General features: G+C 43.7%; 10 protein-coding genes and 1 pseudogene across 24 annotated transcripts; 5 read left to right on the forward strand and 6 right to left on the reverse strand.

The window, feature by feature from the left end:
* Window positions 1–1,699: 1,699 nt before the first annotated feature.
* LOC120031228 (E3 ubiquitin-protein ligase RNF144B-like) lies at window positions 1,700–13,608 on the reverse strand. 5 transcript variants are annotated; one of them, XM_038976886.1, is made up of 9 exons: window positions 13,076–13,223; window positions 12,046–12,126; window positions 9,441–9,744; window positions 8,354–8,458; window positions 7,666–7,726; window positions 4,259–4,472; window positions 3,311–3,455; window positions 2,954–3,043; window positions 1,700–2,754 (listed from the first exon to the last, which is right to left on the reverse strand). In XM_038976886.1, the coding sequence occupies exons 3-9, from the start codon at window positions 9,654–9,656 to the stop codon at window positions 2,572–2,574; spliced, it is 1,014 nt and encodes a 337-aa protein (XP_038832814.1). In that variant the 5' UTR covers window positions 9,657–9,744; window positions 12,046–12,126; window positions 13,076–13,223; the 3' UTR covers window positions 1,700–2,571. The 5 variants fall into 5 exon arrangements, with proteins under 5 accessions (XP_038832814.1, XP_038832817.1, XP_038832815.1 ...); XM_038976889.1 differs by lacking the exons at window positions 12,046–12,126; window positions 13,076–13,223 and adding an exon at window positions 13,508–13,608; XM_038976887.1 differs by lacking the exons at window positions 12,046–12,126; window positions 13,076–13,223 and adding an exon at window positions 13,241–13,329.
* A 13,360-nt stretch (window positions 13,609–26,968) lies between these two features.
* Window positions 26,969–90,325, reverse strand: LOC120031673 (protein spire homolog 1-like). The gene is made up of 16 exons (XM_038977467.1): window positions 90,233–90,325; window positions 65,224–65,460; window positions 55,393–55,518; window positions 50,776–50,850; window positions 50,359–50,523; window positions 49,661–49,751; window positions 47,289–47,414; window positions 46,580–46,621; window positions 43,372–43,535; window positions 41,299–41,398; window positions 40,460–40,602; window positions 31,039–31,176; window positions 30,726–30,824; window positions 30,523–30,601; window positions 30,123–30,198; window positions 26,969–29,926 (listed from the first exon to the last, which is right to left on the reverse strand). The coding sequence occupies exons 1-16, from the start codon at window positions 90,323–90,325 to the stop codon at window positions 29,665–29,667; spliced, it is 2,016 nt and encodes a 671-aa protein (XP_038833395.1). The 3' UTR covers window positions 26,969–29,664.
* A 746-nt stretch (window positions 90,326–91,071) lies between these two features.
* Window positions 91,072–101,924, reverse strand: LOC120030876 (V-type proton ATPase subunit C 1-A). Its single transcript, XM_038976373.1, has 13 exons — window positions 101,790–101,924; window positions 101,215–101,403; window positions 97,923–97,990; window positions 94,814–94,899; window positions 94,245–94,339; window positions 93,933–94,024; window positions 93,641–93,739; window positions 93,478–93,546; window positions 93,207–93,299; window positions 93,047–93,140; window positions 92,734–92,831; window positions 92,439–92,565; window positions 91,072–92,197 (listed from the first exon to the last, which is right to left on the reverse strand). The coding sequence occupies exons 2-13, from the start codon at window positions 101,344–101,346 to the stop codon at window positions 92,102–92,104; spliced, it is 1,149 nt and encodes a 382-aa protein (XP_038832301.1). The 5' UTR covers window positions 101,347–101,403; window positions 101,790–101,924; the 3' UTR covers window positions 91,072–92,101.
* A 4,083-nt stretch (window positions 101,925–106,007) lies between these two features.
* Window positions 106,008–114,873, forward strand: LOC120031037 (antizyme inhibitor 1-like). Of its 2 annotated transcripts, none has more exons than XM_038976575.1 (12): window positions 106,008–106,053; window positions 108,077–108,199; window positions 109,511–109,786; window positions 110,223–110,396; window positions 110,768–110,940; window positions 111,070–111,204; window positions 112,012–112,093; window positions 112,230–112,304; window positions 112,553–112,715; window positions 112,901–113,016; window positions 113,275–113,489; window positions 113,788–113,902. In XM_038976575.1, exons 3-12 carry the CDS (start codon window positions 109,685–109,687, stop codon window positions 113,900–113,902), a joined length of 1,350 nt encoding a protein of 449 aa, XP_038832503.1. In that variant the 5' UTR covers window positions 106,008–106,053; window positions 108,077–108,199; window positions 109,511–109,684. The 2 variants fall into 2 exon arrangements, with proteins under 2 accessions (XP_038832503.1, XP_038832504.1); XM_038976576.1 differs by lacking the exon at window positions 106,008–106,053 and adding an exon at window positions 107,127–107,340 and having other exon boundaries at window positions 113,788–114,873.
* Window positions 114,874–119,986: 5,113 nt separating this feature from the next.
* LOC120031091 (Krueppel-like factor 10) lies at window positions 119,987–124,336 on the reverse strand. The gene is made up of 4 exons (XM_038976667.1): window positions 124,157–124,336; window positions 121,735–121,974; window positions 120,729–121,569; window positions 119,987–120,404 (listed from the first exon to the last, which is right to left on the reverse strand). The coding sequence occupies exons 1-4, from the start codon at window positions 124,196–124,198 to the stop codon at window positions 120,100–120,102; spliced, it is 1,428 nt and encodes a 475-aa protein (XP_038832595.1). The 5' UTR covers window positions 124,199–124,336; the 3' UTR covers window positions 119,987–120,099.
* Window positions 124,337–134,948: 10,612 nt separating this feature from the next.
* LOC120031034 (E3 ubiquitin-protein ligase UBR5-like) lies at window positions 134,949–181,487 on the forward strand. 5 transcript variants are annotated; one of them, XM_038976563.1, is made up of 56 exons: window positions 134,949–135,164; window positions 139,803–139,847; window positions 140,012–140,093; window positions 140,338–140,414; window positions 142,694–142,816; window positions 143,460–143,730; window positions 143,940–144,099; window positions 144,430–144,579; window positions 145,202–145,413; window positions 145,696–145,812; window positions 146,063–146,328; window positions 146,597–146,714; window positions 146,904–147,088; window positions 147,314–147,423; window positions 147,825–147,937; window positions 148,236–148,397; window positions 148,619–148,730; window positions 148,868–149,022; window positions 149,157–149,354; window positions 151,093–151,303; window positions 151,616–151,742; window positions 152,038–152,285; window positions 152,590–152,710; window positions 152,991–153,088; window positions 153,344–153,501; window positions 153,662–153,753; window positions 153,890–154,036; window positions 154,192–154,310; window positions 154,469–154,595; window positions 154,881–155,010; window positions 155,351–155,511; window positions 155,737–155,976; window positions 156,181–156,304; window positions 156,511–156,631; window positions 156,767–156,898; window positions 158,211–158,468; window positions 158,714–158,985; window positions 159,245–159,456; window positions 159,596–159,829; window positions 160,059–160,132; window positions 171,721–171,893; window positions 173,393–173,527; window positions 173,895–174,109; window positions 174,403–174,523; window positions 175,002–175,374; window positions 175,547–175,634; window positions 177,432–177,576; window positions 177,775–177,905; window positions 178,171–178,231; window positions 178,640–178,821; window positions 179,005–179,089; window positions 179,194–179,349; window positions 179,674–179,787; window positions 180,135–180,318; window positions 180,593–180,678; window positions 180,785–181,487. In XM_038976563.1, the coding sequence occupies exons 1-56, from the start codon at window positions 135,103–135,105 to the stop codon at window positions 180,995–180,997; spliced, it is 8,586 nt and encodes a 2,861-aa protein (XP_038832491.1). In that variant the 5' UTR covers window positions 134,949–135,102; the 3' UTR covers window positions 180,998–181,487. The 5 variants fall into 5 exon arrangements, with proteins under 5 accessions (XP_038832491.1, XP_038832492.1, XP_038832494.1 ...); XM_038976564.1 differs by having other exon boundaries at window positions 158,717–158,985; XM_038976566.1 differs by having other exon boundaries at window positions 158,717–158,985; window positions 178,643–178,821; window positions 180,135–180,279.
* A 417-nt stretch (window positions 181,488–181,904) lies between these two features.
* Window positions 181,905–191,015, forward strand: LOC120031035 (protein LYRIC-like). 5 transcript variants are annotated; one of them, XM_038976570.1, is made up of 12 exons: window positions 181,905–182,490; window positions 182,675–182,794; window positions 183,672–183,753; window positions 184,648–184,848; window positions 185,313–185,381; window positions 185,590–185,739; window positions 186,450–186,518; window positions 186,758–186,891; window positions 187,614–187,724; window positions 188,231–188,323; window positions 188,529–188,646; window positions 189,580–191,015. In XM_038976570.1, exons 1-12 carry the CDS (start codon window positions 182,158–182,160, stop codon window positions 189,645–189,647), a joined length of 1,548 nt encoding a protein of 515 aa, XP_038832498.1. In that variant the 5' UTR covers window positions 181,905–182,157; the 3' UTR covers window positions 189,648–191,015. The 5 variants fall into 5 exon arrangements, with proteins under 5 accessions (XP_038832498.1, XP_038832496.1, XP_038832497.1 ...); XM_038976568.1 differs by having other exon boundaries at window positions 181,906–182,490; window positions 187,611–187,724; XM_038976569.1 differs by having other exon boundaries at window positions 181,907–182,490; window positions 186,453–186,518; window positions 187,611–187,724.
* Window positions 191,016–191,161: 146 nt separating this feature from the next.
* LOC120031696 (lysosomal-associated transmembrane protein 4B-like) lies at window positions 191,162–205,254 on the forward strand. Of its 2 annotated transcripts, XM_038977492.1 has the most exons (7): window positions 191,162–191,448; window positions 192,234–192,345; window positions 193,322–193,395; window positions 193,773–193,895; window positions 194,087–194,185; window positions 200,367–200,462; window positions 204,973–205,254. In XM_038977492.1, exons 1-7 carry the CDS (start codon window positions 191,356–191,358, stop codon window positions 205,057–205,059), a joined length of 684 nt encoding a protein of 227 aa, XP_038833420.1. In that variant the 5' UTR covers window positions 191,162–191,355; the 3' UTR covers window positions 205,060–205,254. The 2 variants fall into 2 exon arrangements, with proteins under 2 accessions (XP_038833420.1, XP_038833421.1); XM_038977493.1 differs by lacking the exon at window positions 194,087–194,185.
* Window positions 205,255–209,487: 4,233 nt separating this feature from the next.
* LOC120031674 lies at window positions 209,488–218,215 on the forward strand (annotated as a pseudogene).
* A 6,727-nt stretch (window positions 218,216–224,942) lies between these two features.
* Window positions 224,943–229,211, reverse strand: LOC120031151 (E3 ubiquitin-protein ligase rnf146). Its single transcript, XM_038976747.1, has 3 exons — window positions 229,104–229,211; window positions 227,265–227,327; window positions 224,943–227,094 (listed from the first exon to the last, which is right to left on the reverse strand). The coding sequence occupies exon 3, from the start codon at window positions 227,080–227,082 to the stop codon at window positions 226,033–226,035; it is 1,050 nt and encodes a 349-aa protein (XP_038832675.1). The 5' UTR covers window positions 227,083–227,094; window positions 227,265–227,327; window positions 229,104–229,211; the 3' UTR covers window positions 224,943–226,032.
* A 7,490-nt stretch (window positions 229,212–236,701) lies between these two features.
* On the reverse strand, window positions 236,702–254,011 carry LOC120031234 (R-spondin-3-like). The gene is made up of 6 exons (XM_038976897.1): window positions 253,234–254,011; window positions 246,166–246,357; window positions 245,634–245,777; window positions 245,204–245,350; window positions 244,710–244,895; window positions 236,702–238,296 (listed from the first exon to the last, which is right to left on the reverse strand). Exons 1-6 carry the CDS (start codon window positions 253,325–253,327, stop codon window positions 238,058–238,060), a joined length of 1,002 nt encoding a protein of 333 aa, XP_038832825.1. The 5' UTR covers window positions 253,328–254,011; the 3' UTR covers window positions 236,702–238,057.
* Window positions 254,012–288,358: the final 34,347 nt, after the last annotated feature.

Genomic DNA, 288,358 nt, shown 5'->3' on the forward strand with positions numbered 1-288,358 from the left:
TTGGTTATTTGTTTCAAGTGTATTAGTCTATAAATAAATCTCTTTGCCAAAATTCATCATCTCTCCCATGTCTTATTCGAATAGTAGTTGTTCTGAAATGTTTATTGCTTGCCTACATTTTACTCCCTCCACAGAAAGTATTTGACTCTAGCCACAAAATTAAGGAAATTAGAAGTGGGGAGGGGGTTCACCAAGGCTATTTTCTTTACCTACCGAAATTCTCCTTCCCCTTCTAATTTCCTTAATTTTGTGGCTAGAGTCAAATACTTTCTGTCACACACTACTGGTCAACATGAGCTACCAAAAATTATTATGAAGTGTGCCAAGCATTGCAGTCCCAGGATATAATGGGGGGAGAGAATTTCGACAGGCAAGAAAATAGCCTTGCCGAAACCCTTCCCCCCTTATAATTTCCTTAATTATGTGGCTAGTCAATTACTTTCTAGAGAACAAACTTCACGTCAGGATAGGCAATCTAAATGAACAATTAATGTGTTATATTAAACATAGGCAATAAATAAACAGCAATAAATAAACATTTCACAACTACTAGTCAAAAAATGGGAGAGATGACGAATTTTGGCAAAGAGATGTATTTATTGACTAATACACTTGAAACAAATAGCCAAACCGAAAACTGCAGACATTACAAGTGCCTCCCCCGCGATCAAACCGCCATAAAATATTTAAATGAAACGCAGCCTAACGTGATCATTGACAGCTTCCTTCAAGAACACAAATAAAAAATGCTTTCTGCTACTAAGATCAGTGAAATGTAGGCTAAACTGACTGAAGAGCAGAAATCTAAACTAGCAAGCAAGTCGCAGCAATGAAGAATTTAGTGTGTGCGCGTTCACGCGAAGGGGGGGAATTCTGGGAAGGGAGAGATTTTAGGCACAATACCGGCACCTGTTTCAGTCCAAATCAAGCAAAAATAAAACATTGCCTTGGAAAATCGGGTTTCCCTGTTAATATTGCAGAAACTTCACATTTATAAAGCATCTAACTGCAATGCACGACGAAAAACAATTTCAGTTATTGTTTTGTGAATGAATGAAACTTCCAATCTCAGCTCTTGTTTGCAGGGTTCTTAGCGGTCAATTGCCACTGACTTAAAGCCTATATAGAACCTATATTGAGGAAGAAGTGTGCTATAATTGAAGCAAAGAATGATTACCAGGAAAGAATTCTGTTTCCGTAGCCATGTCAAATACTTTTAAGAACTTCAGATCATCTGTGAGTTTTCCCCTTGAAGTTCCACTTCGCCTTGATCGAAAATAAGAAACGCAATCTTCACATCTACCACAAGGTGTCTCTGGTATCCAGCTAAACACTAACAGTTTTAGATTTTTATCAAAATAGTAATTTTTGGTCCCGTTTGACAGCATCAAACCGCCTTTCAAAGCCCACAAACTAGTCAGCTCTACCACCATCTTCTTTGGTCAACGCTAACTGTCATTACCAAATTCCGTGGTAGACTTTGGATCTGATAGGCTAATCTATACATTGCAACATTATTGCAGTCATTCACATTGTACGACCTCTTTAGGGCCCAATTTACTATAGTTCTAGTTCTTCAGTAGCAAGATGATGAAGACAACCAGGCCTATGACTGGGTGAATCTCGAAAGGTCATGTTATAAATTATTATAAACAAGATTATATAACAATGTGCAAACAAACATTTAAGTGGGCCATACTATTATGCAGCCAGGGCATGTCCAATATCTGATGTTTATTTCAATTACAATGGATCTTTTACAAAATATCTGATGCAGAAACATCAACGAAAAAAGTAGAAACAAGACAGGACACCATATACACAATTCCATAAATACATATTTACATACATTATAGTAGTAGTAGTAGTATATAGAATCCAACAGAAATTTGGTCTGGAATTCCAGGTGGAATCTGTCAGCAGCAGAAAATATTTCTATGTGCACCTTTGAAGCCCTATATCATTGGTTACTTCCAAAATGGCACCCTATTCCCATTATAGTTCACACCTTTGACCAGGGACAGGTCAAAAGTAGCATACTATGTAGGGAATAGGGTGCCATTTGGGATGGACACATTTTTCTCCCAGGACACATTTTTCTCCCAGTACCCAATACAGTGCACAATGCAGTTTCCACAGCACATTATGAAACAATGTTTTGCATTGGTTAAGGATTTTTCCCTATGTTACATACAGTCATTCTTTTCATAAACAACACACATTTTTGCATAATATAATGGAAGGAAAAACAAATACCACCAAATACCAGGCACTGTAGGATGGAGGCACTTGTGCACCTACTGTAAGAAGACTGGTTTGGCATGGTGACGTTTGGCACATGAGGGTGGTAGACAGTGGTCCTGTACTGTATGTGTGTGTGAGATGGTGGCAATCAGGGTACTAGTCAGTTTTCAATTCTGTCAATTCAATAACATTATTTAAAATTCAATGAGTTGGAAAATACCCCATTCTTTTCAATTAAGTGTTTTCATTCATGAATTAAAATCAGTTCCTGAATTGACTGAATGGATCCATTCCCAGACCGTGGTGAGAAGAAGGAGCAGTCTCTCTTTATGACTTGGTGGGACTGAGTTCTGGCTGTATGTCTGTCTGCGTGAGCTCTTTCTTCTTCCTCCTCTTCTTTTTGCCTCGGCAGGGCTTGCACAGGCAGCACAGGATGCAGGGTGAAGCCAGCAGGAGGAGAGGAGAGGCCACCAGCACGATGACACTGACGCCAACCAGGATGCCCACCACCTGCCAAGAGGACAGGGTTCACACACACGCATGCACAAACGCGCACACACAGGGTGTTTAGCAGGAGGCCAATAAATGGGAATGTCACATACTTAATGTCAGGCCAATTACTGTTATTTCAGGCATACAAGAAAACTTTATATAGCAAAACACAAATTTCCTGGTTTACTGGGGTGTAAAATGAGAAGAGTCACCTCACCTGTGTTCTGTTCCACATGACGGAGGCTCGGGAGTGGCCCAGCTTGTTCCTGCATGGCCCCTTATCATAGTGCCTCAGAAATATATCACCCTAAACATATAACAGTTATCATAGTGCCTCAGAAATATATCACCTTAACATATAACAACAGTTAGCATAGTGCCTCAGAAATATATCACCTTAACATATAACAACAGTTATCATAGTGCCTCAGGAATATATCACCTTAACATATAACAGTTATCATAGTGCCTCAAAAATATTTCACCTTTAACATAGAGGAATACAGTATCACCATTAACATACAACATGTAGGTTCAGACTTATTGAAGCATTTATCACTGTATGTGGACTTACATCCAGGTTCTGCAGACAGTACCAGCAGAAGGTGTGTTTGCAGCTCTTACACAGCATCTGGGCACAGCCTTGGTTCCTCTCGATGTACACACCACACATGGGGCACTGCTTGATGGGCAGATCAGAGTCACTACATGACCGGCCCCTGGGGACAGGTGGATGAGGGGTGGAGAGGTGGGGGAGATGGGGGGAGAGGTGGTGGGGGAGGTGAGGGAGAGTGCGTTCAGACAGATATGAATAAGAATGTTAATAATGTCTATACATTATAGTGTAAATATAATTATATGGTGTTAGCAGTGTTAAACCATGGGAGCTGAGGCACAGACTGGCATCTTTATTTAGCACTAATGTTAATTGGCGGCTTAACTATGAGGGAACCAGTTGACTGAATACCATGGTAAGAAGGGATTGAATTAACTGCATTGTATTACTAAATGGACCAATATTGTTAATCCCCCACAACAACATCAAACTGGCATTCTGTCTCTCATACTTTGGGGCTCAAATCTAAGATTTTAGAACACTTTCTGGTCTTGTCTGATGTTGTTATACTTTCGTACATTAAATCCATCGACTCAAGGACATTTCCTCCAGTACATGAGGCATTTCGCGTTGTCAAAGCAACAGAAATGGATTCACTGACTGACTCCCCTACTCCTCCCCTTTGACAGGGACACAATGGCATTCCATTATGCTTTACTCCACACCTTCCAATAACAAACACATACACACACACATTGAAGGGTGGAAGGGGTGGAATACTGTATGCAGCATAGAAAGAGAGACACCGACGGAATTTCTGAGGAACACACTGAGCACACTGTCTGTGGCACACCAGAAATGGCCAAAAGGCCAAGACAACTGCCAACTACTGCTTCAATCAGCATTCATCAGTTTTTTTGTGACAATATTTTTTCCACCAAGGTGCCCTGACTGTGACAGACTGACCTGCTCTCTGAGGCAGATGATGATGATGTCATAGGCTGGTGCTCGGTGCAGGCGTGCCCATACTGCCAGGGCCCTCTACAACCAGAGCAGAAGACGGTGTGGCAGGCTGGACAGGGCACGGACGTAGGCTGGCCCTCTGAGCTGGGCCCGATGCTGCAGACAGCCTGGCACTCCAACACCGGACACCATGCTCTACTAGGATCCAGCTGCACCCCTGAAACATAACATACCAATGATGTACATAAACACATATGTGTGTACATATACAGGTAACTGACTAAATAAAGGAAACACTAGTAAACGAGGGATATAAAGTATATTGAAAGCAGGTGCTTCTACACAGGTGTGGTTCCTGAGTTAATTAAGCTCTTAACAATCCATCATGCCTAGTTACCCATTATATTGGCTACCATGGCTCGAAGAGATCTCAGTGACTGAAAGATGGGTCTCAAAGGAGCATAGGGGGTTTGTGAGTATGTGTCTGTCTGTGTGTGTGTGTGCTTCAGTCACCAGATCTCAACCCAATTGAACACTTATGAGAGATTCTGGAGTAGCGCCTGAGACAGTGTTTTCCTCTACCATCAACAAAACACAAAATGATGGAATTTATGGTATGTGGAAGAATGGTGTCGCATCCCTCCAATAGTTCCAGACACTTGTAGAATCTATGCCATGTTCTGGCAGCTCGTGGTGGCCCAACATCCTATTTAGACGCTTTATTTGATTTCGACAGTTACCTGTATGTATGTCTATAGAATTGTTGGGTTCGACATTTTGAACATTGAGATATTAAATAAATGATAGAGAAGAAGCATAGAATCAAAACAGAAAGTTAAGGGTTCTCTGTAGAAAGCCAGAAGGCTTTGGAATGTGTTTGATGGAGAAGAGGAGAGTGACGTGTTGATACAGGAAAGACAGATGGACATCTGTATATTAGATGAAGGAGGGGTTGAGGTCAGGAGGTGAGGACAGATTCTCATCAGGGAGTAATAAATGTTTGGTATCCTGTTACCCTCTTTATTAGCTTCCTGTAGAGCCATAAAATGTAAGGATTGGAGAGAAGGAGGAGTGTCTTAAGTGGGATATAAATATCTGGATGGAACAAATGTTGGGTTGTCTGATTACAGCTGTACAGAACCTTTGGGAAGAATTAAACTTGGTTAAAGCTTTTCTAGTGTCCGTGGGTTATTTTCTCTGAAAAATAAGAACCTAACAGAATGATACCCAAAGCAAGGTATTAGATATAGAGGGTAGAGGATCCTAGATACGGGAGCCTTCAGAAAGTATTCACACCCCTTGACTTTTACTACCTTTTGTTGTGTTACTGCCTGCATTTAACATTTGTTAAATTGAGATTTTGTGTCACTGGCCTCCACACCCCAAAGTAGAATATAAAAAAAGACCAAAAAAATTACAAATTAAGAAAAAATGAAAAGCTGAAATGTCTTGAATCAATAGGTATTCAACCCATTTGTTATGGGAAGTGTAACGGATGTGAAATGGTTAGCTAGTTAGCAGTGGTGCGCGCTAATAGCGTTTCAATCGGTTACGTCACTCGCTTAGAGGCCTTGAATTAGTAGTGGTTCCCCTTGCTCTGCAAGAGCCGCGGCTTTTGACCGTACCCTCGCCCCGACACGGGCGCGAACCAGGGACCCTCTGCACACGTCAACAACAGTCACCCACGAAGCGTCGTTACCCATCGCTCCACAAAAGCCGCGGCCCTTGCAGAGCAAGGGGAAACACTACTTCTAGGTTTCAGAGCAAGTGACGTAACTGATTGAAACGCTATTAGCGCGTACCCGCTAACTAGCTAGCCATTTCACATCCGTTACACAAGCCTAAATGACTTCAGGAGTAAAAATGTGCTTAACAAGTCACATAATAAGTTGCATGGACTCCCTCAGTTGAGCAGTGAAACAGTTACAGTTTAATGGCTGTGATAGGAGAAAACTGAAGATGCATCAACAACATTGTAGCCTGTATAGAATACAAATATTCCAAAACATGCATCCTGTTCGCAATAAGGCACTAAATGTGGCAAAGAAATTAACTTTATGTCCTGAATACAAAGCAGTATGTTAAGGGAAAATCCAACACATCACTGAATACCACTCTTCATATTTTCAAGCATGGTGGTGGCTGCATCATGTTATGGGTATGCTTGTCATCGGCAAGGACTAGGGAGTTTTTTTAGGATAACAATAAACGGAATAGAGCTAAGCACAGGCAAAATCTTAGAGAAAAACCTGGTTCAGTCTGCTTTCCAACAGACACAGAGACAAATTCATCTTTCAGCAGGACAATAACCTAAAACACAAGGCCAAATATACAAATATACACAACATTGGATGTTCCTGAATGGCCTATTAACAGTTTTGACCTAAAACGTCTTGACAATCTATCGCAAGACTTGAAAATTGTTGTCTAGCAATGACCAACAACCAACTTGACAGATATTGAAGAATTTTAAAAAGAATAATGTGCAAATATTGTACAAATATTGTACAATCCAGGTGTGCAAAGCTCTTAGAGACCTACCCAGAAAGACAGCTGTAATCGCTGCCAAAGGTGATTCTAACATGTATTGACTCAGGGGGTTAAATACTTATGAAATCAGGATATATTAGTGTTTTTTATTTTATTTTTTACAAATGTTGGAATGTTTCTTCCGCTTTGACATTACAGAGTATTTTGTGTAGATCGTTGACAAAAATGACAATTAAATCAATTTTAATCCCACCTTGTAAAAAGTCAAGGGGTGTGAATACTTTCTGAAGGCACTGTAGGCCTGCTTATCCTAGATGTGCCAGGGCAGGGGTTTCAGTGGGGTTTATAACTGCTTTCGTAACAAAGGCACATTCCATGTTATCCTTTATCAGGGTAGCACCATGAGAACATATTTTGTGCACTTTGTTCGACTGTTCCTAGATCCAATTTTTATGGTATTTGATTTATGACTGAACGGTGACTAATATTGGTTTCAGTGTGTTGTTGCCTCAAGGCAAACCAACCAACCCCCGATTCCAATTTGTAAATGTCAAACCAGCCGGGACCATTTCTACACTGTTTTCTTCTCTTCAAGCTCTTAGAAATTACTTTTGTCTCTAAACTAAAGCCAACAACAACAAACCATATTTCTTCACCAACAAAAACTGAGGACAAACAGAGCAATAACAACTTCATAATATCCAGTAATTCTTAAACTGCTATTTATAAATCGCCTTATGGTATTCTGGTAGCTTGATGAACCTTCTAGTAGCTACTAAAATTACAAGACCCTTTCAGCTGGACTGGGACGGGAGGGAGTCAAGATAAGGACTAGAGGGAGACCTGAAATAGCCTGGTTGCCATGAGAGCCGTCACCAGTCACCTCCCCAGCATGCTAATGCTAATGAACAGTACCGTACCTCGTTCAAACTCCAGCCGCTGGTACAGCTCAACCTGATCCGCAGAGGCAAAACAGGCTATCTGCAAAACAACACAAAAAAAAACAGAATTGATCATGTCTGTGATTATGTCTTAAAATCAAAGGAGGACCAGCCTGGTCCCAGATCAGTTTGTGCTGTATTGCCAACTTCTATGGTCATTGTTACAAACAGATCTGAGACCAGGCTTCAATGTAATGCATTCCACAGAAATGAAAAGTATTGCATGCTATAGAAATGCAGAATTTAACGCAGGGATAATCATTTCAAGAGAAGAGGTGTTGATTACCAAATTCCCTGACCTGATCGCAACACTACATTGGCCTGTGCTGTAGAGTATTTACCATTTACACCTGACAATGACATTTGGAAGTTCAAGGTGACATGATGTAAGATGTAGAAAGGGTTGGAAAATTCATCTTACCCAACGGTACCCAACCCTACTAGTGGTAACAGGCAAATACATATGAGTGTAATAGCAATGTAGCAGTGTAATAGTCAAATGGTCTAAACATTGATGTGTACCAGTGGTTCTTTGAATGTGTCCAAAATGGCACCCTATTCCCTATATAATTCCCTATGGGGCCTGGTCAAAAGTAGTGCACTATAAAGGGAATAGGGTGTCATTTGAGTCACAGGCACAGTAGAACATCCAGTATAAGCCTAGTACCTCTGAGTGGAGTAGGACTCCTGTCCTCTGACAAGCCATGTCTGGACATGTGACCGGGCTGCCCCCACCCTCCCGGATGGCCAGCTGAACATACTGCTGCAGACACTGAGGGGACAGACAACCAATGACGTAAACACAGACGTGAATAATATGTATGTCTATGGACAAAACCAGCGAGCAGGGTGATGTTCAGCAGCGCACAACATTGTGAAATGTTCCCGAACAAACATGCCTCTCTGTAGCCATGTAGAGTAAGGAATCACGTCAGCTCTGATCATTACATTTTTATCTACAACGTTCCACAACGTTCACCAACTAAAAGTGGCCCTGGATTGATGCTGATGTTGACAGTATCTGAGATATACAGTAACTAGCACTTGAACTAGACTCGTCCCTAAGAAACGATTTGGTGCTAAAGACAAAGCAGCCAAAAAATGCAGTCCTGCGTGTCTGTTCATGCAAAAACCTGCTGTTTTGTTTGTCAGAAGAGTCACACCAAGCCTCACCCAGCTACTGTAGCAACAGCAGAATGCAGAAGGCATGGGGTTTATTGTCAATCAGTGCATAGTACTGGTAAGTGGTAACCAGTGTTGTGTTGACAGTATCTCTCTTTGGCTGTGTTCCAAATGGCATCGTATTCCCTATATAGTGCACTACTTTCCAGGCCCCATAGGGATATACCCTATGTTTGACCTTGGCCTAGCAACTCAGACTGCTGCTCTGAGCGATGCCAGAAGTCAGGCAGAGATTAGCACCAGCCAACCAACCCCACGCCAGGATATCTCACTATCCGTGTCAAGGCACATCATTTCCACCTCAGTGCAGATGGATACAGGCTGACTGAACACCAATCAATAGAAAGTCAGCTAGAGTACTGCCTGCCAGATATAAAAGTGAAAGAGAAACGAAATGCTTTCAGGAAAGCAGTGATTAAATATATATTTTTGATTCGGATAGATATGTCCTGTTATTTGAATGCTGAGTCTTGTTGAATGAAAACAGAGGGAGAATAGAAAATACAGGCATTTCCCTGCCCAGTATCAGATATGAGAAGAGAAGTTATGGCAGGTTCGTGTTGTCTACCTACCAGGGTGCAGAAGACACAGTCACAGGTGTGCAGCGTGCTGGTTGCTGCTGAGGGGTGCTCACTAAGGCACAGCTTGCAGTAGACCACCACATCAGCCTGGGTGGAGGAGGAGGCCACTACAGCCCCGGCCTGGCCCAGAGGCTGGGATGGACTGCTGTTGGCTATGGGGCCCTGACCCTGGCTCTGGCCCCGGGCTGGACTGCTGTTGTTGGCCATGGGGTGAGCAGAGCGGTCAGTCAGCGCTGCCTGGAAGCTTCTCTTAGCCCTTCTGCTGTAGGAAGTGTGGAGGGCTGTGCTCCATGATCTGGAGGATGGTGGAGAACAGAAGACAAGCAGTCAGCTGATAACCTCGCCAGTCCCCACATCATCTAATGGTGTTTAAAACAGCTGATAGCCTCGCCAGTCCCCACATCATCTAATGGTGTTAATAACAGCTGATAGCCTCGCCAGTCCCCACATCATCTAATGGTGTTTAGAACAGCTGATAGCCTGCCAGTCCCCACATCATCTAATGGTGTTTAGAACAGCTGATAGCCTGCCAGTCCCCACATCATCTAATAGTGTTTAGAACAGCTGATAGCCTGCCAGTCCCCACATCATCTAATGGTGTTTAGAACAGCTGATAGCCTCGCCACTCCCCACATCATCTAATGGTGTTTAAAACAGCTGATAGCCTGCCAGTCCCCACATCATCTAGTGGTGTTTAGAACAGCTGATAGCCTGCCAGTCCCCACATCATCTAATGGTGTTTAGAACAGCTGATAGCCTCGCCACATCATCTAATGGTGTTTAAAACAGCTGATAGCCTGCCAGTCCCCACATCATCTAGTGGTGTTTAGAACAGCTGATAGCCTGCCAGTCCCCACATCATCTAATGGTGTTTAAAACAGCTGATAGCCTCGCCAGTCCCCACATCATCTAATGGTGTTTAAAACAGCTGATAGCCTCGCCACATCATCTAATAGTGTTTAGAACAGCTGATAGCCTGCCAGTCCCCACATCATCTAATGGTGTTTAAAACAGCTGATAGCCTCGCCACATCATCTAATAGTGTTTAGAACAGCTGATAGCCTGCCAGTCCCCACATCATCTAATGGTGTTTAAAACAGCTGATAGCCTCGCCACATCATCTAATAGTGTTTAGAACAGCTGATAGCCTGCCAGTCCCCACATCATCTAATAGTGTTTAGAACAGCTGATAGCCTGCCAGTCCCCACATCATCTAATGGTGTTTAAAACAGCTGATAGCCTCGCCAGTCCCCACATCATCTAATGGTGTTTAGAACAGCTGATAGCCTCGCCACTCCCCACACCATCTAATGGTGTTTAGAACAGCTGATAGCCTCGCCAGTCCCCACATCATCTAGTGGTGTTTAGAACAGCTGATAGCCTCGCCAGTCCCCACATCATCTAGTGGTGTTTAGAACAGCTGATAGCCTCGCCAGTCCCCACATCATCTAATGGTGTTTAGAACAGCTGATAGCCTCGCCAGTCCCCACATCATCTAATAGTGTTTAGAACAGCTGATAGCCTCACCAGTCCCCACATCATCTAGTGGTGTTTAGAACAGCTGATAACCTAGCCAGTCCCCACATCATCTAGTGGAGTTTAAAACAGCTGAGAGGATTAGAGACTACTTCCAGGTTGCTTCCCAAATAGTGCACTACTTTAAACCAGAGACATATTTTGGATGCGGCCCCAGACATATAATTATCACTTCCTGTTAATGAACAGAGGAGCCATTACTCCCCCTCCTTCCAGCAGTATTAGTGTGTGTAGCCGTTGGTAACATGGCTGTTGATATCTACGGTACAACACTTCTACACGCAACACAAAATCATGGGTAATATCTTTGCAGTCTTTGCAATAGACGAACAAGAGAAGAGGTGTTATCCCTTTTACCAATAAAATGTGTCTTTCAGGTTTCGCCAGAAGGAAAATATTAATTTCAGAATTCATTGAAGAGCAGGAAACTCGTGGTGCTGCTGCCAATTGACCCGTTTCACATGTTCTGGGCTAATCCAGGCTAGAGAGAGGACAAAGTCTAACTAAGAGGTCTAACTGTAGCTCAGGTCATCTGGTGTTGGGCCCTGTGAAAGAGTACAAACCCAGAGCCAATTTCTCTGCCCTCAAATCCAATGAGGAAAAATAAAGAATTAAGTAGTCAAATAGATTTAGCATTACAGAATGAGTGGCTAAAAAGGTGATGATTATGCATTTGTCCATCTACAGTTTCTCATTCTCCACACAAAGTGCAGTTGCTGTTTAAATTGGCAGGCAAATTTATACCAGCCAAATCAATAGAGCCAACATCACTGTCCTAAATTTACTGTGCTCCTCTATCTAATATTGATTTATGGCACACGTGCAAAACACTGATACTTGCACTTGAATGTGCACATTTTATTTCTGCACTGTCATTCTTTCTCTCTGTCTCATAGGAGTGAAGCCCTTCTGTATTGTGCTGGAGACTGGAGAGCAGGGTGAAGACATCTGACAATGCTGGCTACTTCTGTCAGTCTGTCAGTCTGCCTGCCTGTCTGTCAGTCTGTTAGTCTGTCTGTCCTGCACAGCCATAACAGGAAGGTAGCAGTAACAAACAGACCTGTGGTGCTTTATCAGTTTCCTCTATCTCTCCGCCTGGAAAGTTCCTCACCCTTTTGTTATCTTGATGAAATATTGCAACCTGCAAAATGATACAAATGGAGGAAAGGATCACCAATGTCACTGGAGTGTTTGGATCCAGCCATTGACACAACAATCTGGGGGTCAGCTGGAGTGAACCGCTAGCTTGTAGCATACAACAACAACAAACATGTTTATACCGTCATCATGATGTAGACAAGCTTTGATTAACTAACCATATGGCCTTTGCTTTGACTAACAGCAGCTTTCACATTATAGTGAGTTCTGTTTCTAACCATACTGTAGGCATTCTCCATGGATCAAAATCTAGGTTGAATGCCTGCCAGGGATCAAAGCCTCATTGTCCAGTACACAAGCAGAAATGGAAAACCATCTCAGCTCGGTGAATAGTTGCCATACATACAGAGTGACTGGCTGTGTTCTGTAGGAAGGCGGCAGCTGGGCCTGGGCCTATGCTGCCGGACTTACAATCCTGTGTGTGTGTGTGTGTGTGTGTGTGTGTGTGTGTGTGTGTGTGTGTGTGAGTGAGAGATAGAAAGACATTCATCTTGCTGCAGTTAATGCGGGTCTAAATGTCAAAATGTTTCTACTCAAATTCCTAGTTTTTCCTTTTTTTATTACTGTGTTACTACCAAACACTGTATTTATGTTGTAGTACAAACTACAGTAAATGGGAGTGACAACCTCTTTATGAGGGTATCCCCCTAATAAAGTCTATTCTTCATCCAGAATTCATAGAGGAATAATCTGAAATATACTCATTGTTCGCATGTAGTAGACAGCAGAAGAATACAAGATGAGCCTGACTGACACAATTTCACCTTCCAAGGTTGTAGCTATACTGACATAGGTCCATATTGAAATTCTGCAACATACGCACATTATACCATTCCTTACACTGAAAATGACATTTAAATGTCACACAGATGTCACAATAAATACGGAAACACTAGAAAAAGAGACGGAGGGGGGAAGAGAGAGAGACCTACCTCCTCGGTCAGGTCGCCTACTATGTGTAGCCTACGAGCTGCTTCTGTCCAGATTAACAGCCGCAGTGCTTTTACTACGACACAGACACATCTGTTGATACACAGTCAACTACAAAACACCTCCGCTCGGTCGCCACGATATTCACACAAGCACCACCCATTTACCTCTTCCTTCCAACTGCACTAGACACACCTCCCTGCCTGGCCTACAGTCACCAACGCAATCAGTGTTGGCATGCACAGTCAGTCCAGTGTTTCCAGATAACGAGTGTGTGTGTAATATTGTTCAGCCAACGATGTCCTTGCTGCTTTGCTGCCCTGCCTGCTGCTTGCTTGACCAGGAAGTGGTAGGCTATTGGTGGAATGTCCTCTTGCCTGCCCCTGGCGGCTTGCATAGAATAAAAGCAAAAACCTACAAGCATCTTCCCTCACCTCAGGAGTTCGTCCTTTTTGACTACATAATAATGAATCTTATTGTTACAAATCCACAGAAGCTTCTCTTGTGATATCTCCTGGTCGGGTAGAATATCACAGTAAATTTATTTTTACTTTCGATAATCGGGGTTTGCTCGTCAATAGCTCTCCGACGGAAGGTGCTAGGATGATGAGAGTGACAAATATAGAATTGGATGACGGTAGAGAGCAAGGTACACACTATGTTTTTACCGATAGTCAAACTCTTCCCTTCACAGAGCCGAGAAGGATGCAATATACTGTTTCCTGGTGCTCGGATGGTTTGAGGACCATCATAAAAGTGCAATACCGGATGGTTTAGGGACCATCGTAAAAGTGCAATACCGGTGATTGCATGTGAGCAAAAAAATATATGTTTTTACATTCCAATTCAGGAGGGTTAGCCCTATATGAAGATTACACACACGGCATAGGGACTCCAGTCACTAAAGGGCCAAGCATTTTATTAGTTACCTCTAACTACTAAGGGTACTATGTTTGACCCATTTACAAGGATACTTTTTAAAAGCCTCCTATCTAGGTGAAATGGAGATGTAAAACCACATCATGTGAAGTAACTGACCCCACTCATCCATGCTACATCAATTAGTTCTGATTTTATAGGCATATTTCTTGTGATAGGTCTGACCTTCAATACCTTCCTATCCATACGAGCTACAGATCTACAGACAATGGTGATGAGTTCCTTCACCGCTCTTATCAAAGATATTTTATAAAAAATGTAATTCCTCCCCTTTGATTCTCTAGAAATATTTTTCTTATTACAGCTTTAAATGTTAATTCAATAGCTTCCTATCTACATAACATGTACATCTAAAACCACTTGAGGTTATGTCTCTGACCACATAGTAGTCTACACACATTCGAATTGCAATTTTTATTTACTGATATTACATAAATATCTCCTATGATAGGTCTAATTTTCAATAGTTCACTGTCCATATGAGTTACAGATCAACAGACTCGTGTGTTGGGTTCATTGACCTCTCTTATCAAAGGTACATCTTCATATTTTTTTCCAAAATGGCTCACCTTTGATTTTCTAAAAATATATCACCAAGTACAGCTGTGGTTATTAATTCATGTACAGATCTAATTTGAGGCAAGTCCAACATAACACATCACTGAGTATGTTACATTGGATTTGCCTCAAACAGAACGCTTTGTATTCAGGACATAACGTTAATTTCTTTGACACATTTTTGCAGTTTACTTTAGTGCCTTATTGCAAACATGATGCATGTTTTGGAATATTTGTATTCTGCACAGGCTTCCTTCTTTTCACTCTTTAATTTAGGTTACTATCAGGGAGTAACTATAATATTGTTTATCCATCCTCAGTTTTCTCCTATCACAGCCATTAAACTCTGTAACTGTTTTAAAGTCACCGTTGGCCTCATAGTGAAATCTCTGAGCAGTTTCCTTCCTCTCTGGCAAGTTAGGAAGGATGCCTGTTTATTTGTAGTGACTGGGTATATTGATACACCATCCAACGTGTAATTAATAACTTCACCTGCTCAAAGGGATATTCAATTTCTGATTTTTTTACCCATCTTCCAGTAGATGCCCTTCTTTGCGATGCTAGCTCACTGACCTCCCTACTCCCTAGTAAACACATTAGAATTGCTATTTTTCATTGCACTGATTTTACATGAATATTTCCTGTGATACGTCTACTTCCAATATCTTCCTATCTATATGAGCTACATGTAACGTTCGTCGTATGGAGGAAGGGAGGAGGACCAAGGCGCAGCGTGAAAAGTATCCATTTTAATAGAATACGTTAAACAAACAAAATAACGATAAACGAGAATAACACGAAACGAAACAGTTCTGTCTGGTGCAGACACACAAAGACTGAAAATAACCACCCACAAAACCCAACAGAAAACAGGCTACCTAAATATGGTTCCCAATCAGGGACAACGATAGACAGCTGCCTCTGATTGAGAACCATATCAGGCCAAACAGAAAACCAACACAGAAATAGAAAACATAGATTACCCACCCAACTCACGCCCTGACCACACTAAAACAAACAAAATACAAAAGAACTATGGTCAGAACGTGACACTACAGGTCTACAGACAAGTGTGGTGGGTTCCTTGACCTCTCTTATAAAAGGTACACTTTTATTTTTTTATTCCTCCCCTTTGATTTTCTACAAATATTTATCCTATTACAGCTCTGGTTATTAATTCACGTACAAACCTAATTTTCAATAGCTTCCAGTCCAAATGCCATATACAGTACCAGTCAAAAGTTTGGACACACCTACTCATTGAAGGGTTTTTCTTTATTTGACTATTTTCTACATTGTAGAATAATAGTGAAGACATCAAAACTATGAAATAACACATTTGGAATCATGTAGTTGTAACGGATGTGAAATGGCTAGCTAGTTAGCGGGTACGCGCTAGTAGCGTTTCAATCAGTTACGTCACTTGCTCTGAAACCTAGATGTAGTGTTGCCCCTTGCTCTGCAAGGGCCGCGGCTTTTGTGGAGCGATGGGTAACGACGCTTCGTGGGTGTCAGTTGTTGATGTGTGCAGAGGGTCCCTGGTTCGCGCCCGTGTCGGGGCGAGGGGACGACGTAAAGTTATACTGTTACATTGATGCTGTTGACCCGGATCACTGGTTGCTGCGGAAAAGGAGGAGGTTGAAAGGGGGGTGAGTGTAACGGATGTGAAATGGCTAGCTAGTTAGCGGGTACGCGCTAGTAGCGTTTCAATCAGTTACGTCACTTGCTCTGAAACCTAGATGTAGTGTTGCCCCTTGCTCTGCAAGGGCCGCGGCTTTTGTGGAGCGATGGGTAACGATGCTTCGTGGGTGACTGTTGTTGATGTGTGCAGAGGGTCCCTGGTTCGCGCCCGAGGTCGGGGCGAGGGGACGGTCTAAAGTTATACTGTTACATAGTAATCAAAAAAGTGTTAAACAAATCAAAATATATTTTATATTTGAGATTCTTCAGCCAATAAGTGCTCAGCATATGTGGGAACTCTTTCAAGACTGTTGGAAAAGCATTCCAGGTGAAGCTGGTTGAGAGAATGCCAAGAGTGTGCAAAGCTGTCATCAAGGCAAAGGGTGGCTACTTTGAAGAATCTCAAATATAAAATATATTTGGATTTGTTTAACACTTTTTTGGATACTACATGATTCCATATGTGTTATTTTATAGTTTTGATGTCCACTATTCTACAATATAAAAATAAAGAATAACACTGGAATGAGTAGGTGTGTCCAAACTTTTGACGGTACTATACATCTTAAACCCTCCTCCTTAGTACACCAATGATATGTATTTAAACATTTTTTTTTTCAAATGTTAGAATTTATCTTCCACTTTGACATTACATAGTATTTTGTGTATATCGTTGACAAAAAAATACAATTAAATCAATCTATTGAAAATTAGACTTATCACAGGAAATATTCCTATTAAAATTAATGCAATATAAAATGGCAATGTGTATGTAATTTGGACTGGAAGCTATTGAAAATTAGATCTGTACATTAATTAATAACCACAGCTGTAAAAAGTAATTCACTTTGATAATAGAGGTCAGGGAACACACTGTACTTGTCTGTAGATCTCTTTCACATGTGGAGCGGAAGCCATTAAAAAGGATAATTATGAAATATTAATTTATAAATCAGGGAACTTTAAAATGGGAATTCTAATGGGTGCATCATGGATTAGAGGCAATAGTGACTTTGCCACAAGTGATTTTAGCTCTCTAGGTCATGCAAGTAGACTACAGTAGGTTGCATATGAGTGAGAAAGATCATAGACCTATTTATGTTTTTTGAGCTCACATTTTGACACAAAATCCATTAAAAATAAACAAGATACAATTTTAAAATGTAATTATTGAGTAAACAGTTGGTTTAACAGTTGGTTTAAGATCTTTAGATGATTTAATATTATTTTTTACGTTTCTGTAAACACCAGGTACAGCTGATTGCACTTTTAAGATGGTCCCTCAGCAGCGATTGCAGAATATTCCCCTATTGAAACCAACATAAAGTAACTTTTTTTCCAAAGGAAATGAATGGGGGGGGGGGGGGGGGGAGACCTGTACATTGATCCTTATCCTCATCTGATTCTAGATATATCACCTGAATCATCCTAGGACCTTCTATCTAAGAGGTATTGACGAGAAAACTCTGAATATCAAACCAATATACAAACTGAAACCAAATGTACTGTGGTGATAAACCTTCAGTGCTGCTCAAATGGCTTTTGCAATTATTGGTTTAAGCATAGGATACTCCAGCTATCCTATAAGATTCGAATAATTCAAATGCATTTATAACGTTAACAATACTTTATATCATGGCCAGTTTGCTGCAATTCTTGTAATGTGTTATTATGTTCTTCTTGACAATACAAGCGCAGTTGGTGAATTTATTATGAGGGTGAAGCGAGTGGAAACTCCAAAAAACAGTCTGCGCATGCCCCCAGCATTAGGGACTTTGATTTATTTAAAGTTTTGCTACCGCAGCCTATAAAAATGACCGACAACCGATTGCAGCCCATTTCTCAGTCGAAATGATACACACAAAGTGATGGATGCACTGTTGTAATGTAGCCTATATCGTTCTGTCAAATTAACAATGATGTTACAATGTAACGAAAAACGCGAGATTTTACCTGGTAAGAAATCACTTTCTTCAAATTTTTCGTGGATTGACAGTTTACAATTTTAGATCTGCGTTAACCAAGATTACAATGGGTCTAATCTAAACAAAAAGTGATAGACCTATGATAAGTATGGAAGCAATTGATGAAAAACAAGACAACTCTGTATTAGGCCTACACTATAAACTATACAGTTTGGTGTTAATGTTAAGATCTAAAATGTAATGGAAATGCGTTTGTTAAGAATGTAGGGCAGGCAGGCACGAAATTATGTTATGTTTACAGTAAGAAAGTAGTTTAGATGGGGAACAACCAATGAGAATAACAGGGTCGATGTGAAAATGATATTTTAGCATTAGCCTACACTACACTTCTTTCATCTTTCCATCATATTTTCTTTAATTAAGTAAATGCCATATTATTATCATGTTATAACAACACTGAAATATTTCTGTTATTTTTGCATGGTCTCTCATCCAAGAAAGGAGCTTGCAACTTCATTTACACGCTCTTAGCAAATCTATGTCATGCAGTGTGGTGGAAAGGCTGTGCGTGTACTTGTTGAGCTCCCGGACCATCACAGAGTTGAGAGCCAGGTGATCTGGTCCCAGAGAACAGACATGGAGAAGGCTGCCAAACTGCTGCAGATGATCCTGAAGAAGGGTCGCGATGCGTGTCTGCTCTTTTTCGACTCACTAGAAAAGTGTTGCCAGTGCCCACCACAGTTCGAAAGAGTCACCGGCCTCCCAGGTAAGTCTCTTCAAAAGTATACATTTTTTCATTTGATTAATTGCAAGTAAATTACTTTGTCCTACATGTCTATAGTTTTCGTGTAGTTCTCATCAACATTTAAATATGGTTATGCATAGTCTAGGCATTACGGTGATTTTGTGATTCTAAATTAAATAAAGGTTAAATAATTTTTTTTTAAAAAGATAATGTTATGTGACATTTAGAGAGGTAGGCTAACTTGACCTATATTGCAGCACGTTTTCTTTGTAGTATGTTATATGGTAAGCCAAATTCTACCCCACTTTAACTTTTGAAAGCACTGGAAACCTAGCACCATTTGGTGTCCGATGCAGGTGAGGCCCAAGAATGTTCCATTCCTCATGTAAAATCTTTTTTTTTTAAGATAAAGTGTGGGCTCAAATCTAAATGGTTTCTCCACGTGTTCAAAACTAAAGCTCATAGAGGTTTTTACAGTATGTCATCATCATGACGCAACGGGAATCACCGATACTGTTGTCAACAACAGACTATTTCCCATTTTTCAACCTCTTCCCTTTTTTCTCACACCCCAAACAACAGAGAGGAGGAGGACCAACACTGCCCCAACTTACGTCATCAACATCAGCCATTCCAATTTGAGTAACTGCATCATTGGAGATGGTAACTTTCAAGGTGTGACAACGTGTATACAACAACCTCAGAGCATGGGTTCAGAGGATGCTAGGCATGGTAAGTTACAGTCAAATTCTCATCATTTCATATATTTAAAATTGTGTGTTACAAGATTCAAGCACATTCACAGATACAAGCAAGCGCATATGTATATATTTTTATTATAATTATTCACTTCTCTTTTTGACCTGCACCATTGGCGCTCGGACCTTAAGAATTTACATTTTCCCTTCCCTTTACCTTTCTTTACTGAGTTCAAAGAAGCCATTAGATTCATAACTTTCATGTACTATACTGCATTCCATTCATGTCCCTATTACAGAGACAATGGGAAGCAACACCACCAGTGACCACCAGAGAGCAGTACAGGCCTGTCCAGATCCAGAGCTCCAGAGGAGTGTCCAGGTCTATGGGTCCCAACTGCAATATGTCATCATCGGGGACAACAACAACCTGCAGGCTGAAGACACACCGGAAGAGGAAGAAGGGGAAGAAGAATAACTCATTAATAAAAGTAACTGATTGAATTTGTGTAGTGCTTTTCCAGATGCTCAAAGTGGTTTACATTGTATTGGGGAAACTCCCCTCATACACCACCAACTAGTTTCCATTTAAGTCATTTAGCAGACTCTTTTATCCAGAATGACTTACAGGAGCAATTAGTGTTAAGTGCCTTGATGAAGGGCACATCGGCAGATTTTTCACCTAGTCGTCTCAGAGATTCAAACCAGTGACCTTTCAGTTACTGGCCCAATGTTCTTAACTGCTAGGCTACCTGCCTCTGGAGCCAAACGTTACATGTTCGAATCAGGTGATAGAAAGTTGTTTTTTGTTTTAAGCCTATGCCAAACCTTAACACTTACCTTAACCATTCAGAGTTAATGCCTAACCTTAAGATTTCAGAGTTAAAGCCTACACTTAACTCTAACCTTAAAAGTTTGGAGGTAATGCCTAAACTTAACCCTAACCTTAAAAATGTGGAGTTAATGCCTAAACTTTAATGCCTAAACTAGTTGTGTGGCACTGCATCAGTATCCTACAGAGCCATACATATATGGCTCTTCTATCCTAGATGCCATCTCCTGCTGTTGTGCCCTTGAGCAAGCTACTGCACCACGGTCGACCGTGGCTCTCAATCCCCATAAGTGATATGGGGACAAAATGTATGGCCATTGGCTACATTGTGTTCCTTGCTGTGTCGATGAACTTGATTTCTGGGGAATGTATATGTATTGTAAATTGCAGTGTATTGTTTGGATATTATAACTTAACCCTACATAATCAAAGAATGAACCATATTTTTGGTCTGTAGACTTATGGAATAAGTATTGAATCATACGGTACCTACATTACGTTCTGTGAACCCAATGTATAATGACCGCACTGACCACTGCTACTGATAAAGTGCATTTTATTTATTTTAAGTATTTACTGCTGTAACAAATGAAAAGGTGCTGTTTTACTTTGAATGTATTCTTAATGTATTCATTTGAATGAATGTGTTAGTGTCACACCCTGGCCTTAGTTATCTTTGTTTTCATTATTATTTTAGTTAGGTCAGGGTGTGACATGGTGAATGTATGTGTTTTTGTAGTGTCTAGGGTGGTTGTAATGTTAGGGGGTTTATTAGAGTAGTTGGGTTTATGTTTAGTATAGAAGTCTAGCTGTGTCTATGGTTGCCTGAAGGGTTCTCAATCAGAGACAGATGTCATTAATTGTCTCTGATTGGGAGCCATATTTAAGGCAGCCATAGGCACTAGGGTTTTGTGGGTAATTGTCTGTGTCTATGTGTAGTGTTTGTGTCAGCACTATCTAGATTTATAGCTTCACGGTCGTCTGTTTGTTGTTTTGTTTCGTTTTCCTTCTGAAAATAAAGAGAAGATGTATTTTTCACGCGCTGCGCCTTGGTCCTCTCTCTCTCCTAAAGACGATCGTGACAGAATTACCCACCAAACCCGGATCAAGCAGCGTGACAAGCGGCAACAGGATCAAGGCATCAAGGATTCATGGACATGGGAGGAGATATTAGATGGAAAGGGACCTTGGGCACAACCGGGAGAATATCGCCTCCCTCGTGAAGAGCTGGAGGCAGCGAAAGCCGAGAGGAGGCGATATGAGGAGGCAGCACGGAGGCAAGGCTGGAAGCCCGTGAGTACTACCCAAACATTTCTTGGGGGGGGGCTAAGAGGTAGTGGGCCGAGGGCAGGTAGGAGACCTGCGCCCACTTCCCAGGCTAACCGTGGAGAGCGGGAGTACGGGCGGACACCGTGTTACGCAATAGAGCGCACGGTGTCTCCTGTACGTGTTCATAGCCCGGTGCGGGTTATTCCACCTCCCCGCACTGGTAGGGCTAGATTGGGCATTGAGCCAGGTGCCATGATGCCGGCTCAACGCGTCTGGTCTCCAGTGCGTCTCCTCGGGCCGGCATACATGGCACCAGCCTTACGCATGGTGTCCCCGGTTCGCCTACATAGCCCGGTGCGGGTTATTCCACCTCCCCGCACTGGTCGGGCGACGGGGAGCATTCAACCAGGTAAGGTTGGGCAGGCTCGGTGTTCAAGGGAACCAGTACGCCTGCACGGTCCGGTATTTCCGGCGCCACCTCCCCGCCCCAGTCCAGTACCACCAGTGCCTCCTCCACGCACTAGCCCTATGGTGCGTGTCTCCAGCCCTTTACCACCAGTGCCTAAACCACGCACCAAGCCTCCTGTGTGTCCCCAGAGTCCTGTGCGTCCTGTTGCTGCTCCCCGCACTAGCCCTGAGATGCGTGTCCCCAGTCCGGTACCACCAGTTCCGGCACCACGCACTAGGCCTAATGTGCGCTCCCAGGGTCCAGTATGCCCTGTTCCTTCTCCCCGCACTAGCCTGAAGGTGCGTGTCCTTAGCCCGGTGACTCCAGTTCCGGCACCACGCACCAGGCCTACAGTGCGCCTCATCCGGCCAGAGCCATCCGTCTGCCCAGTGCCATCTGAGCCATCCGTCTGCCCAGCGCCATCTGAGCCATCCGTCTCCCCAGCGCCATCTGAGCCATCCGTCTCCCCAGCGCCATCTGAGCCATCCGTCTCCCCAGCGCCATCTGAGCCATCCGTCTCCCCAGCGCCATCTGAGCCATCCGTCTGTCCCGAGCCATTAGAGCCGCCCGTCTGTCCCGAGCCATTAGAGCCGCCCGTCTGTCCCGAGCCGTCAGAGCCGTTAGTCAGTCAGGAGCCACTAGAGCCATTCGTCAGTCAGGATCTGCCAGAGCCGCCAACCAGACAGGATCTGCCAGAGCCGCCAACCAGACAGGATCTGCCAGAGCCGCCAACCAGACAGGATCTGCCAGAGCCGCCAACCAGACAGGATCTGCCAGAGCCGCCAACCAGACAGGATCTGCCAGAGCCGCCAACCAGACAGGATCCGCCAGATCCGTCAGCCAGCCATGAGCAGCCAGATCCGTCAGCCAGCCATGAGCAGCCAGATCCGTCAGCCAGCCATGAGCAGCCAGATCCGTCAGCCAGCCATGAGCAGCCAGATCCGTCAGCCAGCCATGAGCAGCCAGATCCGTCAGCCAGCCATGAGCAGCCAGATCCGTCAGCCAGCCATGAGCCGTCTAGCCAGGATCCGCCAGAGCCAGCCAGCCAGGATCCGCCAGCCAGCCAGGATCCGCCAGCCAGCCAGGATCCGCCAGCCAGCCAGGATCCGCCAGCCAGCCAGGATCCGCCAGAGCCAGCCAGCCAGGATCCGCCAGAGCCAGCCAGCCAGGATCCGCCCTTCATCCTGGTGCTGCCCCTTATCCTGGTGCTGCCCCTTATCCTGGTGCTGCCCCTTATCCTGGTGCTGCCCCTTATCCTGGTGCTGCCCCTTAGTCCGGTGCTGCCCCTTAGTCCGGTGCTGCCCCTTAGTCCGGTGCTGCCCCTTAATCCAGTGGGGTTAAGTTGGCGGGTGGTCAGTTGGAGGAGGCTACGAAAGCAGGTAGTGACTATGGTGGGGTGGGGACCACGACCAGTACCAGAGCCGCCACCGTGGACAGACGCCCACCCAGACCCTCCCCTAGACTTTATGCTGGTGCGCCCGGAGTTCGCACCTTAAGGGGGGGGTTATGTCACACCCTGGCCTTAGTTATCTTTGTTTTCATTATTATTTTAGTTAGGTCAGGGTGTGACATGGTGAATGTATGTGTTTTTGTAGTGTCTAGGGTGGTTGTAAGGTTAGGGGGTTTATTAGAGTAGTTGGGTTTATGTTTAGTATAGAAGTCTAGCTGTGTCTATGGTTGCCTGAAGGGTTCTCAATCAGAGACAGATGTCATTAATTGTCTCTGATTGGGAGCCATATTTAAGGCAGCCATAGGCACTAGGGTTTTGTGGGTAATTGTCTGTGTCTATGTGTAGTGTTTGTGTCAGCACTATCTAGATTTATAGCTTCACGGTCGTCTGTTTGTTGTTTTGTTTCGTTTTCCTTCTGAAAATAAAGAGAAGATGTATTTTTCACGCGCTGCGCCTTGGTCCTCTCTCTCTCCTAAAGACGATCGTGACAGAATTACCCACCAAACCCGGATCAAGCAGCGTGACAAGCGGCAACAGGATCAAGGCATCAAGGATTCATGGACATGGGAGGAGATATTAGATGGAAAGGGACCTTGGGCACAACCGGGAGAATATCGCCTCCCTCGTGAAGAGCTGGAGGCAGCGAAAGCCGAGAGGAGGCGATATGAGGAGGCAGCACGGAGGCAAGGCTGGAAGCCCGTGAGTACTACCCAAACATTTCTTGGGGGGGGGCTAAGAGGTAGTGGGCCGAGGGCAGGTAGGAGACCTGCGCCCACTTCCCAGGCTAACCGTGGAGAGCGGGAGTACGGGCGGACACCGTGTTACGCAATAGAGCGCACGGTGTCTCCTGTACGTGTTCATAGCCCGGTGCGGGTTATTCCACCTCCCCGCACTGGTAGGGCTAGATTGGGCATTGAGCCAGGTGCCATGATGCCGGCTCAACGCGTCTGGTCTCCAGTGCGTCTCCTCGGGCCGGCATACATGGCACCAGCCTTACGCATGGTGTCCCCGGTTCGCCTACATAGCCCGGTGCGGGTTATTCCACCTCCCCGCACTGGTCGGGCGACGGGGAGCATTCAACCAGGTAAGGTTGGGCAGGCTCGGTGTTCAAGGGAACCAGTACGCCTGCACGGTCCGGTATTTCCGGCGCCACCTCCCCGCCCCAGTCCAGTACCACCAGTGCCTCCTCCACGCACTAGCCCTATGGTGCGTGTCTCCAGCCCTTTACCACCAGTGCCTAAACCACGCACCAAGCCTCCTGTGTGTCCCCAGAGTCCTGTGCGTCCTGTTGCTGCTCCCCGCACTAGCCCTGAGATGCGTGTCCCCAGTCCGGTACCACCAGTTCCGGCACCACGCACTAGGCCTAATGTGCGCTCCCAGGGTCCAGTATGCCCTGTTCCTTCTCCCCGCACTAGCCTGAAGGTGCGTGTCCTTAGCCCGGTGACTCCAGTTCCGGCACCACGCACCAGGCCTACAGTGCGCCTCATCCGGCCAGAGCCATCCGTCTGCCCAGTGCCATCTGAGCCATCCGTCTGCCCAGCGCCATCTGAGCCATCCGTCTCCCCAGCGCCATCTGAGCCATCCGTCTCCCCAGCGCCATCTGAGCCATCCGTCTCCCCAGCGCCATCTGAGCCATCCGTCTCCCCAGCGCCATCTGAGCCATCCGTCTGTCCCGAGCCATTAGAGCCGCCCGTCTGTCCCGAGCCATTAGAGCCGCCCGTCTGTCCCGAGCCGTCAGAGCCGTTAGTCAGTCAGGAGCCACTAGAGCCATTCGTCAGTCAGGATCTGCCAGAGCCGCCAACCAGACAGGATCTGCCAGAGCCGCCAACCAGACAGGATCTGCCAGAGCCGCCAACCAGACAGGATCTGCCAGAGCCGCCAACCAGACAGGATCTGCCAGAGCCGCCAACCAGACAGGATCTGCCAGAGCCGCCAACCAGACAGGATCCGCCAGATCCGTCAGCCAGCCATGAGCAGCCAGATCCGTCAGCCAGCCATGAGCAGCCAGATCCGTCAGCCAGCCATGAGCAGCCAGATCCGTCAGCCAGCCATGAGCAGCCAGATCCGTCAGCCAGCCATGAGCAGCCAGATCCGTCAGCCAGCCATGAGCAGCCAGATCCGTCAGCCAGCCATGAGCCGTCTAGCCAGGATCCGCCAGAGCCAGCCAGCCAGGATCCGCCAGCCAGCCAGGATCCGCCAGCCAGCCAGGATCCGCCAGCCAGCCAGGATCCGCCAGCCAGCCAGGATCCGCCAGAGCCAGCCAGCCAGGATCCGCCAGAGCCAGCCAGCCAGGATCCGCCCTTCATCCTGGTGCTGCCCCTTATCCTGGTGCTGCCCCTTATCCTGGTGCTGCCCCTTATCCTGGTGCTGCCCCTTATCCTGGTGCTGCCCCTTAGTCCGGTGCTGCCCCTTAGTCCGGTGCTGCCCCTTAGTCCGGTGCTGCCCCTTAATCCAGTGGGGTTAAGTTGGCGGGTGGTCAGTTGGAGGAGGCTACGAAAGCAGGTAGTGACTATGGTGGGGTGGGGACCACGACCAGTACCAGAGCCGCCACCGTGGACAGACGCCCACCCAGACCCTCCCCTAGACTTTATGCTGGTGCGCCCGGAGTTCGCACCTTAAGGGGGGGGTTATGTCACACCCTGGCCTTAGTTATCTTTGTTTTCATTATTATTTTAGTTAGGTCAGGGTGTGACATGGTGAATGTATGTGTTTTTGTAGTGTCTAGGGTGGTTGTAAGGTTAGGGGGTTTATTAGAGTAGTTGGGTTTATGTTTAGTATAGAAGTCTAGCTGTGTCTATGGTTGCCTGAAGGGTTCTCAATCAGAGACAGATGTCATTAATTGTCTCTGATTGGGAGCCATATTTAAGGCAGCCATAGGCACTAGGGTTTTGTGGGTAATTGTCTGTGTCTATGTGTAGTGTTTGTGTCAGCACTATCTAGATTTATAGCTTCACGGTCGTCTGTTTGTTGTTTCGTTTTCCTTCTGAAAATAAAGAGAAGATGTATTTTTCACGCGCTGCGCCTTGGTCCTCTCTCTCTCCTAAAGACGATCGTGACAGTTAGGGCATACTGACTTATCTTTACTGAAAATTATACTGTACATATTCACTGTTCTACTAAGTTATCAACATTTGTTGAAATAGGTTATTTCTATAGAAAGAAAAAGTTTATTATAAGGTACAGAAATTGTTATTGTTTTATCTGTCAATGAACAATATTTTTTCTCAATAATTTTGTTTCTCAATATAATTTTTTGCTTGAAAAGCTGGCATGTCACCTCATGAAATATCCATACAACATTATAAAGGTATTGCATTACATTTTTATTATTCTTTGTCATCATTTCTTGAACTCTGGGAGGGAGTTACATCTGGAAGGTTTGAACAGATTAAAGATACAAGCTACACAGCAGTACATGCATGTTGCTGTCACATTTTGGGCTTTCTTTTATGTACCACACCTCTACTTATTATAGTCCATCTTTTGTCCTGCAATGACTTGTTTTGTGAGAAACAATCTCTAAGCTAGTTAATAGTAGCCTGGATCCTAACTGAATAGTTCTGTTTCACTTTACCAAACAGAGCAATTTAGTTTGGATCTAGACTAAGTTAATAGCCCCAAGTCTAAATGATTTTAGTCGTGAAGTAAGTTGTCAAGGAAACACAGACCTGCTCTATGGACGAACATTACTATAAATAATATTTACATACAGAATGCTGAGTCACTGTGGATTCAATATGTCACAACAATAATATGTTAATGATGAGAGAAGAAGGCAGTGTATTTAAGGCAGAAATATAAGGAACAAGACTGGATTTGTAATAGTCACTTTAATATACATACATCCTGATTCCTGGCTCCCGAAATATGCTTCTGCTTCTGGTTTAGAGACAAACTGTATGGTTAAGACACACCACAGTCACACACAACTGATATACAAATTCATGAATGCATTATTTTGAGGCTTTGAGTTGAACATGAGAGTAGCGTGTAATACCATACTTTGCTGCCTATACAATAAAACAGAGGGTGGTTTTAAGCATGTTAAATCATACCATAACTATTGTAAAGCAAAGAAAGACAATTTGAGATCATTTCATGTACTGTTATTGAATATGGGTGTTTATCTGCACAATATGAAATATTCCATTCAAAACCAAAGAAAAAGCCATGTCAAACTTACATCAATAACTAAAATCAACATAACAGGTATAGATTTCTTTCCCAAAATATGAATATATTTCTGGGGGCGCATGCTTGTTACTGTAACAGACTAGATGATTGTTGGGGGCACAGGCTATATAAAATATTGACAAAAAGTGATTCCTACTGTTTGTGTCTGCTTTTGTTATGATTATCTAGCACAATTACTGTACCTGCTCAATGATATCACGTGTGTTCAACTACCAGTGACAGATACTGTGTTAATATTGTTCCTTCATCATGTCATAGCATTAGTATCATAGAAATAGAATGAATAGAACAGGGTTGGAAGCTCTAACCCTGGAAATTTGACGGGTAAACTCATATGTACTCTAACAATGGCTCCATAGTATTGCAATGCAATAATTTCCATGGTTATTTGGAATGTTTTATCAACTGATGCTGGATTACCATGGTAATGAAGACTGTTCATTCAAATGATGTTAACTGATGTGGCTCATGCAATGCGACATATTTTTTGTAATGTCAGTTGAGTTGACTCAGCAAAACATCACAGCACAGAATGAAGGGTACACATCCTGCTTTTACTTCCTGGCATGGGTCTAAGTTGAAGATGACAAAGGTTAAAACAATGGGATTCTAATATCCCATAATAATATGCAACAATGGTAGTTGGCAACATACTAACCATTCTATTTCTATGGTTAGTATATTCAGTAGTCTGACGTCTTTTGGAGAAGCATGCTCTAATCGGGGGCTGCGATGGCTATCTAAAGCAAGGTCAATGAATATTTACATCAGAAAAAAATACTTATTTGGGTTTTATATTATGGTTTAGACAGAAGGGAATCCTTTTGGCACTAAAGCTGACACCTGACATTCCTGTAGACCCTACGCCTACGGAGAGACAGGTGAGAGGTTTGGGCTACCTTCATGGGTATGATCCAACTTTGAGCAAAGTGACACGCTGTTTGTTTACCTGTTATTCTTTATGGTAAAAATGATGCTTCATCAAGACCACTCAGAACCCAGAGAACATCAATGAGCATAACTCATTATTGTACCGTCAGCTAAAAATAACCTGAACATGTCAAGAAGAGTAAAAAGGGGGAGGCAACTTTTCATCACAAACCACCTGACTCTAAGCTGAACCATATGTACACATGTATACCATACCATAGAAAATTATAACTTGTAAAAAAAAAACATCTACAGTTCCATATATTTTTAAGTCATCATCCAATCGTTTGTTGCTTTTGTCTCATATTGTCTCCACTTCAAGTTGTTCACAGCTCTCAGTATGGGACTTGTGTTGTCAGCATCACACCTACTCTCTTATAGTAGAATACTACAGCCTGAGGAATTCAAATATGGAGCGTCATTTTGCCTTGTGCTAATTGATTTTTCTGTGGGCGAGTAGCTCCTACCACATTCCACCAATTGTGCCAGTATAGGGGGTGACTGAGGCCATACCACTTTGAATCTTTACACTACCTCATACTTTACATTTGATCATTCAGTGTCCTTAACCACCTCTCTATGGCAGAACATTATGGGAACATTTACATTACTGAACAAAATATTGTATAAAAATGGACTAGTATCCTTTTGTCTGAAAGTACTGGTACTGTATGCGACGATCAGAGAACATAGCAACAAGCACTGACTACACAGTCCACATTCCTCTAAGGAAAAGTAAAGGTCCACAGCCTGCTCTGACAGCATCGACAGACAGACTAAACTAGACACGTCTACTGGTATAGGCCGGATCGCAGCACGGTCATCCAGATCAAAACCCAGTCAGTCAGAGTTCTGTATTGTGCCATAAGTTCTGGAAGTAGCTAGAAGACAGTGGAGAAGGTAGACAAGGACGAGGGGAGAGTCTAGATCTCGTTGATTGTTCTTTCCGAGGGTCGGTAATCAGCTCCCTTGGGGGACGACATGTAGAAGGACTGGGTCTTGCGTTTTAAGCGCGCCCGCTTGGTGGCCAGGGAGAGGCTGTGCTTGCTGGAGGAGATGATGTCGTGGATGAACTTCTTGCAGTCCACGCACACTTCCATGGTGCTCCAGTCCTCCGTCAGCTCCGCTGGGAGCTCCACCTCGTCACGGGACTGGGACTTCTCCAGACTACCGTGCTTAGACAACCTGAGAGAGGGAGGGAGGAGAGGTTAACACTAAGTTGTGTAACAGAGGAGGTTCCATCCCTGTCCCTCACTGGGCTCAGTCGGCTACAGTTGCTCTTAAAATAGAACATAACTTCAATTGAGAATAAGTCTTGTAAATCTAAAACAGGGGCACAATTAAAAAAGCGTTCTGAGAGAAGAGGTAGAGGGATGCCTACTTGGACATGGTCTTCTGAAGGCTGAGGCGGTGGTGGCTGGTAGAGGGTTTCTCAGGCTTGGGGGCTGCTGCTGCTCTGCTTGGTCCTGCTGCTGCTGCTGAGGCTGCTGCTGCTCTGCTTGGTCCTGCTGCTGCTGCTGAGGCTGCTGCTGCTCTGCTTGGTCCTGCTGCTGCTGCTGAGGCTGCTGCTGCTCTGCTTGGTCCTGCTGCTGCTGCTGAGGCTGCTGCTGCTCTGCTTGGTCCTGCTGCTGCTGCTGAGGCTGCTGCTGCTCTGCTTGGTCCTGCTGCTGCTGCTGAGGCTGCTGCTTTAACTGTTGCTTTTCCTTTTCCTGCTGAAATTGCTGCTGCTGTTGGGGTGGCTGATGGACCAGCTATACTGGCAGCTTTCCCCAGGGCTGCTACCCGGTCCCTCGATAGAGTGGTGGTAGATCCCAGGGAATATATGGGCAGGTTGGCATAGGGCTTGGAGGGCAGCCTCATCTGACAGAGAGACAGACATAGAGCAGAGTATGAACACACTAATAAAGACACTGGAGGTACAGTATGGGACTGTCAATATTATGGGCTGACTTTCTATCAGTGTGAGAGAATAGATATGACATACTTTTTGACAGCACTGTGAACACACAGGCCTTTTGCAGAACTGGCAGGTGTAGGACCAGGTGAACAAGGAAAACCTTTTGGATCGGCAACAGAAGCAAAGCTGTAACAAATAATTAATTCAGATCAGGTTTAAGTTTAAAAGTTTAAGACAAAAGCAATCAAATCATTCAAAAAGCAGTGTGTGATCAAATCCAGTGACTACAAATATTTTGAAAGGAACGTGTAAGATGATTTTTCCCAACAATAGGTACTGTGATGTTTAGTCCGAGAGACTTGTACTTCAGCTGGGTGAAAATGAACAGCGGTAAACGGACCTTTCCCTTCTTCATAGCGTTGTACACATCCTTGTATTGTTGGAACTTCTCCAGGTCTGCTTTGACCAGCACCTGTCTGATGTGCATTACCTCTTCCACCGTCAGGGACAAGCACTCTACCGGGAAACAGAACTCCTCCTGAAAACACACACACACACACACACACACACACACACACACACACACACACACACACACACACACACACACACACACACACACACACACACACACACACACACACACACACACACACACACACACACACACACACACAGTACCGGCCGGGTTACTATGACAACCACACTAACTGCCCTTGTTACCATTCAGTCCACACACACCAGCACCTCTCGGTGCACTCTGTCCGGGTTCAGACTAGTTTGGGCAAAAAAAAGTCTCCATTGTTCACTTGGCAAGACGAGGGGACAAACAAAGCACAAAGGGCAAGGAATGAGTAAACAACTTGAGTGATGACAAATAATGTCAATATTCCAGAAAATTCCAGAAATCAAATCAAATTTTATTAATCACATGCGCTGAATACAACAGGTGTTTCACCTTACAGTGAAATGCTTACTTACGAGCACCTAACCAACAGTGCAATTTAAAAAAAATACGGATAGGAATAAGAGATAAAAGTAACAAGTAATTAAAGAGCAGCAGTAAAAAATGTAATATCATTATTTACAGGGGGTGCCAGTACAGAGTCAATGTGCGGGGGCACCGGTTAGTTAAGGTAGTATGTACATGTAGGTAGAGTTAATTAAAGTGACTATGAATAGATTACATCAGAGAGTGGCAGTGGTGTGGAGAGGGGGGGGGGGGGGGGGGGGGCAATGCGGATAGTCTGGGTAGCCATTTGACTAGATATTCAGGAGTCTTATGGCTTGGTGGTAGAAGCTGTTTAGAAGCCTCTTGGACCTAGACTTGGCGCTCCGGTGTTGCTTGCCGTGTGGTAGCAGAGAAAACAGTCTATGACTAGGGTGGCTGGAGTCTTTGACAATTCTTAAGGCCTTCCTCTGACACCACCTGGTATAGAGGTCCTGGATGGCAGGAAGCTTGGCCCCAGTGATGTACTGGGCCGTTCGCACTACCCTCTGGCATGGGTCCTCAGATCCTCAAATGGTTCTACAGCTGCACCATCGAGAGCATCCTGACTGGTTGCATCACTGCCTGATATGGCTGAGCAGTTGCCATACCAGGCAGTGATGCAACCAGTCAGGATGCTCTCGATGGTGCACCTGTAGAACCTTTTGAGGATCTGAGGACCCATGCCAAGTCTTTTCAGTCTCCTGAGGTGGAAAAGGTTTTGTTGTGCCCACTTCACATTTAGGCAGGTTACCTTAGTGTTTTTGGGCACAAGCACTATGGTGGTCTGCTTAAAACATGTTGGTATTACAGACTCGGACAGGGAGAGGTTGAAAATGTCAGTGAAGACACTTGCTAGTTGGTCAGTGCATGCTCACTGCACACGTCCTGGTAATCCGTCTGGACTTGTGAATGTTGAACCGTCTAAAGGTCTTACTCACATTGGCTGCAGAGAGCGTGATCACACAGTCTTCCGGTACAGCTGGTGCTCTCATGCATGTTTCAGTATTATTTGCCTCAAAGCGAGCATAGAAGAAGTTTAGCTCGTCCGGTAGGCTCGTGTCACCGGGCAGCTCTCGGCTGTGCTTCCCTTTGTAGTCTGTAATGGTTTGCAGGCCCTGCCACATCCGATGAGCATCAAAGCCGGTGTAGTACAACTTGATCTTAGTCCTGTATTGACGCGTTGCCTGTTTGATGGTTCGTCAGAGGGCATAGCGGGATTTCTTATACGCTTCCGGGTTAAAGTCCCGCTCCATGAAAGCGGCAGCTCTAGCCTTTAGCTCAGTGCGGATGCTGCCTATAATCCAGGGATTCTGGTTGGGGTATGTACGTACGGTCACTGTGGGGACGACCTCATCGATGCACTTGACAGATGTGGTGTACTCCTCAATGCCATTGGAGGAATCCTGGGAACCTATTCCAGTCTGTGCTAGCAAAACAGTCCTGTAGCTTAGCATCTGCTTCATCTGACCACTTTTTTATTGATCTAGTCACTGGTGCTTCCTGCTTTAATTTTTGCTTGTAAGCAGGAATCAGGAGGATGGAATTATGGTCAGATTGCCAAATGGAGGGCGAGGGAGAGCTTTGTATGTGTCTCTATGTGTGGAGTATAGGTGGTCCAGAGTTCTTTTCCCTCTGGTTGCACATTTAACATGCTGAAAGAAATTTGGTAAAACTGATTTAAGTCTCCCTGCATTAAAGTCCCCGGCTACTAGGAGCGCCGCCTCTGGGTGAGTGTTTATTTGTTTGCTTAAGGCGGAATACAGCTCATTCAATGCTATCATAGTTCCAGCCTCTGACTGTGGTGGTATGTAAACAGCTACAAAGAATATAGATGAAAACGCTCTCTGTAGGTAATGTGGTCTGCAGCTTATTATGAGAAACTCCGTTCAAATATTTTTTATTGAACACACACAAGAATGGTGTATAGGTATAAAAGACAAGTATATAATTCTTATCTAAACATAAAAGAGCAGACAGAAACAACAAGACCCAGAGTTCTGGGTACAAAACAAATATTACAGAACAAGGACAGGTAGAAAGAAAGAGGGTAGGTGTCACCCCCCACTTATTCCCCCCCTTTATCCCTCCCCCCCTTCTTCCCCCCCTTTATCCCTTCCCCTTATTCCCCTCCCGACTGCTCGGGTGGCGGTGCCAGCACATGCTGCCCAAAGGTGGATTAAAATATTACAATTGAGAGTGCGTTAAAAAGTACAAATTCACAGCACCGAATGGTCCAAGTAAGAGAGGAAAGGCTGCCAGATTTGATCAAATGTTGATCATTTATTGTTCAGAATATATCTAATTCTCTCTAAGTGTACAGTGTTTGCCAATTCGCTGAGCCATAATTTGGTAGTGGGCGCTTCCCTCCTTTTCCAAAACAACAAAATATTTTTTTTTGCCGAAATGAGACTGTAAGAGATGAGTTGTTTTGGGGGGTTGGTTAATCGGTTTACGGAATCAGACACTCCCAGGATTATCAGAAGCGGGTCTGGGTCTATTGAAGTCTCCAGAACTTCAGAGAGGATCCTAAAAATTCCACACCAATAACCATACAAGCTAGAGCATAGGGCAAAGCAGTGGAGTAGTGTACCCTGCGCAGCCTGACATGTATCACACATAGGGGATGTATCAGGAAATATCCTATGCAGTTTAGTTTTGGAATAGTGTAATCTGTGTAATACCTTGAATTGTATGAGACGATGTCTGGAGTTAATGGAGCAGGTGTGGATATACTCCAAGCTATCTTCCCAGTCTGCCACAGAAATGTCAGTCCCTAGTTCTTCCTCCCATTTTGCCTTAATGGCATCTGTAGAAGGTATGCTAACAGATTGAAAAGCGTCATATAGACGAGATATCAGTTTGTCTGAGGTGGGGGATGTTTTTATGCATCCGTCAAACATGGAAGGCTTAGCGTTCCCAAATGTCGGGAGGTGTTTTCTAACAGTCTCTGATTTGTAGGTATCTGAAAAAGTTACTTCTGGGAAGATTATAAGTTTCCCTCAGCAGCTCAAAGGAAGCAAAGGTCCCTTCTATATATAAATCCCCTATGGTACTTATCCCTAACTCTCCCCATCACTCAAATGTGTTATCAAGGTTAGAGAGGGCAAAGGAGGGATACCTGGCAACAGCGAGCATGAGTGATATTGGTCGAAGCTCAAAGTGGACTTTAGTTTGCTTCCAGATTCGGACTGTGCTATGTATAATAGGATTGTTACGATAAAGTGACATCTCCAGATTGACAGGCGACAAAATCACAGCGCCAATAGACAAGGGGTGACAATCCTCACGCTCCATACTAAGCCAGCTGGATGACGGAAGTGCGTCATCCAGCTAAAACGTAACAGCGCGGAGGTTAGCGGCCCAATAGTAAAATATAGAATTTGGGAGAGACAATCCTCCTTCCATCTTGGATTTGCAGAGGTGTTTTTGACCTATCCTGTGTGTTTTATAATCCCAGATGAATGGATTGATAATTGAGTCCAGTTGTTTATGAAAGGATTTAGGTATGAATACTGGGATGTTCTGGTATAGGTAGAGCAGTTGTGGGAGGAAGACCATTTTAATGGCATTAATTATTTTGAGCAGAGAAATTGGGAGAGTTCTCCAAAATTGTATGTTTGCCTTGAGTTTTTGCATCAGAGAGGGGAAATTCTCTTTAAATAGTGAGGAGTATTGTTTGGTAACTACAATTCCTAGGTAGGTACATTTTTCTGAAGATAACTGGAAGATGTTCTAGCCAAGAGGTGTTTCGCAACCGTATGGGCATTAATTCGCTCTTGTTCCAATTTATTCTGTATCCCGAGAAAGTACCAAACAAATTAATCACATCAAGAATAGCTGGAATACTAGCTTGGGGTTCTGTTACATAGAGGAGAATGTCATCTGCATATAGGGAAATCTTATTTAGAGTATCTTTAGTATTATAGCCGTGTATTGCTGCATGAGATCTGATCGCCTGAGCGAGAGGTTCAATAATTAGGACGAAGAGCATAGGCGACAGCGCAATACCCTGCCTTGTCCCTCTGTAAAGGTTAAATCGGGGCGACAATGATTGGTTAGTGAGTATTCTCGCACAGGGGTTCCTATATTAAAGCTGGATCCAATTTATGAACCCATCTCCAATATTACATTTCTGTAGGACCTTGAATAGATAGGACCACTCAACTTGGTCAAAGACCTTTTCGGCGTCAAGAGATATAACGGCAAGGTCCACGTTAGGTAACCTCTGAGAACACATAATGTTGAAGAGGCACCTGAGATTGAAGAATGAGTTTCTGTTAGGGATAAAGCCGGTCTGGTCCGAATGGACCAATTTGCCAATTAAAGTGCTAAGCCTGTTAGCCAGTGTTTTTGCTAACATCTTTTGGTCTGTATTAAGGAGGGATATTGGTCTGTATGACCCTACCTCTTCCGGACCTTTACCCTTCTTATGTATAACTGTAATGAACACCTCATCCAAAGTAGATGGGAGAGCTCCATCCTCATTGGCCTGAACCAACATTTTGTGCAGGTAGGTAGAGAGCATGTTGCTGAATGTTTTATAGAATTCACCAGGGTATCCATCTGGGCCCGGGGTCTTGCCACTCTTTAGAGATATAATTGCTTCTCACATTTCTTCAAGAGATATTTCCTTATTCAGGAAGTTAGAATCTTCCTGGGTCAGGGCAGGAAGATTACAGTCCTCCAAAAAGTTTTGCATAATTAAGAGGTTAGGATCCACTTTAGATGTGTATAGAGTCTCATAAAACTGACAGAATCTGTCATTGATGTCTTTGGGGGAAGAAAGTAATTCCCCAGATGCAAATTTAACTTTGTGAATCATTCGGTCACTCACATTCTTTCGGAGTTGTCTGGCGAGTAATTTATGTGGTTTGTCACCAAACTCAAAATATTTTTGCTTGGCATAGAGAAAAGATTTAGCAATTTTAGCTGAGAGAATCTGATTATATTCAAATTTTAAAGAGGTAATTTTTTTATGTTTCCCCATAGATGGATGGCTAGCATTCTCCCTATCCAGTAGGTGAATTTGTCCCTCCAGTTCTACCAATTTTCCTCTGTTTTGCCTACTCCTGGCAGCCTGGTTCTGTGAGGAGCTGAGGATTCAACCTCCAGACCCTCTCGTTTGGTACAATGTCACCCAATCTCAGGGAGAAGGTGAGTGGACTGTGGTCAGAGATGATAATATCATGATACCTCACATTACAGGTATAGGGGAGTAATTTCGCATCAACCAAAAAGTAGTCAATTCGAGTATAAACATTGTGAACATAAGAGTAAAAGGAGTATTCCCTACCCGTAGGGTTAGAGATCCTCCATATATCAAATAAGTTAGAATTTTTTACGTAAGTATTCAAGAATTCGCTTGAATAATTATGAGAAACTCTACCTCAGGCGTGCAATAGCTTGAGACTTCCTTAGATATCGTGCACCAGCTGTTGTTTACAAAAATACATAGACCGCCGCCCCTTGTCTTACCAGATGCTGCTGTTCTATCCTGCCGGTACATAGTATAACCAGCCAGCTGTATGTTGATATTGTTGTTGTTCAGCCACGACTCCGTGAAGCATAAGATGTTACAGTTTTTAATGTCCCGTTGGTAGTTTAATCTTCCCAATAACTCGTCCATTTTATTGTCCAGAGATTGCATGTTTGCTTGCAGAATTGAGGGGAGTGGGGGTTAATTCGATTGTCTCCGACTTTTCAGAAGGCAGCCCGCCCTCCGGTCTCTCTTTCTCCGCTTCCTCTTCACGTAGATCACTGGGGTTGGGGAAGGTATCCGAGGGAGCCGTATATCCTCCGCCTCGGGCTCGTCAGAGTTGTGAAAGAAGAAAAATAATTCTGCTAGTCCGTGGTGAGTAATCACAGTCCTGATGTCTAAAAGTTATTTTCGGTCATAAGAGATGGTATCGGCAACATTATGTACAAAAGAGTAAAAAATAAGTTACAAACAACGCAGATAAACAAACAAAAAAACAATCGGTTGGGGGCACGTAAAACGTCTGCCTTCTGCTCCGGCGCCATCTTAAATCCTCTACTTAGATCTGCTTCACTTAAAGGTCTAGACAACCTAAAAATAGACAAGGCCCCTTTGCTCTGTAGCTGGAGTTGCGGTTGGTTTTCTGCTTCTTTCTGCCTGTTTCTGACTTCAATAAATAAGCCTGCGGTGAGACTACGGAGATGCTACAGTTGAAGTCGGAAGTTTACATACACTTAGGTTGGAGTCATTAAAACTCATTTTTCAACCACTCCACAAATTTCTTGTTAACAAACTATAGTTTTGGCAAGTCGGTTAGGACATCTACTTTGCATGACACAAGTAATTTTTCCAACAATTGTTTACAGACAGATTATTTCACTGAAATTCACTGTATCACAATTCCAGTGGGTCAGAAGTTTACATACACTAAGTTGACTGTGCCTTTAAACAGCTTGGAAAATCCCAGAAAATGATGTCATGGCTTTAGAAGCTTCTGATAGGCTAATTGACATCATTTGAGTCAATTGGAGGTGTACCTGTAGATGTATTTCAAGGCCTAACTTCAAACAGTACCTCTTTGCTTGACATCATGGGAAAATCAAAAGAAATCAGCCAAGACCTCAGAAAAAAAATTGTAGACTTCCACAAGTCTGGTTCATCCTTGGGAACAACAGCAAAGGACCTTGTGAAGATGCTGGAGGAAACAGGTACAAAAGTATCTATATCCCCAGTAAAACGAATCCTATATCGACATGACCTGAAAGGCCACTCAGCAAGGAAGAAGCCACTGCTCAAAAACCTCAATAAAAAAGCCAGACTACGGTTTGCAACTGCACATGGGGACAAAGATCGTACTTTTTGGAGAAATGTCCTCTGGTATGATGAAACAAAAATAGAACTGTTTGGCCATAATGACCATCGTTATGTTTGGAGGAAAAAGGGGGAGGCTTGCAAGCCGAAGAACATCATCCCAACCGGGAAGCACGGGGGAGGCAGCATCATGTTGCGGGGGTGCTTTGCTGCAGGAGGGACTGGTGTACTTCACAAAATAGATGGCATCATGAGGTAGGAAAATTATGTGGATATATTGAAGCAACATCTCAAGACATCAGTCAGGAAGTTAAAGCTTGGTCGCAAATGGGTCTTCCAAATGGACAATGACCCCAAGCATACTTCCAAAGTTGTGGAAAATGGCTAAAGGACAACAAATTCAAGGTATTGGAGTGGCCATCACAAAGCCCTGACCTCAATCCCATAGAAAATGTGTGGGCAGAACTGAAAAAGCGTGTGCGAGCAAGGAGGCCTACAAACCTGACTCAGTTACACCAGCTCTGTCAGGAGGAATGGGTCAAAATTCACCCAACTTATTGTGGGAAGTTTGCGGAAGGCTACCCTAAATGTTTGACCCAATTTAACAATTTAAAGGCAATGCTACCAAATACTAATTGAGTGTATGCAAACTTCTGACCCACTGGGAATGTGATGAAAGAAATAAAAGCTGAAATAAATCATTCTCTCTACTATTATTCTGACATTTCCCATTCTTAGAATAAAGTGGTGATCCTAACTGACCTAAGACAGGGAATTTTTACTAGGATTAAATGTCAGGAATTGTGAAAAACTGAGTTTAAATGTATTTGGCTAAGGTGTATGTAAACTTCCGACTTCAACTGTATATTTAACAGTACACCAGGTCTATTGCTGCTGCTGCAATTACTGGTCATCCTGGTGTTGTTCCAATAATGTTTCTCAATAATGTGTCTCTATTCAAAGTAAAAAAAATGTACCCATCTAATGTTTCTCACTCCCAGAAGAACCATTAATATACTGTGATTCTAATGCTGCTGCGGCTCCTGCTGCTGATCTTATGACTCACAGAGATACAGTGGGCTGCATTGTCTCTGGCCCAGAGGCAGGTAGGGAGGGGGAGAGCCTAGGGAGTATCAACAATAACAAAAAACAGGGAGTTTATACTTGCTACTGAACAACAGTACGTTATATACAGTATACACAACATGAAGGAGTTAATTTATCTAGAGCATTGTTTTAATTGGCAGTGGCTCGCTAGGCTACATGATGCTTGCAAGCACAACAACTATAACTACGGTTAAATAGAGGAAAGCTGAGTATGATGAAATGATTGGTGCTCCAGCGAGGGATGCATCTGCTGTTGACTGTCAAAATGCATAATGACAATCACACCTAAACTGAAGGGCTTTCTATGAAAACAGCAACAGTCCTGGGCTGAGGGATGGGTCTCTAGGAAAGCAGGAAGCATTAGAAGAGATGATGATGAACTACGATGCGCCAGCAGGGACATAAGGGGCGACTGGCAAACCTTGACAGGCTTTCTTCCCCTGTACAGAGCAGACAGGGCAGACCACACCATGTTCAAGACAAACACCTCGACAGGGTAGGAGCTCCGTAAGGGGTGGAGGGTGGAAGGAGGGGAGTGGAGGAGGAGGGGGGTCCAGGGGAACAGATGGTGGGCTATCCTCCCGACCTGAGAAGGACAAGGGTTATAGAGGTGTATGGAGGAGGGGGAGGACAGGGGTTATAGAGGTGGATGGAAGAGGGGGAGGACAGGGGTTATAGAGGTGTATTGAAGAGGGGGAGGACAGGGGTTATAGAGGTGGATGGAAGAGTGGGAGGTCAGGGGTGTGTGGGGGAGAAGAGGTGGGGGGATTGGAGGTGGGGTGTTAGGAGGATCTTACATCACCTAACAGAAAGAAGATGAAGGCTGATGAACACAAGACAAACTGACACACTATTCGGGAACCAAAATCTCCAATGTGCTCATTTTCTCCAGATTGATAAACTCTTCTCTTTTCCTTGTTCTCTTCTGTTACTCACCAGAGACTTGGAGCTCTGTCTGGATGGGGGTATGAACTGCCGTACATTGGTGGGCGTTTCCTTCTCAATGGAGTGTCTCCTCTGGGGGGCATGCCGTCTCTCAGGCTGGGGGGTGGAGGAGATAGGCAGGAACATGGGTGGAGCTGGGGGTGGGGGGAGAGAGGATATGTGTGATATACTTTTATGTAGTACTGTAACCCTTATATTACCAGTTAAGTTGACTGAGAACACTCTCTTTGACAGCATTAGTCTCAGCATAGAAGAGCTGTCAGGTGAACAGCTGAGAGCTGTGAAAGCATAGAATTACATATAAAATTCTAGGATCTCCATGATAACCTTAACCATAGCTTCATCGCCTCCCGAGTGGTGCAGTGGTGTTAGCTGTGCCACTAGAGATCCTGGTTTGAGTCCAGGCTCTGTCGCAGCCGGCCGCGATGAGGAGACCCATGGGGCGGCACACAATTGGCCCATCGTCAACCGGGTTTGGCCGGCAGGGATGTTCTTGACCCATCGTGCACTAGCGACTCCTGTGGCGGGCCGGGCGCAATGCACGCTGTCACGGTCGCCAGGTGTACGGTGATCCTCCAACACATTGGTGCGGCTGGCTTCCAGGTTAAGCGGGCATTGTGTCAAGAAGCAGTGAGGCTTGGCTGGGTTGTGTTTCGGAGGACGCACGGCTCTCGACTTTCGCCTCTCCCGAGTCCGTACAAGAGTTGCAGAGATGAGACAAGACTGTCACTACCAATTGGATACCACAAAATAAATCAACCCTAGCTTCATGTCCACACCCTGGCTGAACCCTAACCCCAACCCTAACTCTGGCCTTCTGGTCAACTCACTCTTCCTGCCCAGTACAGACTCTGGAGATGTGTCATCTACCACCGATGTAGAGACACTGGAGCTACTGGCTGACCTTCGACCCCCAATGGTGATGTCATCCTGTAGGGGGAACAACAGAGAGCAGTGCTGTAGGATGTACAGTTGAAGTCGGAGGTTTACATACACGTTAGCCAAATACATTCAAACTCAGTTTTTCACAAATCCTGACATTTAATCCAAGTAAAAATTCCCTGTCTTAGGTCAGTTAGGATCACCACTTTATTTGAAGAATGTGAAATGTCAGAATAATAGTAGAGAGAATGATTTATTTCAGCTTTTATTTCTTTCATCACATTCCCAGTGGGTCAGAAGTTTGCATACACTCAATTAGTATTTGGTAGCATTGCCTTTAAATTGTTAAATTGGGTCAAACGTTTCGGGTAGCCTTCCACAAGCTTTCCACAATAAGTTGGGTGAATTTTGGCCAATTCCTCCTGACAGAGCTGGTGTAACTGGGTCAGGTTTGTGGGCCTCCTTGCTTACACACGCTTTGTCAGTTCTGCCCACAAATTTTATATGGGATTGAGATCAGGGCTTTGTGAGGCCACTCCAATACTTTGACTTTGTTGTCCTTAAGCCATTTTGCCACAACTTTGGAAGTATGCTTGGGGTCATTGTCCATCTGGAAGACCCATTTGTGACCAAGCTTTAACTTCCTGACTGATGTCTTGAGATTTTGCTTCAATATATCCACATAATTTTCCTACCTCATGATGCCATCTATTTTGTGAAGTGCACCAGTCCCTCCTGCAGCAAAGCACCCCCACAACATGATGCTGCCTCCCCCATGCTTCACGGTTGGGATGGTGTTCTTCGGCTTGCAAGCCTCCCACTTTTTCCTCCAAACATAACGATGGTCATTATGGCCAAACAGTTCTATGTTGGTTTCATCAGACCAGAGGACATTTCTCCAAAAAGTACGATCTTTGTCCCCATGTGCAGTTACAAACCGTAGTCTGGCTTTTTTATTGCTGAGCGGCCTTTCAGGTTAGGTCGATATAAGACTCGTTTTACTGTGGATATAGATACTTTTGTACCTGTTTCCTCCAGCATCTTCACAAGGTCCTTTGCTGTTGTTCTGGGATTGATTTGCACCTTTCGCACCAAAGTACGTTCATCTCTTGGAGACAGAACGCATCTCCTTCCTGAGCGGTATGACGACTGCGTGGTCCCATGGTGTTTATACTTGCCTACTATTGTTTGTACAGATGAACGTGGTACATTCAGGCGTTTGGAAATTGCTCCCAAGGATGAACCAGACTTGTGGGGGTCTACAATATTTTTCTGAGGTCTTGGCTGATTTCTTTTGATTTTTCCATGATGTCAAGCAAAGAGGCACTGAGTTTGAAGGCAGGCCTTGAAATACATTCACAGGTACACCTCCAATTGACTCAAATTATGTCAATTAGCCTAACAGAAGCTTATAAAGCCATGACATCATTTTCTGGAATTTTCCAAGCTGTTTAAAGGCACAGTTAACTTAAACTTCTGACCCACTGGAATTGTGATACAGTGAACTATAAGTGAAATAATTTGTCTGTAAACAGTTTTTGGAAAAATTACTTGTGTAACCAACTTGCCAAAACTATAGTTTGTCAACAAGAAATTTGTGGAATGGTTGAAAAACAAGTTTTAATGACTCCAACCTAAGTGTATGTAAACTTCCGACTTCAACTGTATACTGATGTCAACTACCAAAAGACAGACACACACACACACACACACACACACACACACACACACACACACACACACACACACACACACAGACAGACAGACAGACAGACAGACAGACAGACAGACAGACAGACAGACAGACAGACAGACAGACAGACAGACAGACAGACAGACAGACAGACAGACAGACAGACAGACAGACAGACAGACAGACAGACAGACAGACAGACAGACAGACAGACAGACAGACAGACAGACAGACAGACAGACAGACAGACAGACAGACAAATGCACATACGAGCACACACACACACACACACACACACACATACACACACTTACACAAACACACTTACGTCAGAGTCGGAGCTGTCCAGTTCTGACAGGGTAGGCGCTTTCAGCCTCTTCCTCTGACATAGGGCCTGGGCTCCACCCCCTGGTGTCCCTGGCCCCCCATTGGACAGACTGCTGAGGGTCATGGTGCTGGAAGTCTTCCTGCGGCCATCAGGGCTGGACACATCTGGACAGAGAGGTTGTCACAAGAAGACTGATCAGACAGAGGACAGCTCAAATACCCAGGGGTGATTTCAGCAGGATGCAACGTAGCTAACTATACTGAACCCTGCAGATAGAAATGTCATGAATAGAGCTGGGAACAGAATTCCCAGCTCCACATGACAGACAAACATATCTGTTCTATGTGATACATTTCTATTTTAGTGTTCGGTAACGTTGCACAGTCCTGAACAGACCCGCGGGGAACACACCAGCGGTAGGGAGGAGGGCGTGTGAGTTGAGGAGAGACGGAGAAGCAGCCTGGTGTTACACACACAACATGGATTCTACTTTCATTACCCTTTAAGACCTGGACTGAGCAGGATTCTAATGAGACCCTAACCCTAGCTGACTCCCTCCCTCCTAGCCTCATTGACAACTTCTCCCCCCAAGAAAAATATAAATAAATTAGGGGGGAGGGAGTGGAGGGGGTGACGGAGGAAGGGATGGAGAAGAGAGTGCTGGAAACAGCAGATAATCAGTAGCAGAGGCAGATCTGATCTGTGGATGCCAGGCTCTCTCTCTCTCTCGCTCGCTCTCCCTCTCTCTCTCTTTCTTTCTCTCTCTTTCTCTCGCTCTCTCACTTTCTCTCCCTCTCTGTGAAAAGGACCACGCAGTGAGAATGTGAATACCTCTTCTGGAAAAAGTCTAAAATACGACCTCATTACCTCAGTGGGAGGCCAAGGCCCTCCTGTACTGCTGTCCTGGAGCTTCTAAACCTGCCTTGCTGGGACAAGACTGACTGGTCCTAAGATCCAGGTTTAAACTAGAGCAGATTAAACATCCACCATTTCTGGCACTATGCTCAGTGTCAGTCAAAAGTAAAAACATTGTAAAGGACTGGTTTCTGTAAACTATATTTGTCGATATAGTATAATTCAGCTTATTTTAGTCGAGGCATAAGCAGTAGTGTTAGGATACAGCCAAATAGGCAGACAAACGAAACAGGGCTAACATTATGTGTTGCAGCACACAAGTTGCTTGTCACATAAACAGAGCCAAACCACTCCACATACTTTACCTTGACGTGTAAGGATCAACTGTGGAGTGCTGTAGTATATGCCTCCACCTAAAAGGGAACACTTCCTTAAATATGATAGGCCAGACTGTACTAATGGTTTATCCCTATCCCCAAACATAGCCTGTCATTTGACTACAGAACTCTATCTCTCTCGGTGAGTATTGGTATTGGAGAATCTGGCCACAAAGTAAGGGGATAAGTACCCAGCTGCAATGAAGTTCAGATAGCCAACCATCACATACACACTCACGTACGTACGCACGCACGCACAAACACATACACATAACACACACACACATTAAAGCTTCACAACAATAAATTGAACCAACTAGTTGAGCAAAGGGTAAAATTGCCTCCAATGTGATGAAAGACGCTGGGATCAGTGGGAGAAATGTCAAGCACAGCCAATCAGACTGTCAAGCACAGCCAATTCAGATACCCTGCCCACAACAGGAAGTGTTGACACATAAAAGAGTAAGAGTGTAGATTATTATAAATTATTTTCAGTGTCACCAATGTAAATTCATTAGCTATCTATCTTACTAAAGGATGTATTGGTGATGACATTTTTGGGTAACCACTGCAGTACAACCTTATAAAACAGAAGGTATCCTCTTCTTATCTGTTTTAAAAACAGCCAAATACTGTAAGTTATTCAGAAGTGCTAAATGACCAATGCAGGCGATGTTGGAGATACACTGATGTCTTTGTGAGAATGTGCTTTTTTGTGTTGAATAGAGCTGGGAGCCGACAGGTGTGTGTGTGTGTTCTGCGTGTGTGTGTGTGTGTGTGTGTGTGTGTGTGTGTGTGTGTGTGTGTGTGTGTGTGTGTGTGTGTGTGTGTGTGTGTGTGTGTGTGTGTGTGTGTGTGTGTGTGTGTGTGTGTGTGTGTGTGTGACGACAGCTCCTGTCTACCCTGCTCTCTGATCCCACCTCTGATTAAATTCTGCAGACTCACTTTCCAAGATTAACAACTGCTTTGTGTGAGGAGGACCGTCATTTTCTAGAAAACCGAGGAAGGTAGTTATGCTTATGCACGTCTTGGTTGTTTGTAATGTGAATTTCTGAGTAATGGAGTTCTTTAGCTAAGGCAACTCTTTCCCTGATTTATTTTAGTGTGGAAAAGAAAGATGGAAAAGAAGATTATTCAGTGGGAGTTTGAAAGGCAGGAGCTCTGTTGTCTCTACTGGCTATAGGCTACTGACTTTTATCAATATCAAATATGTTTTTAACATACTGTAGGTTCCATCCCAAGCGCAACAATAGATTAGAGAAAAATTTAGGAAGATCTAACAAGTTTTGACTAATCCCAGAATTAATTTTTTTTTGAAGTGAGCATTACTCAAGCATTTAGACAAGGAAAATACTGTTTTACAATTCCTCCTGAGGGACTGAGAACAATGAGCACCAGCTGTGTGGAGATGCAGAAAAACAGTTGCTTTTGACGTCAGCAAGTCTTCGAGAAATAGTTCATTATCAGAGATGTACTGTAGTGACAGGCAGCGAATAACCACGTTGGCCTGTTTGAGTCACATCTACCTTAGTCTTTTTCATAACTGTCTATGGTATGTAAGGCTACATCTAACTTAACATTATCCCTGGGCTTAGTCTGAGTAGATCATTAAGCCCTTTCACATTCCATGTGGAGATTCAAAAACAAGTGTCATAAGAATTGAACTAAGGTTCAGAATGATTGAAAGATACGCTGAGCTTGTCTATGAGGGAGTTGCTGATGTGAAGGTAGCCATCAACCTCCCTTCTGCGCTTGACAGTTCTTATCCTGACCAGTGTCTGACATCCTGACGTCACAACCAGAGAGCACACTGCTGCGGTGCAGAGCCAACCAAGCCAACCATCAACACCACCACGGAAGCATGAAGAAGCATGAGATGAGAGCATTAATATGCGTGCTGTAGCTTGGGCAGATGGACAACAACCACGATAGATAGAGACGTAAAGAAACAGCCAGGTAACCGGACAGATCTTTACCTGACAAGTCAAAACTTTGAGACATGCTAAGAGGCCGAATTACTGCAAGAGAAACAGTGATGGCGTTACAGAGTTATTAAGCTATCCATAGGAGGAATACGAGCAGAAGATATATATTAAGTAAGCAAGAAGAAAGACATCATCTGCCGACATGTCTGGCAGCTGTCCATAGTGCAGTACAGTATGTTAAGAAATGTACAATGATGAACTTAGTCAGTAGAAAGTGCATAGCCAACGGTGAGAAATCATTAACATAATAACTAAATAAAATACATTCTCTCTTCAGATTCTAAGGTTTGGTTTGGTTATAGTCAATACAGGCACTTAGCATAACACCAGACAAGATGTATGTTTAAGCTGTATTACAAGCAGAGCTGTAATGCCAAACAGCACAGGCATCCAAGAACAGTAACTTGGCCGGGTGGAAACATCGTTCAAACCAATGAAAGAAAGTATGATTCACCTTGTGTCTTTCATTCATGCCAATGCCCAGCACCCGTGAAAGTGCATAATCACAACATACTTCATACAATGAGTGTGAGTGTGTGTGTTTGTGTGTGTGTGTGTGTGTGAGAGAGAGGGAGTAAGAATGAGAGAAAGAGAGAGAGAGCGAGAGAGAGAGAGAGAGAGAGAGAGAGAAAGAGAGAGAGAGAGAGAGAGAGAGAGAGAAAGAAAGAAAGAAAGAAAGACATAGAGAGGTGTCACTCACCCAGCCTGCTCCTGCGGATCACATCAGGAGAGACAGGTCTCAGTTTCCTCTCAGATTTAATCTCATCCAGGATCATCTCGTGCAGGGTGGGAGGAACCTGGGGCTGGGGCTTCAGCTTCCTGGCTGCTGCCTACACACACAAACGCACACACGCACACACACGCAGATACATACATGCACTCACACTGAGTTATGGGCATCAGGCATTTTGCCGCTGCCTCCTAAACCTTAAGGACACTGTCACTTTACCGTTAATATCACTGTCACTTTACCGTTAATATCACTGTCACTGTACTGTTAATATCACTGTCACTGTACTGTTAATATCACTGTCACTGTAATGTTACTATCAATGTCACTGTACTGTTAATATCACTGTAGCGTTAATATCACTGTCACTGTACTGTTAATATCACTGTCACTGTACTGTTAATATCACTGTCACTGTACCGTTAATATCACTGTCACTGTACTGTTAATATTACTGTCACTGTACTGTTAATATCACTGCCACTATACCGTTAATATCACTGTCACTGTACTGTTAATATCACTGTATCGTTAATATCACTGTCACTGTACTGTTAATATCATTGTCACTGTACCGTTAATATCACTGTACTGTTAATATCACTGTACTGTTAATATCACTGTCACTGTACTGTTAATATCACTGTCACTGTACTGTTAATATCACTGTCACTGTCCTGTTAATATCACTGTCACTGTACCGTTAATATCACTGTCACTGTACTGTTAATATCACTGTCACTGTCCTGTTAGTATCACTGTACTGTTAATATCACTGTACCATTAATATCACTGTCACTGTACCGTTAATATCACTGTCACTGTACTGTTAATATCACTGTACTGTTAATATCACTGTCACTGTACTGTTAATATCACTGTCATTGTACTATTAATATCGCCCACTGTACTGTTAATATCACTGTCACTGTACTGTTAATATCACTGTCACTGTACTATTAATATCACTGTCACTGTACCGTTAATATCACTGTACTGTTAATATCACTGTCACTGTACCGTTAATATCACTGTCACTGTACTGTTAATATCACTGTCACTGTACTGTTAATATCACTGTCATTGTACTGTTAATATCACTGTCACTGTACTATTAATATCACTGTCACTGTACTATTAATATCACTGTCGCTGTACCGTTAATATCACTGTACCGTTAATATCACTGTCACTGTACTGTTAATATCACTGTCACTGTACTGTTAATATCACTGTCACTGTACTGTTAATATCACTGTCATTGTACTATTAATATCGCCCACTGTACTGTTAATATCACTGTCACTGTACTGTTAATATCACTGTCACTGTACTGTTAATATCACTGTCACTGTACTGTTAATATCACTGTACCGTTAATATCACTGTCACTGTACTATTAATATCGCCCACTGTACTGTTAATATCACTGTCACTGTACTGTTAATATCACTGTCACTGTACTGTTAATATCACTGTCACTGTACTGTTAATATCACTGTACTGTTAATATCACTTTCACTGTACTGTTAATTTCACTGTCACTTTGTAACAATAACTCTTGACTGTCAGTACCGCTCCTCTCATTACTGAGGCAGGCACTTCAGTGAGGCTGGGGCAGTGAGACTGGGGCAGTGAGACTGGGGAAGTGAGGCTGGGGCAGTGAGGCTGGGGCAGTGAGGCTGAGGCAGTGAGGCTGGGGCAGTGAGGCTGGGGCAGTGAGGCTGGGGCAGTGAGGCTGGGGAAGTGAGCATTGATGTACAGCTCCAGTAGATGATCTGATTATCTATCAATCACCCCTCATTCCAATCAGTATAATCATACCCTAGAACCCCAAAACCTGAACTACCTGTATTTCTTTTGGGATATTAAGAACTCTTTCTTTGACTAAAGATGGGTTCAGTGGCTTGAGGTTTAAATGGAAAGTGGAGACCCCTAGCACCAATTCCCAGGCTTCCTCCAGTGATGAACGAGACATGGAAGGATGGCATGGCAAGACTAGAAGACACCAGATTGAGAGGAAAGTGGGGCAGGTACCATAGAATGTACTATCGTATAGTATATAGTACATGTATTATACAGTATTGTACATTAACAGGATTAGGAGAGAAAATGCCCCATGTTCTCCTCTCTAAACCCTATGACTGTACAGCCCACATAGATAAGAGATATACTTTACATACATAGCTAATAGTTGTATTCTTATTTAATTCTATGGTACTCTGTTCAGTCCAAAGAGAAAGAACAGAGTTGTATCTCTATGGTTCACCCGCCACCATGCCAACACCAAAGAGGTTGCTAGTCGATGTAAAGTATATCTGTTGTTTCTATAGGCTGTGCACTCACAGGGTTGAGAGGAGGTCTGGACCGGATGAAGTCTAGGATGACCTCATGGGCGCTCTTCTTCAACCTTGGTGGGATGTCGTTGTTTACCTGGAGGTGCAAGGGGACAGACACACACACACACACACAGATTAAGAGAGACCATAACTACATATAAGCAACAAACCATGCTTTAAAAAAAATAATAATAATAATACTTTTTTACCCCCTTTTCTCCCCAATTTCGTGGTATCCAATTGTTAGTAGTTACTATCTTGTCTCATCGCTACAACTCCCGTACGGGCTCGGGAGAGACGAAGGTCGAAAGCCATGCGTCCTCCGAAACACAACCCAACTAAGCAGCACTGCTTCTTAACACAGCACGCATCCAACCCGGAAGCCAGCCGCACCAATGTGTCGGAGGAAACACCGTGCACCTGGCGACCTGGTTGGCGTGCACTGCTCCAGGCCCGCCACAGGAGTCGCTAGTGCGCGATGAGACAAGGATATCCCTACCGGCCAAACCCTCCCTAACCCAGACAACGCTAGGCCAATTGTACGTCGCCCCACGGACCTCCCAGTCGCGGCCGGCTGCGACAGAGCCTGGGAGCGAACCCAGAGTCTCTGGTGGCACAGCTAGCACTGCGATGCAGTGCCCTAGACCACTGCGCCACCCGGGAGGCCCAAACCATGCTTTTAAGACACCTGACAGTTTTACCATGACCTTGCGTAGTTTGTAGCGTTTGGAGCGGATGTCATCCATGAGCATCTCATAGGGCGTGAGCTGGAACTCGATGGCCAGAGGGTTGTACTGGCGCTCCTGGACCTTCTTCAGCTTCACCCCGTTCCGCAGGTCTCCCATCACCTGCATCCAGAACTTAGCCTGGGGGATGCAGGGGGACAGAAATCACATAGCAACACAGTACTCATCCAATGATTTAACACTTATAGGGCCAATTTCCAGACCCAGATGAAGCCTAGATACTCCTCTGGGCTACAAACATGCTAGTCCAAGAGTAGGTCTAATATGAGTCTGGGAAACCTGTCCTAAGGGTGTCACATAAGGGTGTCAGAGAAGGGTGTTGCCAGGTAAAAGGGGCTGTGTGAGGCTTGTGATAAGGAGCTGGTCACCTACCCAGTCTGCATTCTGGAGCTCATTTAGGTCTCTGCTGGGATCCTCAGACGGCTCGCCACCCATCTTCCGAAGATTCTATGAGAGAGAGAGAGAGAGAGAGAGAGAGAGAGAGAAGAGAAGAGGAGAGGAGAGGAGAGAGAGAGAGAGAGAGAGAGAGAGAGAGAGAGAGAGAGAGAGAGATGAGCACTCAGAGCTTAATGTGAGTTTAAAGGCCCAGTGCAGTCAAACATCGTGATTTTCCTGTGTTTTATATATATTTCCACACTATGAGGTTGGAATAATACTGTCTAATTGTGAAAATAATGATAATGCCCTTTAGTGTTTGAAATTTCAGTCTGTTTTTGTGTGATTGTGTGGTGACATCAAAAGATAGTTCCAAACCTCTCTGGCAATAACAGCTAGTTTTCAGTTTTCCATTCCCCACTCTGACAGTCCTAGAAAAAATATTGCTTGAGAAATTGTTTTTTGCTAAGAAACAATTTATGTTTCTTTTTGACCATTTTAATTGAAAACAATAACAGTAAGGTACTTAATTGTTACCCAGAAATGATTTGATATTGAGATAGAAATGGCTTAGGACGTTGACATAAGTAACTGACCTCAAAGCCACAGATTTCATCCTTTCATGTTGAAATGAGATGTTAATCAAGTTAATTGACTACCACAGCATTAGGACAGGCAGCTAGCCCTGCTATCAGTCACACCCACAAATCAATACCTATTCGATTATCAATGACAGTTAACAAGAGCCTTCGCAGCCTGACAACCTGCCAAGTCCCTATCAACTAGCATCATGATGGTACACTCACACATTCCCACCACACTCATGCCCAGTCCATTTTCATCCGTGATTGAAAATCATCATTGTTGCCATAGGGAATAAAGCATGGTTCTGCCAGTATATGCATAGCAGAGATTACAGCTTTTAGCCATGGTCAAGATGACTGTATGAAATATAGTGTGGGAACTCCCTTAGCTAGCCCATGCTAACACCAATCCACTGCTTTTAAATGTATGGGAAGGAATGAGCAAGTGTACTTTGAGAGAATTGGGATGCAACCAATGAAGCAGTGAGCAACCTGCATCCCTTCTCTTCCAGATTCAGGAGTTCATTAGAGGACAGGACACTGAGGGATCTGTTCTGCAGCAGACTGGAAAGCCTCCTCCTCCTCTCTCTCCTCCTCCTCCTCTCTCTCCTCCTCTCTCTCCCTGTTATTTGTGGTAAGAGAGTGGGCGTCACCCTGCATCCCACCGGTGTTTGATAGAGCAATCATGGGAGTCTCTCTGCTACAGCCCCTCACAGGAGATTTACTACAGGGCCTCTCCTCTCACTGGATATACAGAGCCATAACTCACACTGCACTGGAAGGGCATTTGCTAAGGTGTTTGCCTTCTCTACCATTAACAGTTGGTACTTATTCCCTTTTCATGTAATAACATAAAACAGAAATCTTTACCATGGTCCGTGAATAACAACATGATTGTTGACAAACATTTTTAAAAAGGACATCATTTCTGAGCAGAGGAGCCCAGGGTGAGATAATGTTGGATTTAATACCCGGTGCTCATTTGTACGACCAACACAATACCATCCCTTTCCTAACATATAGTATTTAACCCTGAGCAAATAGGAACAGAAGTGGCTTGGGTGATTCAGCTACAACTATGCTTTTAATAGTGTCCCTCTGTCCTGTTATAGAGCTCTTTGTTATGAAAGAAAGGGTCTCTCTCTGCCTGCTGTCCTGTAGATGCAGTTAGCTAGCTAGATCCCCTATGGGACAACACGTCTCTGCCTCACTGCCAGACAGAGGAGGACAAGCGGGGGAGGGGAATGATGCAGGGCCGAAAGCTCATCTTACTTCTCCTGGTATCACACACACACAGATGTACACACACACACACACACACACACACACATAAACGTAACCTTGTCCCACATTGAACAGCCAAGCATCTTGACCAGAGATTGCACTGTCCAGCAGATCCTTAGTCCTGTCCCTACTGCTATAGCCCTAGGTGTCTCTGCCTCCACATACAGTAGACTAGACTACATCCTGGCCTATTCACATCTGGTTGCATACACCAGATAGGCTAACTAAACTGGATGTACTGTCTGTCTGTAGCCCCCTGAACCACAGAGCTTGACACTTGTCTCCCCTTCTTCATAGCTAAGCTCTTACCCTCTCCTCATAATAAGACTCTCCACTCTCTTTTGTAACAGTGAATTATATAACTGTCCAATTCCTTCGCTCCTTTCAGATGTACTATTGTGGAGGGGGAGTGCTGCTTAGCTGTATGGGTCCCTAGGGAGTAGCACCCAGTCTGTGGTTCATCTTCAATAGGAAGAACTATTGCTCAGTACATCAGGCTTCCTGCCATCCAGGACCTAGGCGGTGTCAAAGACTCCAGTCACCACAGTCATAGACTATTCTCTCTGCTACCGCATGGCAAGCGGTACCTGAGCGTCAAGTCTAGGACCAAAAGGCTCCTTAACAGGTTCTACCCCCAACCCATAAGACTGCTGAACAATTAATCAAATGGCCACCCAGACTATTTGCATTGACCCCCCCGCCATTGTTTTTACACTGCTGCTACTTGCTGTTTATTATATATGCAGTCACTTTCCCTCCACCTACATGTACAAATGACCTTGACTAACCTGTACTCCCGCACATTGACTCGGTACCGGTAACCCCTGTATATAACCTCATTATTGTTATTTTTTACTTTAGTTTATTTTGTCAATATTTTCTTAACTCTATTTTATTAAAACTGCATTGTTGGTTAAGGGCTTGTAAGTAGGCATTTCACGGTAAGGTCTACTACACCTGTTGTATTCGGCACATGTGACAAATAACATTTGATTTGATTTAGCATGTGACCCTGTGGCAGACAGCAGTGCATTGTGTGACATTAAACTAAGCCTTTAGGTATGCAGACATGTTCACAGCAGCATTACGGGTTTACCTATGTACAGATGTAGGATCTTCATTTGAGCCAGTTTGCTACAGCAGGAAAATAATCTTGCTACAACAGGAAATGTGAATTATTATGTGGATTATAATGAATGGACATTTTTATAGGGTTTGATAAAAATTTGAAAAGTCAGACATTTCAAAGTGGAAAATACAAACTTAAGAAGTTCTCCTGCAACAAGGTGATCAAATTAAGATCCTACATCTGTACCACCACAGAACTAAGCCCTATAATACTGTACTACAGAACTGTACAGACAGAAGTGGACTCTGCTCCCCAACTAGGTGAAAGACTGAGCAGAATATTTGACAACAAAACCTACAGCTACTACAAGGCAGCTTCCCCTGAGGTAGACAGATCACTCCCATCAATGCTCCTTACTAGCCTACTTTAACATTTCATATGCTGGGAGGGGATAGCATGTCTACATGCATGCACGCGTACGCACACGCACACACACACACGCACGCACGCACGCACGCACACACACACACACACACACACACACACACACACACACACACACACACACACACACACACACACACACACACACACACACACACACACACACACACACACACATATATATACACACACACAGCATGTACTGTTGTTCCGCTCTCTCAGTCCCTGGTCCACAACATTGTCTATCCCTATTATATTCTAGCCCACAGTAAACATCACTGTGATGACCTGTGGCAGACATGGTTAGGGATGTCCTGAAATATGAGATGCTAAATATAATCCATGCGTGCAGCTCGGTGCGAGGCACAGTGGCAGATAACAACACTGCTGCCTGAGTCTCATCCTGACTCCCTGCTGTGGGTATGTTTTACAAACAACAGCTGTGGCTCTAGCATTACAGTACAACATCAATCCAAGTATCCATTCCAACACACTGGTTATGTTGTGTGTGTTACTTTTTTTAGCGAATTGCTTGATTTTAGCAGAGTAATAGACAGTTTCACTTGAACACACACACAGAGCAACCTGAATTCCTTCTCTGTAACACACACACACACACGACTCAAGGCTGATATACAGTAGGATCCATTACAGGACATGTACGTAGTGTGCCATGTTGATCAGTTCTCTGAAGCATGTGAAACACCTTAATGTCATGTTGCTTAATCTCCTGAATGAATGTCTCTCCAGTCACATGACCTCTGAACATATGTCCCTGGTCTACATGTCTGTCTGATTAACAGTACAAGGTTTAGTGGTCCTATGTGCACTGGAGCCTGAGAATGAGATGTCAATCAGGTCCCAGAAATAGACCGGAGCTGTTCCAATATCCACACTGGTTAGCATACCACATAGGATAAAGCAATGTATTGGGAATACATGCTAGTATGCTAAGTAATATGCTATAGACAATGGAACAGAACCACTATGTAAGCAAGCTGAGGGCCTATGCAGTCAGGTACTGTGTAGTGTGTTGTGAGCATTGGTAAATGGAGGTGGTTTGGTGAACCATGGTCACATGATGAGTAACCTTTCCTGAGACCTGAAGACTTTCTTTACCTGCCCAAGCTAATTCCTAGCCTTTAGCTCAGTGGACTAACATAGTCTTGTTGCACACAGGAGACAGGGGATTGTAACCCAGTTGGTCACGCATTGATGTGTAGGTAGCCTCACCTCTTTGGCACTCTTGATCTTCTCCAGGAAGGAGCGTAGCTCCCTGGTCTCAGCGTAGAGAGCACGGCACACAGCCTGGTAGTGGCTGGGGGCGTCGCCAGGGCTGGGGAGGTGAGACACACACATCTACAGACAGACAGACAGACAGACAGACAGACAGACAGACAGACAGACAGACAGACAGACAGACAGACAGACAGACAGACAGACAGACAGACAGACAGACAGACAGACAGACAGACAGACAGACAGACAGACAGACAGACAGACAGACAGACAGACAGACAGACAGACAGACAGACAGACAGAGAGAAGTAGTACTGTAAGTAAAACATTGTAGATACTGTAAACATGGTAATTCAGCAGATGACAGAACGTATCCTTGTGACAGCAGATTACAAAATACTGTATGTCCTTGTTTCTCTGAGATGAACAGAAGGTGCTCTTGGCATGATCTTGGCACCAGTAGTCCACTGCATTTCCCATCCCATATAGCGTCTCAAATTCTAACAGAAAATGGTTGGCCGTCTCATCTGCAATCTTGCCCACCAAGTAAATTCCCTGAATTGACAACATTTCCATGAGATAAATGGTGCTGCTGTGTAGAGGAGGAAGCCTGGAGCAGAAATTGAGAATTAGGTATTAGGGAGTCTTTCCCCAGTAGCATCATCATCTCAATATTCCCTGACCCAGTCATTTTTAATAGTCATGCTGATATAGGAGAAGATCCCTGAATGCAAATCACACAGGAACATACATCTGAAATGTTGTGAAACATCTAGAAGGCGAGAGAGAGAGAGAGAGAGAGAGAGAGAGAGAGAGAGAGAGAGAGAGAGAGAGAGAGAGAGAGAGAGAGAGCGAGCGAGAGAGAGAGAGAGAGGCAGGCAGTTCCTTTAGCGCAAGGCTCTGTATTTAACATCAGACAGAGAGAGAGAGACAAGGGGTGGACTGGAGGATAGAGAGGATGACAGCTATTAGAGGAGGCATCTAGCCATCAGGCACTAGGGCTGGCAAGACAACAGCGACACTGTCACCCAGGCAGCTCAGATGTCCACAGCCTCAGATAACCTTACAAGCGGTCGCTATGGAGACCTGGTTCCATCCCCTGGGCCCTGTCTCTAGAATCATTATTTCACCACTGTCATGTCTGTCCTCGTGTCAGGTCGGATGGAAGGCTGAAGACTATAGTTCAGTCGAGGCTCCTCAGAGAAGGAAGGGGAGGACCATCCTCCTCAGTGAATTTCATTTAAAAAATAATAAATAATTACATTTAAAAAGTTCTCCTTTTTAGATAAAACGATACTAAATATATTCATATGTCACCAAATAATTGATTAAAACACTATTTTGCAATGAAAGTCTACAGTAGCCTCAGCGGCACTCTGTAGGGTAGCACCATGTGTAGCCGGAGGACAGCTAGCTTCTGTCCTCCTCTGGTTACAGCGACTTCAATACAAAATCTAGGTGGCTCATGGTTCTCACCAGATAATGAATCTAGTACTGAAAGCATACGCTAAAAATGAAGGAGAAGCAAAAGAGAGAGTGATTTCTTCATTTTTTTTCACTGTCAGTTTCACTTACAGCTAGAAAATGCAGCTAGCTAGTTTAGCCTGCTCAAACACCCTGCTCAAACAGAGGGGTCCTATGTTAGCTAGCTGGCTATGACTATCCAACACAACACTGGAACTCTTCCAAGTGAAGGTAAGCTTTTGTTTTTACTAATTTATTGTCACCAGGGCCCGCCGGTGTAACTACTTACTGACTGACTGTACACTGTAACGTTACTGCATGACTGTAGCGGGTTTACTAATGCGTTAGTTCTATTAGCTATGTTGACTAGGATGTTACTTTAGCTAATATGGTGACACCAATGTAGGCTGTGTGTAGTGGTTATGATATGGTTTGGCTTGGAAAGTGTTTTTTATCTGGTCTCCTACAGCTGATGTGTTATGCATTGAAGTCCACAAGTGAAGGAAAAAGGTGAGAGGAGGAAAACGCATAGATGCGAGAAGGAACACAACGTGGCTGCTATGAAAGTGAACTGTGTTTACGTTTGATCAGTGGTGTATTCATTCCGAAAATGTTTCTTAAATGGAATGAAACGGGGATAAACATACATCACTCGTCCAACAGAAACTCTCTTTTAAAACTATTGGACTAATGATTACACCCTAGATCATCTAGATGCGGGCAAGAGAGTGCAAGGTGGTATTGAATGTCACTTTCTGTCACCTCAAATTTGTCTCTCGACCTATGTGCACCTACGTTGTAAACTTTCATTCATAGGCTAGGTTGTAGCAACCGCATGATGGGTATATGGAAAATTCAAGTATCATGTAGTAGCCTAAACCTATCGATGTTAAATTGAACTGGAAGAATGGAATATGAATGGCAGTCATCCAATATGCTCTAATAGAAATAAGGACATGCTCATGAAAAAAAATGGTCCTCCTGCCACTGCTATTGTTATGTAAACACCATTGGGGCATCTAAGGACTCACTGGTTGGATCTAGTATGATGTCTGTTCTCTCAACACTACTGGACATGCTGGGTGGATCTAGTATGATGTCTGTTCTCTCAACACTACCGGACATGCTGGGTTGATCTAGTATGATGTCTGTTCTCTCAATACTACTGGACATGCTGGGTGGATCTAGTATGATGTCTGTTCTCTCAACACTACTGGACATGCTGGGTGGATCTAGTATGATGTCTGTTCTCTCAACACTACTGGACATGCTGGGTGGATCTAGTATGATGTCTGTTCTCTCAACACTACTGAACATGCTGGGTGGATCTAGTATGATGTCTGTTCTCTCAACACTACTGGACATGGTGGGTGGATCTAGTACAGATAATACTCTCAACACTACTGGACATGGTGGGTGGATCTAGTACAGATAATAATCTCAACACTACTGGACATGATGGGTGGATCTAGTATAGATGATACTCTCAACACTACTGGACATGGTGGGTGGATCTAGTATAGATACTAATCTCAACACTACTGGACATGGTGGGTGGATCTAGTATAGATAATAATCTCAACACTACTGGACATGATGGGTGGATCTAGTATAGATGATACTCTCAACACTACTGGACATTGTCACAATTCCGATGGTGAAATGAAGGAGTCAGGTGCAGAGAGCAGGGTAATAATGAGCAAGTGGAATTTATTATTTCAACCAGAAATAATCTATGAGACGGCTACGCCACACAACAACGGGCGCGTCAAAAATACTGTCCAACATAAATTAGGACCGAATCCACTATACAAAAACACCACCACAACAAACAGAAATAACAAGCCCGCACAAAAGTCGGCGGGCCAACTGGGTTTAAATAACACCCTACCCTAAACACAAAACAGGTGAAACCAATTAGACAAACCTAAATGAAAACAGAAAAGGGGATCGGTGGCAGCTAGTAGACCGGAGACGACGACCGCCGAGCGCCGCCCGAACGGGAAGAGGCACCATCCTCGGCGGGATTCGTAACAGTACCCCCCTCCCGACGCGCGGCTCCTGCAGCGCGCCGACCCCGGCCTCGAGGACGACCCGGAGGGCGAGGAGCAGGGCGATCCGGATGGAGGCGGTGAAAGTCCCTCAAGAGGGACGGATCCAAAATGTCCCCCACCGGTACCCAGCATCTCTCCTCCGGACCGTACCCCTCCCAGTCCACGAGGTACTGCAGGCCCCTCACCCGGCGTCTCGAGTCCAGGATAGTTCGTACCACGTACGCCGGGGACCCCTCGATGTCAAGAGGGGGCGGAGGGACCTCCGGCACCTCATTTTCCTGAAGGGGACCAGCTACCACCGGCCTGAGGAGAGACACATGAAACGAGGGGTTAATACGATAGTAAGAGGGAAGTTGTAACCTATAACACACCTCGTTTATCCTCCTCAGGACTTTAAATGGCCCCACACACTGGGGCCCCAACTTCCGGCAGGGCAGGCGGAGGGGCAGGTTTCGGGCCGAGAGCCAGACCCTGTCCCCTGCGAACACAGGGGCCTCACTGCGGTGGCGGTCAGCGCTCCTCTTCTGCCGTTCACTGGCCTGCCTGAGAGAGTCCTGGACTGCCCGCCAGGTCTCTCTAGAGCGCTGTACCCACTCTTCCACCGCAGGAGCGTCGGTCTGGCTCTGATGCCACGGAGCCAGGACCGGCTGGTACCCCAGTACGCATTCGAAGGGCGACATGTTCGTTGATGAGTGGCGGAGTGAGTTCTGGGCCAACTCTGCCCACGGGACGTACCTTGCCCACTCTCCTGGCCGGTCCTGGCAATACGACCTCAGAAACCTACCCACTTCCTGGTTCACTCTTTCCACCTGCCCATTACTTTCGGGGTGATACCCAGAGGTGAGGCTGACCGAGACCCCCAGACGCTCCATAAACGCCCTCCACACCCGGGACGTGAACTGGGGACCTCGATCAGATACGATGTCCTCCGGCACCCCGTGATGCCGGAAGACGTGGGTAAATAGAGCCTCCGCAGTCTGTAGGGCCGTAGGGAGACCAGGCAATGGGAGGATACGACAGGACTTAGAGAACCGATCCACAACGACCAGAACGGTAGTGTTCCCCTGAGATGGAGGAAGATCAGTCAGAAAATCTACCGAGAGATGAGACCATGGCCGTTGTGGAACCGGGAGGGGTTGTAACTTCCCTCTCGGTAGGTGCCTAGGAGCCATACTCTGAGCGCATACCGAGCAGGAGGAGACATAGAGTCTCACGTCCTTAGCCAAGGTGGGCCACCAGTATTTCCCCCTAAGACCCCGCACTGTCCTCTCAATCCCCGGATGACCCGAAGAAGGTAGTGTGTGAGCCCACCGAATCAATCGATCACGGACACCAAGCGGTACGTACCTAAGGCCAGTCGGACACTGGGACGGCACAGGTTCTACCCTCAACGCCCGCTCGATGTCCGCGTCCACCTCCCATACCACCGGGGCCACCAGACAAGAGGCTGGAAGGATGGGAGTCGGATCGATGGGCCGGTCATCCGTGTCATAGAGACGAGACAGCGCGTCGGCCTTAGTGTTGAGGGAACCTGGTCGGTAAGAGATCGTGAATCTAAAGCGAGTAAAGAACATGGCCCACCTAGCCTGACGCGGATTCAGTCTCCTCGCCTCTCGGATATACTCCAGATTGCGGTGGTCAGTCCAGATGAGGAAAGGGTATTTAGCCCCCTCAAGCCAGTGTCTCCACACCTTCAGGGCTTTTACCATAGCTAGTAACTCCCGGTCCCCCACATCATAGTTCCGCTCCGCCGGACCCAGATTCTTAGAAAAGAAAGCACAGGGACGGAGTTTCGGTGGCGTGCCCGAGCGCTGTGATAGCACGGCTCCAACACCAGCCTCGGACGCATCCACCTCCACTATGAACGCTAATGAAGGGTCCGGATGCGCCAACACGGGAGCCTCAGTAAACCGTGCCTTCAACTGGTTGAAGGCTCCCTCTGCCTCGGCCGACCACCGTAGACGCACCGGCCCCCCCTTCAGCAGTGAGGTAATGGGCGCCGCCACTTGGCCAAAACCCCGGATAAACCTCCGGTAGTAATTGGCAAACCCTAAAAACCGCTGCACCTCCTTTACCGTGGTCGGAGTCGGCCAATTACGCACGGCGTTAACGCGGTCACTCTCCATCACCACCCCTGAGGTGGAAATGCGATAACCCAGGAAGGAAACGGCTCGTTTGGAGAACACACATTTCTCAGCCTTGACGTATAGGTCATGCTCCAGCAGCCGCCCAAGGACCCTGCGCACCAGGGAGACATGCGCGGCGCGTGTGGCAGGATAGATCAAGATGTCATCAATATATACTACCACACCCTGCCCGTGCAAGTCCCTGAGAATCTCATCTACAAAGGATTGGAAGACGGCTGGAGCATTCTTTAACCCATATGGCATGACGAGGTACTCATAGTGGCCTGATGTGGTACTAAACGCTGTTTTCCACTCGTCTCCTCCCCGAATACGCACCAGATTATACGCGCTCCTGAGGTCCAGTTTTGTGAAAAAACGTGCTCCGTGGAATGATTCCACCGCCGTAGCGATGAGAGGTAGCGGATAACTAAATCCCACTGTGATTGAATTTAGACCTCGATAATCAATGCACGGACGCAGTCCTCCCTCCTTTTTTCTCACAAAAAAGAAACTCGAGGAGGCGGGTGACATGGAGGGCCGAATGAACCCTTGTCTCAGAGCTTCCGTGACATATGTCTCCATAGCCAACGTCTCCTCCTGTGACAATGGGTACACGTGACTCCTGGGAAGTGCAGCGTTCTCCTGGAGGTTTATCACGCAATCCCACCGTCGATGAGGTGGTAATTTGGTCGCTTTTTTCTTACTAAAAGCGATAGCCAAATCGGCATATTCTGGGGGAATGCGCACAGTGGAAACCTGGTCTGGACTCTCCACCGACGTGGCACCGATGGAAACTCCCACACACCTACCTGAACACTCCTCTGACCACCCCTGAAGAGCTCCCTGTCTCCAGCAAATGAGGGGATTGTGAATGGCTAGCCAGGGAACCCCCAACACCACTGGAAACCCATGTGAATCAATAAGGTAGAAACTAATCTGCTCCCTATGATCCCCCTGCGTTACCATGTCCAGCGGAATCGTGGCCTCCCTGATCAGCCCTGACCCTAACGGTCGGCTATCTAAGGAGTGCACAGGGAAAGGTGGGTCTATCTGCACCAGCAAAATAAACAACTTACGGGCGAGTACGCGATCCATAAAACTCCCAGCTGCGCCTGAGTCTACTAGCACCTTATGCTGGAGAGAGGGGAAAAACGCAGGGAAAAAAATAACCAAAAACATGTGACCGACAGGAAGCTCTGGGTGAGTCTTGTGCCTACTCACCTGGGGTGGCCGAGAAGTATTCCGCCTGCCATCTCTACTCCCAGAGGCACTCCTCCAGCACCGCTCCGAAGTGTGTCCTCTTCGGCCACAATAGGTGCAAGAGAAGCCACCTCCTCCGGCCCCCCTAGATGCAGCCCCTCCCAACTCCATCGGAGTTGGAGCGGGAGGGCTGGGAGGTGGAACTGACAGGACCCCCTCTGAACGCCCGCGGGCAGCTAGCAGGTTGTCCAGTCGTATTGACATGTCAATAAGCTCATCGAGGGAGAGTGTAGTGTCCCGACAAGCTAGCTCCCGACGGACGTCCTCCCAAAGGCTACATCGGTAATGGTCCATCAGGGCCCTGTCATTCCACCCCGCACCAGCAGCCAAGGTCCGGAACTCCAACGCGAAGTCTTGCGCACTCCTCGTCTCCTGTCTGAGGTGGAACAGTCGCTCACCCACCGCTCGGCCCTCCTGAGGGTGGTCAAATACGGCCCGAAAGCGGCGGGTGAACTCTGGGTAGTGGTCTCGAACCGAGTCTGGGCCGTTCCAGACCGCGTTAGCCCATTCCAGGGCTCTACCCGTCAGACAGGAGATTAGGAGGCTAACACTCTCCTCTCCCGAGGGAGTCGGATGAACAGTAGCCAAGTAGAGCTCCAACTGGAGCAAAAACCCCTGGCACCCAGCCACCGCTCCGTCGTACTCCCTCGGGAGCGCGAGACGCAACGCGCCTGAACCAGACGCTGACGTGGAAGGAGTAGGTTGCGACGTCCGTGAAGGAGCTGGGGTAGATGTCGGGAAACCACTCCTCTCCCATCGCTCCATCCTCTCCATCATCATGTCCATCGCCGACCCAATCCGATGGAGAACGGCGGTGTGATGAAGGACACGCTCCTCCATCGATGGAAGAGGGGTGGTTGCTGCTTCTGCTGACTCCATGGGTTTAGGGTGCGGGCTTCTGTCACAATTCCGATGGTGAAATGAAGGAGTCAGGTGCAGAGAGCAGGGTAATAATGAGCAAGTGGAATTTATTATTTCAACCAGAAATAATCTATGAGACGGCTACGCCACACAACAACGGGCGCGTCAAAAATACTGTCCAACATAAATTAGGACCGAATCCACTATACAAAAACACCACCACAACAAACAGAAATAACAAGCCCGCACAAAAGTCGGCGGGCCAACTGGGTTTAAATAACACCCTACCCCAAACACAAAACAGGTGAAACCAATTAGACAAACCTAAATGAAAACAGAAAAGGGGATCGGTGGCAGCTAGTAGACCGGAGACGACGGCCGCCGAGCGCCGCCAGAACGGGAAGAGGCACCATCCTCGGCGGGATTCGTAACAGACATGGTGGGTGGATCTAGTATAGATAATAATCTCAACACTACTGGACATGGTGGGTGGATCTAGTATAGATAATACTCTCAACACTACTGGACATGGTGGGTGGATCTAGTATAGATAATACTCTCAACACTACTGGACATGGTGGGTGGATCTAGTATAGATAATACTCTCAACACTACTGGACATGGTGGGTGGATCTAGTATAGATAATAATCTCAACACTACTGGACATGGTGAGTGGATCTAGTATAGATGATACTCTCAACACTACTGGACATGATGGGTGGATCTAGTATAGATAATAATCTCAACACTACTGGACATGGTGGGTGGATCTAGTATAGATAATACTCTCAACACTACTGGACATGGTGAGTGGATCTAGTATAGATGATACTCTCAACACTACTGGACATGGTGGGTGGATCTAGTATAGATAATAATCTCAACACTACTGGACATGGTGAGTGGATCTAGTATAGATAATAATCTCAACACTACTGGACATGGTGAGTGGATCTAGTATAGATAATACTCTCAACACTACTGGACATGGTGGGTGGATCTAGTATAGATAATAATCTCAACACTACTGGACATGGTGAGTGGATCTAGTATAGATAATAATCTCAACACTACTGGACATGGTGAGTGGAACTAGTATAGATAATACTCTCAACACTACTGGACATGGTGGGTGGATCTAGTATAGATAATAATCTCAACACTACTGGACATGGTGAGTGGAACTAGTATAGATGATACTCTCAACACTACTGGACATGGTGGGTGGATCTAGTATAGATAATAATCTCAACACTACTGGACATGGTGAGTGGATCTAGTATAGATAATAATCTCAACACTACTGGACATGGTGAGTGGAACTAGTATAGATGATACTCTCAACACTACTGGACATGGTGGGTGGATCTAGTATAGATAATAATCTCAACACTACTGGACATGGTGAGTGGATCTAGTATAGATAATAATCTCAACACTACTGGACATGGTGAGTGGATCTAGTATAGATAATAATCTCAACACTACTGGACATGGTGAGTGGAACTAGTATAGATGATACTCTCAACACTACTGGACATGGTGGGTGGATCTAGTATAGATAATAATCTCAACACTACTGGACATGGTGAGTGGATCTAGTATAGATAATAATCTCAACACTACTGGACATGGTGGGTGGATCTAGTATAGATGATACTCTCAACACTACTGGACATGGTGGGTGGATCTAGTATAGATGATACTCTCAACACTACTAGACATGGTGGGTGGATCTAGTATAGATAATAATCTCAACACTACTGGACATGGTGAGTGGATCTAGTATAGATAATAATCTCAACACTACTGGACATGGTGGGTGGATCTAGTATAGATGATACTCTCAACACTACTGGAGGAAAGACACATATACAACAACTGCAGGCTCCAGTACCATGACCCTGACCTGATCACCACCATTTTGTAGTTGACTGCACTTGATGGCTTGACAGCAGAAAACCTACTATTTCCTTATTAACCTTGTCATTCACCCATGTAGTGACATTTTGGCTTTTAATCATCAACCACTATCCTCCCCCAATCAACAGCTGCCTACCTTCAGGATGTCCCTGTAGCCACGGACATTACAGATGTTGATGGGATCGTCTTCGGCCTCCTCCTCTTCCTCGGTGGCCTCGTAACCTTCGTCAGGGCAGGCGTCTCTCTCGGCCTCGCCCATGTTGGTCATGAGGTCTATGAGCTGCTCCAGGGGTGGGCTCAGCTCCCGCTCCTCGCTCTCCTTCAGTCCGTAGTCCAACGCCTTGTAGATCATGATGCCCAGAGACTCAATCACCTGAAGGACAGGACACAAGCAACAACACACACTGGGTATCATTATATTGCCATCCATATACAGTGCCTTCGGGAAGTATTCAGACCCCTTCACTTTTTCCACATTTTGTTATGTTACAGCCTTATTCTAAAATGTCTTGGCTGTGTGCTTAGGTTCGTTGTCCTGTTGGAAGGTGAACCTTCGCCGCCAGTCTGAGGTCCTGAGCGGTCTGGAGCAGGTTTTCATCAAGGATCTCTCTGTACTTTGCTCCGTTCCATCCTTCCCTCGATCCCAACTAGTCTCCCAACTAGCATTTTTTGGTAACCTTCCCCAGATCTGTGCTTCGACACAATCCTGTCTCGGAGCTCTACGGACAATTCCTTCAACCTTATGGCTTGGTTTTTTCTCTGACATGCACTGTCAACTGTGGGACCTTATATAGACAGGTGTGTGACTTTCCAAATCTGCCCAATCAATTGAATTTACCACAGGTAGACTCCAATCAAGTTGTAGAAACATCACAAGGATGATCAATGGAAATAGGATGCACCTGAGCTCAATTTTGAGTCTCATAGCAAAGGGTCTGAATACTTATGTAAATAAGGTATTTCTGTTTTTTATTTTAATACATTTGCAAAAATGTCAAAATTCCTGTATTCGCTTTGTCATTATGGGGTATTGTGTGTAGATTGATGAAGATTTTTATTTATTTAATCCATTTTAGAGTAAGGCTGTAACATAACAAAATGTGGAAAAAGTAAAGGGGTCTGAATACTTTCCAAATTCAAAGTAAAACAAGAGAGAGAGGCTTTTGGCACGAGCGCATAGGCCATCACCAGCAAGTGAGCTGCGCATCATTGGGTGGGTCAGTGAAACTGGGAAGCATGTTTAGGACTATCATTTCTTCCTCATATTATAGTATACAATATGTGTCTGCACTAGCCTAGGCTATTGATGGATTCAAGAGAGGGTTGTTTTTATTGATCTCAGATTCTCAGTTTGTCAGTTTCAAAGTAGCCTGTCATTTCGATCGTTTGTTCAGTATTAGGGTGCTTTCAAGACAAATGTGACTCGGGGGAAAAAAAGAGGTCGAATCATGACGTCAGTGATCTTCAGGTAGGAAACTAGGAAGTCTAGAAGGAGGCCAGTTCCCCACTTGGAATTCTGAGTAGGATGACCATTCAAAACACATTTTCCCAGTAGTGCTCGTCTTTTCCCCGATTTCCCAAATGTCTTGAACGCACTGAAGTCTGACCCAGTTCCGAGTTCCCAGATGTTTTGAACGTGGCATTAAAAAATATTATACCAAAGTCCCCAGTCATGTAAAATGACATAGAATTGCATGAAATGCGTTTATAAAAGGCCAACAATGTCAGGGACCATAGGCCACAAAAAAAATCCCATGTGTGCAACTTCTGTAAGTGCCTCGACTCTACTGCTCTATGTCACTACGCAAATGTGATGATATGCATCGCAATGCTTTATTATAAAGGTGATTTTTTTTCTCATGTGTTCCTCAGAGCTCCCCATGTCACCCCTCTCTCACGCTCACTTTTTGTTCCTGGACCTCCCGATGTACAAATTAAGCACTGCTTAAGTCCAAATCTAGTAGGTGTGTGAGAAAGATGTTAGCAGTCCCAGTGAATGCAGTGAAGCGGCTTCCCTTTGTTAATCAGGTGAATCTGGCCTCTGAATGGCAGATCATGGAGAATGAGGCCAGATCTGGCCTAGTGTGCCAAGCCCGAGACAAAAGACTGAGAAATCACACCGGATTACACTGCAAACCTGAATGCTGCTGATGAACAGTGAGAAAGGAGAGAGAGAAAAAGAGAAAGAGGGGGAGAGAGAGAGAGAGCGAGTGACGGATAGATAGAGAAAGTTAAGAGAAAGGGGATGGGAGGGGATGGCTCAGTGGGAACCTGGGGACCTCTGCACCCTGACGAGGATAAGCCCTCTTTGTCTAGCTACACCCCACCCTGCCCTGCTCTTCCCTACCTCCCCTCTGATGTTACACCCCACCTCCCTCTCCACTCTCTGCTGTTACATGCCCCACAAGAGACAAACAACAACACCATTTCTCCCCTATGCCATGAGACCAGTCACTCTCAAATCCAAAATACTAAAGTCCGCCTATAAACTCTTGTCTAAGCAGCTTTCATCCAGACTGCATTGTAGAACAAACCAAAGTGAACCTAGCTTTGATAGGCCCCACAGACACTAGGCAAGCCAAGGTAAGGCAAGAGGAACTTCAAGCCTTTATTGTTGAGGTGTGTTTGATATTGTTCCTTGCTAGTCGAAGGTCAAAGTATGAACTATGCATTGCATCCAGTCTGAAGAGCAAAGACAGAACAAAGGAATCAGAACACTGAGAAGAATCCCTCATAAGAAGGATGCACCTAATAAACATGTAGGGAATGTTCTAGAGCATGGACAATAATGACTCACAGTTAAATCCTTCCGGTTTTCAGAAAAAGACGTATGCATGGGAGGTAGCCTAAATTGTAGGTAGATGCCTAAACATTGACTGTGCAGATTTGATCGATTCCAGCTCTACATAGACAACCCCAGGATCTGAGCAGCTTGTTAATTGATAGCTATAGCATGGTTTAAGTAGGTAGGAGACAGGGTGGTTTTAACATCAATAAGTGCTATTTATTCCCTCAGTCAGGAGGAAAGCCAACACAAACATGACTGTTCTAATGATTCATCACACTCTCCTTTCTTCACAGACTTGGGACTAAACTAAGTGAAGGAATGGAAGGAGGAAGGAATGGGGAGGAGGGAGGAAGGAGTGGGTGTCAAGAGATTGGGGATTTTAACTGTGCAGTGAAGCGTAGCCATGAGCAGGTAAAACAACATCAAACAGACTGCCTGCGTTCCTCACATGACTGTCACAGAGATGACGAGAAAGAGAGCTAGAGCGAGAGCGAAAGAGAGAGAGAGTGAGCTGATCACGGGGCAGGGAATGGTTCTGTCACACGCATACATGTTTTCTTTACACACAATCCAGTCTTTCCCTGTAAATACCATACCAGTACCACACCCTCCTGAGGTCAACATGAATATCTTAACGTACCACACCCTACCAAGGTTAGAGGTTTTAAATAGACCAGATAGATAGAACCACTGTGTTAGGATGCCTCTGTGCAGCTTTCTGTCATTAAAGCCCCTATGCAGTCTTTGTCATTTATTTTCAAATCACTGTATGTCATTTATATCACTGTATGTGTTTATTTAATATATATATTTCTTTAATATATATATATTTTTAAATAATTTATTTCCCTGACCCTCTTTTGGCCCTTGAAATGCTCCTACACGAAAAGGCATTATAATAATTTTTCACAATTTCAGTGTTATTTCAACCTAGTGTGGAAATATAATTTAAAAAACAGAAAATCCCATTTTTAACTGCACTGCCCCTTTAACACCTTTTTTGACCATGGAGACTTCTCCCTCAAGCCTCTGCCTAGACCTCTGCAATGGGCTCAACCTGTTTCCTTTACACAACCTGAAGGTGAATGAATACCAATGATTGTGACTAGAATTGAATAGATAATTATTGTCAATTTTAAACAGAAACCTTCTCGGCCTATATGAAATATGTACCTTTTCAGTAGCAATGTGACTGTTTGAGGCTAGCAGTTATGTCAACATGGCCACTCTTGTGCATCAACAACCACAAATACTAATCTTCCATCTTCCATAGTCATAAGACTGCTGGCTCAGCATCATTCAGCCTCATACAAAGACACTAATATGGTTTACATTCAGGTCCAAATACTATTCCATCTCTTACTTTTGATTCTTGAGGAGGGCTACAATGATTTCTGTGGGACAATGGATTTTTATTTTACATAACCCAGTGCCATAACGCCTGGCTTCAGTTTACCTGTGTAAACTAGCATATTGTGTCAAGGTGTCTTCAGATTCAGAGTGTTTAATAGTCACAGGGTAGCAGGTGTGATTGCAGGGTACATTGAAAATCTTAGGCTTCGAGCTCCAACACGCAGGACTAAGTGAAATAAAATAATGAAAATGGTAATAAAAAAACAACAATATAAATCATTAAACCATGGAGTGGTTATGGTCAGTGGGACTTAATACATTCAAGATCACATTTCATAGTACAAGACCTCAGGTATAAACAATGAATAACTGAAGGCTTAACAAACCACTCCAATTGGGAGAGGAACATTTAACCTTGTCTTCCCATATCAAGCCCAGGGTTCTGACAGGAGACTGAGTGAGTAAAAACACTCTCCTCAGGATAGGTTGTTCTCAGCTTGTCTCTGCTCCACTGGCCTCTGAGAATTAACTTTGCATCCCAAATGGCACCCTATTTCCTATGTAGTACCCTAAATGTGATGTTATTTGGGACACGGATGACAGTTCCACTGCCCTCTCTCAGAAGGCTATGATAGGTCACTAAGTTTGCCTCACAACAAGGAAAGCTGGGAAGGAGTCCTTCATAGGTTGCAAAAGGAGGGTATGACAGGTTGGTGGCAACTTAATTGGGGAGGACAGGCTCGTGGTAATCACTGGAGCGGAATAGGTGGAATGGTATCAAATACATTCCATTTGCTCCGTTTCCGGCCATTATTATGAGCCGATCTCACCTCAGCAGCCTTCACTGGAGGTTATATTACTGGAAACTTTCCAAATTTACCAGTAAAATACCAGAATATTGGTAACTTTCAAGGATTTTATGTAATATATCACAAGACATCTAGTGGCCATTTTGGGTACTTCAGATTATCACAGGCATCTGTAATTATATCAAATCAAATTGGATTTGTCACATACGCCGAATACAACAGGTGTAGACCTTACAGTGAAATGCTTACTTACAAGCCATTAACCAACAATTCAGTTTTAAGAAAATACCTAAAAAAAAGTAACAAATAAAGGTAACAAATAATTAAAGAGCAGCAGTAAAATAACAATAGCGAGGCTATATACAGGGGGTAGCGGTACAGAGTCAATATGCGGTACATAGTCAAGGTAATATGTACATGAAGGTAGAGTTATTAAAGTGATAATAACAGAGAGTAGCAGCAGCGTAGAAGTGGGGGGGGGCAATGCAAATAGTCTGGGTATCCATTTGATTAGATGTTCAGGAGTCTTATGGCTTGGGGGTAGAAGCTGTTTAGAAGCCTCTTGGACCTAGACTTAGCGCTCCGGTAGCGCTTGCCATGCGGTAGCAGAGAGAACAGTCTATGACTAGGGTGGTTGGAGTCTTTGACTCTGTCAAAGGCCCTCTGTGTGGCCTTCTCAAATCAAATGACATTTTATTTGCCACATGTGCTGAATACAACATGTGAAATGCTTACTACAAACAAGCCCTTAACCAAAAATGCAGCATTTTTTAAAAAGGAAGTAAGAAAATATTTGCTAAAAAAATAAATAACAAATTAAATTACAATTTTTATTAAAAATAACAGAAGTATCACATGTAAAATATAAAATAATCAAATAAGATGATTTTAAGATAAAAAAAATAGAATGACAAAGCTGTAAAACATTATTCTAAATATAAGCTATCAACTTAGTGAATACCATTGGTGTTTAATATGAGAGTTTCAGCATGGAATAACCTTTTACATTTTTTTTAACACTTGTTTATTTTACAATGACAATATATTTTTGTTATAAATATTTGTGTCAAACTGGTAACTTTGGTACGAAGGATATACCAAAGACAAGATACCGAAGATTCCAGTAACTTTGGTAATTACCGGTAGTTTACTACTTTTGCAACCCTAGTCCTACACTACAGGGGTGTGTGACCAAGTGAAAATATGAAATGGCACCTTACTTCCAATCCCTACACTCTGGCACTACTTTTTGCCAGAGAGTGGTAGAGAGTAGTGCACTATAGGGTGCCATTTCAGATGCTGACCACGTGTAGTAGCCTTTGCTATTAGTTTGAATCAGCGCTAGGTTTTAGATAATTAAACGATTGGAGAAAATTACAATTTGGGGAATGAAGAGTTTGCAATTATACCTCCTCATTAGTCCTGTCACAGGAAATAAATCAGACTGCACAGCAGCCCCAGTAAACATGAAGTCCTTTGGCTGGCAGCAACCTAACAGGAAACCACTGTCAGACCATGCGTTTCTGGTCTGAGCGGTTTTTACATACCATCAACAGTAGTCTCTCCTAATAGAATGTTACAAAAAATCTAACATAGTACCTAGCCAGAGCACATAATATTGGGTTCTGGGTTCCAAGAGATACACTACATGGCCAAAAGTATGTGGACACCTGCTCGTCGAACATCTCATTCCAAAATCATGGGCATTAATATGGAGCTTAGCATTGCGCATGGTGATCTTAGGCTTGTGTGTAGCTGCTTGGCCATGGAAATCCATTTCATGAAGCTCCCCACAAACAGTTCTTGTGCTGAAGTTGCTTCCAGAGGCAGTTTGGAACTTGTTAGTGAGTGTTGCAACCGAGGACAGATAATTTTTACGTGCTACTCGCTTCAGCACTCGACGGTCCCGTTCTGTCAGTTTCCACTTCACAATAACAGCACTTACAGTTGAACGACGCATGTTGGAAAAGTGGCATCTTATGACGGTGCCACGGTGAAAGTCACTGAGCTCTTCAGTACGGCCCATTCTACTGCCAATGTCTGTATATGGAGATTGCATGGCTGTGTGCTCGATTTTATACACCTGTCAGCAACGGGTGTGGCTAAAATAACTGAATCCCCTCATTTGAAGGGGTGTCCATATACTTTTGGCCATGTAGTGTATCAACAGTAATACTAAAACTTTCCATCATCACATAATGTGACACATTGTAAAAATGCTTCAACACCTATATCTGATCCATGTGTGTTATTTTGTCCACCATTATTTGCTTAAATGTTACAGAGAGACAGTAGTATGTGTCCCAAATAGCACACTATTCCCTATGTAGTGCACTACTTTTGTAAAGACAGCAGAAACACTGCAGGTGACGTCAGACACAGAAAAACTTCCAGCCCCCTGCAGAGCTCTGAACTGAACTGCTACCTCGGCTGATTACGGTTGGGATTATGTCATCTAGTTAGCTCTCCTCTCCTCTGTTCTCCTCTGTTCTTCTCTTCTCTCCTCTCATCTCATCTCATCTACTCTCCACCCCTCCCCTCTCCTCTTAATTACAATAGTTTTAACCCAATAACTGAACGCTTACCTTACATAAAAAATGTATCTTCTTCCTTAGGGAGAGAAATTAGGGAGAGCCATCTTCCAGACTTTCTGAAATAAGATTTAATAAAAAGCACACAACCTCACATGGAGGGGGCTGCCTAAACAATGGAGCCTTTGAACAACATCAGAAGACCTGCCTCCATCTCTCACAATGTGATCGTTTTATACGGTTGTCATTGGATAGAGAACTGCAAGAACATTGAGCCAGTAACCGAAAGGTCGCTGGTTCGAATCCTCGAGCCGGCAAGGTGGAAAAATATTATATTCTGCCCTTGAACAAGGCAGTTAACCCTCAAACAACAACTACTCCCCAGGCGCCGATGACGTGGACGTTGATTAGGGAAGCCCCCCGCGCCTCTCTGATTCAGAGAGGGGAAGACACATTTCGGATGAATGCATTCAGTTGTGCAACTGATAAGTATCTCATTTGCAAGAAATCAATCTATTCAATACATAATTGATGAATGACTTCACCCCTAATGTCTGAACTTGGTTTGAGGCAGTCAACAACGGATTGAAGTTGCTTTTATTGTTATTGTTTATTTTTAAATATCTGATTTGCCTCCATTGTGTGTGGCTGGCCTGGCCCTGCTGAGAATCTGTGACCATACCTGTCTATATACCTTTGAGCTGTGTTTCTAGGTTCTGGGCCTGGGGCCATCAAGCCTCTCATTGGGAGTGGGTGTATAGGTGGTGGGTAGTGGGAATGTGCACCCCTTTGGGTCCCCGGGACCAGCAGTGAGAAGCACTGCCTTTGAACAATGTCAAAATGTCCATGACCTTGAATGTACCTGACCCTCTGACCTATCTAAATGTATGTACATGTAACTGTATGAAGCAATCTGAAATTGTAAATCCTGAAATGTGTAATAACTTGAAATATGAAATATGAAAACTGGGAAAAAACTTAATGACTAATTGTATCAACAACAAAAAAGAGAAGGGATTGATAGCAGAGGAGGGAAGGCAGGAAACCCTTTGATGTTCTTTAATATCACCAGATAAGCGTTTTAGAATAGTTTTCATGATCATTTCATAACAGAGTTTATAGGTCAAGTAGAGGGCCTTGCTTTAGAGTCAAAGCGGTGATTTGAGAGAAGGCAAGAGGAGAGACGTTGTGCTCAACCCCATGACCTCTGAATCATATGACTGACGTTCAGCTCCGCCTGAGGGTTCAGCCGACACACCCCCTGATCCCCGGCGTGCAACCACACACCCACTTTAACACACATTAAACTAAACCCATCAAACAATTTTCAGGATGGAACGAATGGGAATGTTCATATTTTTTGGGACAAAAATGCGATTATATTCAATTATACTATTCAATTATACTATTCAGAAGCTGATCAGAGAAGACAGCTTTTCCTTTGATCGTGTAGTTAATCAGTCCAGCCAGACTATTTCCAATAGAGTTCTTGTTTACATTAAACACCATGCTGTCTGACAAGTTATTACTATGTTAACTGTCATAATCGTCCTCCTCCAAACTTCAAAGGCTTACTCTTAAAAATCCCCCTCCCTGAACAGTTGAACTATAACAGAGGAGGACGAGCCTGCCTGGGACATAATGAAAGTATGAAACATAACCCAGCAGTAAGACGCAGTAAGAGTAGCAAGATCACAAGACCAGAAAGGTTTATCAACGCTGGAGGCGTCAACAGTAGTGTTCCCAAGAAGACTAGCATTCTTCAGGAGTCACACAGGGGTTGTTTCCCCATTATGTGACGTGTTCTACCCCTGTACTGAATACCAGGGAAGTGAACCCATGACTAACACTAATCTACACACAAAGCAGCGTGCTATCTGCTAGCTAGCCAAAAGCAACTTTATTTTAGTTCTCATGGAGGGTGACGTCACTGCACTGTGGGATACCTAGTTATCATCTGCTACATTTATGTGGTTCTACTGTACCTCCATTGCACTCTCAGTGTCTGGACCAAGGGAAAGTGGCTCAGCTGTCTCTGTCTGTCTTCATGGTTGTAAATTGTGCCACAACAACACAGGTTTCATATAGGTCAGTGTCATACAGCAGCATAGTCGAGATGGAATCACGTTAGTGACAGTGTTGGGGAAGTGGTGTGATCCAATCACGACCAATGTTTCTGAACTAAATTGTCCACACACACACACACACACACACACACACACACACACACACACACACACACACACACACACACACACACACACACACACACACACACACACACACACACACACACACACACACACACACACACACACACACACAGGAGCTGTAATGTAATATGACTGCTGGATCTGCAGTGATGTGGTGACAGTCAGAAGAGGGTGTTGGAATGAGGACAGACAGGCAGCCAGGCTCTCACACATCACATCAAACACTGACTGACTGCACTAGGAGAACCCATCTCTGCCGTAAAGCAGATTAGTAGGGATTTTGTTGACGCAGTTTCACTGCACATTCTCACTCACAGTCGCAGAGAGAGGGAGAGAGGGATAGGGAGAGAGGGAGAGAGGGAGAGGGAGAGAGGGAGAGGGAGAGGGGGAGAGGGGGAGAGGGAGAGAGAACGAGAGAGAGAGTCTCAGTGTGTGTGTGTTCTATTCTCGCTCCACCTGCTACCAGAGATCCATTACCAGGCAATCCCACACTACTCCAGGACACCCAAAGTTCCACCCCAAGACAGATTATTGGTGTTCAACAATACATTTAGCCTGACCTGAATACATGCAAGACACAGAGTAAACTGCAGTCATTTAGGACATTGATGGGAAATAGTTTCCTCATATCATATGCTCTAATACTACTAGCCTCGTGGTAATGATGATGACGTACTAACACACAAATATGCTAGCTAGCCACATCACCTGATAAACAGAGAACAATAGCTATTGCTCCTCTTGAGCAGTAACCTTCTCCCCAGGCTGTGTGCGAGACTACTTGAACAGCACTGCTGTTTGCCCCTGAGAGGATATATAAAATTGTATTGAATGGAATTGAACTATTCCCATCACCATATTAGCTGGAGGAAGAGGCTGAGAAGAGGTTGCTGGGAAGGTAAATTACAATATAGTGCTCTAATTCGCCCTTTAGATGTCACCCAGAGCCAACATCAAAGAGGAGAGCTCGCATGGTGACATTCATTTCGCCAGCCCAGTCAGTCAGACCAGCTGAGAGCCTAGAGAGTCTGTAGTGAAGGTCTATCTATCACTGAACTCCAAATAGACTCCATCACTCCTGTTAGGACTTTGTTCTAGGTGTTATGATATATATTTTTTCAGATGTTCTTGTTTTAGTTAATGACTGCTAGTGTATTTGAAATTGCCTCACTGTCAATGACAGTCCCATGTTACACATAGTGTGGGTGTGGTCATATCCATTCTCTCTAGTCTAACCTCTGAGCTAGATGCTGTGAATGAAGTGTGCACTGCACAGACAGTATGGTAAAGTACTAGTGAAACCACCACCACAATGCCCCTGGCAGCAGGTTGAGTGTCAGGCATGTCATCAAGCAGGATTAACACGCCCTATGTACAGATAGTATCCATCCACCACTGTGACTGTTGCCGGCCCGGTTACGCCAGATATAATTCCATTGGAACACTGTCCTCCTGCTCAACATATTTCTTTCGTATTATTACAGATATCTTCCCAGAAACAAGGAAGACAGAACATGCCACTCACCTCTGTTGATGTGGCTGGGATGGATTTACCTGTGGAGACAAAGATAAAAGTTGTGATTTTATGACTAATGTCTTTATGACTAAAGCAAAGCATCTTAAAAGACATTGGCTTGGTTATGAACTGGATGTGAAACTATTTGTGACTGAGAAGGGCTTATGCAAACATGATGAACTCTCAGAGCTACAATACGATGTTAACAACTGGCCCAACCAACACAGCCTTTCAGGTCAAAAGAGAGGCATGTATTGTTTATGCTAAACCTTTACTGTAACTAAAACTGAGGCCACAATTCAATCAATTGCAGGTCAATTCAATGTGAAAATCATGCCGCTGGTTCACTCAGAATGTTTCCGTACACTGTAACTGAAGGACAGATGTATTTATGTGTCGATAATCCAATATGACAATGTCTGCAGAGGAAACAGCATGTGAGGTGTCAGTTTTAACATGGTTAACAGGATAACACCTCAGATTCAGCCTGAACATTCTTATTGAACCTGCAGTGTGTTTTCCCCCTATATCTGTATTATTGATTTCAACTGGGCCTAATATGTTATGAGATACTGTACAGTCGTGGTCAAAAGTCTTCAAGAGAGCGAGAGTTGCACCCCTTCTGAAAAAACCTACACTCGATCCCTCCGATGTCAACAACTACAGACCAGTATCCCTTCTTTCTTTTCTCTCCAAAACTCTTGAACGTGCCGTCCTTGGCCAGCTCTCCTGCTATCTCTCTCAGAATGACCTTCTTGATCCAAATCAGTCAGGTTTCAAGACTAGTCATTCAACTGAGACTGCTCTTCTCTGTGTCACGGAGGCGCTCCGCACTGCTAAAGCTAACTCTCTCTCCTCTGCTCTCATCCTTCTAGACCTATCGGCTGCCTTTGATACTGTGAACCATCAGATCCTCCTCTCCACCCTCTCCGAGTTGGGCATCTCCGGCGCGGCCCACGCTTGGATTGCGTCCTACCTGACAGGTCGCTCCTACCAGGTGGCGTGGCGAGAATCTGTCTCCTCACCACGTGCTCTCACCACTGGTGTCCCCCAGGGCTCTGTTCTAGGCCCTCTCCTATTCTCGCTATACACCAAGTCACTTGGCTCTGTCATAACCTCACATGGTCTCTCCTATCATTGCTATGCAGACGACACACAATTAATCTTCTCCTTTCCCCCTTCTGATAACCAGGTGGCGAATCGCATCTCTGCATGTCTGGCAGACATATCAGTGTGGATGACGGATCACCACCTCAAGCTGAACCTCGGCAAGACGGAGCTGCTCTTCCTCCCGGGGAAGGACTGCCCGTTCCATGATCTCGCCATCACGGTTGACAACTCCATTGTGTCCTCCTCCCAGAGCGCTAAGAACCTTGGCGTGATCCTGGACAACACCCTGTCGTTCTCAACTAACATCAAGGCGGTGGCCCGTTCCTGTAGGTTCATGCTCTACAACATCCGCAGAGTACGACCCTGCCTCACACAGGAAGCGGCGCAGGTCCTAATCCAGGCACTTGTCATCTCCCGTCTGGATTACTGCAACTCGCTGTTGGCTGGGCTCCCTGCCTGTGCCATTAAACCCCTACAACTCATCCAGAACGCCGCAGCCCGTCTGGTGTTCAACCTTCCCAAGTTCTCTCACGTCACCCCGCTCCTCCGCTCTCTCCACTGGCTTCCAGTTGAAGCTCGCATCCGCTACAAGACCATGGTGCTTGCTTACGGAGCTGTGAGGGGAACGGCACCTCCGTACCTTCAGGCTCTGATCAGGCCCTACACCCAAACAAGGGCACTGCGTTCATCCACCTCTGGCCTGCTCGCCTCCCTACCTCTGAGGAAGTACAGTTCCCGCTCAGCCCAGTCAAAACTGTTCGCTGCTCTGGCACCCCAATGGTGGAACAAACTCCCTCACGACGCCAGGACAGCGGAGTCAATCACCACCTTCCGGAGACACCTGAAACCCCACCTCTTTAAGGAATACCTAGGATAGGATAAAGTAATCCTTCTAACCCCCCCCCCTTAAAAGATTTAGATGCACTATTGTAAAGTGGCTGTTCCACTGGATATCATAAGGTGAATGCACCAATTTGTAAGTCGCTCTGGATAAGAGCGTCTGCTAAATGACTTAAATGTAAATGTAAATGTAAAAGTTTTGAGAATGACACAAATGTACATTTTCACAAAGTCTGCTGCCTCAGTTTGTATGAGCCTTTTTATGTCTCTATTTGGTTTGGTCAGGGTGTGATTTGGGGTGGGCATTCTATGTTTTGTTTTCTATGATTTTGTGGTTCTATGTTTTGGCCGGGTATGGTTCTCAATCAGGGACAGCTGTCTATCGTTCTCTCTGATTGGGAACCATACTTAGGTATCCCTTTTTCCCTACTTTCGTTGTGGGTAGTTAACTTTGTTTGTGGAACTAATGCCCTGTAAGCTTCACGGTTGTTTTTCGTTTGTTGTTTTGTTGGCGACATTTTGAAATAGCAACAGCCGTGACATTGTCAATAAAAGCCTTTGACACATATGAAATGCTTGTAATTACACTTCACTATTCCATAGTAACATCTGACAAAAATATCTAAAGACACTGAAGCAGCAAACTTTGTGGAAATTAATATTTGTGTCATTCTCAAAACTTTTGGCCACGACTGTATGCATTTAGGTCTCGCACATGAACCACCCCTGGGCTGCTGACTGCAGTTGCCATGGCAACACTCTGGGAACTCAAACGCCGATCAGCTCGAGTCAGAAGGTCGACAAGCAACAAAGGCTCCGGTGACTCCATGATGGAGTCACTAAGTGGCCATCAGCCATGAAGATAATCTGCTCAGTCAAACAAGGTTATTATTATTAGACCGTAATAAAATGAAAGCTGTTTAATCAAGTGAGGCAGAACCACCATCTTGAGCAAAATAGGTAAAGTACAACACAAGTGCATTATAACATAGATTGACTACCATGAGGGTTAACCTTGCCTATATGCTGTAGCACAGTAGATAATAGGGCCAGAATTCTTTATAGGATCGTAAACCTGACCAGAAAAAACAGGGTCCATGGAAGAAGAAGAAGAAGAAGATATAGAAATGTGTCTTTAAGACAACATCATTAACTGGGTCACAGTCAATGAAAGCAGCAGTTCATTCTCACCACTTGGTTGTTGGCATGTGACTACTGATGACACCCTGTCTCTGTCTCTCTCACTGCCTCTGCCTCTGCCAGTCAGTCTCTCTCACTGCCTCTGCTTCTACCTCTGCCCGTCAGTCTCTGCCACTGCCTCTGCCTCTACCTCTGCCAGTCAGTCTCTCTCACTGCCTCTGCTTCTACCTCTGCCAGTCAGTCTCTGTCACTGCCTCTGCCTCTACCAGTCAGTCTCTCTCTCACTGCCTCTGCTTCTACCTCTGCTTCTACCTCTGCCAGTCAGTCTCTGTCACTGCCTCTGCCTCTACCTCTGCCAGTCAGTCTCTGTCACTGCCAGTCAGCCCCTGTCACTGCCTCTGCCAGTCAGACTCTGTCACTGCCTTTGCCTCTACCTCTGCCAGTCAGCCTCTACCTCTGCCAGTCAGTCCCTATCACTGCCTCGGCCTCTACCTTTGCCAGTCAGTGTCTGTCACTGCCTCTGCCAGTCAGTCACTGCCTCGGCCTCTACCTCTGCCAGTCAGTCACTGGCCCTGTCTCTGCCTTTGCCTGCATACACACAGCTAAAATGAATCAATACACTTCATTCAAGAAGCCTCTGGGTTAGGCCTAAATGTTCCTCCAAGCCAACATGTCATCGTCATGAAATGTTTATTAACTTCAATAACGTGACCAAGCAGATTATTTTTGATGACCCTCTCCACATACACAATGACAAGCTCTATTGTAACATCCTGCAAAAACAACATGTTCAAATCATTTGCTTGTGACTGCCCCATTCATTGATGAGAAAAAACACGATGGAGGTCTAATATTTCAGGACATCAACAGACCAACAGACCTACTCACAACCAATGTCCTTGAATCTGTGACTAAACCAATGGTCCTTATTTTCAAATCCAATTTATTTTATAAAGCCCGTTTTACATCAGCAGTTGCCACAAAGTGCTATACAGATACCCAGCCTAAAACCCCAAAGAGGAAGCAATGCAGATGCAGAAAGAAGCACAGTGGCTAGGAAAAACTCCCTAGAAAGGCAGGAACCTAGGAAGAAACCTAGAGGAACCAGGCTTATTTTGACACTCAAAGTAAGACAAAACAACTTGCTTTTGTTACTGCCATGCAGGAAACAGACAACGGACAAATCCTGATATTCTCACACAAACTGGCTTCATCAATGAGGGAAAGAAATCTGTAACAGAGACCTGGAAGATGATCAGTACAAGGCCTCAGACACACAGAGAGAGGAGGAAATCACTTTACCTTTCCACCGCGCGTGCACGCACTCTCTCTCTCTCTCTCTCTCTCTCTCTCTCTCTCTCTCTCTCTCTCTCTCTCTCTCTCTCTCTCTCTCTCTCTCTCTCTCTCTCTCTCTCTCTCTCTCTCTCTCTCTCTCTCTCTCTCTCTCTCTCTCTCTCTTCTCTCTCCTCTCTCTCTCTCCTCTCTCTCTCATCACAGAGCTACGGCGTGACAATCTAAACAACAGCGAGGACACAGTAAACATTATGATAAATGCTATCAATCTGGGTAAGATCAGGAAACTTGGGAAATTGAATAAGAGTAGCTACATTTTGAGAGTAGGGACAGGGTTGGTGGGTCAGTGACAAATTGGTTGGAAGAATGCTCTCTCAGTTTTTCTTTCTGTATGTCTGTCTCTCTGAACACAGCTGGGATGGCTGATATGCCTTGGGGGAGACCCCTTGAACTTTAGCCCAGTTAACCAGACATCAGAGTGGTCAGTCCTTCTGAGAATCCATCAAATATGGATATGATGTAACAAATCAGTGTAAAAAGATATTACAATGGATTTAAGGCACTACAAAAAGAAAGGTGCCGCAAGAATAAAGTTAGCCTATCTACATTAACTCAACAGATGATTAGCTTTAGTCATATTAATGTAATAATCACAGATGAATAAAGTGTAATAACACACGTAATGATACCACATTTAATAACAGCATTGCCTGTAGAGTAGCCATCCTCAGACTAGTAGCAAACCATGCAAAACCTCCCATCCCCAATTACTATTACTAAGTTAAGAATACATTGCCAGGCACGTCAAATAAAATGCAGTAGACCACAAATTCCACCCTTACTATGCACAGTCAGTTCATTAATGCCTAAAAGGTCCCGTGTGTCTCAGCTGGTAGAGGGTGGTGCTATCAACGCCAGGGTTGTGGGTTTTCATTCCCACCGGGGACCAGTAGGAAAAAGTATGAAAATGTATGCACACACTACTGTAAGACTCTGGATAAGAGTGTCTGCTAAATGACTCAAATGTAAATGTAAAAAAGCTGATTAAGCATGGAGTACATTGAGTCCAAAGCCAATAAGCCATCAAATTGACTCAGCACACATTGACTCAAGGTGTGTAACTGAGTAAGAGCTAAGGTACAGCTTCCCTGTGACACCATGGGTAAATAAAGACATATTCCGGGTGAAATAGAGTCTGTATCTGGGAATCTGATTACAGGATACTAGCGAGGAGGAAGACCGACAAGAACTCTCCACATGCAAGACAAGACACATTACTTGTAATTCCAAGTCACTTTCACAGGTAGCCTGATGACTTTTGCTCTGTTGTTCGCTACATACTTTAGTCTGAGACTGTCATCATTGAAATTGTTTGTGGTGACGAGGGGCGTTGTACAAAACAAAGTCATCAGCGATTGGATCATCTTTAACCAATTACATTTTACATTTTAGTCATTTAGCAGACGCTCTTATCCAGAGCGACTTACAGGAGCAATTAGGGTTACGTGCCTTGCTCAAGGGCATGTCAACATATTTTTCAGCTAGTCAGCTTGAAAGCCTTTCGATTACTGGCCCAACGGTCTTATCCGCTAGGCTACCCGCTGCCCTATCAGAGTATGAAAGCCAATGACAAATTTTCAAGCCACCATTTTACCCATGTTTGTTCTGGCTTTGGCCCATCCCATTGGTTCTGGACCAATCAGACGGCCCCGAATGTGTTCGCATTCGCATAACCTAACGTAGCAGGCATAAAATGAACACCTGAAACTAGATCCCTTACATACTGGACTTGACGAGAAGAAGAATAAAAAACTGGTCGGGGAGGTTATTTTCTGCACTGTTCAACCAATCCAGTACATGTGGAGGAGGAGTTAAGATGATGTTGCATTGTTGGGGAGTTAAGATGATGTTGCAACTTCCTGTTGTTGGGGTCTCGACAGAGGCTAGTTGACGGGTCGGGGACTCAGATCAAGACTCACTGCGGAGAAGAAACTTATGCCCGTGGGTGTGGCGTAGCGTTTGGCCGGAGCAAGGAGAATGGGTAGTCAAGCCGTTTCAAAGGCACACCCAGACTACACACATTTTTGCTGTGTCATATCAGGTGTAACACAAGACAATGTCAACAGTTTAGCTAGGCCCCAGCTGTTAAGGCATAAGTCCATTTATGACTACAGTGATGATGATGATGATGATGATGATGATGATGATGTGGCTTGGGGCCATCATGCAGTCATACCATTGGTTGAGGGTCTTTGTGGCAATGAAAGCACTCCATTAAAAAAAGTCTACAAAAATAAATAAAAAAGGTTGATAAGAGGCCACATCCACCACCTGTCACGGCTGTCTTCGTCCTCCTCATCTGAGGATTATTTCATTATTTAATGAAAGAAACTGAACACTACAAAAACAACAAAGTGACAACCGTGAAGCTAAATAACAATAGTGCTGACACAAACACTACACATAGACAATCACCCACAAACCCCAACAGAAAACAGGCTACCTAAATATGGTTCCCAATCAGAGACAATGAATGACAGCTGCCTCTGATTGAGAACCATATCAGGCTAAACGAGAAAACCCCACATAGAAACAGACAACATAGATAATACCCACCCAACTCACGTCCTGACCAACTAAATAGAGACTTAACAAAGGAAATAAGGTCAGAAACGTGACAGTACCCCCCCCCCCCCCCCCCAAGGTGCGGACTCCGGCCGCAAAACCTGAACCTATAGGGGAGGGTCTGGGTGGGCATCTGTCCGCGGTGGCGGCTCTGGCGCTGGACGTGGCCCCCACTCCACCATAGTCAATACCCGCTTCCGTGGCCTCCTAGGAACGGCGACCCTCCTAAATGGCCCCACTGGACTGAGGGGCGCCTCTGGACTGAGGGGCAGCTCCGGACTGAGGGGTAGCTCAGGACTGAGGGGTAGCTCAGGACTGAAAGGCAGCTCATGACTAAAGGGCAGCTCATGACTGAAGGGCAGCTCAGGACTGAAGGGCAGCTCATGACTGAAGGGCAGCTCCGGACTGAGGGGTAGCTCCGGACTGAGGGGCAGCTCAGGACTGAGGGGCAGCTCCGGACTGAGGGGTAGCTCCGGACTGACTGGCAGCTCATGACTGAAGGGCAGCCCATGACTGACTGGCAGCTCCGGACTGACTGGCAGCTCCGGACTGAGGGGTAACTCAGGACTGACGGGCGGCTCCTGACTGGCGGGCGGCCCTGGCGGCTCCTGACTGGCGGGCGGCCCTGGCGGCTCCTGACTGGCGGGCGGCCCTGGCGGCTCCTGACTGGCGGGCGGCTCTGGCGGCTCCTGACTGACGGGCGGCTCTGGCGGCTCCTGACTGACGGGCGGCTCTGGCGGCTCAGGACAGACGGGCGGCTCTGGCGGCTCAGGACAGACGAGCGGCTCTGGCGGCTCAGGACAGACGGGCGGCTCTGGCGGCTCAGGACAGACGGGCGGCTCTGACGGCTCAGGACAGACAGGCGGCTCAGGCGGCGCTGGACAGACGGGCAGCTCAGGCGGCGCTGGGCAGACGGGCAGCTCAGGCGGCGCTGGACAGACGGGCAGCTCAGGCGGCGCTGGACAGACGGGCAGCTCAGGCGGCGCTGGACAGACGGGCAGCTCAGACGTGCCGAGGCGCACTGTAGGCCTGGTGCGTGGTGCCGGTACTGGTGGTACCGGGCTGGGGGCACGCACCTCAGGGCTAGTGCGGGGAGCAGGAACAGGGCATACTGGACCCTGTAGGCGCACAGGAAGCCTGGTGCGTGGTGCCGGAACTGGTGGTACCGGGCTGGGAACACGCACCTCAGGGCTAGTGCGGGGAGAAGGAACAGGATGTACTGGGCTGTGGAGGCGTACTGGAGGTCTGGTGCGTGGTGTTGGCACTGGTGGTACTGGATAGACCGGACCGTGAAGACGCACTGGAGATCTCGAGCTAATGGCCTGCACAACTCGTCCTGGCTGGATGGTAACTCTAGCTCGGCACGTGCGGGGCGCAGGCACAGGACGCACTGGGCTGTGCAGACATACGGGAGACACAGTGCGCAACGCCGGCGCAGGATATCCTGGCCCGAGGAGACCCACTAGCTGTCTGGAGAGCAGAGCTGGCACCATCTTCCCTGGCTGGATCCTCACCCTAGCTCGGCAGATGCGGGGAGCTGGGATGTAGCGCACCGGGCTAAGCACGCGTACTGGAGACACCGTGCGTTCTACCGCATAACACGGTGCCTGACCAGTACAATGCTCTCTCTCTCTCCATAGTAAGCACGGGGAGTTGGCGCAGGTCTCCTACCTGGCTTCGCCACACTCCCTGTGTGCCTCCCCGTGTCCCTCCCCCCCAATACATTTTTGGGGCTGTCTCTCGGGCTTCCTACCGCGCCGCCGTGCTGCCTCCATTCGCCGGTATCCCTCCTCACATTGCTCCAGAGAATCCCAGGCGGGCTCCGGCACTCTCCCTGGGTCGACCGCCCACCTGTCTATCTCCTCCCAAGTATTAACACAGTCCAGATCACGCTCCCATGTCCAGAAATCCTGATATCGCTGCCGCTCCTGTTGCTGCTGCCTGTTACCACGCTGCTTGGTCCGGTTTTGGTGGGTGATTCTGTCACGGCTGTCTTCGTCCTCCTCATCTGACGAGGAGAGGCGAGAAGGATCGGAGGACCAATACGCAGTGAGGTAAGTGTTCGTCATTATTTAATGAAAGAAACTGAACACTACAAAAACAACAAAGTGACAACCGTGAAGCTAAATAACAATAGTGCTGACACAAACACTACACATAGACAATCACCCACAAACCCCAACAGAAAACAGGCTACCTAAATATGGTTCCCAATCAGAGACAATGAATGACAGCTGCCTCTGATTGAGAACCATATCAGGCCAAACGAGAAAACCCCACATAGAAACAGACAACATAGATAATACCCACCCAACTCACGTCCTGACCAACTAAATAAAGACTAAACAAAGGAAATAAGGTCAGAAACGTGACACCACTACCCACTGTACAGTACAGTGGATTCGGAAAGTATACAGACCCATTGACTTTTTCCACATTTTGTTACTTTACAGCCTTATTTTAAAATGGATTGAATTGTTTTCCCCCCCCTTATCACTCTACACACAGTACCCCATAATGACAAAGCAAAGTTTTTAGAAATTTTTGCAAATGTATACAAAAAAAACAACTGAGTCTTCTTGGGTATGTGTCAAGGTGTGTATGAAGGCGAAGTCAGGTGCAGGAGAGCAGAGTATGATAAATAAAGCGCACTTTATTATAGTTCCAAACCAGGAGCACAACAAAACAAACGCGCTCAAAAAAACGGAACAATAAAGTAAGGCGCTAAAGAACATCACTTGATATGAAAACAATTACACACAAAACATGATGGGAAACAGAGGGTTAAATACAAGTAGCTTGATTGGGAAATGAAAACCAGGTGTATATGAAAACAAGACAAGACAAATGGATATATGAAAAATGGAGCGGCGATGGCTAGAAAGCCGGTGACGTCGATCGCCGAACGCCGCCCGAACAAGGAGAGGAGCCGACTTTGGCGGAAGTCGTGACAGTATGACGTATCACATCCGGCTGTGATTGGGAGCTTGGCACACTTGTATTTGGGGAGTTTCTCCCATTCTTCTCTGCAGATCCTCTCAAGCTCTGTCAGGTTGGATGGAGAGCTGCTCCCGGGTGGCGCAGCGGACTAAGGCACTGCATCTCAGTGCAAGAGGTGTCACTACAGTCCCTGGTTCGAATCCAGGCTGTATCACATCCGGCTGTGATTGGAAGTCCCATAGGGCGGTGCACAATTGGCCCAGGTTTGGCCGGGGTAGGCCGTCATTGTAAATAAGAATTTGTTCTTAACTGACTTGCCTAGTTAAATAAAGGTTAAATAAAAAATGTATAAAAGAGTGTCACTGCACAGCTATTTTCAGGTCTCTCCAGAGATGTTTGATTGGGTTGAAGTCCGGATTCTGGCTGGGCCACTCAAGGACATTCAGAGACTTGTCCCGACGCCACACCTACGTTGTCTTGGCTGTGTACTTAGGGCCATTGTCGTGTTGGAAGGTGAACCTTTGCCCCAGTCTGAGGTCCTTTGCACTCTGGAGCAGGTTTTCATCAAGGATCTCTCTGTACTTTATTCCGTTCAACTTCAAATAAAATAAAATAAAATTGTATTTGTCACATACACATGGTTAGCAGATGGTAATGCGAGTGTAGCGAAATGCTTGTGCTTCTAGTTCCGACAATGTAGTAATAACCAACGAGTAATCTAACCTAACAATTCCACAACTACTACCTTATACACACAAGTGTAAAGGGATAAAGAATATGTACATAAAGATATATGAATGAGTGATGGTACAGAACGGCATAGGCAAGATGCAGTAGATGGTATAGTGTACAGTCTATACATATGAGATGAGTAATGTAGGGTATGTAAACATAAAGCGGCATAGTTTAAAGTGGCTAGTGATACATGTATTACATAAAGATGGCAAGATGCAGTAGATGATATAGAGTACAGTATATTCATATACATATGAGATGAGTAATGTAGGGTATGTAAACATTATATTAAGTGGCATTGTTTAAAGTGGCTAGTGATACATTTTTACATAAATTTCCATCAATTCCCATTATTAAAGTGGCTGGAGTTGAGTCAGTATGTTGGCAGCAGCCACTAAATGTTAGTTGTGGCTGTTTAACAGTCTGATGGCCTTGAGATAGAAGCTGTTTTTCAGTCTCTCGGTCCCTGCTTTGATGCAGCTGTACTGACCTCGCCTTCTGGATGATAGCGGGGTGAACTGGCAGTGGCTCGGGTGGTTGTTGTCCTTGATGATCTTTATGGCCTTCCTGTGACATCGGGTGGTGTAGGTGTCCTGGAGGGCAGGTAGTTTTCCCCCGGTGATGCGTTGTGCACACCTCACTACCCTCTGGAGAGCCTTACGGTTGTGGGCGGAGCAGTTGCCGTACCAGGCGGTGATACAGCCCGACAGGATGCTCTCGATTGTGCATCTGTAGAAGATTGTGAGTGCTTTTGGTGACAAGCCAAATTTTTTCAGCCTCCTGAGGTTGAAGAGGCGCTGCTGCGCCTTCTTCACCACGCTGTCTGTGTGGGTGGACCAATTCAGTTTGTCCGTGATGTGTACGCCGAGGAACTTGAAACTTACTACCCTCTTCACTACTGTCCCGTCGATGTGGATAGGGGGGTGCTCCCTCTGCTGTTTCCTGAAGTCCAGAATCATCTCCTTTGTTTTGTTGACGTTGAGTGTGAGGTTATTTTCCTGACACCACACTCCGAGGGCCCTCACCTCCTCCCTGTAGGCCGTCTCGTCGTGGTTGGTAATCAAGCCTACCACTGTAGTGTCGTCCGCAAACTTGATGATTGAGTTGGAGGCGTGCATGGCCACGCAGTCGTGGGTGAACAGGGAGTACAGGAGAGGGCTCAGAACGCACCCTTGTGGGGCCCCAGTGTTGAGGATCAGCGGGGTGGAGATGTTGTTACCTACCCTCACCACCTGGGGGCGGCCCGTCAGGAAGTCCAGTACCCAGTTGCACAGGGCGGGGTCGAGACCCAGGGTCTCGAGCTTGATGACGAGTTTGGAGGGTACTATGGTGTTAAATGCTGAGCTGTAGTCGATGAACAGCATTCTCACATAGGTATTCCTCTTGTCCAGATGGGTTAGGGCAGTGTGCAGTGTGGTTGCAATTGCGTCATCTGTGGACCTATTGGGTCGGTAAGCAAATTGGAGTGGGTCTAGGGTGTCAGGTAGGGTGGAGGTGATATGGTCCTTGACTAGTCTCTCAAAGCACTTCATGATGACGGAAGTGAGTGCTACGGGCGGTAGTCGTTTAGCTCAGTTACCTTAGCTTTCTTGGGAACAGGAACAATGGTTCCTGTTCCCAATCTTTCTCTCGATCCTGACTAGTCTCCCAGTCCCTGCCCCTGAAAACATCCCCACAGTATGATGCTGCCACCATCATGCTTCAATGTAAGGGAGGGTGCCAGGTTTCTTCCAGATGTGATGCTTGGCATTCAGGCCAAAGAGTTCAATCTTGGTTTCATCAGACCAGACAATCTTGTTTCTCATGGTCTGAGAGTCCTTTAGGTGCCTTTTGGCAAACTCCAAGTGGGCTGTCATGTGCCTTTGACTGAGGAGTGGCTTCAGTCTGGCCACTCTACCATAAAGGCCTGATTGAAGTGCTGCAGAGAGGGTTGTCCTTCTGGAAGGTTCTCCCATCTCCACAAAGGAACTCTGGAGCCCTGTCAGAGTGACCATCGGGTTCTTGGTCACCTCCCTGACCAAGGCCCTTCTCCCCCTGTTTCTCAGTTTGGCCAGGCGGCCAGCTCTAGAAAGAGTCTTGGTGGTTCCAAACTTTTTCCATTTAAGAATGATGGAGGCCACTGTGTTCTTGGGGGGCCTTCAATTCTACATAAATTGGTTTGATACCCTTCCCCAGATCTGTGCCTCGACACAATCCTGTCACGGAGCTCTAGGGTTAATTCCTTCGACCTCAGGCCTGTTTTTTGCTCTGACATCCACTGTCAACTGTGGGACCTTAAATAGTTAGGGGTGTGCCTTTCCAAATAATGTCCAATCAATTGAATTTACCACAGGTGGACTCCAATCAAGTTGTAGAAACATCTCAAGGATGATCCTGAGCTCAATTTCAAGTCTCATAGCAAATGGTCTGAATACTTATGTAAATAAGGTATTTCTGTTTTTCATTTATAATACATTTGCAAAAATGTCTAAAACCTGTGTAAAGTGAAACTTTGTCATTATTGGGTATTATGTGTAGATTGATGAGGACATGTATTTATTTAATCCATTTTAGAATAAGGCTGTAATGTAACTAAATGTGGAAAAAGTGAAGGGATCTGAATACTTTCCCGAATGCACTGTATGTCACTCTGGACAGCAACAAATTGTGCCATGGAAATATGCTCCTGTTTATTTTATCCCAGTAGGCTATTTCATGGAGTGTGGATGATGAACATGAACATGTGATGTGAGAAGGGGAAAAAACAACAACGGCTGAGCCAGCTGACTAAATGCAATAGCCAACAATTGGAAAGCATGACATATGAATCTATCAGTCGGTATCCAGCTGCCTTGTTGACCTAATTTATACATAAATTAAACATTATTACATATTTTCTCATTCTAGGAACAGGTAATATTACCAATGTGTTGGCGAAATGAAAAAAATAGACTTTAAAAATCATGAATGCATTGCAAACATCATCATTACATAATTATTGTACCTACCATCACAGCCTTCATATTGTAATTTGACAGCTCCGTCTTTCTGAATCCTCACATCCTGTGGTCCCTCAATCCTCTTCGCAGTATCCACCACTGATGCACCGGCAGCTGGGCCAGAATTCCTCCTATGTCCCTGAGCCAGGTTTATGCAGCATTGGTAACACACTGCCCAAGCCTGCTCTTCGTTTATCGGTTGGCTGTAGAGCATTAAAATCTCCTCTAAAGACAGTTCACTTCCCCCTCTTTCCTCCATTCCGTCCATTTTTGCCATCCCGGGATACGGCGTCGCATCTCGCTGGACCCCCGCAGCAGGGCCGATCAGCTCTCCGCTCTCCTTGTCCGCATCTCGCCGCTTGGCCATTCTTTCATTCTATCGACCGAGAAGGGCCGGTGATGACACGAATAAACCGGGAGCCGCAGATAAACAAACGATCCGGGCAGCCTGAAGACATCGGAAGAGATGCGGTTCCCTCTCCCTCGAAACAGCAGCACCACCACGGACAATGATTATTATTTCCCCCGCCTTGCAGTGTTTTCGTATGGGTACCAGTCATATGACGGATTGTTTGCATGGTCTGAACGCCTGTCAGGTTTCGGTCGACTTCAGAGGAATGCATACATAGGTGACAGGCGCAGCTAGAGGACTTTATTTCCCACTTTCCCTGTTATTTTGTGCCATCTGCTGTCCAATTTGATAGACTACAGCGTATGTGAATACATCTAGGCAATGTGTAGGCTACTCTGGCAATGATGTTATGCTCTCAAACAAATACTATTTCTCAATGATGGATTTGGGAGCACATTTCTATTCATATTTAATTCCTCATATTAATGTTTGAAGGCAGGGATTTCTTAAGGGTTATGTACATTCCTACTTCTCTATGGAGGAACTTCCTCTAACTACCCTGCCCTTAGTTCTGCAGAGGCCAAGCATGACTCACTCTCTTTCTCTCACACACATACAACTGTAAACGTGGAAGATTCCTGCCGGGCCATTCATTGTAATATGTTGTCAATATGTAATGTTTACAACCTTACCTACCAATATAGCCTACCAACACAGACAAACGCTAACCCCAATCACAGACAAAATACAGACCATTTTCTTCATATTGACTGTTTTATCTATTCATAGCATACATAATGCTTACACATACATATATATCTCTTTTAACATCAAATATACACAACATCAGATAACACACAAATATAGCATCTTTGTAACACTATTTGTTGCCAAGGTGAACCAATACCTCATGAACACGTACCAGATATGCTTGGATGTGCAGTTAAAAGAACAAATTGGTCACATATACAAGTATCTATGAATAGTACCACTCAAAGATGTAGCTATCAATATGCACAACACAGATGTGGAATGATTGAAAATGCATAAACTACCATAAATAGATATTTAGAGATCTTATCAGTTTCAGCACATAAAGGCCCAATGCAGCCGGTTTATTGCAACATCAAATTTCTGGGTAACTATTAAATACTGTGATTTTTTAAAATTAAAATGTTAAAAAAGTAACAGAAAATAGCGTTTTAGAAAGAGCAATTTCTCAAGCAAGAATATGACTAGGACTGTTTTGGATTGGAGATGGAAAAACTGAAAACTAGCTGTTATTGGCAGAGAGGTTTGGAACACTTTCATATTGGTTTATTGATTAATTTGTCACCAGTCAGGCCAAAACTCCATCCCACCAAAACAGGCTAAAATGGCCTTATTCCACAATATTGTTCCAACCTCAGTGTGGAAATATATATAAAACACAGGAAATCACAGTTTTGACTGCACTGGGCCTTTAAATACAGTGTACTTCGATTATGCTGTTTTCCAAAAAATCTGTAAACAAAACCAACAAAATAAACATCAAGCCATTGTTTGTCCTCAGTTTGTACAGATGGAGGGGGTCACTTTAAGTGCTTTAAACCACAAGGAATGAGCATGCACATCTGAGGAGAGCAAGGATAAACAGTATCACCCAGACATGAGGAGAGGAGGATTAGAGAGGAGAGGAGATAGCGGGGCAGAGAAAACAGCAAGACTGGGAGAAAGATTTACGGGAAAACAAGTTAGTCGGTACTCAGCATAAAGACAAGACAGAACAGAAGGGTCAGGTACAGTGAAAATCTATTTAAAGTCCAGCAGGTTGCAGTCTATCTTGTAGTAAACATAAGGGTAGTACTCCTGCTGGCTCAGGTTCAGACCAGGGATATCCATGGCAGACTACAAGGGAATAAAGAAACACAGACCATTAGCTTACGTGGAAAATAACATTAACACGACAGGGATAATGTGGTTGTCTAACAGGTCTGCTGAACCAGACGATATCAAATCTCATTTAGCTAATGTACCAGAATTTTTAATACACAACATGTGTTTGGCATCGCAATGCCCCATTACTACAAAGATAGAACAAGTATTCATCTGGACACAACGGGTATATATATCACGTCTAATTACTCACATCGATGACAGCTGCAGCGCTGCTGTCCAGGTGTTTGTATAGGTCATTGAGAACCTCCCTCAGTTTCTTCATGTTCTTCTTGTTGGGCTGGAGCAGCATGGCCTGGAAGTTCACAGGCAGCCCATATCTGTGGGAGCATGGGCAGAGCAGTTAAATCACTAACAGCAGGCACAGCACGCAGTCAGTTAGAATTTTTATTTGTATTCAGGTTGACTTCTTGTCACTACAAGCATCTTGTCGCTCACAACAAACATCTAACAATTGGATGACTGTTAGTACAGTGTGATTGTCATACCTTAAGACAGACTCCACAAAGACCCTCAGAGCCTTGATGTGAATCCATGCGATGAAGGCCTCACTGAAGTTCACTTTCAGCCATCGCACCAGTGGCCCCTGACAGAGGGAAAATAACACTTAGGGTTAGAGGCTCCATCCACCCCACTGTGTAGCTAGCACTGTCCAATAGTTTCACCCACCCAACCCATCCCAGAATGGTTGCAGGGATGTCCGAACACTAAGTGTACTTGTAATGAAACATTTCTTTATAGTGTAACATTTCGGTCACATATACCTTGGTCAGGCATCATATTCCCAGTCATATGACTTACAAACTGCTTCTTCTTGTCTGTGGAGAGACGTGTCATCTCCTCTTTGTCCGCATTCATCTCCTGCTCGTTGTACTGGAAGTCCCTGACTGTGTACCTGATAGAAACAGCAAGAGAATTACATACATAGAAGAGTGTGTGTGTGTGTATATTTGTGTCTTACTTGTTCTCTCTGGCCTTATGTCTGAAGTCATCAATGGCCTTCCTGAATAGGGTGACGCTGAACAGACCACTGTCATGGTCCTCAAACAGCAGGCTGTAATAATGGGACAAACAGAACACAGTCAAACAGGCATGATGGACTCACAATGAAATCACTTCCTGAGCAGAAAATACTAAAAGAGATATGAAAGATATGGATTGAAGAGACTATGTACTGAAGTAGTTATTTTAACATGCATTCACCATGGGCTCTGAATCTCCTATATACTTACTTAGTGGATCGGGGTACCACCATTTCAGACAACGTTTCATAGGTCTTCTGCCAGTCAGCATAACTCGTCCTAGAAGGATCCGGAATTGTTAGACAGCAAACAGGTGTTATAAAAAAAAGTTGAAATATGACACTGTTGTAAACTGGGAAAAAGTTGTACTTACTTTGGTACAACCACCAGCATAGTGATCAGATACTCAGAGTCAATCACAAAGTCCTCCTTCTTGACAATGTCAGCCAGACTCCTGGTCAGCAGGCTCCCCCTACAGACAACATGGTATTGTATGATATATTAATGATAATGTAAACAAATGTTGAAAGAAACAACTGAACAAAGCAAATATGCATTGGAAGACTTTTCCTCAACAACACTGGTTCAAAAATAATTCTCACTGAAGGCATAGATTAGAACAGGGGTAAATATAGTCAGGTCTTCCAGCAAAAAACTTGACTCACGCATTCTTCCTCTCCAGATTCTGCAGGTTCCCTTTCAGGTTGTTGTAGGCAGACGCTCTGGCCTTCAGGTCGTTGTCAATCTGGCTTACTTGCTGTAGAGAGGAAGAGGTCAAGTACTCAGAATACGACCCACGTAAAAACTGTGTACACAGTGTTTAACAACAGATTTACTCAAGAGGTAGTAAAAATACAGTTGATTGATACCATTGAAATATACTATCAAAATCATGACTACATGACAGTTATAAAAAGGGGTCTCCGTCTAGCTAATTATCAAGAGAATCAGATGAGGAGGGTAGGAGAAAGACTTGCCTTGGATATGATATCAGAGATGTTCTTCAGTGACTGCTTGATGGGGTACTTGGCCATGTCCCACTGAAACCGTGTGATGTAGGTCACCAGATCCACTAGAGGGAATCAAGGCATTGTTATTGAGGAAAGGACTGGTTAGAATGACGTTTTTACATTATGATGCATGGCTTTATGGGTAATTGCAAGATACTCTAATCAACCATTTCTAAATGTGCTGGTAATTCCTTAGTATTCAGTATTAACAACAGTTTATAAGGATAATTGCTTAGTCAATCAATGTGCACAGCAGAGGCAGAAGCACACTTCCTGGATTCATTGTTTTTCAGGAGTCCTTTGTATGTGATGATAACTAACTAGCTAATCTCCAATGTCCTCCATTGTTTTAATATGAGTAACTTGTATGAGATGATAATGATAGAAATAGAATGACTAACTTGAATGGGAATGGCTGTTCTAGTAATTATATTTCTGCGATAATAACTGCCTCCATTGTTTTCATACCAGTATCTTGTATGTGATAACTACCTGTATTGTTTTCATATGAGTAACTTGTATATGATGATAAGTACCTCCGTTGGCCAGCAGGTTCTCCTGGACTTTGTCTCGGCTGTCCTCCAAAACATCAGCCATGTACTGAGACACCTTCTTCACCACACTGTAAACAGCCAGGAGACATTCACACAATCAGGCTGCAGTCAGCAAGCCCTCACATCAAAATGGGATTATAAACCTGGTGGTTCGAGCCCTGAATGCTGATTGGATGACAGCCATGGTATATCAGACCGTATACCACGGGTATGACAAAACAGTTATTTTTACTGCTCTAATTACATTGATAAACAATTTATAATAGCAATAAGGCACCTCGGGGGTTTGTGATATATGGCCAATATACCATGGCTAAGGGCTATATCCAGGCACTCCGTGTTGCGTCGTGCATAAGAACAGCCCTTAGCCGTGGTATATTGGCTATATACCACACCTCCTCGGGCCTTATTGCTTAAATATACCATGCTTTCATATAGCACTCTGCTCAAAACATCAAAGTCTAAGCAGACTGTAATTGGTCAGGGTATGAGTGTTTATATACAGTGGGGGAAAAAAGTATTTAGTCAGCCACCAATTGTGCAAGTTCTCCCACTTAAAAAGATGAGAGGCCTGTAATTTTCATCATAGGTACACTTCAACTATGACAGACAAAATGAGAAAAGAAAATCCAGAAAATCACATTGTAGGATTTTTAATGAATTTATTTGCAAATTATGGTGGAAAATAAGTATTTGGTCACCTACAAACAAGCAAGATTTCTGGCTCTCACAGACCTGTAACTTCTTCTTTAAGAGGCTCCTCTGTCCTCCACTCGTTACCTGTATTAATGGCACCTGTTTGAACTTGTTATCAGTATAAAAGACACCTGTCCACAACCTCAAACAGTCACACTCCAAACTCCACTATGGCCAAGACCAAAGAGCTGTCAAAGGACACCAGAAACAAAATTGTAGACCTGCACCAGCCTGGGAAGACTGAATCTGCAATAGGTAAGCAGCTTGGTTTGAAGAAATCAGAGCAATTATTAGGAAATGGAAGACATACAAGACCACTGATAATCTCCCTCGATCTGGGGCTCCACGCAAGATCTCACCCCGTGGGGTCAAAATGATCACAAGAACGGTGAGCAAAAATCCCAGAACCACACGGGGGGACCTAGTGAATGACCTGCAGAGAGCTGGGACCAAAGTAACAAAGCCTACCATCAGTAACACACTACGCCGCCAGGGACTCAAATCCTGCAGTGCCAGACGTGTCCCCCTGCTTAAGCCAGTACATGTCCAGGCCCGTCTGAAGTTTGCTAGAGAGCATTTGGATGATCCAGAAGAAGATTGGGAGAATGTCATATGGTCAGATGAAACAAAAATATAACTTTTTGGTAAAAACTCAACTCGTCGTGTTTGGAGGACAAAGAATGCTGAGTTGCATCCAAAGAACACCATACCTACTGTGAAGCATGGGGGTGGAAACATCATGCTTTGGGGCTGTTTTTCTGCAAAGGGACCAGGACGACTGATCCGTGTAAAGGAAAGAATGAAAGGGGCCATGTATCGTGAGATTTTGAGTGAAAACCTCCTTCCATCAGCAAGGGCATTGAAGATGAAACGTGGCTGGGTCTTTCAGCATGACAATGATCCCAAACACACCGCCCGGGCAACGAAGGAGTGGCTTCGTAAGAAGCATTTCAAGGTCCTGGAGTGGCCTAGCCAGTCTCCAGATCTCAACCCCATAGAAAATCTTTGGAGGGAGTTGAAAGTCCGTGTTGCCCAGCAACAGCCCCAAAACATCACTGCTCTAGAGGAGATCTGCATGGAGGAATGGGCCAAAATACCAGCAACAGTGTGTGAAAACCTTGTGAAGACTTACAGAAAACGTTTGACCTCTGTCATTGACAACAAAGGGTATATAACAAAGTATTGAGATAAACTTTTGTTATTGACCAAATACTTATTTTCCACCATAATTTGAAAATAAATTCATTAAAAATCCTACAATGTGATTTTCTGGATTTTTTCTCCTCATTTTTTCTCATGTCATAGTTGAAGTGTACCTATGATGAAAATTACAGGCCTCTCTCATCTTTTTAAGTGGGAGAACTTGCACAATTGGTGGCTGACTAAATACTTTTTTGCCCCACTGTATCTATATATAATCTACAGCACCAGACTAACAACTGTGCACATTATACAGTATACTGATGAAAGACCTTTTAAATGGAAAATGGACCTGTAGGCCTACTAAGGATAATTGGTTATCAACCATTTCTTGATAACCAATTAATCAGTTGGTTAACTGATCATTAACAGTTAATTAACTGATCATTAATTAACTAACTATTTACAATCTGTTTCTCACACAACTATTTTTTTATATTTTTTTTAGCACTGTAGTTGCCTTCCCTGAACCAAAATTATGTGGATAATACTTGATATGATTACATTCCAATTGATGTGCGATCAGTGAATGATGGAGAAAAACTAAATTCCATGCAATGACAGTATGCTTGATGTCAATAAGACTCAGGCTTGTTTGTCTAGACAAATGACACCTAAAAACGCTTTCAGATTAAGAAAATCCAAAATCAGTCTGTAAAGGTGTTACTTTGGCTTTCTCATCTTCATATTTCCTACAGACGAGTTCCAAAACAAGGCTGATATTGCCCTATGAGAGGTAACTGGGTTGCTGATGTTGACATTTTTTGAGAGTCAATGTCTACAGAGGAAGCAGGGCTTGCTTAGTATGTGTGAATTTTTGGACTTCAAGGTTTTCCAAGGATTATAAATAACTTCAAACCAACAGTAGCACACAAGTCATGAGCGATAAATATGACTGAGTAAAGAGATGCTGGTGTGTCACCAAACTGTAAATTGCTAACTTTAGTCTGTGGGCCTGCTAGCCTCACGTTGGTGTGAAATTCCTTATTGTAGCAAGGTTAGGGCCACGGAGGGATTAGAGAATTGACTGGACTCCGAAGACATCACAGGTACTTTGACAAAAATAATATGTCTATCACAACACATTCACAATGGACAAGCTGTATACATAGTAATGAATTTGATATTTTGTACAGTAATCCTGAAGTGATACTTAATGTTGAAAGGGGAAATTGCAGTGTAGTAAAAAGCCTACCCTTCAATAAAGGAGTCCAGTTTGGCCAGGTCATCTGACAGCCCAACTAACACATCTAGCGTCCCCACCTGTTAATGCAAAAAGTACAAAAGGACAAACGTGTCAAAGCTTTGATTCGAACAGTATTTCCCCTACCATCATATACCCAGGGTGAGCCCATTTTATAGGTGGGGTGAGTGCATTGGTTTCATTGGCTTGATACCAGAGGCCTAAATGTTGCTTTGAGGGCCTTTGATCAAACGAGGGCCAACTCAAACTAGGTCAAAGACTGGATGAGAGTCCTGAGGTTAGCAGGTCTGGTTGTGCTGCCTGCCTGTGTTTTGTTTTCTCAGTGACATCTGAGAGTCAGTCACCCAGCAGTGACATTCAGGGGCCCGTGTGCTTTGGATGGCGGCGCTTTTGTCAGGACCCCTTCATGTGTTGCAAAATGTTCCGTCGCGTGCCATGTACCCCAAGTGGCAAAGGGGTCAGTAGGGTCACAGAGGATAACCATCAACCATCCTCTAGGAACTCTGGATACTTTCCCTGAAATGTGATGGCCATTGAATCATTTTGGATGGATGGCACTTCTGGAGTAATGAAAGGAGAAAGCTTTGACCCATAGCATTATTAACAGATCACTTCTTGGGAGAAGTGAGTGAACAATACTTATTTCTCTATCGTTGCTTTTGAAGTAATATGGGGAATATGATTTCATTTGCGAGTACACTATGGAAATGTTTCGTGGAAGCCTTGTTCCTTATAGGAATGTAGACGGGCTAGTAAGTATAATGAACAAAAATATTAACACAACATGCAACAATTTCAAAGATTTTATTGAGTTACAGTTCATATAAGAAAATCAGTCAATTGAAACAAATAAATTAGGCCCTAATCTATGTATTTCACATGACAGGGCAGGGGCACAGCCATGGGTGGGCCTGGGAGGGCGTCTCTATTGCACTCCACACTGCCCTTTCCCACCTGGACAAAAGGAACACCTATGTGAGAATGCTATTCATTGACTACAGCTCAGCGTTCAACACCATAGTACCCTCAAAGCTCATCACTAAGCTAAGAACCCTGGGACTAAACACCTCCCTCTGCAACTGGATCCTGGACTTCCTGGCGGGCTGCCCCCAGGTGGTAAGGGTAGGTAGCAACACATCCGCCACGCTGATCCTCAACACGGGGGCCCCTCAGGGGTGCGTTCTCAGTCCCCTCCTGTACTCCCTGTTCACTCATGACTGCACAGCCAGGCATGACTCCAACACCATCATTAAGTTTGCTGATGACACAACAGTGGTAGGCCTGATCACAGACAACGATGAGACAGCCTATAGGGAGGAGGTCAGAGACCTGACCATGTGGTGCAAGGACAACAACCACTCCGTCAACATGATCAAGACAAAGGAGATGATTGTGGACTACAGGAAAAGAAAGACCAAGCACGCCCCCATTCTCATCGACGGGGCTGTAGTGGAGCAGGTTGAGAGCTTCAAGTTCCTTGGCGTCCACATCACCAACAAACTAACATGGTCCAAGCACACCAAGACAGTCGTGAAGAGGGCACAACAAAACCTATTCCCCATCAGGAGACTGAAAAGATTGGGCATGGGTCCTCAGATCCTCAAAAGGTTCTACAGCTGCACCATCAAGAGCATCCTGACTGGTTCCATCACTGCCTGGTATGGCAACTGCTCGGCCTCTGACCGCAAGGCACTACAGAGGGTAGTGCGAACGGCCCAGTACATCACCGGGGCCAACTTTCCTGCCATCCAGGACCTCTATACCAGGCGGTGTCAGAGGAAAACCCTAAAAATTGTCAAAGACTCCAGCCACACTAGTTATAGACTGTTCTCTCTGCTACCGCACAACAAGCGGTACCGGTGCGCCAAGTCTAGGTCCAAGAGACTTTTAAACAGCTTCTACCCCCAAGCCATAAGACTCCTGAACAGCTAATCAAATGGCCACTCATACTATTTGCATTGCCCCCCCCCCCCTTCTATGCGGCTGCTACTCTCTGTTATTATTTATGTATAGTCACTTTAATAACTCTACCTACATATTACCTCGAAACTGGTGCCCCCGCACATTGACTCTGCACTGGTACCCCCTGTGTAACAGTTTAACTTTAGACCGTCCCCTCGCCCCGACACGGGCGCAAACCAGGGACCCTCTGCAAACATCAACAACAGTCACCCACGAAGCGTCGTTACCCATCGCTCCACAAAGGCCGCGTCATGGCACCAATGTAACAGTTTAACTTTAGACCGTCCCCTCGCCCCGACACGGGCGCGAACCAGGGACCCTCTGCATACATCAACAACAGTCACCCACGAAGCGTCGTTACCCATCGCTCCACAAAGGCCGCGGCCCTTGCAGAGCAAGGGGAACCACTACTTCAAGGTCTCAAAGCGAGTGACGTAACCGATTGAAACGCTATTAGCGCGCACCACAGCTAACTACCTAGCCATTTCACATCCGTTACACTTGTATATAGCCCCGCTATTGTTATTTACTGCTGCTCTTTAATGATTTGTTATTCTTATCTCTTACTTTTTTTAAAAGTATTTTCTTAAAACTGCATTGTTGGTTAAGGGCTTGTAAGTAAGCGTTTCACTGTTGTATTCGGCGCATGTGACAAATACGATTTGATATGCCACACCTGTCAGGTGGATGAATTATCTATGCCAGGGCGCAGTTGTAAATGAGAACTTGTTCTCAACTAGCCTACCTGGTTAAATAAAGGTGAAATAAAAAATAAAAAATCCTGGCAAAGGAGAAATTCTCAGTAACAGGAATGAGAGAAATAAGCTTTTTTGCATATGGAACATTTCTGGGAACTTTTATTTCAGCTCATGAAACATGGGACCAACACTTAACATGTTGCATTCATATTTTTGTTCAGTATAAGTTAATTGGGCGATATGGCCATTTTCATTCAATAATTTTCTAATTTTTGATGGTATGTCGGTTTTTGAGTAGTGCATGACTGTAGGATGGCAACAAGTGAATTCTAAGTGTTATTATTGGGCTTTCTCCATTGGGATTATTTTATACTCAACCAAACTCTGAGAAAACTAGTAACTTGTTATTTATTTAGCACTGTCAACATATTGTTATAGATGGTATTGTAAAAGTCTATACCGGTATGTGGCTCTGTACCGGTATTCACAATATATAAGTCGCTCTGGATAAGAGCGTCTGCTAAATGACTTAAATGTAAATGTAAATGTAATATATTGCCCAGCCCTACAAGTTAGTATGGTAATGTAGTAGCTACTATCTATGGCTACTACTGCAGGCTAACCTTGAGGTCTGGGATGTTGAACTTGTTGTTGGTGGACAGGTTGTTGTTGCGCGTGGTGGCCACCATCATCTGGTCCCATGTCTGCTGGCAGGTCTTCTCTCCAGGAGCTGAGATCAACCAGAACTCTGTCATGGTTACAGCTATACACTGATGACTACAGGCTCAAAACGAAATGCACAGAGATGGGTGCTGTAAGACAAGAAAAATTGTACTTGTTCAACAGGACTTAATTTGTAGCACAGTATTATCAATCCCAACGTTATTCTCTATTTCATGTTGATACATCAGTAGCTAAATGATAGCAAGACAACATTGACTGCTATTTAATCAATCTGTCTTCCCAAACCTGTCTTATCTACGTGCTGCTGATATATCTGGTTAGCTAGCATGCAAGATAAAGGATATTTGTCTTCTATTGCTTTACATCAAAAGTTGCTAACGTTAGCTAAACCTCACTAACGGTACTGCAAGTGACATTCTCAGTTGATTGAAACATGACCCATAGCTAGCTAGCTGGTATCACATGATATCGAGATTTACAGTAAAAAACAAAAGACAGTTTTCCCATTTCTTACCTGAGATCTAATGACAAAACTATTCGAACACTAATTAATTACTACCGTACAATTCCTATGGTTTAATATTCATAATTGCCAATCAAATCCTAATCCTAGAGGTCTTTCCAGCAGCATCACATTCAAGTCAGCTGATCAGATGAGGAACAGAAAGGCCTCTCGTGGGGGAGGGGAACTTTTTGGCGTCACGTCATTTGACAGGCGACCTCAGCTGGTTTGGAGGAGGTACTACAGCATGGACATTTCAAAACAGAGTAGGATGATTTTTTTTTACACAAATACTTTTACAATGAGTAATTTTAACCATTGAATTGGAATTGCATGATCCCCTCAAGAATGTACTGTACTTCTTGTGGGGCTACAGGTTGGAGAGGGAGAGGGAGGGAAGGGGAGAGAGGGAGAGAGGGAGAGGGAAGGGGGAGAGGGAGAGGGAGAGGGAAGGGGAGAGAGGACACAGACAATCTCAAATGTCCAGTCAGCTGTAATTTGGGGTGTAGACGTTCTCAATTTGGACAGGAGTCCAGCCGTTTCCTGACTCTGGGTGTCTCCCTGCTCAGAATTCAAGGAAAACCGTACAAAGGGACATGTTTATAGTTCAGTAGGTCTGGGGTGCATTGTTTGGGATACAATGCCTGGTCTGGCTGGAGCCATCCGACCAGCCAACCCCTCAGATCAAACAACAGGCCAGGGACCAGGGTGGGCTGCCCACTGTTGGCCGCAGGCCAGTCTACAGGAACATGTCTGGGCACGTGCACTGTAATCACTGTCTCATTTGGGCTACAGACACACAGACTGGGTCTGGGTCATTGAGTGGGGATGATGATGTGAGGAGAGGTATTAAGTGTGTCCTCAACAAAAACTGCCTCTAATACAAGTTAGTCATACAGTGTGAGATTTCTGAAAAACCTATGGATGAAGGTCATTGCTGTAACTTTGTGTATTTCAAAGATGGATGTCAACATTCTCTAACATTCCCATTTCAGTTACATGGTTTAATACATCCAAAGCATTACACAAAAATAGAGCACCAAGTTTGTTGTTGAGTCCTATCAACAAAAACATGTGTCACATGCTCCCTCTAGTTCGAATGCCTTGTATACTGTGCTTAACTTTACATATCACATGTTTGAACTTTTACACATTAGTTTGAGTGACCATGACACTGACAATACATCTTACTACAAAAACATGACATGATTAAACTGTAAATTACAAAATAATATACAACTACACATTCCTTCTACTGTGTACAAACTTTCAAGATCCATGTAGTGTCCTCAGTTTCGTTCACTGTATTCAGGTTAGTTCTATTTCCCCAGCTAGTTATTCTGAGCCTTCTGAGGGATATTACAGTAAATCTAATCTAGTATGTCTGAATTATTATGGACTGCCTAGGGCAGAAAGTGGGTGGAAGGTTTTAAAGAGGGAAATTGTGTGAGATAAGCATTATTTTGTATTATTGTTTCAGTGGCAGATTGGGTCTATTTGTCGACCTCTCTGATACTAGTGTTACAAGGCCAACATGTCCAAGGCTCGAGTCCAGAATCAGACTAATTGACTTCAGGAAAATATTAGAGACTTGAGAAGAGAGGGATACCGGTGTGCTTTTACAGTTTCCTTTTGAATGTGTTTATTCAGAGTTCAGAGTAACCTGTAAAACACTTTTTATATATAGAATGAAATAGAATAGAATATTGGTATTTTATAGTAAATTAGCGGAATGCAGTAACTTTTATTTAATGTGGTCAAATTCTCTGACTGGATTTACACAGTTTGTATTTGACCCTGCTCAAAATTCAGCTTGGAGAAAAGGTCTGTGTAGAGGTAGTTTTACTTATCAACATTCTTTGGCAAATGCGTAAGGCTGAAACACCATGGTGCAACTCACAGCATTAGAAACAAGTACTAGATCAAGACCCATTGTATAATTCAGAGACTGATGATTGACTATATTCATTTAGATTTAGCCATTTCAACCTCCCCATACCTCTTCTACACAACAAAGAATGGAGTGATTCACTTGACCTACCAAAGGACATGCGCTTAGACAACCACTGTGATGCCAGTTATTCAATGAAGAATTTAGTTTTCCACCACGTTCACTAGTCTTGTGACATTGTGCTTTGTTGCAGTGTAACATAACACTATCTAAGAACTGTGAGGAATACCTTAATTTGTCCTCAAATGTCACTATTGTATTTTTGTTGGAGGTGTAGTGATTTGTAAAGGCAAATAGGATGGATACTAATTACACAAATAGGTTTCCCTTTTGTAGGAACAATAACATACATTGCTTATTGATTATTTTAAGTTCCACTATGATTTATTATCACAATCCATAGAGTCCTCTGATAAAAGAACATGGAGCTTTCATTGTGTGTAAAATATGTGGGTGTTTGCTCATGCAACAGTAATTGTGTTCATATCGATTGGCTGTTGGTCATACTAAATAACTCTGTGTAAATAATCTGGGCTTCAGTGGGGTGATATTTTGATGTAATCTGGCCCCGGTTTGCAAATGAGAATTCCAGTTGCACAATGCACGCCACTGGAGTGTTTTCAATCACTGTGGGCGGTACACACTACGACAGCAAGTGTGCTCAGTGTCCCGGGCTATTATGATCACAACAATGAAATTAAACATTATGTTTTTCTGGAAGCCACTTTAGATGCTATTTGTGATTATGATTAGACTCAATGCATACCCTCATCTACAGTCTTGGAGAACAGACACAAAGCTCGGAACAGATTCTTTTGTGTTGTGGTCCATATGATAAACTTTCACTTTCAAGTCTTGACAATTGGCCAAGAAACTTGTGTTTGAGCAAAACAAACATAACCATTGTGTATTTTTCCCTTACCAATACCCATAGCTCATCTGACATTATGAGTTCACACTCCTCTAACCACCGTCTATCTAAGATAAACAGGCCACATGTGTGGGTTTGGACTTTGCACATAAGCTATGTACCGGTGGCTATTCATAGGAGCTAAGTGCATGTCCTAAGCTTACTCCATCATTATATAATAAGGAATTTAAATCATATTTGGTCCTTTGCAGGCTAAAAGTGATCAGGGCCAATTGAGGATCATATGGGACCAATAATATTAGTATCATAATTGTTCTTAGCTATAAAAAAAATATGTACATTATTACAGTTTGAATTGCAATTTAATGTTTGAATTGTAATGCATAAACAGGCACAGTTATCCATATATTTAATTTCAACGCTCATTGTCTCTCTCCCCCCCCCCCCCCCCCCCATGCCTCCAATGTTGACCAATGAAACATCTACTGTGGACATCTACTGTGGTTGCTGAAAATGGACATTGACCACAAAACAAGACAGCTGATATGGATTCTTGTAAGACAGTTGTATGAAAATAAGAAAGGGTACAATAACAGTAGCATGTTTTTATATATTCTAAATATAATATTTTAAAAACAGTTCCCAGAATATACAATTTCATTAAGTGCTATTTTCATTCTCACATGCATTTAGCCTATCAACTGATAAACACCACTTGTGAAACCCGTTATGTGTGGTATGCTGGTGGTGTGTCTAAGCCTTAGGAACCATGACTAACTTCTAAAGGTGATCATAGCCCATACCACAATGTAAACGCATACAATCTCTGTACGCAGAGAGCAGCATAGGTTTGTGGCTGCAGGAGACACAAGTTTTAGGATAGTCTGGCTGGCTGTTCAGACAGATCCCTGATGACTACACTAATTACTCTATTAATCCATTGTCTGTAAAAAAATAAAAATACATCACAACAAAATGTAATATTACCTACATAACCAAGTTGTCAATGATACAACAGTCAACGGGGGAATAAAAAAAAAACTGTCAAATGAATCAATTTGCAGGTACCCAGTCCCCCTGGCTGAAATTAAATTAATTTAGTTTTTCCAATTTGGAATAGACCTCCTTCTCCACCAATTGGCAAGAAGGGTGACGTGTAAATTCGTCTGTGGGAAATATACCCCTTTGCGTCTTCAGAGGGAAGCAAAACTTCACAAACTCTCCGCAGACAAGGCAACGTGAACGTCGAGGAAATCAAGAGGCAACGTGAACGTCGTGGAAATCAAGAGGCTGAGTTTGTTTAAAAAAAAAAACACACATGCAACCTGATTTCACGCTGTTGAACTTGAAGCATGTGTTTCCAGAATACAAGAGAGGAGTACCAGTGACAATTTGTGGACGACATTTTACAGTTATCGTGGTGCCATGGGAAAAAGCATGAAGACGTAACCAAGGTAACAATACTATCTGATTGAGACGTTACATTCTCAGAACCCTAGTAGTATATTCTGGCAATAGTTTAATATAATATTAAAGGGGCAATCTGCGTTTCAAACAATAATAATCCACCTATCCCGCCACTGTTTTGGTAAATAGCTGAGGAATGGGGCTGGAGAAATCAAATTCATAGACAGAGTTATGGATGAAATGGTCTGACCATTTGAGGCTATACAGTGTTTGTTTACAGTTACATTGTTTACAAAAAATGTGGTCGACAAGCTTATATTTGGGGTTATGATAGGATACGGCAGTTGAACTAAGCTCATGAGGCATTTATGAGTTATTTTCAATAATCGATGGGTAGAGATCGTTCATTTAATTTAAAAAAAAAAGTTTTTTATAAATAATATGAGTTTGATTAAACATAATTCTCAGCATATCAATAGCATAGGTATAATTGTAAATAATTTGATCACCACAACTAGATATCACACATGAGGAAAAGACAATAACGCTTAGAATTAAAATACAAGCCAGACAACCTATCAGTCGCATTTGCTTTGACAGCTCGAAAACCCCGCCTATCTGACGTCATCCCCCTTTTTTCCAAAGATTTTTATAAGCAAACCAAGATAGACCACGGCCTATCGTTTCCAACAGGAACAAATGAGTCATAGTAGGCAGAACAAGCAAGGAGGTGGGCAGAGCCAAGCACGAGCTAGCGAGATCCTATTTGCCTGTTCTAACATCTGCATATTTCCGTTAGGGAACGCCTACTGTGTGAAGTGCGTGAATGGAATAACTCAACTCGCATTTGCGCTCCTTATAAACAACGCGATTTAAAAAAAACTTTGACAAAGGGCAAAGTCTACAAAACTTAGTCTACAAAACAGATTTTAGTTTTGGGAACAGAAACATGTATTGGGATCAAATGTTAATCGATAAGAACTTTTGCAGAATTTCGACCAAGATCCATTTCTTTCCATCTTCTCCCACTGCTGGCCACTGGGCTTCCTCTCACTACCAAATTTGGTAGTGAGTGGAAACGCCAAGCGAACGCTTCACATTTATACCTCCAGTGAAATATCTGTCTCATTGTTCTATCTGTGTTCTTTCTCGCTCTCGACTTCGGCAGTTTTGTTCGCTGCGTAGCTACGAAAGGGTTCGATTTAGCTTCAAATTTCGATCTGCACCTCGGCTTTGATGGCATTTTTTCTTTCCTATAGTGCCCCCGCCACTCTTTGAAAATTCCACCTAAAAGGAAAAAACGATCCACCCCAAATATTGGGTCTTATTCTCGCGTAAGTACCTACTAGCTAGCTAGCTTGCTTGCTAGGTAAGTGGTTAACGTTAACTGTTTAAGGAGGGAAAGTAGCTGGAGTTAGCCGCAGCTAGCTACGTTAGCTAGTTAGGCAATGAACGAACTAGCTAACGACTGACTGTCATTATTGTCGTCATTCATCAAAGTTATTTAGCTAGCTATTTTAGTTTACTAGAAATTATCATAACTAGCTAGCTAGCCAACTGTGCTAGCTAGATAATTAACATTAGCTACGATTACTTTAACGTTATCAGTGTTTCTAGCACTCGGGAGTCTTATTTACAGCCATTTATCACACAGGGTTAGCTAATGTTCGCCTGCTGAGTTGGCATGTAATGTAAGTTAGCTGGCTAGCTAGCTATGGACGGTTTGTTTTGAAATTTCAGTGTTGTTATTTTGGAAACACAACAGTGGTACAATCAATAGCTATTTAGTTGAGGTTGGAATTTAGTTAACATTTAACATATTCGACAACATAAGGTACAACGTGGCACTTGCATTCATTCAAAATTGAGAAATAATGATTTTAGATGACAACCATAACAACCTGAAGAGAATTTCACACCTGTTATAGCTATGAAAACCACCAGTCCCTAACAATCAATTAACCTATGTCTTCCTTTTTCATTCAATATTTAATTTGATCTCATCGAATCCTCAGAGCCAGCTTTGCCTCTCTTTCCTCTTGACTCAACTGTATCTTGTCTTCTGTGCAGGTGTACAATTACTACCCAGAGGGCTTAGGGGCGGCTCTCCGCCGAGAGCCGTTCGACTTCAACGCCGAGCCACCTTGGGATCCTAGCTGATAGCGGGGGAGCTCCATCTCCTAACTCGTCCATGTGAGTAGACATCAGGTCGCGTAGGAGAAGTAATGATCTCGGTTCAGTTTAGCCTCTTAGATCATAATAAATATAAAATACTATGGACAGGTTGTCCATGTCCTTGTGGTGACTGTTGTAATAACAATAGCATAGTGTTGGGCTACTTTTATCTGATGCTCTCTGTCCCTGTTTTTACTGGTGACTGGTTAGATCCAGTAACAGAGAGGAGGGGCCACTCAGCTATGAGTCATAGTTGTAACACAATGTTTCCCGTCTTCACCTGTAACCTAAATATTATGATTTCTTTGTGTATGTCATGTTGTAAGCCTACTGTTAGATTTGTGATATGCTTTTATTTCCTCCCAGGTCTTTGCCCCAGTGAAGTTGGTGGTCTGTAGAGTTAAGCATTTTTCAAAGTTGCACAAACGTTTTTGTCCATCAACCAAAAAGAGACCATAATTTGTGACCTTTGATCTTTTGTGTTAATTGTAGTGGGTTGCTGTCAGTGTTTTCAGACTGCTGAGATGTTGTTTTATTCATGCCACAGCTGGCCTGTTTCTTAGAGCTGTTCCAGCTTGCTATCATGAAGCTGTCTCTGTGTTTTTGAACTGCCAATACGAGGCTCCCAGCCACAGAACAGAGACAGGGAGACACACAGCACCCTTATGATCACAATAGTCCAACCTGGCTGTGCGACACTGCACCCCTCTGATCACAGACAGTGTTCTGGTCCAGTCCAGCCGTCAGACATTGCAGTCTGAGGCCAACCAACCAGACATTGTGTCACCGCACACACACAGTGCACATCTGGGCCAGACCCAGGCCCACAATGCTCTACAGACTGACGTGTTATGTAACATTATTGAATGCAGAGATCTGACATCCCATGCCGCTGGTAGTGTACGCAGATAATGCCATCAAAAGAAACCTTTATGGGTCACTGCGAATGGGATTAATCCTAATTCTCGGGAGTAATTGATGGTAAGGTAAACAAACTCCATGCCCCAGAGATCTTGTTTTCACAGTGGCTGTCCAGACACCCAGGGCTTCCCATACACAGCCCCATAACATGATTTCCACCGAGACCTCTGATTGGCTGCCCTCACAAATATCTTGGTTCAACAGCCGGAAAACATCCTAAAGGCTTAACTGGTCAAACTAAGTGTAACATTTAGAGAAAAGTAGAACAACTGCTTTTGCCTTTTTCTGTCAAATAATTACCTATTTCTTTCCCCCCATTTTTGTAATGATTAGATGGATCTAATTTTCCCCATCCACTTCAATAGTTAGGGCTATATTTCACGCTGCCTCTCTTCCTGTGTTTTCCAGTTTGCTGCATACTATCTAAGGGCTCAGAGAGCGACCACTTCACCCAGGGGCTCAGAGAGCGACCACTTCACCCAGGGGCTCAGAGAGCGACCACTTCACCCAGGGGCTCAGAGAGAGACCACTTCACCCAGGCATAATTCTTTATGACTGGCAGATTAGCGGACAACAGTTGAGATGAAGGGACTAGCTGACGAACCAAACTACTCCGTCGCCCTGCTGGAGGGAGCCACGGCCCTCAGCGACGTGGTTGAGAATCATATTTATGAACAAACATTGGTAAGTACTGTATAGAGACATTCTCTGTACATTAAAATACCTGCTACTTTATAGCGTATCGAAGTTGTGCCCATGGAAATGAGATTAGTTGATTGCCTAATCCAGAAATAGATTGATAAATTCTAGCAATCAGCACATAAATAAATTGATTGAGGATGTGACAAATACAATGTTGCTTTGTAAAACTGTGTGCCAGTCTCTTCTCACTTGGTTGAAGTGACCGGTTAATGAGTCATTGCGCCCGGTGACCACGCTCTATATGCTTTCAATTCACACCAGTGGAAAAATGAGGTTGCGGATCGCTCTTATGTAATTGTATGGTGTTGGATGACAGTAAGAATAATCAGTCATTGTGTACTTGACAGATACAGGTGAATGACATCATAGCATGCCAAACAGCCAGTAAACCTGTCGTGTCATGTTTTTCCTCCCTCAGGCTGAGAAGAATGCGTTCTTCGTGGCAGACTTGGGGGTCCTTATGAGGCAACATGTTCGCTGGCGAACCCACATGCCCCAGATGCGTCCCTTCTACGCTGTCCAAGCCAACAGCAGCCTGGCTGTCATTGAGATCCTAGCTGCTCTCGGCACTGGCTTCATCTGCACCAGCAAGGTGCCTGCAGCGCTCTCTCCCACTACTACTGTTATAACACTGTAATAGCATAACAAACAACCTGTCCAGATCAAATTGCATTTTAGTGTAGATTAATTCACGGCTCCTTTTCCACAGTTTTAGGATGTGTTTTTCAGTTAAATACATTTTATAGATTCATGGCTTACATAAGTTGCAGCTTCTCACAGCTCTGTTTAGGATCGTTTTGTTGGGCCAATTACTGCTTTATAACTGCTTCATAATTCGACTGGCCTCTACTCACAGAAAATAGGAAGGAGTGCCATCTAGTGGAGAAATGTCTCGCCACAGATCATGGCTCCTTCACTACTTAGAGCTGTAATATCAACGTTGTTGGTTTTGTGTCTTTTCAGTATGAGTTGGAGCTTGTGCAGGGCTATGGCGTTCCCTCTGAAGACATTATCTACAGCGGTGTGTGTAAGCAGCTCTCCCAGATCAAGTACGCAGCTAAGAACGGCATCGACTTCCTGGTGTGTGACAACGAGGTCGAGCTACGCAAGATCGCTCGCTGCCATCCCCGTGCCAAGTAGGTGTCCATGTAACTGTTATTAAACCGTTATTTTAAAAGTCTATATTTCATACTCTCTACAATACAACTACAATGGCTATAGATATGAAATCCCTAAAAACGATAATCTCCCTCGTCTCTGCTCAGACTGCTGCTGGAGGTGGCCACAGAGGCTTCCAGCGAGGGTGAGGAGATGGGCATGACGTTTGGCTCCAAGCTGAAGGACTGTAGGCACCTGCTGGAGAGCGCCAAGGAACTGGGCCTGCAGGTGGTGGGGGTCAGGTGAGTCCTTCTGCAACGCCACCCTTCCTCTCCAGTCAGAGTTCATTATTATATTCTAGGTTTTTCTCTTTTGTCTTTTAATAATGTGCTAATAAATTAAACTGTATGTGTGCAGCAGAATTGTGTGCCTGTTTGTCCAATACTATTTTCACCCTGAGGAGAAAATAGTTTACTGTATCATTGGGGATTGACCATTGGGCAATTCAGCAGTATTTTTTTGTTTGCCTGAATAATATAGTCACTTGCCCGAAAATGTGAAAATAGTTGTTTACACTCAAATTGCCGTAACTTGTTGGTCACTTAACAATAGGGAGGAAGTAGAAAAATGTGTTTTACGGGCCTGCTACATTGGACGTATAACTTCCGCAGAGTGTGAGACACTCGTATTAATTTCAACAGAACCCTGGGTGTAAGCGTTCTGGCTCCCCAAGAGGTTTGAGCTGAACTACGTTCTGGTTCTATTTTCCAGATTTCAACGTGCAGCTCACAGCCGAGATCAATAGGACATAGTGGCTAGCGCTCTGCTCGCTGACCACACGTTAAGCTTCCAGTTAAGCAGGCTACTGAAATTCAGTTTAAAAAATAAATAATAGGCTGCCTAATGAAGCTGCCCGGCTGCCATAAATTGGCCGTCTTTCACTTAAACAATGGAGATGAACCAGACAGATAAGTTTTAAATTAAGTTATTAAATGTTTTATTACTTTGGGTGACCTCAGAGCAGGCTCAACTTGCCTCAGTTTATGTTCCTCAGTCAATCCCTGATTATCTGGTATTCTCATGACGTCATCATTATCCCCATGATGCAGGTTCCACATTCCCAGCTCCTGTGACGACCCTCAGGCCTACAGCCATGCAGTGTCTGACGCTCGCTGTGTCTTTGACATGGGGGTGAGTTAGCTAGTGCTTACGTTATGGGACTTTGAATGTTTATAATATGTGAAGGAGACAGCCCGAAATATGAACCACCCTCCTATTATATTTTGTTTTGAAGTTTACAAGTATTTTTCTTTAATGTTGTTTTCAGGAGGATATTGGCTTCAGTATGACAATCCTGGATATTGGAGGTGGATTCAACGGCTCAGAGACTCAGCTGAAACAGGTCATTATTGTAGAATAGTTAGCTCGTTACATAATACTGATTTAGATGGATTACTTCAGCTGAATTAATACGTGACTCAGTCAGTCAATGGTCACAAACCACTTCACCCTCTTTCTGACGTCAGGCCTGTACTAGTAATGTATTTTTAAGAAAAGCCTTCACACAGCTTTCCTTTTTGAATTTGAACAAACACACTATTGAATGCCTGTTAGGCAGGTGCTGACTTTTTTTTTTCCCTCTGGTAACAGATTAACAGTGCAGTCAGGCCGTTGTTGGACCTGTACTTCCCTGCGTTGTCTGGCGTCTCCATCATGGCAGAGCCTGGCAGTTACTACGTGTCGTCCTCCTTCACCCTGGCTGTCAACATCATCGCTAAGGAAGTAGGCGCCCGGGATCTTCATGGCAATCACGGTCAGTGGCAGTACCTTCTCAATACCTAGCATATGAAGTCAAATGCACTTCCATGGTGTGGTGGGCTGGTCAAAATCAGTGCTATAGTAAACGTGGTTCAGCAGACCTAGATGCTCCAGTAGACCAGCACATACCTTTTCTACTATTTTTGTCTCATGACTCTTGACTGCCATACCTCTTTACAGATGAACTGTCTCCCAACGATGAGCCAGAGTTCCTGTACTACATGAATGATGGGGTGTACGGCTCGTTCACTAGCAAGCTAGCAGACAATGTGATTCCAGCCCCGGCTCTGCCCAAGGTGAGTTTGGCTTCAGGGCTTAGTAAACTAAATCTAAATAAACAAAATGACTAATGAAATGCATGAAATGGCAATGATTCTGCATTTTCATGACTTTGCATCACTACAAAAAGTTCAGTTCAATTCAATTTCCTGTCTCAAGCACCCTGGAGTGAATATTAGGCTACATCCCAAATGGAAACCCTATTCCCTATTTACTCATAACCATGGCCCATAAGTCTCTCTAAATGACTCTCTCTGTGTCCCTGGATGTTCCAGAGCGGTGTGTCCGAGGAACCGGTGTTTGCCAGCAGTCTATGGGGTCCGTCGGGTGATGAGCTGGACCAGGTGGTTGATCAGTGTCTGCTGCCAGAGCTCAGTGTGGGAGACTGGCTGATCTTCAACAACGCTGGGGCCTATTGTCTGGGCCCTCCGTCTACTTTCACAGATTCACCCAGACCCCCCGTCTACTACACCATCTCTACTGGAGACTGGTAAGAGACAGACGAATGTCAGGGTCAGGCTGGCACTGTCACTGTTTGAAATGGGGAGCTGTTGAGGATTTGATTTGATTTATTGTTTGAGGTGAGTTTCCCCCATTTAATGTATGTAAAGTGCTTTCACCATCTGGAAAAGTGTTATTAAATTACATCAGTTCATTTATTTGGGACCTACTGATTTTTTTTTAACAGTTGTGTGCTGCCATTGACTTAGTTTTTTCTATATTGTTTTGGTAGTCTTTGAAGTGAAGATGAGTTATTTTCAATAAGTTTTGTTTTTTGTTGTTGACAGGTTTGAGATGCAGGACGCTGGTATCACCCAGGACATCAGCATGAAGAACTTTTCTCTGGTCCCCTACTTCCTCCACTCCGGCCAATCAGATGAAGCCCTGTCGGTCCCAGCTTAGGCTAGCTGAGCCAATCTCATGTCTCTGCTGTGCTGACCTCATCTGGTCAACATTCCAATGGGAGGAAAGACTGAATGGTGCTTGCTGGCTAAAAGCTTTTTATTATTCATTTCATAAGGAATTTAGCTTTTTTGGGGGGGGGGGGGGTCAAGCCCTATACAGTATGTTGTTGGTTCTCTCAAGGAATAGCATAGATGTTCCTTCCTTTTCCACATGCAATAAAATGGATGAGTCTGTAGGGATGGAACTCCCACCTGTGTGGGTATCCTATGTGGTTACAGTTTACATACAGTAAATGGAATTTAAAAGTTAATATTTGAAACATGTATTATATTGCCTATATGTCTCCCATTGCCAGTCTTGTAAATTCAATTGTCTACCTACTCAAAGTGGAGCAGTTGCTTATTTTAACAAAACCTGATGTTTTAAAGCCATTTTTGGATGCTTCGCTAAAACTTATTTATGTTTTTTTTTTTTTTTTTTTTGTGCTATGAATATCTGATCCCCTGGCACTTATGATCAGTCAGTATTTAAAAGGCGGCATACAGTAGCCAATGATGCATCCCAAATGGCACCCTATTCCCTATTTAGTGCACTACTTTTAAACAGGGCCCATAGTGCACTACTTTTAAACAGGGCCCATAGTGCACTACTTTTGACCAGATCCCTATCTAGGGAATAGTGTCATTTGGGATGCATATAACAGTACAGTTCCTCAGATGAAGGGGAACTCTATTTGATTCAAGCAATATGACTACAGAATATCATTCATCAAACATCTCATTGATAGGGAGCTTGTGCTCACACTCTAAATATAGACCGTCTTGAGACTATTATCATAATGCAACATTGATGTTTCATTTGTTTTTTAAATCCCTCTTACAAGTCTCTGTGGAAAGAATTGTCCAACGTCTGTGAATTGGTCTCCAGTTTTGCCTAAAGTAAATTAATATAAAAGCTCTGAATCATAATGTGTATATGTTGTTCTTGCTGGTAAAACATACATTTTCACCCACTGCTTATTAACAGCACTGTTATACTGGTAACATGAGCCACTATACCCAAACATACTCAGGGGAACAGTTTATTAGGTACACCCATCTAATACTGGGTCGGACCCCCCTTTGCTTCTAGAACAGCCCGAATTCTTTGGGGCATGGAAACATTGATCAATTGATATCAAAATAAAATGCTTTTGGTCACATACGCATAGCTCCAACAGTGTAGTAGTATCTCACAATACACACATCTAAAAGTAAAAGAATGGCATGAAGAAATATATAAATATTAGATTGAGCAATGTCGGAATGGCATTGACTAAAATACAGAATAGAATACAGTATATACATATGAGATGAGTAAAGCAGTATGTAAACATTCAAGTGACTAGTGTTCCATTATTGAAGTGGCCAGTGATTCCAAGTCTATGTGTATAGGGCAGCAGCCTCAAAGGTGCAGGGTTGCATAACCGGGTGGAAGTTGGTTAGTGATGGCTATTTAACAGTCTGATGGCCTTGAGATAGCTGTTCTTCAGGCTCTCGGTCCCAGCTTATATGCACCTGTACTGACTTCGCCTTCATGATGATAGCGGGGTGAACAGGCAGTGGCTCGGGTGGTTGTTGTCATTGATGATCTTTTTGGCCTTCCTGTGACATCGGGTGCTCTAGGTGTCCTGGAGGGCAGGTAGTTTGCCTCCGGTGATGTGTTGGGCAGACCGTTGCGGGCGTAGCAGTTGCCGTACCAGGCGGTGATACAGCCCGACATGATGCTCTCAATTGTGCATCTGTAAAAGTTTGTGAGGGTTTTAGGGGCCAAGACAAATTTCTTCAGCCTCCTGAGGTTGAAGAGACGCTGTTACGCCTTCTTCACCACACTGTTTGTGTGGGTGGACCATTTCAGGTCGTCAGTGATGAGTACACCAAGGAACTTGGAGCTTTCCACCTTCTCCACTGCGGTCCCATCGATGTGGATAGGGGCGTGCTCCCTCTGCTGTTTCATGAAGTCCATGATCAGCTCCTTGGTTTTGTTGATGTTGAGTGAGAGGTTATTTTCCTGGCACCACTCTCCCAGGGCCCTCACCTCCTCCCTGTAGGCTGTCATGTCATTGTTGGTAATCAGGCCTACTAATGTTGTGTCGTCTGCAAACTTGATTGAGTTGGAGGCGTACGTGGCCACGCAGTCATTGGTGAACAGGGAGTACAGGAGGGGGCTGAGCACGCACCCTTGTGGGGCCCCAGTGTTGAGGATCAGCAAAGTGGAGGTGTTGTTTCGAAGTCCAGGACCCAGTTGCACAGGGCGGGGTTCAGACCTAGGGCCCGAACTTAATGATGAGCTTGGAGGGTACTATGGTGTTGAATGCTGAGCTGTAGTCAATGAACAGCATTCTTACATAGGTATTCCTCTTGTCCAGATGGGATAGGGCAGTGCGATGGCGATTGCATCGTCTGTGGACCTATTGGGGCGGTAAGCAAATTGAAGTGGGTCTTAGTGTAAGGTAGAGGTGATATGATCCTTAACTAGCCTCTCAAAGCACTTAATGGAACAATGGTGGACATCTTGAAGCAAGTGGGGACAGCAGATAGGGATAGGGAGAGATTGAATATGCCTAAACACCAGTCAGCTGGTCTGCACATGCTCTGAGGACGCGGCTAGGGATGCCGTCTGGGCGGGCAGCCTTGCGAGGGTTAACACGCTTAAATGTCTTACTCACTTCGGCCACGGAGAAGGAGGGCCCACAGTCCTTGGTAGCGGACCGTGTCGGTGGCACTGTGTTATCCTCAAAGTGGGTGAAGAAGGTGTTTAGCTTGTCCGGAAGCAAGGTCAAGAGACCTAACGTGTGCCAGGAAAACATTCCCCACTCCATTCCGCCACCAGCCTGTACCATTTACACCAGGCAGGATAGAGCCATACTCGTGCTGCTTACTCGAAATCCTGACTCTGCCATAAGCATGACGCAACAGGAACCGGGATTTGTCAGACCAGGCAAAGTTTTTCCACTCCTCAATCGTCCAGTGTTGGTGATCGTATGCCCAGTGGAGCCGCTTCTTCTTGTTTTTAGCTGATAGGAGTGGAACCCGGTGTTGTCGTCTACTGCAATAGCCCAGTCATGACAAGGACCGACGAGTTGTGCGTTCCGAGATGCCGTCCTGCACACCACTGTTGTATGCCGTTATTTGCCTGTTTGCCTTTTAGCTTGCACGATTCTTGCCATTCTAGTTCGACCTCTTATCAACAAGCAAGTTTTCGCCCATATGACTGCCACTGACTGGATGTTTTTTGTTTGTCGCACCATTCTCGGTAAACCCTATACACTGTCGTGCGTGAAAAGCCTAGGAGGGCAGCTGTTTCTGAGATACTGGCACCGACGATCATAACACGTTCAAAGTCGCTTAGGTCACTCGTTTTGCCCATTCTAACATTCAATTGAACAGTAACTGGATGCCTGTCTGCCTGCTTTATATAGCAGGCCACACGAATCAGTCTCTGTAGGAGCAAACCATATTCGGGAAAATGTGCTGGTGTACCTAATAAATTGTATATTATATTGTATATTAGAACAGGGTGTGTTGTCTATTTTCGACTGAGGATAACAATGCTGAGTAACTGGTTTTATGTTCACGCTACACAGAAAGTGAATGCCTCTCAATGGAAGGAAACTCCGGTGACCTCTCACCTACTATTCAGTCACAACACCGCCTTGAACTGACACAGATAGGTGCCCAGAAAGAGAGGTATACTACAAAGCAGGATCAATGATCTTTGGACAGCTAACTTTAATAAACAACCAGAAATAACAGTTGATTTTCTGGTTCATTAAGAAAGCTAAACATAGATACACTATATATACAAAAGTATGTGGACACCCCTTGAAATTAGTGGATTCGGCTATTTCAGCCACACCCGTTTCTGACAGGTGTATAAAATCGAGCACACAGTTATGCAATCTCCATAGACAAACATTGGCAGTAGAATGCCCTTACTGAAGAGCTCAGTGACTTTCAATGTGGCACAGTCATAGGATGCCATCTTTCCAACAAGTCAGTTTGTGAAATTTCTGCCCTGCTAAAGCTACCCTGGTCAACTGTAAGTGCTGTTATTGTGAAGTGAAAATGTCTAGGAGCAACAACGGTTCAGTAGCGAAGTGGTAGGCCACGCAAGCTCACAGAACAGGACAGCCGAGTGCTGAAGCGAGTAGCGAGTAAAAAAATGATCTATCCTCGGTTGCAACACTCCCTATCGAGATCCAAAAAACATCAGCCAAGAACTGTTTGTCGGGAGCTTCATGAAATGGGTTTCCATGGCCAAGCAGCCTCACCCAAGCCTAAGATCACCATGCGCAATGCCAAGCGTCGGCTGGAGTGGTGTAAAGCTCGCTGCCATTGAACTCAAGCAGTAGAAACACGTTCTCTGTAGTGATGAATCACTCTTCACCATCTGGCAGTATAACGGACAAATCTAGGTTTGGCGGATGCAGGAGAACACTACCTGCCCCAATGCATATTGTCGACTGTAAAGTTTTGTGGAGGAGGAATAATGGTCTGGGGCTGTTTTTCATGGTTCGGGCTAAATCTTAGCGCTACAGCATACAATGACATTCTTGACAATTCTGTGCTTCCAACTTTGTGGCAACAGTTTGGGGAAGGCCCTTTCCTGTTTCAGAATGACAATGCCCCCGTGCACAAAGTGAGGTCCATACAGAAATGGTTTGTCGAGATCATTGTGGAAGTACTTGACTGGCCTGCACAGAGCCCTGACTTCAACCTCATTGAACACTTTTGGGATGAATTGGAACGCTGACTGCGAGCCAGGCCTAATCGCGCAACATCAATGCCCGACCTCACTAATGCTCGTGGCTGAATGAAATCAAGTCCCCGCAGCAATGTTCCAACATCTAGTGCATTGGTATTCAACTCTTACTCTATGAGGTCCACAGCCTGCTGGTTTTGTTTTACCTAATAATTAATTGCACACACCTGGTGTCTCAGATCTAAATAAGTTCCTGATTAGAGGGGAACAATGAAAAGAAACCAGTGGAGTGGCTGCGAGGTCGAGAGTTGAGTTTTAGGGATCTATTGGAAAGCCTTCCCAGAAGAGTGGAGGCTGTTTTAGCAGCAAAGGGGGGACCAACTCCATATTAATGCCCATGATTTTGGAATGAGATGCTCGACAAGCAGGTGCCCACATTCTTTTGGTCATGTAGTGTATGTGTTATTGGTTGTTGAGTCAATTAGACCATGCACATTTCAAGTTTATCTTTCTAGCTGGCTAACTCATTTATCTTGCTTTGTAGTATACCCTTCAGTTCAGCAACGCAACACATATCCGCTCACAGTGTGGTGCCAGGACAACAAGCTCTCTCTCTCAACGTGAGCAAGACAAAGGAGATGATCGTGGACTAAAGGAAAAGGAGGGCCGAACGCCCCCATTCACATTGACGGGGCTGTAGTATAGCGGGTCGAGAGTTTCAAGTTCCTTGGTGTCCACATCCCCAACAAACTAACATGGTCCAAACACACCAAGAAAGTCATGAAGAGGGCACAACAACTTCTTTTCCCCCTCAGGAGACTGAAAAGATTTGGCATGGGTCCCCAGATCCTCAAAAAGTTCTACAGCTGCACCATCGAGAGCATCCTGACCGGTTGCATCACCACCTGGTTTGGCAACTGTTCGGCATCTGACTGTAAGGCGCTACATTGTGTACAGCCCAGTACATCACTGGGGCCAAGCTTCCTGCCATCCAGGACCTATATACTAAGTCATAGACTGTTCTCTCTGCTACCGCATGGCAAGATGTACCCGGAGCGCCAAGTCTAGGTCCAAAAGACTCCTTCACAGCTTCTACCCCCAACCCATAAGACTGCTGAACAATTAATAAATGCCCGAGGTTGATCTCGTCTTGTCAGTAGTTCAAAGCACAGTTGTAAACAATAATATTTGTATAATCTTCAACAAGTAAGCTGATCAAACTTAATGTAAAGGAGTAAAACCCTGCTATCATTCATCACACATTAAACTGCCAATAACAACATAATATCTCAAGTGGACCTGAATGAAATATGAAATTAAAAGTCAAGAAACTTTAAACATGTCTAACAACTTTAGTTTTTTAAGAATTCAACATGTAATTAATTGCATTGAAGTCTTCAGTGAACAGTATCACAGTGAATGAGTTCCTTCCCATCTAATGAAGAAACAGCTTATTCTACAGTGTCTTTAAGGCAAGAGTTTATTCCGGGCAGAGGACGAAGGAACGGTGCTGAAAACACTGCATGTGTAACATCAACGCTGTGACAGACTCCCATCTGCCAACAGGGCTTCTTGTTGGTGTCCAGGTGTCGACGGGCGTGCTTGGCCAGGTGATCGCTACGCATGAAGCGGCTGTGGCACATGGGGCAGGCGAAGCGCTTCTCTCCCGTGTGGGTTCTACGGTGGCGTGATAGCTCATCGGATCGGGCGAAGCGTCTCTCACAGCCTTCCCACCTACATTTGAAAGGTTTCTCACCTGAACAGAACACATAGAGGAAAGACTAGTGTTACAGCAGGAGACACACACAGTCAGCCATACAGGCTAAGAGGGTGATTACCTGATCTTGTTGTTACGGCATGTAAGGAGGTCTTTGAACGTTGTGACTTTAGTGCAATTACAGCACCAATAAGGTAGCAAGAGGAAGCCAAAGAAAATAATACTAACTAATACTAACTAAAAATCTGAGATAAGCTCTGTTGTTATTCCTACAATATGTAATGCTTGTGTTACTTGTAAACAAAAAGGCCACTACCTGAATTTGTAACATTTAAACCTGACTCCCCACCAACCCTGTCTTACCTGTGTGAGTCCTCATGTGAGCCTTGAGGTGGGAGCTCTTAAAGTAGGTCTTGCCACAGTCCTCGTGGGGGCAGATATGGCTGCGGACTCTGGACACCTCAGCGGGCTGCGGGCTACTCCGCTGGACCACTGAGGTGAAGCCTGGCGCTGGGGCGATGGCTGGCAGCTTGGTGCCACCAGGTGTCAGCACTGACTGCTGGATCCCGACAACTGGCCAGGGAACCAAGAAGATGATAGGGCCCTTTGTCACCTGGTCGCCCATGAAGAAGACTGAAGGAGGACCAACTGCTGCTGACTGTTGTTGGTGACTGGTCTCTACCATTGGAATATGACTGTTCGCTGCAATGGGCACAGCAGGTAGTATCTGGCAGTAAACCGGAACAGGAGAAACCCCACAGTTGACAGGGGACACCGATGTAGGTTGGTGGAATTTACCAACAGAGGCTGGCAGAGTCACAGTAACCGGAGCCTGGGTGGCAGCCAGTTCAGCAGAGGAGTCAAGGGGTGTCATGTTCCCTTTGGAGTCCTTGCCAGATAGCCTATCTGCCAGGGGGTAGATGCCGTCTGGGCTTGGCTGGGGCTGGGGAGGCAGGGGTTGGGTTAGTCTGTGCTCCAGGGGAGCGGCTGGACAGATGCTCCAGCTGCAGTGCTGTGCGTCTGCAGTGTGACGGATCACACTGGTGGCCTGTGATCGGGGCTGGCTGACCATCTGTGGCTGTGTCAAGCCCTGCTGTGCTGGCTGTGGGCTATGTCTCTGGCACCAGGAGGTCTGTACTGTCTCTGGAGCAGGATGACTGTGAATGGCCTCAAAGTTTGGCGGGCTGTATGGCGGGGTCATACACTGAGACGGAGGGTAAAAAAAAACAAGGAAGTGGTTATGAAACGATATATTCTCTACATTGTGTGAGGTTATATTTATTAAATTTCACTTAGTATGGAGGATTATCACAGTGAATGTATGTGACAGAACTTGAGAGAACACACACAAGTAACACAGGAAATTTACCAGAGACTCATGAACCTCAGCCAGGTCAAGTGAGAGACGAGAGTCATCCTCTGAGAAGTCAGAGGAAGGGGTCAGAGGTCGGAACTGTCTATGCTTGAAGCTCTTGGAAGTCCTGGCTTTCCAGTGGGTGTTCATGAACATAAGAGCCTCCACGTCTCCCACGGCCATAGGGTGACACTGGGACTCTTCATGGTTCTGACTGCCAGGATAGTACAGCTCATCAACTTCCATTGTGCCACTCTGTTAAGAGATAAAGAAATATACACTGAGTGTACAAAACATTAAGAACACCTGCTCTTTCCATGATATTGACTGACCAAGTCCAAATGAAAGCTATGATTCCTTATTAATGTCACTTGTTAAATCCACTTTAATCAGTGTAGATGAAGGGGAGGAGACAGGTTAAATAAGGATTTTTAAGCCTTGAGACAATTGAGACATGGCTTGTTCATATGTGCCATTCAGAGGGTAAGACAAAATATTTCAGTGCCAGGCGCACCGGTTTGTTTCAAGAAATACAACACTGCTGGGTTTTTCACACTCAACAGTTTTCCGTGCGTATCAAGAATGGTCCACCACCCAATAGACATCCAGCCAACTTGACACAATTATGGGAAGCATTGGAGGCAACTTGGGCCAGCATCCCTGATACTGGACTATTAAGGCCCAGTGCACTACTTCTGTGGGAATATATATATATATATATATATATACACACACTACTGTATAAAGTTCTTGTTTTTTTAAAAGAAAAGCAAAAAAAAAAGTCCATTAAAATAACATAAAATTGATCAGAAATACAGTGGACATTGTTAATGTTGTAAATGACTATTGCAGCTGGAAACGGCTGATTTTTAATGGAATATCTACATAGGCGTACAGAGGCCCGTTATCAGCAACCATCACTCTTGTGTTCTAATGGCACGTTGTGTTAGCTAATCCGTTTATAATTTTAAAAGGCTAATTGATCATTAGAAAACCCTTTTGCAATTATGTTAGCACAGCTGAAAACTGTTGTCTGATTGAAGAAGCAATAAAACTGTCCTTCTTTAGACTAGTTGAGTATCTGGAGCATCAGCATTTGTGGGTTCAATTACAGGCTCAAAATGGCCAGAAACAAAGGACTTTCTTCTGAAACTTGTCAGTCTATTCTTGTTCTGAGAAATGATGGCTATTCCATGCGAGAAATTGCCAAGAAACTGAAGATCTCATACAATGCTGTGTACTACTCCCTTCACAGAACAGCGCAAACTGGCTCTAACCAGAATAGAAAGAGGAGTGGGAGGCCCCGGTGCACAACTGAGCAAGAGGACAAGTACATTAGAGTGTCTAGTTTGAGAAACAGACACCTCACAAGTCCTCAACTGGCAGCTTCATTAAATAGTACCCGCAAAACACCAGTCTCAACAGTGAAGAGGCGACTCCAGGATGCTGGCCTAGGCAGAGTTGCAAAGAAAAAAAACACATCTCAGACTGGCCAATTAAAATAAAAGATTAAGATGGGCAAAAGAACACAGACACTGGACAGAGGAACTCTGCCTAGAAAGCCAGCATCCCGGAGTCGGCGGTGTGTTTTTATTTAACTGGGCAAGTCAGTTAAGAACAAATTCTTATTTGACAATGACGGTGACGCTGGGCCAATTGTGCACCACCCTATCGGCCTCCCGATCATGGCCGGTTGTGATACAGCCCAGGATCAAACCAGGGTCTGTAGTGATGCCTCTAGCACTGAGATGCAGTGCCTTTGACCGCTGTGCCACACAGGAGCCCCTATGTGCAATGGCAAAATGTATAGAATTGGTAAATTAACTTTAAAACAAAAAAATGTATCTCTGCTGTCAAGTAAACAAGTCAAATGTTTTGCTCACTTAAGGCCCCGAAAAGGCTAGGGCCAGCCCTGGCTACTGGTATAATACATTTACTATAGTTAAGAGAGTTCATGTCATTTAACTGCACAAATGAATTGACTGCACAAATCAGTTGACTGCATGTGTGGGTATGGGGATGTGGGTACGCAGACCCGCCAGCCACTGCGGCCCCTTGTGAGGAGTTCAGAATTTGTGCCCCCTATCAAAGTTCAGAATTTTGTGAACTGTGAGTGATCGGCTAGTGTTTCCCAGCACTTTGGCCTTTAACACAGTTACCCAGCAGATGCACCGGGCGTGCTGCTTATACAAACAGTCCCACGCCCCCTCCCACAGGCTACGCAGAGAGATGGGACTCAAATCTACTGTCCTACAAATTCAACTAAATCTCAACATCCACTTATTATTACTGAAAATATCTCAAAAAGTTATGTTTACTTCAAAACCTATTCCAAAGAGATATGCACTTTTTTTTAAACAAAATGTAATCATCCAACATCACTAACGTTAGTGGTTTCCTAAATACTTCAGTGAGAATGAGGATTGTAGCTACTTACATTGTTGTGGCGCTCGACAAAAGACGACATACATTTTCTCATATTCGGAGACAATGTATCGAATGTAACTTCACTGTGTTAATGAAGTGGTGTGTGACAGTCGGATTTGTGGTAAATGTTACAATAGATGTTTCCCTTCTCCTTTTTCTAGTTCCATTCGGCCATAATTTCAAATGCAGTGGATACAGAGGGGCCGGTCTCTACTTTCAGCCAATCAGACACAAAGGTGTGTTAGACAGGAACCAATAAGAGAAGAATCAACGCGTGATCAGGGGCTGATGTGGTCCGTGGAAACAGCGTGGTACACAACAGCATCAGCGTGTGAAAATATAGCTGCGAATCCCCCTTTCCCGAAACCCCTAATATGACGAATTGTCGAATTTTGAAAGATATCAGTTATTTTCCAGTCTACTGAACTACATCTGATGATACTTTAATTGTTATATTATATTACATTCTTTTACACACCTGATATTATTAGTACAAATAAAAAATAAACATTCATTTTTTTAAAAGTCAATAAGACTTGACTTAAAATATAAAATCCAATATTATATAGCAGACTGGTCTCATAGACTATACAATATAGTAAACGTAAATCCGGGAAACCAAATTTGTATCATATATTACGTTAGGTATGGTTGCAGCAGCAGGTCTGGGGGGTGTAAGTAAAGTTAAGTGGTAAGTGTCAGCTGTCTAGACATTCCTCCATGGGGCAGAGACTGGGAACAATGGGAGGCTGCAGACAGAGACAATAGTGAAACATACACACAGATTGCCTCCCAAATGGACCCCTGTTCACTTAACAATGTACTACTTTTGACCAGGGCCCATAGGGTAGTGCACTATATAGAAAATAGGGAGCTATTTGGTACGCAACCACAGCCTGGCAGCACGGCAGCTCCAGGCCTCTGGGTGGTGTTACTGTCTATCTGACATTGAATGATAATATTTAACATCTTACCTCCATTAAAATAACTGACTATAAATCAAATAAGAAAATATTTAATTCAGTCCAGTCAGTTGTGACTCACTGGACTCTTTCCATCAAGTACAGTGTTCCTTAAAAGAGTTAACTCCATTACTAGTTCACTGTATCACAATATCATGTAGTGTCAATGCACAGTCTCTAGACGGCCACCGGTCTCTAGCTCTGGGTGCCAAGCTTATGTACTGTACATCTCGGCCAAATAGTGTGTCCTAGATTCAAGTTGTAATGCAAATAGATGGGGTCGTATCTGGAGTGTTGGGCTAACTTTGAGGCTTGAGGCAACTGTGCCAGTACAGTATCTTGTGATCAGAATCTTACAGGCTATCTGAGCTGCTGCCGTTCATCTGAGATTATTGCTGGAATGGAGGTGTGGCAAGAGGGCCTGGGCACAGTCCCTGAATCCATCCCTTTTTCTCAGAAGAGACCAGGAAAAGCCCAGCAGTGTCCATCCCTCCCCCTTTCTCACATAAATGCCAGCAGTCACATTATGCTGAACTCTGAAGCTGGGTGGTTTATGAGATTGTAGTGCATGGGGGTGGAGGAGTGAGAGGTGGTTGCATGCATCTAGGCCTAGACAGACCCATATTAGATTACTAACATTTTTTATTTTAACCTTTATTTAACTAGGCAAGTCAGTTAAGAACAAATTCGTATTTTCAATGACGGCCTAGGAACAGTGGGTTAACTGCCTTGTTCAGGGGCAGAACAACAGATTTTTACCTTGTCAATTCAGGGATTCGATCGCGCAACCTTTCGGTTACTAGTCCAACGCTCTAACCACTAGGCTACCTGCCGCCCCATTAACATTAATAATAGACGTAGACTTATTCCAGTTTATCCCACACTGATCAGTCCTAAACTCAATCTTTTAAAAAAAGTCCCAGCTAGCAGTACAGAGGAGTTATTTTGAAGCTTCACTCCTCAGTGAGCTATCTTGTTACTGAGCTGGAAATAACTCATATTTCTTGTGCTGGCCTGAGTGACAGCCTGAGTGACGAGAGCTGGTGTCGTCCCAGCTGATGTGGGCCTGTTTAGTGGTGGTGAAATAGCAGTGGGGAGAGGCTCAGCGTTTGGTCTTCAGAGTGTACATTGGAAGATTGTAAAATGTAAATCTTAAATCCTGGAGACATTGGCACTGTTTACTGATGCCTAAGAGACTTCTCCCTGTGTGAATGGGTGAGACCTCGTTTCAAGTATTCTTTCAAATACTTTTGAGAATTTCAATTAGTCCACCTGGAACGCCAGATGGGTGACGTTTGTACTTTTGGGACTATTCTATTGTACAAGGCAAGCTCAATCAAGTGCAGCTTAAGTTTTTGTTGTCTATCATAGTAAACAAATATTATTTGAAACCAGGTGTGGTGTGGATTACTTTAAGTAAAGGACACCAGGGTTTTACTCCAAACACTCCCCCACACAATATGGCTCTAACTACAGTACTCCTCCACTTATTTACTTATCTAATGGGGCAGTGTTTTTCCCCCCCAAGATGGCGTAGCAGTCGGACGTGTGTTTGTCTTGTCCCGTATAAATAGTCATTTTCCTCGTTTTTTTCATATATATTTCGTATATATTTTACTCACTTTCCATCTACGGACTGAATATACTTTCCTGCAACCCGCCTCACCCAATGTGGTACGGATCTGCTATTTTTATACTTTAGAACCGGAACCCCCATCAGAAGCTAGCCAGCTAACTAGCTACTAGCTAGTAGTCAGTTAGCCACTGCTAGCGGTCTTCACCGTTAACTCGGACACCAGCCAGCTTCAGCTCGGTCAATACCTGCTAGTCTGCACAGCGCGATATCAACCCAGAGCATATCGGACTGCTTTTTCTCTACCGCATCACCGGATTCCTGCCGCAAGCTCTGGACCATTACACCGGATCATCACAGCTAGTTAGCTGCAACCGAGTGGCTACTGCTGGCTAACGCCTCTGTCTCGAAGCAAGCACCAGTTAGCCTTGAGCTAGCCTCGAGCTAGGCCCATCTCCCGGCTAGCCGAAGAGGTCTACCAGCTAATTCATATTTTGCCAATTAGCCTGGACCCTTTATTGCCGACACGGAGCCCCGCCGATCCATCACGACTGGTCTGCCGACCTAATCGTCTGAGGTGGTTTCAACAGGCTTTTCTGTTGCAAGGTCGCCGAAGACCCATCTGCTATCCCCGGCCCGCTAGCTTTCTGAATCGCCGTGTCTCCAGCTCGCCTAGCGTTGTAGCGACTACCGAACGGCTCCCTGACTCACCTATTGCTGCTCATTGATCACTCAGCTACACATGCCTCTCCCTAATGTCAATATGCCTTGTCTACTGCTGTGTCAGTTAGTTATTATTGTTTTATTTCACTGTAGAGCCCCCAGCCCCGCCTAACATGCCTTAGATAGCTCTTTTGTCCCACCCCCCACACATGCAGAGACCTCAACTGGCTTAACTGGTGCCTCCAGAGACCCAACCGCTCTCATCGTCACTCAATGTCTAGGTTTACCTCCACTATACTCACATCCTACCATACCCTTGTCTGTACATTATGCCCTGAACCTATTCTACCACGCCCAGAAATCTGCTCCTTTTATTCTCTGTTCCCAACGCACTAGACGACCAGTTCTTATAGCCTTTAGCTGTGCCCTTATCCTACTCCTGATCTGTTCTGTTGGTTCCATTTTTCTGTGCTCCGTTTTTTTACTAAAACAAATAAGGAATACTCAAAATGTGTACTTTGTCACGAACCGGCTCAAAGCCCGTAACAAAAGGGAGACAACATGGAGATAAGGAATAACAAAATATATTTATTAACTAAGGTAACCTAAATGCAATTAACAATGGTGTGTGTAATCAGTAATCAGTAGTGTGAGTGTTTTGCATGCATGAATGTGATAATGTAGGGTGTTGAAAGATGCCAAAGCAAACAACCAAAAAGCCACCAAGATTCACAACAAAATCTATGAAGGTGTCTGCATGGAGAGAGTCTCCTCCATGAATGGGGAAGTGGTGTATTTATCCTATGACACAGCGGGCCCAGGTGTTTCCCATGTAGCTGACGACCCTCCCAACTCCGCCCACCGGCATCCTAATAAGGAAACAAGAACAAAGAGAGAATACGGCAGACAGAGTGGGAGGGTCGTCACAACTTATAAATCATAACAATTTTGTTTGAAATACAGCTGTAGACAGAAGTCAAATATCAAAGATCACACATACAACTGATGTCTCCCCTGAGTTCTGCAAAATAGGAAAAGGTCCAAGTTATTTTATTATGCTTGCAGTCAACCCCTAGTGATGTCACCTTCTACGTCATTACCTTCTACTCATGAGCCCAAGCCCATGCATACACAACTATACAAATAATAGTTTCAGTGTTATCAGCAGTAAATGTCCACTCCCCAAGTTGATTTATAGTGGTATGTCTGACTAGTCTCTTATCTCTTTCACTCCCCTGCAGGGTTCTGTGTCTATGAATCTATTTTATCTTTGAGGCATTTTCTCACAGACCTCCTGTTTTGACTGCAATAACTCACACATCTCTCAGACCGTTTCTTTACAAGAGGCAGCGACTAGAAAAGACTGTGGAACAATATTAAACCTTATAATGAATATATATATTGTTCATCTGTAGTCTAGGACCCTACACATGTGGAGGGGGAGGGGTCTTATAGCCCTTCCCCTTCTATTAATACAACATAAGCATAATCAATTATTATAATACATCAAACATTTGGTGCAGCCCCTATCATGACCCCAAGTTGACCCCATCAGTTCCTCTGGTGATGTAGAGGTTAACCCAGGCCCTGTAGCTCCCAGCACAACACCTATTCCCTAGGCGCTGTAACCGTGAAAAGCTTGGTTTCATGCATGTTAACATTAGAAGCCTCCTCCCTAAGTTTGTTTTATTCACTGCTTTAGCACACTCCGCCAACCCTGATGTTCTAGCCGTGTCTGAATCCTGGCTTAGGAAGACCACCAAAAATTCTCAAATGTCCATCCCCAACTACAACATTTTCCGACAAGTTAGAACTGCCAAAGGGGGCAGAGTTGCAATCTACTGCAGAGATAGCCTGCAGAGTTCTGTCATACTATCCAGGTCTGTGCCCAAACAATTCGAGCTTCTACTTTTAAAAATCCACCTTTCCAGAAATAAGTCTCTCACCGTTGCCGCTTGTTATAGACCCCCCTCAGCCCCCAGCTGTGCCCTGGACACCATATGTGAACTGATTGCCCCCCATCTATCTTCAGAGTTCGTACTGTTAGGTGACGTATACTGGGATATGTTTAACGCCCCGGCCGTCCTACAATCTAAGCTTGATGCCCTCATCCCGTCAGTAGAGGATGCCTGGTTGCTCTTTAAAAGTGCTTTCCTCACCATCTTAAATAAGCATGCCCCATTCAAAAAATGTAGAACTAAGAACAGATATAGCCCTTGGTTCACCCCAGACTTGACTGCCCTTGACCAGCACAAAACATCCTGTACCTTCTCCACTATGCAATCTGGTTTCCGAACTGGTCATGGGTGCACCTCAGCCATGCTTAGGTCCTAAACGATATCATAACCGTCATCGATAAAAGATAGTGCTGTGCAGCCGTCTTTATCGACCTGGCCAAGGCGTTCGACTCTGTCAATCACCGCATTCTTATCGTCAGACTCAATAGCCTTGGTTTCTCAAATGGCTGCCTCGCCTGGTTCACCAACTACTTCTCAGATAGAGTTCAGTGTGTCAAATCGGAGGGCCTGTTGTCCGGACCTCTGGCAGTCTCTATGGGGGTACCACAGGGTTCAATTCTTGGGCAGACTCTTTTCTCTGTATATATCAATGATGTCGCTCTTGCTGCGGGTGGTTCTCTGATCCACCTCTACGCAGACGACACAATTCTGTATACATCTGGCCCTTCTTTGGACACTGTGTTAACAAACCTCCAAACGAGCTTCAATGCCATACAACACTCCTTCCGTGGCCTCCAACTGCTTTTAAATGCTAGTAAATCTAAATGCATGCTCTTCAACCGATTGCTGCCCTCACCCGCCCGCCCGACTGGCATCACTACTCTGGACGGTTCTGACTTAGAATATGTAGACAACTACAAATACCTAGGTGTCTGGTTAGACTGTAAACTCTCCTTCCAGACTCACATTAAGTATCTCCAATCTAAAATTAAATCAAGAATCGGCAACCTATTTTGCAACAAAGCATCCTTCACTCATGCTGTCAAACATACCCTCGTAAAACTGACTATCCTACCGAACCTTGACTTTGGCGATGTCATTTACAAAATAGCCTCCAACACTCTACTCAGCAAATTGGATGTAGTCTATCACAGTGCCATCTGTTTTGTCACCAAAGCCCCATATACTACCCACCACTGCAACCTGTATGCTCTCATTGGCTGGCCCTCACTACATATTCTTCGCCAAACCCACTGGCTCCAGGTCATCTATAAGTCTTTGCTAGGCCTTATCTCAGCTCACTGGTCACCATAGCAACACCCACCCGTAGCATGCGCTCCAGCAGGTATATTTCACTGGTCATCCCCAAAGCCAACACCTCCTTTGGCCGCCTTCCCTTCCAGTTCTCTGCTGCCAATGATTGGAACGAATTGCAAAAATCACTGAAGCTGGAGACTTATATTACCCTCTCTAACTTTCAGAATCAGCTGTAAGAGCAGCTTACCGATCACTGTCTCTGTACACAGCCCATCTGTAAATAGCACACCCAACTACCTCCTCCCCATATTGTTATTTATGTATTTTTGCTCTTTTGCACCCCAGTATCTCTACTTGCACATCATCATCTGCACATCTATCACTCCAGTGTTAATGCTAAATTGTAATTATTTCGCCTCTAAGGCCTATTTATTGCCTTACCTCCCTAATCTTACTACATTTGCACACACTGTACATAGATTTTTCTATTGTGTTATTGACTGTACGTGTGTTTATCCCATATGTAACTCTGTTTTGTTGTTTTTGTAGGACAAATTGCTTTATCTTGGCCAGGTCGCAGTTGTAAATGAGAACCTGTTCTCAACTGGCCTATCTGGTTAAATAAAGGTGAAAATATAAAATAAATACAAAATTAAGCTTTTAAGTGGCTAGAAAATGGCAGAGGTTGTAATCTGATCTAAATTGTGTAACCAATGTGAATGTGAATATGTGAGGTGAAGGTTGAAGGATGTGCACTAGATTTCTGCATTGTATAATGCAGTGCACCCATTAGCAGTGACACAGCATGTTTCCTGCTGTTTGTTTTATTATCAGTATGTCCATATTGATCCCCATTTTAGGCCATTTGATAACACATTGACCCGTAATCTAAAAATAACAGTGATATTTCTATGTTCTTGTTTGACTTGGCTCTGATAAAGGGTTACATTTAGGCTTAGTGGCAACAGAGTGGTACTGGCATGGAGTTCAACCACCTCCGGATAGGAATACACAGAGGCACACAGTGGATTTCTGGAAATGCAATATGTTTTGGTGACAATTCCACCAGCTATACAATCTGTTTAACTCCTGGAAATGTTCTTGCAGGTGATATTTTTAGGGAAATGTCTTGTCAGACAGTTAGCAAGCATAATCTGCAAAATGTATTACATCATCTGAATAATCAGTGTTTGTTTTTCTCTGTCATCCAACTATTTTAACAACATCTTAACAATGCATTTCATCATGTAAACTAAGCACCCCCCCCCCCCTATATAACGTGGTTTGCCACTGACTATTCAGAATACAACAATGCAAAGTACCTGAAGTGTAAGTAAAAAACAAACTGTTAATATTTGTTATAAAACTGTTATAACCATAGACCACAGAGGTTATAACACAACATAAGAAACTAAAACATGGTCACCTCACATTTACTTATGTGTACGCCTAGTACCAGACCAATGGCCACATGAACCAGATTTGCCCTCATGTTTTTCTTTTTTTGTAGAAACATTTTGCAATACCGCTGAGAGAATTGTCAACCAGCTGTACCAAATCTAACTTTACTGAAGAAAGCAAGTGAGTGTGAAGCAGATCACAGCAGCTGGCTCTCTGGGAACTTTGCAGTTTATGTTGATTCTGAGGGAATGCGAGAGTCTCTCTGTCAGATGAAGGACTCTCTCCACTCATTCACCTCAGGGACAGGCAGAGAGAAGTGGAGCTCTCTATTCCCTTCTTTTCCACTCCTATACTCAAACGGGCTGTACAGTCATGAATTTCAGAGTATTAGTAATTTCTTCTACTGTATAGGCTGATGATGAAGAAGAAAGAGATGACGAACAGACAAACCTGTAGCATAATCTATGTGCCTCTCTTTGTCATTTAAATGAGCAGTTGTATACAGTTTAGATAATTTTATACCCTGAGAACACAGATGTATCCTTTTCCATTTGTGATGTTTTTTAACACAGAGCATATACTGTATCTTTTATTTTTGGAGAAATATAGAAATCTTTATTTTCTGTGTTAAATTCCTTCATAAATGAATTCTTCCTCTGATACTGTGATCATAAAATACAATATTTCTTGAAAAAGTATATATTTTTTAAATAAACAGTCAAATACTTGTGATTTGACAAAGAGTTATTGGGTATCATAAAGGGAGGATTAGGGCCCTGTCTCTGGGATACTCGATCAGCAGCCAACAACACACTTCTCAAAAAGTGAAAGACAAAGCCTGCCATCTGCTGGTATAAAAAACAAACTTAAAGTAACCCAGACAGACCATAGGTCTAAACTACTGAAGCTGTTTCTAGATGAGTAGGTACATGCAATCAATGCTTCTGCTACATAATAGAGTTATCTTAAAAACTGCACCAGGTCTATCAAAATGTTTTAATATTTTTTTTTCAAAAATATGTACTGTAACATATAATCCCACAACACTGGATGCGTAGCAAAAGCCAGCCAACATGTTTTTATTGCTGTGTGGAAATTTAAAAACAGGCTAAAATAATTATACCTTTGGTTCCTGCTGCCATGCTTCTTTTGGGGGTTCTGCCATAATTAGGCCAGCACAGCACTCATATCCAGAGCAATGTGAATCAAGCAGTGCAGGGGTGCCTTTTACTGTAGCTAGGCTGGCCTAAGTTTACTATGCTGTTCTATTGTCAATTTCCCTAATTTCCAATTATTTCAGGAAGAGGAATTGCATTTTTAATACTGTATTGCATTTTTAACCCACCATATCCAGTGTCCCTTTGGTTATTCTGGCTCTTTAATATATTACATTTTCATGTATAGATATTTAAATATTAGTAGAGCCGGATTACCGAACAGGCATGAAGGGCTCCGACCCCCAGGCCCCCCCCCCCACAACAAATTGGGTTGTGGATAATTTATGATAGCAAAATTTGTAGAATTGAAAACTTCAAAATGCTCTCTCAGCCTCATGGCAAAATGTGAGCAATAGCATGAGATGAGCTATAAAACAGCACATTTTTCTCTCTGACCCATAGAAAATGTGTAGACATTCAGGAAATTAGCTTTAAAACTGCAACATTTTCTCATAGCCTCCTGACAAAATGTCTAGAATAGCATTATAAAACAGCAAATTTTTTCAATGTGTTTAAATGGAGGAAGTAATAAATAAATGCATTAAAATAGAAAACACTTTTGAAAGAACGTAGGACACATGTATGATTTTGACAGTGCTTACTGAAGGTCTATAGACAAGTGCTATATCTGTGGACCTTTTTCATTACGCCACTATACCCACTGGGCAAAAACTGGTTGAATCAACATTGTTTCCACTTCATTTCAACAGACAATTTCTATTTGATTACGTTGAATCAATGTAGAAAACTGATTGGATTTGCAAAAAGTCATCAATATAAGAGAATTTCGTATTTTATTCACACAACTTTTAACTTAAATCCTATGATAGGGTATAATGTTGGTTGATTTCACGTTGAATTCATGTTAGTTGACAACTCAACCAAATGTAATTCAAAACTAGACATTTAATTGAAGTATGTAATTCCTCTCTTGAGCTGTGGGGATGTCAACCAGCAGAGGGAGCATGGGGATTATAAATGGAATGGGATACAATCATTGGTTAATATACACCTACACGAAAGTCATACTGGACAGTGATCCTCAATCTCCATGTTATAGTATCCACATACCAGTTTGCATAACGGAGAATGTTTATTTATCAGAAAAGTAATGACAGAGTGGAAAGGAAATGTCTGAATGTAAGACATGATTTTGTTTGCTCTATTGACCCAGTTTTGTCATTGTCATTGCCTGTTATCATTGTTTGCTAAATCCCCACAGAGCTCCAAATGTATTATGGATTATCTCAAACATCCTTGGATTTGTTGGCAGCATTCCTTTGTGCATCCTTATCGTGCACCTGGAGGCATTGTGTATAATCTTCCTTCTAGGAGAGGATACTGTCATAATTATCCTACCTCTTGTGTCAGGACCAATATAAAAAACAGTAGCAATTTCCTTTAAACTGTAGTCTACTAATCCTAGACATCATATATGAACACATTCTTGTCTATTGATGTTCTGTATTATGTTATTCTGTATTATGTTTCATGTTTGGTGTGGACCCCAGGAAGAGTAGCTGCTGCTTTCGCAACAGCTGATGGGGATCCTAATAAAATACCCAAATAAATAGATTTATCACAATCCAGTTAAATTGTTAAAATAGCACGAGTTAGACGTCTAGAATTGTTCATTTCCTTTCTCTTCATTGCCTTTCTTCTCTAAACCAATCCCGTTCCGTTTAACATATTCCCTGTTTCTGTTCAAGGTCCAACCAGCATCCAGTTTGCGTGTGTGCTAACGTTAATCAACATACAGAACGAAAAAGCTTGGTAGAGTTAAGATGGCGGCATGTGGGTGAGGAGGCTGTAGTTCTAAGCTCGGGATTTTTTGTCATAAAATATTTATATGAATCCTTACATATACAGATATCGAGAAAATAACATTTCCCAGACACATTTGTGTGTTCATTTGGATTGGATCCATGACATCCATACACTTCGTGGTTCACCCGTTGCCCGGGACTGAGGACCAGCTCAATGACAGGTATTTGTTGCGGGCGTGGAAAATAAGGGTTTAAATCAATTTATGTGTAGGGTGTGGCACCCGACGATTATGTATTTGTTTCGAAGCAATGTTCATATTGTCATGTGTATTTCAATCGAACAATTTTCGACCACATTACCGTTCTTGAAGTAAGGCCCGGAATCTTGAACAAGCCTCTTCAACGTAGCTAACGACGTTAGCTAGCCTGCTAGGCTAATAAGCTAGTTAGCCAGAGCTAGCAGCAGTTAACGGAGTTGTTTCGTTCGTTCTCTGACTCTGCCTGGAATGATTGGCCGATGGTCAGAGTTGAGATGGACAATGCGGCTTGGGGGATGGGGGGTACGTCGGTGATTATGGCATTGTAATGATCCGTCAATGTTTTTTTGCATTTGACATTGTGTATGTCATGTTAACTACCTTTTGGATATCTTATTGTCGACTATCCAGTTGGCCAGCTCAACGGAACCATTGAAGATGTAGCTAGCTAGTTAAGTGGCTAATAAGCTAGCTAATGTATTAGTCACTGCTAGATAACGTTAGCTAAGCTAGCCACACTTGTGGCAATATGTTTGCTTGCTAGTTAGGTACCGTTATCCAGCCAACCAATTGTAAGCTAACATTGGATTGCTTATTTGCTACTTGTTTATCTAGCCAACGACGTTAGTTAACTAACAAACGTTAGTCGACCAACTAATATTGTTCCTCGTGAACTTGCAACTTGTCTAGTTAAATTAAAAAAATTACATCAGCCCGTTTTCAACGTCATATTCATAATCTCCAGCATCAAACCAATACAGTATGTGAAAACAGCGCTTTTCTATGATATGTGGTTTAAAAAGATAAGGTACTAAAAAATGCTTCTCTGTGACATTGCAGGTAGGATTAAAAGTAAAACAATTATGACTTACAAAACCTGCAACGAGTTTCTAGGCCAAGGGTGTCTTTTCTTGGCCCCCATGTCACCGCGAATCTCACACTGTTTGAAAATCACTGTTGAAGATATAATTTGGTAGCAAGACCTTTATAACTTTGTATTCTTTTAAGTACAAAACAGAAATGCGCCGTTTTCACATATGCTGGACATAATAAAAATGAGGTTGAAAGTGGTGGAGTTGGCCTTTTTCAAATGACAATTTTTTAAAGGCATTAGCTTAAGAGAGACAAGGACCAGCTATGAACAGTTGACTGTCTGTCTTGTGACCTGCATTTTGCTCTGTAGGTGATTTATAGTAAACCTATTTATATCATCCATTGAGATTGAACTGATTAATGGGCCGTTCTACTTTAAGACAGAGATTGGGATGTTGGAAAAGCACACATTGAATGACCTTGAATTAAAAGCCAGGATATGACATATGAAGCTAGGATTTTGTACTTGTGTAGAATCCAGGTCTGTACCATTGGCCACCTGCTTGGGCCTAATTGACCAAGATGGTTCAGTTGACTTAACCTGGGCCTAATACAATCATGTTGGCTGATGTGGAATGACAATCATTCCCCAAGTAAGCCATATCTTTTACAAGCTGCTAGCACAGGCAATGGCATGCATTCACATTTACTATATGGTCACCATGTGCTAATATATCCCCCTACTGCTCAACTGTAGTTGTCTTACCAAAGAGGTGTTTATTACCATAGTTGTCAAGAGGCATACTTTTATCCCAAATAAATAGGATATTTGCTTATAGGTTGTGACTCACAAGCCAGTCTCATGGACTGCTCTTGCCTCGACTGTTCAGGATGTCTTTTCATGACCCAGATGAGTACACTAATTCTTCTCTGACTGGATCAAACAGTATTTTTGTACAGGTTAGGAGGAGAACATTAGGTTTAGAATACGCAAACACATTTCTTGCAGACTAAAAGAACCCTTCTGTCCTGTTGATGTTAGTTTTTAATGGCTCTGGGTGGTTTGCCTCATATATCAAGACAGTGTTGCTGGCTCATTGTTTATCTTCTGCTGACGGACTGGTTCCTGTCGCTGGACAACCGGCCGGGCCATGCCTTATAAGTCATTGCCATCCATTGGCTTGTCCACTGGGCTTGCTTGACAGGAAATGTCATTTGGCGTAGGCCTATTACTTAAACTTTCACCCCTTACAGCTTGCATTCTACTGTCTGATAGCCTTTCCCCGTTGCAACAATCTTTGACAAGATTTGTCCACTTTCTGCGGCTGACTTTTTGTATGATATCAGCCTTGGTGTATTGACTTGCTCCCTTGAGCATATGGATTAATTAAATGTTTGTTCTCTTCACCTGTTTCCTGTCAACATAACCATTGTTGTACTTAAACCATTAAATTGAGAATCAATGCTTTCAGTAGTGTAGCCTATAGCAGTTGAAGCTCTGTTTAAACAATTGTTGATCCTATTTGACCTGTCATTTCATAGCAAGCAAAAGGAGTAAGGAATGTGCCTGGTTCACTCGTTGAGAGAATAGATGCTAGAGCTGAAACAAAGTAAAGCTGTCAGCCTGCCATGTTTTACACGACATGGTTTTTAAACTTACTTAGAATCAAAGATTTTGCAGGTCTAAGATGGTGACAGTTAAGGTCTTGGAGTTGTACTAAATAATCACTCTGCTAAACTTGTACTAAAAAGAATGGTCACAATAGTACTGATGTACAGTTGAAGTCGGAAGTTTACGTACACGTAGGTTGGAGTCATTAAAACTAGTTTTACAACCACTCCACAAATTTCTTGTTTACAAACTATAGTTTTGGCAAGTCGGTTAGGACATCCACTTTGCATGACATTAGTAATTTTACAACAATTGTTTAGACAGATTTATTTAACTTATAATTCACTGTATCACAATTCCAGTGGGTCAGAAGTTTACGTTCACTAAGTTGACTGTGCCTTTAAACAGCTTGGAAAATTCTGAAAATGATGTCATGGCTTTAGAAGCTTCTGACAGGCTAATTGACATCATTTGAGTCAATTGGAGGTGTACCTGTGGATGTATTTCAAGGCCTACCTTCAAACTCAGTGCCTCTTTGCTTGACATCATAGGAAAATCAAAAGAAATCAGCCAAGACCTCAGAAAGAAAATTGTAGACTTCCACAAGTCTGGTTCATCCTTGGGAGCAATTTCCAAACACCTGAAGGTACCATGTTCATCTGTACAAACAATAATAGTACGCAAGTATAAACATCATGGGACCACGCAGCCATCATACCGCTCAGGAAGGAGACATGTTCTGTCTCCTAGAGATGAACGTACTTTGGTGAGAAAAGTGCTAATCAATCCCAGAACAACAGCAAAGAACCTTGTGAAGATGCTGGAGGAAATGGGTACAAAAGTATCTCTATCCACTGTAAAATGAGACCTATATCGACCTAACCTGAAAGGCCGCTTAGCAAGGAAGAAGCCACTGCTCCAAAACTGCCATAAAAAAGCCAGACTACGGTTTGCAACTGCACATGGGGACAAAGATCGTACTTTTTGGAGAAATGTCTTCTGGTCTGATGAAACAAAAATCGAACTGTTTGGCTATAATGACCATCGTTATGTTTGGAGGATAAAGGGGGAGGCTTGCAAGCCGAAGACCATCATCCCAACCGGGAAGCACAGGGGTGGCAGCATCATGTTGTGGGGGTGCTTTGCTGCTGGAGACACTGGTGCACTTCACAAAATAAATGGCATCACAAGGAAAGAGAATTGCGTGGATATATTGAAGCAATATTTCAAGACATCAGTCAGGAAGTTAAAGGTTGGTCGCAAATTGGTCTTCCAAATGGACTTTTGACCCCAAGCATACTTCCGAAGTTGTTGCAAGATGGCTAAAGGACAACAAATTCAAGGTATTGTAGTGGCCATCAAAGCCCTGACCTCAATCCTATAGAAAATGTGTGGGCAGAACAGAAAAAGTGTGTGCGAGCAAGGATGCCTATAAACCTGACTCAGTTACACCAGCTCTGTCAGGAGGAATGGGCCAAAATTCACCCAACTTATTGTGGGAAGCTTGTGGAAGGCTACTTGAAACGTTTGACCCAAGTTAAACAATTTAAAGGCAATGCTACCAAATACACTCAATTAGTATGTAAACTTCTGACCCACTGGGAATGTGATGAATGAAATAAAAGCTAAAATAAATCATTTTGACATTTCACATTCTTAAAATAAAGTGGTGATCCTAACTGACCTAAGACAGGGAATTTTTACTCTGATTAAATGTCAGGAATTGTGAAAAACTGAGTTTAAATGTATTTGGCTAAGGTGTATGTAAACTTCCGACTTCAACTGTAGCTCCGCACATTCCCTGTCTCTTGACTTTGGGAATGACCTGCCCGCTTGCATCCTGGGAGTGAAGGCAACAGTCCCAATGCAGTGCATATGGTTATACACACCATGCTAACTGTTTAGCTATACTGCTATTTAGATTTTTTTTTTAAATTTAAGCTGGTGAGCAATTTTGATACTATTGTCATCAGTATTTGAGATTCTCATCGGACTTCTTGTTAATGTCGTGCAAGCAGATGCCATGCTCCTTATAGTCTACACAGAGTACAGACTAGTAGAAATGTCCTCATTGGCCATGGATTTCCAGACTGTTAATTGCACAGATTCACACCGTGAACGGGAATGAACAATCTCACTAATGTCAATATTTTTTATTTAATTTTTATCCTTAACAGACTTCGTGAAGTGTCGGAGAAACTCAACAAATACAACTTTAACAGGTAAGACCTGAAAATGATGTATTTTATTTTAACTGTGGAATTATCAGCAAATGTATTATTCAGCCATGTCTTTCAGCAGGGACCACACTCCACAGATAAATATATAGCGGTTTCATAGCTTTTCTACATGTTAACATTCACTACATTGTCTGTCTCCAATGCAGTCATCCACACCTCAACCTGCTGGAGCAGGCCACCTTAAAACAGTGTGTAGTTGGACCAAACCATGCTGGCTTTCTGCTTGAGGTAACATTGAAGGATTTATGTATATTACAATCATTAACATTTGAGCTGTACTGCCTCTACATTTTGGATGGAGGTTGTGAATCCAAGTGGCACCATATTTCCTATACAGTGCACACTTGGACAGTGTCTGTTTTTGTAATAATAATAAGAGCACCATTTATTAATAAAACAAATATTTTAGTGTTTTGTGACATGCCATCACCTTTTCCTTTTTGATAATATGTAGTAATTTCTTTCTTTCCAGGATGGACGTGTGTGTCGGATCAGCTTTGCTGTCCAGCCTGATCGTCTGGAGCTTACCAAACCAGATGGCAACGATGGGTGAGACTGTTTACACTAGGAAAATAGTTTCATCCTAATGGAGTTTGGTAGAACTTTATATACCAGGGGTTGCATTAGCTTTCAGAAATTGGTGTTTTCAAAACATATACCATAAAAAAATCTGCGTTTTAAACCATTTCACCTGCGTTTTTATATTGAATTTTTGTTAGTTTTTTTGCTTCAGTTGAGTGATAAACTATATAGTTGCACGCCCCTTTTCTTCACTCAAAATACATTAGTGCAGCACATTCGGCAGAAAATAGTTTTCATCCGATGATAACAGAAGTGCAATGCTATTTGGCTAGTAAATTAGTTTGCAATGAAAAAGCAAGGTATTTTTTTGCAAAAACGATGGGTGGCCGTCATATTTGTAATGTTTGTCATCGAAAGAATGTAGCCAGCTACATTTCCTAATGTTTTGGCTGATGATAATCTTGCTTTGTAACTTGTTACTGTAAAAACTACACTGGAGGAAAGTACCAAACACATCATATCAGTCAGAGCGCTGTCTGGTGATCCTATGAGAGAACAGAGATTTCATCTGAGTGGAGAAGTGCAACTGAAGCATAAAAATGAGTCCTTTTACATTCTTGATTTAGAGCGAACCCTGACTGAAGCCGAGCAGAATTGACAATAAGAAGCGGTTTAGATCTGCATTTACAAAACGCAGCAAGATATTTTTTTTGCCTTGACTCCTGCATGCTGAAGCCTAGCAATGGTGAGTCCTGCGAGTTGAGTTCCAGAGTTCTTACTAAGTACTTAGGCCTACTAGTTGAATGGTTTCATTATGTTATTATTTAGTCACTTAAAACACTATGACAAATGAAAGACCAGAAAGTGACTGTGTTGAGGTGTTTTGCATCATGGACAATGTGTGTTTTATAGATAAGTAATTGGTATTTTATTCCATCTCTGCAATTTACTGTCCCAAACAAAAACTAGACAAAACAAAGCTCGCAATGGTATTTTAGCATTTAGGAAATCTAGGCTGCGTTCTGAAAGCCAATTGCATTTATGAATTTGCTTTTCTTAGTTTTATTTTGTATGAACAAGAATGCCTTTTTAGCTGTTGCTCGGGATTGTGTTGGTGGCCAGCATGCATTTGTGAGTTTCATTGATACCATATATGTCTTACCAGCAGAACAGCGTCAAACCGTGAACTAGGCCCTCTAGTTGCAAAGCATGCAAGTGAATCAGCCTGAGAAAGACTGGTGAATAATGCGACTGGTTTACTTTAAGTTTTTTGCAGAGCACATGTTTTGTTGCCTGGCACGGTGAAATAAGCTGAACTTTTCAAAAGAAAATGAGATGGTTTCAAATGGTAAAAGCTTTGCAGTCAGCTGCATTGTGGGTTACTGGAAAGCCTTACTGTGGAAAAAGCACTGCACATTTTCAATCAGTAACTTTGACAGCTGACTGAACAAAGCTTCCACTCAGAATAATATCCAGTCACACTCCTCACTATATTTGGCCAGGTCGCAATTGTAAATGAGAACGTGTTCTCAATTTGCCTACCTGGTTAAATAAAGGTGAAATAAAAAATAAAATAAATAAATTTCATTTTTTTAGTGTCATACTTGTGTAATAAATGATAAACAAATGTACATTTTTACAGGTTTGTTTTATTTCTGCAGAAGTCTGCACAATTCCTTTCATTGTTAGGCCTACTATACTCAGTTGCTAAATAAAACACTTCTATATTTTGTGTTTTGCTAAAATGCCTAATAGTAAAATGTATCTGCATTCTTTCATTGGGAAGCAATTCACAATATATTGAGATACTGTGTACAAAGGAGTCATGGGTTTGAATCTCAGAGGACAATGCTGTTATGGTCAGTCTCAGGCGTTGCTCATGATTTGGTGGCAAGTATGTAATGCAGTTGACTCAATTAAACGTAGACTGCAGCATATTCATACATCCATGTACAATAGACATCACATTTAACACAATACACTCCGATGATATCAAATTCTTATTTTAGGAGTTAGCAATCGCAGCCCTAAAAAATCCCAAGAACCTTTAAAAAGGAATAAGTCTTGAAGGCGGAACGAGTTGCAGCCAATTCTGATTCCTGAGGGTGTTGCCATGCTAGTCTCCATTTCCCCGGTAGTTTTTTTTAATTTTATTTTTTACCTTAAACATAAAAATGTAAAAGCCCTAAGACATGGGCCACAACCTGGGATTTCCACTCCCAGGTTGTCGTCTTAATCTTCGGTCCCATTATGTGGGACTACTAGGTATGTAGTAACTGATCTGATCTCCCGTCTTTTGTTTCCAGTTCAAAGTTGAGTGGCAGTGGTTCAGGGACAGGAAGGAGCTCCAGGCCAGGCAGGACTAGTGATCCTCCCTGGTTCCTGTCTGGCTCTGACACACTGGGCAGACTGGCAGGCAACACCCTTGGGTAAGTTCTGGCAGTAAGGGCCCTCAGGAAAAACCTCCCCTAGACGCACTCGGGTAAAGTCGTTATATGCTTCATGTGCATTAGCGCCACTTAGGCCTAGACAAAGACAGCTGCAGGAGGACTGCTGAAGGCATTATTACTATCCAGGATTCAGGTATTGTCCATGTAAAATGAGATGACGTGGTCAGAATCAGACCTTGTAGCACAGAGTTGTCCTGGAAATTGGGACCTTCAATCCAAAGCAGCAGCAGCTCTGAGGTTAAAGGCAATAACATAAAATACCTATTGAGCTTTGATAGAAATGTGCTGTGGGCTGATTGTGAATGACACTAGGTGAAAGCAATCTACCATCCTCCATAGTTTTTTCCACCTTGTTTTTTTTTCTTACTTTACTGGCCCCTTAATTATGAGATTTAATGTAGTCAAATTCATCTTTCAAAAATGACAAGACATTTGCTACCAAACAATTTCTTCCAAATTGCGGTATGCATAAATACCCTAGGACCTCTGCTCTCTCTGTGAAAGCCAGCTGTCCCACGGTTAATTGCTAATCCAGTGTGCAGGCAGACAGCCGTGTGTTGAGTTGAGAGTTTCTGCTGTGTGGCTGACTGCTGTGCCTGACCTTCGCCTTGTGCTATAACAGGAGTCGCTGGAGCTCCGGGGTGAATGGTGGATCAGGTGGAGGTGGCGGCGGCAGCAGCAGTGTAGGAGGTGCAGGGGGAGGAGGTGTAGGAGGAGCGGTCAGTGGAGGAGGTGGTGGAGGCTCCTCTGGGAGGTCGTCTACAGCTGCCAGGGACTCGAGACGTCAGACCAGGGTGATCCGCACAGGGAGGGACCGGGGCTCTGGTCTCCTGGGTAGCCAGCCCCAGCCTGTCATCCCTGCCTCGGTCATCCCAGAGGAACTCATCTCCCAGGTTAGACCCACTGTCTGTCCTCAACTACATTTATTTATATTCTGGAAGTGACCTCACCATATGACAATTTTATTGCTTGACCAGAGCCCCTCATTAATTTTATAAAGAGCCTCAACACATGGCCTTCACTTCTCTCTGGTGCTCAGTCACCACCGTCACATGGTTGATTTCTGGGTGGTGATCTTCATGTTGCCTCCCCTCTTCCCCAGGCTCAGGTGGTCCTCCAGGGGAAGTCTAGGAGTGTGATCATCCGGGAGCTCCAGAGGACCAATCTGGATGTCAACCTGGCCGTCAATAACCTACTGAGCAGAGACGATGAGGACGGTGACGATGGCGATGACACAGCCAGCGAGTCCTACCTCCCTGGAGGTACCACTTTATTTCACCTTGATGTGTATTCTACAGCTTTGTCTCATTAGGATGATAATCTATTGCAAGAAAGACTCAACATGGCAGCTTTGTATGAAGGAGCAGAGGGCTCTCAAACCGTTTGGTCTGGTATAAGGGGCTTATGTGAACGCTTTATGTAGATAGTTGGTATTTGCTACATTTGTGATTTGATACATTTGTGAAACCGAAGGAGTTTTCACAAAAATTCTAAATGCAAACGTCTTTATTAACCTATGGGTTTGACCCTTGCCTGATGGGACAGTAATAGTTATGTCATAAACATCCCTCTCTTTTGTGTTGACCTTACAGAGGACCTGATGTCCTTGCTGGACGCTGACATCCACTCAGCCCACCCCAGTGTCATCATCGATGCTGACGCCATGTTCTCTGAGGACATCAGCTACTTCGGCTACCCCTCCTTCAGACGCTCCTCCCTGTCCCGCCTGGGCTCCTCGCGAGGTAACTGACCACACGGCACTCAGAGCTGCTGCCTAGGGACCATCATCCTCCTCTGTAGTCGGGAGGTGGAGATTGAAATCATATTTATCTTCCTAAATAGTAGTAGTTGTAGTAACAAGTTACCTTATCCGTTACCTAAATGGATGTAAGATTACTTTTCACCATATATAGTATATGCTTTTAGTTCTCTGATAGTCGAGGTATATTGTTAAAGTCAATACTAGTCTTTCCTTTTCAACTTGTCGGCAAAGCCAATGTGGTGTTGTGAATGTGTGTTCAGTGTGCTGCATGGCCATAATGCCTGTTCTTCAGTGAGCCCTCTGAGAAAGGCCCGCTAGACCCTGTCATTACAGGCACCACTCTCTACTGCAGCCTTATGCTGTAGGATAAACCCTCTCCCTTGTAATGCATGTCTATCTCTACTCTATCCTGACCTGTCCTCCTACCTCACATTTCAACATGTGAGTGTGCAGACAGACACCACTATTAACTTTCCCCTTTTTACTGCCAAAACCCCCTTATTTGCATAATTCCAAAAACAAATCTCTTTAATTTGTTGATGGGTCTTCCCCAGAGAGTGGCTTACTTTTATCCCACTGGTGTGACCCCATTGCCATACCAGTTCTCCTTCTTCCCTTAGAGCGTGACTCAGAGCTGTTGCGTGAGCGTGAGTCTGTGTTGAGGTTGCGGGAGCGGAGGTGGCTGGATGGGGCCTCGTTTGACACAGAGAGGGGCTCCACCAGCCGCGAGGGGGAGCCCAGCCTGGACAAGAAGAACATCCCCGTCCAGAGCCCTGTCTCTCTGGGCGAGGAGCTGCAGTGGTGGCCTGACAAGGTGGGAGGATGAGGATATTGATCGATTGGTTGATGGAATAATTTGATTAAAGGGAAGGTCCACTCATTTTGGTGTTCATTGATGTGATGTCAATAAAGCTTGTTCAGGGAACATGACAGCATTAATTTATCACATTAATGGATTTCCCACTTGGTTTATTTCTATCAATATGTTTTAATAGTTTTCGCTAGGTCTATATCCTCAATATTGTTTTGGGTTAATATGCACAGATCAGATGAGCACATTTTTCTAAGTAATGTTTCTGTTGGCGTTTTGGTCCAGGATGGTGTGAAGTTTGTGAGCATCGGGTCCTTGTTCTCTGAGCTGGTGGCAGTGAGCTCTAAGGGGGAACTCTTCCAGTGGAAGTGGAGTGAACCAGAACCATACAGAAACACACAGGTAAACATCTATACTGTACAACAAGCCAACAGGACTGATTGCATGAACAGTGTCAAGGATTCAGCAGCAGCCTTTATCAAATACAATTCTAATGATTTATCAGAGACCAGTGCTGTACACTAACAACACCAACTCTCCTCCTGAGGACTACTTTGTAAATAGGTGTTTTCATTCAAATACACGTTTTATTAGCAAACCCACCCCATTAAAAAATATATATATCTAAAAAATGGACTCCTCCTCCAATCAGAACCCTTCTATCCGCCACCCCCGGGTGTCCTTCTTGGGCCTGACCAATGAGAAGATCACCCTGCTGTCTGCTAACAGCATCAGAGCCACCGTGGCCACGGAGACCAACAAGGTGGCGACCTGGATGGATGACACCCTGAGCAGCGTGGCATCCAAGCTGGAACACAGTGCCCAGGCCTACCCTGAGCTGCAGGGGGAGCGCATCGTGTCTCTGCACTGCTGTGCCCTCTACACCTGCGCCCAGCTGGAGAGCAACCTGTACTGGTGGTGAGTTACAGTAGTTAATCCTCACTGCCGAGAGGAGAGAGATTGGCGGGATTTGCACTGGGATTGTGCCAAGCAAGCTCAATCAAGTGCTGCTAAAGTATTTGAAAGATAACAATTACTAGTTGAACTCAGGCAGTGGCTGGCCAGAGGCCCTCGCTCTACTCAAATGTCCAGTGCAAATGTAGAACTCGGTCCTTGAGAGATCTATGCGTACAAGAAGGTTAAGCTGGATGTTAGTGGTTTATGTTTTGAAATGTTGTTTCCTCAGGGGTGTTGTGCCTTTTAGTCAACGGAAAAAGATGCTTGAAAAGGCTAGAGCCAAGAACAAGAAGCCAAAGTCCAGTGCCGGTATCTCCTCAATACCCAACATCACCGTGGGAACGCAGGTGACAAAACATAACATTAAAACATAACATAAAACCAAGACTGGGAGCATTAGAACCCTGTGTATAAATGTTCCTTTTTCCTGAAATGTTTTTGTTCTCTGCACCTGTGAATCCGGTTGGATGTCTGTTGCGTACACTCGTACACTGCTTTTGAACGAATGTGAACAGGTGTTTGTGTCCTCTCTCCAGGTGTGCCTGAGGAATAACCCCCTCTACCACGCCGGGGCCGTTGCCTTTTCTGTCAACGCTGGGATCCCCAAGGTGGGACTGCTCCTCGAGTCTGTCTGGAACATGAACGACAGCTGCAGGTTCCAGCTGCGATCACCAGAGAGCCTCAAGAACATGGACAAGACCACCAAGACACAGGAGATCAAGTGAGTTAACTTCCATTTCAGAGAGCAGCTGGTCTCAATTCGCTCCCTGCCCTTTTCCCTTGGCCCTAACCCTTCTATGTTTGCAAATATCAAAGGGTTAGGCCCACGGGAAGGAGTAGGGAGTGAATTGAGATCAGCTTGTTCCCTTCAAAGCCACTCCAAATCTAAATCAATGGCCCTCATCTCCAACACTCATGAACTCAGTCCTACCCATTCTCGCCTTAGAACGGAGAGCAAGCCGGAGTTGGTAAAGACTGAGATGGGGCCCCCTCCTTCCCCGGCCTCCACCTGCAGTGACACCTCCTCCATCGCTAGCAGTGCTTCGCTGCCCTACAGTACGTCACATTACTAGCTACTATACTAATCACCTCTCTCTCGCTCTAATATTGCCATGACTCATTTGCCTTAGAAACGGATGGTGTGGCAATTGCAGGTCTCAATTATAATTTTTTTGCTTGCAGTTTGAGTTTGTCTCTAGTTGTTGTATCTGATAATGAAATCTGCTGTAACTGCTTACGAGACCTGGGTTAAATACTTACGTCAAATGCTTGTGCTGCACTTGATTTAGCTTGCATGGTACAATGGAACCCAAATAGAATAGTCCTAAAAGTGCAAACCCCTGCCCACCTTGCACAGTGGACAAGCTAAATCAAGCACACCTTGAGTATTTTACATTTTTGTTAACCCTGGTCTGCTGTTGTATGAATATCCTAACATGTGTTCTCTGCCCTTACAGAACGAAGACGCTCGACCCCGGCTCCCAAAGAGGAGGAGAAGGTGAACGAGGAGCAGTGGCCTCTTCGGGAAGTGGTATTTGTGGAGGATGTTAAAAATGTCCCTGTGGGAAAGGTGGGTGTGGCTACAGGAAGGGACCAGACCCTAACACTCTCTGGCAGGCTGGGGGATAGACGCCATTGTTTTGTTTTTATTAACAACAAAATATTTAGATTTATCACATATTTGATAGTTATTTCTAAAACCTAGAGTAATTTTTTTATTTCCGTTTTCATTTACATGTAAAGAAATGCCTAAGAGCAGAACTCAAAGCCGTAGTAAAATGTTTTGTATCCTGTGTATTGTCTGTTCGTTGTTATTGTGGTGTCTTCATGACGGCCCTATTTGCAACAGCTCCGTCTTTTAACTTCAGGTGCTGAAAGTGGACGGTGCGTATGTAGCTGTGAAGTTTCCAGGGACATCAAGCAGCGTGAGCACACAGCCGAGTCAGACTAGTGCTCCAGCTCCCATCACTGACTCTGACCCCTCCTCACTGCTGCAGGACTGTAGGCTGCTCAGAATAGATGAGTTACAGGTACAACTATTGGACGCTCACTTACACTCACAAACTTATAAAACATTATAGTGTAATTATTACTCCCATACAAATGTGTGTTTTCAGTGATGGTTTAATGTTTGTGCAATTATTTAATCAATCTAAGCCCAATTTTACAATAAAACTATCTGTCATTGTAGTATTACATCTGTTGTATAAATGTTGTTTGTCTAAAAGCTGGTGCCTCTTTTTATCAACAGGTGGTGAAAACTGGTGGAACTCCTAAAGTTCCAGATTGCTTCCAGCGTACACCTAAAAAACTCTGCATCCCAGAGAAGGCTGAGATTCTGGCTGTGAATGTTGACTCCAAAGGTAAGACATCTGCATAACAATACAATGTAGTAATTAATGTTGGTGCCGAATGCCGATAATGTACTACTGAGTGTTTAAGTGTGGATATTAATAAATTCTATGTGTATTCTGACTTGCTCTGTTGGCTGCCCCTTCAGGAGTCCACGCAGTGCTGAAGACTGGTAACTGGGTGAGGTACTGTATCTTTGACCTGGCCACAGGCAAAGCAGAGCAGGAGAATAACTTCCCCACCAGTAACCTGGCCTTCCTGGGGCAGAGTGAACGCAATGTAGCAATCTTCACCGCAGGACAGGTCAGCACCTCTCCGCTACTCAATACCTTTTCAAATTTAGCCATGCTTCATGTATTGCGAGAAGGTTGTGTAGGCAATTGCATATCCAACAATTTCCTCATTTTCTAAGCACATTTTGACAATTTTATTTCCAGGACTCCCCAGTCATCCTTCGGGATGGAAATGGCACAATTTACCCAATGGCCAAAGACTGTATGGGCGGGATCCGAGACCCTGAGTGGCTGGACCTGCCGCCCATCGCCAGCCTGGGCATGGGGGTGCACTCCCTGGCCAACCTCCCCACCAACTCAACCATCAAGAAGAAAGCTGCTATTATCATATTGGCTGTGGAGGTTAGCAAAATGTGATATTATTTATAGCTCAAAGGGGATTATTTAGTTGATGGTCAAATTGTTACTGGGAGGATCATCATTTTTGCAGGTTTCCCTAGATTGAGCTTACTTCTGGACCAAAAAAACATGCTTAATATAAACTCAGCAAAAATAGAAACGTCCTCTCACTGTCAACAGTGTTTATTTTCAGCAAACTTAACATGTGTAAATATTTTTATAAACATAACAAGATTCAACAACTGAGACATAAACTGAACAAGTTCCGCAGACATGTGACTAACAGAAATTGAATAATGTGTCCCTGAACAAAGGGGGGGTCAAAATCAAAAGTAACAGTCGGTATCTGGTGTGGCCACCAGCTGCATTAAGTACTGCAGTGCATCTCCTCCTCATGGGCTGCACCAGATTTGCCAGTTCTTGCTGTGAGATGATACCCAACTCTTCCATCAAGGCACCTGCAAGTTTCCAGACATTTCTGGGGGGAATGGCCCTAGCCCTCACCCTCTGATCCAACAGGTCCCAGACGTGCTCAATGGGATTGAGATCCGGGCTCTTCGCTGGCCATGGCAGAATACTGACATTCCTGTCTTGCAGGAAATCACGCACAGAACGAGCAGTATGGCAGGTGGCATTGTCATGCTGGAGGGTCATGTCAGGATGAGCCTGCAGGAAGGGTACCACATGAGGGAGGAGGATGTCTTCCTTTGTAATGCACAGCGTTGAGATTGCCTGCAATGACAACAAGCTCAGTCCGATGATGCTGTGACACACCGCCCCAGACCATGACGGACCCTCCACCTCCAAATCAATCCCGCTCCAGAGTACAGGCCTCGGTGTAACGCTCATTCCTTCGTCGATAAACGCAAAACAGAGAAGAGCACTTTTTGCCAGTCCTGTGTGGTTCAGCGACGGTGGGTTTGTCCATAGGTGACGACGTTGCTGGTGATGTCTGGTGAGGACCTGCCTTACAACAGGCCTACAAGCCCGCAGTCCAGCCTCTCTCAGCCTATTGCGGACAGTCTGAGCACTGATGGAGGGATTGTGCGTTCCTTGTGTAACTCGGGCAGTTGTTGTTGCCATCCTGTGCAGGTGTTACACGTGATCTGCCACTGCGAGAATGATCAGCTGTCCGTCCTGTCTCCCTGTAGCGCTGTCTTAGGCATCTCACAGTACGGACATTGCAATTTATTGCCCTGGCCACATCTGCAGTCCTCATGTCTCCTTACAGCATGCCTAAAGCACGTTCACGCAGATGAGCAGGGACCCTGGCCATCTTTCTTTAGTGTTTTTCAGAGTCTGTAGAAAGGCCTCTTTTAAAGTCCTAAGTTTTCATAACCGTGACCTTAATTGCCTATCGTCTGTAAGCTGTTAGTGTCTTAGCGACCATTCCACAGGTGCATGTTCATTAATTGTTTATGGGATCATGAACAAACATGGGAAACAGTGTTTACAATGAACACTTTACAATGAAGATCTGAAGTTATTTGGATTTTTACGAATTATCTTTGAGAGACAGGGTCCTGAAAAAGGGACGTTTCTTTTTTTGCTGAGTTTAGACTCAGCAAAAATGGATGTGCTTTTTAGCCAAGGAAAAGTATGTTTTTAACCTAAAACCGTCCCTTATTGTATTCTGTTGATAAATGCTTTTGTATTTTGCATGTTTTTATTCCCGCTGTAAAGTATATTGAGATGCTGTGCTGATGCACTTTAAATAACTTTGTTCAACTTGTGTTTCCAGAAGCAGACGTTGATGCAGCACGTGCTGCGTTGTGACTTTGAGGCCTGTCGTCAGTACCTGGTCAACCTGGAGCAGGCTGTTCTCCTGGAGCAGAGTCCCCACGTTCTCCACTCCTTTCTGGGCCACCGCTGTGACGGCAACCGCAACATCCTCCACGCCTGTGTCTCAGTCTGCTTCCCCGTCAGCAACAAGGAGACCAAGGAGGAGGAAGGTAAACCACAGCTAGAGTGCTGGGTGGTGTATACAGCGAGATGAAACGTTGCAGATGGAAGTCAACTAATGGAGTTAACTGGATTCCCTGTTCTACCTGAAACACAAATCATATCTGTTCTACACAATATATTCCAATCTGAAATTTTTGTGAGGTTACACCAGCGTCAAGACTCCTGAAGTCTCCAAAGGCACAGTGTCAGTTTTGAGCCATCCTCTGTGTTATCTTTCCCATCTCCCGTTTGACTTACATTATTTCCTCATCTCCCTGTGTCTGTATATGTGTGGTAACTGTTGGGCTGGTGTTTTCCAGAAGCTGAACGGTCTGAGAGGAATACGTTTGCAGAGAGACTGTCAGCAGTGGAGGCCATCGCCAATGCTATCTCTGTGGTGTCTAGCAACAGCTCTGGGAACAGGACCGGCTCTTCTAGCAGCAGAGGGTAACTAACTTATACAAGTTTTTAGGTTGACTATTTTCTTTCAGGCTACATGTTCATGATGAAAAACACTGAAGAACTGGATTATACTAACTGATTGTTCCATAAAGCCCAATAAGTGAAATAAGTTTACTGAGCCTATTGGCTTTTTTTCCGTTCTTAGAAAACCTGTTAGGATGCCATTTAGGACACTTGAGACCAAGAACACTATCTTGGCGCCCATTTATGTCTACATGTCAGTCCCATTGTGTCTTTCCACCACTCATGTAACCTGTTAAGTGTGTTCTGTCTGGCGCAGGCTGCGTCTGAGGGAGATGATGAGGCGCTCTCTGAGAGCAGCTGGGCTTGGCCGTCACGAGTCCGGCCCCTCCTCCAGCGACCACCAGGACCCCGTGTCCCCACCCATCGCCCCTCCCAGCTGGGTGCCCGACCCCCCTCCCATGGACCCAGACGGTGACATAGACTTCATCCTGGCCCCTGCAGTGGGATCTCTCACCACAGCCTCAACAGGGACCAGCCAGGGCCCCAGCACATCCACTATACCAGGTCAGATACCTATCTAGAAAACGTATTCCTCAACATACAACCACACCTAGCTAGCTACTCAACCACTGTACCAGGTCAAATACCTAGCCTGTGTGGTACTAAATGTCACCGAATTCCCTGTTTAGAACACTACTTATGGCCAGAGCCTGTATATAAGGAATAGGGTTCCATTTGGAACCAACCAATGACTAGCTACTTCCTCACTATACCACCATACATGCTCAGATGTGGAGTTAGTTGGGGTTACCCTATTGTTCTCCAACTCTCCCCAATGTCTCTGACCTGTTCCATCCTCCTGCCACAGGCCCCTCTGAGCCTTCGGTGGTGGAGTCTAAAGACCGCAAGGCCAACGCCCACCTCATCCTCAAACTGATGTGTGACAGCATGGTTCTCAGGCCACACCTCTGCGAGCTGCTCTCTGCCAAGTAAAGACTCAGTTGTTTTTACATCTTTCTTTAAAAAACTGAAGGAGCGTTCCGATCTTTTGTATTTTTTTTATGATAGAGGCAGGTGTGATTGGGGGGGAGATTGAGAATTGAGATGGCCAATGGGTCTGGGCAAGCTTTTTAATTTTATAACACAGTAATGCCTTGTTTCATTAAAATACTGAACTGAACTATTGCTCTCATTATTATTGATGTTTGTCCCCCCCTCCTTTCTGTTGCTCTTCTAAAGTGTGTGTGTGTGTGTGTGTGTATTTGACAGGGATGCCCGTGGAATGACCCCGTTCATGCTGGCAGTAAGCGGGAGAGCTTACCCAGCTGCCATTACTGTTCTGGAGGCTGCGCAGAAAATGGCGAAGGGTACATCACTCACTACACTGTTTATTTGTCTTTGGTTGAGAAAGAGGAGACTTTGGCAGTGCTACTAATGGATATGAATGCTTACATGTTGATGTAAAGACATCATAAGTCATTAATTTATACATGAAGAAGTGATTATACATGTACTGTTTAATAAGGAGAGAACATAATTTTTTTAATGGGGATGACAACCTAAACTTAATAACCTAATAAAAATATATATTTTAATGTTCTGTTGCAAAACCTGTTGTGTAGTCGGAGACCCCGGCATGACTGAGAAGGTGGATGCAGACTCTGTGTTCATGGAGATGATTTGTCCCTCGGGGACCAACCCTGACGACTCTCCTCTCTACGTCCTCTGCTGCAACGACACCTGCAGCTTCACCTGGACAGGAGCTGAACACATCAACCAGGTGAGGGACACACACATACACACACACACACACACACACACCAGGTGGGTCACTTGGGAGGACAATGCAACACGCACAACAAATGAGTCAGCCGTTCACACTGGTTTACCTTTTCACAGATGGGAATCTTTGCTGACCATTTACTCTCTCTCCCATCTAGGATATCTTTGAGTGCCGGACCTGCGGCCTGTTGGAGTCTCTCTGCTGCTGCACTGAGTGCGCCAGGGTGTGTCACAAAGGACACGACTGCAAGTATGTACTTCACTCTTCATACTGGTGTTAGTGGATTTCATTACTTACATCCCGGTTTTATACTGTTGTAATGCATCACTGAATCTGATACAGGTGATTTGCACCAGGCCTTTAATGATAATGTCTTTCTCCCCAGACTCAAGAGGACCTCTCCCACTGCGTACTGTGACTGCTGGGAGAAGTGTAAGTGTAAGACGCTGATTGCTGGACAGAAAGCTGCTCGCCTGGACCTGCTGTACAGACTGCTCACCACCACTAACCTGGTCACCAGTCCAAACAGCCGGTAAACACACACACTGACTGACTGTAGGCTGTATTTTGTGTTCAGTGTTAACATGTATTTCTTTTAAATCCAATGTTGGTTCTCTTCATTCAATCTGTAAGGTGTTTTTTCAGGTGCTTTAGTAATGTGTTTTTCTTCCTCTGGCTGGTCAACAGGGGGGAGCATATCCTTCTGTTCCTGGTGCAGACTGTTGCTAGGCAGAGTGTGGAGCACTGCCAGTACCGACCCCCTCGCATCAGAGAGGACAGGAACCGCAAGGCTGCCAATGCTGAAGGTGGATGGAGGTTTACTACTGTTGTCAGGCCTGGTTTCACTTCAAGCAACACTGCAAATCTAGCATGATGGCTCAATGTTTATTTTCATTCACATCAATTCTCTATTCTAAGAGACAATTCTAATAGTTTTTTTAATGTTGTCCTCCCTGTGTGTCAGACTCTGACATGCCGGACCATGACCTGGAGCCTCCGCGCTTCGCCCAGCTGGCCCTGGAGAGGGTGCTGCAGGACTGGAATGCTCTCAAGTCCATGATAATGTTCGGATCCCAGGAGAATAAAGACCCGTGAGTTCTCTAGCCCTGCCTGCCTTCACCAGCTCAGTGTCACCTCTCAAACCTCTTTGTCCATTCCTCCAACCTCTTTTATCTTGCCATCCCTCCAACCTCTTTGTCCATCCCTCCAACCTCTGTATCCAATTTATACTTCCGTAACTATTTTAGACAGCTGAAGCAAGCACGCACATTTTCTTCCTGAAATGTACCTCATCGGATGAGCAGCTGTTTAACCAGTTACGAGTCCTCTTAATAGTGTCACCTTTATAACTCTGGCTTCCTGGTTGTGTGTTCTAGGTTGAGTGCCAGCAGCCGTATCGCCCATCTCCTTCCAGAGGAGCAGGTGTACCTGAACCAGCAGAGTGGCACCATCCGCCTGGACTGCTTCACACACTGCCTCATCGTCAAGTGTGCCCCTGACATTACAGTAAGTCGGGTCAGTCTCCCCCCCCCCCCCCCCCCCCCCTTAAATTACTCAGATCTTCTGGAGTCAGTCAACCACAGTTGTAACACCTAGAGGACGCACACCCATCTTCTGTTGCAAGTACTCTCTCTGGGTCGTGTTCTCAGACACAGATTAAGCCTAGTCCTGGACTAAACCTATTTCATTGGAGAATTTAATTTGGGTCAGAGTAACTTGCCCAGAGGGTACACCACCACCTATCTGTGGCAAGTGCAACATTATCCCTCTAGGTGTAACTATCAACCTTGAAGGTGGTCCGTGTGTGTTAGTTAACCATCTCTGAATCTTCTGTTGTCTCCTGTAGTTTATTGACACCCTGCTGGGGACCTTGGTGAAGGAGCTGCAGAACAAGTACACTCCTGGCCGGAGAGAGGAGGCCATCGTCGTCACCAGGAGGTTCCTGCGCTCCGTGGCCAGGGTGTTTGTCATCCTCAGCGTCGAGATGGCTTCATCCAAAAAGAAAAAGTATGAGTACCAAATCCAGATTGATCTCCATTTTGCTGTTGTACAGGGCTAGTCCTTTAGTTTAGGTGGTTTTAAAGGACTGGACTAGCCCTTTAGTGGATTTAAACAGGTTTTATTTGTCTTGTACTGCTCCCCACTCCTAGGTGAATATAAATATAGCAGCACGGACTGATTTGATACTTACAGTTGTTCACATCTAATCTCCTTTCTCGTTGTTTCTTCCAGTAACTTCATCCCCCAGCCCATTGGAAAGTGCAGGCGTGTGTTCCAGGCCCTGCTGCCCTATGCGGTGGAGGAGCTGTGCAACGTGGCGGAGTCTCTCATCGTGCCTGTAAGGATGGGCATCGCCCGGCCCACCGCTCCCTTCACCCTGGCCAGCACCAGCATCGACGCCGTGCAGGGCAGCGAGGAACTCTTCTCTGTGGAACCCTTGCCACCGAGACCCTCCCCAGACCAGTCCAGCAAGTGAGTGGTTTTACTCTGCATTCGCACAGACAGACATGTAGACTGTGTTCCCCAGCTCTGTTGATTTGGAGGTCTTTGTGACCTTCCTCTGGGAAAATATAATCTAGGGAAACACTTCTGCCATGTATATATTGGTTTAAAGTGGCTTGGATTTAGACATTGGCATTGTTAACTCAAATGGTCTTGTTTGTCTGTGTGTGTCAGTTCTAGTCAGACTGCATCGTCCTACATCATCAGGAACCCCCAGCCTCGCCGCAGCAGCCAGTCCCAGCCGGTCAGAGGGAGAGACGAGGAGCAGGATGACATTGTGTCTGCTGATGTTGAAGAGGTGAAGAGTCTCTCTAGAAAAGGAACATATCAATGTGGGGGGGGGGGGGGGGGGGGGGCAAAGATCAAAGTGTTGGTTGCTGTCAGTTTAATTAGAATTTCAGTTTACTTCTGAAATTGATTGAATTGAAATGGAATTGAACCCAACACTTGATGACATTTGCTTTCTCAGTACTGATTCCCAACTGTCTACATCTGTTGTGGCAGGTGGAGGTTGTCGAGGGCGTTGCCGGAGAGGAGGATCACCATGAAGACCAGGAGGAACAGGGAGAACAGGGAGAGGAGAACGCTGAGGCAGAGGGACAGCATGATGAACATGATGAGGATGGTGAGAACCTAGACTGGACTGACTCATCTTTTTTTTCCTACCACTAATGTGGTAGAATTTTACAATCTTTCTACAAATTATTGACTGTACTGATGCTGATTGTGGTTGAAGAGGGTTATGTCCTTTCCTCTCCAGGAAGCGACATGGAGTTGGATCTGCTGGCTGCCGCAGAGACTGAGAGTGACAGCGAGAGTAACCATAGCAACCAGGACAACGCCAGCGGGCGGAGGAGTGTTGTCACCGCAGCAACTGCTGGCTCCGAAGCAGGTATTATAATTCCCACCATTGTCTTTTGTATTCACATTGTAGTTTAAGTCCTTGTCATTTTAATTAAATTTAAATCTCTGGTTTATTTTCTTCTGTGATGTGGCTACTGGCCAGCCACCCGTCTAAAGACCTCATTTAACGATCCTACCTGAGTTCTTGAGACTACTAAATGGAAATCGCTTTCTGCCTCACCACCCTCTTCAATATTCAGTTGCTGTTCAGGCTGACTAATTATTTTTCTGTCTCATTATCACCAGTCTTGACTGGCTGTCACACCAGCCAGTAAAAGGGAAGAGGCCCAATTTTCTTTTCTTTTTTTTTCTTTTTTTTTTTTGTATCAAAAGTTCCTTTTAGGTCACATTGTTCTTACCACTGACATCATGGCTTAAGACTGCAGAGCAACTCGTCTACTACTAGGGTTCATTACTCAATGTATTTCATTTGCAGGATGTAGAATATCCCTGGCTTTTCAAAATGTTGGTATGGCCTCCTTTTTACTACAATGCATAATATGTCAGGGCTAGAGTGACATTTTTGAGGTGCACACACAGTTTATACGAAGGAGTTCACCCAGTATTGCCCTCCATCTCACATATCACCATGGTTCTCATCAACTAATAATATCTTACTCCCAAGTCTGTCTTGTTGGTGTTTCTCCCTGAATAACAAACTAATCACTATATCTTTAGACCTGCTAGCTGGTGTGGGGTTCCTCCCTTGTGTCCATCTACATTTTGCCTTTGATTCTTTGTTTGTGGTTGTAATTGCTTTTGATATGGCAAAGTCAGGAAAAATGTATAATTATGGTGTCTTTTTCCCGTCAGACACTACTAAGATCACTCAAAAATAAGACCAACAATAGAAATATAAACATGATGGTCCCATGTTTTCAGAGGGATCGATCTGGATTTAGCCCATCAGATAGGATTAAATGCATAGCTGGAAACAGAATGAATAGAACGGGAGTCCCCATTAAAGCCAATGATTAGTCTGTTCTATTTATTATATTTCTTTGTGTTTATTCCTATGCGATAGGCGAAATAACTTTCTAAAAACTGCACCCTGGTGAAACTGTGGTACTTTAGCCTAATTTGAACAACAAGAAGCAGCGTTGTTTAAGCTCTGTTGAGCCGCTCAATATAACATGGTAGCTAGCTAGCAGTCTTGTGGTGGTGTGGAACACTAACCTGCACTCCTGCTACCTGGCAAGGTGAGCAGTGCCACACACTCATCTCTCCTCTGTTTCCTCTTCCTCCTCTATTTCCCCATCCCGCTCTTATCCCCCTTCGTCTTCCCATCCCTCTCCACCAAGGTGCCAGCAGTGTCCCTGCCTTCTTTTCAGAGGACGACTCCCAGTCCAACGACTCAAGCGACTCGGACAGCAGCAGCAGCCAGAGCGACGACGTGGACCAGGAGACCTTTCTATTGGACGAGCCCTTGGAGAGGACCACCACCGCCTCCCACGTCAACAGTGCTGCCCAGGCGCCGCGCTCCATGCAGTGGGCTGTACGCAACACCCCCAGCCAGAGAGCCACGGGCAGCGCCCCCTCCAGCTCCTCCACCCCTGCTGGTCAGCACTAATACTACTACACGCACACAATCTGTGCCGTACACACCAGTACTCTCATATTGACACATCCAAGATGGACTGCATTTAGGACAGTCTTGTATTGATTTTTAAAAATATCTTTTGTCTGTCATTCTATCGCAAGAGCGTATTGGACTGAGTCAGTGGGAAGTTTTTTGGTGTTATGTTTTGCTGGGGACTATGTTGGTGAGGTCTGTCTGTGCTGACGCTCATGTCTCTGTGCCCAGCAGCGAGCTCCACAGGTCTGATCTACATCGACCCGTCCAACCTGCGGCGCAGCAGTGCCATCAGCACCAGCGCGGCCGCTGCGGCTGCAGCTCTGGAGGCCTCCAACTCGTCCAGCTACCTGACGTCAGCCTCCAGCTTAGCCCGGGCCTACAGCATCGTCATCAGACAGATCTCTGACCTGATGAGCCTCATCCCCAAGTACAACCACCTGGTCTACTCCCAGTACCCTGCTGCAGTCAAACTCACCTACCAGGACGCTGTCAACCTGCAGGTGACACAGACCCACACACAGATCACATTGCATTATGTTACCTACCAATGGTCACATGTTAGTGTCAACAAAGTGGTTCTGGAAGTATTTTATAGGATAATTATTCTGTTGTACCTATGGGATAAGAAGCAATAGACACCTTTCTGACTAAAGTGACTCCAACCGTTTTGTGGAGATGCAAATTTGATTGACTTTTACACTACACAAGTGTTATTGACGTTCTGACTGAATCAACCTTATCTGTGTGTTATACCACCAGAACTTTGTTGAGGAGAAGCTGATCCCTACGTGGAACTGGATGGTGTCCATCATGGACTCTACAGAGGCTCAGCTGCGTTACGGCTCGGCCCTGTCCTCAGCAGGCGACCCCGGACACCCATCCCACCCCCTCCACGCCTCGCAGCACTCCGCCCGCAGGGAGCGCATGACCGCCCGCGAGGAAGCCAGCCTCCGCACCTTGGAGGGACGGAGGTCTGGGTAAAATAAGTGTAACCCAAAATAGTAGAATGTGTTATTGGCAATCAGCAGTGTTTCATAGGCCCCCACTAGTTTGCAATTGTTTATGGATTATATTTCAAGTCGCTGATGTGTGTGTGTTCCTTCCTCCCAGGCGTGCGGCCACTCTACTGACAGTGCGTCAGGGGATGATGTCAGCGCGGGGAGACTTCCTGAACTATGCCCTCTCTCTGATGCGTTCCCATAATGACGAGCACTCTGACGTTCTGCCTGTGCTGGATGTGTGTTCTCTCAAACACGTGGCCTACGTCTTCCAGGCCCTCATCTACTGGATCAAAGCCATGAACCAGCAGACAACTCTGGACACAACACAGATGGACCGCAAGAGGTATTGACTCCCCTGGAATGGATGGACATGTTTACACTGACTCTTTCTCGACTGTTTTCTCCATTCCTCACCTCTGACCTTGGCTTCTTCTGCAATGCTTTTTGAGAAGGAAGTGAGGACGTGAGGAATCAAGGAAAGCCTTATTGAGAAGGAGCCACTGACTCCCCTTAGAAAATGACCCGCATGTCAAATGTTCAGTGTGATTTAACTCTATTAGTTTACCCCACAGGAGCCGTGAGATTCTGGAACTGGGACTGGACAATGAAGATTCTGAACATGAGAATGACGAGGACACCAATCAAAGTAAGTTAATCGATTTATGAATGATATGCTTTGATATTTGTGTGTTCTATTTGAAGTGTTCTCATACAGGTGTCTTAACCTATTATTTTTCACCTCAGTTTGATTGATAGACATTTTAAGAGTGAGTTACTAGTCCATTGATATGCGGAGCACTGTTAGGTTGTTTTCTGGTATTGGAAGGCAGACAAGCCAGAAGAAAGGCAGTTAGGCAGAAACGAGGAAAAAAGAAGAGGGCAGCTCCCAAAGGTACAGTTAAGTTCAGATTAGACAAACAGTTTTGCCCTTTTTGAGTCACTTAAATCTGACAAACGACACTTAAACTGTTTGCTCAATCAGCCAGCTTTAGTCACTGTTAGTGAAAAAGTATTTGCCCCTTTTCTAATTTTCTCTACTTCTGCATATTTTTGATACTGAATGTTATCAGATCTTCAACCAAAACCTAATATTAGATATGTGTTCACTCAGGTAACCTTTAACACAATTACATACTTATTTTATAAACAAGGTTATGCACAACCCAATGCCCCTGTTTGAAAAAGTAATTGCCCCTTACACTCAGTAACTGGTCGTGCCACCTTTAACTGTAATGACTCCAACCAAAAGCTTCTGTAGTTGTTGATCAGTCTCTCACGTCGATGTGGAGGACTTTTGGCCCACTCTTCCATGCAGAACTGCTTTAACTCGGTGATATTTGTGGGTTTTCAAGCATGAACTGCTTTTTTCAAGTCCTGCCGCAACAACTAAATTGGAATTAGGTCTGGACTTAGACTAGACCAGGTATTCCCAAACTGGGGTACGCGTAATGCCGTCAGGGGTGCGCCAATTAAAAGGGATTTCAAATTTTCTAACAGTGCATTTTATATTTTCCAATGGGGCTATACATCTGGCTGAGTTTTTTTTTTCCTTTCTTGCCTGAGTAGCATCGTTTCACTGCTAAAAATGGAATTAAACCGTCTAGTGTTCAGCGAAATAACAACACAATGTCAAATACAGGTAGCCTAGTCAAATAATTAACATCCAATCACATTAACTGTTACTCTCTCGCGGGAAACCTTCACTCTTGTGTAGACATTTAGAAATAAAACATGGCAATTAGAAAAATAAGCCACACGTTTTTTTGGGCCAGAATTAAGACAACTTTCGAGTAGTAAGACATGTATAAAAGCAACAGATACCATTAATAAGAAGGGGCTAGAAGCATTTTATATGGTGAGCTACCGAGTGGCTAGGACAGGCAAGCCCCATACTATTGTGGAGGACTTAATTCTTCCTGCTGCCGTGGATATGGCTGGGACAATGCTGGGGGAAAATGCCAAAAACTATACAGACAAAGCCTTCATCAAACACTGTCTCATGACGCATCGGTGAATTATATGCGTTACAGCTGGATGAGTCAACAGATGTGGTGGCACAGCTCCTGGTATATGTCCATTACGTTTATGGGGGGTCAATTAAGGAAAACCACTGGAAACCAGGACATGAGAGGGTATTTTTAAAGCAAGGCCCCTGAACTCTCGTGTAGTTTCTGCATTATGCAATGATATGGGCAGTGACCATGTAACGCGTTTACAACATACAGAATTGCGCTGGTTATCAAGGGGAAAAGTATTGACACGTTTAAAAAAATAAATATATAATAATAAATAAATAACAAGCTTAGTTTTATTTACTGACCATTTTCACTTGTCTGACCGCTTGCATGATGAGTTTCTCATACGACTGGCCTATCTGGGTGATGTTTTTTTCTCGCCTGAATGATTTGAATCTAGGATTACAGGGACTGTCCGCAACTATATTCAATGTGCAGAACAAAATTGAGGCTATGATTAAGAAGTTGGAGCTCTTTTCTGTCTACATTAACAAGGACAACACACAGGTCTTTCCATCATTGTATGATTTTTTTGTGTGCAAAAGAACTCAAGCTTACGGACAATGTCAAATGTGATATAGTGAAGCACTTGAGTGAGCTGGGTGCGCAATTACGCAGATACTTTCCGAAACGGACGACACAAACTGGAATCGTTATCCCTTTCATGCCCTGCCTCCAGTCCACTTACCCGATATCTGAACAAGAGAGCCTCATCGAAATTCCAACGATATTCTGAGAAAATGTAATTCAATCAAAGTCACTGCCAGGTTTCTGCAAAGGGCTGCGCTCAGAGTGTTTTCCTTTGACAAATCACTCTGTTAAAGACTGATGCCCTTTGCAACCACGTACCTATGTGAGAGTGGATACTCGGCCCTCACTAGCATGAAAACTAAATACAGGCACAGACTGTGTGGGAAATGATTTAAGACTGAGTCTCTCCAATACAACCCAACATTAGTTATGTGCATCCTTTCAAGCACATCCTTCTCATTAACCTGTGGTGAGTTATTCACAATTTGATTAATAAGATTTTATATGTAAGATGGTTAAATAAAGAGCTAAATTATTGATTATTATTTGTGCCCTGGTCCTATAAGAGCTCTTTGTCACTTCCCACAAGCCCGGTTGTAACAAACTGACTCATTCTTATGTTTAATGAATGTGTTGTATTGTGTGTGTGTGGCAGGCTTACAATGATGGCAAAACAACATTTGAATGCCCTGATCCTGGTGCTAGAGGGGGTACGCAGCTGGAGGTTGCATGTTTGAAGGGGTACGGGACTATTAAAAAGTTTGGGAACCACTGGACTAGAACATTCCAAAACTTAAAATGTGTTGCTTTTTTGCCACTTTCATGTAGACATGATTGTGTGTTTTGATCATTGTCTTGCTGCGTGACCCAGTTGCGCTTCAGCTCACAGACGGATGGCCTTACATTCTCCTGTAGAATTCTGGTACAGAGCAGAATTTATGGCTCCTTCTATTAAGGCAAGTCGTCCAGGTCCTGAGGCAGCAAAGCAGACCCAAACTAGCTTCTGAAGCTAAGCAGGGTTGATCCTGATATGTCCCTGGATGGGATTCCAGATGCTGCTGGGAGTGGTGTTTAAGGGCCAGTAGGAGGCACCCTTTCCTCTGGTCTAAAAAAATGTAATATCCAAATGCCCCAGGGCAGTGATTGGGGACATTGCCCTGTGTAGGGTGCTGTCTTTCGGGATGGGACGTTAAACGGGTGTCCTGACTCTGTGGTCACTAAAGATCCCATGGCACTTATCGTAAGAGTAGGGGTGTCATGTAGCAACAGCACGTCATCAGAACGCGACGTATGTTGTCGAACGCTGAAACCTGAACTAAAGACCTTGGTTTAAAAGCCGACAGTGTTTTTATATACTTTTATTTTGGAGCCTGCGGCTCTGTTGGGCTACATTTTTGTGAGCGCTGCCATCTCTCCCGGGATCCTGCCAGATTCCGTATAGGGTGAGTGACGCGAAGCCTAGCTGGCTCGGCGGACTCAAATGGAGGCCGCTATTGAAAGTTTCCAGCGTTGCAGGAGTTGTTTACTTTGCTTTGTTCCCGGGACAATGTGGACCGCACTGACTTTCAATGTAGCAACTGCTTGCTTGCGGAGGACTACAGGAGCGAAGTAGCTACTCTTAGCAAGCAAGTAGCAAACCTACATAAGCTACTGGGGAACCCACGGCCACCTACTTTTTCCTTCCACCCCAGTAGCTGGACGCCACTCTGGTCTGGTGGAAGTTTTGCCGCCGTGTCGGCTCTCCACAGCCGACTGGCTGGTGTTAGGCAGGGTTCCATCCCCGAAGGGGTCTCCCCCTTCCCTGGAGAACAGAGCTGATCTCAACCCAATCAACCAGCCATGGAGGTACGTCACTCGGCGTGGAAGTCGAAGGTGTCCTCTGGCAACGAGGGTCTCCATGGAGATGTTGAACCCGGAACTGACACGGACCAAAAACAGCTTTGCCGCCCTGGATCCAGAGGTTCCGGAGCCTTGGCCCTTGGTGGCTTCTCAATCAAGATCGAATCCGGAGGTACCTGCGTCTTCGTCCTCGGTTCTGTCTCCCTCTCCGGTGGCTTCTACCTCGGGTTCAGATCCTCGGAGCTCCCAACCTCACCAGACCGTGAGGCTGCCGTAGAGACCCGGGCCATTCAACATCACCAGCTGTCATCATAGGCAGCTCTATGGTGAGAAACATCTCGGTCCCCAAGGCAAAAACCCTGTGCTACCCAGGAGCACGAGTACAGGACATAAGGCTGCTTCCTTCTGTTCTACCACAGATGCCCGGAGCTGACACTGTCGTAGGCCATGTGGGGTCAAACGACATCAGGAGGGCTAGCTCTGAACATTTAAAAATGGATTTTAAAGAACTGAATTTAGCTTTAAAAGACTCCAAAAAAACAGCCAATAATTTCAGGTCCAGTACCATCGTTGGGCCGCAGGTGTGAAAGATTCAGCAGACTGCTGGCAATACACATCTGGCTAAAGACTACTGTAGCTCTGCTGGAGTCACTTTTATTGATAACTTTGACACCTTCTGGAAGCAGAAGACACTCTCAGGAATGACTGAGTCCATCCAAATCATCTTGGCTCCTGGACTCTGTCCACGCATTTCATGGCTGCATTAAAACAATAATAATAATAACAATAATAATGGCGGACGGAAGACAAGGAGGTGTGGCAGGTGCCGCTTCTCATACGAATGCTTTTATTTTATCTAAAACATCAGGTGTACGACAACCCCAGCTAAGTAACTCATGCAAAGAGTGTAAGTACAATTATGTGTTTTATCTCCAGTACTTTGCCATGATTGTCAGTTATGTAGCTGCTCTACTGATAATCTCAGTGTGTTCTTGCTGGGATGACACAATAAATCTACTGCCAGAGAATATCAACACCAAACACATTGGTTCACCGTTCCACGGGAGCGGACAGTACACAGCATACCATAATGTTCTGAATAATGGCCAAGTCTACCTCGCTCCCTATTCCGCTGAACCGCTTAGGCGTAACAAACACAAGTCCAACATTTATCGGAAACTGAAACTACCTGTTCACTACCCTCCTGCTCTCCGGGGATGTGCAACTTAATCCTGGGCCTAACATCACCGAGCCAGTGATACTCACCGGAGTGGAATTCAGTGGATGGCCTCGTCCACTGATCGTCGCCGCTGTGGAAGTGGGTGAGTGCTATGGTCCCGTGGTTTCTCTCTACTCACCCGACTCCAGGATAGATTTTGACTCTTCAAACATACCCAAGTCGCTATATGCGATCCCTAACTCTGCTTCTGGTACGCAAGCTGTTTTAGTTAGTTCCCCGCATCCAGTGCAGGCGGGAGGGATTGTTAATTGCGCTACCGAACTGCCCCTAATCAAAACGAAACAAAATGGCCTAAACCCAGCCGCCAGAAAACACAGAACATTTAACTTTTTTCAATGTGTCAATCACTCTCGAGTCATCTGGGACCCACGAGCTAAGCCCAAGGGACTACTAGGGGGGCACTTGAACATTCGTAGTGTCATTCCAAAAAGTGATCAAATTCAACATCTACTCACAGACTCCAACCTTGACTTCCTCTGCCTCTCAGAGACATGGCTCCATAAAAACTCTCCATATGCTTCTTTGATTGTGCCTGGCTACAATGTTTTCAGGAGAGACAGGATTGAAGGAAGAGGGGGTGTGATGATTTACATTAACCTCTCTTGGGTACGTGAGACGTTAGCGTCCCACCTTCAACAGCCAGTGAAACTGCTGGGCGCCAAATTCAAATACATAAATACTCATTATAAAAATTCAGAAAACAAAGGTTTAACCTCTCTACTGTTAGAAAGCCGGATCAACTAAGAATACCTAAGACTGAATTTAACTATTTTGAAAACGCAATTAAGGGAATTAACTGGAATGATCTCTTGTCCTATACAGACGTGGAAACTGATTGTCAGGTTTTTCTATCCACAATCCAGACTACAATAAATGGTTTCCTAAAGAAAATCAAATCCAAACCTGGCCAAAAGAGCACTCTTCCTTGGCTAAATGGAGACATCTGGAAATTGGTGAAAGAACGAGATTATGCTCTAAAAATAGCCCTAAAATCAAAATTAGAGCATGACAGATGTAGGTTTACCATGTTGAGAAATAAGGTGATGAAAGAAATCAGGCAGGCCAAGGCAAACTGTTTTATTAACATAATTGGTGAAGCCAAGGGAAATTCTAAATTGATCTGGTAGAATCTTAAAAAATTGTTTGACTACAGAGGTAGCAAAACTGTACTTCAAATCTATGATACTCCCCCACTTAACATACTGCTTGACTAGTTGGGCCCAAGCTTGCTGACAACATTAAAACCTATTCAGTCTGTCTACAAACAGGCTCTCAAAGTGCCTGATAGGAAGCCCAATAGCCATCATCACTGTTACATCCTCAGAAAGCATGAGCTCCTGAGTTGGGAAAATCTTGTGCAATACACTGACACATGTCTTGTATTCAAGATCCTAAATGGCCTGGCTCCCCCTCCACTCAGTATTTTTGTTAAACAGAAACCCAAACATATGGCAGCAGATCCACAAGGTCTGCCATGAGAGGTGACTGTATAGTTGCCTTAAGGAAAAGCACCTTTAGTAAATCTGCTTTCTCTGAGAGCTTCCCATGTCTGGAATACACTGCCATCAGACACACACAACTGCACCACATATCACATTTTCACAAAATTCATGAAGACATGGCTAAAGGTCAATCAGAGTTGTAAACATAATCCCTAGCTGTGTATTGCCGCTTTCCATGTTGTCTGTAGCTTGTGAGGTGTGGAAACACTTTGTTGCTTTTATGAATTTTGTCTTGCTTCTTTTTGTTCTATGTTGCTCTGTCTGTATGCTATGTCTTGCTTGTCCTATGTTGCTCTGAGTGTGCTCACTGCTCAATGATTGTCTATATTGTAATTGTTTTTAATAACCTGTCCAGGGACTGCGGTTGAAAATTAGCCGGCTGGCTAAAACTGGCACTTTTACTGAAACGTTGATTAATGTGCACTGTCCCTGTAAAAATAAAACAAACTAAACTCAACAACAAAAAAACAATGACTGGTAAATAATCCAAGACCAGCTCAGTTAATCCCTACCATTGTGACGAGTCGTCATAATGCTGCATCAAGTGTATATGATCTTAGGGGCATTGGCAAACACAATGTAAGTCATTTAATTTATGTACCCCTAATTGCACCAAATACGTCTATCTTACAGCTATTGTAAGCGGTAATCATGAGCTTGTAAACCAGAGTTACACTGTTAGCACTGAGGCGGTGTGCAATAATAGGAAGACCACTTTATGCAGCTCACCCTGCACTATCCGCTCCAATGTAAATAACATGAGTAAGTCTACCTCTAAGCTTCCCAGTAAAGCATTAAAAACAATCAAGCAACCCAGAAAAGTGCTAAAAATAGCCCATATTAACATATGTAGCCTAAGAAACTTGGTCCATGAAGTCAATGACTTGCTTGTAACAGATTACATTCATATTCTATCTCAAACTCACTTGGATAATACCTTTGATACAGTGTATTCATCACGTATTGCTACATACACGGTTATAGCATCTACCGAAAAGCCCACGGAGGCGGTGTTGCGATCTATATTCAGAACCACATTCCTGTAAAGCTTAGATCTAATGTTAAATACTATTGAAGTAATATGGCTACAGGTTCATCTGCCTCACCTAAAGCCCATTCTTGTAGGAAGCTTCTATAGCACACCAAGTGCTAACAGTCAGTATCTGGATAATATGTGTGAAATGCTTGATAATATATGTATCAACAGAGAAGTATATCTTCTGGGTGATTTTAAATATTGACTTGCTATCAAGCTGCCCACTCAGGAAAAAACCTTGAACTCTAACAAGTGCCTGCAACCTGGATCAGGTTGTCAGTCAACCTACCAGGGTAATTACAAACAGCACAGGAATTAAATCATCACGTATTGATCACCTCTTTACTAACGCTGCAGATATGTGCTTTAAAATAGTATCCAAATCCATATAATGTAGTGATCACAATATAATAGCAATATCTAGGAAAACCAAAGTTCCAAAGGCTGGGCCTAATATAGTGTATGAGGTCATACAATAAGTTTTGATGTAAAGAATATTTGCTGGTGTGTAATGAGGAGCAATCAGACGCTGCACTTGACACGTTTATGAAACTACTTATTCCAGTTACTAATAAGCACGCATCCATTAAGAATATTACTGTAAAAACTTTTAAATCCCCTTGGATTGATGAGGAATTGTATGGTTGAGAGGGATGAGGCTAAAGGTATGGCAATTAAGTCTGGCAGTCCAACTGATTGGCAAACATACTGCAAATTAAGAAAATGTGACTAAACTAAATAAAAATAAACTACACTATGAAACAAAGATAAAGAATAATAGTAAAATGCTTTAGGGCACCTTATGAACTTTTTGGGGAAAGAAGCTAACTAGCTCCTTCAGTCATTGAATCGGACGACTCCATCACAAAGCCCACTGATATTGCAAACTACTTTAATGACTTTTTCATTGGCAAGATAAGCAAACTTAGGGATGACATGCCAGCAATAAACACTGACACTACACAAGTATATCGGACCAAATTGTGAAAGACAATTGTTCTTTTGAATACCGTAAAGTCAGTGTGGAAGAGGTGAGAAAATTGTCTATCAACAATGACAAGCCACCAGGGTCTGACAATCTGGATGGAAAATTACTGAGGATATTGCCACTCCTACTTGACACATCTTTAATTTAAGCCTACTAAAGAGCGTGTTCCCTCAGGCCTGGAGAGAAGCTAAAGTCATTCCGCTACCCAAGAATAGCAAAGTACCCTTTACTGGCTCAAATAGCCAACGAATCAGCCTGTTACCAACCCTTAGTGAACTTCTGGGAAAAATGGGTTTTTGACCAGATACAATGCTATTTCACAGTAAACAAATTGACAACATAATTTCAGCATGCCTATAGGGAAGGACACTCAACAAGCACAGCACTTAAACAAATGATTGATTGGCTGAGAGAAATTGATAAAATGATTGTGGGGGCTGTCTTGTTAGACTTCAGTGCAGCTTTTGACATTATCGATCATAGTCTGCTGCCAGAAAAACTTGTATTATGGCTTTACACACCTTGCTATATTGTGGATAAAGAGTTACCAGTCAAACAGAACACAGTGTTCTTTTAATGGAAGCCTCTCAAATATAAACCAGTTAGAATCAGGAATTCCCCAGGGTAGCTGTTTAGGCCCTTTGTTTTTATTAAATTTTTACTAACGACATGCCACTGACTTTGAGTAAAGCCAGTGTGTCTATGGATCCAGATGACTCAACACTATACACGTCAGCTACTACAGCAACTGAAATGACTGCAACACTCAACAAAGAGCTGCAGTTAGTTTGAGTGGGTGGCAAGGAATAAGTTAGCCATAAATATTTCTAAAACTAAAAGCATTGTATTTAGAAAAAAACACTCACTAAACCCTAATCCTCAACTAAATCTTGTAGTAATGTGGAAATTGAGCAAGTTGAGATGACTAAACTGCTTGGAGTATCCCTAGATTGTAAACTGTCATGGTCAAAACATATTGATGCAGTAGTAGCTAAGATGGAGAGAAGTCTATCTATAATAGTGATGCTCTGCCTTAACAACACTAACAAGGCAGGTTCTACAGGCCCTAGTTTTGTCGGGTGCCACAAAAAAGGACTTAGGAAAATTGCAATTGGCTCAGAACAGGGCAGCACGGCTTGCCCTTGGATGTACACAGAGAGCTAATATTAATAGTATGCATATCAATCTCTCCTGGCTGAAAGTGGAGGAGAGATTTGACTTTATCACTACTTTTATTTATGAGCTCTCTGTCTAAACTACTGGCACAGAGCTCGGACACCCATGCATACCCCACAAGACATGCCACAAGAGGGCCCTTCACAGTCCAAGTCCAGAACAGACTATGGAAGGCACACAGTACTACATAGAGCCATGACTACATGGAACGCTATTCCACATCAGGTAACTGACGCAAGCAGTCAAATTAGATTTTTTTTAAAACTGATTAAAATAACACCTTATGGAACAGCGGAGACTGTGAAGCAACACAAACATTGGCACAGACACATGCATACACACACACGATAACATACTCACTATACATACACATGGATTTAGTACTGTAGATATGTTGTAGTGGTGGAGTAGGGGCCTGAGGGCACAGTGTGTTGTGAAATCTGAATGTATTGTATGTTTTTAAATTTGTTTAAACTGCCTTTAATTTTGCTGGACCCCAGGAGAGTAGCTGCTGCTTTGGCAGCTAATGGGGATCCATAATAAATACAAATCAGTGTCCTGGCTAATATCCCCAATCTGGCCGGTCACCTAATCATCCCCAGCTTACAATTGGCTCATTCATCCCCCTCTCCCCTGTAACTATTCCCCAGGTTGTTGCTGTAAATGAGAATGTGTTCTCAGTCAACTTACCTAGTAAAACAAGGATTCAATAAAAAAATAAACATGCTTGACCATTAAAGTTCTTACTGTGGAATACAGTGTTTGGTTTTCGGCAGGCATAATGGGACCCATGTCGTCTGACTCATCTGTCCATAGAAATGTAATTCTTCAGGTGCTTTTTGGCAAACTTGAGTCAAGTTTTTGGATGAGATGGGTCCCATTATGTCTGGTGAAAACTAAACACTGCATTCCACATTAAGAAACTCATACCAACGGTCAAGCATGGTGGTGGTAGTGTGACGGTTTGGGGATGCTTTGCTGCCTCAGGACCTGGATGACTTGCCTTAATAGAAGGAACCGTGAATTCTGCTCTGCATCAGAGAATTCTACAGGAGAATGTCAGGCCATCCGTCTGTGAGTTGAAGCTGAAGCGCATCTGGGTCATGCAGCAAGAAAATGATCCAAAATACACAATTCTACATGAAAATGGTTAAAGCGACAAATTTTAAGTTTTGGAATGGCATAGTCAAAGTCCAGACCTAATCCTAATTGAGACGACTTTGTGGTAGGACTTGAACTGAGCAGTTCGTGAAGCCAGAAATGTTGCCAAGCTAAAGCAGTTCTGCATGCAAGAATTGGCCAAAATTTCTTCACGGCGTTTAGCCACTCAACAACTACAGGAAGCATTTGGTTGCTGTCTTTGCAGCTAAAGGTGGCACAACCGGTTACTGAGTGTAAGGGGCAATTACTTTTTCACACAGGGGAATTGGGTGTTGCATCACTTTAATAATAACTCAAATGTATACTTATTTTATTTATTTAATTAACAAACTCAGGTTCCCTTTATCTAATATTAGGTTTTAGTTGAAGTTCTGATAAAATTCAGTAGCAAAAATAGAGAAAATCAGGAAGGGGGCAAATACTTTAACACGTCACTGTAGGTCATTGCTCTCCATACCTGTTCATGGAGAGCTACCCTCGTAGGTTTTCACTCCAACCCCAGTTTTAAGTAACTTGATTCAGATTATCAACCAGCTAATTATTAGAATCAGGTGCGTGTGATTACAGTTGCCGTGAATCTTCAGGACGGTAGCTCTCCAGGAACTGCTGGGTTGAAGAGCCCTGATGTAGGTGATAGGCAGTTTGAACTATGTACAGTTGTTTTTTGGCCAGTCTTTCCCAGTGGTCTTTTGTGGTGTGGAGAAATGTAGGGAAGCAGTGCTGACCTCTCTCTCTCTCTCTCTCAGGCTCCACGCTCCAGGATAAGGAGGATGACCCGGTCCCTTCTGAGACGGGACAGAACCACCCGTTCTTCCGGCGCTCTGACTCCATGACCTTCCTGGGCTGTATCCCCCCCAACCCCTTCGAGGTCCCCCTGGCTGAGGCCATCCCCCTGGCAGACCAGCCTCACCTCCTGCAGGTTAGTGCATTTCTTTCATTTGCACTGACCGGTATAGGTCGTTAACAATAAAACGTCACAATACAGTGCAGAGCGTTAGATTTTGGCTGCTGGGGGGCAAGGAGACCCCCAGCTCCACTAAAACCATTGACAAGTACATGCTGTTTTTAAGGGATTGTTAACTATTTGGTTTTAATATCATCACTTTGAAGAGCATAGTCAGAACTACACAGTTCGGATTATTCCACATTTAGCTCTATCATCAAAGTTATACAGCAAGTAACTGCATGTTTTTCATGATCAGTAAACATCAATTGATCATGTATTTTCAGATAAATGAGGGTAACCTATCATTTGGCATCTAGCTAGCTAAGCAAACTATGTCGCCTAGTTTGCTTCATCAGAGGTTAGGCATTTGGAAAGAGCTTGACATTGGCAAGTCCTCGTCAAATTGTCATTCGGACTACTGTCATCACCTCTATAGATGCCAAGCAAATTAAACAATATTTGGATATAGACTTCTAGTTATCCCCTGAAAGTTAGCTTGTTAACTAGCCGTATTGATGTTGTATTTTATTGGCTAGCCAATTTGACGTGGTCCATTAATCAGGTTTGTCAGTAGCAATTGCGATTTAAACACCAAGAAATGTTAAGGGTTTATGTTAGCTAACTTCACTAAGTAGGTCTATGTTGGTTGGAGAAAAAAAGTATATAAGGTCTACTTAGCACTATGTTTAGCCAACTGTACAACGTTTCTACCGGTAGCTTGCAAAGTAAACATTATCAGCTAACAATAGGCTTACATCAGCAAATGTGCCCTTCTGCTGCTTGACAAGCAGAGCCCACAAAGGATGGGGAAATGAACCTAAACCACTCATACTTATCAGGTATAGTTAGTTTACTTTTCACTCAAATATCTAACTAAAGGTTATTGAGAGACGTCAGGGTAGCCTCAACATATCTGAAATTACATGGCCAATTGATGTTTACTGATCATGACAAGCATGGATACTTGTTGTTTAACTCTGAGAGCTAAATATGGAATAATCTGAACTGTGTAGTTCTGACTATGCTCTTCATGAGGTTAAGATATTACAACCAAATAGTTTTAACATTTATTTAATAACCCCTTAAACAGATTTTAGTTGTCAATGGTTTTAGCGGCACTGAGGGTCTCCTTGCCCCCAGCAGGCAAATCTGAAACACTGCACTTTATTGTGAGATTTTATTGATAACTATCTATGAGGGAAATTGAATTAAAGTGACATGTGCAGGTGAAGTCCTAACGGGCTCCCAAAACAGCCTCTTTATAATCCTTAATGCAGTGTAATTGATGCCAGACAGTAGTTATGTTAAAACACAGTTATAGAGCTTATTTGCCTACTTATACCTTTATGGGGCAAGCAGTGCAATATACACTAGAAGTCAATAAATCCACCACTACCAATACGTTGTTAATCTGTTTTTAGTTTGTTACAATAATGACACTGCAACTTATTTTACATTTTTCTACCTCCCAGCCCAATGCAAGGAAGGAGGATCTGTTTGGCCGTCCTAGTCAGGGCCTGTACTCGTCCTCGTACACAGCAAGCAAAGGCCTGGCCGAGGCCACCCTGGACCGCAGCTGCATGGAGGTTAACATGGGCTCCTCTCAGGTATACATAACGCACTGCCCGCCCTGACAACACACCAGCCCTGCTCTAATACTCTTATCATGCATCCTTCCTTTATCCCTCATCTCTTCAATCAACATGCATCCTTCCCTCATCCCCCCCTTCTTGAAAGAATCACTGGTCTAACATGGCTGGATTGGTGAAAGCAATGCAATGGAAACTGGAAAGCTTGCTAACGCCAATCCATGTTAGATCAGTGATTAGTACTTCATGGAAGGAAAAAGAGGAAGGGAAGATGCATCAAATTATTGGAGCAGAGCCACAGTCTTCACAGTACATTTCCATCATTTAAAAAAAACATTCATTATAGCACCATTCACTACAACCACAGCTGTGTTGTGTCCTACAGATCCTACCCACCAAGATGTCCTACTCAGCCAACCTGAAGAACGTGATGAGTATGGAGACTAGTCAGCGCGGCAGAGAGGACCAGCCCATGGACCAGGAGCTAGTGGCTCCAAAGCCAGGCCCCTCACCCCACGACCTAGCTGCCCAGCTGAAGAGCAGCCTCCTGGCTGAAATAGGCCTCACTGAGAGCGATGGACCCCCGCTTCCTTCCTTTAGGTATGGTACACGTGTCTTAGTGGCTAGTAAATAAATGAAAATGCCATCTAGGTTTGCTTTCTCAGGTCGCTCTCTTTTTGCTTCAGTAAGGAAACAATGAATATAGTTAGGTTACATAAATAAATAGACATGTTCTCCCTCTTTGCGTCTTACAACTGCATATGTAAATGTTCCTTACACTCCCATCTTTGGTATTAACAAGGAAGTAACATCTCTGTGCCCTCTCCTGTGTTCTCCAGACCCCACTGTAATATTAACTAGGAAGTATATAATCTCTCTGTCCTCCTCTCCAGACCCCACTGTAGTTTCATGGGGATGGTGATCTCCCATGACATGCTGCTGGGCCGCTGGCGTCTGTCTCTGGAGCTGTTCGGACGCGTCTTCATGGAGGACGTTGGAGCAGAGCCTGGATCGGTATGCACACTCAGGGATTGGTGTTTAAACAATTATACTGTATTATATTTATAGTATTTCCCCTGCTCCAAACCATTAATACAATGAAATCCACAAAAATATACAGCTAGACATGGACAAAATAAATAAAAATACCTTTACCAAGATGATGGGCTAGAAAGTTTATGAATTGCCTGGCTGGGCTGTTGAACAGTAAATTGATGATTCAAATGGAACTGTTAACAGGCTTTACCTGTGGATTATCGTGAATAACTAACAGCTATCAACCAATCAGCATACCGGATCCAAATGTACGCTTTTAGAACGGTAGACAAGTCTCTACAGCTTTCTGTAACCAGATCTTGACAGACAAACATGTAATAAAGAAAAGTACAATTACCATGATGAGATCAGGACTAAAAAAAACATCTGTCAAACATTAAAAACAGTTGACGATCTAACCAGACATTTAATCCTGTCTGTCTGATCCCGTCCCCAGATCCTGACCGAGCTGGGGGGCTTTGAGGTGAAGGAGTCTAAGTTCCGCCGGGAGATGGAGAAACTCCGTAACCTCCAGTCTCGTGACCTGGCCCTGGAGGTGGACCGTGACCGTGACCAGCTGATCCAGCAGACCATGAGGCAGCTCAACACCCACTTTGGCCGGCGCTGCACCACCACACCCATGGCTGTGCACCGCGTCAAGGTCACCTTCAAGGACGAGCCGGGCGAGGGTAGTGGCGTGGCCCGTAGCTTCTACACGGCCATCGCCCTAGCCTTCCTGTCCAATGACAAGCTGCCCAACCTGGATTGTGTACAGAGCGTCAGCAAGGGCATGCAGGCCAGCAGTACGTGTCATCACGATTACAACTCAAGTATGACATTGAGTATGAAACTACTAGTGTCAATTTATTAATTACTTAACCCAAATGGCAGTTTAACATGGTGACTGTGACAACTTACTGCTACCACCACTCTGGGGGAAGCAAGAGGAATTTCAGAGGAGAACAGAGATATATATCTTTCCTAAAGTCTCCCTCTGTGTAGATCTGATGCAGCGGCTGAGGAACAGAGACCGGGAGAGGGAGCGGAGGAGTGGAGGGCTCCGAGCCGGCTCTAGGAGAGATCGAGACAGGTGAGAGACCAACCATCCTGCTCACCAACCCTGTGGTTGTAGTGTGTTATTAGGACATGTTACCTTTCAAAAAACATTTGACCTTCATGTGTTAGGCTGAAGTTACACAAAGCAACTTTCAAGCAAATTTAGTTGCAGTTAGAGGTTGCAAGTGACATCTCAAGCAACGTTGCTGATACACGAAGTAACTCAAACGTGATTGAAATTGCGTGCAACAGCCAATCAAATTGAAGCTGCTATTGTCATTATGGTTTGAGAAGTCGTACCTCACCTAATGTCATCTGCTGCATTACATCATGATTTTAATAATTGTTTATCCAACCGTATGGTTGTATAAGAATGGATTTGGACAAAATGCTGTCTGTACACTTTAGCTAGCTAGTGAAAATGACCATGGTAGCAATGAACTAAGCTAGCTAGTGCAGTTCATGTTGGTCAATTTCAGTTGAAACTGGTCTGAGAGGTCTGGGTTCACTTCAAAAATGACATTGACTACCAAACCATGTACATTAAGCATGACTTCCCATGATGCCAGTATTTATTTACAGCTCCTGTTTGGCTAATGTCTCTTCTACCAACCTTGATCACGGTTCCCACAGCACTGACAGCTGTGTTGACTTGACAACTGGGTCAGAGTTCCGAACCTTCAAATGGATCATGTGCGACGCATTCATTTTGATTGGCTGTTGCTTGCAACTAGTGCACAAAGTAGAATTTTGTGGAAATAGAAAGTAGAAAAGTAGAAAAAAAAATTGCAACTGGATGCAACCACGTTGTAGATTAATTGCTTTTTAGTTGCTGGTGGTGTTACACAAAGCAATCCAAATGCAACATAGTTTGAAAGTTGTAACTATAGCTTTATACATCTCTCTACTCAACTACACCGAAATAAAATTTTACACTGCTGAGCCGAGCCTAGCTGACCTGGTTACGCATCCACCATAGTTTCTGTCCTGCACTGCATTGTCTCACGTCGGATAACATGGCGGCCATCTGTACTGATCTGTCTGAACTCGCAGAAACTCATGGTAGCTAAAAAGAAGTCAGACTACAATATGCTGTCCTAACATTCAAAAATGTTACCACGGTGACATCATCCACTGAACCCCTGTTCATCCTCAAGCGTCAGTTAATCTTACCAAAAACGATGAACCTGTAGCTAATATTTTTTTTGAAGTAATGAGGATGTCTTCACCACCTAATTCTATATCTAGCTAAGGTGTTTTGTGGTGGTAGAATCCATATTCATGAAATTCTTTATGTACGAACATTCCAATCCATATGAAAACACCAGTTCACACACACAATGCTGAATACTCCCTCTAGCTATGCACATGAGTTTTCATATTTGTTCTGCTGTGATTAGTGCCCCGAGTTCTACAGCACAGCAGACTGCTCTCCAACGTTATCGCGTTGGCCAAATGTTACGAAGTAGCGAGGCACAATGGCAGCTGTCTGTTGCATACATGCTGATTTCTGAGAGCAGTCCCATAACTTTGGTTCTGTACAACTTAATCAACAAGCTGTTAAACTAGCTACCGTATGGCCATTCAAACAAGCTTATACTAGGCTGTTAGCTGGAGCATGGTTTGCTGTAGTAGCCAGAATTAGGAACTTGTGTTGAGCAAAATCTAGTTTTATAGATGTGTTCCACGTCCTACAAGACCGATTGGTTGAGGGACGAGCATTGATCTGGCGTAAGACAATGGCCTGCACTGGCCAGTTTTGTTCGGGTCGGCACGATGGTGTAGAATGTTTGAGGGCGCTAGCTAACCTTCCCTTCTGTGTGTGTTCCAGGGACTCAAGGAGACAGCTGTCCATTGACACCCGGCCCTTCAGGCCAGCCTCGGAGGGGAACCCCAGTGACGAACCTGATCCCCTACCTGCCCACAGACAGGCCCTGGGAGAGAGGCTATACCCCCGCGTCCACGCTATGCAGCCGGTACCTACCAGCTTTACAACAATCTAATTCTAATTAAAGTATCTTATCTATAAATGCAGTATCCATTCATTATCTAATCTATAATGCATAATATCTATATACAATCAAGGAATACTGTATGTGATGGGTGGTGAATAAGTGAAAACCTCAGGACTGTCTACAGAATGTGACTGACTGGTGTTGTTCCTTCCTCCCCAGGCATTTGCCAGTAAGATCACAGGGATGCTGCTGGAGCTCTCCCCAGCCCAGCTGCTGTTGCTCCTGGCCAGTGAGGACTCTCTCAGGGCCAGGGTGGAGGAGGCCATGGAGCTGCTCATTGCACATGGAAGGTATAGTACAATGTCCTATTCACCACTCTGTCATTTTGTTCTCAAAATAGCACCCTGCTCACAGTGCATTACTTTTGACCAGAGCCCCTTTATGCTATATAGGCAAAAAGGTGCCATTTGGGACACATCGTCACCATACACAATTTCAAGGATGCCCTCTTGACCAGGTCTCCCTTGTGAAAGTTTTTTTTGTTACCTCAATAGGACAACCTGGTTTGATAAAAATAAAGGATAACCTGACTAAAACCCCTCTCCCCTTCCACAGGGAAAATGGCGCCGACAGCATACTGGACCTGGGTCTCCTGGAGGCTCCTGAGAAAGCACAGGTAAGCTTCAGCTCTCCATCTCCGGTCCCAGCATGCCCCAGCTCTGTGGTCCAGGAACACAAGTCATTAGACATGCCTGAAAGATTGTTGTATGAAGAATAAAAGGAATGTGGCCTTCAGCCTCATGACATTAATTTACTGGTTAGAATTCTGACTGTGGCTGTTTTTAGAGGTTTACGATAACATAATAAAAATATTCACCTCATGATCACCCACTGATATTATGCTCTAATAGTAACAGGATATAGGGGACTGTTTGTCAACATTTCAGCTTTAGCAACCTTTCTCAAGACCAGTCACTTATATTTTACAGGGTGGCACTGATTTTAATTATTTTACGCCGTAATAACCAAAAATGTGTCAATTATTGTCAATTACGAATAAAGTTCCTCATTTTCCTGGTTGTAGCAGCAGGAGAACCGTAAGCGTCATGGCTCCACCCGCAGTGTGGTGGACATGGAGCTGGACGACCCTGAAGACGGAGATGACAACGCTCCCCTGTTTTACCAGCCCGGGAAGAGAGGCTTCTACTCTCCCCGGCCCGGCAAGAACACGGAGGCCAGGCTCAACTGCTTCAGGAACATCGGCAGGTAAGTCCTAGCATCCTATTCCCGTTATAGTGCAACCAGGACCCATAGGGAACAGGGGGCCATTTGGAGTGCAGCCACTATTTACTTATATTCAGGGATAAAACAACAAAATTACAATTATATGTAGCCTACCTCAAAGAATTTCCAAGTGTTTACGTTTTTTTTTGTTTTTTTTCTCTCCAGAATACTAGGGCTGTGTCTGCTGCAGAATGAGCTCTGTCCAATTACCTTGAACAGACATGTCATCAAGGTGCTGCTCGGCAGAAAGGTAATGATTTCCACTGGGCACTGTTGTACACTGCAATATGGAAACCGCTACATCTGGACTTGTACACGGATAGAGTTCTCATCAGTATGTGTGTCTGTGAGCAGGTGAATTGGCATGACTTTGCCTTCTTTGACCCGGTAATGTACGAGAGCCTGCGACAGTTGATCCGTCACTCTCAGGCTGGAGAGGCGGAGGCTGTGTTTGTAGCCATGGACCTGGCCTTCGCCATAGACCTGTGTAAGGAGGAAGGGGCTGGACAGGTAAAGAACTCACAGGGAGAATATTTCACATGCAGTCAACTCAATTTAGGAAGTGCACTTGGAATACATTTTCAGTCCCTATTTTTCATTTCGTTATATTTTTGCAATCGCCTGACTGCATCTCTGGTTTTAATGCACTCTGTCACAACTGGCATTTCACTACTTGTGCATGCAACATTAAACATTTGAAACGGCCAGGTTTTGCATTTATCAGAAGTTGACTTTTGAAAACCATTCTATTCTGCAGTCTAATTGTGACAGAGAATGTTATGAAACATCACATTACGTTATTAACATGACGTCTGCTGTCCATGGCTATATCAGGTGGAGCTGCTGTCAGGTGGGGTCAACATGCCTGTGACTCCTCTCAACGTTTACGAATACGTGAGAAAGTACGCCGAACACAGGATGCTGGTGGTTGCCGAGCAACCTCTTCATGTGAGTTGTACGCTGTCATGTGGCACTGTATACAAGTGAATTACCATTCACTATAATAAGGGGAACCAAGTGGGGCATTCTGTATTGAGTTAGGTCTAAAGTTAGCCTGGTCCCAGATCTGTTTTTGTTTTTGGCATGCCATAGGAGATTCCAAAACAGCAAATTGGACACCAGTCCAGTCTAAAGCTGGAGTAGGGATAAGCCTAGATGTGTACAGAGACAATATTGCAGTGTACATTTATGTGAGATTAATACCTTGTTCTCTCTCAGCTGATGAGAAGGGGATGGATGTGTACTGTATATAAAGATGTTGACATTTAATGTTAATACTGTTTTGTCTCTTTCAGGCGATGAGGAAGGGTCTGTTGGATGTCCTTCCTAAGAACGCCCTGGAGGACTTGACAGCGGAGGACTTCAGGCTGCTGGTCAACGGCTGTGGAGAGGTCAACGTGCAGATGCTCATCAGCTTCACTTCCTTCAATGATGAATCTGGTACAAAGACCTTGGCCCGTATTCACAAAGAATCTCAGAGTATGAGTGCTGATGTAGGATCAGTTTTGCCTTTTTGATCACAATGAATAAGATTATATGGATGGGGAGACATGATCCTAGAACTGTAAAACCTGGATGTAGTTAGTTTTCCTTTGGTTATTGATCCTCACCCTAACACTTTTAGCTATGCAGTTGGAAGTCTTGTAGCAAAAATACGTTTGTACTTTTACATGACTTAAATGTGTTTGAGTTTATGGTTTTTATTCCATGATTGAGTCACTTATTTTTGTTATCCCACTCTGAATCTCAACAGGGGAAAATGCTGATAAGTTGTTGCAGTTCAAACGCTGGTTTTGGTCCATCGTGGAGAAGATGAGCATGACTGAGAGGCAAGATCTGGTAAGAAATTATTTTCACTACCTGATGCAGTCCCAGTTTGAAATTTTTATCTGCAGAAACTCAAATATAAATTCCAATACAATCTGATTCCTCTCCCTCCCTGCAGGTGTACTTCTGGACCTCCAGTCCGTCTCTGCCAGCCAGTGAGGAAGGCTTCCAGCCCATGCCCTCCATCACCATCAGGCCTCCGGACGACCAGCACCTGCCCACGGCCAACACCTGCATCTCACGCCTCTACGTGCCACTCTACTCCTCCAAACAGATTCTAAAACAGAAACTCTTACTAGCCATTAAGACCAAGAACTTTGGTTTTGTGTAGAGGTTGACAAACATGTTTACCTGTTGTGTAATATTTACCTAGTTACATTTTTGTAGATTTGTTTTTTTGTCTATACAATTTTATGGAATTTGAAGAAAATACAAAAAATGCTGTCACTCCCCCGGCGGTTATTTTGTTTGTGTTGTGAACACAGACGGCTTGTTATTTTAATTTTTTTTAGTTCTGAGGTAATATACATTCCTGCATTGGCTTTGTAAAGTTGAAGCCCTCTGCTCTATTGGCTTAAACCTTTACTTCCCAGGAATTTGGCTCGACAGCAAACTGTGCCGAAGCTCAGCCAAAGAGGACTGCAGTAGAAGTATTTAAAAAGTTAAAGTATAAAAAAAACACACTGTGATTATGATTTTGTTCCTTGCCCTAAACAGAATACTTACTATCACTGACAGTTCGCTGCTGCCTTGGTGGAAAGTCAATATTTTTCTTGTATAGGGGGAGTAGGGAATTTCAAAATAAACTTAGATGCAAATGATCATTTTAGTCTCTTGATTGATGTAGAATGTATTTCTGAATATGGTTTAAATCGATGACCTCACAATAAATGCTAGGCATGCTGATAACCTGGTTTTAGGAACTTTACGAAGACTGCAATTATTTAGATTGTGGGAATACACACAAGCGTACAATAAAACCGGCCACAAATTTTACTTGACGAGGTGGGCAGCAAAAGTTTGGTTCAAGATATGTGATTCATCATTGGGTATAGTTTTTAATAAAATATGCTGATGACTAACCCCAAATAATCTGTTCTAGTCCAGGACCACCATTCTTAATCTGTCTGGGGATATTCGTCACGATTTCAGAGGGACGCCTCCTTCCATGATGACGTTGCACCAATCGTAGAGCGGGATGCTGCTAAGCACCGCCTGTTTTTCTGTTGTTCCTCGAAATCAACCTTGCGTTATCAAATTGGTAAGAAACGGGTTCATCAGGCATACGAGCTGGACACAGCTAGCTATATGAGGGTAATTTATTTCGACACTCAAATGTTACATGATTGACAGCTAGCTAACGCGTTAGCAGCTAGGTGGATGACAAGCTAGCGATGATCGTGGTTTTATTGTTTGCCCTGTCAAAACCGTTATTTTTAGCCAGCTAACGTTAACTTTTGCATATTCTGTCAATCATCGAGATCAACCCAAATGGCAGGGAATTGGCAGGACGCGACCTGTCAACAGGCCAAGTTGATAGCAGGTCGCCTGAATGAGCTTCTTTCCACCGGCCTAGACCTCTTGCACTCAGAACTCGGGGTGGATTTTGGAGTGAAGCCCGAGATTCCGCCATGGTTGATCTTCTTAGCAGCGTGCATTGGGCTCGTGCTAATGGTGGCTATGTGGGCCTCCGCATGTCGCGGGCTCTTCAAAAAGCGACCGACCATAATTGAAGTTGAGACTGTTGAAAGCACTAACCCAGCTCCTATCAAGACGGCAAAAGCAGAGGAACCGAAGAAAAAGAAAAGGAAACCTACAGAAAAGGTAACGTTTCCAATGTTGGCTTACTAGCTAGTTATGCTATGCTAATTTTGACAGCTCTGTCACAGTAGCTAGCTAACGTTAGTAGCCTACATTAGCATGATTCGGCTAGCTAGATAAACCTGTCACGTGAGCCAAACTAATATTTGTTTTTAAATTAAGCCTTGTCTTCTCTTTTGCCCCACAGAAATCACAGCCAAATGGTAGTGCAGTTGCTGAGCTACAAGAGGAAGTCAGAGTGACTGAAGAAGACAACCTGCCAGTAGTGCCACATCATTCTCAAGTCAAGACAGAAAAGGCTTCTGAGGTAGGCCTAATGTTGCTTGTAGAGGCAAATTCTTGTATGCAAGCCTAGGAGACCAGTGAAACAGTTGAATTTGTTGTATACAAAACCAAGTCCGTTGTATGCAAAATAATTTCAGATATGCTTGGTTATAGCTAGCTACATAATATCCCCATTTCTGCACTAAACAAGCCTTGAAGATTGAGAACCGGCCTTATGGCGTTTGTAGTGGAGTTTTACTAGTGATGATGTGGCTTTTAGACTAGAGGCCTGCCTCCCTTAGGACTCCTCCTGTGATGTGCAGGGGCCAGATGGCAATGTCTGTTTCACAGATTTTAACTTGCAGATGCAGCAAATCCTAAAGGATGGGACCGATGGCTTCCTCACTTAGCTAGTGTCAAGTGTGGCTCCTCCATGTTCAAATACAGCTTTCAACCCAGTTGTCTGTCAATCAATGCTCTTTATAGTTGTTTTGGCATCAATCTGCATTGAGGGGCTGACACTTAAAATATAATACTTTATATTATGTTTATAGCGTTTGAGATTGTAAGGACCGTATAGCCTATAAATTACATGTCAAAAGGCTTTTGGTAGACAGATTTAGGGGAACAGGATGGTGTATGTGATTTGAGAGAGAGAGATATGTGTGTGTGTATATATATATATATATATATATATATATATACACACACACACACACACACACACACACACACACACACACACACACACACACACACACCCCTACCTAGTTTGACCGTGTTGACTTGATTGAGTGACTTTCATAACATGGGGTTTCTGTTCTAATGGTGCAGGGGGCGATGCTTCTGTATGTTACCACTTTCCCTTTCTTTGCCTTGTAGCATTAATCCAACATACATGTTGAAATCTATATATTTAGGTAAAGAACACCAAGAAGAAGCAGAAACAGGCAGTAAAGGAGGCTAAGACGGCTTCTTCTCATGGCAAGGAATTGGAGGAAGGTACGCAATACAATACCACCAACTGTTTGAATCAGTTGTGCCTAGCAAAGCGCGGTGGGGGCACACATTTACAGCTAATTATTACGTCCTTTCAGGGAAATTGAAATGAGTCATATTTTAATGTATTTTAATCATGCAATCTGACAAGGTTTGGGGGGGAGCACTGCTCTAGGATGAGCGTTCTCCCTTTCCAATCTTACCTTAACATTAGAATTATTCCACACGACTGACGACGGACCAGCTCCTAGAGAGATCACCTATGGTTACAAATATTGAGGCGGATTATTCTAATGCTTACCTTATAATAATGCACTAAATCCAGGTTGTGCAAATGTTACATCATGAAATATATTGAGGCAAAAATGTATCGGTAGCTTACAAATATCTAAATGAAACTCAATTGCATTAACATGAAATTGATTTCCATATCATTCAAATATATGTGTGTGTAGCCTATACGGTATTTGTCTTTTAATAGTCATCTCGGTTTTCATTTGAAGCGTCTTTGTTATGCAAAAAAATGGGCAACTTTGTTTTTGTAGTCAGTCTACAAACTTCTGAAGTTATCAGCAGTCACAGAAAGACGGATAAACATCTGTGTATAAAGTGACGCGGAAGGGCAAGAAACATCTAACCATGTACTTCGCTGTTCTACGAGTGGTCTGAGGCAGTCGTTAAATAATGAGCATTTTCAAGAGCAACTTTAGTAATGATGGTTTTGGGAAACAGCTCGGAGATGTAACGATGTTCCTAAGAAGGCTTTAACAATGAACGTAGTCTTGAGATGGTTTCGGGAAACTGGGCCCAGAGCCTGGACATTCTAACAGTGGATTTGAACATGAGATGTAGGCCTATTTAACTTCCTCCCACTAACCTTCCCCATGTCTCTATCAGTATCAGGCACCTGGGAGACCAAGATCAGTAACAAGGAGAAGCGTGAGCAGCGCCGTAAAGACAAGACCTCTGGTGACGGGTCAGGGAGCCCTGGAGGAGTGGATCCTCTGCCTAGTACTCCTCCCACAGAGTCAACCAAGGCCAGCCCCAAAGCTGCAGCCCCTGGGTCTGGCTCTGAGAAGAAAGAAAAGAAGAAGAAAGGTAAAGCTAGCTAGGTCTATCACCTTATGGTATACCTCTCTGCTGGCAAAAGGCAGCAGCTGAGCAGGTCTGATCATGGTTAAAGACACCTACACTTTCACAAACTTTCTGTAAACAGACTAATTTGGCATCCAGGGAGACAGCTACTCTCTGTCTTCTCCTGTTATTGAGTTCTGCTGGTCCCCTGTTGATCAGACCTGCTATAAATACAGACCCTGGAGGACTCCGAGCCCAGAGAGAGAGGTGTAGCTTCTGCTGCTTGTCAACTGCTCTGTTAGCTTGGAATCCAAACTGACATGCTCTGTTTCACCACTGAAACAATTGAAAAACTGAGCATATCAGTTTGCGTTCCAGGCTACTGCTCTTTGTGTGTTGTCCTGCTGTCCCTTTGCAAATAGGAAATATAAATGTATATGGAAATATTGCTACAGCCTTGCCTTTAAACATGACTGTTATTTCCCCAGGAGAATCCTCCAAAACCAAAGCAGAGAAAGCAGATGCCGTCGCTGCTGTTGCCGTAGTCAGACCTCAAGGTAAAAAATATACATATTGATTCAAATTAGGGTCTGATTAAGGCTTAGGGTGAAATCAAATCATGTCCCATTTTAAGAAAAACAGTTAGTTACATGCTCTTACTTGTACAGTACTTGGTTGGAGTCAATTTCTTAGGCACACTATTTAAAGTGGTGCCATTGTGTGGATGTTCTTGAAGGGTGTTAAATGTGTGTGTGTTGGTGTCAGCTATTAGCAGTGAGGAGGCTCCGGTAGTGACTGGAGAATGGACTGACCGGGCTGTGACGGCCCCAGCCCTTACCATTGTTCCTGATAAGGAGCACTGGACCACTTCTGAGAGCAACCAAGACACTGCTGTCTGGGGGCACGAGACTGAAAGTAATGATAGTAGTAATATTTCCCTGGAATATACTGCATATGTACATATTAATCAAATCAAACTTTTTGTCAAATGCAGGGAATACAGTACAATTACATTTTTACTGGCAGGAGTTTTCACTGAGGTTTTCTATTGCCATGTTGTGTTATTAGGAGGGTGGACTTATTAGGAGGCTCCCTGATAAGAGATAAAGGCTAAAGACCTGAATCTAGTCTCATTAATTAGACTAACAGTTGCCACTGCAGGTAATGAATGGGCTGACTGTTCTTTGTGGACTCCTGGTGTAGGATCACCTTTTGGCCTCTAGATGGCATGGTTTACAGTACAGACAAGTATACTGCCCTACAAAGGCAAAATTCATTAACTATGAATTTGGTCAAAAATATTTTATCTGTTGTAATGGCCAGGTATATTATCTGATACGTGTGGTATTTCGTTTCCTGACACAAGAACAAGCCAGTTAATCAGAATATATAATAACAAAAATTGCTCTCTGTCTAGACAGAAAAAGACTGAAGTCAGACTTTGCCGTAAAAACAATTACTTAGTTACTTTGTTTTGCCTTTGTAGGGCAGTATAGATATTTAATCAGATTGTATAATACAAATTTAAAAAATACTAAAGGATTAAAAAAAAATCATATGGCAATATTAGTTTGAGTATATTGGTGACAGTCTGCAATGAAGCCAAGTCGTTGTGTGTGTTCCAGCAGTGGAACCCCAGCTGCCGTGTCCCAGCCAGCCTGAGCCTCAAGTGGAAGACGAGTGGTCTGGTCTGAGTAAGTAAAACAAACCTTAACACTGGCAATAAAAGTCATTGTAGGGATTAGATCACAATGAGTAGCTATACGGGTTGCAAGGTGGTCTGTAGATCAGTGAATCTGCACAGTCCAACTGCATTGTAGTCAGGAGACTGCTCTAGGAGTGAAAATCATAATCTCTGTCTGTATCATGTGTTGTAAAGGTTGTGTATTTGTGAGGTGTTTTAACTAGAGCTTTCCTCCGAATGTGTTTTCAGATGGTGATGGGTCTGCTGCTACAGCGGACGGGTGCTCTGACTGGAATGCACCAGCGGAGGTGTGGGGGAACTATGAGGAACTCCCTGCTCCAGTAGTGGCTGCCCTCGAGGAGCCCCTGCCAGAGACTGTCAAGGTTAGTCGCCAGTTGTGATAACACGTTTTAGGTGCCCCTCACGAGAGGTTTCTAACATCAAGGGCCTGTTCCTGGTTAAATAAATAACATGCCTTATATTTAAATACTGTCAATATAATCTGGGGAAGTTGAGGAGAGAGAAAAACCATCTCCAGAGTTAAACAGAACATTTCATCATGGAGAGAGATGTCAGGGATTTAATTTAAATGTTGCATTTAAAAACCTCTAAATATAACCTTATGCATATGTGAGGACAGACTGACTGGTAGTGTGCACTACATCCTTGGAATATAACTAGTTTGACTGCAGTGCAACAGTTGCTTGTAAAGAGACCATGCTGTATCCTGTACAAGGTTCTGCACAGAGTAATAGTAGTGATTTGGGGATTGCTTCATTTTAAAAGCCTCTGTCAAACAAAACTGCACATTTTACATTTCAGAAGCCTTCTCATGTAAAAAAATATATATATATCTGCTGCTTACTGCAAGACATTGACACAAATTTGATATATTAAACCAAAGTTGACAAAAAAAAGACACTACATTTAAAAAATATATATTTCCCATCTTTGAATTAATACAACAAAAATGACCCCTTGTTATTATTTGGACTTTTTAAGCTCAAGTTGGGGAAAGGTTGTCAGGTTGTTGATTTAGGTTGAGCAGTCTAGATCTGTCAAATATTTGAATTAGTTTTGTACTTTGAATGTTGTTTCACAGCAGGTATCTGATGAAGAGAGAGAAAAGGCGGAGCCTGCGGCTGATGGAACTGGTAAATCTAAAAAGAAGAAAAAGAAGAAGAAGCCAGCTGAAGATGCTGTAGTTACTGGCCAGGTAACACCGTAGACTAAGCACTTACTGGATTCCTCCTTAACAACATCATTAAAATGTTACCGGGTGGCGCAGTGGTCTAGGGCACTGCATCGCAGTGCTAGCTGCGCCACCAGAGTCTCTGGGTTCGCGCCCAGGCTCTGTCGCAGCCGGCCGCAACCGGGAGGTCCGTGGGGCGACGCACAATTGGCATAGCGTCGTCCGGGTTAGGGAGGGTTTGGCCGGTAGGGATATCCTTGTCTCAGTATGTAATGTAAATGTAATAAAATGTATGCACTCTACTGTAAGTCGCTCTGGATAAGAGCGTCTGCTAAATTACTAAAATGTTTAAAAAAAAATGTAAAAAATGTTACTATAGTGATTAGTCTTATTACACAGGAATAGAGCAACTTAATTTAAACTGTTACCATCACTCATTAGAACTACATTGCGGAGTCCTTCATTGGGTCATTGCTACCTGTGGCCTTCCTGATTGGCTCATATTTGTTCTGTTTGTCTGTGATTGACAGGAGTCAGAGGAGCCAAGTAAAAAGTTTGTTGCTGAGGCCAAGGTGAAGAAGCAGCCAATCCAGGAGCCTGCTGTCAATATGGCTGCTGTGAAGGTTGGTGACACTGCTCTATAGACCTCAATGACTGTGTCAAATGGCACCCTATTCCCTAATAGTGTACTACTTTTGATTAGGGCTCGTAAGGACTATAAAGGAAATAGGGTGCCATTTCGTTTAGGGGACCCCTGTTGGCTCAAGAGCACCCCCAGTGGCAAAAGTTCTTTAGCCTCTTTAATCTCAAGGTTTCTTCTTCCTGCAGGCAAGAGTGGAGCAACCAGTGGTGGTTCAGAACACAGCCCCCATCACACAAGTGCCACCCCAACCCGCAGAGACAGAGCCTACTGCCAAGCAGAACAGTCTACCTGCTCCAACACATAGTAAGTCTATCAGAACTATATGTGAATCACACTGGAGTCTGGTCTAGTGGTAGTGCTGCAGACCCTGGACTACGTATCTCCGCCAGCAGCTGGGGTCCGATCCCTGCATACACCTTACTTCACTTTATACTTTCCTCTTCTATATCCCCACTCATTCCTTGCTATACTATGATCACAATAGAAACAAATTAATATTAAAGAAGGAATAGCTTTACCTTGCCCTCAAACCATTCAGATCTAGACAAATTAGTGGGCTGCTAGGTGTTGTTCCTGGGCAGGGCCGGCAAGTTGTTGCGTGATTGACTGGGCCACCAAGCTGCCTGCTCACCTTCTTCCTCTGAAGTGTAGCTCTTGATTTCTGGAGGTGTAGGAAGCAGCTAGGCCAGGTTATTACTACCAGATGTCCTTTCTCCATTCAGTTTGATTGGCTATCCCAGCTCTGAGCTAAAGCATCAGTCCTTCTCTTTAATGTATCAATCATACAGTTGCAAAATTTCGGTAACTTTCCTTAAATCCTATTTGGAAGATTCCTGGAATAAGGTTAGGAATAAGCAGGAAGTCCAGGAAAGTTACAGAAATGTTGCAACCCTAAAAAATCAAGACTGTATACAGGCAGGGCTGCAGTTCTCGCTCGGCCTCCTCTCAAACTTTTCTACTGCTGCACTGTTTCTAAATCCACTCCTGCAGGGGTGCACCTTTTTGTTTCAACCCAGCTAATATCCAAGCCATTGATTGGATGATTCAGGTGGTAGTACTGGGCGAGAACAAAAATGTTCACTCCCTGGTGATCATTCTGGAATGGATTCTACACACTTCCTGCTTCTAAAGTCTTCGTTTCTGTTTTCTATTTATGATTTTTTTTTTACAACCTGTCTTTTCTTACAAGGAGTCCCGTATTGTAAGACTATTCTCCCTGTGTGTTTTCCCCCATAGAAAAACCTGAAGAGAGCCAGCCTTCCAAACCAGTGATGAAGAAGAAGCGGGCAAGAAGAGAAACATGAGTTGGAGTCATGAACATGAAGTTATATGCAAAATACTTTGGATAAAACAGCTGTTTATGCAACATATAAATACTTGCCCTTTTTAAAAACGGAAATATCAAACTTCTAAGTTCTGACCGGCCAGCTTCATATCCAAAATGCAGCCTGGTCAAGATGAACTGTAAAGCTAAATTCTGCGATTCTGATCAATATCGTAATGTGGGCACACGTATGAAGACTGTTTTTCAATTCCAATGAATCTTTCGAACGATCATGTTTGATGATTAGACACCTAGAAAATGAATAATAAATCCTGATTTAATAGTGATTGGGATGTTATGGCTTTGAGATTAATATTATAGAGGAAGAGTCAGCCGAGTCACGTTACAGGCCTTTATTCTGCAGTCTTTGTTTGCTGTTTATATCGTTAACCATGTTGGTGCAGTGACTCCTGCTCAAAGGGTCAAGTCCAACACTATAGGGTCGTGTTCAATAGGGCACATGGTAGCAAACCGTTTTGAAAGGGAAAAACTAAATAAGCGATTGCTATCTGACAAGTCCAGGTAGTCCTCCCTGTTTCAGTAAATTTTGTACTGTTTGCTGTTTTATGAACACGACCCAACGGAATCATGTTTAGCATTTGGATGCAGGTGGTGTTAGTGGTATCTCTACTGTTCTGCTGTACATGGAAAAGAGACGTACTTTCAGTTACTTGCTGTTATTTTGATAATCAGTGTTGTGCTCAGACTGTGTAGTTGCTTCTACCATTGATGGCTGTTGTCCTGTCCACCCGTGGTTGATGATTCAAAAGTCCTCAACCTTTTGTAACCTCTTTGTAATAAAAACGCTTCAAGCCATATGTAAAAAATAATAAAGGCCCTTTTCTATATTTGATTTGTCTTTTATATTTCTATTGTTTTTCCTATTAATCAGTTACCTCTATTTTTCTCTTTTTTTCTTTTGAGCAACTAATTGGTGTGTAGTGAAAAGTAATGTTTAGTTCTGCTGTAGACAGGATGGTTTCAAACTGCTTTAATCAATGATGTACTTGTAAAGATGCAGTAATCAGGAATACAATTTGATGCCTTAGTTGGTTGGGTTAGGCATGTGCTCTACCAACCGTTTTAATGTGTTGATTGTGTCCTATGTTGGACCATGTTTATTCTGCACCCTGAATCTTTCTCCACTAGTCTTTCTTCCTCTGGAAATGTAACATGTGAATTGCTTCCATTTTTCCTGAGTGGGGAAAGTAATGTCTAGGTTGAATTATTTAAATTAATGTGTTTGATACTTGTCCTTTACCTCTGTCTTTATTGTCAGAATGTTCCAAATGCAATAGAATCAAATATGCCCTTTGTGTGAATTTCTACCATAAAGATCATAAAGGCACTATTGTGAAGCGTGAATATTCTTATTCAACATATCCCAATAAACATAGCAGGCAGCTACAGTGTAACTATTTAAATTTCCCGGCGTTGGTGAGGGATGATGGGAACACTATTCTCGAAACAACTAGTTACATCACCGGCTCTTGATCCTATCTAGCTCAGGTCACATGTTCCAATGTTTGCTATTTGCCTGAGTTGATCACTAGAGCCGCCGTGAGGCTTTTATCACGAATTGCCGACGACACCGCGCGCTCCGGAGAAGAAATTCACGTCGATCTATTTGGATTGTTTATCATTAACAGATATAGATATCTGTGAAGTGCCTCCTCGGATTGTACAATATGATTTCCCTGTGGGACCGATGGCATTCCACTAGATGCTGCCTGTGCTGTCATGTCCGTACGGGCACAGTTATCCTGGGGGTTTGGTATATGGTGAGCATCCACAGTCGCTATTATTCACATACCACTATTTAGATAGGCTCAACAAACAACAAAAACGGTATGTTATTATTTGTAGGACGTTTTTCCATGTTAAGTTATGTTTATCCAGCAGAAAGTAGTCTCATTGTGATTGGCTGCACGTGATAACATTTATTTAATGGATTGTTTTGTTAATTATGGATGAACAAGTTATTCCTCTAAAGTGTCAACGTAACCTAACATCATTGGGGATTAAACGTTCATACATTTTTCAGTACACGCAGCCCTTCAGGACAGGTTACAGGTCTTGTGTCAGGTAGAAAGAAGCCTTTAGGCTATGGCAATAATTAATTTTCCATTATGCACATAGGGCCTAGGCATATGTATAATTAATTTAAAAGTTAACGCACTATCTCTATCCTTGTGGAGTCTTTCCATCATGTTGACATTAAATTGAATGTCAGCCTACATTGCTGAGTTAAAGAGGTGGTTCACTCAAATTATACAATTACTGTTTCCTTACCTGGAACACAGCCAAATAGTTCCTAAGTAAGGAATCATATAATAAAGTAATTTGGGTGAATTAGTTATCCCATTTATAGAGGCTGAGCTATTAGTCTGTATCCTCCTGTCAGTCTGACTGGTCTTTATGTCTTTGAGATTAGCTGATTAATGCCATCAAATGCTTGTGGAGCCTTTCCGTCATGTTGTGGTTGAACCTTTCCCTAACGTTGATCTATTCATGTGTATCGTGTTCCTATCTTGTTTGTCAGTCAAAATGTCCTTATGTCCTTTAGCTGATCAATGCGGTGGTGTTGCTCATCCTTGTCACGGCCCTGGGTGATCCTGACCAGTACCATCTGACCAGCGCTGAGCTGGCTAACGACTTGGATGACATGGATGACGCCAGTAAGTAGCCTACAGCTTTATGTCTGGGATAGATGTGTGTGACGTTGCATAGGCCTGCCCACGCCTCCTTAGTAGCCTGACGGGCCAGTGTGTTTGTGCTCTAGCCAACTCCTCTCAGAGTGTATGTGATGACAATGATGGAAACTACTATGGCGTTACATATCAATGCCAAAACTACTGGTTTTATAAATCACTTTATATAATTGAAAGCAGCCAATAGTCAGTATTTCTCTCACTTCACAATAAAGCAAATCAAATCTCTGTCCGTGGGCATGCATGTCTAATGTTCAGCTGTGTTGTGTATTTTCACAAACTTGCTAGGTCTTGCCCAGGTTGGAAGTGAACTGTAGCGGCATATGCTGGCCAAATTGACATGTCTGCCACTGGCTGTCGGTACAGTAGTGTCTGATTGAAACTGACTGAGTTGACCCAGTTCCGGTCAGATTAAGCCATCATGTGATCCCTTTTGCCGTTGGTCCAGCTGGCCCTGCATTAGGCAGGCCATAGAAATATAATTACTAGAACGGCCATCCCTGTTCAAGTCAATGTGCCATGATAGGTGGAATGGCACATTTCTACGAGGCAGGCAGTGATTCAGTTCAGGCTAGTTACAGAACTAAAGCAGACTGGCTTTTGTTCTGTTCTGTTGGAGCAGACTACTGTGTTCTCTGGGCTGTGCACAGATGGACAGGATTACTGTGACGCTGACAGTTTGCAACATAGTATTTTTGTTTTCTGTGAAATCCACTCAATGTCATGGTATCAAGATCAGGTCACATCTACACAGAGCATTTTCACATAATCAGTGTCAAACTAGGAATGAGCTGAGTTTATTATAAACTTATAAATTACTGTGAGATTAATTCAATCACCATCCAAGGACAAAACACCAAGTGATTTTTTTCAACATTTGCTACGGTTATTAATTTATTTTAATGCAGACCTTGTATACAGTATGATTTCCCTTCTATTCCAGACATGTGTATTGCTTCAGCGATCTCGTTGCTGATGATACTAATTTCTGGGATGGCGACCTACGGTGCGTATAAGGTAAGCAAACGTCACGTCAAAAGCGTTCTGCTGTTGCTTGTACTGGTATACTATGTCTGCTCTCATAAGAATGAATACAGATTAAGACACTAGGAGGATCATCCAAATATCGTTTAAACTTTATTGTCCAAATGTAGTTAAAAAAACAACAACTTTCAAATCAAGATTTACAGACATGGTCTTGAATGGCTGGGTCCCACTGGAGTAAGTTCACCAATCCTCCCACCAGAAACACATTGATTTACGTTTAATGCATCGGTCAAAACATTTTGTTTGAATCTTCGTTTTTCAGATAGATATATTAGTCTTTCCTGCAGCTGCAGCTCTTCAGATGCTATTCCCTCATGACTAACATAAAACTGGTTTTCCTGTTTCAGCAACATGCTGCTTGGATCATCCCATTCTTCTGCTACCAAGTCTTTGACTGTGCACTGAACACCCTGGTGGCTGTTAGTATTGTGGTCTACCCCAACACCATACAAGATTACTTTCAACAGCTGGTAAGAAGGACTCCAAAGTCAAACTCTTATTCTAATAAAGTGCCTGACATGACACTCTATTGCCTGTATAATGCACTAGATGCACCATATAAGGAATTGGGTGCCATTTTGGATGTAGCCACCACACTCTTTACCCCCAATCTCACTGCAGCTGATTCTGTCTGTCTGACTGTCTGGTGTCACCCTCACAGCCTGAGAACTTCCCCTACAAAGAGGACATCATGGCCATGAGCAATGTGTGCCTGGTCTTCATCGTGCTCCTCTTCATCGGATGCATCCTCACCTTCAAAGTAACTGCTACTGAACTGACACACACATTGTATCATTTTCGTTACTTACTGTATGAGTGACAAAACAGTGCTTATGCTGTGTGAGAGAGGAAAATGGTGCTCATCTGAGGAAGGTATTCAGGTTATTTTTATGGCAGAACCCCTTGGGGACAGACAGAGGGTCCTGCAGTGGTTCAAATGTCTGGCAGGAGCCGTTTCACAAGGCTGTTGTTTTCATAACAGTATAATGGGAGCCATTGAGGCAGTACCCTTGTCAGTGTTGCTCTTGGCCCATTCAGATTAGAGAGCTTTCACATTAGCTCTGACAAACTGTCAGATGATGCCAACTGCCAACTTCCCACCACACTATACAACTCTGTTTCATGGCATTGTAAAAGCCCCTCTAAATGGCCCGCTAGTTCTATTAGGCTGCTGCTACAGAGCTCCATAGACCATCCAAAAGGAGGGAAACAGATTGAGAGAAAGAGGATGTGGTTTATTTTGATAGACTTCAGTAAGGCTTTGTGTCACCATGTAAAACTGTGGAGATGCCTTACTGAGGCCATCTTAATGCAAATATGCTATAATAATGAGGATGACCACACGTTTCTATTACTTCTGGTCCAATCCAAAAGGAAGGGTTGATACGTAGCTCAGCTGTCAGTGAGTGATAATTGTTCTGTATAGATGTTGCTACCTCTACCAGCATATCATCCACAGAGGATTGACGATTGTATATGAGTTTAGCACATTGAGTAATGTATTTTGGAATCACTTACAGAATGTCTATAGACAGTATATACCATATGGAGGTCTACAGTTTTTACTTTACATTGTTGAAGAGCCCGTAAAAGTGACAGAGGTGTCAATTCATTAAAGTGGTGTGTGCAGTGTGATATACAGTGCATTCGGAAAGTATGCAGACCCCTTCTCTTTTTCCACATTTTGTTACGTTACAGCCTTATTGTAAAATGTATTAAATAAAAAAAATTCATCAATGTACACACAATACCCCATAATGGCAAAGCAAAACGTTTTTTTTTTAATGTTTGCACATTTCTTAAAAATTAAAAACCAGAAATACCTTATTTACATAAGTATTCAGACTCTTTGCTATGAGACTCGAAATTGAGCTCAGCTGCATCCTGTTTCCATTGATCATCCTTGAGATGTTTCTACTATTTGATTGGAGTCCACCTGTGGTAAATTCAATTGATTGGACATGATTTGGAAGGGCACACACCTGTCTATAAAAGGTCCCACAGTTGACCGTGCATGTCAGAGCAAAAACCAAGCCATGAGGTCGAAGGAATTGTCCCCAGAGCTCTGAGACAGGATTGTGTCGAGGCACAGATCTGGGGAAGTGTACCAAAACATTTCTGCAGCATTGAAGGTTCCCAAGAACACAGTGGCATCCATCATTCTTAAATGGAAGAAGTTTGGAACCACTAAGACTCTTCCTAGAGCTGGATGCCCGGCCAAACTGAGCAATCGGGGGAGAAGGGCCTTGGTCAGGGAGGTGACCAAGAACCCGATGGTCACTCTGACAGAGCGCCAGAGTTTCTCTGTGGAGATGGGAGAACCTTCCAGAAGGAGAACCATCTCTGCAGCACTCCACCAATCAGGCCTTTATGGTAGAGTTGCCAGACGGAAACCACTCCTCAGTAAAAGGCACATGACAACACTTGGAGTTTGCCGAATGGAACCTAATGAACTCTGACCATGAGAAACAAGATTCTCAGGTCTGATGAAACCAAGATTGAACTCTTTGGCCTGAATGCCAAGTGTCACGTCTGGAGGAAACCTGGCACCATCGCTACGGTGAAGCATGGTGGTGGCAGCATCATGCTGTGAGGATGTTTTTAAGGGGCAGGGACTGGGCGACTAGTCAGGATCGAGGAAAAGATGAACGGAGCAAAGTACAGAGAGATCCTTGATGAAAACCTGCTCCAGAGCACTCAGGACCTCAGACTGGGACGAAGGTTCACCTTCCTACAGGTTAATGACTTAAGCACACAGGCAAGACAACGCAGGAGTGGCTTCGGGACAATTCTCTGAATGTCCTTGAGTGGCCCAGCCAGAGCCCAGACTTGAACCCGACCTGAAAATAGCTGTGCAGCGACTCTCCCCATCTAACCTGACAGAGCTTGAGAGAATCTGCAGAGCTTGTAGAATCATACCCAAGAAGACTCAAGGCTTTAAGTGCTGCCAAAGGTGCTTCAACACAGTACTGAGTAAAGGGTCTGAAAACGTATGTAAATGTTCTCGCTCTCTCTCTCTCTATATATATATATATATATATATATATATATATATATATATATATATATATATATATATATATATACAGTTGAAGTCAGAAGTTTACATACACTTAGGTTGGAGTCATTAAAACTCGTTTTACAACCACTCCACACATTTCTTGTTAACAAACTATACTTTCGGCAAGTCGGTTAGGACATCTACTTTGCATGACATAAGTAATTTTTCCAACAATTGTTTAGTGACAAATTTTTTCACTGAAATTCACTGTCACAATTCCAGTGGGTCAGAAGTTTACATACACTAAGTTGACTGTGCCTTTAAACCTCTTGGAAAAGTACAGAAAATGATGTCTTGGCTTTAGAACCCTCTGACAGGCTAATTGACATCATTTGAGTCAATTTGAGGTGTACCTGTGGATGTATTTCAAGGCCTACCTTCAAACTCAGTGCCTCTTTGCTTGACATCATGGGAAAATCAAAAGAAATCAGCTCTCAGGAAAAAAATTGTAGACCTCCACAAGTCTGCTTCATCCTTGGAGCAATTTCCAAACACCTGAAGGTACCACGTTCATCTGTACAAACAATAGTATGCAAGTATAAACACCATGGGACCACGCAGCCGTCATACCGCTCAGAAAGGAGACACGTTCTGTTTCCTAGAGATGAACATATTTTGGTGCGAAAAGTGCAAATCAATCCCAGAACAACAGCAAAGGACCTTGTGAAGATGCTGTTGGAAACAGGTAAAAAAGTATCTATATCCACAGTAAAACAAGTCCTATATCGACATAACCTGAAAGGCCGCTCAGCAAGGAAGAAGCCACTGCTCCAAAACCGCCATAAAAAATCCAGACTACGGTTTGCAACTGCACATGGGGACAAAGATCGTACTTTTTGGAGAAATGTCCTCTTGTCTGATGAAACAAAAATAGAACTGTTTGGCCATTATGTTTGGAGGAAAAAGGGGGAGGCTTGCAAGCCGAAGAACACCATCCCAACCGAGAAGCACGGGGGTGGCAGCATCATGTTGTGGGGGTGCTTTGCTGCAGGAGGGACTGGTGCACTTCACAAAATAGATGGCTTCATGAGGCAGGAAAATTATGTGGATATATTGAAGCAACATCTCAAGACATCAGTTAGGAAGTTAAAGCTTGGTCGCAAATGGGTCTTCCAAATGGACAATGACCCCAAGCATACTTCCAAAGTTGTTGCAAAACGGCTTAAGGACAAAAAAGTCAAGATATTGGAGTGGCCATCACAAAGCCCTGACTTCAATCCTATAGAAGATTTGTGGGCAGAATTGAAAAACCGTGGGCGAGCAAGAAGGCCTACAAACCTGACTCAGTTACACCAGCTCTGTCAGGAGGAATGTTCCAAAATTCACCCAATTTATTGTGGAAGGCTACCCGAAACATTTGACCCAAGTTAAACAATTTAAAGGCAATGCTACCAAATACTAATTGAGTGTATGTAAGCTTCTGACCCACTGGGAATGTGATGGATTAAATAAAAGCTGAAATAAATCATTCTCTCTACTATTATTCTGACATTTCACATTCTTAAAATAATGTGGTGATCCTAACTGACCTAAGATGGAATTTTTACTAGGATTAAATGTCAGGAATTGTGAAAAACTGAGTTTAAATGTATTCGGCTAAGGTGTATGTAAACTTCTGACTCCAACTATATATACGCACGCACGCACGCACGCACACACGTGTGTTTGTTATATGTATGTCAATGTGTGTGTGTGTATGTATATACATATATGTGTGTGTATATATATATACAATGGGGAGAACAAGTATTTGTTACACTGCCGATTTTGCAGGTTTTCCTACTTACAAAGCATGTAGAGGTCTGTAATTTTTATCATAGGTACACTTCAACTGTGAGAGACGGAATCTAAAACAAAAATCCAGAAAATCACATTGTATGATTTTTAAGTAATTCAATTGCATGACAAGTATTTGATACATCAGAAAAGCATTACTTAATATTTGGTACAGAAACCTTTGTTTGCAATTACAGAGATCATACGTTTCCTGTAGTTCTTGACCAGGTTTGCACACACTGCAGCAGGGATTTTGGCCCACTCCTCCAAACAGACCTTCTCCAGATCCTTCAGGTTTCGGGGCTGTCGCTGGGCAATACGGACTTTCAGCTCCCTCCAAAGATTTTCTATTGGGTTCAGGTCTGGAGACTGGCTAGGCCACTCCAGGACCTTGAGATGCTTCTTAAGGAGCCACTCCTTAGTTGCCCTGGCTGTGTGTTTCGGGTCGTTGTCATGCTGGAAGACCCAGCAACGACCCATCTTCAATGCTCTTACTGAGGGAAGGAGGTTGTTGGACAAGATCTCGCGATACATGGCCCCATCCATCCTCCCCTCAATACTGTGCAGTCGTCCTGTCCCCTTTGCAGAAAAGCATCCCCAAAGAATGATGTTTCCACCTCCATGCTTCATGGTTGGGATGGTGTTCTTGGGGTTGTACTCATCCTTCTTCTTCCTCCAAACACGGCGAGTGGAGTTTAGACCAAAAAGCTCTATTTTTGTCTCATCAGACCACATGACCTTCTCCCATTCCTCCTCTGGATCATCCAGATGGTCATTGGCAAACTTCAGACGGGCCTGGACATGCGCTGGCTTGAGCAGGGGGACCTTGCGTGCGCTGCAGGATTTTAATCCATGACGGCGTAGTGTGTTACTAATGGTTTTCTTTGAGACTGTGGTCCCAGCTCTCTTCAGGTCATTGACCAGGTCCTGCCGTGTAGTTCTGGGCTGATCCCTCACCTTCCTCATGATCATTGATGCCCCACGAGGTGAGATCTTGCATGGAGCCCCAGACCGAGGGTGATTGACCGTCATCTTGAACTTCTTCCATTTTCTAATAATTGCGCCAACAGTTGTTGCCGTCTCACCAAGCTGCTTGTCTATTGTCCTGTAGCCCATCCCAGCCTTGTGCAGGTCTACAATTGTATCCCTGATGTCCTTACACAGCTCTCTGGTCTTGGCCAGTGTGGAGAGGTTGGAGTCTGTTTGAGTGTGTGGACAGGTGTCTTTTATACAGGTAACGAGTTCAAACAGGTGCAGTTAATACAGGTAATGAGTGGAGAACAGGAGGACTTCTTAAAGAAAAACTAACAGGTCTGTGAGAGCCGGAATTCTTACTGGTTGGTAGGTGATCAAATACTTATGTCATGCAATAAAATGCAAATTAATTACTTAAAAATCATACAATGTGATTTTCTGGATTTTTGTTTTAGATTCCATCTCTCACAGTTGAAGTGTACCTATGATACAAATTACAGACCTCTACATGCTTTAGTAGGAAAACCTGCAAAATCGTCAGTGTATCAAATACTTGTTCTCCCCACTGTATATGTGTGTGTGTGCGCAAATTCTATAAACCTGTTTTTGCTTTGTCATTATGGGGTATTGTGTGTAGATTGATGAAGGGACACACACACAATTTAATCAATTTTAGAAAATGTGGAAAAAGTCAAGAGGTCTGAATACTTTCTGAATGCACTGTGTATATATACAGCTGAGCTCAGTCCCAGTCTGTCTTATAGGAGCCAACTGCTTTACCAGATGGTGTTGTTTGGCTGGACAGGACAGAACCCCCAGAAAGCTACTGTACTGCTCACTGAGCATGATGATGTCAGGGAACAATGAGAGCTTGTTTTTGTACCACTCTCCTGAATGAGCTGTACTATACCTTTCTGCAATGGACTGGACATTGAGTCTTGTAATTTTTTGAATGAATGAATCCCCTCTGCATTGGGCTGGAGATTGAGTCTTAACACTTTCTGAATTAATTATACAGTACCCCTTTGGATTAAATTAAGCTTTTAACAGATACTGTACCTTTAAATCATGTCAGCTGTTGATAAAGTAATTTTCTTTCATGTCTTTGATAATGGTTTTCCCTTTGCAGGCATACCTGATAGTGTGTGTGTGGAACTGCTACCGGTATGTGCGTGCAAGAAGCACCACAGAAGTCCTGATATACGTCACTACTAATGACACCACGGTAAGTCACAGGATACAAGCATCTCTTTCAATTGCTGTACAGTACATGAATGACAAGTCCTACATTATGAGATGGTGGGTTCGTTTTTGTATTTTATACTAGTCTGCTGTAGTTACTACAGTGTAATGAAATTTCCTCTGTTCAGTTAGTTGGGTTTGAAGAAACTGACATATACTCCAGACAAACCACCTCTGTGAATGCTAGCTACCTTTTTGACAGTTATGTGTATCCACAAATATTGACATTGCTTTTACTCCTACAATAATATGTTGTAATTTCCAACTCAAACAGCAGCTGAAAATGTACTGTTTCTGTTATTCACTCTAACCCTTTGCTTGCAAAGTTGAAACAATCTAGACATTTACCAGTGCTGTACTATCATAATATATCTCTTTGTATTCATATGATACATTTTTATTTATTTATTTCACCTTTATTTAACCAGGTAGGCAAGTTGAGAACAAGTTCTCATTTGCAACTGCGACCTGGCCAAGATAAAGCAAAGCAGTTCGACACATACAACAACACAGAGTTACACATGGAGTAAAACAAACATACAGTCAATAATACAGTAGAAAAATAAGTCTATATACAATGTGAGCAAATGAGGTGAGATAAGGGAGGTAAAGGCAAAAAAAGGCCATGGTGGCGAAGTAAATACAATATAGCAAGTTAAACACTGGTAGATTTGCAGTGGAAGAATGTGCAAAGTAGAGATAGAAATAATGGGGTGCAAAATAAATAAATACAGTAGTGGGAGAGGTAGTTGTTTGGGCTAAATTATAGATGGGCTATGTACAGGTGCAGTAATCTGTGAGCTGCTCTGACAGCTGGTGCTTAAAGCTAGTGAGGGAGATAAGTGTTTCCAGTTTCAGAGATTTTTGTAGTTCATTCCAGTCATTGGCAGCAGAGAACTGGAAGGAGAGGGAAGAAGGAAGAATTGGTTTTGGGGGTGACCAGAGAAATATACCTGCTGGAGCGCGTGCTACAGGTGGGTGCTGCTATGGTGACCAGCGAGCTGAGATAAGGGGGGACTTTACCTAGCAGGGTCTTGTAGATGACCTGGAGCCAGTGGGTTTGGCGACGAGTATGAAGCGAGGGCCAGCCAACGAGAGCGTACAGGTCGCAGTGGTGGGTAGTATATGGGGCTTTGGTGACAAAACGGATGGCACTGTGATAGACTGCATCCAATTTATTGAGTAGGGTATTGGAGGCTATTTTGTAAATGACATCACCGAAGTCGAGGATCGGTAGGATGTTCAGTTTTACAAGGGTATGTTTGGCAGCATGAGTGAAGGATGCTTTGTTGTGAAATAGGAAGCCAATTCTAGATTTAACTTTGGATTGGAGATGTTTGATGTGAGTCTGGAAGGAGAGTTTACAGTCTAACCAGACACCTTGGTATTTGTAGTTGTCCACATATTCTAAGTCAGAACCGTCCAGAGTAGTGATGTAGTGACATCTCATCTATTCTATAATTACCTATCCCTCCCTTCTTCATTAACTCCCTCTGCTTTGTGCTTTGCATTCTGGAGAAAGTACAAATCATAAATCTATCATAAAGCATTTATCTTATCTTGGTGTGATACTATTGTGTGTTTACAAAGAAAACATAGAAACCTCACATCCAATGGAAAAAGGATTCACTTATTATAGGTCAATGATCAGGTTCATATTATGCGTAGGTTAGGTTCCCCTCAAGACGGTGAGGGAGAGTGCATTCCAACAGTAAAGCCATCATGTCAGAGTAGGAAGGGAGTATAAAGTTGTAGTAAGTTGGGCTGTAGTAAGAGGCTTTGCTTGGATGAGCCCGGAAAAAATTCCACACTGGCAAACTCATTAATATGGCTACAGTACATTGGCCACCTACTCAATGAAAAGCTCTCGGTCTGTCTCTCTCTCTCTCTCCTACTGGTATCATATAGCCCAAGCTTGGCCACCTGGCCGCTTATCCTCTGCTTCCGCTGCAGATATTACAACACGTTATCCAATGTTGAACAAGGGGAGGGGAGAAATGCAGCCTGAAAACATGGCGTTAGCGAGGGGAGGATCTGGTTTAGCTATCAGATCATTGCAGCACTGCTCATCCAGCTAGCCTGGGGGAAGAGGATTACTGTGTGATGTCACAATGCAGGTGTAGGAGAGGAGAGTGAGGGGTTGTCAACAGTGTTTGTACCTCTACGATGAGAGTCAGAACAATACCATTATCAGGACTTTTTGTTCTACCAGTATAATGTGTCACTATATAATGTTGCAATTGACAAGAGTCTGATATCCAAAAGGGATGAAGTAGGCTTATGTAAATTGGATATGTATGGATATGTGTCTTGCAAGTTGCAACTTGTGTCTTGCAAGTTTTCAAAGTTTTCTTTGTTCTGACCCCCAAAGGTTTTATCACCAGGAATTCAGCTTAAAATCTGTTCAAGTATTTCCACCCCCCCCCCCCCCCCCCCCCCAAATAGACATATGTGACACAATCTCTTATTGGGCTTAGTTGTGGTCAATTTGCAGCATACAAATTATTTTTATGTTCCGCCCCAGACCATCCCATCCTACCAAAAATCGGAATCTAGTTTTTGTACCATGTTGTGTTACTACCATGTTGTTGTCATGTTGTGTTGCTGCCATGTTGTGTTGTTGTCTTAGGTCTCTCTTTATGTAGTGGTGTCTCTTGTTGTGATGTATGTTTTGTCATACTTTATTTTTTTTTGTACCGTCCCCGCAGGAGGCCTTTTGCCTATTGGTAGGCCGTCATTGTAAATTAGAATTTGTACTTCATTGACTTGCCTATTTAAAGAAAAAAGAATTGCCTACCCCTGATGTAGAGGAATGACGTGATGTTTTGGTCTAGAGAAGCTGAGTCCCTTCTGGTGCTTCTTATGTGTAAAACACCTTAGCTATAAAGGGACTGGACGAGACTGCTCTTTTTAACCATTCAAATCATTAGTCAAATGTGCTAGAAAAACAACATTCTCCCTGTCATGCTTTCCGTAGGTCTAGGCTTTTCAATTAAGGTTTCCAGTGGGCAAGTGGTCAGAAAATATTCTGGTAGACCACCAGTCTACGGGAGTGTTCTGATTCCCTACTTCTCTCCTGAAGTGTACACTCACTCACTCCCCTCCTAAACTTAAATGCTGTGGATTAAGTGATTTACAGGGAGTTTCCTACACCAGTCCATTCCTTTCAAATCTATAGTGGGGATTGCCTGAGTGTACACTTCATGGATAAAGGTAGACTGCAGCCATCTGTGTATTATTGACAGGTTATTATGAACAGGGACACTGCGTTGCCTTCCGACAGGTGGTGTCACTCCTACACGACGCTAAGCCCTCGATCAGAGCAGATGGAGTCGCGCTATCTGACGTAAGACAATAATGGGGATAGCCTACTGTAGATGTGATGTCTTCCACATTAGGAAAGTCGGTATGTCTGAACTGAGCAGAGCCACCGAGGGGGCGGTTTTCCAGACACACATTGCTTTTTAGTCCAGGACTAGACCTAATCTGTGTCCGGGAAACCACCCCATGAAGTATAGCTTCAGGACATTAAGCACAATGTGTAGTGTTACATCACTGGTCTGAGATCAGAAAGGTCCACCATGACATGGACTCCAGTCTGGACTGTCATGCCATTATGCCCCTAACCAGTGCCTTACTGTTGTGTGTGAGGATGACAATGGCATACTCTAACCATATTTTACAGTATCCTCTGCCGGTGTTGTCCATTGAAAATGCATTGAATCATAGATGTTGCCTACAGTATGTCTCTGTGTTAGTAGGAAAACCAGGATGGGTTACATACATCTGAGATACACACACATGGCCAGCCATTTCCCATGATAGTATTTGGTTGGTTCCCCAGAGAGAGAGTGTAGTAGTCTGAAGAGGGAACATCTGAGACGGAGGTCTACTTTACCTCATCAAAGACATAGAGGAACTGGCTGACTGAACCTGACTCATGTCAGTTAGATATGATGTGAATGTGGTCTGCAGTGGACTTGCCTTGCTGCCTGAGAACCACAGTCACAGCCTGGAATCCAAACTGTTTCACTTCACTGATTTCAGTCTGGACCTGCTCCAATAGACTTGGATCGCATTCATTCATGGCCTTCTCTATAGATTTGGACTCTCAATAGACTTGTACCACATTCATTCACGGCCTCCCTTTCTCCCTCTTTAATCTTCTCTCATCTCTCTATTCTCCCATCCAGACTATTTTAAGATCATTACAGATCTGTTTTGAAATCCTCTGTCATCCTCTATATATGACCATCGTGTCACTTCCGGGAGCTCACACTATTTTCACTTTATCCTCAAGAGTATATTTGACCAACTGCTGTTTGGAATTAGACCAATACGCAGCCTATTATATTACTGCTTGTAGTCTTTGCCAGTGACAAAAACCAATATATTCGAAACCATGTCAACCAGTTAAATAGCACTTTGATGTCTGTGGTCAGTCACACATTAGAAGACTCTGGTTTTGATCACCCTTTATTCTGTATCCCCAGGTACTGTTACCCCCATACGATGACAACATGGCTATTCCATCATCCAAGAACGCTCCTCCCCCCTACGGGGCACCCTACATAGCATGAAGAACCTGGGACGCTGTTCTGCTGACGGACTGGACCCCCTTGTTACTACAGCAGCCAGACCTGGGCAACAAATATTATATGTTTTCTTTCCAATACGTTATGCATTTTATAGTTGGCATTTGATAACTGTCACACTGGGTGTGTAGTGTTAGCAGTATTTTAATAAAAATAAAAAAATGTTTTGTAATAATTTGACCCAGGCCCCAATACTACTGATTCTTTCTAGAGAATTTTACCTATACACATTTACTTACTACTTACCTGTTACTGTGATACTGTTTAACATTATAATGTTTGGAGTTATTTATTTTCACTGATCTACAGTTGAAACATCGAGCAGGAAAGAGTTAAAATATGAGAGCGCTAGTAGTGAGTGTAATAGAGGATATATATATTTTTTCTTGCATGTACTAAGCTGTACTTCTACATGTTCTCTACTGTCAGTCCTAGTTCAAAGGCCACCCACCAGAAACGTATTTTCATGGTCTAAGTACACATCCTCAGGGGTGTGTACTTAGTCCCCTCCTGTATTTCCTGTTCACCCACGACTGCGTGGCCAAACACAACTCCAACACCATCATTAAGTTTGCTGACGACACAACAGTGGAAGGCCTGATCACCGACAACGATGAGATGGCCTATAGGGAGGAGGTCAGAGAACTGGCAGTGTGGTGCCAGGACAACAACCTCTCCCTCAATGTGAGAAAGACAAAGGAGCTGATCGTGGACTACAGCAAAAGGCTGGCCGAACAGGTCCCCATTAACATCGACGGGGCTGTAGTGGAGCGGGTCAAGAGTTTCAAGTTCCTTGGTGTCCACATCACCAACGAACTATCATGGTCCAAACACACCAAGACAGTTGTGAAGAGGGCACGACAAAACCTTTTCCCCCTCAGGAGACTGAAAAGATTTGGCATAGGCCCCCAGATCCTCAAAAGGTTCTACAGCTGCACCATCGAGAGCATTCTGACCGGTTGCATCACCGCCTGGTATGGCAACTGCTCGGCATCTGGCCGTAAGGCACTACAGAGGGTAGTGCGAACGGCCCGGTACATCACTGGGGCCAAGCTTCCTGCCATTCAGGACCTATATAATAGGCGGTGTCAGAGGAAAGCCCATTAAAATTGTCAGACTCCAGTCACCCAAGTTATAGACTGTTTTCTCTGCTTCCGCACGGCAAGTGATACCGGAGCGCCAAGTCTAGGACCAAAAGCCTCCTCAACAGCTTCTACCCCCAAGCCATTAGACTGCTGAACAATTCATAAAAATTGCCACTGGACAATTTACATTGACCCCCCCCCACTGTACACTGCTGCTACTCGCTGTTTGTTTGTTACCTATGCATAGTCACTTCGCCTCCACCTACATGTACAGATTACCTCAATTAGCCTGAACTTCTGCACACTGACTTGGTACCAGTGCCCCTGTATATAGCCTCGTTATTGTTATTCTTATTGTGTTACTTTTTATTATTACTTTTTATTTTAGCCTACTTGGTAAATATTTACTTCTTCATGAACTGCACTGTTGCTTAGGGCTTGTAAGTAAGCATTTCACGGTAAAGTCTACACTTGTTGTATTCGGCGCATGTGGCAAATAATGTTTGATTTGATATGAAGCAAGTACTTGTGAGAGACCTACACAAATCAAATCAGGCACTGCAACCCCCCCCCCCCCCCCAAAAAAAAATATATAATTACTGCCCATGATTTAGGCTGGTCCCAGAGCTGTATGTGCATTGTCAGATTGCAGTCAGAGGAGTTGGCTAAAGCACATACAGATCTGGAAACAGGCAAATGAGGATTGTATCCTCGACTCAAAATATTTATTTGTTTGCCCATGATCACTGTTCGTTGTTGGATGGCCTTTACAAACAACTTCCTTTCTGATAGGGTGCACTGAGATATGTATGAAGTGTTGCTATGCACGGAAGGATTACAAAGATTCAAAGCACCTGCCTGTAATCTAACTGAGATGATCGAAGAGCAGAAGTCATATCACCAAGTTACTGGGTACGTTATAGTTGTGTGTATAGAAAACTGTCATTATCCTGAATTATTACAACAGGACTGTGTTGAGTTGACATTTCTTTATTTTTAAGGTTGAGTTTTATGACTTGTACATTTGATCTTATATCTGTGTTGTTTCCAATAAAGGAAAAAGTGGTGGTCTTGTTTTTTTAATTAAGCCAATGTAAGCAGACCAGTCTGCTCTGCCAGATGCAGTTAATGTCAAGCTGTTCCCCAAACGGGGGATGTCCTCTGAGGACTCAGTCACATTTAACCATCTGCTGCTGCAGCAGCATAAAAAGACACAGAAGTTATATTTATTTGTCTATTAAAAACACATTTCATTGATGGACAGGTCTTGTGTTTTTATTTTGGATTCATAAGTATGCTGTGTGTTGTATTTACTGTGCATCTCATTTTACTATGTTGTACACTTTATCACTTCTAAGGCAGGGGCTACGGTTCTGTTTTTCAAAAGGGGTTTGAGACAAATCCAGTATTGTATTATTGTGTTACATTACATCACTGATTGGTAGGCCTATGAGATGAAAACCAAAGGGAAAAGTCAAGGACTAAAAGGCCTCGTTTTTTCTTCGACTGGCACTAATTCTGTCATCCTTACCTCATAAACCTGAGTAATGGAAATTCTCTAGGAAACTTGGAAACTATTTGGCCATTGACTTTAAGAGCTGTTAGGGCCATAACGTTGTCATTGTAAGACAGGTAGCCTGTTTTCAGGATGATTGACGTTAAGAGCACTGAAAGCACTGCTTCAGACCCTTTTCCATAAACTGCTGCCTTACTGTTTCCTTCTGTTCATTGTGGAGAGTTCATCCAGATGCCTTCCAGGTACAGTAACCTCCTTACACTGTAGCTTGGACCGCCATTGGACCAGGACCACAGTACAATAGTTGAACTATCTGACCATTTGGCAAAACCAATATGCTTGTCATTTGGGGCGGCAGGGTAGCGGTTAGAGCGTTGGACTTGTAACCGAAAGGTACAAGGTTACAAGTTCAAATCCCCGAGCTGACAAGGTACAAATCTGTTGTTCTGCCCCTGAACAGGCAGTTAACCCACTGTTCCTAGGCCGTCATTGAAAGTAAGAATTTGTTCTTAACTGACTTGCCTAGTTAAATAAAGGTAAAATAAATAAATTTACTTTGAGAAATGTACAATACAGTTGAGTTGTAGACACACTTATCACCTTTTCACAATGATATTTGTCAGTTGTAAGAACAATAGATGGGATATCTGTTTGAATATCGATCACTATTTCTGATCAAAGATCATATTTATGGTTACCAAAATGCTTGGTCGGCTCAGTTGAAGATGTCTTGATTGTGAGTCACATACTGAAATGATAGTTTAAACTGATAACCTGCTGTATGAAAACATGAAGATTTGATTCATACACCAATTTTTTTCTCCACATAATGGCTCCAATAGGAGGCTTTCCTCCCCAGGTTAGAGCCAGACTGAGGTAAGGCAGCTAAGAGTAAATACAGAAACAGTCAGTCCCAGAGGAGAGGGAGCTAGTCTGCTGCACGTGCATATAGAGAGAGAGAACTAAAGGACATCTGCATATTCTCTGACTGACTGCACAACTACAACAGTCACCAGCTTGACTCACCAAGGTGGATTTCCTGCTTTACTTATTTTTTAAAAACACTTTAATTTAGATAACTGACAGATATTTTCACAAAACTTTATTTTGATATTAAGGTAAGGAGACTTTGATATTTTTATGTTATTTTCAATAGGTAGTGTTGTCACACTGCAGCATGAAAACCCATGACAGATGTAGTGTTTACCACACAGAATCTGAGCTTGAAGATGACATTTAAAAAAAAAATAGAAGTAAACATATAGTAAACATGATTCAGATTCCACAGACTGTTTGATTGAGATTCAACATTAGATGACAAGATACAATATGGCCATGACAAAAGGTTAAAAAATATTGTCGTTTGTAATTATGTTTTTTTAGGACTCCACTTATATATGGTCCATCTCCTTCATTTTCAATTACAGACTGAATGAGTAATAGCAACAACTGTTGTATCGATCTCTGGCATGTGCTGGCATTGTGTCTCTTGTTTTCGCTGGTTTTTCACTTACCAAATGCTTGTGCAGCTGTGGTAGTTGTACAGGAATTGATGTTCCATGAGTGTGTGACCCTGCTTGCTTCAGGTCACTAACAGTCATCATAAACATGTCTGGTACTCCTTTACATCTCAGACCTGTGAACAGACTAAGGAACAACTCAGTGTAATCAGCTCATCACTCAGGCTCCAGAGTGGTGAAGTGGTCTAAGGCACTGCCTCTCAGTGCTTGAGGTGTCACTACAGACACCCTGGTTCAAATCCAGGCTGTATCACAACCAGCCGTGATTGGGACTCAAGTAGGGCGGCGCACAATTGGCCCAGCGTCGTCCGGTGTAGGCCGTCATTGTAACTAAAAATTTGTTCTTAACTGACTTGCCTAGTTAAATAGAACATATGTGTTCTGGAATGGCTATTTCTTTTAAAGCCATGGTATGTCTTAAAGAATGGCCCGTACAGTCAACAGCTGTGTGTTGAGTGTAGCAGCAGGGTGTATGTAGGGGTCTATGGGAGGGATAACAGAGGAACAGTCTGCTGTGTATTATAGACCGCTTTAAATCACTGCAAACCACCTGGAGCACCTAAACATCTTAACTCAGAGTGGAGTTTAGTTCCATGTATTAATAACTCTGTGGGAAGACACCCAGGAGCAGCCAATGTTACATTTCAGTTCATAAACTGAAGGGAACTGGTGTATGTTTTTGTATTAGATTGTGGAACTCCCTCACTGGTAGCTCAGGTCTGGAATGTGTTGTATACATTGTAGCTGTAATTCCATCTTAATTGGCACCCTTTTCCCTATAAAGTGTACTACTTTTGACCATTATAGGCAATATGTGCCATTTGGGACACAACCCTAATCGTACTGTGCGGCTATGACATGGAAACCATTCTGGGTTAATGAGGTGAAATCTGGAGCTGTGGTTTCAGGCAGGCAGGAGGTGAAAGTGCTTCCTATTTATAATTCCTCTAGAGTCTGACTGACATCCCATCCCCAGTCTCCCTGTCAGTGACTGGCAGTGTTTGTGTTTGTTGATGTGCACTCATCCTCAGGACTGGAGGTTGAGTTGGTTGTCTCTGCAATTGTTTTACCAGCTGCTGTCTGTCCATCCATCCGTCTGTGGATCCCCCTGGTCAAGGATGAGGTCCCTGGCCCTCGGGCTCTTTGCCTGCTCTGCTGCGATGCAGTCCGAGTGGACCACAGAGACAGACGCCGTCCCAGACCATCCGTCCTGTCCAGAGGACGCAATGACTCGGCCGTCCAGTCCAACTCAGTGGGTAAGACCAGCAGAGATTACTGGTACTAAAGGAAATGTGGTGCTAGCTAAATACTGTGGTTTGTGTCACAATCAACACTATCAACAATGCAGGTCCTACAGGTTCTAGTTTTGTCACACCTGGACTACTGTTCAGTTGTGTGGTCAGGCGCCACAAAGAGGGACCTCGGAAAATTACAATTGTCTCAGAACAGGGCAGCACGGCTGGCCTGTAAATGCTAACATTAATAATATGCATGTAAATCTCTCATGGCTCAAAGCGGAAGAGAGATTGACTTCATCACTACTTGTTTTTGTAAGAAGTGTTGACATGCTGAATGTACCGAGCTGTCTGTTTAAACTACTAGCACACAGCTTGGACACCCATGCATACCCCACAAGACATGCCACCAGAGGTCCCTTCACAATCCCCAAGTCCAGAACAGACTATGGGAGGCGTACAATACTACATAGAGCCATGATTACATGGGACTCTATTCCACATCAATTAACTGCTGCAAGCAGTAGAATCAGATTTAAAAAACAGATAAAAATACACTGTGAAGAGACACACACACAGGCACAGACACACATGTACATGTACATGATAAGACATGCACTCTACACACACATACACATGGATGTTGTATTGTAAATATGTGATAGTGGACTAGTGGCCTGAGGGAACACACTAAATGTATTGGGTAAAGAGTTATGTAATGTCATGTAATATTTTTTATTGTATATAACTGCCGTAATGTTTTTGGACCCGAGGAAGAGTAATAAATACAAATACAATGGAAGATAGTGGAATGCATGGAATATAATGGGACATACAGTACAATATAATGGAATATACGGTGCATATAATGGGACATACAGTACAATATAATGGGACATACAGTACAATATGATGGAATATACAGACCATATGTGTGTGCACATGTACAGTATGTATATTCATAATAGGTCTGTATTTCCCCTCACAGTAAAGATCAAGTAAAATCAATGTCTGACCAGGGAAACTGGTCCTCTCTAGGGGAATATATGGAGCATGTAGAAGTTTTTCTTCTTGTCTTTTCCCAGGCTTAGTTTAGTGTTGACTGACCTACAGATTATTACTGGAGACTAGAAAACTCAGAATCTTTCCTCTGCTCTCAGACTGACTGACTGAGTACACAAAGTAATAGTTATTGTCCAAATTAAAAAAGAAAGAATCAACCAGATAGTGTCAGAATTATGTACTATAGTACTTTAAATAAGACCCGACTTCTGGTTTCTTCATACAGAGAGCCCATGTAAATATCCGTTATATACAGTATAGTAAGACTACTTCCAGTCAGAAGTATGTTCCTCAGAGAGCCCCTGTAAATACTATATTAGAGTTACAGTAAGCCTATATACAGTACAATACTTCCATTAAGGCTTTCTTTGTGTTCTCCCCCAGAGAGCCTGTGTAACTATAACATATAGTATGCCTGGCCTACTGTACCTCCAGTAATGCCTGTGTCTTTCCCCAGAGAGCCTGTGTAACTATCACATATAGTATGCCTGGCCTACTGTACCTCCAGTAATGCCTGTGTCTTTCCCCAGAGAGCCTGTGTAACTATCACATATAGTATGCCTGGCCTACTGTACCTCCAGTAATGCCTGTGTCTTTCCCCAGAGAGCCTGTGTAACTATCACATATAGTATGCCTGGCCTACTGTACCTCCAGTAATGCCTGTGTCTTTCCCCAGAGAGCCTGTGTAAAGGGAAGCCCCTGGATTTTGTGTTCATCATCGACAGCTCCCGCAGCGTGCGTCCCAGCGACTACGAGAAGGTCAAGATCTTCATCACCAACCTCCTGGCCTTCCTGGACGTGGGGCCGGAGGCGACGCGCGTCGGGCTGCTGCAGTACGGCAGCATGGTGCAGAACGAGTTCTCCCTCAACACCTACAGCAGCAAGGTAGTCTAGGCCCAAGGGAACAAGTTAACCCATAACATCTATCGCAGCAAGGGTAGCCTGGGGAACGAGTTCTTTGTCTCTCTCTCTCTCTGTGTCTCTCTGTGTCTCTCTGTGTCTCTCTCTCTCTCTGTGTCTCTCTGTGTCTCTCTCTCTCTCTGTGTCTCTCTCTCTGAGAGACTTTATTGACATGGCAAATTCATTATTACTTACATTGTCAAAGTCTACATATAGAACATTGAAAATTGTATTTATTTATATATATAAAATATATATATTTATATATAAATAAATTGTGGGACCAACAGCAATAATAATAGTAATAATAATAGTAGTAGTGGACATGGGATTACCATTAACAACAACTACAACAACAATATCATGGTATGAAAGACAAAACAAAACAAGATGGGAAATATTATCGACATTGCATTGCACCTCTCTCTCTCTCTCTCTCTCTCTCTCTCTCTCTCTCTCTCTCTCTCTCTCTCTCTCTCTCTCTCTCTCTCTCTCTCTCTCTCTCTCTACTGTATTATTTTTACAATATGTTTATTTGGTTTTCCTAGTACAGTTACACAGAAACAGTCTGTAACAAGAATCCCCAATAAACTAACCCACCCACATTAACAAACACAGAACTGTTGTATTCAAGGCAGATGTGGAGCGGGCGGTGAAGGCCATGGACCACCTGGCCACCGGCACCATGACCATGACCTGGCTATCCAGTACACCATGGAGACGGCCTTCACCGAGCCAGAGGGCGCCCGGCCCGCCGACATGCACATCCCCCGCATCGCCATGATCGTAACGGACGGGCGCCCCCAGGACACGGTGGAGGAGGTGGCGGCACAGGCCCGGCAGGCGGGCATCCAGATCTTCGCCATCGGAGTGGGAAGGGTGGATATGAACACGCTGCGGGCCATCAGGAGTGAGTCCCACTCGGAGTATGTGTACCTGGTGGCCAACTTCAGCCAGATAGAGACCCTCACCTCTGTCTTCCTGTCCAATCTGTGTGGAGGTGTTTTCTCTCTGTTCATCTGTTAATACACTCATGTGCTTTAATCATTATATTGATGGAGATTGTAAGGATGTATTATTTGTATGTATGTGTGTATGTATTAGGTACAGACCTGTGCTCTGTGACGGACCATCAGTGTGATCACCTCAGCCTCAGAGCACCCCAGCCTCCTACATGTGCCGGTGCAGAAGGGGTTACACCCTTAACTCCGATGGCAAGACCTGCCGGTGAGTGAACAGCAGCAGAAGCATAGGGGAAGGTTTAGGGTTAGGGTTAGCTACAGCAGTAGTATTCAATCCTGTCTTTGCCTATGTTGTGGTCCTCCTGGTTCTGTAGCGGAAGACCCGTGTGATGTGGTGGACCATGGCTGTGCCCATATCTGCTCCAACGTGCCAGGGGTACTCGGCTACGAGTGTCGCTGCCGGCTTGGGTATGAACTCAACGAGGACGAGAGGACGTGCCGAAGTGAGATTCTTAGTTTTTCTTCTTTCGTTCGTTCGTTCTTTCTATCTTTCTTTTTTGTGGTTATGACTAAAGTTAACATAGAACAAAAATAATGAATTTACCCTGAAAACAAGTAATTTATCTGCTTGTGAAGGTTAACCTGAATTCCAGATTTCCATGTCCTTTCATTGCTCAAATCTGATGGTCTATTATACTGAAAACAACAAATACTTTGTTTTGGGTTACATTTCAATCCATGGACTGGCTCAGTGATGCAACTATGCTTGACAATTGTAGTGTGCACAATCAGTTCTTTAAGCAGTTGAAGGGATGAATGTCCCAGATCAGTCCAACTCTAATACAGTATTTGGTCTATCTTGTTGCCAGACGGAGGTCCAAGTCCACCCACATTTGGACATGCCCCTAGTTCTCTAGTGGAACTTCAGACTCCAGAGTAGCATGGGGGAGATCTCCAAGAGGAAGTGTGCTTTTTGAATCATCTCACTGGCTGCTGACATATGGGGGAGTGTGTCCAGGGTGTCAGAATACTAAGAGATCATAACAGACAGCCAGGAATCCATCTGGTTTGATCTGTAGAAAGGGTTCTACATGGAACCAAAAGGGTTCTCCTATGGGGACAGCCGAACAAACCTTTTTGGTTCTAGATAGCACCTTTTTTCTAAGAGTGTATGTTCCGATGCAAATTGCACAATAAACATTTCAATTCACTTCAGAAAGCACACCTCTCGAGTGTATTACAATCCTAACACATTTTGGATATTGATTTCAGAGCCCTGTGTGTTAATCATAATCTGTAAGTGCTTAAAAAAAATAGGCAGAAACAACTGGTATTACAGGAAATAAAGAACATTTCAAATTAAAGGCACCTATTCTCTTGTTGACATCCTGAGAATAATGTATGAATTCAAGCCCATCTATGTGTGTCTCTACCTTTTCCCGTCAGGAATAGATTACTGTGACCTGGGGAACCATGGCTGTCAGCATGACTGTGTCAGCTCTCCTGAGTCCTACATCTGTTGATGCACGAGGGGCTATGTTCTCAACCGCGATGGCAAGACCTGCAGTAGTAAGTTCATCACTCCTCTGGTTATATGAACTGTGTTACTGTGCTATTAACAACACTGTACTCAACCTCCCCCTCCTGAGATGGAAGTGCCAGTACACCTCTAAAAATCGTTTAAAATATATTTAATCTAACAAATAAAGCAATCAGAAACTGTTAATTAAAAATATCAGTCCCTGGAGGACTCAGCAATAGGGTGCTGTGTTCACTGTGTGGGCAGTGTTGAGGAAAACATTTGTAATGTATTTATTTGTTGAATGTAGTGAATATGTGAGTCACTGTTATATTTCTATATAACAGTGTAGAAGTGTTAATTCCCTGAAAGAATATTAGTATGCATTGTCCCTTTCTCTCTCCTGCCTTGTTTCTATCTCTGTATCCGATGTGACTAACACCTCTCAGAGATTGACCACTGTGCTCTTGGTGACCACATGAGTGTGTGAACACTGAAGATTCATTTTTCTGTTTTTCTGTATCTCAGTCTCACCTAATACGCATAAATATCATTTGTTTTCAACATTTTACTTAGATTTCAACATACTAGCAGGTCTTGCTTATTGACCTCAACAACTGGGTCTGATCACTTTTACTTACTGCAGAGCTTGATCCATGTTCCCTTGGTAACCATGGGTGTGAGCATGACTGTGTGAACACTGAAGATTCATTTGTGTGTAGATGTCGAGAAGGCTACAAACTCAGACCTAATAACAGAACCTGCAAGAGTAAGTCCATGGCATGCTTCCATGTCTTACTGTCAGCTGTGCGGTAACAGATCTTTTGGACATTGCACAGTAATAAGAGGATCTTCTCTATGCATCATGCTGTTTTGGCCCAACGGATTCACATCCCTTTGAATTGATATGTTAGAATGAATGTTTCGTATTAATGCTTATGTGACTGAGGGAAGTTGGACTGCTTTCAAATATACACCTAACTGCCTCTTTTATAATGGGTCTGACTGTGACTGAGTGTTTTTCCATCCTGGTATTTATATGTTACATAATTTGTGAGTTGTGATTATGAGGTCATGGTTAGTCCTGATGCTCCCTCTAGTCCAGGGTGTTCTTTTCCTGGATTAAGAGGAATATTCTATACTGTTTGACAGTGACAGGCACATGTCATGAAGGAAGTAAGAGTAGTCCTCGATAGGTAGATAGATGGATATTCATGCACATTATTACCCAATGTTGCATTAAAATGACTATGTATTTGGTACCATGAAGCCTGGAGTAGAGTAGAGAACACACATTTCCATTATTAATGAGAATGATCCTTATTACTATTTCAATATGACCTGCACCAGGGGTGCAACTTTCACTGGGGACGGGGGGACTTGTCCCCCCCACATTCTGAAATTGCATTTTTGTCCCCCCCAGTTTTATCATTGGAATGTGATACAAAACGATGCAAAGGTGTGCTTTAGGACCATGTGGACGCCTCCAAGCGGTCAGGTAGGCTGTTTGGAGTGTTTATCCGACTGGATAAAAATAATAATATGTCCCCCCACTCAGGTCTTCATAATGTTGGTCCATTATTGTAAAATGAGCCAGTTAGTAGCCTATCAGCAACATTGTTTAAGTAATGTAGGCTAGTACTTTCTGCTGCTGTCTTGCCATAGTATAGTTGATTTGGGGCGTCGTGACGACTCAGCACTATTTGTCTCTACTACGGCAGAGGCAGAGTGTTCAGATGGAGTGATGGATCTGGTATTTGTAATTGATGGCTCTAAGAGCCTGGGACCGGCCAACTTTGACCTTGCCAAGCAGTTTGTGAACAGCATCGTGGACTCTCTGGACGTGTCCGGCACGGGCACCCACGTGGGGCTGCTGCAGTACTCCACTAAGGTCCGCACAGAGTTCACCCTGGGTCAGTATACCTCAGGCTGGGACATCAACAGGGCCGTGTCACGGATGCAGTACATGGGCAGAGGATCCATGACGGGCGCTGCCCTGCATCACATGTTTGAGTACAGCTTCTCTGCCAAGGAGGGGGCCAGGCCCGACATGCCACGGGTCAGCATCGTGTTCACCGACGGACGATCCCAGGATGATGTGTCGAAATGGGCCACTAAGGCAAAGGATGCTGGTACGGTTTCTTTACGTTGTGTTTGCTGAACTTGATCTGATTGCAGAGCCATTTAAACAGCCTTTAATAGAGTACCATCTTCTCTTAGAGTCATTCATCCACTTCCTTCTGACCTTTGACCTGCTTCTCCGCCCCCAGGTATCACGATATATGCACTTGGTGTTGGTAAAGCCATCGAAGAGGAGCTCAGGGAAATTGCTTCCGAGACAGATGATAAGCATTTGTACTATGCTGAAGATTTTAGCAACATGGCAGAAATTACAGACAAATTGAAGTCACGGATATGTAAAAGTACCCAATTAATTAAACACACTCTAAAATAACTTTCTTATTAAAGATCCATCACAGCTACACATTATTAATTATTCCTCACACTTTCCTGCACAGTGCACAAATCCTCTCATCTTGAATAAATTATGAATTCTATAAATACAAATACTGAATCAAAAATGCCCCAAAACCCATCTAACGTCTTAGAACTAATCAGATTGTTTATGAAGGTAATGCTTATAGACTTCCATATCATGTTTTATACTTAAGAAATAAGGCCTGGGGGGTGTGGTATATGGCCAATATACCACGGTTAAGGGCGGTTCTTATGCACTCCACATTGCGTCGTGCATAAGAACAGCACTTAGCCGTGGTATATCGGCCATATACCACAAACCCCCGAGGTGCCTTATTGCTATTATAAACTGGTTACCAATGTAATTAGAGGATTACATACACATTTTTTGTTGTACCCGTGGTATACCTCTGATATACCACAGCTGTCAGCCAATCAACATTCAGGGCTCGAACCACCCAGTTTAAAATGTGTGTTAGATCGATTTTCTCTCATGCACTGCATTTCAGGAAATATTTATTGAGGAGCCGGTAAGTACTTTATGTTCAGGGGGAAAATGCTGTACATCTCTGCCACCTGCAGGTGATTTTATGAAGTACAACAGAAACCATACCATTGGAGCCTATCATTGTACAGTATATTGTGAGGCTCTGGGAATGAATAATTGTATTGCACTTGATCTGTGTCATTCTGTTCCTAAAAGACAATCCATACTGTGTCTGTCTGTGAACAGAGAAACCCTCCCCTCAAGATATGTGTAAGTGTGAGAACGTGATGCTCTTCCAGAGGCAGGTCAACGAACAGCTTAGGAGACTGACCCAGAATAATATCCTTTACAGCTCTGTGGTGGTGTGCATACTTTAGATAAGAGCTTTAATATTGCCATGACATTGCATGCTTTACAAATGGTAACCTGTATGGTGTGCTACTTTTGACCAGAGTCCTATCAGCCCTGGTCAAACGTAGTTCACTATAAAGGAAATAGGCTGCCATTTAGGATGCACCCATTACGTTTGAACATATGTTTAGTTTAAAATCAATAACTTCCTTAATGTGTAAATACTTGATGTTGTGTCAAAAAGGATGGAGACCCTTGAGAATCAGCTTGGACACGAATGAAGGACAAAGACATTGTTTTCATCTGTTCGTCCTCAACGGATTCTTCTCAACTGGCCTGCGGTGCAAGAGCATTACTAAACTTCAAGGGATAACTTTAAGCTATTTCAACATGCTACACTGAAACATAATATGGTATATTTTCTACTGTAACTGCTATTTATATTCTGAACAAAACTATGCATTTATGCATGGGGCTGTGGACTGGAGTGAAGCCAAAAATACTGTATATCTTTGCTACATTCAGGTATCAAAATGTGCTTCTTTTTAAAAGTAAAATGTTATTTGGCAGATAACTGCAATTTATAGATCCAAATATAACTCATATAAGATACAGTACAACATTTTATAATGACAAATCAAAGTAAAATCACTTTGTATTTCAAGCAAAATGCTTTCTATTGCTGTTGATGTGAATAAAATCCCTGTTGATCTTTTGTATTGTACTTTGTGGAACACCAAAATATGTCACAATGTTTTCAAAGATCCGATCATCTGTTAGATTTGGATTGAACCCGACAAGGTTTTTGTATAAAACAGAAACACACATAGTGGTCTTACTGCTACAATTTCCAATGCATGTGAATCCTGAATAATCTAATGAAACATTGTTTATCCTGCTGCATAAATCTAGGTTAGTCAGCCGCTCCTTTTCCCTCCCTGATAGATCAAGCTTCACTATGGTGTGAACCCAGCTGTCAGGTCTCTGGTCCCTGGATAACACACCGCTAGGGGTACGTCCCAAATGGCACCCTATTCCCTACATAGTGGGCCCTGGTCAAGGGTTGTGCACTAAATAGGGAACAGGGTGCCCTTTTGGATGCAACCCCTTTTGTCTTCCTCTCCCATCCCTTTACAAAGGTCATGTGTTTCCTGGCCAAACACCAGGCTTTGGTGTTGCTTACAGATACGTGATCAGAATATCAAACCAGGGTGTGAGATGAATTCAGAGCGGGCTGGAACCTGTTGAAGTAGGTACGCTACACTGCACCGAGTGGACCTGTGCAGGGCAGGAGCAGCAGGTGCATGGTATTAGCAAGTGGTGAGGTACACTACATGTTCCAAAAGTATGTGGGACCTGCTCGTCAAATATCTCATTCCAGAATCATGGGCATTAATATGGAGTTGGTCCCCCCTTTGCTGCTATAATAGCCTACACACTCTTCTGGGGAGGTTTTCCACTAGATGTCAGAACATTGCTGCAGGACTTGCTTCCATTCAGCCACAAGAGCATTAATGAGGTTGGGCAAATAGCCCTGGCTCACAGTCAGCGTTCCAATTCCTCCCACAGGTGTTTGATGGAGTTGAGGTCAGGGCTCTGTGCAGGCCAGTCAAGTTCTTTCACACCGATCTCGACAAACCATTTCTGTATGGACTTTGCTTTGTCATACTGAAACAGGAAGTAGGCTTCTGTGTCGCTGCTCAGCCATAGAAACCCATTTAATGAAGCTCCCAACAGTTAGTGCTGACATTACTTCCAGAGGTAGTTTGGAACTCGTTAGTGAGTGTTGCAACCTAGGACAGATTTTTTCACACTTCGGCAGTCCCGTTTCGTGAGCTTGTGTGGCCTACCACTTCGTGGCTGAGCCGTTGTTGCTCCTATACGTTTCCATTTCACATTGACAGCACACCAAGGCTGCTCTAGCCGGGTAGACATTTGACCAACTGACTTGTTGGAAAGGTGGCATCCTATGACGGTCCCACATTGAAAGTCACTTAGCTCTTCAGTAAGGCAATTTTAATGACAATGTTGGTCTATGGAGAACATATGGCTGTGTGTTCGATTTTAGACACCTGTCAGCAACGGGTGTGGCTGAAATAGCAAAATCCACTAATTTTAAAAGGAGTGTCCACATACTTGTATATATAATGTAGAGTTGTCACATGAGAAATATCAGGAAAAAAATGCATTGTGACCAGATTTGATACAAGAGAGCTTATTTCTTGCATGTCGCTAGTTGTGTTGGTATGTGACCAGGGGCCTGTTGCACAAAACTAGGATAAGGGATTAAGCCAGGATATCTTGGTGATCCTGGCTCAATTGATCCGTAATCCGGTTGCACTAAAGATGGATAGGGGGCAGGAGGATATGTTATGGTATAAATTACCATGGAGATTTATTCTGTGGAGCTAGCCTGCTCCAGACCAGGCTAAATTCCAGGATCTATTTAATCTCATCCCTAATGTCAGTCAGCAGTCACCACAAATGGAAACCAATAGTTATTTCACTGCTCACTATACATTGTTATCACATATAACTAGACCCACTGTCATTATTTAAACGTTTGTGATCATTAATTTCAATGATTTTGGATAAAAAATGATTTTTAGATGATGTTGCTATCATTAGATAATTTACAGTTTCCCATAGACTATAAGGCTATATATAAAATGATAGAATATTAGGGCCACAGAGGGGAAAAAAACACAAGTCATAATATTGTAACCAGTTGTTTTAAAGGAGGACAGTTGTTAAAATGACAGATGTGGGGCATTTCGTGAAATTGTACTTCAGTATGGTTTCATAAACAAAGACATGCTGATGTGCCAGAATATTAAGTATCACATTGTCATAAGTATCAAAACTGTAAAAACAATATGTAGCTTTTCTGCAGAAAGAACCAGCCTCATAAATTTATGACTTTATCCTTTTTCTTCAGTGTGGCCCTAGTACTCTGTCATATAAACAAATACACATTCCATATGAATATAAAAACACAATGTGTAACATTATGTTCCTTTATTGAATAAGGACAAAACAAAGCAGGTAAACCATCAGCTCCTTTCGAAACTGAAGTCACAGTGACTCTACAAGATGGAAAGCACAGAATCCAAGCATATTATACAAAATGATACATACACATTCAAAGGTCTGTATATAACACACCCTGCATGTCTGCACACTAAAATAAATGCAGGACAAATCCATACACATCAACTGAACAGACAAATGAATGGATGCAGTAGCCTCCCTGCAGCCTTGTATTACACACAGTATACCGCACAAACATCATAAGAGGCCAAATTCGTCAAAAAACGAACCCAAAAAAACCCAAATTCCTCTGCCACCGCAGGACATATTTAACCAAAATTGAAAGCACACATACTAACTAAAATAATTCAACACATATTGGTCCCTCAGCAGCCGACCACTGTCGTCATCAGGGAAGATTGCCGGATTGTCCCAGTCCATGGCTGGTGGCACTCTGGGGGCCCTCTCCTTCCTCAGGCAGGCCACATTGTGGAGGACAGCACAAGCCACAGTAATATCACATGCCCTAACAGGGCTGACCCTTAATTTGTGAAGGCAGTGAAAGCGTGCCTTCAGGAGGCCAAAGGTCATTTCAACTCTGGCCCTGGTCCTGGCATGGGCATGGTTGTAGGCCTGCTGTGCTTCCTGGGGGTCTGTGAAAGGTGTCAGGAGAAAAGGCTGGCAGCCATACCCCCTGTCTCCCAGCAACACACCAGAGAATTCACCTGTCAACACAAAATCTCATCATTACTACCTCATAAACACAGTGATATTCTTGACACAGCCATGATGGTTATAAATAGGGGTTGTGTGGCTTACCTTGTGATAGGCACTGATAGATTTCAGAGGCCCGAAAGATTCTGGAGTCATGGACTGAGCCAGGCCATTTTGCCACAACATTGCTGATCACACAGTCAGCATTGCAGACCATCTGAAATCATAAGATGAGGAATATTACACCAATCAATGCACATCACTGGCAATGCAGAGTGTTCGTCAATGGACAATATCAAAAAGTTATGTTCACCTGAACATTAATGCTGTGAAAGGATTTCCTATTCACAAAATCGGCCTCATGGGCACCTGAGGGGGCTTTTATCCTTATGTGTGTGCAGTCCACTGCACCAATGACATTGGGGAAACCTGTCACACAAAGTAATGAGTATCCTACTATGTGTTAACAGTTGTCCTGTAATTTGTAGATCCTCTTACCTGCAATCCTATAGAACTCCTCTTTGATGTCACAGAGTCTTCTGTGGCCAGGGAAGGAGATGAAGACATCTGCTAATGCTTTGATAGCCAGACACACACTCCTTATTGTGCGGCAAATTGTGGCCTTGTTCAGCTGTTCTGCATCCCCCACTGAGTACAGGAAGGCTCCACTAGCAAAAAAGCGCAAGGCCACACAAACCATTTGCTCCACACTCAGTGCATGGCTCCGTGCAGTGCGGTGCTTAATCCTGGGACCCAGTAGTCTGCATAGATACCTGATGCCATCTGCAGAAAACCTGTATCTTTCATATAGATGGTCATCAGGGAAGGCCAGTGGGTCCAACCGGTCCCTGAAGACCCTTTCTCGCCTGAAGGCTCTCCTCAGCACAAGTGCTTCTTCATCCACCACATCTCGCACGAATGGGCATGCCATTGTCAGAGCAGAAAGGAACACACAATTTTGGGCCTTCATATAGGCTAGTGGCCACACCTGGTGCTGGGGGGGTGGGCAAAAGAGGGCGATGCCTTATAACGATGACTTGGTTGTACTGATTGCTGGGAAAATAAAAAAAACCTTAGAAAGATGCCACCGTCCTGTGTGCTCACAATAAGAGCTCATATGTCATGGCTCACTTGACTTTACGAGAATATACCTAATTTTTATTTTGAGCTGTGTCATCTTCTTGGAGCTGGGGGAGGAAAGAAAAATAATGATTAATACATTTGTGTTACAGTTAGCATACAGTGTACATTGAAGGCATATCTCACCTCCCTCTCAAGTTTTTTTATTTCAAGGTCCAGTTTCCTAATTGTCCTCTTTTTTATTTCGGACTCCAGTGCAAGATTTTCCATCTTTTTCTTCTTGTACTGAATGTCTATGTCTGCCAGTTCTATTTGGCGCCGGAGGTGGTTGCCATACAACTTTCTGATAGCTTGTGAGCTCTGTGAACACAATACAATTAGCGCAGCTGGAATTTGGCAGGATGTGGTGTCCTTTTATTAATACGCACTATGTTGCCAGGCTGGTTTTCCCACTGTATAGCATCTGGGTCCTGTAAAAGAAATTAGATTTTTTGATTTTGATGAGGACTCCTCACCATTGTAGAGTAAATAGTACTTTCACAGTCTTAACATGATACCTCATGCCTTCTGGAATCCAGAGAGATGGTCTCCTCCTCATCATCGTCTCCATCATGTGCTGTTGCTGCTGCACTGGGGCCTTCACCCTATCACATTTAATCGGATTCATATTGAAGCTAGTAGACAAGACATGCCAGGCCTACAGTATGCCTTTGATGGAGTACTCACTGGATCAGCATCGTCTGGTGCTTGTGCTGGTGGCTCTAACAGGAACACAGTGCTGCCAGACACTGCAAGGCAATAGGTAAACCAAAGTCAGACAGTCCAAATTGATTCAATATGAATGTGGTTGTATCCCATGTAGAGATGGAAGGACATACCTTGAATGAAGCGGGTGGCATCTTGGGAGGAACCTATGCTCGTCTCTTTCCCCCCAGGGATCCCCTCTAAGACGGGCCTGCCTTTATTTAGCTCCAAGGCCATGTCCTCTGCTGGGGTAAGGTCAGCCTTTGGTGACCCACCACCCGTGCCTTGTCTGTGGGTATTCTTTTTCACTGCTAAAACAGTACAGACAATGTGTGAGCAGGCACCTTCTGGGTACAATATATGCTTGTGCTTTGTTAAATATTAGTCAGGGACCATACCATTCTGCAGAATGTTCTTGTATTTGATTTTGACCTGCTGCCATGTCCGTTTTGGCCCGTTCATGTTTAATCTACACACACACACACACACACACACATTTAATGGAGTCACACTGCAAAAAATTACTTGGTATTTTTGTCTTGTTTTCAGTAAAAATATCAAAAAATTTATCATAGCTTTATACAGTGTGATGGAGTTACTTTACACAATTTCACTCATATCTGCAGTGCATTTCAATTAAAAATTTAACCGTTTCATAATTACAGTACAACTGCATTTTTGGAGATGTGAATTAAATATTTGAATTGTAATTGTGATGTTTCAGCGGAGCGGTGAGTGTGTAATTGTGCACTACTTACGCATTCAGGCGGTCTGCAATACTTTGCCACGCTTTTTCTCTTTGCTTTATCACTGTGGCGGTGTTGCCTTTCTTCTTAATTATATCTTTTACCTCCTCGTATGCCTCCATGAGGATTTGTGCTTCCGACGGGGAAAAGTACGCGGCTCTAGTTGCCATGGTAAATCAGTTAATCTGTGATCTGTGGCGGGGTCTATTTGAGTGAGCCGTGAGCGCGCACCTATCCAGGATTGGTTTCACCTGGCTTAATGAATCCGTGTCTGCTCATCCTGGCTTGGTCTTTGTGCAACCAATTAAGCCTGGACGCACATGTTTTGGCTTCATTGAGCTCAGCTGAGTCATTTATCCCGGATGTCTTAATTCTACTTTTGTGCAACAGGCCCCAGCTTGTCTTTTGCTTTCAACAAAAACTATACTTCATCTCAACCTTTTGGGTTGATGAATACACACATTTTATTTAAAATTACAAACCATGTAACAAAAGATTACAAACCAAAGGTTATCTTAATGACAGTAAAATTGAGCTGAACAGATGACAATGACAGTAAGCTGGGCTGGTAAGAAATATAAACACAATAACATTTAAAACTTCAAGTGGTGTTGCTGGAGACAGCCAGCAAGCCACTTAGCAACAATTGATCTTCTCGTCATAGTAATCAGACAATAGAATTTACAACCAGAGAAAAAATAAAATAAAAACAGTTAAACAAAAAACTAAAACACCAGCCCTCCTCCTCACCAGTAGTGTTCAAGAAACCAACCCCTCTCTTAAAACATATGCACACGTTATGAAACAGACTAGCATTTCAGATGAATAATCAGCAACTTAAATTAAAATGTTGTCTGACTTTGATCAGAGAGGTCATGGAGCTAGGTGTTAATCACTTTGGAGCAGCCTAGAGCGCAACACACCAAGCTGCTGCAGAGAGGAAAACAACCACTGATCCGATCAAAACAACTGTTGACTAGCTGGTAAAAGGCCGCTACCCCATTTTTAAATTTACCTTTATTTAACTAGGCAAGTCAGTTAACAAATTCTTATTTTCAATGACTGCCTAGGAACAATGGGTTAACTGCCTTGTTCAGGGGCAGAACGACAGATTTTTACCTTGTCAGTACGGGGATTCGATCCTTGCAACCTTCCGGTTACTGGTCCAATGCTCTAACCACTAGGCTACCTGCCACCCCATGTCTCTTAAAATAAAAAGTCTCCATCTTTCAACACGGCTGCATCACACACTGTCTGGAGGCACGGGGACGTTCAAACAACTTACACGAAACAACTCAACACTCAATTAACAAGTTGTATGGGGAAAGACTTTGCTCCCAAGGCTCACCAGTAAATTTAGACTATCACTAATTTTCAGGGGGGTAATTTTCATCTTTAAAGTCTAATATAAATGGGAGTATCTCCTTGCCTTGAGACAGTTGTATGCAGGGGTTGGTTTGAATCGGTTTCAGAGTCCTATATTAACTGAGAATGTTAGCTACAGTAAAGAGGTTCAGGATGAGTTGAGCTCACACTTCAGTACACTGGCCGTCAGGCCTTCGCGACCTCACACTACTGGTGCTGGAGGCCTCAGCCCCAGGGGGGGACCTGTCCTCTGGGCTCTCCCCCAAACGCAGTCTCTGCTCCTGGGGCTCCACTGCCTCCCCATCCCCCTCATCGTCACTCCAGTCCCCAGAACCATCCACAGAAGTGTTAGGACCAGATGACATGGAGGGTGTGGCAGTGGCCTCCTCTTCCCCCTCCCCGACCTCCGCCCTCTCCGGCGCATCTGTGGGGCTGATGTGGAGCAGGGCCAGGGTGTCCTCCAGGGAGGGGCTGGTCGGGCTGCCAGCCTGCCCCCCCAGAGAGGTGGGAGGCCTGGCAGGAGCAGACAGGACTGTGGAGGCAGCTGGAGCTGCTGCAGCCTGCTGCACTGCGGCTGCTGAAGTATCAGCCCCGTCTGCAGAGTTCCCTCTCCCTGACGCAGCGGACCCCTGCGTGCCGCCCTCGGTGTCCAGACGGAGGCCCGCCACCCCTTTCTTGGGGATGTCCACAACGTCCCGTTTTATCTTGCGGCGGCGGCCGTGCTCATTGCGCCGGTACTGCACCATGTTCTCCAGGTCGGCTACGTACAGGAACCCAGCTATCAGCATCTCGGCTGTCTTCTTGCCCTTGGAGAAAGCATCCTCCAGCTCACGGCTGGTCCTCTCGTCATACTGCCACCAGCCGTTCCTCCCCTCATAGTACCAGGCATTGTCCCCTGTGGCACCCCGCCCTCCGGTCTTAAGCTCGTCGGGGGACAGCAGAGTGGGGTGCTCCAGGAAGTCCTCGGGAACCTCCTGTCTACAGAGAGCACAGCGCTTGCTCTGCCAGGACGCCCCTTTCACACACAGGAAGCAGAAGACATGGCGGCAGGGTAGCTGGACAGGGTGGACACAGCTCTGCAGGCAAATGGCACATTCTGGGACAGGAAGGGCAGGTGATGAGCCACCGGAACCAGAGCAGGCAGAGTCACCACTCCCCTTCTTACTGGATGGGAGCGAGCTCACAGAGTGGTCAACCTCACCGCAGCTAGCCATCCTTAGGAAGTACTTTGGGCGGGGGAGTGGGGCAAAGAGACCATTATGGACACAGAAAAGGATGTTAATGTGAACTACTAGCATCATAGTTGTCAAATTAAATCATCCAATACACTGAACAAGTTAAAGCAGTTTATTTAGCTACACACAGGACAGGCAGAGATTCTGTAGTAGCTACTTACTGTAATATCTGCTAATGTTGCCACTGTAGCATTAGGCTTATTGGTGGTTGTTCAAATGTCTCACTGCCAAAAGGAAACAAAGGTTATAGCACAGACTTTTTTTAATCGATAGATTAACTTACGATTCCGGGAAAGTAAACAATACGGGAATGACAATATCAGCAGTCGATTTAATTATCCGAAAACAAAGACTATTTATACTTGACTATTTTCAACTAATTCATGAAATGACCGGAACAGGGTCCCGATACACTAGCTAGTTAACAATGACATATTTTGGACTTTATATGGCAGTTGGCAACCAACTTGAGGTGTATTACTGCAACCGACTGGAGTTTGGACCTAAGTTCATCTTCAATTCACCCAAATAGGACCAATTATTCTATTTTAGCGCCTGGCCACGCAGGTGCACGCGAGCAGTGTGGGTGCAATGATTGAATAACGTGTACATGTATTTTGCAAAGCTCACGTACGCGACCGGTCTGGTCAGCATGTAAGTTCTATTTTAGCGCCTGGCTACGCAGACGCTCGTTGACCTGTGCAAGCAGTGTGGATGCAATGCTTTAATAACAGATGATTTTGTTGCCCTTTTTCCTTCCCAATTTCGTGGTAGCCAATTGGTAGTTACAGTCTCGTCGCTGCAACTACCGTACGAACTCGGGAGAGGTGAAGGTCGAGAGCCGTGCATCCTCCGAAACACAACCCAACCAAGCCGCACTGATTCGTTGAAACACTGTACACCTGGCGACCATGTCAGCGTGCACTGCACCCAGCTCACCACAAGAGTCACTAGTGTGCAATGGGACAAGGACATCCCTGCCGGCAAACCCTCCCCTAACCAGGACGCTGGGCAAATTGTTCACCACCCCATGGGTCTCCGGTTGCGGCCGGCTGCGACAGCGCCTGGACTTAAACCCAGAATCTCTAGTGGCACAGCTAACACTGCTTTAGACCACTGCGCCACTCAGGAGGCCCTTACTAACATGCATGTCTGAATTTATTTTGCAACGCTCACGCAAGAGACGTGAGCAGTGTGGTCAGTATGTGAGCTAGTTAACTGACAGGACCTGTATCGCGGCAAGGAAACAAAACATTAAGCAGATTTCACTTATTTTGGAGTACAGCCTTAATGTTAAAAACAAAACATTATGTTGTCATCCAGTGTCACTTATTACCCAGTGTAATATTTTATTTTCCAAGCTATAGCTAACTATTTTACATACAGCAGGATATTAAATGGACCAAAGAGTTGAGTCTGCTTCGTTAAAATTTGCGCCATGGAAAAAATGTCGTGATAGCTGTCTTAGTTTTTGGTAGGACTAACGTTAGCGAACATCAGTTCCCCCCCCCCCCCTTCGAGGGTAAACCATCGTTAGCCATGTAACGTTAGCTAACTAACGTTGGCTAATCTCCGAGCTAGCAAACTCGACAGCATTCTCTTTTTACATAACGTTAACGTAGCGAGTTACGGCCACAATATTTTGATATTTTCGGTGACGGTGTTGTTATTCGCATTGAAAAGGCGACAAACTAACGTTAGCTAGTCTGTTAAGTTTAATTTGAACTAACGTTACCCACCCTCAGGAGGAATCAAAACAATGATACATGTTGTATCTAGGACTGACAACGTAGCTAGTTAGCTAGCTAACGTTAGCTTGCCGTCTCAGTCGAGAAAGAAAGCCAGAGCTAGTCACGTCTCTCTTAGCCGAGACTGTAATTTCGCATGTTAGATTTGTCGGTCATTGTGCGCCTCTTGTATTGTTAAATATTACATTGACCTTAAATCATACACATTTATCTAAATTAGCTGCATAGCGAGAAATGTTAAGTTAAACTCACCCGTCTGTTTTCCTCCTTCACAAAAAGCAACGTAGTAAGTCTAGTGTATTTAGCCTGTCAACGTGATGACTACGTTTATTGTACGTAATCACGCACAGCACACGCACGTTACAATTTTCTCGAATCAGCGGAGAAGTGCAATATGAAGTGATTGCAGACCGCAATTCGGGGAGTTTCTTAATGTGGGCGTTCCTTGATATTAGAAAACGCCCATTGGTGTATACCATTGGTCAGTCCATAGATGTTTAGTTTTTTTACCTTTATTTAACTAGGCAAGCCAGTTAAGAACACATTCTTATTTACAATGACAGCCTACACCGGCCAAAATGGTGGTCACACCAGATACGGGCTGATTTTCTGATTTTTTAAAGGTATCTGTGATCAGATGTAGGTCTGTATTTCCAGTGAAATCAATGGTTTAGGGCCTAATGAATTCATTTCAATTGACTGATTTCCTTATATGAACTGTAACTGAGTAGAATCTTTGAAATTGTTGCATATATATTTTTGTTCAGTGTAGTTACACACACAGCACTGTTACCATACAATGTTTTTAACTTGCATATTTGATACACATTGCCATATATGATCACACTGTGTATGTTCATTTATACAGTAATTATTATCCAACATGTCCTCACCTGGGATTTGAACTCACAACCTCTTGGTTCATGATATTCTGATATGCCACCATGTCTGTGTCAATTAATCTGATTGATTTGATTAACTTATTTAAGCAATTTTAGATTTTTCTGTATAGTTGTCTAATGTTGCTGGTGCTTATGGCTCCTGAGTGGCGAAGCGGTCTACGGCACTGCATCTCAGTGCTAGAGGTGTCACTATAGACACCCTGGTTCGAATCCAGGCTATTTCACAACCAGGCATGATTGGGTGTCCCAAATTGTCCCGTGTTTGGCCGGTGTAGGCCGTTTTTGTAAGTAAGAATTTGTTCTTGCCTAGATAAATAAAGGTAAAAACAATGTTTTGTTACTCCTTAATCACTATGATAAATTAAATGTATCATTTTTATTGAGTATACTTTTAACAGAGCTGAGATTTACTTTGAAGCGCAAAGTGTAGCAATACAGGTGAAAATACGTGTTTTTGTGATCAAATGTTTATTTAGTAATAATAACTATCAGAAAACATGAAAACATACACAGAAAATGAAGTACTCCCCCCTACATCCCAATCCAACCCACCCGAGGACCTACATCCCAACCCACCCGAGGACCTACATCCCAACCCACCCGAGGACCTAAGGGATCAAATTAAATAAACATAAACGGTTCAAAATACAAAATAAAATCCAGAGCAACCCATCAAAGTTTTTTTACCGGCAAGAAGCCATTGGTTCAAAGTCTCTTCTTTAGCTCCATTAATGTGAGAAGTAGAATGCTCCATATAAATTACATACAAAAAAGTGAGGATCGATTGACGGATAGAAAGTGAGTGTGGAGGCTTCCATCATACAGGAATAATTTATTTTGCAGCCGTTAGGCCAGCGAGAAGAATGCACTTCTGACATAGAGATAAATGAAAAACGGATACATAATTTAAAAGTAAAACAAAAGGAGATGCAGGAATATTTTCTCACAACAGAGTGGATAAATTCAAAGCTACTTAATCCCAGAATATAGATACCAAAGAGCAATCCCAAAACATGTGTATAAAGGCACCAGGTTCATTAAGATGGCACAATGTACAGAAAGCATATGACACAGTTTACAAGGAGTTTGATAAATGCTGTGTACAAAATTATAATGGATCCGTTGGTGATCAGGATTCCCAGACGATTGTTGAATAGTAGACCACACGCGGTCCCAACTAAAACATTGATCCAAACCTGGAAGGTCTCTCTTCCATAGAGTATAGAGAGGAAGAGGTTTATAAGAAGTTGATAGTAAATAAGACACATTTTGGAAACCCTTTGTTTCGATCTTAATTTTAAAATCTTATGCATAGGATGTAGCATCAAAGCTGACTGCCAAGGAACATCATGAGCCCTAACGGCAGACCTAAATTGTAGATAAAAGAAAAATGATGAGTCAGATAGTTTTAATCTATCTTTAGGATCTTGGAATGAACAAAAGCCGTTATCCCCATAGATACAAGCGCATCCGTTAATGACACAGACATGGTGGAGTAGCAGGAAGATTGGAATGCTGTGAACCAGGTTGTGAGTTCAAATCCCAGGTGAATAGGGGCGAGCAAGGTAAGTTGTCACATGGGTAAGTTGTCAAACTGTTCATAATTCCAACACTAGAGGCGCTATCTCAAATAGCTACTTTGTGTGACTACATGTTCTATGGTCAACTTCCTGTTTACATGTGGTCAAGGTCACTCTGAGGTGAGCACAAGTTTCTTATTTTTCCCCTTCAAAAGTAAAAAATTGGCACTTTACATTTTATGCAATAAAACTTTGTTAGGTATGAATGTTCAAAATTATAATTTTGCACTGAGTAGAAGAGACAATAACGTGCCTTTTGATACTTTAGCTGTAGTCCTATGTTGAACCTTAAGATTTAGCCAACATTAGCACACAGTTTGGGGCAAGTTGTCTCAATGACCTAGTGGCAAGTCTTCACATGTGACAACTTGCCCCAGTATACATAGACACATAGAACATGCTCAAAAAACATTGTGATATTGTGTAATCAGCTCTGATAATAGGATTAAATGTTACTGTAAATGAATGATTATATATACACGTATAGTTTAGAGCAGCAGACATATCCCTGGACTACACAAGACAGGCTCTGGTGTGTGTGTGTGTGTGTCTACTAACACACTACATGCCTACTGTATGAGACAGTATATCCACACACACACGCACTACTTCATACAGTGTCATGAATTTAGTGTGGTGTTATGAATTGCATTGTGGCAACAAGGATAGTAGACAGGGAGGTGGGCGTAATACGCCTGTAATGAATATGTAATTTCAATGAGGAAGTGTGTTTTTGAAGGAAAGAAGTGAAGGAAGGAAGGAAAGAAAGATGGTTAGAAATGATAAAATAAAGACTGAGAATGGCTGCACACCACCTGGCATTATGTTAATGGCAGTGAGGCTGGTGAAGTTGCAGAACAAATCAATCAGGAGTACAGCGAAGGATTTTGACATAAATTACCATACTCTGAATTGTCAAAAGGTTACCAGAGAAGAAGTTGAAAGTCAGACAGCCATGCCAACAACAGTTGGCTATACAAAGCAACGGCAGGTTTTTTCACCTGATTTGGAGATGCAGCTTGTTCAGTATATTACTAGGTCAGTTGACATTTATTTTGGTCTGTCGCCAAGGGAGGTCAGAAGACTTGCTGTCACGGCCGTCGTAAGGAGGAGACCAAGGCGCAGCGTGATAAGCGTACATTCTTCTTTATTTAAAGAATGAACACTGAACAAAACGAACAAAATAACAAAATGAACTGTGAAGCTAATATGGCTAGTGCAGACAGGCAACTAAACATAGAATAAGAAACCATAAAACCAAAAGGGAAAATGGCAACCTAAATATGATCCCCTATCAGAGACAATGATAAACAGCTGCCTCTGATTGGGAACCAATTCAGGCCACCATAGACATACATTTGCCTAGACTTACCAACACCCCTAGACATACAAAAAACCCTAGACAATACAAAACAAGCATACCCACCCTCGTCACACCCTGACCTAACCAAAATAATAAAGAAAACATAGATAACTAAGGTCAGGGCGTGACACTTGCCTATCAGTTTGCTGTGGCACACCAGCTGAAGTTCGTGCCAATGTGGGCAGAAAAAGGCTAGCTCGGAGTGGTTTACAGGCTTCTTAACGCGGCACCCAACGCTGTCGCTAAGAAAGCCGGAGGCAACTAGCCTTGCCAGGGCAAGTAGCTTCAACAGATGAAATGTTCATGCTTTCTTCGACAATGTGCAGAAGTGCTACAGAGATATCAATTTGGACCAGGAAACCTTGAATGTCGATGAAACTGGGGTGACCACTGTACATAAACCTTACAGAGTGGTGGGCAGACGTGGATTCAAACAAGTAGGGTCACTGACCTTCTCTGAAAGGGGAACCCTCGTCACACTGGCCTGTGCTGTCTCAGCCACAGGGAATAGTATACCTCCATATTTTATATTCCCCGTGTCAACTTCTTCGATCAATTCCTGATCAACGGGCCATCTGGCAGCAAAGGGGGGCAAATCCCTCTGGGTGGATGAAATATGTGCACTTTGTTAACTTCCTGAAACATTTCATCGAGTATACGAAGTGCTCAAAGGAGAAGCCCTGTTTACTCCTTTTGGACAAAACCACGAGTCTCTTCTGTTCATTGATGGATTCAATTATGCCAAAGAAAATGGCATAATTATGCTGTAATTTCCACCCCATTGCTCTCGTCGGGTTCAACCCTTAGACAGGTCTGTCTACAGGCCACTAAAGAGGCACATCAACAACGCGTGTGATGCCTTGAGGAATAATCCCGGGAAGACAATGTCAATTTATGACATTCCTAGGATTGTTGTAATCGCCTACCCTCTGGCTGCAACCCCCTTGAACATTCAGGCTGGCTTTAGGGTGGCTGGGGTACAACCTTCCAACAGGGATGTATTTCTGGAAACCGAGTTTGCGCCATCCTACGTTACAGATTGCCCCATTCAGAACCCAACCCTACCAGGCCCCAGCATCAACCCTGCCAAGCCCCAGCAACATTCCAGCTCTGCCAGGCCCCAGCACCAACCTGCCAGGCCCCAGCACCAACCTGCCAGGCCTCAGCACCATTCCAGCCCTGCCAGGCCCCAGCACCAACCTGCCAGGCCCCAGCACCAACCTGCCAGGCCCCAGCACCAACCTGCCAGGTCCCAGCACCAACCTGCCAGGCCCCAGCACCAACCTGCCAGGCCCCAGCACCAACCTGCCAGGTCCCAGCACCAACCTGCCAGGCCCCAGCACCAACCTGCCAGGCCCCAGCACCAACCTGCCAGGTCCCAGCACCAACCTGCCAGGCCCCAGCACCAACCTGCCAGGCCCCAGCACCAACCTGCCAGGCCCCAGCACCAACCTGCCAGTTCCCAGCACCAACCTGCCAGGCCCCAGCACCATTCCAGCCCTGCCTATTGCAAGCGCAGACCTGCCCAGCAAAATTTGGATCTGCAAAGAACAAGGCAGCTAAAAATAGAAAAATCGTAGAAGAGTCATCATCAGATGAAGAGGAGTGCTTCTGCCTCATCTGTGTGGAGCCATTTTCAAACAGCCTTCCAAAGGAGACTTGGGTGAAGTGTGTGAGATGCAACAAATGGGCCCATGATGCTTGCACCTCAGGCCAGGCAATTTATGTGTGCCAGAACTGTGACTCTGAAGATGAGTCTGATTAGTCAGATACGGATGTATTCGTATAGACTGTTAGAAAACTGTGCATTAGTGTGTTCAAACACCTCGTCTGTTTTGTTAAGACTTGTGGCAGACCAGGGGGTTGGGTCAAAACGTTTACACAGATCAGACACAGACAGACAGAGTAGGATTAGCTCAGTTTCAAAGGTGTTCATTAAAATAAAAGTTCAAAAGAAAAGAATAGGTCTCCCCCATGAGAACCTCTCCGGGATACTATCTTCTTGGCTCCTGGTCTTGCTGTATCCTGTGGGGATCTAAAACTGAACTCACTCCTGTTACCTCTGCAACCGTCCCCAACTATACGGGAGTCCTTTCTTCCCCCACTCTCTCCCCGTGTGCTGCCCATCTGGCAGCTGTATGGGACTTGCACAGCAGGTGAGCAATCAGCCCTTGATTACTCACCAACTCCCAATCAGACCCAATTAGTCCTGGCCGGAGAGCCCGTCGAGACCTAGCACGTCCAGCAGATGGAGCCATCGCCTCGTGATGTATACTCTGTCTGTCACCAGGCCTCGACGAGACTCCCCCTGGTGGCTGACCTGCTGTACACCACAGACTTTAAACATTTAAGCAAGTTATCTGCAGCATTACATTACATTCCATTCCGATTCCAACAAATTCCAACAATTACCGTGGATCTATGTGCACGCCAGAGAACATTCCATTTCAAAGTTCAAAGTTAAGTGGTCGTGACACTTAATTCATGTGTGCTCTGCCAGCATTCTTGTTTTGATTGAAAGGCATGATTTGCTAGATTCTCTAGGCATGATTGTTTTTATTTTGAGTTCTTTAATGAAATTGAATTTGGTTTTGAATTTGAAATTAAAATCAATATTCACAATTAATTATTTGTGTTCTTATTTGTTGATAATCCAATGTGACAATTTACCCGACGTAGTGTGACAATTTACCCGCTTATGGGGTAAATTGTCACAAGTGCACACTCTCTATTTAACGGTCTACAACTCCGTACTGAAATAAGATAAGAAGATGCAATGAATACAAAATAAGTGCCCAAGACTTACTTCTTTAATTTGGTATACATTTATACCATTGTGATGTATTGTGCCCAGTAAATGTTAGACAGTGTGAGAAGTGTGACAACATACCTCGCTCTCCCCTACATTAGACATTAACATGCACAATGCAATCATGTATGTCAACATGTGTCAAATATGTTATTGACACAGACGTGGTGGCATAGCAGGAAGATTGGTATGCTGTGAACCAAGAGGTTGTGAGTTTGCACAGTGTCAAATATGTAAGTTGAAAACATTGGATGTTAAAAGAACTGTGTGTAACTGTTTCTACAGCCTTTTTCTGATGGTAAAATAATACTTTTCTAGTTTAATTATTTTTGCCTACGTTTTCTCATGTTGGAAAACTAAAAATGAAAAGTTGAGTAAACCAAAAAAAAGGCTGTGGAACCAGTTACTTAATAATATTTAGTTACAGTGTACCCAGCCCTTGAGTTCTCAATTGAATGTATAGACAACAGCTGGATCAACGACTGCAATACCAACACTCGGTTTTAATGTTAAGAAACGTTATTAATCCTTCTAGCAATACGGTTTTATAAACCTTTGGAACTTAACTTTCATGTAAGCGAGAAAGATTCTTTCAATTGTATTATTATTAAATAAAAAGGATACACTTACTGTGAGCAGTTTTGCAAAGTTGCACCTGGCTGTTTTCACACACCGCCTCCGCTACCACACATCCTCTCACCTTGCGCTCTCATTTCCATTGGTCCATTCTACTGGTCTACTCCATTCCACATTTTTGACTGGATCGCATGTATTTCTCAAAATACAACTGGGTGCAACTGTCCTAAACTGCGTACAGTAAGTGTATCTTTTGGATATAATAGAATATTTCTCGATTATATGAAAGTTAAATTCCAAATGTTACCGAAACTGTATTTGCATTTGGCCAGCGTCGGGCCTCACAAGGCTGAAGGGGACATACTAATGGCTCAATGTAATGGAATGGAATTGGAGTCATGAATAAGGGTAAGTAAGGTTGTGGTGCGTTTGATTCAGCATGTCACGGACAGTTCTTTGGCTATCTATGACCATCTATTTAATGCAATTTATGTGAAGGCCTATATAAACTTACAAACAACCGTGTTAAGGATGGATATATCTTCAAAAGACTTGCAAAAACGAAGCAAACGCAGTCAATCTGAAATTAGAAAGGCAGGTCTCCAGAGAGTGTTTATTGATGTAGTTGACACATAATAAAGGGGCGATCCCATACTAGCGTGTCCCAAGAATATTTTGATTATCTCCGAATGTTCTAGCTATTTTCACATAGAAACTTCATATGGGAGTAAGGATGTTTGATATGTTTTTTAGATTTGTACCACAAACTATTTTTGTGGGATGAAAGTGGCCAATTCGTCCCTTTTAGACCTACAGATGTCCCCTGTAAAATGATCCATGAACTGTACATGATAAAGACAAAATCGTGGTGTCATTATACTCCATATAGTGTGCTTTAAAACATGGAGTGTTTTGTTTCTGAAATATATATATATTTTAGAAATTGTCCACTTTTATAATGATTTTCCCCCAAATGGTTTGTGATACAAATTGAAAAAGCATGCCAAACAACCTTCCCCTGAATTAAGTTTTTATGTGACAGTTGCCAGAACAATCTGAGATAGCAAAAATATTTTCAGGCATAGAATTGCCCAAAGATAACAAATGAAAAACAAAGACAAGTACAAACCCATTATAGTTTATTTGACATACAGATGCTTTTGATTTCTGCAGAGGTGGTGTGTGAAAGCACAGATCCTGCTTACACAGATAGGCAAACTAGCACTTTGTCCAGGACACTTCTGAACAAACATGACCAATAATAAGTTGGGAGGAAAACACTGGGGTCCGTCCTCATTCTGTCACAAAATCAATTCAGTCGGTTTGTCTCATATGTTTACTATACATCTGGATGCAGTAACCACATCTGACTGTCTTTCTGTTACTGATATCCCATGATAATTTACTCAGCAAAAAACAACAAACAAAAACATAAAGACATTTAAACAACAACAACAATTCTACATAATGTCACAAATTAAACCTACATTCAAACCAAGACGCAAACGTTTGTTTTTAACTGGGCGGGACCCTTTTAAATAACCGATTCAACAAGCATTTACATTGTCCCGACTCCCAATGACAAACACATCATCATCCCCATACTGTCACATTTGAATGTCTCACTCCTCTCCTCTGTACAGTCCCATCCAATCACAAGAGCAGTTTTGTTCATTCCCGTCCAATCAACAGCATTCTTGGGTCTCTCTGGTCTGGTGAAACTAGAGGACAGGACGGGAAGGGGGAGGCGGCCTCTCAGTGGTGTGTGGTGGAGGGGGGCAGATAGGTAGGTAGGTAGGTATGTAGGGGAGAAGTCCTTAGAGTCTGTAGTGGCCCGATCGAGTGACCCCATCTCTCTTGTGCATATACAGTATATATTTAAATAATACAGGTAGCAGCAGCACCCCTTCAGCAAGGAGTTGAGGGGGCGAGGGGGACAAAGAGGGGGTGGAGTGAGAGGGCTCCTCCAGGCTCCGTTACTGTGTAGGACCTCCTCCCTCAGGTGAGACAACAGGGTCTCTGTTTTGGCCTCTCCGGCGTCTTTGTTCTGTCTTGTTCCTGTTCTCAGAGTCCTCCCGGTCACCTGCCTCCCCCCTCTCCCTCTCTCTGTCCTTCTTCCTCTCCCGCCGGCCTTCCCCCTGGATGTCCTTGTCCCGGCGGTTGTCACGATTTCTCCGCTCGCCCCGCCGCTCACCCTTCCTCCCCTTGCCTTCCCCTAGAGATATAAAAAAACACAGAACAGAAAACACTTGTTTGTCAACTGCTGGCATCTGGTTAAAAGGTGCCTTTTGAGTTTACCAAGGAAAGAAAACAATTCTGTTTCTATACACAGCCTGTCCAATGTATCAATTTTAAAGTCTCTTTATAATGATTTCTGTTGTAGATTAAATCTCTGATATTTTCAAGTGATCTACATGACTTTACATAGAGAGCTGGTTGAGGGTCATGGCAGGAGCTGCACTTTCAGATGAGGATATACAGAATAAGATGAATATGAAGAGAGAATGGGTGTGATGATGGCTGTCCAGGGAGTAACTGTAATATGGCACAGTACAAACATGTTCCCCCTATTCACCACTAGAGGTCAGCCTTGCATCACAGACAGTGGCCACACCCTGTGAGCAAGGTTTATTTCAGCTGTTGCAATTCTCCACTGAAAGGCTTTGTCAAAAATAGAATGCCTTTAAATAGTTTATCTGCTCAGTTGATCTGCTCTTTCGCCATCTCATAAACAAATCAATTTCATGGAATGTTGTAGAGTTTACCACTGAAAGCTGAAAAGCCCCACATCATTAATATAAAACACCCCCCCAGAGAGTGAGAGAGAGAGAGAGAGAGAGTGAGAGAGAGAGAGAGAGTGAGAGAGAGAGAGAGTGAGAGAGAGAGAGAGAGAGAGAGAGAGAGAGAGAGAGAGAGAGAGAGAGAGAGAGAGAAAAGACAGATCGACAAATTGAAACTGGCCCTCTTCGTGTTGTGCTGTCCATGTGTAAGCAGCAGAATTGCGAAACTGCTGAGGTAGGCACGGAGCCCCTCTCTCCCCCTGGCCCCCCTTCAGCCTGTGTCCATTAATCAGCCCAGCCATGCTCTGAGCTCCGCTCCATCCTGACCAGGCAGAGAAGGGCTCGCAGCGCACATTCCTGGGGTCGAGCCAGTGCGATATAGGGCCCTACCATCCAACTCTGTTTAGTCTTCCCTGGCTCTGGTCGGCAGGAATAATGAAAGCCCACCAGCCTCAAAGGTGAGACAAAACTGGTGCTGGCACTAGTGCTAGCTCTCCCCAGCTGTAATCTGTATCTGAACTATCTGAGCTCAGGGCAGGAGAGGAGGAGAGGCCCCCATACATCCCACAAGGCCAGGAAGATTGTAGGGTGTGTGTGTGTCCAGTGTGTGTTTATGGCATATGTGTGTGTTTGTATGGTGTGTGTGTGTATAGTGCAGTGTGAAAGAGGCATTATTGAAAGGGGTTTGGTGGGTTGCTCTTGCAGCAGGAGTGTAGGGTCCAAACAATGTGTGGGGGTGTAGAGAGGGATAGAGAGAAAGTGAGCGCAAGAGAGTGAGATAACTAGATAGTGAAAGTGTGAGAGAGAGAGACTGTAACATAGACCGAGAGAGAGAGAGCAAGAGAGTAACAGAGCAAGAGAATGATAGAGAGAAAAAGAATGATGGAGACACAGAGAGAGTGAGCGAGGGAGACAGAGAGAGACACACAGAGAGACAGGGAGATAGAGAGAGACAAGGAGATAAAGAGAGAGACAGGGAGACAGAGAGAGACACTCAGAGAGACAGAGATAGAGAGACACACACAGAGAGACAGGGAGATAGAGAGAGACAAGGAGATAAAGAGAGAGACAGGGAGACAGAGAGAGACACTCAGAGAGACAGAGATAGAGAGAGACACACAGAGAAACAGGGAGATAGAGAGAGAGACAAGGAGATAAAGAGAGAGACAGAGAGAGACACTCAGAGAGACAGGGAGATAGAGACACACAGGAAGATAAAGAGAGAGAAAGAGGGAGATGGAGAGAGAGACACACAGAAAGAGACAGGGAGATAGTCCGAGAGACAGGAAGAGAGAGAGGCACACAGAGAGAGACATGGAGATAGAGAGACACACTCAGAGAGACAGGGAGATAGAGTGAGACACACAGAGAGAGAGGGAGACAGAGAGAGTCTCAGAGAGACAGGGAGATAGAGAGAGACACACAGAGGGAGACAAGGAGATAGACAGGGAGACAGAGAGAGACACTCAGAGAGACAGGAAGATAGAGAGAATCACACAGAGAGAGACGGGGAGATAGAGAGAGAGACAAGGGGATAGAGAGAGAGACAGGGAGATATAGAGAGACACACAGAGAGAGACAGGGAGATAGAGAGAGACACAGAGAGAGACAGGGATATATGTATACCGGTATATATATTTATAGAGAGAGAGAGACAGGGAGATAGAGAGAGACACAGAGAGAGACAGGGATATATGTATATATATATATTTATAGAGGGAGAGAGAGAGACAGGAAGATAGAGAGAGACACACAGAGAGAGACAGGGATATATGTATATATATATTTATATATAGAGAGAGAGAGAGAGAGAGAGGGAGAGACACACACACACACACACACACACACACACACACACACACAGAGACATGGAGATAGCGAGAGAGCCACAGAGAGAGACAGGAAGATAGAGAGAGAGACACAGAGAGAGACACAGAGAGAGAATGATAAAGAGAGAAAAACAGAATGAGAGAGAGAGAATGATAGAGAGAATGAGAGAGAATGAGAGAGAGAGAATGAGAGAGAGAATGAGAGAGAGAGAATGAGAGAGAGAGAATGAGAGAGAGAATGATAGAGAGAGAGAGAATGATAGAGAGAGAGAGAATGAGAGAGAGAATGATAGAGAGAGAGAATGAGAGAGAGAATGAGGGAGAGAGAGAGAGAGAATGATAGAGAGAGAAAGAGATGAGCAGCATTCTGAATCTGACTCCGCCCCCCATCCCACCCCACCTCTGGCTCTTTCAACACAGGAAGTCCCCTCTACACACATTGTTTTGTTTGTCATAACCATTTAAAGATAAGCGGCTTAGTCATAATCTCTGGGTTTCCTAAAACCCAAGGCACAACTTCATCTGGGCTCGTGTTGAGGTGATTACTGGGTATGTTTATCAGAGAATGCTTTTGTCTGTCTGAACTGTGTCTATGAATTCTATAAACTGTCCAGCGATGCAGTGGACCTGAAGGAGACACTTGAATTAAAATACTTTCAACAGAGATTTAGCACATTCTTACCAGCATGGTCATCATCACTACACTGCAGTGGATGACTGGCAGTGTTTTTTGGGATGGTTTGTGTGTATGGGGGTGCGGCTATTATAAAACAAACATTTTGATGTGACGTGTGTCTACGTAAAGTATGATCAGGTTCAGGCTTGTGGTTTATATAAACTGTAAAATAGAACTGTGAAAAATGACTGTAAAAGTAATATCAACAGAGCTGGATTATAAGATTACTGTAACTAAGGACAGCTTTCAAAAGTGTTGCAACTTCACAAGAGTTTATGCAAGTGCTTGGCTTTCACGTTGCTTAGCCCTAGATAGATATCTCAGCCGAATTGATACTTTCATTGAACTGTCATCTGGCATTGATTATTTACCATTTTTAACATAGAGTTGGGGTGAAAAGGGGAGATATAGAGAGAGAAAGAAAATGAAAGAGAGAGCGGTGAGTGTAAGAAAACAGCTGAAATTGTTTCTCGGGATCACCCTCCAACACACACTCCTATGCAGTGCAATTACACTATGCATTGGTTGCATAAAGTACAAGACATCATGCTGCTCAGTGCTCACTGGAGTGCAGACCGGCTATGTGTTTGTGTGTCAGGGTGCCTGTGTGTGCATGCAGGGAAACAGTTTGGCCCGCTGTCAGAGAGGGGATGTGCAGGAGCATAATTAGTCTAATGACGCAGAGGGGGCAACATCCTCCATGGCAGGCACACTGTCGTCCAGGGGGCTTTTGGTGGGAGCCAGGCTGGGATTAAAAGCTCTGAATTGTCCCACAGGAGAAATGCACGGAGCTTTGAAGGCTACGGGACGCCTGTCCCGCTCTCCCTCACTGGGGGACGGGAGGGGGCTACCTTCAGGCTGGGTTAGATAGATAGGGGACCGGTGGTTTGGAGGACAAATTAGCCACAGTTGTTAACACAAAGGAGACAGCAGGCAGGCGGGCGAGGACATGTATGTAAACTTTTATGACAACCAAGCATGTTGAAGGAGGGGGAGGAGGACACTGTACACTGAAATGACATGACACCTCTGGCTACTGTAGCTCAACAGAGCTTACTAGAGATGAAACGACCAAATCAGAGTTGTTTTAGAGGAAGAGCAAATGTGAGGGTTCTTGCCCCGTGATTCATTCTGTGACATTCCATATTTCTCTAAGTACTGGACCTGTTTAAAGTCCAGCTCCTGTTGTCATTTTTGTGGATAAGGAGCGTAAAACCTCCTTGATTCATATTGAGAGTTCCTGCTCTCTGATTCATAAGGAGGGGGAGGACTGGGGGTGACATGGAGGTTACAACGTTCTGTTTAAAAACAGAAAAGACAGATGGAGAGAGCCAAAAGAGAAGAAGTTAGAAAACAACAGCCATTAGGGAGAGCTGGAGGGAGACGGCAAGAGAGACGGGGAGAAAAGGGACAGGGAGAGAAAAGGGGGAGAAAAGAGACAGGGAGAGGAAAGGGGGAGAAAAGAGACAGGGAGAGGAAAGGGGGAGAAAAGAGACAGGGAGAGGAAAGGGGGAGAAAAGAGACAGGGAGAGGAAAGGGGGAGAAAAGAGACAGGGAGAGAAAAGGGGGAGAAAAGAGACATGGGGAGAAAAGGGGGAGAAAAGAGACAGGGAGAGAAAGTGGGAGAAAAGAGACATGGAGAGAAAAGGGGGAGAAAAGAGACATGGAGAGAAAAGGGGGAGAAAAGAGACATGGAGAGAAAATGGGGAGAAAAGAGACAGGGAGAGAAAAGGGGGAGAAAAGAGACATGGGGAGAAAAGGGGGAGAAAAGAGACAGGGAGAGAAAAGGGGGAGAAAAGAGACAGGGAGAGAAAAGGGGGAGAAAAGAGACATGGGGAGAAAAGGGACATTGAGAGAAAAGGGGGAGAAAAGAGACAGGTAGAGAAAAGGGACAGGGAGAGAAAAGGGGGTGAAAAGAGGCAGAGGGAGAAAAGAAGAGATAGTGAAAAAGAGTGAGAGCTCTTTCTAGAGAAAAACAAAACTTGGCTGGAGAAATAACAAATAAACCGGGTCTGGGGATGGACGGAGGTCCTTGGGGAGCGATGGAGGGAAGATGGAGGGGTGAAGGGATAGAGGGAGGAGGATGTATCAGTGTCTGAGGGGCTGGTGGGGATTAGTGCGAGCTGGCGGAGGTCGGACCAGTGACCCCGTGGCGTATGCGGAACGTAAACACGGAGCGGAGGGGACGCGCCAGAGCAGATAATTAGCTCTGCTCACTGGATGTTCCAGGAGCCGGCCGGCCGACCCGGGGGAAGCAGCTGGGTAATCACACACAGGGGCAAGGTCGATAACCGTGTGTGTGTGTGTGTGTGTGTGTATGATAACCAGGCCTCGGCCTACAGTGTGTAACACGCACCCACCCACCCACCTACCCACCCACAGCTCTGGCCTGCCTCCACCCCATCAGGCCGATCAGCACAGCACCGACTCCACACTAAGCCCCCCACTCCACCACGGGACAGGGGAACAGGAGCCCCATTCAGGAGGAAGGAGGGGTGGTGTGTTTTCTTTGGGTGTGCAAGAGAGAGTATCAGCAGGGCGGAGAAAAAGTGGAGAAAGAGAGAAAGACGACAGACAGGGGGCGGAGCAGATGCCACATTTCACAGCCTAAATGACAGATTCAAACCAACCAGGACTCTTTACAAATTACCGCCTATGGTTTTTAAAGGGACAAGTTGATGTGCGTGTGTATTCAGATCTGTGTGTGTGTTGGCAGCTGCTGTTATTAGTCTAAACTAACTGATTCCCCCCGTTGCCTCATGGCTCCCCAAGGGAGGATGTTTGAGGAGTCGGTGTGTTTCTGCTTCACAGTAAACTTTTTTGCTGAATCACTACTGAGGGGTTGTGTTTGTGCTGTAAGTAAGGCTGCCTAGAGCCCTGTGGAGCTGGGGCCCTGGGGGGCTGGGGCCTGGTGGGCTGTGGAGCTGGGGCCCTGGGGGGCTGGGGCCTGGTGGGCTGTGGAGCTGGGGCCCTGGGGGGCTGGGGCCTGGTGGGCTGTGGAGCTGAAAACATATTTTTTGTAATTCATTAGAAATCATCAGATCAATGTTTACGAGGAGTGTTTTGACATATTTTTATAATCCGTAAAGTCTGGATTCGAAGCGTTAGAGCAACGACACACAGGCGTTTCACCATTATCCACTAACCACAATGCATATTCTTAAAGTCAACAACTCAGGTCCCTTAAGGAGAGGAGAGGAGCGGCAGATGACTGACCAGTCATTTCAGATTATAGTCTAGAGACAAAGTTGGTTCCGGAACTCTAGCCTACAACTGTACTCACAATGGAGATAGTGACTTGTCCTACTGCTGATGATCACCGTATAGTTATTATAGTATTTACCCGGACATCGCCTCCTCTTGAGGACACACTCTTTCTTTTCCCAGATGGGGGGACAGGGTTTTCCGTAGGTGGAAGGGATCTGGACAACTTCCCTGGTCCTCGTCTCCTCACCCCATTTAAATCCACAGGTTTTCCCTGACCGGGAGCAGGGGCTCCACTCTCCCCACTCACCCACCGTGCAGTGCACTGCACAAATGATTAAGAAAGAGGGGGAGACACACACTGTATGTTACAAGAGGCATAGACCAAAGATATTCACAACCAAAATTCACGTATAGAAGGGCAAAGACACTGTAAAGCATTTGAAGTAAACACCAGTGGAGGCTAGTGCCACTTTAAATCGGAGGTTGGACTTATTGTTTTGGCTGGATACTAAACACACCATGTGTTTGATGTGTTCCATACCTTTCCATTCCAGCCCAATGAGCACATCCTCAGATTTCCCCACCAGCCTCCACTGGTAAACACTCTCTCCTCCTTGTTCTGGAGCTCACCTTGAAGGGAACACTCCATGAGTTTGTCGTTTGGTTCAAACTCGTCTGGACAGACGTGGTGACACTTCCCCAGCAGCAGGTACAGGCCTGATCTGCACCTTGTACATGTGTCATTGATCAGACAGGCATCACAGTCCGCAGGACACTCTGAAACACCAACACATACATAATATTACACCTGCACTGGAGACAAATCACATCAACACACACAACAAAGACCTTTACAATTACATTTAACTGCATTCTTCCTTTCTAAGAAAACAAATGCAATACGATATGCTATTTTAACTCCACATTTTACATCATGTGATTGAGACAAAGAAACAAATATGTAACGCTAATACACTACACTAGCCCCCTCTTTGTAACGTGTCTAACACCAACACCATCAGTACTTAATAATATTGTAATAGTCTAATATTCTACTCACTGGGAACACATTCCCTTTGTGTGTCGCTGCAGACCAGGCTCTCTGGGCAGCTCTCCTGACACTTGCCCAGGTGGAGATAGTACCCCGCTCGGCACCGCATGCAAAGGTTCTTATTGAAGCAAGAATCACACTCCGGCCTGCACTCTGAAACACCCAGTCAGTCAGTCAACAGCCTGCACGTTTATGTTGCTCTTGAAGTGGTTTGTTGAACATGCAGTATGTTAGAATGAGCAGCACTCTAAAACAGGACAATTGGCTGTACATAGAAGCACATCTCTTTATGAGATTTTAGTGTACAAAATAATAGAAGATCATGCATTTGGAGTGACTGGCATGCAGTGATACCAAATAGACTTAATACATACACTAAAACACAGATAGTGTGTCTAGTCCTGGACTAAAAAGCATGGAGATTCTCAGTTGAAATAGCTTTTTAGTCTAGGACTAGGCTTAATCTGTCTATGTAAACCGTCCCTTAGTGTAAAAGTAGAGGTAGGTTATAAACGTCTTTGGTAATAGCCATGCAACTTACTTGTGCATGTGTTTCTGTCTGGCGAGCGGGTGCCGTAGAAACCACTGGGGCAGGAGGGCAGACACACCCCCATCTGCCTCATCCCATTTCTCTCCAGGAAGATAAAGAGGCGGGGCTTACAGGACAGACAGCCATTATAATCAGAGCAGGTCAGACAGCCTCCCTGGCACCCTGAGCTCACCCCTGGGATCTCTGCAGGCAAGACGGAGGGAGATGATGTGGCACAGAAGGACAAAAGTCAGTTTAGACATTTTACTTTGTATGTGTCTCAAATGGCACAACATTGACTTTATAGTGCACTGCAGAAGTAGTGCACTATAGGAATAGGTTGCCATTTTGGAAGCAACCATACAATAAGTTGGCACAGGGTTTCTCAACCTTTTCTGGATACTGTACCAGTATCATCACATTTTGATCTGCCTGAAGTACCCCACTCCTCCTGTACAACTGATCGTTTGGCATATGGGTCCTTTCCAAGTTCCCTGTGTACAGGCCAGGTTGGCAGGTACCCTCACGGGGTACTGCTACCCAAAGATGAGAAGCACTGATTAAGCAGAGACTCTTATCCAGAGTGCCTTATAATAACATAAGTGTATTCAACTAAAGTAATTGAGACAACGACATGATCATTGCAAAAGGCAATGTCTTACATCAGGTGGCGTCACTCCTCCGTGACGCTCGTCCCTCAACTGACATGGTACTGTATCTGACTTTAACAATATGTAAAAGGTGCATCATCACCCAGCCACACTAAGCCAACCAACAACGGTGGAACAGAGGAACATCCCTCAACATGTTGTTACACTATCATTTACATTCAATAGAGCTAATGTGTAAATGGGGATAGTCTATGTTTTTAATAGAATCGACAATGCCAATTCAGGTTCTAGTTTGAATATATTACTGCGGCAGTGAGACAGATGAAGGTGTTAACACTGCAACTCAACACATCACAAATCAACTACGCCTCTCTCTCTCTCTCTCTCTCTCTCTCTCTCTCTCTCTCTCTCTCTCTCTCTCTCTCTCTCTATGCCAATTAAATAAAGAGGGACTACTGCTTACATTTAAACAAATATAGCTCTTCAGACTATATGAACTGTTTGTAGTCTTCTAAATTGAGTGAATGAAGTTGTGTAGAATTGTATTAAAGTAATGACTTCTATCCAACTACCGCAACGAGGATACCAAATAGCCAACAAAGCGTTTGGGTGGTGATAAAATGCTACAGATTTACATATTTTTCTGGGAACAGTGACCATAGAACAACTAAATAATAAACATGACAGGCAACAAGCAGGCCTGTGGACTCTCTTGGAGGGAAAAATAATCAAATGAGACGTCAAGCATACCAAGGTTTGCACGCAACGCCAGAAGCCGCGCACTTCTTATTCTCGCTCTCTCCGCAGAAGAAGTACAGTTTATTCCTTGTACTATGACTAAAAGGACGAAACAATTTGGCAACATTATCAATATTCAGACAGACCTCCAGCTGACTGTCTGGCCATGACACTGCATACACAGCCAAATGAGTAAGATGAGTAATTGGCACTGGCACTGATAACTTTGCAACATGTCTCAAATTCATCTTCATTATGCTTCGTGTTGAAGATAAGCCTATCTGTCGACCCACATGGTTCACAGGGTCGACTGTGTTAGAAACAGGGAAAGGCTGAGCTTTCATTATGACTGATGGTAGGATTAGAAAGGGATTGCAAAACTGCCTGTCTGTAGGCCTATACATCCTACTCAGATAGCAAGCCTTGTGTCAGAGATATTTCCATAGGCTCAGAAAAAAGCCCTGCCAGAATGTGAAAAACATCCAATTTCTCTGTTGGTTGGTGTGGAGGTTGGCACCTGCTCTGGTTGAAATTATTAACATTTTATGTACGCAAAATGTTTATAGGAAAGTGTTATGACTCAGACTTTTCCAAAATGTTGGTCTAAAGGTTAAAATCCTGCATAAATGTGTCCAGTCTCTACTATAAGGAGGCTATAAAATGCCCAGGGTAGGACAGTGTCTTTGAAAGAGGGATAGTGTCCTCACAGTATGTGAGAAGTCTACAGACAAATGGGGAACTGAGCAGCGCTCCATTACCATAAATTGTCATCTTGGACTGGGCACAAGTGAAAACTCATGCGTCCTGACTGCTGCTGCTGATTTAAGCTATGTGTGACTGACTTGTAGGGCAGCACGTCAAATGGCTTAACTTTCAACTCTTGTTGAATTACAGAGCTTGACCTCAGAGGACGGTGGAGATGAGGACAGACTGGTTGAGAGGAGAAAAGGTTGGGTATATACTAGGACTACCAGCAAGAGCTGCAAGTGAGTACCTGACTGAGGAAATATATTGCCATTTCACACTACTGAGCCAAGCTGAACAAAGCTGAACTGAGCTGTATTGTGCCTGGTTATGCATCTACTGTACCTTAGTTGCTGGAACCATGCAGGAAAGGACACGTGAAAAGATCATATCTGAGCCAGCACATTATGGTTTGGGTTGGCATGATGTGAAAATGGTACTAGCAGGTGGCTCTGGGTTACTTTAAACCAGGGGTGCTCAAACTTTTGGGATTGGTGGGACAAAATATCATCTGAGTCAGCGGGCCAAACAAATTTACATGATTTATTTAAAAACATTTAAGGTAAACAATACCTTTTTAGGGTCGTGAAATAATAGCTTTTTTGAAGGTAATCATAAAATGTCATTTCAAACATTAATCAAATCATAGCCATATAACTTGACACACATTCTGATTACCACCCACTGGGCAAAAACTAGTTGAATCAACATTTTTACCACGTCATTTCAACAACAAAAAATTGAATGTGATGACGTTGAATTAACGTGGAAAATTGATTGCAAAACGTTATCAACGCAAGTGAATTTTGACTTTATTTTACACTAATTTTTACCGAAATCCAACTATGTGGTGATTTTTGTTGTTGTGGTTGATTTCACGTTGAATTCATGTTAGCTGGCAACTCAACCAAATGTATATCAAACTAGATGTTGAAATGACTTCTGTGCCCAGTGGGCAGATGTATAATTTTTTTTACCATTGTAGCATAGAAACTGCAACCAATTTTCTATGTTCATAAGGCTAATGACTTTAATGTGTGCAGGTTTTTGGGGGCCCTAAGCCCGCCATCTCGCACGCAAAACATTTTAGTGTCCCCCTCTTGGCGGCGGAGAGAAATATTTGCAGCTTTAAAGTGAATGGCATTTTGCCTTGGTGGGGGGGGGGTGATGTTGCAGTTTAAATCAGATTTTCAGCAATTCTACAAATGTTTCCATGGGGAAGAGAGGAAATGTTGCAGTTTTTTTCTATGCTACAATGGTAAAAAATGTAATACATCTGCCCACTCAAGAGCTGGGTTAAAGGCCAGAGAATGGCATGCATAGTACCTGATGCAATGACAGGGAGCACCTGACTGAGTCAGATATTTTGAGCTCATTTAGTACAGATTGGATTGCTACTGCTAGAGCTAGACACTGGTCTATGGTCAGTTTGTAATGATTTCCCTTGATGGTTAATGTAAGGGGTTGGGGAAGGTATGCAGATCCTATATCAGTTCTTAGGGGGAACATCTCAGGGGCAACTTCTGGGATTGCGATACATGGTAAGAGCTAGTCTCAGTATTCACCACTGCAGAGCTACGCAAGGAGCATATCAGTGTGTGCAGTAGGTGTTTTTTCCTCCTAGTTCTCTGGCATATTGTGCTGTGGGTGAGGTGTTGGCCTTTTTTCCCTCCTTCACTTCAGGGTTAGCTGCCAGATTGCAATAGATCACAGAGATTGTGTTTGAAATATCTTAGCAATCTTTACAACTGCTGTCCATTTGCCCACATGTGTTCCTGCCAAGGCCCCCTAATTCACAGAACTCTTAACACAGAGGAATTTTGCCTGCCCTTGCCTAGCTCGCACTGACACAACAGGGCAATACCATGGTAACAGAATTATGCTAAGACTCTGATTTTTCACTTTAAAGTGTATGCCAAACAAAAACCATTGATTTCAAAGTTTAACAAACAATATAACTCTATGCATAATTACTTTTTTGAACAATTTACATAGGAAATTTAAAAAATCTACATTTTCTGGAATATCTGTGCAGATGCAAAGTTCTTCCTGGAAATGGGTTTTTGTAACATTGTCAGTGGAAATTGTTAAAACTAGTCCTTGTGTATATAGTTTGTTAAACTTTGAAATCAATGGTTTTTGTTTGGTATACATTTTAAAGTAAGACATCTGAGTCTCAGCATTATTCTGTTACCATGGAATTGCCCAACATCAATTAGGCGGCTTGCATACCCACAACACAAATGTTCCTGCATGAGGTCTGTACTATGAGGTCTGTACTGTGAGGTCTGTACTGTGAGGTCTGTCCTGTGAGGTCTGTACTGTGAAGTCTGTACTGTGAGGTTTCAATTGCATGAACTGCTTGAACCACTTGTAAAGTTTAAATCATTGACCACAAGATGAAAACAACCATGATTATTTTGAGCATCATGTGTAGATATAAACAAAATGGCTAACAGCAGAATGATGAAGACAAACACGCAAGTCATAGGGCACAGACCTAAAAAAAAATAAGTTTGCCTTTCCAAGATGTTTTCTTAATCAAACGCTGTGGTGTTGAACCTCTGCATATCTCCCCCCTCCTTTTTTTTCATTATCTGTCCTTCTTTCCCTTTATTAGGAATCCAATCTGTTATTCACATCTAGAGTCTATTTTAGACCTACTATCATTCTGGCATCTATTCTAGAACACCTAGAAATCATTCTGGCCTCTATTCTAGAACACACAGAAATCATCTGGCATCTATATTCTAGACCACATAGAAATCATTCTGGCCTCTATTCTAGAAATCATTATGCTATCTTGTGTTTGCTCGCAGGCATTCATATCTCTCATTTGTGGATACATCAAGGGCAGAAGGAAGTGGACTGTTTTTGGCCAGTTGACTGCATGGTCAGGTCCCTGACTGAGAGCTCATTCACCCTGCTCTCTCTGTCTGACTATCACAGATAGTCATATGTCAGGTCGGCCTCCTTCAATTAGCACCAGCTAAGTAGGCTGCGATGCACGAGGGGAGGCCCACAGTTTGTCTATCTGGAATGCACCCACAAACCAATGTGGACCCACAATTTCTACACAGGCATGTAGGGTTTAGATAAGAAGACGATATATCATGTTGAAGAAGTGGTTCTTAAGACGTTAAACACTTCTCCAGGCAATGCGTATGGGACGCACCCCAAAACACCACTATTGTTGGTTACTAGCCTACCTTTCCAGATAACAAATCCACCTGGCAACAGGTGATGCATGCAATACTCAACCATTCTACTAAGGCAGAAGAGCACATCTGGAAGCTCATCTGGACGCTCAATATAGTGCAGAGAGAGAATAGTAAAGCAAGCTCCATGATACTACTGACGATACAGGGTGAGACCTGTGGAGTTACTTGACACAGAACATGATATCTATTAGGCTTAAAGAAAGATGCTGAACGGATACCTTCATGCAGGGTTCTCCAACTCTGGTCCTGGAGAACTACTGGAAGTGCTGGCTTTTGTTCTAGCCCAGCACTAACACACAGGACCGGGGTTGGAGAACCCTGCCATGGTCAATGCTGCTGATACTCTGAACATCTAGGAAGCAAAAAAAATAAGTAAAGTGTCTACTGATTTACCTGAGCTTCTTTGTTGTGTTTTGGATATGATGATAGTTTTGCTTCATAGCTTTGAAATACTGTAAATAATTTCATACAAGATACTAACCCCTCTGAATTTCTAACTGAAAAATTGTTGTATTCTGAATTGCCAACTAAATATGAACATATGAGTTCCATCTTCCATTTTTTCAACACCACAAAATATTATCACCACAGAAAGTCACAGTTATGGTGAACAAAAACACATGTTACAGCTTTGGCAATTCTACACAGAACGCCCTTTAAAGATGAACATGGCCAGGCTTTCATGTATTTTCATATTAGATGCACAATCTTATATTCTACATGTATTACAATCAAGACGATAACTGTATCAGCATCCTCTAACAGTGGTTAGATGGCACGCGCTGCCACATGCTCAAAGCTCCTACTCAGTGTTGCACGGAGTTTGTCAAGGAAGCACAAGCACTGCAGACATTCCATAACATCAGTGAAATGCAAATATAATACACTTAAGACGAACTTTGTATGTAATGAATAACTTAGATCAGAAAGTTATAACATACTTTTCCGGCAGACATGCCGCGTAAAAAGTGCTCTGCCACTGGCCGCTAGAGAGCGACGGGAACTAGGGGATGCAGCCGGCACTGCTGATGGAGCTTTGTGGAATACACTTCTAAGAAAACTGTCAGGGAACAGTGACTGGTTGAATTTCTTCAGTAAAAAATGACAACCCCGAGGGTCATGTAATGTTGAACGCCATGCAGTCCAATGATTGACTGCGGTGTGGTTGAGGACATGTGCGTAAAATTGGCCGCTGCAGAGAGTAAAGTGCGCATATTGCTTTTGTAGACACAATATAGTGAGTTCCACAGAGGCACTCGGTCTTGCCTAGTGATTAAAATTAAAGTTTATTGATCTGAAAACAACACATTTTTAGATTGGCCGAGTTGCCCTTGATTATAACTAAATGCGGGCTGTACTTAAAAAACGGTATCATATTATACATTATAAGCTACCCACCCTATCAACATTGTTTTGACACATTCATTTATGGGACGTTTCATATGTTGTAATAGAGAACCACAGGACTATGTTATTACATCTCCACCTCAACCAAAAAGCATTCCAACCCAATTAGGCATATTTCCTAGCCATGCCATGATCTTTCATTGTAAATGTCATTGTCAAGTATGAGATGTTCAAATCATATCGGTTAACCTTGATACAGTACCCATATTGTTCTGTTATTTATATATCTATATGAAAATATGTATGTCATATGGTATGATAGGCACTACAACACTGCAGTAGGGTTGAATGGAACAGAGACCAGGAGCATGTGTGTGCGCGCGAGCAACTCACTGCATGCGCGGGCGCTCTTTACTCACGTTTATGTTGCCGATGCCTAGAGGGTTGCTGCTGACAATCAGTGTATTCCATGCAGTGCAAGATCAAAACAAAGGAGATCAGTTGTAATTGCATAGTAACCCGGAGATGATGACTTGTATAGCCAATGTCAATGTCCTCCAGAAAAGTGCAGCTTTGATTCCACTTTTTTCAGAGGGAATGTGTTGTTTTATTCCTGGAAAGAGCAGAATCCCCTGCTCTGCGCAGAGAGTGATGTCTGATTTACGATGGCCCAATGACACCTGGGCCGTTTAGACAGTAACATCCTTGATAGAATCCTCATGTGTGCCACAAAGCGAGACCAAATCAGGTATCCGTAGTGAGCATATTCCCACAATCAAACCGTTAGATTATCATCCACCGCGGGAAAAAGTAGATACTCAAAGAAAGAAAGCGTAGATCATATAATCGAGGCTGGCATATTGATACCGTTTCAGTTGTCCTTTTCCTGTATCTTCCACTGATACTCTCTCGAAGTTCGCTGCACGTCCAGGTGTGAGGGCTACTTTATTGTGCCCTGCGTGTAGGAGGTCATCGCGTCATCCCCATCATCTAACCGAGTAGACAAAAACTGGGAGCCGCGCGCGTCACTGGCTGCAGCAGCACCTAACTGTAATAAAGTAACACGTTTCGATGAGGTGAGAACCAACTTGATTGTCGCGCACTTCTCGTTGGTCGACAGTTAAAGCAAAAATAATCTGCGCAGTTTCAGATCTTTTCAGTTTTGCGTGCAATACTCATTCTCCCATTCCAACTCGCTCTCGTATGACTTCAGCCCTCTGCGGTCTCCCTCTACACGCTCGAAAGTTTATTTAGAGGGCAAGCACCCCCACGTTAGATTTCCTTCGCGTTTGACCCCTCGGTTGAGAAGCCTTTTACTTTGCATGGTGTTGATAATGTGTCATTGGGAAATTGCGCTGTTTTACGCACGTAGTATTTCTATGGAATTTCAGATATTCACTGTTTATGGCCAAATAGTCCTTTTAATTTCGATTTTATGATACGCTTTTATTATGTTTGATTACTGTTATTTCTGGCTACAGAGAAACACACTTTAAACGTTTTAATTGTTTGTAGATGGCACTAATTGCAATCATCAAGAACACAAACAATGAGTGCACTTGTGCTAGAAAGCCTTATTGCATGGCGTGCTGTATATTTTGTGTCGTTTTTGATGTACAATCACTTGAAACTTCAAGAGACATGTCTCCCATTCTCTGCTTATATATAACACGCGAGCTTGGTCTAGTGTGCAGCGAGCGGAACCTCTGATGGACCTGCGGTCGCGTAACTCTCACAGAGTGAGAGGGAGTGAGAGGGAGGGAGAGAGAGACATTTCGTAGTATAGCCTAATCTGGTTTGAGGGGGCCTGTCGAGTAAAGTGCGGTATACAATTAACCCAAAGCCAGGCTCCTTAACTCGCGTCTTTTGAAGCTACTGAATATATTCCATTTTAGACTGACGTAATTCTCCACGGCAATTATGGCTCTTGAGTTTGTTTATGAATTTGTGCACTTTAGAGATAAAATACGAGAAGACGATCATTGAGCAGCTCGAGGGAGTCAGCATGGGACCCTCTCTAAAGGAATATCTGTATTGCATATATATGCTGTCATTACGCGCCGTAACCAGTTGGGTATGCAGTACGGAGCGCGCATGTTTATGTAACAAAGCACTTTGGACAATGGCATCATTTTTCTTTAACCTATTTGTTATTGTATGGTGTTCTTGTTAAAGAAGGCCCCTAGCAAGGGGAGCTTAACTGAACATCTGTAGGTAGGCAATAGACATGCTCATTGCCATACCATGAGAGGAGAGAAGCAGTTTGTCCCATCACCTCTAGAGGGAGTCAGTGCCATAAAAGCGTCTGTCTGTAGTGATTCATATAAACGGAACAGGTTTTGAGGGCAGCGTTGTTTAGGAAAACCTTGAGAGATCCACTTCCATTCTGTGTGGGGATGGTCACACTAACACAAAATAATGTACTTGTATGTTCTATCCCAACAACAACACCAGCGATGGGAGGGATGATATAGGGAGAGAGAGGGGAGAGAGAGTTATATGTAATTATTTTCCCTTTTGTAATTTAACTATTTTCACATCATTATAACACTGTATAAAGCCATAATATGACATTTGAAATGTCTCTATTCCTTTGAAACGTTTGTGAGTGTAATGTCTGATCATTTATTCCACTTTTGTTTAATATCTACAGTATTTCACTTGCTTTGGCAATCTAAACATGTTTCCCATGCCAATAAAGCCCTTTGAATTGAATTGAATAGTGGTTCCTCTGCTGCTTGTCTCATTCATAGAGGAGGGGTTATTTACATGTCTGGCACTATTAGCAGAGTGGAGGCCTCTCTCTAACCAGCTCTAACTGTTGATGTTTAGAATAATATAATGCAGACCAATACTTCCCTCCATTGTGGCTGCTACATCAATCACACTGATGTGCAATATAATGTAAGCATTGTGTTGGTTCTTTTTACTGTAGGAGGGTGAACTAAAGTCTCCATTGTCAACCGCACCTACACAGAACCAGGCCAAGCAGTAGTATTACAGATGGATTTGTATAATGTTGATTCATTTCTCCTCTAGTCTGAATGTCAAATACTTTAACCACAGCTAAGATGCAAAGGACCGACCTCAACCATGATATGTTCACATCTCCAATTGTATTTGTCACTGATAGTGTGCGGACATTGTACTCAAAATCCATGGAATGAAGATGATAGGTCCCCAAGATGTTGAACATAAGGGAGGGTTAGGTTAGAAACAATCCCCTCTTTGTACCCCCCCAGCCCCCCTCATAGTGTTGTCCCATACAGAGGGGTACTGCCTGGGAGGGCAGGAGAGGGGGTGGGAGGGGGAAGGTCGCTTGGTCACTCCCTGTGACCGTCTGCAAGAGGATCCATCAACACCCTTAAATGAAGTCTGCCAGGTGCGCGAATCAACCACAGAACAGTGGGCTCCAGCTGACAATGGGGCAGTAGGGCAAATCAAACTCCGAGCCAGGGAACTGGGAGGAATTATCTTGTTTTATTGGATACTTCTATTTGTCTGCCACAGTCTGCCCATGTCTGTTGTCATCCCATCCATTGTGATCTCTGCATGAATTATTATTTGGACAATAACTAAGGTTGTGTCCCAAATGGCAGCCTATGGGCCCTGGTCAAAAGTAGTGCACTACATAGGGAATAGGGTGCCTTTTAGGAGGCAGCCACTGACATTCTCCCCAATGATGATGCCCATGTGCAGTAGTTCATCTTCATTGTCTAACCATTACGATTCAGTCACCCTGGATGGCAATGGAGATGGAGATTCAAAGTGGGCCGTGATGGTGAGCCATGGAGAGCCTGTGAAAACACAGCACCCTCTCTGTCCTTATAAGCATGTTTTCTAAGGCGGCAGCAGCGTTCCATTTTAGCAGCCTGTGTCCTGATGATAATCCCAGGTCCACACTGATCCAGGACATTCTCCGAACATGAAGCAACCAGAGTGTGCATGGATGGGATGAGGAGAGGGAGAGGAGTGGGTATGGTGTCAGCCATATTGAATGTGCCCATGAGGGCACTGTGAAGCGCTGTGCCCACATTCTTATCTTGGTACAGTCAGATTACCGTGGTCTGAAGGGCTTTGTCTGTTCTTGTAATTCTATTTCTATGATGTCACCCTCACAGTCAGAGCCTCCTAATAAATGGGCGTAACTTCATGAGATTGTCCTATCTGGAGGCAGAGGGCTTAGATCAAACCACTGCGGCATGCATGACACAGATGCTTGTATCGAGGTTGGTGGTGGGATCATGTCTGAGTAAGGGGGATTCAGGAGTTGGCTAAGAACAGATAATCAAGGATCAGTTCAGCTGCCTACCATGCAGTGTGAAAACACAGCTAGGTGAGGAGAGGACAGATAGAGACACGTCATGTGTCACAGATAGAGACACGCATGCACGCACAATCCCCTGTCTGTCAGTTTAGACACATCATGAAATCAACCCCCCCCACAAAAAAAGTATTCTGAGAATTATCAGAGAAATCTGGGAAAACTCGGTGAACAAAGCCAGCTACAACTGAGATGAGTTTCCACCTAATAAGTTCTTTATTCCCATCATGGTTTTTCTGGAGGGATAACAACGACAACACTTCGGCACCGAGGGGTCAAACCCCTGACTCCAGGAGATTTAATCATAAGAGTTCCAACACCTTATTCTCATCAGTTGTTGCCAGGCAACGTGTGCGGCAGCCCCATGCAGGCGTTCTGGAGGGAGCGGAGGGATCTGAGTCTGTAAAGAACCATGGGTTTATATTCATCTGCATGGGGGTCATGGAGATTCCTTCACTTTGATGAAGCTTTTTTTTTCTTTCTTAACAGGTGGCCTGTGCTGTCTGCCCCAACCTTTGTCCCACAGTAACCACTCTGCTCTACAGAGACAGGAGTCAGGGAGCAGGGAGGGAATAGCTCTTCAGTTTGTGTGCATGTGTGTGAGAGGGAGAGAGAGAGAGAGAGTCTGTGTGTCTGCGTGTCTGCGTACATGTACTGTATGTGTATTCTTGTGAGTTGGATGGCAGTTTCTCTACTACCGTTGTTAAAAGGTAAACATTGTGTCTTGTGATTGTTTATTTGTACCTGTTCACTAATTACAGAAGGTCTTTTATGAAGCCACACGTCATTTTATTCCCACTCTTAAAAGGTTGGAGTGTGGGTGACAAGGGACACGTGGAGACACTTAAATTCTGGCAGTTCAACTTCCATGACAAGATAAATAGTTTAATCCAGACTGACGGACCGGTAGAATGTTTCAGTAGAACACTTGGGCGCCGTTTCTGACCAGCATAGACGTTTTATATCCTCCCTAAGTTAGGCGATACTCTGTGCTTGAAAGTCAAACTGTAGGTCAAGCTGAGGGTCCTGTTGGTGCAGTAAAGATATCATTCTTTTACACCTGAAAATTACAGCGTCAGTTTGGTGAGAAACTATCAAGGGATGGACGTGCTAGAACAGAGAGCACCTGGCTGGTGGGATTAGATAATGCTAGATGGCCAGTCAGCATTGTTCCGATGAAGTCACAATATCATCCCTCAGGATAAGATGTCATGCAGATTTAAACAGTGGACAAGTATCTAAGACCCTTGTGCTCATGTTGTCTCATACACTACTTATCCCCCAACAACTCTTTCTTAGTTTGCACACTAATTTAAATGATGCATACAGCTAAATACAAAGCCTATACTCTTTACACAGTATTACAGGAGAGTCTGAGATGGTTCTTCTACTCGCTATCAAACCAAGATGGGAGTGCTTGAAGTAAATTCAACACAAGGCAGATGTAGGGAGCTTTATTTTTCTACTGAACAATTTCCTTTCAATCTAGGGCTTCTAATGGAAAGTTCTTGAATTAAAACACTTGTGAAAGCACAATTTACCTTTTGGTTTCTGTTGAGGCAGAACAACTTCGGGTGCACTGCGATGAAGTGAAAAATAACCATTATAACGCAAATTAATTCTGACTTTTTCCGTTCTATAAAACTAGCCCCTTGCCCCCTCCAAACATGGCTGGTGTAAGGCACATCTGTTCTTCTGAAGTCAGTGGTGGGTAACGCACCCCTCTGAATGAAGACTGTTGAACTCTAACAGATTCAGACAGACAACCACTCTGATCAAACCTGATTATCCTCAACACTTAACTTTTTAAATTAAAAAGTCTACATTTAAATCCTGAGTGTGGAGTATCTCTTCAGGAAGCCAACCAGTGAATATCAACAAATTCCAATGGAAGCATTAGCCTATGTCGTCCAAACACTGAGCTTTGGTGAATACTTGGCATGTTCAATTAGATTCCTCTGCTTTAAAGTTAGTCCACTATAGCTACTTATTAAAAAACACATCTAACTCACAGCAGTGAGATAAAACTTCAATGGGTTTCATTTTAGCCAAGTTGTCATATCTAACAAAGAAATGGAATTCTGCCATCGCCACTGAGAGGCACCACTAAAACTAACTGGTGTTGATTAGACTACAAACATCCATTTAACGTCGTTTAAAAAACCCAGTCACATAAAAAATACTCAGGACCCATAAAACAGTATGATTCAGGTGCGCGTTTAGTTTAAAGCCAAAGCTTTTCCCTGCTAATGACCACTGGAGTGGTCTCGTTGGTTGGTGTGGACTCATCTATAACAGCAAGCCAGTCTGGGCCAGAGCAGAGCTGATCGTCACAAAATAAATAGCACATGTGTTTAGCGTGTGTGCGTGTGTTTAGCACATGAAGCCTGTAAAACATACATGATTCTGCGTCGGAGCTGACTGAGAGAGTGGGGCGACTCTTGGCTGTTTATAGCGAGTGATAATGGCCCCTCTATAAAACCAACCTTGGTCTAATTGTGCCTATGGTTTTGTGACACTGTTTTAGCAGCCTGCAGTTCTACTGGACTAGAAGGCTGTAGCTGAGTAGCCCCAGAAATCTCAGAAAAATTATATAGCGATGGCTAGCACTGTGCCACTCAAGAGTGTGACCTACATCAGATCAATGGCAAGGGAAAAAAGCCTCTATAGTCCTCACCGGATTCATACTAACATTGATTGAGACTGAGGGAAACTGATAAAAAAAACGGTTTCCATCTCAGTCTCCATCAAAAATCCCCCTTCCTTTTGCATCCTAGCCAGTTGGCCCTGAGCATGTCTGTCCTGTCCACATTTTAGACACGCTCCGCCATTAGAGCTTATTGGGTTTCCATTGTTTTCATTGTTCTAATTAAAGGTAGGACAAGACGGAGCAGAAGCACGCTATCCTGTGGATCCTACCTTCATCCATCCCAGCCATACAGGCTCTCTCTCTCTGGCCCTAAACTCTAAACCCTAGCCTGGTCCCTGATCTGTTTGTGCTGTCTTGCCAACTCCTATGCTCCTACAGATGTAGGATCTTAATTTGATCACCTTGTTGCAGGATAACTTTCCTGCAATGCAGGAAATGTAAAACTTGTAGTGTATTTGAGGTTTAAAAAGGGCGTCTGAAGTTTGTCATTTCCACTTTGAAATTTCAGACTTGATTTTCCGTTACGAAAAATGTATCAACACCTACACAAATATCCATGAATTATAATAACTTACAACAGCGTTTCCCATCCTTGGGGTGATGATGCCAAAAGAGTACATAGTGCAAAAAGGTGCCTCAGTTTTGGATCTTTCCTATTTTTCATGTGTGCTGGTTCCCTTCTTTCTAAGTGTTCCTATTGTTGATACCTATGCATCTGGAGCTGACACTATTTGTTAAAAAGGACCTTTAAAGAGCACATACAGCCTCTCATCACTTCATTCATTATAATCCACATAATAATTCACATTTCCTTCTGCTCTAGGATTATTTTCCTGTTGTAGCAAACGGGCTCAAATTAAGATCCTACATCTGTATGGTCATAATGACCATAGGAGTAGGCAAGGCAGCAGCAGTAGATCTGGCACCAGGCTGCAAGGCTAAACCCTTAACTGGCCCTGGTCGCAAACAGCCATGAACCCAGTGAGACACCGGAAACATACATCCAGGGTTGTAGTTGGAGTGTGTTGTTTAGGGAAGGCTAATGCAGGGTTGTAGTTGGAGTGGGTTGTGAAGGGAAGGCTAATGTAGGGTTGTAGTTGGAGTGGGTTGTTTAGGGAAGGCTAATGCAGGGTTGTAGTTGGAGTGGGTTGTTTAGGGAAGGCTAATGCAGGGTTGTAGTTGGAGTGTTTTTTTTAGGGAAGGCTAATGCAGGGTTGTAGTTGGAGTGGGTTGTGAAGGGAAGGCTAATGCAGGGTTGTAGTTGGAGTGGGTTGTGAAGGGAAGGCTAATGCAAGGTTGTAGTTGGAGTGGGTTGTTTAGGGAAGGCAAATGCAGGGTTGTAGTTGGAGTGGTTTGTTTAGGGAAGGCTAATGCAGGGTTGTATTTGGAGTGGGTTGTTTAGGGAAGGCTAATGCAGGGTTGTAGTTGGAGTGGTTTGTTTAGGGAAGGCTAATGCAGGGTTGTAGTTGGAGTGGGTTGTTTAGGGAAGGCTAATGCAGGGTTGTAGTTGGAGTGGGTTGTTTAGGGAAGGCAAATGCAGGGTTGTAGTTGGAGTGGTTTGTTTAGGGAAGGCTAATGCAGGGTTGTATTTGGAGTGGGTTGTTTAGGGAAGGCTAATGCAGGGTTGTAGTTGGAGTGGTTTGTTTAGGGAAGGCTAATGCAGGGTTGTAGTTGGAGTGGGTTGTTTAGGGAAGGCTAATGCAGGGTTGTAGTTGGAGTGGGTTGTTTAGGGAAGGCTAATGCAGGGTTGTAGTTGGAGTGGGTTGTTTAGGGAAGGCTAATGCAGTATATATCCAAAGTGCTGAGGGATCCCACTGATATTTTGTAAGCAGGTTTGTTGTGTTTGGATCGAATGTTTCTGGCATAGACTTTCTTCACATCCTTGCCTTGCCTAGAATAGCTGCAGTTGGATTGCTGAAGTTATAGACAACCATTTCACATCAACAAGGACTACTCCCTTGGCCTTGTTACTCACCTGCTATACAATCCTACTGATACTCTTAGCACAGCTGCAATATTACACTTAACGGAATACAATACAATGTTATTTGACAGTGGAAAAAATTGAACTGGGGTATTGGACTGAACAGAAAGGCCACCAGGGAGGAAGCAGTTCAGATGGTTAAAATGCCTTTGAGAGAGAGAGAGAGAGAGAGAGAGAGAGAGAGAGAGAGAGAGAGAGAGAGAGAGAGAGAGAGAGAGAGAGAGAGAGAGAGAGAGAGAGAGAGAGAGAGAGAGAGAGAGAGAGAGAGAGAGAGAGAGAGAGAGAGAGAGAGAGAGAGAGAGAGAGAGAGAGAGAGAGAGAGAGAGAGAGAGAGAGAGAGAGAGAGAGAGAGAGAGAGAGAGAGAGAGAGAGAGAGAGAGAGAGAGAGAGAGAGAGAGAGAGAGAGAGAGAGAGAGAGAAATATACCTTTTACTAACAAGCCGGAAAATCAGCCACCTCCATAATAGATGAGTAGTATTTCTCTTATTCCTGGAACTTTACTGGAATTTTCTAATCAGCAGCAAGTGGCAGACAGAGAGAGAAAGAGGAACCAGAGGACTAAGCAGCAAAATGACACAAATATGGTAACACTACCCTCATGGTAAACATTCTCCATGATTGCACGTTTGTGCGTGTGTTTGTGTGAGTGGTGTGTGTGTGTGTGTTTGTGGTGTGTGTTTAGGGATTCTGTCTCCAGGGCATTTCCTCTGTGGCTTGGGCGAGCCCTCTGAACCCTGCTGTGATCGGAAACACTGCGACCCACAAAACACAGATCACTCTCCTCAAACACGCTGTGGCGGCTGGAAACCACATGGCTAACGCTCACACGCCACTATAACATAACAGACAGACATAACCCTGTTTGTGATAACATATCATAAGATGACAACATAACCCAGCGGGTAACTACTGACATCAAACCAGTGGGGAAACAAACAAACCCCAAAAGTAGATCTATCTCGACAATTGAGCACATCAAACCAGCTTACACTTCACACATGAGATGCTTCACAGTGGAGTTTTGCAACCTTGCAGTAGTAGTTTCTCCATAGCCAACAACAGCTCCCTCCCCCCCAGGATCTCTGGTCACTGTAGTTTAACTACTGCAGTGTTCTGTCAACAAATGATAGGTCGTTTTCCCCTCTCCACCTATCAGCCTAACACTGGAACAATAAGTGCTAAGCCCAGCCTGTACAAACCTTCCAATCCTGACAGAGTGTTATTTTGCTGTGTAACTATTTATCACTTTGCGAAAACAAATTGCTGAAGTAGGCTACTAGGCCTACCAAAGGATTCTTGCGGAAAGCGTATTGGTTGACTCATGTGTTTGTTATTAGAGTTAAGTCAAAGTTATTACACTATAATAATTTTACAAGTCAGGGCAGAATAGCTGTTTCACTCTACTGACTCAAGTCTGATTTCTAACTGAGGGAGTTTATGGTCTCTGCATCGCAGGTTATTCATCTTGTTTTGAGTTTTTATATCGTTACTCCTACACACAGAAAGGGTTTACAGATTGGTATTTTAAAACACACTAACTGTTCTGTTCATAAGTGTGATCCAGCCAATGTATCATCATGGGATTCACTTTACACTGTCAAACAACTGGATATACACTAGACAACTTGTAGCAGCTGAATAACCTTCATTCTGTGGGACATTCTCACCAAGCTCTCTGTAGTGGAGAAGAGAGGACCCATGACAGAGCTGCCTGCCTTCCATCCCACAGGCTATAGAATAAAACCACAGCAACAAAATACCCACAATATCCTTAACGTAAGATCAACTTAAGTAGGTGACAACAGACAAAAGGGAAATACTGTGTCTTTATACCAATATACTATAAATTAAGTCATACATTTCTAATAGGTTGGACAATTAAAAGCACTGAATCAAATGTTCATTTCTTAAAAACATCCCAGCCAGGTGATGAGAAGGAAATGTTCTTCCTTTGGTGTTAGGTCACCTTTTTCGAGTGTGAAGCCCCAGAAAGCCTTCACAGATCTCACTAACACCCCAGATAAAAGCTGGACCGGTCATGAAGACTTATTTTCACATTCTAACATCAATAATGTAGTCATCTTCCAACTATTTAAACTGGGACATTTTAATGTAGGTAGTTATAGGGTAGATTTACAGTTGTATAGTGAAGTGTTGCATGAGAACGGAAAAACACGGACTCACTGAACCCCTCACTGTCTCCCTCTCCTCCTCAAACTGACCAACGGTCTCCCCTCGCTCTCTCTTCTGTCACCTCCTTCTTTAATTCTCTACTTACTCTCTCTCTCTCTCTCTCTCTCTCTCTCTCTCTCTCTCTCTCTCTCTCTCTCTCTCTCTCTCTCTCTCTCTCTCTCTCTCGCCCTCACTCCCCCTCTCTCTTTCTATCTCTCTCTTGCGCTCACTCTCTCTCCCCCCCTTTTCCGCTCCCTCTCTGTCCCCCCACCACTCGCCCGCTCTTTCTCTCTCTTTACCTCTCTCTCTCCACTCTTTTTACTGCAGCACCAAACTCCTTCAAGAAGGAATATTAGCCCATCCATCCACCTTTCCCAAGGAAACCCGCCAGCCCCTTTAGATGGCCCTCATAAGCAGCTTCACCCTAGCTGACTGACACAGCTCTGCTTTGGAAAAACCAGAGCCATAAATATGTCTGAGGCCGTTCTATAATGACATGACCGCTCACTGTTTATATCAGCAACAGAGTAAACAAATACGCAATCTATTTCACTGGGAACGGGTGCTCCCCTAACAAAACACCACAGGGCATTCACAAACACACACAAACTACATCTGCACACACACACACACACACTGACACATGCTGTCTTTGAAACCCAACCCGATAAACAGTATGTATAGGCTATAAACAAAGCCAAATATTTGACAGTGCTGTTGTCACTACCACTGCCGAGCCTGGTGATGACAGTTGTTATACATGGATACCTCTGTAATAATGGTGTGTGTTCTGTAGTGATTGTGTGTGTTCTGTAGTGATGGTGTGTGTTCTGTAATGATGGTGTGTGTTCTGTAATGATGGTGTGTGTTCTGTAGTGATGGTGTGTGTTCTGTAATGATGGTGTGTGTTCTGTAGTGATGGTGTGTGTTCTGTAATGATGGTGTGTGTTCTGTAATGATGGTGTGTGTTCTGTAATGATGGTGTGTGTTCTGTAGTGATTGTGTGTGTTCTGTAGTGATGGTGTGTGTTCTGTAATGATTGTGTGTGTTCTGTAGTGATGGTGTGTGTTCTGTAATGATGGTGTGTGTTCTGTAATGATGGTGTATGTTCTGTAGTGATTGTGTGTGTTCTGTAGTGATGGTGTGTGTTCTGTAGTGATGGTGTGTGTTCTGTAGTGATGGTGTGTGTTCTGTAGTGATGGTGTGTGTTCTGTAGTGATGGTGTGTGTGTGTTCTGTAGTGATTGTGTGTGTTCTGTAATGACGGTGTGTGTTCTGTAGTGATGGTGTGTGTTCTGTAATGATGGTGTGTGTTCTGTAATGATGGTGTGTGTTCTGTAATAATGGTGTGTGTTCTGTAGTGATGGTGTGTGATCTGTAGTGATGGTGTGTGTTCTGTAGTGATGGTGTGTGTGTGTTCTGTAGTGATGGTGTGTGTTCTGTAATGATGGTGTGTGTTCTGTAGTGATTGCGTGTGTTCTGTAATGATGGTGTGTGTTCTGTAGTGATTGTGTGTGTTCTGTAATGATGGTGTGTGTTCTGTAGTGGTTGTGTGTGTTCTGTAATGATGGTGTGTGTTCTGTAGTGATGGTGTGTGTTCTGTAGTGATGGTGTGTGTTCTGTAGTGATTGTGTGTGTTCTGTAGTGATGGTGTGTGTTCTGTAGTGATGGTGTGTGTTCTGTAGTGACTGTGTGTGTTCTGTGGCGATTGTGTGTGTTCTGTAATGATGGTGTGTGTTCTGTAGTGATTGTGTGTGTTCTGTAATGATGGTGTGTGTTCTGTAGTGATTGTGTGTGTTCTGTAGTGATGGTGTGTGTTCTGTAGTGATTGTGTGTGTTCTGTAGTGATGGTGTGTGTTCTGTAGTGATTGTGTGTGTTCTGTAGTGATGGTATATGTTCTGTAGTGATGGTGTGTGTTCTGTAGCGATTGTGTGTGTTCTGTAATGATGGTGTGTGTTCTGCAGTGATTGTGTGTGTTCTGTAATGATGGTGTGTGTTCTGTAGTGATGGTGTGTGTTCTGTAGTGATGGTGTGTGTGTGTTCTGTAGTGATGGTGTGTGTTCTGTAATGATGGTGTGTGTTCTGTAGTGATTGTGTGTGTTCTGTAATGATGGTGTGTGTTCTGTAGTGATTATGTGTGTTCTGTAATGATGGTGTGTGTTCTGTAGTGATTGTGTGTGTTCTGTAATAATGGTGTGTGTTCTGTAGTGATGGTGTGTGTTCTGTAGTGATGATGTGTGTTCTGTAGTGATGGTGTGTGTGTGTTCTGTAGTGATGGTGTGTGTTCTGTAATGACGGTGTGTGTTCTGTAGTGATTGTGTGTGTTCTGTAATGATGGTGTGTGTTCTGTAATGATGGTGTGTGTTCTGTAATAATGGTGTGTGTTCTGTAGTGATTGTGTGTGTTCTGTAATGACGGTGTGTGTTCTGTAGTGATTGTGTGTGTTCTGTAATGACGGTGTGTGTTCTGTAGTGATGGTGTGTGTTCTGTAATGATGGTGTGTGTTCTGTAATGATGGTGTGTGTTCTGTAGTGATGGTGTGTGTTCTGTAATAATGGTGTGTGTTCTGTAGTGATGGTGTGTGTTCTGTAGTGATGGTGTGTGTTCTGTAGTGATGGTGTGTGTTCTGTAGTGATGGTGTGTGTTCTGTAGTGATGGTGTGTGTGTGTTCTGTAGTGATGGTGTGTGTTCTGTAGTGATGGTGTGTGTGTGTTCTGTAGTGATGGTGTGTGTTCTGTAGTGATTGTGTGTGTTCTGTAATGATGGTGTGTGTTCTGTAATAATGGTGTGTGTTCTGTAGTGATGGTGTGTGTTCTGTAGTGATGGTGTGTGTTCTGTAGTGATGGTGTGTGTTCTGTAGTGACTGTGTGTGTTCTGTAGCGATTGTGTGTGTTCTGTAATGATGGTGTGTGTTCTGTAGTGATTGTGCGTGTTCTGTAATGATGGTGTGTGTTCTGTAGTGATTGTGTGTGTTCTGTAGTGATGGTGTGTGTTCTGTAGTGATTGTGTGTGTTCTGTAGTGATGGTGTGTGTTCTGTAGTGATTGTGTGTGTTCTGTAATGATGGTGTGTGTTCTGTAGTGATGGTGTGTGTTCTGTAGTGATTGTGTGTGTTCTGTAGTGATGGTGTGTGTTCTGTAATGATGGTGTGTGTTCTGTAATGATGGTGTGTGTTCTGTAATGATGGTGTGTGTTCTGTAGTGATTGTGTGTGTTCTGTAATGATGGTGTGTGTTCTGTAGTGATTTTGTGTGTTCTGTAATGATTGTGTGTGTTCTGTAATGATGGTGTGTGTTCTGTAATGATGGTGTGTGTTCTGTAGTGATTGTGTGTGTTCTGTAGTGATGGTATATGTTCTGTAGTGATGGTGTGTGTTCTGTAGTGATTGTGTGTGTTCTGTAGTGATTGTGTGTGTTCTGTAGTGATGGTATGTGTTCTGTAGTGATGGTGTGTGTTCTGTAATGATGGTGTGTGTTCTGTAATGATGGTGTGTGTTCTGTAGCGATTGTGTGTGTTCTGTAATGATGGTGTGTGTTCTGTAGTGATTGTGTGTGTTCTGTAATGATGGTGTGTGTTCTGTAGTGATTGTGTGTGTTCTGTAGTGATGGTGTGTGTTCTGTAATGATGGTGTGTGTTCTGTAGTGATTGTGTGTGTTCTGTAATGATGGTGTGTGTTCTGTAGTGATTGTGTGTGTTCTGTAATGATGGTGTGTGTTCTGTAATGATGGTGTGTGTTCTGTAGTGATTGTGTGTGTTCTGTAGTGATTGTGTGTGTTCTGTAGTGATTGTGTGTGTTCTGTAGTGATTGTGTGTGTTCTGTAGTGATTGTGTGTGTTCTGTAATGATGGTGTGTGTTCTGTAATGATGGTGTGTGTTCTGTAGCGATTGTGTGTGTTCTGTAATGATGGTGTGTGTTCTGTAGTGATTGTGTGTGTTCTGTAATGATGGTGTGTGTTCTGTAGTGATTGTGTGTGTTCTGTAGTGATGGTATATGTTCTGTAGTGATTGTGTGTGTTCTGTAGTGATTGTGTGTGTTCTGTAGTGATTGTGTGTGTTCTGTAGTGATTGTGTGTGTTCTGTAATGATGGTGTGTGTTCTGTAATGATGGTGTGTGTTCTGTAGCGATTGTGTGTGTTCTGTAATGATGGTGTGTGTTCTGTAGTGATTGTGTGTGTTCTGTAGTGATGGTGTGTGTTCTGTAATGATGGTGTGTGTTCTGTAGTGATTGTGTGTGTTCTGTAATGATGGTGTGTGTTCTGTAGTGATTGTGTGTGTTCTGTAGTGATGGTATATGTTCTGTAGTGATGGTGTGTGTTCTGTAGTGATTGTGTGTGTTCTGTAATGATGGTGTGTGTTCTGTAGTGATGGTGTGTGTTCTGTAGTGATGGTGTGTGTTCTGTAGTGATTGTGTGTGTTCTGTAGTGATGGTGTATGTTTTGTAGTGATGGTGTGTGTTCTGTAAGGATTGTACGTGTTCTGTAGAGATTGTGTGTGTGTTCTGTAGAGATTGTGTGTGTGTTCTGTAGTGATGGTGTGTGTTCTGTAATGACGGTGTGTGTTCTGTAGTGATTGTGTGTGTTCTGTAATGATGGTGTGTGTTCTGTAATGATGGTGTGTGTTCTGTAATAATGGTGTGTGTTCTGTAGTGATTGTGTGTGTTCTGTAATGACGGTGTGTGTTCTGTAGTGATTGTGTGTGTTCTGTAATGACGGTGTGTGTTCTGTAGTGATGGTGTGTGTTCTGTAATGATGGTGTGTGTTCTGTAATGATGGTGTGTGTTCTGTAGTGATGGTGTGTGTTCTGTAATAATGGTGTGTGTTCTGTAGTGATGGTGTGTGTTCTGTAGTGATGGTGTGTGTTCTGTAGTGATGGTGTGTGTTCTGTAGTGATGGTGTGTGTTCTGTAGTGATGGTGTGTGTGTGTTCTGTAGTGATGGTGTGTGTTCTGTAGTGATGGTGTGTGTGTGTTCTGTAGTGATGGTGTGTGTTCTGTAGTGATTGTGTGTGTTCTGTAATGATGGTGTGTGTTCTGTAATAATGGTGTGTGTTCTGTAGTGATGGTGTGTGTTCTGTAGTGATGGTGTGTGTTCTGTAGTGATGGTGTGTGTTCTGTAGTGATGGTGTGTGTTCTGTAGTGACTGTGTGTGTTCTGTAGCGATTGTGTGTGTTCTGTAATGATGGTGTGTGTTCTGTAGTGATTGTGCGTGTTCTGTAATGATGGTGTGTGTTCTGTAGTGATTGTGTGTGTTCTGTAGTGATGGTGTGTGTTCTGTAGTGATTGTGTGTGTTCTGTAGTGATGGTGTGTGTTCTGTAGTGATTGTGTGTGTTCTGTAATGATGGTGTGTGTTCTGTAGTGATGGTGTGTGTTCTGTAGTGATTGTGTGTGTTCTGTAGTGATGGTGTGTGTTCTGTAATGATGGTGTGTGTTCTGTAATGATGGTGTGTGTTCTGTAATGATGGTGTGTGTTCTGTAGTGATTGTGTGTGTTCTGTAATGATGGTGTGTGTTCTGTAGTGATTTTGTGTGTTCTGTAATGATTGTGTGTGTTCTGTAATGATGGTGTGTGTTCTGTAATGATGGTGTGTGTTCTGTAGTGATTGTGTGTGTTCTGTAGTGATGGTATATGTTCTGTAGTGATGGTGTGTGTTCTGTAGTGATTGTGTGTGTTCTGTAGTGATTGTGTGTGTTCTGTAGTGATGGTATATGTTCTGTAGTGATGGTGTGTGTTCTGTAATGATGGTGTGTGTTCTGTAATGATGGTGTGTGTTCTGTAGCGATTGTGTGTGTTCTGTAATGATGGTGTGTGTTCTGTAGTGATTGTGTGTGTTCTGTAATGATGGTGTGTGTTCTGTAGTGATTGTGTGTGTTCTGTAGTGATGGTGTGTGTTCTGTAATGATGGTGTGTGTTCTGTAGTGATTGTGTGTGTTCTGTAATGATGGTGTGTGTTCTGTAGTGATTGTGTGTGTTCTGTAATGATGGTGTGTGTTCTGTAATGATGGTGTGTGTTCTGTAGTGATTGTGTGTGTTCTGTAGTGATTGTGTGTGTTCTGTAGTGATTGTGTGTGTTCTGTAGTGATTGTGTGTGTTCTGTAGTGATTGTGTGTGTTCTGTAATGATGGTGTGTGTTCTGTAATGATGGTGTGTGTTCTGTAGCGATTGTGTGTGTTCTGTAATGATGGTGTGTGTTCTGTAGTGATTGTGTGTGTTCTGTAGTGATGGTATATGTTCTGTAGTGATTGTGTGTGTTCTGTAGTGATTGTGTGTGTTCTGTAGTGATTGTGTGTGTTCTGTAGTGATTGTGTGTGTTCTGTAATGATGGTGTGTGTTCTGTAATGATGGTGTGTGTTCTGTAGCGATTGTGTGTGTTCTGTAATGATGGTGTGTGTTCTGTAGTGATTGTGTGTGTTCTGTAATGATGTTGTGTGTTCTGTAGTGATTGTGTGTGTTCTGTAGTGATGGTGTGTGTTCTGTAATGATGGTGTGTGTTCTGTAGTGATTGTGTGTGTTCTGTAATGATGGTGTGTGTTCTGTAGTGATTGTGTGTGTTCTGTAGTGATGGTATATGTTCTGTAGTGATGGTGTGTGTTCTGTAGTGATTGTGTGTGTTCTGTAATGATGGTGTGTGTTCTGTAGTGATGGTGTGTGTTCTGTAGTGATGGTGTGTGTTCTGTAGTGATTGTGTGTGTTCTGTAGTGATGGTGTATGTTTTGTAGTGATGGTGTGTGTTCTGTAAGGATTGTACGTGTTCTGTAGAGATTGTGTGTGTGTTCTGTAGAGATTGTGTGTGTGTTCTGTAGAGATTGTGTGTGTGTTCTGTAGGAATTGTGTGTGTTCTGTAGGAATTGTGTGTGTGTTCTGTAGAGATTGTGTGTGTGTTCTGTAGGAATTGTGTGTGTTCTGTAGGAATTGTGTGTGTGTTCTGTAGAGATTGTGTGTGTGTTCTGTAGGAATTGTGTGTGTTCTGTAGGAATTGTGTGTGTGTTCTGTAGAGATTGTGTGTGTGTTCTGTAGGAATTGTGTGTGTTCTGTAGGAATTGTGTGTGTGTTCTGTAGTATTTAATGTGTTTTCAGATTGAAGCCAAGAGTCGCTCCAGGTCGATTTTCCCCTAAACACCCTCTCCTAAATCCTAACCTTAACTATTTATGTGAAACATGTCAAACTGGCCTTCCATCAGTGTCTAGGGTCAACTAGGGCCAACTGTCTATGTGAAGGGGAAAGTGAGACATGTCTCTGTGTGGTTGGAGTGAGGTTTGTGCCTCATAGGCATGCTTGGCTTGGGGGGTGGAGGAGGTGATGGTCTGTGTACTTTCGGGCACACTCGTTTGTGTGTTTGCGTGTGGGTCTACTCGTGTGTGTTTGTGTGTGTGTGTGCGTGTGCGTGTGCGTGTGCGTGTGCGTGTGCGTGTGCGTGTGCGTGTGCGTGTGCGCGTGTGTGGTGGAATGCCCCTGGGGTGCAATGGGAAGCTCCCCATACAGGGACCCATAAACACCTCAGCATGTGAGGAGTGTCGTGAGCAGCCAAGCACAGCAGACTCTGTTTACACACCAGCAGCACAGGCCAGGGACTCCCTCCCCTCCTCCTGTTTGTCTGTCTGTGTCTGTCTGCCTCTCGGCTGTTGCAGGGATTTTACTCACACACTTTAAGAGCTTCCTCTGAAAATAAATAAACAAACACAACAATCCCGCAGAGCATTCATTCAACACACTCATGCGCGTGTGTACACAGAAATACACCCACACGCGCACACACATGTTGCAGTGCCACAAGGACAATTACAGTGTCTGAGTGACAAATGAGTGGGGTTGTAAATGAAGAAAAAAAGAGGAAGAACGAATGAGAGTAAGAGAAAGTGAGACATTTCAATAGAGGTGTGATAAAGAGGGAGAGAGAGATTTGTTGTTGATGATGATGATCGTAGAGATGATATCATTCTAGTGATTCTATTTATTATGTGATGATGATGATTAGGCTGATTATCATCATGACGACAATATTTGACCATAATGTCATAGACATCCATGTTGACGTCAATGTTGACGGTGACGATGGCGCTGTTATAAATCGATAACGACTGACTGGGACACCAAACACCTCTGACAGATCTCGACAGTTAAAAGCCCCTTCTCTTCTTTTCCCTTCAGACGGGACAGGGGCTGCACGCTGCAGCTAACAGGCAGGTTAGGTTCTCCATGGTGACTAAACATAGTGTACATTTCTCCTAGCTGGAGAGGGAGGTGAGGTCGGGCAGACCTGGCTTCAAATAGTATTCGAAATCTTTCAAATACTCTGAGTGTTTACTCTAGGCTGCCTGGAGTGCTAGGTAGGAGGGGTTTGCCCTTTTGAGACTTCTCTATTGGTTCCTTGCAACAGGCAAGCTCAATCAAGCACAGATTTAACACAGCATTTAAAAAATATTTCAAATAGCATTTGAACTCAGGTTTGAGGTTGGGCTGTTGCTCTGTGATTTAACTCTGCGGCCGATAAGAGCGGAGCGAGCGACGGAACAATGACATGGATTGTGTACTTAAGGCATGTGGGTTGAGTGAGGAGTCGTGCAGGTATGCACACAGCCGTCAAAACTATGAAAACAAACAACTTTTGGACGTGGTTTGGTTTTGTTCTCTCTCATGGAGCTCTTTGACTTTACAACCTGAGAGCTTCTCTAAAGACATCAAGATGCCCACAGTTCTGTTCTGGATAGCCTCCTCTCTCTGCTTTTACTGCTCACCACACTCAGTCTATACTAACATCTCAGACCAAACAACACAGAGAAATACATTTCAGTCTAGAGAAGAATGTTGTATATTATTGTAGATGTTCTCTGTGTATTATTTTATGTATTTTATAACTGTCAATTGTAATTGACAGTGATTGTTGCCTCAGTTAAGTTAAAACAATTAAAACAAGTTTTCATCTATCTGCAGAGGGAGATGGACCCCTGTGGTTGTGTTAAGAAGACGTCTACTTGACTATTGTACTGTACACTCCCCATGTACACATTCCACAGAGAGACAGCAATCTCTGAGGACCTTATCTGTCCAACCACTTAACCTAGGGGATGAGAGAACAGTCTGTCTCTGTGTAAATCTTCAAGAGATAAACCTCAACTGCTTCCCTTTGTTTGAAGACGAGACACCTCACCATGGGGGAGATAGAGATGAGAGATTCCCTTTCAACACAAAACGGAAACAAACAGACAGATGGCTTCCAGTTCCACGATCCTGCTACGTGCTCTCTGGGTTTCGCCATGAGGGACTCCTCTAAACTTTGAGTCAACCATTGATTGACTTGCTCTTTGTGGTTTAGGCGCGGGGTAAGTGTAAAGCATTATCTGATAACTGCTGATGAAATAAGGACTATGATTTTGAATTTGATTCATTGATTGAACCATGCTTCAGTTCAGACCTGAGATGGGCAGGTACCTGTGCATCAAAAGAGCATCTGCTAAATCAGTGGTGATGCGCCATGTGGGGCAGGTGGGGCTGAGCCCTCCAATATCCAGGAGATTTGCATGCAATTATGTTATTTCATGTCACAACAATATAGCACATCAGTTAGCGAAATTGTTAACAAATTGTTAACTGCTTGATCAAAAAAAGCATATGTGGTCGCTTTCCCATTGTATTGTTGTTTTGTTAAATTTTCGTTGAGTAAGGCAGCTCCAAAATGCAGCTGTTTTAGCCTCACTTCTTTCTGTAATGGAGGGGCAGACAGAGAAAGTACAGAGCGTAGGTGTTGTTGATCTTCTCTGGTTGTATGTGATTGGCTCAGGGTGCTGTCACTCATGGGGACACTACGTCACAGCAGCACCTGCTTGGAGAGCTAGCCAGCAAAAGCCCCTATTCTGTGCTCCATTGATTTACAGTAGAAGAGCCTGCCCAAGAAGGCACATTGTCTTTGGCCACAGATAATCCAACGTCTTATGCTATGATTGAACTGATGTTTCAACTTCCTAGCTAGCTAGTTGTTTACCACACGCTGTTACCACGTCTTCAAACTAGGTGGCTAGCTTAGCTATCTCCGAGCAAATAATTGTCAAACTTAGAATTATGAAGGAAATGTAGCGATAAAACGTATTGGTGCTCATTAGCCACCTAAACTTTAAAATATGGCCAACCATTAAAATAAAGCAAGCTGTAAGCGAAGATTTAAGTCGAGTAGTGGATCATGGAGCAGTGGCTAGCATCTATTTTGAGGTAGGCTAGCTATAATATCCTATAGGCTACATGTCTTATTTTTGATGGCAGACTAATACCCATGGAACCACATGTAGAAGAAGGGTTAGTTATACATACCTTTGATGGAACTGTAACTGTGCAATAAACAAAGCAAAGGAATAACATTATACATGTTGTATATTGTTAACTGGGCCATTTGGTAACAAGCTGGCCAACACACGCAATGTCACAATATTGCAGACCGATTCCTAGCTAGTTTACTCTATAAAAGTATGCTAGACTACCCCTGGTCTTCTGTGCAATAATAGCTAAAGTTATGGGAAGTAACCATAAACTGATCATAACCCAAATGTTATAACGTTTGTGTGTATGGCTCAAAACTCATATCTGGGATTGGTTATTAGTGCATTTAATGTGTAGCCAGTGTAGTCTACTGATTTCGATGCATATGAGCTTTGTTGATTAAGTTTGCCCCACCAATATTTTCATGTTAAAATCATCATTGTGCTAAATGACTAAAATGTTCAATGCAATCATCTGAACCTGATGGCTCCCGCCCGTCGCCCCTCCAGACAGCTCTAGGAAAGTTACTGTAAGTCAAGGGAGCGGGAGGGCAGAAGTATGCTTTCAATTATATCAGCCTCTTACTCATTGTCCTCATTCATCAAAATGCATCTGTATAACAGGTCTGTTACCTGTGTTTATAACTGTTACCTGTGCTGTGCAACCAGAGGCAGTGGAGAAAAACTGGATGGACGGCACCAAACATGGATCAGATCAGTCGCTACTCTCCAAAGCTGTTTAAGGGAGGAGGGCAAAGAGCGTTTTGGGATAAAACAGAGGTTTGATGGGGGTGTCATAATCCGCTTCATTCCTATAGGGGTGCGTGAGTGGCCCCCTGAACCACCCCCCTGTCCACCCCGTCCCGCCAAACAGTCCACAGCTGTGTGAGCCACATACCCCTAGACTGGGACGCTTCACTGGGGTCAGACTCTGAACGTGTCAGTAATGGGACCCTATTCCCTTTATAGTGCACTACGTTTTACCAGGGCCCTGGTCAAAAGTAGTGCACTATATAGGGATTAGGGTGCTATTTGGAACGTATGCTCTGTCTGGACTCTCACCATATTCACAGCAGTGGAACAGCCAGGGGATTTCCATGGCTTAACAACACTGCTGTACCATGCCTCACATAGTGCACCTGTGGAAGGGTATTGCGATGCAAAAATGCAGAAGTTGTTGAAGGTCATGTTGATGTACAGTGCCATCAGAAAGTATTCATACTGCTTGAGTTATTCAAAATGTTGTTGTGTTACAGCCTGAATTCAAAACGGATTCAATATTTTGTTTTCTCATCCATCTACACACAATATCCCAAAAGGACAAAATGGAAACATGTTTTTAGAAATTTTAGCAAATTTATTGAAAATGAAATACAGAAATTCCACACCTGTATTGTGCAACATTTGCCCATTATTCTTTAAAAAAGTATTCAAGTTCTCTCAAAGTTGTTGTTGATCTTTGCTAGACAACCATTTGCAGGTCTTGCCATAGATTTCCAAGTAGATTTAAGTCAAAACGGTAACTCGGCCACTCAGGAACATTCACTGTCTCCTTGGTAAGCAACTCCAGTGTAGATTTGGCCTGCCTTGTGTTTTAGGTTATTGTCCTTCTGAAAGGTAAATTAATCTCCCAGTGTCTGAGCCAGGTGTTCCTCTAGAATTTTGCCTGTGCTTAGCTCCATTCCATTTATTTTTTATCTTGAAAAACTCCCCAGTCCTTAACAATTACAAGCATACCCATAACATGATGCAGCCACCACTATGCTTGAAATTATGAATAATGGTACTCAATAATGTGTTTTATTGGATTTGCCCCAAACTTAACACTTTGTATTCAGGACAGTTTTACTTTAGTGCCTTGTTGCAAACAGGATGCATGTTTAGGAATATTTTAATTCTATACAGGCTTTCTTCTTTTCACTCTGTCAATTAGGTTACTATTGTGGAGTAACTACAATGGTGATCCATCCTCAGTGTTCTCCCATCACAGCCATTAAACTCTGTAACTGGCCTCATTAAACTGAGTTAGGAAGGACACCTGTATCTTTGTAGTGACTGGGTGCATTGATACACCATACAAAGTGTAATTAATAACTTAACCATGCTCAACGGGATATTCAATGAACGTCTCCCTGGTCTTTGTGGTTGAATCTGTGTTTGAAATTCACTGCTCAACTGAAGTACCTTACAGATAATTGTATATGTGCGGTACAGAGTTGAGGTAGTCAGTCAAAAATCATCTTAAACACTATTATTGCACACAGAGTGAGTCCATTATTTTACTTGTTAAGCACATTTTTACTCCTGAACTTACAGTATTTAGGCTAACGAAGGGGTTGACTCTTTTTTTGGGGGGTTTGTTTTTAAACATAATTCCACTTTGACATTATGGGGATATTGTGTTTAGGCCATAACAAGTCAAGGGGTTTGAACACTTTCTGAAGGCACTGTATATGTTTTTTTGGGAACCTGTCTTTTTGAGTGTTAAAGCTTGTACTATTGATAGGTTTGATCTCAGGTCGGTCTGTCTTGTATTGTTGCTGTATTGCGTTCCTCTCAGACATTCCTGCTCTGTTTTCCTGCATCTGTGACTCATTCTGTGCAGAGTGCAGGCAAGGTGTCTGCTGTGTGTTGGTTATAACATGGGATGGGGAGGTACAAGGGATGAGATGAAAGTGATAGAGTCACTCCAGAAGGGTCTCTGTTTAGAAACGCACACTGCCCATTCATAATGAGCTTCACTTCAAAGTTCAAACACAGGCATCTCTGGTATGAACAGAGGAAACGAGGAGACTTGTTTCTCATACTTGCGCTGTTTGTCCTAAACGGCTCCCTATTCACTATAGAATGCACTACTTTTTGACCAGGAACCATACGGATCTGGTTGAAAGTAGTGCACTATATAAGGTGCTAAGGTGCTATTTGGGACTCAAACTTGGTCTTTGATCCTCAATGGAACTCCTCTATTCATCCACAAACACACACAAACTCTCCACGCAACACTGAATTACTGAGTGATTCACCAGATCTGGAAGGTTCAACTTGCCCACTACTGATCGAGACCCTGGCTGTATCTTTTTACTTTGAGCACTGCTGATTATACCCCAAAAATATTATTACAAAGGAAAAGGCTATAAGCTGAATCATCAAACCTACTCTGTTATAATTCATGTTCCACCGCAATTATCCCATTGGTAATAAAATATGTGTCTGCATTTAATGGATCTGCCCCTTTTTTTCAATTTTCGCCTAAAATGACATACCCAAATCTAACTGCCTGTAGCTCAGGCCTTGAAGCAAGGATATACATATTCTTGATACCATTTGAAAGGAAATATTTTGAAGTTTGTGGAAATGTGAAATGAATGTAGGAGAATATAACACATTAGATCTGGTAAAAGAAAATACAAAGAAATAAACAACTGTTCTTTTGTATTTTTTTGTACCATCATCTTTGAAATGCAAGAGAAAGGCCATAATGTATTATTCCAGCCCAGGCACAATTAAGATTTTGGACACTACATGGCAGCAGTGTATGTGCAAAATTGTAGACTGATCCAATGAACCATTGCATTTCTGTTCAAAATGTTGTATCAAGACTGCCCAAATGTGCCTAATTGGTTTATTAATAACTTTTCAAGTTAACTGTGCACTCTCCTCAAACAATAGCATGGTATTATGTCACTGTAATAGCTACTGTAAATTGAACAGTTTTGACAAGAATTTAACCTTTCTGCTAATATCAGATATGTCTATATCCTGGGAAATGTTCTTGTTACTTACAACCCCTCCCACTGACTATAGACTTTCTTCCTCTCTTTGTTGATTCAGAACCCTGACATATCCTGACAGACATATCCTGCTGGACCTACATGTCCTCTGCATTATCTCCCACATTATCTCCTCAGGCTGATTGGCACTTCTCTATGGCCATTATCAGATGGCTCAGCCAACCGGCATGCATGTGATCTCCTGCCCGTTGCTCATCCATGGTGATAATTCCGGAATGATCCATAGCATGAATCCGGAAATGGAGGCAGAATAAGTTGGTGCTGGTGACGTCTTAGTTGTGGTACAACTCTTCCTTCTTCTTGTGTCTAGTCTCACCAAACCCAACCCAAACCCCGAGTCAGCCACCCAAACTAATCTCCAATATGAAAGCACACACTGGAGACCTTCCTGAGTGTTTTTCACTCTATGGGAGACAGTAGGCCCTTCACCCCTATTGTAGAATGAAGAGGAACAGTCCAAGTGGGGGCAGTTACTGTTTATTTCATTTGACCTGCATTTGAAACAGATTCCACGTCCAGTTCAATTTCTCCACTGAGCGGAATCCTAAATGATTTTACCCTCTTCAGGGGTCTCAGTAGGGGATATGGGCCTCCTTCCCTCCTCCATTCACCAGAGCAGTAACAGAACAGCCTCTCTCTCTCTCTCTCTCTCTCTCTCTCTCTCTCTCTCTCTCTCTCTCTCTCTCTCTCTCTCTCTCTCTCTCTCTTTCTCTCTCTCTCTCTCTTTAATCTAATCTAATGTTTTGTTTTTCTCTCCCAAAGAACATGTCTTAATGGCTGACGTTGATGAATGCATGTAATGGATGTGCTGCAGGTAGGATAGGGTTACAGGCTGAGCTAGGAGATGGAGGAGGGGGAGATGAAGGGGAGGGGTGTTTGTGTTGTAGGGGCAGGGGGCAGGATGTTTGTGATCCAATGAGGCGTGACCCTGGGAAAAAGAGGCGGGGCCGCAGAGGGTTAGAGCATCCTCACAGAGAGGTCCTCAGAGCAGGTGAGGAGCGAACAGGACTTTGAGGGGGTCCAGGGGGTGTACTTGTACATTAAATCAATCCAATTGTATTTGTCACATGCTTTGTAAACAACAGCTGTAGACTAACTGTGACATGCTTATGTAAATCAAATCAAATCAAATCAAATCAAATTTTATTTGTCACATACACATGGTTAGCAGATGCGAGTGTAGTGAAATGCTTGGGCTTCTAGTTCCGACCGTGCAGTAATATCTAACAAGTAATCTAACAATTTCACAACAACTACCTTATACACACAAGTGTAAAGGAATGAATGAGAATATGTACATATAAATATATGGATGAGTGATGGCTGAACGGCATAGGCAAGATGCAGTAGATGGTATAGAGTTCAGTATATACATATGAGATGAGTAATGTAGTGTATGTAAACATTATATAAAGTGGCATCGTTTAAAGTGGCTAGTGATACATTTATTACATCCAATTTTTTATTATTAAAGTGGCTAGAGATGAGTCAGTATGTTGGCAGCAGCCACTCAATGCTAGTGATGGCTATTTAACAGTCTGATGGCCTTGAGATAGAAGCTGTTCTTCAGTCTCTCGGTCCCAGCTTTTTAATGCACCTGTACTGACCTCGCCTTCTGGATGATAGCGGTGTGAACAGGCAGTGGCTCGGGTGGTTGTTGTCCTTGATGATCTTTTTGGCCTTCCTGTGACATCGGGTGGTGAAGGTGTCCTGGAGTGCAGGTAGTTTGCCCCCGGTGATGCGTTGTGCAGACCTCACTACCGCATCGTACTACACTGTTTGCTACTACACTGTTTGCTACTACACTGTTTGCTACTACACTGTTTGCTACACTGTTTGTATTCGGTCATGTTTCAATCAAGCCTATTTACAGCCCTTTCTTACAATGGAGAAAGAAAAATGTAGACTAAATTATAACACGAGGAATAAATACACAATGAGTAACGATAACTATACACACAGGGTACCAGTACTGAGTCGATGTGCAGGAGTACAAGGTAATTGAGGTAGACATGTACATATGGGTAGGGGTAAAGTGACTAGGCAATAGGATAGATAATAAACAGAAGTGTGTGATGAGTCAAAAGAGTTAGTGCAAAGAGCAGATAGTCCAGGAAACTATTTGGCTAACTATTTAGCAGTCTTATGGGTTGGGGGTAGAAGCTGTTCAGGGTCCTGTTGTTCCAGACTTGGTGCATCGGTACCGCTTGCCGTGCGGTAGCAGAGAGAACAGTCTGTGACTTGAGTGGCTGGAGTCTTTGACAATCTTTAGGGCATTCCTCTGACACCGCCTGGTATGGAGGTCATGGATGGCAGGGAGCTCGGCCCCAGTGATGTACTGCGCAATACACACACTCTCTGTAGCGTCTTGCGGTCGGATGCCAAGCAGTTGCCATACGATGCGGTGATGCAGCCAGTCCAGATGCTCTCAATGGTGCAGCTATAGAACATTTTGAGGATCTGAGGGCCCATTAAGATGCTTCACGGTACAAAAACTGTCTCGGACAAGGCTTACACATGATCATTAGTACTGATAATGACATAGTTCTAGACAATGTCATCGTTTACATTGACTTGTTCTCTTGCGAGCGTATATGGAGGGGTGATCTCCATTTCCTCTTCACTTGGGGGGAGATACAGTGTGACATTACAGTTCTTCTTTCAGTCATAGACAGTCATAAAACAAAGCGGTTTGTGTCTAAACCACATGAAGAGAGAGATGTTCACATACAAGACAATAGAGAGGATTCCTATAGCTATTAGGAACATTCCCTGGATAAAGGAGAGCAGGAGACAGAAACAGAGGCATAATGTGCTTTGATATTCCCTGGATTTGGGCACAGAATCAACATGTAGCTGAACACAGAGCGAGGAGGGGTCGTCTTTGTGGTTGGTTGGTTTGCATCAAACTCAAAGCAGTCACTGACTATAGACAGTACAAATAAGCAACTGCAAAATGTGTGGCTGGGAAAAATTGTTCGGAAAATCTAAACTGATCCCAAAGAAATGTACATAATTCACAGACTAAAATGACGAAAATGAGACAATAATACTCTGAAAGTACGGAGGTATGCAGTTTCCTTTGTGGTCTGTTGATAACTTATAAGGATAAGGTTTCGGTTCAGGTTTTTTGTAGGTAGAGGTGATGGTAAATTGAATTTGTTTTTTACTGTAATACTACACAGGCCTCTCCAATTTAAATGAATGTGGATAAATGAATGGATGAATAGATGACTGACTGACTGACTGAGATTTTCACATACATTGCATGTCTCTTGTCCAAATCCTCTTGTCCAAATCCTTCCTTCCTGGAACTGTGAAGTCACCTACCCTGAAGCAGTTGACCCCCACCCCACAGACGCACCAATTCAGCCACACATGGGTCAGCTGAACCTCTAAGAGGGGGAGATTGAAAAGTAATTATTCACATTTCCCCTTTAAAGTAGCCTCGGTCTCTCCATGGTCCTCTGGCAACGTTACAAAAATGTCCACACATGGCCCACTCCAGAGGGGCTGGTGTTTATATCGGCTTCATATTGGATTTATCTGAAAATGATGCGGAGTAGCTGTGCCAGCCAAGCCCAAGAACTGGAGTTTTCTGTTTCCAAAATTGCAAGCAGGTGTTCCTTCCTTCCTCTAACCATCTCTCTCTCCTCTTCCAGCACTGCTCCATGTCCCCCTGCCTGTGTAATTGTGGAACATAAGTTCACAATGTACCAAAACCTTTTTAAATGTTCACCATTTATAATCTATACATATGTATGTTGTTTCTGATATGCATGTGACATGCACACAAACAGGTGGTAGGAAATCTGATTATTCTCTCTGTCTCTCTCTGTCTCTTTTTTTCTCTCTCTCTATCTCTTTCTCTATCTCTGTTGTCTTTCCCCCCCCCTCTCTCTCTCTCTCTCTCTCTCTGTCTCTCTGTCTCTCTGTCTCTCTGTCTCTCTCTCTCTCTCTCTCTCTCTCTCTCTCTCTCTCTCTCTCTCTCTCTCTCTCTCTCTCTCTCTCTCTCTCTCTCTCTCTCTCTCTCTCTATGATTGGAAGGAAAAAAACAGGGTGAGAAATGTGACTGGACAATGTGGCATTTAACGGCTATCCAAACAGCGATGCAGGTAATTTACAACCAAAGTGAAGGGATATAAGAGGATAGCATTCCAGAGGCTTTACTACAATTCAGAGGACAGTGGAGGGAGGGGGAATCCACTCACAGCACAGCCTAGAACTCTTCTCATTGAGAGAGAGAGAGAGAGAGAGAGAGAGAGAGAGAGAGAGAGAGAGAGAGAGAGAGAGAGAGAGAGAGAGAGAGAGAGAGAGAGAGAGAGAGAGAGAGAGAGAGAGAGAGAGAGAGAGAGAGAGAGAGAGAGAGAGAGAGAGAGAGAGAGAGAGAGAGAGAGAGAGAGAGAGAGAGAGAGAGAGAGAGAGAGAGAGAGAGAGAGACGCAGAGAGAGACGCAGAGAGAGACGCAGAGAGAGACGCAGAGAGAGACGCAGAGAGAGACGCAGAGAGATAGAGAGACGCAGAGAGATAGAGAGACGCAGAGAGATAGAGAGACGCAGAGAGAGAGATCCAATGAGGATCAGGGGAATTCAAACAAAGTTCTCATTATTGGTACAAAATATATAGAGTACTGCACACACTACAATTACTTAGGTTTAAAAATAAGCTCAACTGGACATCTTAATGAGGCAGTGAATGAACTGAGAGAGAAAGCACACAGGGAATTCTACGCCATTAAAAAACTAATTCAAATAGGTATTTCAATAAAAATTTGGCTAAAACTAATTGAATGTGTCATTGAACCAATTACACTTTAAATCAAATCAAATCAAATTTGATTGGTCACATACACATGGTTAGCTGATGTTAATGCGAGGGTAGCGAAATGCTTGTGCTTCTAGTTCCGACCATGCAGTAATATCTAACAAGTAATCTAACAATTTCACAACAACTACCTTTTACATACCAGTGTAAAGGAATGAATAAGAATATGGCAGCAAGGTGTGGGGTCCACTTGCAAAACAAGATTTTATCAAATGGGACAAACACCCCATTGAAACCCTGCATGCAGAGTTCTGTAAGATTCTCCTACATGTCCAGAGGTAAACTACAAACAATGCATGCAGGGCAGAATTAGGCCAATATCCACTAATAATAAAAACTCAAAAAAGAGCAATTAAGTTTTGGAAACATCTATAATACAATGACCCCCTCTTATATCATTACCAAGCCCTGCAATGCCAAGAGCTGAGCAAAGAAAAGAGTCCCCTCATCCAGCTGGTCCTGGGGCTGAGTTCACAAACCTGTTCTACTAACACACTGAAGCCTCAGGACCAGAACATCCAATCAATCAGGATAAACCAAATTACAACACAGTCAAAACAAAACTACATTGCTTATTGGGAAACATAAGCACAAGCACAAAGCAAAATGCAGTGCTATCTGGCCCTAAATCGACAGTACACCGTGGCTAACTATTTGAACATGGTTACTGATCAAAACCTTAGAAAAAGCTGCATTTCCTGACAAAATGTCAAAAATATAAAACAATTAGAGAGTGTCATTTCCCCAAATTTGAAACCCTTATTCAAGGTTTCAAAGACCTCTCTGATGAGAGTAGGCTACCCGTCCTGTTGGGGGAGGACGCAGAGAGCTGTGGGTTGGCAAGCGCACTACATTGCTGCCTGCCATAAGTTGAGGGACAGTGTCTGACAGACCAATCAACCTGCACATGTCCTCTACTGTATGCTTATTGTTATTGTTCAATGTATGGTTATTTTGACCCTTGGTTATTGTTGTTACTGTTGTCCTGTTGACAATTTTGATTCTTACTATTTTCATATTGTAAATATCCAAAATAAGCTTTGGCAATAAAGTACATGTACAATAAAGCAAATTGAATTGAATTGAGAGCGACACACAGAGAGAGAGACAAAGAGAGAGACATACGGATAGAGAGAGAGACATACAGAGAGAGAGAGAGAGAGAGAGAGAGAGAGAGAGAGAGAGAGAGAGAGAGAGAGAAATACAGAGAGGGAGAGAGAGACACACAGTGAGAGAGAGACACACACAGAGAGAGACTCAGAGAGAGAGACACAGAGAGAGACATACACAGAGAGAGACATACAGAGAGAGACATACACACAGAGAGAGCAGAGAGAAAGAGATACTGAGAGAGAATAAAGCAACTTGAATTGATAGACAGAGCGAGAGCAGAGAGAGAAAGAGATTGACAGAGAGAGCTAGACAGATAGAGATAGAGCCTGTGTGGTGTAGGGGTTTCCCTGTTGAGTGAGAGAAAGAGGTGAAATGTGTGAGTCTCCTCTTTAGTATGCCCTGGGGGCATAGCTGTAATGACCTGCTGGGTTACTGGTCTTTGTGTGAACAACATGCTGACAATACAGCTCATCAAAGCCTGCACTGTGTGTTGCTGTATTCACACTAACCAAGCTGACAGACACACACTTAACCTGCCTTACTTCACTTTCTCTAGGCCTTCTGATCCCTCTGTCTATCTCAGTTTGTTTTCCAGTAATGTTTTATATCTGTCTCCAATACTTTTTCACATTTTCTGCCGCACAAGGTCATTTTAGCTTCTTCAAAACTGTGAATCCCAACTGGGTATGGGATGGTTTGGAACCAACATTTTCAGAAAAGGAAGATGATCATCTCCTTTTTTTCTTTCCCTCTGTCCTCCTTTTTTAAAATCTTCATCCCTCTGTAAGCTGTGTGTCTCTCTGGAGCTCTCAACTCCACCGTGTATAACTGGTCTCTCTCCTTGTCTACTACCCTCTCGTGGCCCTGAGGAACTCAGACAACCTCTTTGCTCCTAGATAACCACCTCTCTCTCTCTTTCTTTCTCCCTCTCTCCCACTCTCTCTCTATCTACTGCTCCCTCCATCCCTCCCTACCTCGCTCCCTCCCTCCCTCACAATTTGTCTCTACGTATCTGGGTAAAGCTCTCCAAAAAGCACTTGCCAGATCTCAAGGATTTGGAAAGCTCTGGTCTTTATCCACCCCTGTACGGTGAGATTGATGGGCTGCCTAAGTGCTCTGATTTCCTCCAGTTATTAAACACATTCATCACACGCCTTCCTCTCAATTATTAAGATGAGATAAAGAGAGAAAGAAAGGTATAGAGTTCGTAAGTCAGTAAGTGCTGCATGGCAGGGCTGCTGCTGAGGCTCGCCTGGCCTCGCTCGCAGTGATTAAATAGCATTTAAGAGGGCCATGCAGACTTACTCTCATTCTCCTCCTGTTGCCCTGGCCTGGGATGTGAATGTGATGCTGCATTTCACATGGAGGAGAAGCTATCATCAGGATGTTTATATATCTTAACATCAGGTCCAACTTCAGACTTATTACATCATTGTATCGGGCCTGGCCACTAATTCAACCTGTGATTAATTGCTGGGTTGATTGAGCCTGTGAGGAGAGTTTGCTGTCTGCCTCATTTCCTTTAGACTACTCAGGCACAGTGTTCCTTTTTCATTAACACCAGCCAGACCTGGGTTCAAATACTATTTGAAATAAATTCAAATACTTAAGCTGTGCCTGATTGAGTTTGCCTGGCTCAATGAAACCAAAAGAATAGTGCCAAAACCTGCTCAACGGGCACTACAGGCAGGCTGAAGCAAAAGCTGAAAGTATTTGAAAGAGTTCAAATAGTATTTGAACCCAGGTCTGAGACAAGCACAGGTACATTATTGGGTTTTAATGAGATGCTGAACTAGACTAGTGCCTTAAATAGATGATGTAGTCACATTTTAAACAAGCGACGTATGCTGGAAGCAATTAATACTATGTTTCTCCAAATGCTTCAACTGCCATTCATGGAAATGGTGGATATTTTAAAAGAGCTGGTTCAGAAGGTCATCTGAACATTAATATATGTATAAATTTTTTTTTTTAAGGGCAGCTGCAACTACAGTATTTTCTGCATGAACCATTGGTCCACTTTATGGAGCTTATTTACATTTAGCATCAAGTTAAATGGCTTTCATTTAAAATCCATTGCTCACATTCTATTATAATCAGAGTGATATTACTGGAACAACTTTTACAGCATATTAATGTTTGAGTAACTCCCATTATGGCAATCTCTCTCACCCTTTCTCACCTTCTCGCTTTCTCTTTGTCTCTCTCTCTGTCAGTGATTTTCATTTTCTCTCTGTGCCCTGTTTGCCATACATTCTGCAGCCTCCCATAGTGCAATTTATGGATTTTATTACATTTCTTAAGAGTAATGCCTTTGACACTGTCGGATCAGGTTTGTTAAATGCACGCGCGCACACACACACACACACACACACACACACACACACACACACACACACACACACACACACACACACACACACACACACACACACACACACACACACACACACACACACGTACACGTACACGTACACACACACGCATGTATAAGTTCCAACGTACACACACACGCATGTATAAGTTCCACCTGACTGTTCAATTCAGGGCCATGATGGCCAGAAGCAGCCTGGTCTAATTGAAGTCTAGGTCCTCAGTTTGATGGAAGGTAATGATACGTAGTATCTACTGCTTCTTTGATCCAATCAGGAAACTCAGCGGGACATGTCCCTTCCAACCACTGCCAGAAAGAATGTCTGCTTCTCATACCTTTGAAAATACACCAGATTGGTTGTGTTTTTTTTGTTGATCACCACGTTTAACAGTTTCTCTTGGATTGCCTACTAGCGTTGCCTGCACTACAAAGTTCTCCTCTTGCAACAATTGACTCTGTGTTTCAGCTCTCAACATGCCAACACCCGCTCCTGCCTCCGCTGCGACCAGTCGACCTCCATGGCGATCTCTCTCCGCTTTCTCCTCTCTCTCTCTCTCTCTCTCTCTCTCTCTCTCTCTCTCTCTCTCTCTCTCTCTCTCTCTCTCTCTCTCTCTCTCTCTCTCTCTCTCTCTCCCTCTCTACCGCTCTGCCTCTCTTTTTCCCTCACACTCTCTCGCTCTCTCCCTCTCTCTCTATCTACCGCTCTGCCTCTCTTTTTCCCTCACACTCTCTCGCTCTCTCTCTCTCTCTCTCTCTCGCTCTCTCTCTCTCTCTCCCTCTCTACCGCTCTGCCTCTCTTTTTCCCTCACACTCTCTCGCTCTCTCCCTCTCTCTCTATCTACCGCTCTGCCTCTCTTTTTCCCTCACACTCTCTCGCTCTCTCTCTCTCTCTCTCGCTCTTGCTCTCTCTCTCTTGCTACTTATCTCTGCCACTCAAGCAGAGTCATTACCTCCCTACACAAAGCTCTGGGTGGTCAAAGAGAGCAAGTAGTGGGAATCTGGAGCATTAGAGAGACAGAGAGTGAAAGAGGGAGAGAGAAGAAGAGGGGAGACTACTGGGTGTATGTGTGAGAGAAAAGTTGAGAGAGCTGGTGAGGGAGATGGAGAGAGATATGGATGGATAGAGTGAGAGATAGAGGCCACAGAGAGGGTGTTGAGTCAGAGAGCATCCTGTTGTCTCACGCTACGGGAACGTGATTGTCTGTCTGTGTGTGAGTCCCTGGGACCTGCAGATGACCTGGTGTGTTAATGTAGCCGACTCTGGAGAAGATTGATTTCATTCAGCAGGCCATTACACACTGTCCATGAGAACATGCTCTCACACAAAGACAGGTGGCCCCGAAAACCACCTCAAGCCACCATGGCAACGCCCTCTGAGCTCTTTGATCTTCAGCTGACGTGAGGGTGACACATAAAGCATAAAGCGCCCAGGCTGGTACTAAAGACTGGAGAGGGAGAGGCCTGTCACATCCAACCACAGAGCACCTGTTTCATAAAATACATCCATAAAGTCTTCATGATAGATAGGAGAAGACAACAAATAATGGCCCACACATGCTTAGTACACCACATCATCACAACAACCAAAACAGGTGGTAAATGTTTTACTACTGAAATAAACCTGGATTGGGAGTTCTGGAGATATAAAGAATGAATGGATGAAATTAAGAAAAAGGGTTGCGCAGCGATCAGCTGAGTCTTTCTGGGTAAGTCTCTAAGATCTTTTCACACCTGGATTGTGAAACATTAGCCAATAATTATTTTTCAAAATTCATTGCTAGACAACCATTTTCAGGTCTCGACATAGATTTTCAAGTACATTTAAATAAAAACTGTAACTCGACTACTCAAGAAAATTCACTGTCTTCAGTGTAGATTTGGCTTTGTGTTTAAGGCTATTGTCCTACTGAATGGTGAATTTGTCTCCCAGTGTCTGGTGGAAAGCAGGTTTTCCTTTAGGATTTTGCCTGTGCTTAGCTCTATTCTGTTTCTTTTTTTTCCTGAAAAACTCCCCAGTCCTTAACGGTTACAAGTATACCTATAACATGATGCAGCCACCACTATGCTTGAA

The sequence above is a fragment of the Salvelinus namaycush genome, chromosome 37, assembly GCF_016432855.1.
Source record: "Salvelinus namaycush isolate Seneca chromosome 37, SaNama_1.0, whole genome shotgun sequence".
Classification (NCBI taxonomy): domain Eukaryota; kingdom Metazoa; phylum Chordata; class Actinopteri; order Salmoniformes; family Salmonidae; genus Salvelinus; species Salvelinus namaycush.

Coding starts and splice junctions, on each gene's coding strand:
- LOC120031228 (XM_038976889.1), bottom strand. CDS start 9,656: ATGGCCAACAACAGCAGTCCAGCCCGGGGCCAGAGCCAGGGTCAGGGC. Junction 4,473..7,665: donor GCGGCTGGAGTTTGAACGAG/GTACGGTACTGT, acceptor GTTATGTTTCAG/GGGTGCAGCTGGATCCTAGT. Junction 2,755..2,953: donor TCATGTGGAACAGAACACAG/GTGAGGTGACTC, acceptor TCCTCTTGGCAG/GTGGTGGGCATCCTGGTTGG.
- LOC120031673 (XM_038977467.1), bottom strand. CDS start 90,325: ATGGCCAAGCGGCGAGATGCGGACAAGGAGAGCGGAGAGCTGATCGGC. Junction 50,524..50,775: donor AGCTCCAGAATGCAGACTGG/GTAGGTGACCAG, acceptor TGCATCCCCCAG/GCTAAGTTCTGGATGCAGGT. Junction 47,415..49,660: donor ACCTCCTCTCAACCCTGTGA/GTGCACAGCCTA, acceptor GTGTGTAGGCAG/CAGCCAGGAAGCTGAAGCCC.
- LOC120030876 (XM_038976373.1), bottom strand. CDS start 101,346: ATGACAGAGTTCTGGTTGATCTCAGCTCCTGGAGAGAAGACCTGCCAG. Junction 97,991..101,214: donor TCAACATCCCAGACCTCAAG/GTTAGCCTGCAG, acceptor TTGCATTAACAG/GTGGGGACGCTAGATGTGTT. Junction 93,740..93,932: donor AATCTGGAGAGGAAGAATGC/GTGAGTCAAGTT, acceptor TGTTGTCTGTAG/GGGGAGCCTGCTGACCAGGA.
- LOC120031037 (XM_038976575.1), top strand. CDS start 109,685: ATGAAGGGACTAGCTGACGAACCAAACTACTCCGTCGCCCTGCTGGAG. Junction 110,941..111,069: donor CGCTGCCATCCCCGTGCCAA/GTAGGTGTCCAT, acceptor GTCTCTGCTCAG/ACTGCTGCTGGAGGTGGCCA. Junction 112,716..112,900: donor GGATCTTCATGGCAATCACG/GTCAGTGGCAGT, acceptor ACCTCTTTACAG/ATGAACTGTCTCCCAACGAT.
- LOC120031091 (XM_038976667.1), bottom strand. CDS start 124,198: ATGAGAAAATGTATGTCGTCTTTTGTCGAGCGCCACAACAAT. Junction 121,570..121,734: donor CTGAGGTTCATGAGTCTCTG/GTAAATTTCCTG, acceptor CCTCCGTCTCAG/TGTATGACCCCGCCATACAG. Junction 120,405..120,728: donor TCACATGAGGACTCACACAG/GTAAGACAGGGT, acceptor TGTTCTGTTCAG/GTGAGAAACCTTTCAAATGT.
- LOC120031034 (XM_038976563.1), top strand. CDS start 135,103: ATGACATCCATACACTTCGTGGTTCACCCGTTGCCCGGGACTGAGGAC. Junction 175,635..177,431: donor TCTAGGAGAGATCGAGACAG/GTGAGAGACCAA, acceptor TGTGTGTTCCAG/GGACTCAAGGAGACAGCTGT. Junction 179,090..179,193: donor AGGTGCTGCTCGGCAGAAAG/GTAATGATTTCC, acceptor GTCTGTGAGCAG/GTGAATTGGCATGACTTTGC.
- LOC120031035 (XM_038976568.1), top strand. CDS start 182,158: ATGGCAGGGAATTGGCAGGACGCGACCTGTCAACAGGCCAAGTTGATA. Junction 186,892..187,610: donor CCCTGCCAGAGACTGTCAAG/GTTAGTCGCCAG, acceptor GTTGTTTCACAG/CAGGTATCTGATGAAGAGAG. Junction 188,324..188,528: donor TCAATATGGCTGCTGTGAAG/GTTGGTGACACT, acceptor TTCTTCCTGCAG/GCAAGAGTGGAGCAACCAGT.
- LOC120031696 (XM_038977492.1), top strand. CDS start 191,356: ATGATTTCCCTGTGGGACCGATGGCATTCCACTAGATGCTGCCTGTGC. Junction 191,449..192,233: donor TCCTGGGGGTTTGGTATATG/GTGAGCATCCAC, acceptor TATGTCCTTTAG/CTGATCAATGCGGTGGTGTT. Junction 200,463..204,972: donor TCACTACTAATGACACCACG/GTAAGTCACAGG, acceptor CTGTATCCCCAG/GTACTGTTACCCCCATACGA.
- LOC120031151 (XM_038976747.1), bottom strand. CDS start 227,082: ATGGCTAGCTGCGGTGAGGTTGACCACTCTGTGAGCTCGCTCCCATCC.
- LOC120031234 (XM_038976897.1), bottom strand. CDS start 253,327: ATGCAATTACAACTGATCTCCTTTGTTTTGATCTTGCACTGCATGGAA. Junction 245,351..245,633: donor ACAAAGGGAATGTGTTCCCA/GTGAGTAGAATA, acceptor TTGGTGTTTCAG/AGTGTCCTGCGGACTGTGAT. Junction 244,896..245,203: donor CATGGAGTGTTCCCTTCAAG/GTGAGCTCCAGA, acceptor TCATTTGTGCAG/TGCACTGCACGGTGGGTGAG.